Source organism: Xiphophorus maculatus, chromosome 6 (genome assembly GCF_002775205.1).
Source record: "Xiphophorus maculatus strain JP 163 A chromosome 6, X_maculatus-5.0-male, whole genome shotgun sequence".
In the NCBI taxonomy this organism is placed as follows: domain Eukaryota; kingdom Metazoa; phylum Chordata; class Actinopteri; order Cyprinodontiformes; family Poeciliidae; genus Xiphophorus; species Xiphophorus maculatus.
In genome coordinates this window covers 4,506,842-4,785,690 of record NC_036448.1, presented here as the reverse complement: position 1 = coordinate 4,785,690, position 278,849 = coordinate 4,506,842, and the positions used below count along the sequence as shown (strand labels likewise).

The 278,849-nt window shown below is 39.6% G+C and overlaps 7 protein-coding genes and 1 long non-coding RNA gene across 13 annotated transcripts; 6 read left to right on the top strand and 2 right to left on the bottom strand.

The window, feature by feature from the left end:
* Positions 1–22,978: 22,978 nt before the first annotated feature.
* Positions 22,979–25,944, bottom strand: LOC102216458 (transmembrane protein 125-like). Its single transcript, XM_023335099.1, has one exon. It carries the CDS (start codon positions 24,743–24,745, stop codon positions 24,038–24,040), a length of 708 nt encoding a protein of 235 aa, XP_023190867.1. The 5' UTR covers positions 24,746–25,944; the 3' UTR covers positions 22,979–24,037.
* A 15,926-nt stretch (positions 25,945–41,870) lies between these two features.
* On the top strand, positions 41,871–140,666 carry LOC102229779 (low-density lipoprotein receptor-related protein 8-like). Of its 3 annotated transcripts, none has more exons than XM_023335062.1 (18): positions 41,871–42,020; positions 42,669–42,785; positions 74,349–74,471; positions 86,068–86,196; positions 98,396–98,782; positions 101,754–101,876; positions 103,742–103,864; positions 112,070–112,189; positions 114,361–114,486; positions 121,067–121,238; positions 122,983–123,210; positions 125,095–125,213; positions 126,035–126,174; positions 130,395–130,536; positions 130,750–130,902; positions 132,396–132,668; positions 134,205–134,273; positions 138,242–140,666. In XM_023335062.1, exons 1-18 carry the CDS (start codon positions 41,954–41,956, stop codon positions 138,583–138,585), a joined length of 2,955 nt encoding a protein of 984 aa, XP_023190830.1. In that variant the 5' UTR covers positions 41,871–41,953; the 3' UTR covers positions 138,586–140,666. The 3 variants fall into 3 exon arrangements, with proteins under 3 accessions (XP_023190830.1, XP_023190831.1, XP_005808359.1); XM_023335063.1 differs by having other exon boundaries at positions 132,393–132,668; positions 138,260–140,666; XM_005808302.3 differs by having other exon boundaries at positions 132,393–132,668.
* Positions 140,667–143,654: 2,988 nt separating this feature from the next.
* Positions 143,655–158,787, bottom strand: LOC102230040 (KN motif and ankyrin repeat domain-containing protein 4-like). Its single transcript, XM_023335070.1, has 9 exons — positions 158,484–158,787; positions 149,784–151,223; positions 147,551–147,626; positions 146,648–146,935; positions 146,396–146,480; positions 145,838–146,057; positions 145,615–145,757; positions 145,283–145,483; positions 143,655–144,296 (listed from the first exon to the last, which is right to left on the bottom strand). Exons 1-9 carry the CDS (start codon positions 158,491–158,493, stop codon positions 144,204–144,206), a joined length of 2,556 nt encoding a protein of 851 aa, XP_023190838.1. The 5' UTR covers positions 158,494–158,787; the 3' UTR covers positions 143,655–144,203.
* A 3,483-nt stretch (positions 158,788–162,270) lies between these two features.
* LOC102230303 (angiopoietin-related protein 3-like) lies at positions 162,271–167,040 on the top strand. 2 transcript variants are annotated; one of them, XM_023335088.1, is made up of 7 exons: positions 162,271–162,852; positions 163,663–163,773; positions 163,949–164,078; positions 164,459–164,587; positions 164,924–165,019; positions 166,180–166,452; positions 166,534–167,040. In XM_023335088.1, the coding sequence occupies exons 1-7, from the start codon at positions 162,346–162,348 to the stop codon at positions 166,713–166,715; spliced, it is 1,428 nt and encodes a 475-aa protein (XP_023190856.1). In that variant the 5' UTR covers positions 162,271–162,345; the 3' UTR covers positions 166,716–167,040. The 2 variants fall into 2 exon arrangements, with proteins under 2 accessions (XP_023190856.1, XP_014327702.1); XM_014472216.2 differs by having other exon boundaries at positions 162,272–162,852; positions 163,949–164,066.
* Positions 167,041–167,335: 295 nt separating this feature from the next.
* LOC102226091 (phosphoglucomutase-1-like) lies at positions 167,336–195,400 on the top strand. The gene is made up of 11 exons (XM_023335085.1): positions 167,336–168,191; positions 189,886–190,048; positions 190,197–190,343; positions 191,062–191,187; positions 191,280–191,470; positions 191,616–191,770; positions 191,882–191,997; positions 192,068–192,203; positions 193,750–193,933; positions 194,010–194,138; positions 194,600–195,400. Exons 1-11 carry the CDS (start codon positions 167,934–167,936, stop codon positions 194,687–194,689), a joined length of 1,695 nt encoding a protein of 564 aa, XP_023190853.1. The 5' UTR covers positions 167,336–167,933; the 3' UTR covers positions 194,690–195,400.
* LOC111608831 lies at positions 176,559–177,679 on the top strand. The gene is made up of 3 exons (XR_002752874.1): positions 176,559–176,582; positions 177,326–177,395; positions 177,510–177,679. It is a non-coding gene; the product is annotated as an uncharacterized LOC111608831 (long non-coding RNA).
* Positions 195,401–197,100: 1,700 nt separating the features above from the next.
* leprot lies at positions 197,101–201,911 on the top strand. Its single transcript, XM_005812652.3, has 4 exons — positions 197,101–197,241; positions 197,613–197,688; positions 199,347–199,530; positions 200,577–201,911. Exons 1-4 carry the CDS (start codon positions 197,226–197,228, stop codon positions 200,691–200,693), a joined length of 393 nt encoding a protein of 130 aa, XP_005812709.1. The 5' UTR covers positions 197,101–197,225; the 3' UTR covers positions 200,694–201,911.
* A 4,441-nt stretch (positions 201,912–206,352) lies between these two features.
* On the top strand, positions 206,353–273,397 carry LOC102226342 (cAMP-specific 3',5'-cyclic phosphodiesterase 4B-like). Of its 3 annotated transcripts, none has more exons than XM_023335537.1 (18): positions 206,353–206,371; positions 212,058–212,119; positions 225,176–225,287; positions 230,845–231,092; positions 239,443–239,637; positions 239,733–239,769; positions 240,290–240,360; positions 243,078–243,127; positions 259,129–259,241; positions 267,172–267,265; positions 269,025–269,221; positions 269,313–269,411; positions 270,208–270,372; positions 270,658–270,757; positions 270,901–271,055; positions 271,332–271,454; positions 271,545–271,727; positions 271,956–273,397. In XM_023335537.1, the coding sequence occupies exons 3-18, from the start codon at positions 225,246–225,248 to the stop codon at positions 272,295–272,297; spliced, it is 2,214 nt and encodes a 737-aa protein (XP_023191305.1). In that variant the 5' UTR covers positions 206,353–206,371; positions 212,058–212,119; positions 225,176–225,245; the 3' UTR covers positions 272,298–273,397. The 3 variants fall into 3 exon arrangements, with proteins under 3 accessions (XP_023191305.1, XP_023191304.1, XP_023191306.1); XM_023335536.1 differs by lacking the exon at positions 206,353–206,371 and adding an exon at positions 206,866–207,034; XM_023335538.1 differs by lacking the exon at positions 206,353–206,371 and adding an exon at positions 206,866–207,054.
* Positions 273,398–278,849: the final 5,452 nt, after the last annotated feature.

The window sequence follows — 278,849 nt, the reverse complement described above, 5'->3', positions numbered from 1 at the left end:
AGAGATAAAATCAGTTAAGTAAACGATTACTAAGCTCTACCCAGATGTGGATCTGAACAAGCCGTGTCCTACTTGCCAACCTCAGAAAGAAATCCAAATGAGAAAACAAGAAATGAAGATGTGGTAACAACCGCAGCACAGGAATAATTACATCAGTTCAGCTAAAGGCATTAGGATGGTTTCATCTTAATGACTGATAATCCACACTAATGCATTAATGAATGGTTGACATTTTCTCATGTAAAAATACAACATTTAGTTAGAACAGCCTATCGTTACACAGAAACCTCACTCAGTATTTCAGAAAAGCATTTTGAGTTATCATTGTTTATGTTTCTATGTTTCGTTTATGTTCAAGTAACAAGAATTTAACACATCACCAATTTTCAAAGTAAATATCTTTTGAAGATGAAGCTGACATGACATTCTTTCATTGAGTCCAGGAATAAAAGGAAATTAAACCCTAGTTTTATGGTAAGAGAATAAAAAATATTTTTTCTGTTCAAGAGACCAAAAACTGATCTGGTCTTAATTTAAATTGAACTTAAACTGAAGTGCCACAAATTACTGGCAAACTGTTCAGTTATTATCTGCTGCTACTTTTATTGTGTTTCTTTTTTTATTATTGCAACATGTTTAATAACACAACAGGAGAAAAAAACTCAATTACTCAAAAATGACCAGGAGAGGGCGACAAAACGCAGCTAAACTGGAAGAACCACATTAACTGGTCTTGCAATGCAATCATAGAAGCAAACTCAAGAATAAAATCTCCATTGCAAATGTTTTGGGTAGGGTGTCACTTTATGCTGCAGTGGTAAGAGTAAACAGAAGATCTCTGAAAGGGGCGATTCATAAAAACACAGAAAAGAGGCTGAGATGGGGGTGTTAGAAAATGAGATAATTAAAAAATAAATAAGGTGAGATTAGACATAAAATTCTTTGGCTGATGATCTGCTTGGTGAATCATCCTTTTCACTGAGTTCAAATGTAAAAAAAACAATAATAATGTCATTATTAGACGTCGTTAAATGTTTTCCTTATGAACAGAGCAAGTAATTAAGGCAAGACATGATAAGTTGAAGAGGATCCTCCTCACTCCCAGTTCAAAATAGATCAAGCAGATGGTTTAGAGCCAGTTTCTAAATGTGACTGATGTGTGTCTAACTTCTGGAAAAATACTTACTCTCTATAAAACCAATCAAAAACACTTGTATTAATTTATTTGTTTACGAGTATTCTCATAGGTAAAGTTACACGTACGTATGAGTTGAAAAACAGGACAAATACAAAACTTACATTTATGCACATTTACTGACTTAAATTCACAAATTTAGATGTCTACGCATGCATTTTTAATTGACAGTAGTCTTATCTCATACATAACTCCTTGTGTTTCCATAGCAACTAAAACAAACAAGAACCTGACACAGGTCGTGTGACATCATCATGTCATCGGTGTTCTCATCGATGATTTCATAAAGGTTCAAGCGATTATTATTATCATTTGGAATCCAAGAATTCTCAGTTTGCTTTTCAACGCCGTTGGAGGTACAACACTTTGATAGAGAGACGATTTCGGAAAGTGATTTTAGAAACCATTTCAACTATAGTCAAGATGATTTTAACCATCGGTTGGGGCCTTGGGTATCTTGTTACGAAGGGAGTAGAAAAGTTGCTGGGATATCAGATTAAAGATGAAGACGTTTCAGCAGAGAGATCAACTGACGAAAGTCCAGAACACTTTGATTTTGACGTCGTCGCCGAAGACGATGTAAAACACAAGGATGTTTCAAAGGAGAGCTTATCTGAAGATGAACGTATGAAGTATTTTGGATTTGAAGATTTCTTTGAAGAATGTGTAAAACACAAGGATGTTTATGCAGAGAGCTCATCTGAAGATGGAAGATTGGAATACTCTGGTTTTGACATTGTCTCCGAAGACGATGAAAAACCCACTGATGTTTCTTCAGAGAGCTCATCTGAAGATGAACGATTTGAGTCCTCTGATTTTGACTTTGTCTCCGAAGACGATGTAAAACACAGTGATCTTTCTACAGAGAGCTCATCTGAAGATGGAAGATTGGAATACTCTGGTTTTGACATTGTTGCCAAAGACGATGGAATTTCAGGAGAATTCGTAGAGTTTAAGACAGGGAAGTACATGAGTTTTGACATTTTTCCTGAAAATCAGAAGGACATCGATGCTTCCTCTAAAGTCGAGGAAGTTACCATCAATAAGTGTTTGACAGTAAAGATATCTGGAGAAACTGCAGCTTTGGAAAGCATCTGTCTTCCTGATAGCAAAATGGAGCTGGAATTTGAAACCTTCTCTGGAGACACAGAAATTAAAAGTCACACAGACCATTGTGAGAACCTGGACACTAAAGTTAAGGATGATGTTGTGCCACATTTTGATGAAGTGTCTGAGCTTTCTTCATCAGAAGAATGGTCTTCAGATGAAGAAAGCTCTGAAGATGATATTGAATTTGACCCTGACAATAACGACAGCATTTATACTAAGAACATTGATGCTTCCTCTAAGGATGAGGAAGTTCCTTCTGGAAGCCCAAATGCTGAGGATACGTGGCCAGAATTTGGAGAAGTATATAAGTTTTCTTCATCAGAGGAATCGTCTTCTGAAGAAGAAAACTCAGAAGACGGAAATGAGAATGACACCAACGATTTCGATGCCATGGATGTAAATATTTACCCAGCCATGTATTTCTGCAAATTCTCCAACTCCTTTTTTAACTGTTGGATGAATTCCACAACGCAAAGCATAATTAATTTGACTGTTGTTAGAAGGTTTGTGGCTAAGCATCCTGAGGAGATTTCTGAACTTTTTTCAGCGACACCATTGTTTGCGAGATGTTTCTTCACAGCAATGTGCCATCCAGGAAGAGACTTTCCTCCACATGAAGTGTTTGCTGTTCAGAATGAACTAATTGATATTCTGAAAATTAAGGATGTGAAACATCAGGACAGGCCAGGAGTCCTTTTGTTTTACATGTTGCACTATCTGGCAGAGTGTGGCATCTACACAAACACTAAAATATATATAACTGACTACTGTGAACATTGTCAGAAGTGTTCACGAATCATTCGTGACCTTGGTCCTGTCGTTCCTCTGCCAAAAGAACAAGTAAATGACACCACATCAACTCTTCTGGAGGATTATTGGTGTGGAATTTCAGAAAGTTGCGACACCTGCAAGTCAAACAAAAAGAGGAATTGCTTTTTTAATGACACGGATGTGATGACCCTGATACTGCCATGGTCAGACAGTCCAGATGATAGACATCCTGTGATACCTGACCCAGCCCTGGAAGTTCCTGTAAAAAATGGAACTCAGTTATATCATCTGTCCTCCGTCATTTGCTGGAGACATTCAACTGCTTCTGACACCAGCAACTTTTATACATATCTGATGTGTGGAGAACTGGTGTTTAAGGCGGAGGATGAGCGGGTATCACTGGAAACGATCGACTGTGCAGCTGACGTTTGCAGCAATGGGTACATCTATGTCTATGAAAAAGCCACAGAAGTACAGGACCAATACAGTGTAGGGTTCAAAGTCTGAAAAACAAAACACAACAAGGGTGGGTGGAGGGGCGCAGGACGGGGGGCCAGAGTCCAAATAACAACAAAAAACAACCCATCAGGGTGGGCGGAGGCACAGGAGATGAAACCCGCGGGGAAAGTCCGGCGGGCGTCCGTCGCGTGGGAGGTCCGGCAGGCGTCCGCGGCACTGGAGGCGGAACCCACGGGAGAGGTCCGGAGGACGTCCGTGGCACTGGGGACGGGAACCAGGAGGTGCGGCGTAAAGACAGAAACAGCACGATGACACCAAATGAGACGAGAACCTGACAAGGGTGGGTGGAGGGGCGCAGGACGAGGGGCCAGAGTTCAAATAACAACAAAAAGCAACCCAGCAGGGTGGGCGGAGGCACAGGAAGGAGCCAAATGTGGGTCCGGCGGGCAATGTCGGTGCTGGGGCCGGGCCCCTGGAGGCTGGTCCGGAGGTTGACGTCGGCACAGAGGCCAGGCTGCGGGAGGTGGGTCCGCCAGGCGATGTCGGCGCAGGGACCGCGCCACAGGAGGCGGCGACAAGGAGTCTCTGGGAGAATCTGGAGGAGCACTAGGAGGCTGGTTCTCGGGAGGAGCCCTAGGGGGCGACGAGGAAACGTTGGGAACACTAGGGAGCTCAGAGGAGATGCTAGGGAGCTTGGAGGGAACGCTAGGAAACCCAGAGGAACTAGGAAGCTCTGAAGGGGCCGAGAACCCACTAACTGGGCCCGAAGGCTCACTTATGGGGACAGGCCACGCCATCAGCCGCACCGCCTGTCAGCCCGGTGTCAGGCGGGCTGCCTGGAAACCCATCACCATGGGGACTGGAGCGAAGGCGAGAGTGGGCTCTGTTCGCCGAGGGGCTGGCGCAGGCTTAGGAGCGACGGCTGCTGTGGGCATGGGAGCGGCAGCCACAGTGGTGATGACCGGAGGTGTGGAGGACGCAGGGGCTGGAGGCACGGAGACAGCAACAGCTGAAGGTATGGTGGGGGCAGGAGAAACAGTCTCTGGAGCTGCAGGAGAGGGGGCTGCTGCGGGCTCTGGAGGTGCTGGTTCCAGAGACGCTGGGTCTGGGCTGGCGGAGAAACTGTGCAGCTTGGGAGGCAGAGTGTTGCCTTTCAGAATGGCAACCGCCGTCAGGAGCTCCCACTCTGCCTCCTGCTGCAACTCCGCCAGCCCCAGGTGCGGAAGTAGCAGGATCCAGTAGTCTAGCATAATGACCATGCATGTGGCAATGACCAGGCACTGACGGGCGGAATAAGGCTGGTGGAGTTAAATACACAGAGGGTAATCAAGGAAACTAGACACACCAGGGAACAATCAAGGGGAGGACAGGACAGCACAGGGACTCAGAACACAGAGAACTCAAAATAAACATAAAAATCTCAAATCCCGACAGAAGGTAAGGTAAAGTTGAGGGAAAGCTGGCTACAATGGTGCACACGAGAAAGTTTTTTTCTTCTATGTTCCTTTTTTTGGATTCATTATAGCAGTGGTCCCCAATCTTTTTAGTAACGCGGCCCGGTCAAGACTTCGAAAATTCGCTGCGGACCGGGGGCATGGGGGGTGGGTTGCGCGCCGTGACGGAAGTATTTAATTATTTCTTCTGCGGCACGGTACCAATTGGTCCATGGACCGGTACCAGTCCGCGTCCCGGGGGTTTGGGACCACTGCTATAAGGGACACTAGAGCCCACAAAAGACCCCCTGGGGGGGTAAAATAAAAAAATAAAATAATAATAATAATAATAATCTTTATATATTCACATGACATTTTAAACTGGTTTTTGGGCTTATTAAAGTTGCCCTGTATCATACTTGTGGGTCACAGAGAAGACATGGTTGTAACAATGTTGCCCAGTTCTCCTGGCAGAACCACAATAGTACTAGAGTTAAGGCTAGTTCGAAAATAGGGGGGAATTATTTCAATAAACATTTTATATTTGAAGAGAAGGTTGCCTATGAAGGTTATGGTGAAGACCGTTTTTGAGCAGCAAAGAATGTCAATTTGTTCTCTTAGTTTCCTTTCACTGTAAAACTCTGGCTTTGCACTGGAAGGTTCTTCTTCACACGAATGATTTATACATTTTCTGTGCGTTATTACTTGTAGATTTGTACTGTCATGAAAACTGCAGCGACACCTGTTCTCTGTTCTTGAGTTCGTTTCAGCACATGTGTGTTTGAGCGGAAACTGACTCTTCGCTCCGTTACCCAAACGGACGTTTACATCTGAGAAAATGACAGTGGTGGAGAATCTTAGGTGGTTTGATTTGTTTTCATCTGATGTCCATATCTATGCATATTTGAATGTGTATTTTTGGATGTGCTCCATGACCGCATACAGGGACTTATTAAAGCCTCTCATGAAATTTAAATCAAAGCCAAAGCCTGGCGCTGCTATTTCAGAGGTCGAATACACTCTGTGTTATTTCATGTTGTGAATACAAATGAATAAATACAAAAAAAAATACATGAATATGTTTCAGTGTCAACACATAAAAGTAGGTTTTGTTGCATATCTGCTGGAAAAATAATACATCTTTTCATAAAGACAGTTCCATGCAGTTATATTGTTTTTAAACCATCCATCCATCTTCTTCCGCTTATCCGAGGTCGGGTCGCAGGGGTAGCAGCTTCAGAAGGGAGGCCCAGACTTCCCTCTCCCCAGCCACTTCTTCCAGCTCTTCCGGGGGAATCCCGAGGCGTTCCCAGGCCAGCCGAGAGACATAGTCCCTCCAGCGTGTCCTGGGTCTTCCCCGGGGCCTCCTCCCGGTGGGACATACCCGGAGCACCTCACCAGGGAGGCGTCCAGGAGGCATCCTGACCAGATGCTCCTCAACTGGCTCCTCTCGATGTGAAGGAGCAGCGGCTCTACTCTGAGTCCCTCCCGGATGACTGAGCTTCTCACCCTATCTCTAAGGGAGAGCCCAGCCACCCTACGGAGAAAACCCATTTCAGCCGCTTGTATCCGCGATCTCGTTCTTTCGGTCATGACCCAAAGCTCATGACCATAGATGAGGGTGGGAACGTAGATCGACCGGTAAATCGAGAGCTTTGCTTTTTGGCTCAGCTCTCTCTTCACCACGACGGACCGGTACAGCGCCCGCTTAACGGCAGACGCTGCACCAATCCACCTGTCGATCTCCCGCTCCCTTCTTCCCTCATTTGTTTTAAATGTTTTTAAACCAAAAAGTCATAATTTTGTGGATAAGTTGCTATTTTCTTTTCAAGGACTTCCTTGTTAAGCTAAGAGTAGACGGTGGAACTTTCACTTGTTGGTTCTCCGTCAACAGGCAAAGTTGCCGTGTTGCTGAAAATGGCAAAAGAATACAGGAGCCGGTGAGATTGTGAATGAGAGCAGTGGGTTGGTTTCAGACTCTTGGCCTTTTCTTCACCAAGGTTCACGTAAAGTAAACAGTCAAAACTGCATATGAATTGCAGCCTCTCCTTCACCCAGGGCCGTGCAGAGACCTATGGAGGGGCAGGGGCTCAAATTTTAAAAAGGGGCACATTGAACAAAAACTCCATACAACAACACAGCAACAACCCATATTAATCAAGAATCTAATTGGATCCTACTGTATCATTGCCATCATGTGGGGAAATGCAAAGCAAATATAATCTATATTTTCTATATCTATATTTATAGAGAATAACATTGTTATTACATTTTATTTAATGCATTCAGCTGAGAAAAAAAACTACATTTAGGATTTAATTAGGACGTTTACGTTGTAAAAGTTTAAAGAATCATCTTGATAGTTTGATTGTTGTGTTACCATGGCTACAATATGGTGTAATCTTTGTGTTTGAATTGGGTTTGTTCACAAATACATCACAGCAAATAACCAATAATCAGTGATTGATTTTAAACTCTGCCAATAAACCTGGTCTCCCTCTCACAGATTCACCTGATCGATATTTAAACATGTTAGTGATGCTGAGGTTCTTAGTAGGATGGGTTCCGGAGGGAGGGGGGTTCTGTCTAAGGCCCCATATTACCTTGGGCCGGCCCTGGAGGAACAGCTGCTGCAATGCGCATCTCTGGAATCTACCTGGAATCCACCTGGAATCTACCTGGAATCCCCCGGTGGCCCCTGTCAGTCCCCCGATGCTTTGGAGACATTTTGATTCATTTCATTGTGGCATGTTTGGCTTGGTCAGCAGCGGCTTTAACCCACCTGGTAGAAATGTTAAGGAGAAGCAGAGCGAACAGAGAGCAGGTGGTACCACCCGGTCACCCGGTACCAAATGGTACCGGGTGACCGGGGCTTTGAGCTGCGTTGCGACTCGTGGTGACAGTCGGCACCGTGTCTTATATCAGGATGTCTGATATAAAGACAGACATTCTTTCTATCTGTCAGTGGACCGACTCAAGCTGCCTGTAGTGAACCAGGCCTTTAGCAGAATGATGAAGTTAAAGTCAGAAGTTTCTCTGCAGCCGAAGCATTTCTGAGTTTAGTGGCGAGGCGGGTTTTGTCCCGCTATTGCGAGGACAATTATGAAAATATAAATAGAAACAGTTTTTCTAACATCAACATCAGACCTACGTTTTTATTCACAAACCCGTGTATGAAAAAATATTCTTGCCCATAATTTGATAGTTAGACCAGTGGTCCCCAACCACCGGACCAATTGGTACCGGGCCGCGCAAGAAATAATGAACTACTTCCAGATCTTTTATTTTGAAAATCCTAAACCTGATTTTACCGGTTGCGCGTCAAAATTGAGCCAACTTGCAGCAGAATAAGTAACAAAACCACAAATCACAGCATCGGACTCGATACTTACGACACCCCCCCCCACCCACCCACCCACCCCGGTCCGCGCGACTAAAATGGCTGGGGACCGCTGGGTTAGAGGACACAGAGGACACAGATCCGCCCCTCCTCCTCACCATGGACCCGGTGTCTGAACAATAAATAAATTATTATATTTAGCTAAATGTTGTTGCTGAGGGGCACAACTGGCCGTCTGACATACAGATTAAAAATAAAAAAATTTAAAAAACATTTTTTTGGAAAAAACAAACAAACCAAAAACTCAAAAAGGGCACTGGGGCATCAAGGATAAAAAGAGCAGGGGCTCAAGCCCCCTATGCCCCCCCGCCCCCCTCTGCAAGTGCCTGCCTTCATCGATCGTGGCTTTACTGTTATTGCAGCAAGTTAAATATGTCTACATTGTGTTTTTGCTTTATTGTTATTTACCTCTATTTCTGGATTGCAGTAGCCCCAAACGAAGTTGGAGCAGTAAATGTGTTTATTAATGTGGCAATTTAAACTCGCAATTCTTTAAAGATATGACAGCATTGAGAAAAACAAAGTGTTTTTTTTTTTGGTCCCGCTTTTCTTATAAAAAAAAAAACATGACAGTAGGAAGCGTTTGAGGACAGGTCAACCCTGCAGACATGCCAATGCACAACCTGCCTCCTCTTCAAAGTTCGGCTACTGAAGTGTGTGCAGGCGTGAATACTCACTGATATGTTTGAGTTCTAAAAAGCTTTGGGGCCCAATTTTTGACACAATGCAGCTTAAAAGGACAGTTTAGGATTTTTTGAAGTGCTGTTCTTCTGAAGTCAATGCCTCCAATATAGTTTGCAGCTAATCCAAACAAAAAAAAAAAAACGGGGCCAAGACGAAACGGTTCTTGGTCTACACACACGCTTTAAGCTGCTGTCATATTTAGATAGAGGGGAAATGCAGGTAGGAGGCTCTGCATCAGGGAGCAGCTTCCTGTGTAAAACACAAACTGAGAAGATTCTTAATCTGAGAAACACTTGCTAAAAAAATATGCAGTAAACTTGTTTTTAAAACCGTTTCATTATTATATCAAATACTAGATATAATAGTGTCTAATATAATAACTGATTATTATATCTCTGTGTGTGTGTGTGTGTGTGTGTGTAGTTGTGTGTCCTGTCTGTCTCTGTGTTGCCCTGCGACAAACTGGCGACCTGTCCAGGGTGAACCCCGCCTCTCGCCCGAAAGGTTAGCTGGAGATAAGCACCAGCACCTCCTGACCCCATGAGGGACAAGGGTGTTAGAAAATGGATGGATGGATGGACACTAGCTCAGAAATGCTAAACAATCAATCACTGTCTTCTTTGGAAATGCCAACCAGTTCAAACATGATAAACCTCTACAAAGTTCTTAAGATTGTAAAGGTTTCAAAAATCTGAAACTATCCCTTTAACACAGAAGAAATAAGAAATAACCATACGCTAATTTGTTTGTTTGTTTTTTTCAAGTTATTTTATACAAAAAAAGAAAAACTCGTAAAGCAACATGAAAGGGAGAGTCTTTAGCTCTCCTGCTCAGCACTGCCTTAAGGAAAGTATTTGGTTCAGTTGGGGAGCAAAATTGCAACATTTGCTTCATTTTCAGCTGCTGCGGTTCGCTTTCACACTGTACTGTGTCAAACGAATCAAACTGTCTAAAAAACCTGTTCACCTCCGCGCCTGAGGTGGCGCTGCAACAGGAACCACTGAACTAAATGACACAAACATCTCAGAAGAAGACATGAGCGCAACTTCCTGCTTCACAAAATGCAAACAGAAAAAAGCGGAGCGTCAGACTTTAGCGGTTGTAGGATTTCTCTTTTGCCTTCGGTGAAAGACTACGAGCCATTTCTCCTGCCAGCGCTAAACACATGCGTTTCTTTTGGTCGTACTTACCCAGAATGCATTGCGCTACAGTTTGTTCCGTGCTTTTGGAGCGGTCTCCATTCGAACTGCGTCAGAGTTAATTTTATTAGAACAGAGACGCGGATTTTAGAGTTCGACTGCGTTCACATCTTCTCAAGCAAGGCCGACTTTCCAGGCAAACTGACTGGAGTTGGATTAAAGTGGACTAAACAAGTGGAAGTCTCAATCAGCTGATTTGTGTCTAATTTAGACATAAGACGCATTACAGCATCAGACATTAGACACCTTCTGCCTATACTTGTGCCTTGTGTGAAACAGAGACACAGAATGGGAAGCGAAAGTGTTTGCTGTCGGCCAGGGGAGGAGAACCAAAGTCCATCAGACATGCTGCTTTCATTGTTGATGTGGCCTAGTTTAAGCAACACCCAGCCCCATTCTCATTTATCTCTACACTCGCGTGATTGCTTTGGAAACGTCTAAGGCATTGTGGAGAAAAAAACATTAGGAATGCCATTCTCTTTCTGCTTATAGCTTATTCAGTATTCCACAAAGACAGGAAAAAAAGGTTTCTCTGTTTCAATCCGTTGTCTCAGGGAGATATTCCTCTTTAAAATCAGTTCGCCGAAGTGTAAATTGCCTTTAGTAAGAGCACTAATGCAACCACACACCATCACAGAATCCCACGCAAGTGTTAATAGAGTTTATACATCAGCCACATGAAGACTCCCACCTCGTTCCTTCAGATGTTAATGAACTTAATAAAGGATCTGATTTCATGCCATGTCATCTGGGAGATTAATACAAATCCAGCAGCCTAATATGAATGATGAATCCCGCCGGTTGCTCGGGGTTACCTCACATTCTGGAAGCATCTTCCAACTCCTTTTTTAGAATATTTACGTCACACAATAATTTGTCAAACATCTTATTTTGGTTTTTGCAACTTTAGTGCATAAAAGTCACTTTAAAATGTCCTTGCAACTAAAAGATGGACCTGATTGGACCTTTTCAATCTAGTCACAACTCATGTTCATAATTGTTGTATTAGTAGCAATTAATTGAACAATTGATTGGACAATTATTCGTAAAAACCAATGACTCTTACCTAAAGGTTCCGGTTTTCTCCTACTGTAGACCCACTACATTCTGTCAGCGACCACAGCCGCCAGCGATGATCTAAAATCTGCAAATACGCGAGTTCAACTCCAACAATGCTCATAAAGTGAAACCTCGAGATACACGATTACATTGTTGAGGTTCCACTGCCTTTTTCTTAGTAGTTCGAAGACTAAATATAACTGAATGTGTGTTAATACGCACAGCGGACACCGTCTCAGCACTACAGCTAATGTCCACGGTGATCCTCATCTCCGCTCTGTGGGGTTCAGCCAATCAGCGCCGAGGAAAATGAACCTGCTGGGTCGACTGCTTTCAAGAAGCATTGCTCCTATTTCAACTTCCTAAGCTGAATTATCTTTCAAAGGATTTAGATAGTAGGCAAATCTTCCACGAACAATTTGGATTTTCATTCCACAGAAAAAGAAATGGATCCACGAACGCTGAAACCTCCTCGGAGGTTTAGTGTTTAGAAACGCACAAATCAAAATATATTCAATTTATTTTATTCTCACAAACGTTTTGCTGTTGGGTTAAATTATAGTAAGTCGAGATTAGGCAGCAGACCATTTTCTTCAAACACATGAGAGGCGGATAAACTTTTGATTAAACTTAGTGCTTAATTAGTTCCATAATACCTTAAAAGCTACGTCCGCATTCAGAAGCTTAACGTCTTAGTTTCAGAAGTGGCTGACAAACCAAATTAGCGTGTTTACTCTTTAGGTTTGTGTCTTTCCGTGTTTCTAATCCTTAGTAAATATGACAAAATGAATACAAACTTCAATTATGTTAATTATTAACTCCGAGTTATCTGTTTTATAAATCCTAAATTGAAGTGTATATATTATTGATTCATGCTAAATGAATCTTAATCTGAGAAAAATGCAGAAAAGACTGGGATTATTCAACATGAAGGAACACGAAGGAATGTTGAATAACATACAAATAAACCATGATGAATTTATGCATCAACATGGTTTAATGCAGCTTATCAGCTTCAGTCAAGGACTGACGAAAACCCCCTTTATATCTCACTACAAGCCCTAAATTATTCATGTCAACTGCCAGCTTGTCAGTCCATCAGGGGGACGTCAAACAGGAGAGCTTCCTACGGATAACCTAACTAATATATGCATGACAAATGAGGAGGAAACCTGAGAAAAACTACGCCTGCACAGAAGAACATGTGAACTCCAAGATTTCAATCAGATCTTCATCACTATGCAGCTCTACAGTCAGAAACATCTTATATAGTATATAGTTAAAAAAACAAAACAAACACAAGAAACAAAACATGATTGGAAGAACGTCAACAATTTATGACCTGCATCTCTTATTCGAACATGCAACCTGCTGTATAACTCCAAAAATCTAAGAAAAGAGGAATATCTAAAGTTGGTGGTGGATATTTTTGAGGACCAGTCAAACGTCTGCCCTCGAGAACCACTTGTTCTGTACCAAAGGGGAAAAAAAATAACTGTACAAGCGAAAATACCTGAAAACCAACAGGCACCGACGTCGCGCACAAGCCGGCCGCACGACACTTTGGGAGAAAATCCCCCTGCGGTTAAAACAATGACTTATCAGGCCCGAGCCACTTTTCAGAGCCCACATTGCAAACATCATTTCACTAGAAACCTGCAGAATTGCAAAAGCGTATCAATTGGCGGGCGAACAGAAATGGTGCGAGAAGCTCCGAGGCGACAGATTCAGAGAGGAGAATAATAAATGCAGCTCTGCTTGGTGACAGCGACTGACGATGATCGTGACATGAAGACACAGTCGTCTTGTTTTTATGTCCGCTGAGAAAAACAAAAAATTGACGTCCCATCAGTTTATCTCTGCACTCACGGGCGTCGCTTTCAACGGTCCAGAGGGTAAAACTGTTTTCTCTGTGCAACTTGTCGGGTAAACAGTAGCAGATAAAAGGAATTTCCATGGTGATGAGAAAATGTCTCTAATGTTCAAAGCTTCTGTTATGATCAGGGGCACCGCCAGGAATCTTGGGCCCCATGAAGAAAAATTCAATTGGGCCCCCCCTTCGCAGCTGCTGTTACAATTTCGTGAGTCTATCTGACCCATCAAAAGCGTCACAATTTTAAAGGCTTGCAACTCCCTTGCTTTCTTTGGTTCAATACTGATATTAGCACAATATATACTGCTCATGAATTTTACATGCAACTGTCCACAAACTGCATGCAAATAGGTTGCTTAAATGTTTTTATTATTAGTTTTAGATTACTGAAATGTCTCTCCCCACCAGCAACAGTCATAGGCAACGTGCAAAATATACATGAGGCAATCCAGACTTGCTACGTAGTTGCATTTTGTTCAAGCTGCAGAATATAACTTAAATAAAAAAATTTTTTCCACATTTATTAAAGCTGTCACCATGTCATGACAGTTTGCTATGAAACAGATAATATGTGAAAAGATCAATCTCCTCCCTGAGCTGCTATTACTGGCTAAAGAAATTCACCAAAACAACCAATCAGAACCAGGAGGTTCTAAACGGTTCTGAAAGTTGTTGGAAAGTATTATGTTGTTTGAAAACTTTTCATCAAAGAGGTCTAAGGTCACATGTGGGGTACCCCAAGGTTCAATCCTAGGACCCCTTTTATTCAATATTTATATGCTCCCACTAGCTCAGGTTATAACAGGAAATAATATTAGCTACCACAACTATGCAGATGACACACAGCTCTACATTGCTCTTAAACTGACACTGATAAATCTCATTGAAATGTATGGCAGAGGAAATATGCAAATTATATCAGTAGTTCAAGAAAAAGCTGTTATATTGTTTTTCTTTACACCTCATTACATTTCCATCATATGCCTCTGACCCCGATGAAACATGTCAGAAGCGTCCCCCCCCCCCTCTCGTCTTTTAAGAGATTAATGTCTCATTACCCAACAGCAACAAACAGGACAATTACTGCAAATCTAAAGCTGCAGGGATGTGAAGAACATTAAGTTTAACCTAGAATAGTTGACATTTTGAATTAAAAAAAAACTTATCTCCATAATTTAGTTTCTTAATGTTCATCTTCCCTGCCCATCAGATGGAAGAGGAGCCTTTGAAATCAACGTTCCTTAAAGTCCTTAGTGCCGAGCAATTAAATGTCGTCTCTTGCATGGAAGGAAAATCACCGACAGGCTGGAGGAAAGAAACAGGAGAACAGAACCCAAACAGGTTTAATTATGTATTTCTATCAGTTTTTCCGCACTTTGTCAAGGTACAACCTCAGACATCCACGTGACGCGGCGACACGAAGCAGTTTGTAACTTTGAAAGTGGAAGGAAGCTGACGCAGGAGCTTGAAATTTTCCCAAAGGCGACTCCAAACAAGCAGGTACCTTCAGAAGATGCCTGATCGCAAAACAGAAGAAACGGTCGTTCTCCGTCTGACCTGATGGAAGCTGCGTTATTTCTACAAAAGAAGGATGGACAAAAGTTTTGCTTTCTAGGTGGGAAGGACAACATTTCCTAATCATATGTAATTTTCCTTCCACTTCAGAATCACGCGGGGTTGGTCTCTTTCGCATAAAATCGCAGTAAATCATTCTGAGGGTTGTGGCTAAAAGTTTGACGGGCATGAATACCTGTGCAAAGGTACCCAATCAGAACAACCAGTAGTTGCTTTAAAACTTATTACTGAGTCATTCAAACAGATGTTTCACAAATGTTATACATCTCAGCTAAGAGATGTTTAAATGTTCGATAGCATGTCAGTAACTGAGGCAAATATCTTCAAAGGTTTAATGTTACGAAAACTAGTTACTGTTTTTAATTAACCTTCAAACATACTTTACAATAGAAAAACAAATGAGGATGAATATGAGTGTTTTTGATCCTTCTCTAGGTGAGATTACTGAGATCTATGTAATAACGATAGAATTTTTAACAGAATTTATATTACTTAAAAGAAAGGAAATTAAACTAGTCTTATAAAATGAGCTTAAATTATGTTACAATTACATATATATTTTTAGAAATTCAACACATCATTGAAGAATTTAATCCAATTAAACAAACTTAACTGTAACTCGGGGCCTTGTAATTTTTTAATTTTTTTACTTTGCAAATATTCAGTTTCCAACCTTCCATCTTGCCGTTTTCACAAGAAAGCATTAAAAAAGTCGCACGGATCCAACTGGAATCGAGAAAAACCCACCGAGCCCAAAATGTCGCTGCATGCGAGATAAAAGAGCTGAAAGCGTCTCATTTGGAGAGACGACTGCACTCTTAGAGGCCGTGTTACGGCTGGCTCAAGGTCAGGACACAATCGGGAGACCATTCAGTGGCTGAAGTGCAGAAAAAGGAATATTTATTAACAAAAACTACAATGGATTGTGAAAGTCAACGTCAGTGGTGGAAAGCAAAGGCTTGGATGCGTTGCATGCGTGCGGAAGTGTCTTAGTGCAAAAACAAAGACAAACTCAAATGTGCGAAAGGAGGGGAGGCCTGGCAACAGAACACCACAAGGGCAGAGCGGACGCTGAAGGCGACAGGTGAAGGTGGAGAAATTCAACGGACCAGCAACACCTGCAAAAAGGGGAGGAGCACAAAGACAGACAAAAGAACCTGCAACCCCCAGACCACAAGGCCCAGTAGAAATAAATCCTCGTTGTAAACATGCTAATTAAGTGCATCAATAATTAAACCTTGTAATTTTGTTTGGAGACCTGGAGGCACCATCGCCGAGTCCCAAGTGTTGATTAGTAATCCCAGGATGCCTTGTATCACATTGATTAACACGATGGGGTGTGTGTTAAAGCCCTGAGCTTCAACAACTGGGGTGTGTGGGGCTTTGTGTGTGTGTGTGGGTGTGTGTGTTTGGGGTTAAAGGCCAACTGCCTTGAAATATTTTCAAGTCATGCTTTTTAGATTTTTATTTGCCAAAGATTCTGCTGCAGGTGTCCCGTTCACAACCACACCACATGCTACGTTGCTCTGTAACCTGGAATAAAAAGCAACAACCAATCAGAATGAAGTGTTTCTGACTCGAAGCCGAGACGCTTCAGCTGAAAAGCGGGGAGTTTTCCGTGTCTACCAGCAGTTTGGTACTTTCACAGCCGCTAGACAAGAGGAACCTCCTTCCAACCCGGGAAGGACAAACAGGAATCTGACGTGGCGACACTGCCGCCACGTGGCCTGAGAGCGCAAATGCGGCACACTTCGAGCAAATTTCACTTGTTCCACTTTCCATGTGAACACTTTGCCGACCACTTCGACCAGCTGGTTCATTTCCTCACATCCCGACTGAGAACATTACAGTTGGTCTGACCGCAGTCTGTCAAAGTAAGCTGCGAAGAGGGAGGAAGTCTAAACCATAATGAAGTTACTGATTAACGTCTGCCTTAAGATGGGTGGCATTATGGTAACCTTTGCCCAGCAACTGACTTTATTATTTTGAGAAAAAACAAAAGGTGGGGAAGAGGAAGGAAGACTAAAACATAAAGTAGCATTTGCTTCTTTCTGAAACATCGTCTGTACAGGTAAGCTTTTTTATTTACCTGATTTTTCAGTCTTTGAGCTTCTTTGTCATTGTTATAATTGCTGCTGTACATACAACAAGCGAGAAGTTAAGGACGATAAGCAATGAAAATTGCTGAAGAACTGTCAGGCAACTTCCCAAACATCATGTGACTTTGAGTGGGAGCAAAATGTCTCCAGAAGCTAGATAGATAGATGACGTTTCCTTCAACTTTGTCTTGTTGAGCAGGTAAGTCAAGGTGCACACTGAGACAGAAAGGAACAAGTATATTGTAGTTTATTCAATCAAGAATTCTTGAATAGGCTCCAAACTTCACACTGAGAGGAGGGTAGAGACAGTTGCCAAAAATTGCACTCAAGTATGAGTGAGCGGCATTACTTCAATCTAAGTAGAAGTGGAATGTAGCCAAAAAATACACACGAGTATAATAAAGCTACTTAAGTTATGAGTAACTTTCTGTAAAAAAAAAAAAAAAAAACAGTAAAAAAGAATAAAATTCTGGTATTGTAAGCCATAAAATGAAACTTGGATAAAATATGGTGATCATTAGAAAATAATAGATTCATGCAGAGAAAACGCATATTTTAAAATAAAAAACAAATAATAATAATTGTAATAAATACAAAGCTTTGGAAACTTCCAAAGCTTTGAAATGTGCTTTATATGTTATATGTTAATATGCTAGAACAGCGTGAAGCATTTCAAGTGAAAATATCTGTTCACTGTGTCTTCCACAGACGTAGCCTATAGAAAATAACATCAGAACAATGAAGCTTGTTTACAATCCAGACATCTGACTTCAGTACTTAGTGATACTTCAAAGTATTTCGACTGAAGTAGAAATATAAAGTATAGTGCAGCAAAACTGCTAAGGTTTGAGTTTTGTCAGAATGTTTCTGGAGTAACTGTGCAGTATTGGAAACGTTTGTCACTTCCTGATTCCTTTTTTTTTTGTATGTTTCAGAACATCAAACTAATTCAATATGAGTTAAATAAAGCATGAGGGGTCACAAAATGCAGTTTTTAAATTAAGTTGTTTATTTTAATGGAAGGAAAGAAATCCAAACCAAATGACCTGCAAAAGAACCCACAGGTCATTCCCCAATAGCACGATATATCGGCTCTAACATCGGTATCAACTGATATTGTTCTTTTTTTTTTTATAACACATTTGTATCGGTAAATAAAATCAGGCTGATATGAACAACTGATGTTTGTTTCCATATTGTTGCCGTTTGTGTCTGGAGTGGGAACAGAGGGGGTTGGAGATGAGATGGTGATGCAGCAAAGGATTATGGGTAGTTTTACTGAAGAGGTAAAGTCAGTCGTGTCTGTTTTTTTTCAAGGTGTCAAATGCATAGTGAAAATATTCAATATATCCAATAAAGACAAATATCAGGTATTGATATCGGTCAAAATTTTCATAACCCCTAATTTTTTATATGACTGTTCCAATCAGTACATGCTGCCCACACAGTCACCAAAAGATAGTTTTACACTAATTACAATAGAATAATTATTTGTGTGACCATAAATTGGTGTTTATAAAATCAAATTAAATCCATTTCCAGCCGGACTTTACTTCAGTTTGGATCTTTCCTGTAATAATATCTTATTGCTATTTTTCCTTTAGGTTTGGCAGGACATAAAAATGGCTCCGTGGGGCAGCCGCATCTTTGCGTGGACGCTTCTCGGTGTGGTTTTCTTCTCAAACACTCGTTCTGCAACTATTCCTGATGTCCAGAATCTCAGAGGTTCCCAGAGACATCTTCTGGAAGATGGACCATCCATTAATTCCACTATGACAAGTGCGTAACAAACCACTCGATGTCCTCCTGTTAATGAACAACGTGCTTTTGAGGACGGATGGTGATACAATTTAAATATCAGTTTTGATACAGTTCAGTTTTCTTGTTGTTCCACAGCGGCGGAAGCCTCAGACGGGAGCCACACATCCATACAGTGGTCCTATCTGGCAGCGGGACTCGGTACCATCCTCTCACTCTCGCTCTTTGTTGTTTTGGCCGTGAAGTTTCGGCTCTTCCACCGCTTTCTGGCCAGCTACAGGCACTCCCTGCTCCAGGAGACCGACGGGGCCAGCCAGTATGGCCCGGAGGACACCTCGTACCCAAACGTGTCGGGCCAAATGGGAGTGATGGGAGGCATTGGGAGGGGAGTGGAGGACGACGACGACGGCTTCATCGAGGACAACTACATCCCGACCAGTGAGAAAGACAGGGCCGAGAGAGAACGCAGGGAGGGCAAAGTGGAGGAGTTGGAAGACAGTGATGACGATGATCTGCACTTCAGCATTGGGTGATTATAGACAGAATTACGGAAAAACTGCTGGTTCATAACTCAGATTAATATTTTCTTAGGAACCATCGCGAAGAATTTTTTCATATTTGTGTTTCTGCCCATTTGATGATAGTTTGCAGCCCATGAATTTCTCATTTGGTCCTTGATGTATTTTAACTTTACCCAGTTTGAAACAAGCACCTCATAAAAGCTGCTGTATGTAACTTTTCTAAAAAAAAAATGTTTTTTTCTTGCTTGTCACAGTTTAGTATGAGACAGATAATGTGTGAAAACAATCAAACTCCCTCACCTTCTCCCAGTGCTAACTCCAGAAATACACCATTCAGTCATACAAGCAATCAGAGAAATCTTTATTTCCCAGATCATAAGCAGTATATATCATTTAAAAATAAAATAAAATTATCAGGGGCGACTGTGGTAGAGTAGTCATCTTGCGATCAGAAGGTTGTAGGTTTGATTCCAGCTTCCTCCTGCCACATGTCGATGTGCCTCTGGGCAAGGCACTTAACCCCAAATTACATACCGATCTGCGTATCGGTGTATAAATGTGCGTGTGTTTGTGAGTGCGACTGGGTGAATGTCTAGTGTAAAGCGCTTTGAGTGGTCAAAATGACTGGAAAAGCGCTATATAAGTTCAGTCCATTTACCATTTTACCATTTATCAAGTGAAAACACAGATGCATCCATCACAAAGCAAACAAACAGTTATTCAAATATTTAACCCTCCTGCGGTCTTAGTGCAGGATGAGTGCGGCAGATGTTGTGAGACCGTCAGTTCCCAAAACCACACACAAAAGCAACCTTGTAAAAGCGCATGCAGGGTCAGTGCAAACTTGCTGGATCGTGCACAGAGTAAAAAGCTTGTGGGGTCAAAATGACATCGTCTCTTCAAACTGTTGGAGGGTTGAAAAAGCTGATTAAGTTGATCGACACATTCAAACGACACAAAAATGTTTACTTGTAGTTCTTCGGTGAGACACAGTCAGAGCCATGAAGAGGGTCTTACCGCTGTCAGTAATGCTGGTGTACGCGCTTGCCATCAGCAAAGCCTTTCATGAATACTAAGGCTAGTTAGCACGGCCACTGATGACAGTGGATTAAAAGATTGACTGGAACGCTAAGTTGTTTCTCCGCCATTGGCACAATTAGCAGCTCATACGCAGCCATGATTGATATCACCAACACCCTCCTCTGATTTTCAATTTCTGTTTTGTACCAGGAGTGGTTTACTTCTGCAATAGCACATGGAGGAGTTGAAGGAATTTGATCTTTTCAGAGATTATCTGGCTCATAACATACTGTCACGGCATGGTGACGGTTTGAACAAATATGTGAAAAACATATTTTTACTGCAGCTTTAAAATAATTCAGTGACGTTACAGCACACTACAGAAATCCAGCCTCAAACACTTCACCTCACTGGGAAGGGCAGCGTTGTTTTTTTTTTTATGACAGGCTCAGGTGTTTGAGGTCTAGTAATAAAGTCGATGAGCTTGCAGTTGTTGCATTTCTTGTGCGCACTCTGACCTCTGATTGCACTTTTTAAAAAAAATGCTCAGTGTTTCAGTTAAAATGATTTTATTCACATTATATGTTCTGTTTTATGTAGAGCTTGAAGACCACACAAAAAACATCATATTCAGCATAAACACTTTAAAACATTTTAATGCACATGTGAAAGATATAGATATGTTTTCAGAATGACTGAAATCTTGTCTCGAGGTGATTATGTTTTGAAAATCACATTTGCTACAGCCTTAATGTTCACATATACAGTGACGTGCGGTCAGGGGAGGCAGGTGAGGCTCTGCCTCACCTGTAATCATGGAAAAATAATAATGATAAAATCATTTATATTGCTATTTTCACCCTGTGGTTTGTACTATACCTATTTTTCATTTAATTTAAAAAAGTTCAGATTATTTTTTCTTCAAAATCGCTGAATTTCTGCATTTTCCCATTCAAATGCTCGGAAGCGAAGCTGGTGAGGCAGCAGCGAGCTGAGCCTCACCTGGGATTGCGCAACTTCTCGCTAACTGCACTGGCTGCCATTCTGAGAGCATGTTCCTCCTGTCTGTACATCGCCAATAAAATGGCTAAAAAACATTTAATGTATGAGCTGATTTTCCATAATTTAGCTTATATATATAATGTACAGTGTTTTTTTTTTGTCACCAATTGTGTGCGTAACGTGTTTCATGTGCTGAAGAGCGATCAGAAACGAGGTGAGGCAGGCAGTTCTCTTGCCTCATGGCAGGGGGCGCTCATGATCCCAGACATTGTGACTCCACAACTGCAGAGTAAGATACTGTAAGCGAGCTAGCCATGGAGCTAGCCATGGAGCTAGCCATACAACAAGGTCAAGTGCAGCGATATATTTATAGTTTTCTCCTCTTACCACAGCAATTAATTAATAATTGCAAAATAATACTAAAACAATACTACTGCAACAGATTGAATGTTCTGCTTTTTGCGTGGGAAATATTTGAGTGTTTTTTATTGTGGCGTTGTTGTCAGTTGCTATGGCAACGAGTCTGCGCGTAGCTGCGCTGATACCGAGAGCGACAAAAGACGTGGTTTTGAGTTGTACTTTAATGGTTTTTCCCTTCGCTGTGGAGCACAGCACGAAATGAATAATATCTACATGTCCAAGTTTGATTGAGTGAACGGAAATAGTCTTTTTGCCCTCCAGCGTTGTCCACATGCGCGAAATTTCCTTACGTAAACAATAACATGCAGGGGGTCTATATTTGTACATCTGAATATGATTAAGTCAGTGCCTCACCAGCTATGAACCTCACCGCACGTCACTGCACATATATATATATATTTTTACATTACATATATAAAATTTTCTCTGAACAAATTCATCCATTGTAATGTTTTAAATGACTTAAATTACATCAACTTTATTTACAGTACCTGTGGGGAAAAAAAGAAAAGAAAGTACGACTCTGGGTTTCACATATTAGGACATTGTGAAAAATAATCTGTTTTTACATGTTCTGCTTATTTGGATCTAAACTGAAATGTACAAAAACATAAAGTGAATCCTGCATTGTTATTGTGTTGTGATTAAATCCAGAACATCAAAGCTCTACTGTATTATTTCGCAGCTGGAAAGAAAAGTTTTCTTTCTTTTTTTTCTTCCCAAAATATTTTGTTCTTAGGTTTTGCCAGACAGAAGTGGACACGCTGCGGTCTCTGCTTTGTTCCCATATGTCTGCCTTTTCTCCCATTCATTCAAGTCTAAGTCATTCTGGCAAATTCTTTATAGAAAACCTTTTCAAAGAAGCATTGCCTTTGACCTTTTTTTTTTTTTTTTGGCATTTTCCTTTTAATTATTTCCACATTTAACATATGAACTGAGGTCTTAGTCCACTCCCTCGTTGGCAAATGTCCTAAATGCTTTCCATTTCTGAATAATCTTTCACTCTGCAGAAATAAATTGACTTGAAATTATGTGGAAATTGTCCTCTTAACCCTTCTAAGATTGATGGCAGCAACAATTGTTTCTCTGAGGTTTTTGTGAATGCATTTCCATCTTCCGCACTACGCTAACACACTCCCAGTACTTTCCACACTGCCAAATCTCTTGCCTTTAACATCAGTTGATGCCATTACATTGTAAAGTAATGGCACAATTAAATGGATAATAGAGCAGCACAGTGTTAGGGGAACATGACGTTTTGGTCCCCATCAATTTGCCTGAGGATTCCTCAAACACCTGCATGAGGAGTGAAACTATCCAAATAGGTCAAATATGTCACTGCCTTTTAAAATATTGCACAATCACAAATGTTTCTTTTATGATTGTTTTTAAAACCGAGGTTAGAATGACAATACAAGGAATACTGCAATGTACCTCCTTAGTGTGTACCTTCACACAAAGGTTTCCTTCTTTGGTTGTTATATTATCACTGTGTTGAATCTGTTGTGTGGGTTTTACCTTCAGAGGTCAAATTTATGAGTCTAGATGAAATCTGACCAACACCGGGTCATTATCGACTGGATGAAGACCCCTTCCTCTCGAAGAGGTTGTACAATCAAATACCCGCTTTTCTAAAAACTGGGAATCAAGAAGCCAAAAAGAAAGATGGATTTGTCTTTATTGATTCATTGGCCCATTACTGTCAGCATGTCTCCATTCTGCGTAAAGTCTCTCAGTAGCTGCGTTTTCATTATAAATATGCGCAAATCTGTCTATATTCTGCTGATGTCAGGAGGGGGGAACGCAATTTCAGAACTGCAGTGTTTCCATGAAATAAGCAATGAAATTGTAATTGCATGTGAAACAACCTGGTTCCTGGATACTATAAGTGATTAAAAATTGTGGAAGTGACGGATGTAAACACACAGCCATGGCACTAACGCTAATCATCTATCAGCAATGAGAGGAGATGTCAGCGTCTTATTCAGGCGTTGGAGTTACAAGCCCCTTATGCTTGGGAGCGGCTACATATGTGTTGTTTTGGGGAAAATTGGGAGTCATCAATTTTACAGAAAAGCTACTGACTAAACATGACAGAATTACGCACAACCTTTTATGAACTGTGTAATTGCTGTGAGAGCTCTGGTGGTGGCAGAAAAAAACAAACCATCATTCACCTACCACTTCCTGTCGTATTCTTTGTCATTTCCACCAGTAGAGACATCTGGCTGTTAATCATGTGACTCGCATGATGCGCTAAAAGTTTTGCAAAATACATCTACTGTATTTCTAAATTGCCGCGTTTCCATTAAGCAAACCTGTTTTTGTGATTTCAATTTGCTTTTACTTTACGGCGAATGGAAACGCAGCTACTGAACCTTTATTAGATTAGTTTCTCTTTCAGTGCAGTGTTTTGTCCTTGTGTTCTGGTCAGGTTTTTTTCTCCACCTTTGGTCCGTTCAGATCAGACTTGTCCTGCTGGTAGAGACGTCTCTCCTGGTTTGACTTGCCTGTCGAGGCGGAACGTTGAACATTCGGACTCCTTGACCGCCCAGCCTCCTCGCCCTCCTGACCCTCAGCCTCCTCCTCATCCTCTGATCCCTTCTCCTCTTGAGATGCACCGTCACGCTGTAGCCCGCGACGGCCAGGCCCATGCCGGCGCCGGCGGCCACAAGCACCGCCCCAGACACCGACATTTCCCTCCTGTCGTGGCTCCGGCCGCCCACGGTGGCCACGCAGAGCAGGACCGTCCCGCACAGCGTCACCGCCAGCCCCACGGCCAGAATCAGCGCCGGGTCGGCCCTCCCGCCGCTCCGCAGCCGCTCGATCTGACGGCGACTGTGAACGCAGTTCATGTCCTGGATGGCGGAGCTCAGGAGCTGCTTGAGTAGAACAGCGAGGGCCAGGAGGCAGAGCGTGGTTCCCACTCCAAGACGCCACTCCACAGAGAGGCTGTTAGTGGTGGAGAGAAGCCCCACTCCACCAAGGCCCAGTCCCAGGATGAGCGCCACCGAGGCACAGTAGCAAAACAAGGACCGTCTGGGGTCTCGGAACCACCAGAACTGCACTTCTTCCTCCAGGATGTGCCGCTGCTGCGCGACCAAGGGGTCCAGGTAGAGGCTTGGGGGCCGGCGCATACTGTAGTAAAGGGTCTGCATCTCAGGCATGGCACGCCACGACTGATGCTGTATTAGTGCTCAGAATGCAACACTTTAACCAGATTGAGGTCTATATTCATGAAAAAAGTTTTAAAAAATGGGTAATGTTGTGTATTTTCTAGTTACATAGTACTATTTCATATCACAATCCAGTAACATTCAGTAACATACATATAAAAATGCTACATATATCAAATAAGACTTAAAAGAAATTTGACTTTGTAATGTAACACCTTGAAATTGGGCCTCTATTTCTTTAAGAAACTACTTCACATTCTGAAGCTCCGCCTTCAGGAAGTCATCACAACTTTAACAGCGTTTTTACGAGTGTTTTACTGAGGAGTAGTTCATACAGTGAGCTCGGTACATGTGCAGTTCCATCAGGTGTTGGCTAATTGCTACCAGCTAGTCTGAAGGAGCTGAGTGGGGAAGCTCTGAAGCGTGGAAGCCGTACGTCCAAGGAGCAGCGTCGTCCTTGAAGGCGGCGTTAGGTCCCACCAAGAGTTTTGCACAGCTGAATGGTTGCCATGGGAGACTAAAAGATTTCTCAAACATGCGTGGAAGAATCCAAGCAACACTCCACGTGTCTCTCCGATGAGGGAATGTTATAACATGATGTAAAACTCGAAAAAGTCGATTTTAAACAATAACTGTTGCTTCAAATCAACTCACTCACAGTTTTTTGACAATCATGTGTCGTCCATCCCTCTGCGTCTTTGGTCAAACAATAGTTCGGAACATTCCCCAGTTGCTAGGCTTTGGTTTATTCCTTATACAGGATGATGCTCATTTGAAGTTAAAAACAGCTTTTCCTAAAAGAAGAACGTCCAGTGGTCCAGCAGCCATCTTATATGCAGCAGCGGGTTGAAAACATGAAGCCAGATGTTGAGTGTGAAAGAATCCTGATCCAACCTGAAGGCAAAGGACTGAAGAGGATCCAGCAGCGCAGAGCCAGAGACCGACACAGTGTGAATCTGTCTGGAGATAGAGAATTTACCTAATCCCCGTGGCCGTCCTCTGAGTTTCCTGACTGTACCGTTGTCACCGATCGACGGTCTGTGTCCTCTCTACATTCTCTACCCCAGTGCCAGGCGGACCCTCACCCGCCCCTCTCTTGTCATCACGCAGCAACTTCCATCCCGTTTGGTTCAGTGGGAAAAAGACAGGTCACAGCAGGCCTGTTGGATCATGTTTGGACACAGAGATTGGTGACATTGTCCCATTTCGCCCCAATGCAGACAAGCGAACACAATGACTGCACTACAGGAGGCAGGCGGTGGGCGGTGGGTGGGGGACACGGAGGGATCCCGGGGCAGCGCGCTGGAGAACCGGGTGATGTCAGTGTGAAGTGATAATGGTGAGTCTGTGATCCTAAGCATAGCGTCATTCACACACTGAGCTGGACTCACAGACAGCGCCAGTTGTATCTGCTTTACAACATTAAAGTCTGCACCAATAGGATTTGTTCAAATGAAATAATTTGATAAATATTCTCTACTGTTTGCTTTATTTTTATTCCACAGACTTCGATGAGAACAAAGCTTAAATACTGATAGAAATAAAGGTGGTACCCAAAAATTAAACTGAAGTAAAAGTAGCACTACTACATAATAACATTAGTCAAGTCAAAGTAAAAAGTGCAGCGTAGTAAAGCTACTCCCAAAACTACATATTTTCCAGGTAAATGTAATTAATAAATGTAACTGACTAAAAATAGTTACTAGTTACTTTGCTTATGGTGCAGGATGCACCTTCCTGCTTTCTATAGAGAATCAAATTTGTCTGTCTAATAAGAAAGGGAAAATTTTTTTATTGGGCTTTCAGTTAGCTAGCTAGCAGTTTAAATTGCTTATTTGATTTATTGCAATAAATGAGTTGCAAGTAAAAAAAAAAAAAAAAAAGGAAAAAAAAGTTCTGTCTACCGTTATTGTGGTTCACCAAAAACCCAGCTATAACTAATGGACAAATAATGCGGTTTTAAACTCGAACAGAGCTCAATCAATTACTCCTCTTGAAGAACTGCTGAAAAATGAAATCTGAAGTTTGCTTCTGGCAGAGATCGGCTTTCTTCTTGTTGCGTCTCCGTCTTATTATTCATTTTTTATGAATCTTCTGATTGAAATTAGAAAAAACAAATGCCATGGGCAAATTTTCCCAACAATCACGTAGAAAAATAAGGCATTCTTCTCAAAGATTTTCATTATTTTGTTTCCACTTTGGCAACAAAGTGACACTGTAACAGAAAAACACATGAAAGAATGAAATACACATCGCCTTCCTACTTTACATAGACAGAATTAGACTGCATGAGGTTCAGAAGTACTTCTTGTTAGACAACTTTATAACTTTGCTTGTCCAGCTAGCAGACATAAAAATGTCTGCTAGCCAAAATGTTTGTCATATTTTAGTGATTTATTCATAACATGTATACACACACATATTCAAGTATCTGTTTGTGTTCCTATGACATGTAGAATTATTGTTAATTTTCCCGCAGGCTCCACAATTTGTCTAAAATAATTTATGAAACTGTCACATTGAGAGCTGTCAAAAGAAACAAACAACAACAAAAAACAAAAATAAAATCATTCAGCACTTGTCTCCCGTTTTAGATTTTTGTGGACAGTAAGCAACCACCAGGGGGCAGCAAAAGCTAAGTTTAAACAGCCGCACGGGTTACAATAACACATCTTACTCCGCAGACAGTTTTGTGAAAGCAGGTTTCTGGCTTTAGACTATTGCAGAATCCACATGAAGACACAGAATCTGAAAAATCAAACAGCTTTTAAGCTGAGCTGCACACTTCAAATTTGTTGGTGTTTTGGCTCAGGCTTCTCTTACGTTACGTCAAGAATTCTGCATTAATCCAACAGGAACAGTGAATAAAAATACAAAAAACAACCATTTTAAATATGAAAGGGTAAATAACATTCATTTGGTGATAAAATTCTCCACCTTGAAGCAAAAAGGTTATTGCTGCAAGACAGTCGGGGTTCTTCATCACTAAAGGAGTCTCTGATGCTGGTGCCCCAGCAGATGCCTGAATTTTTCACCGCAGGCAACAAAGGTACATTCTAATAAATGACAATATTATCTAAATGTTATTTTACTCCAGTAAGTTGCTTTAAAAAGTGAATGCCATTGAACATTTAAACCCATAGCACATAGATTGGTATATTTCAGAAAAATGCAACGTTTCTTGCTCATGTTTTGATGAGGTGTTTAAATCCATCCCCAGGTTGATGAGCTGCTGTGGGGTCCAAAATTCTCGCTTACTTTCTGAGGTAAATCAACAATAGTTGCTTGAAGACCTCCATAAATTGAGATCTCCAGGCAACAAGAACAAGGGAGCCTTTTTTTTTGTAGACGTTTACCAGAATCGGCACCAAAAAGTAAGTTTTCAACCCAAACTGCTGACAGTGTTACGGCCAAAGCCTTCACAAGACTTTAGTGTGTTCTATAACCCAGACTGTTGGCTGGATTAACATCACTCACACACAATAAATCAGACAGCTGAGATCAGATCTGTGATCATGAGAATAAAAGATGTTCCGAAATATTTTACCCCTAAGACAAAATGTTTTCGATTACAACAAAGTGCATTTTTGATGAGCAAAACCTCCATCCACCTCTAAAAGAAAAACCATTCAGTTTCTCTAAAGGAAAAGCACCAAATCACTAAGAAGTGAAATAAAAGCCAATCATTAGCTATTTGCAGCAGGTTTCTGTCAGCCTCTCAGCAGTCAGAGCAGCAGTTAAAAAAATAACTTTTTGTTTTCATGATGTAAAGCACTTTGAATTATCTTGTTGTTGAAATGTGCTTCACAAACAAACTTAATTTACAGACTGAAATAAGCCTGTCACCTCTGTGTCTTTCTGTCTGTCTTTTGTTCCATCCAACCATCATTCCAGAACAAGACACCAAGATACTTGAACTCAGCAATTGAGTTAGAAATTGACCCCTGACCTGTGATGTCAACCTCCTTTTTTTTGGTGGGACTCATGGCACCAGACTTGAAGCAAACTACTCTGGAGTCTAAACTAGGTGAAGTCAGTGTAAGTCTAGTCAGTACGTAGCCGGATATCTGGGAAAACAATTCAATGTTTAAGCATTTTGACCTTTCATCCACACAAAAATTGTTTAGACATGCTAAAAACGATTATTTATCAAAACTCCAATCATTTGTTTGAGAAAACTTTGTATTCATGTATGCATGGGAAAACAAAGATTTCGGGGTCCCGCGCGTTATGATCAGAGACAAATAATGGGCCATTACATCCACATCGTCTTGTGTTTTATTAACTTTATGTACAAGTAGCTCAACCTTTTATATCTGTCCACACAAAAGAACCTACTAGCGCCATGTTCAATTCCTAACAGGAAGTGGTGGTTGTTTTGAAGCACTCTCATTGGCTGACAGGTTTTTAGCTTGGTGCTGCACTGCCTCCTTTGGGTTTGACATATTTAAAACACTCTGGCATATTTGTGCAAAGTTAATATGGATAAAAACTCTTCTGAAATCAATCCCAGGTGTATGATATTATTTTTTTTAAAACGATGTGGCAGAGATATGAGTTTTTATAAAGATCCGGCTACATGTTTACAAGGCATGAGAGCAATTCAAGAATCTTAATGGCAAGTGGCTATAAAATAAGGAAAACCATGCTAGGGTTAGACAAAGGGACTCAATAGCTTCTATACCTGAAAAATCAACAGGAATGTTCCTCCATGTTGGTTCAACCCCCCTGAGGAGGCAAATAAAAATGGTGGCTGTGTGAGTTGGGTGGTCTGGCTTTTTTTTTTACATTTTATTATTCAAATCTGTTAAAGGACATAAACCAGAAAGGATAAACTGGACATTTAAGCTCGCTAAATTCAACATTGTGGTTTTAATAAAGGTGGAAATAAATGTAAATATGTAGTTCTCGTATTTCTCAGAGACAACAGTCTCAACGGTCTCTAAATCTAATTATGTTAGTGCTTCGAGTCCCTCTGTGGCTACTGTAACTCAGCCACAATACCTGTCAGGACCTGCGCCGGCAGCTGATTGAATGTTGCAAAGAAGAAAAAAAAAACCCACTAGACCTTTGTGCTTGCTCAGCACATTTCCTTCAAAGACCAAAGGTGGACCCGGTCAGACATTTCCTGCAGGCTGTTCACGTCAGAAACAAGCTGGGCTTCTGTGCATTTCAACATGCTCAGATTCTACGTGAGGAAAATGGTGTCTCTCCAGCTGCATGCTTTTGAAGCTAGATAACATTATTGGGAACCAGGGGGGAAAAAAACAAGATTTATTTTCTGATTCCCCCCTCCTCCTCCCACACTGTGGCATTGAGATGATTCTCACCACAACAGCCCAGATGCAAATTAGGAAAGATGAAGGATTTTGTTGTGCGCTGAAACTTGTGCAGAAGCTAATGGACTTCCCTGACCTTTTTTTATATATGGTGTTCCCAGCTGGCTGGCTGAAATGTTCAGTTCTATGATGATAAATCTGCTTCATTACTGCTAGAAATAGCTGAAGGAAAATCACCGGAGCTTCCCAGGTGATGTTTCCAAGCGCCTTGTTTCCCTGGTGCATGATGGGTTCTGGGGGATATGGTGGCTTCAGGGTCGGCTCTCACCGTAGAACAGATTAAAAATAATTACAGGTATCAAATTTCTGCTCAAAATTTCACCACCAAGAACAGCTATTGTTAAAAAGAGCCTTTTCTTTGCATTTGACTTTTAGTCATTTTGCATAACAGCCTGTAGAGGTTCAGTCTATTACAATAGTTTCTATTGTTATCAAGAAAACAAACTAAATTTGACATTTGTTTTTAATGTAAAATTGTCAAAGGAGTTCCCATTTTAAATTTGGTTTCAAAGATGCTGAGAATCTGTTTGTAAAGTGAAAACAGTTCTAAACAGGTTTGACCAGGTGAGCAGCTGCCTACTTTCTGAAGTGTATTACAATACATCTGTAACTACAGCATCTGTAACTACAGCATCTGTAACTACAGTTGCAAGAAAACAGTGTGCTGTAGTCTCACGAGAACAGTTAAGCTAAGCTAGTTAGCTTACCAGGTTGTAAGTTTACCTGTATGCCTGCTAACTTACTGCTAGCTTAACTTACTGCCAGTTTCCATTACTGCAGCGTCCTGTTACCAGTAAGCAGTAAACTTACTGCTAGCTTTCTCTTAACCTGTTAAGCTAGTGAGCTTACCAGGTTAGGCTAAGTTACTAGTAAGCTAGTTGGTACGTTAACTAGTAAGCTAACCTGAATATTTACAAGCCTCCTATTGATAGACTGAAATAACTTCCCTACTGTCTGTCAACCCATTTGAAAAGCTATTTTCATCCCTCTTTATCGTTGTCCGTCTTCCATTTCTTTTTGTTTTCTACTCGGAGCTTTCTTTCCCGCCTTTCCATTTTGAGCTCTGTTACGGCCAGTGGCCTTTTTCTGTGTTTGTTGTTTTTCAGTGGCTAATCAGATTGACTCCACCTGGAAGTGGGTGCTGCCCTGCTTGTCCTGTGTCACATCCTGAGGCCTACCGTGATTGGGTCATCAATTGCCGGCTCCACCAATCACTGTTGAGGCCTCCCTTTAAGAACCAAGGACATCCTGGGAGAAGGCGCGGCTGTTTCTTTGTTTAGACAGCTTGCCACTTTGTTAGGGGTTTGACTGCTGTAAACTTGTTTTGATAGCTCTGATAACCTTTGTTAGCTCTGACAACCTTTGTTAGCTTGGATAGCTTGTGTCACTCACTTTGTCCCTGTGTGGGATTTTTGATTCTCTGTTAGAGATTTGTAGCTGGTTTTGTGTACCCTGTTCTGAAAGTCTATTTTTGTTTGGTTAAGTTCTTTGATTTACAACTGATTGTTTTGGGGTTTTGTTTAGTACCCTTTTTGTTAGTCTCTACATTTTGACTATTGTTAATTTTACCCCCTTTATTTTTGTTAAACCCAAACAATAAAACCTCTAAACTGTTAAACCTTACCACCTAGGTTTCTTTAATGTTACTTCCCTTTTCCCTGGCCGAGCCGGGTCGTAACATTAAATGGGGGCTCGTCCGGGATATATTTAATACAATCCCGTGGCTACAGTTTAGGGAAATTTGTTTGTCTTTGCTGCCTGGAGGTGCTGCTGTAAAGTTTGCGGTGTTAGTTCAGAAATGGCTCAGTTTAATATTGACCAGTTCTTGGAACAACCTTCTTTTGAAGAACTTGCATCTTGTCGTAAAGCTGATTTAGCTGAGATTGCAAGTTATTTTTCCATTCCCTATTCCAAGCACCTGCTGAAGAAGGAACTAAGGGATCTAATTGTGAATAAACTGGTTGAGTTGAATGTGTTATCTTTGCCTTCACAGATTCCAATCTCATCTGCTCTACCAACTGTTGCTGTGCCTGCTGCAGAGATGGAATCTGCTGGCCCCTCAAACCTTGCAGAGAGGCCTCAGGAGCTAACACCAGAGGGGGACCTGAAGGTGGTTGGTGGGATTCAGACTCCTGTCACACTTCCTAGGTTTGATCCCCTCTCGGCTTCCTCTGGATCTGTTGGGTCCAAAGTTGATGCTCGCCTGAAGGTTCGTCTCGCCAGATTGCAAGTTGAGGCTGAGGCTGAGGAGAAAGCACAACTCAGGCAATATCAGCTTGAAATTAAACGGTTGGAAATTGAGGCTGAAAAAGCTATAAAGCTTCGACAGCTAGAGCTTGAGTATAAGGCCAGATTTCCAGTTCAAACAACCAGTGAGAGCCCTACTGGTAGTTCTAGTGGGCCCTTTTCTATTAGACCCTTTGATGTTACCAAGTATATCTCTTTAGTACCTGAGTTTCGAGAGACAGAGATTGATTCTTACTTCTCTGCTTTTGAGCGAATAGCACAGGCTTTGCAGTGGCCACCTGACGTTTGGTCTTTGCTTCTACAGTGCAAAATCTATGGTAAAGCTCAAGAGGTTGTAGCCGCCCTTCCTCTTTCAGACACCCAAAAGTATGATGTGGTTAAAGCTGCCATTTTGAAAGCTTATGAGCTTGTTCCTGAGGCTTACCGGCAAAAATTTAGGTCTTTTAAGAAAAGCCCCTCTCAGACCTATGTAGAGTTCGCCAGAGAAAAGGGAAGTCTCTTTGACCGTTGGTGTGCTTCAAGTAAGGTGACAAATTTTGATGCTCTGAGAGAACTTGTTCTATTGGAAGAGTTCAAAAATTGTCTACCTGAACGTGTTGTTGTTCACTTGAATGAGCAAAAGGTAAACTCACTGTCTTCTGCTGCTGTGTTAGCTGATGAGTATGTGCTTACACATAAGTCTACCTTTCAGTCCGTGCTCAATAAAAGTGTGGTTATAAAGTCAGCTGTTGAGCAACCCAAATCAACTCCTCAAAAGAATGACAAGGAGTGTTTCTATTGTCACAAAACAGGTCATCTCATTGCTAATTGTTTAGCCTTGAAACGAAAAGAACAGAACACACAAACCAAACCTAAAGGTGTGGGGTTAATAAAGAGCCAGTCTCATACCTTAGGAAAGGCTGAACTTAGCTATAGTCCCGATCCATGTTATGAACCTTTTTTGCTGACTGGATATGTTTCATTACCAGGAAAACTTGCAGATCCACATCCAGTTCGTATTTTGCGAGACACTGGTGCCTCCCAATCTGTTATCTTAACAGATTCCTTACCATTTTCTGAGTTGTCATCTTGTGGCTACAGTGTTGTTCTGCAAGGACTGGAAATGAGTTATGCCCCCCGGCCTGTACACTTGGTGCAGTTACAATCAGAACTGATTTCTGGTATTTTCCCCATTGCTGTTTGTTCTGCGCTTCCAGTTAAAGGTATTTCCCTTTTACTTGGTAATGATATTGCAGGTGGTAAGGTAACACCATCCCTAGAAGTATTAGATGTCCCCTGCTCCCTTCCTAAGGAGGAAGACGCAACACAGACTACTGTCTCTACTTCCTGTGTGCTCACCAGGGCTCAAAAATTGAAGGGAATCTCAGAGGAAAATGTAGACTTGTCTGACAGTGTGCTTATGTCAATCTTTTCAGAGGAGAACAAACTACCGGCTACAACACAGTTGCCTGCAGTCCCGCAGCTGAAATCAGATGTGCGACAAGCTGATTTTGGTTCTTCTCCCATCTCCCGATCACAGCTTTGTGCAGCTCAGAAGGTGGATCCAACCCTTACAAGGTGCTTCTCAAGTGTTGTAAGTGCTGACAAAGCTAGAGTTGAACCAGTAGCATTTTATGTAAATGATGGAGTATTGATGAGAAAATGGTGCCCTGTTGTCCTCCCTGATGCTGACTGGAATGTGGTACACCAAATTGTGATTCCATCAGGTTACCGCAAACACATTTTGGCCTTGGCACATGAAGGAAGCTGGTCAGGACATTTGGGAGTAACAAAAACTTATCAGAATGTTCTGAAACATTTTTACTGGCCCGGAATAAAAACAGATGTACGCCAGTATTGTCGCAGCTGTCATACCTGCCAGGTAACTGGTAAGCCCAACCAAGTTATCCCTCCTGCTCCTCTCCATCCTATACCTGTGGTTGGAGAACCTTTTGAACGAATCATCATGGACTGCGTTGGACCTCTTCCTCGCACGAAATCTGGCAATCAGTTTCTGCTCACCTTAATGTGTGCCTCAACTCGTTACCCCGAAGCAATCCCACTGCGTAAGATTACCTCCAGCTCAGTAGTAAAAGCGATGATAAAGTTTTTTTCCACCTTTGGCCTTCCTAGAATAATTCAAACTGATCAAGGCACAAATTTTCAGTCTAAACTTTTTAAGCAAGTCCTAAAAGAACTGAACATACAGCATACAGTCTCCAGCGCTTATCATCCTGAATCTCAAGGAGCTTTAGAGCGTTGGCACCAGACGTTAAAGTCTATGCTACGAAAATATTGTGCAGAAACAGAGAAAAGACTGGGATGAAGGCATACCTTTTGTTTTGTTTGCCGCTCGGGAGTCTATTCAAGAGTCTCTAAGATTCAGCCCCGCTGAGTTGGTGTTTGGCCATACACTCCGTAGCCCTCTGAAAATTCTCAAAGAGAAACTCTTAGAGATAAATATTTCTCCCCAGGAAAACATTCTGGATTATGTCTGCAAATTCAGAGAAAGACTGCATCAGTCTTGTGCTATTGCGAAAGAAACGCTAGGTGAGTCTCAAAGGTCTATGAAAAAGCATTATGACCAGTCTGCTCTGTCCCGTTCTTTTGCTAAGGGGGAAAAGGTCCTAGCTTTACTACCTGTTCCGGGTTCTACCCTTTCTGCCAAGTTTTCAGGACCTTATGTGGTTCAGGAAAGGTTGAGTGAGACAGATTATGTAATCTGCACTCCGGAAAGAAGGAGGAAATCTCGGGTCTGTCACATAAATATGTTGAAACCATACTGTTCTCGAGACCCAAACGGTAATCCTGACCTTCAAACAGGTCAATCCTTACCTTCAACTTGCTCCTCAGCATTGATTGTAAGGGATTGTTCTGACTCTGCTATAGAGGATGGTTTAACATTGCGTCCCATTTCTTACCAAAGCTCACGATTGTCAAACTCTAAAATGTTGAAGGTTCTGCCTAACCAGCTTTCACATTTAACAGAGGAACAAAAAAATGATATTATTGTCTTGGTCAAAAGTTTCCCAGAACTATTCCATGATGTGCCAAGACAAACTTCAGTTCTTAAACATGATATTGATGTTGCCGGGGCCAAACCAATAAAACAACATCCGTACAGAACAAACCCAGTTAAAAGAGTTTTGATGAACGGTGAAACAGACTACATGTTACAACATGGGTTTGCTAAGCATAGTTCCAGCCCATGGAGCTCCCCATGTCTTTTGGAGATGAAACCGGATGGTTCTCCTCGTTTTATAACAGACTTCCGAAAGGTAAATTCAGTTACTGTTATGGATTCCTATCCACTTCCCCGTATAGAGGATTGTGTTGATACCATTGGCAATGCCAATTTTGTAAGTAAACTGGACCTGTTAAAAGGATACTGGCAGGTACCATTAACGGATCGTGCATCAGAGATCTCTGCCTTTGTGACACCAGACCAGTTTTTGCAATATACCGTCATGGCGTTTGGCATGTGTAATGCCCCGGCCACCTTTCAACGGTTGGTTAACACTGTTCTGTCTGGGTTACCAAACTGTAATGCATATCTTGATGATCTCATTGTGTATACTTCTACTTGGGAAGAACACATAAAAATCTTAAGAGATGTGTTCACACGGCTTGCTGAAGCTTCGCTTACTGTAAACCTAGCAAAGTGTGACTTTGGTAAAGCACCTGTCACTTACCTAGGTAGACAGGTCGGCCAGGGACAAGTATGCCCTGTAGAAGCCAAGATAAAAGCCATCGTTGAGTTTCCTGTCCCTAGCACCAGAAAAGCCCTTCGCCGTTTCCTTGGCATGGCCAGTTATTACCGAAACTTCTGTCGAAATTTTTCGACAGTAGTCCACCCTCTCACTACTCTGCTGAGCCCAAAAGTAGACTTTGTCTGGACTCCTGAATGTCAGCATGCTTTCAAAAGTATAAAATCTCTGTTGTCATATGCACCTGTCCTCTCTTCTCCAGACATGTCAAAGGTTTTCAAACTTGAAGTGGATGCTAGTGCTGTTGGAGCTGGTGCTGTACTATTACAGGAAGGTGGGGACGGAGCTGATCATCCCGTCTGTTATTTTTCCCGTAAATTTACACCCTGCCAACTCAATTACTCCATCATTGAGAAAGAAACTCTGGCCTTGCTACTTGCACTTCAACACTTTGAGGTTTACCTAGGGTCTAGTCCTGTGCCAATCATAGTGTACACCGACCACAACCCCCTTGTTTTCCTTTCTCGCATGTACAACCACAACCAGAGACTTATGCGGTGGGTTTTACTGGTACAGGATTACCATCTTGAAATCAAACATAAGAAAGGTGCAGACAACTTCTTAGCAGATGCTTTATCTAGAGTGTAGCTTATATAGTTACCTTCGGTTAGGAATGTTCCTTCCAAACACTTTGGTTTAGGATTTTAAGGGGGGGAGGTGTTACGGCCAGTGGCCTTTTTCTGTGTTTGTTGTTTTTCAGTGGCTAATCAGATTGACTCCACCTGGAAGTGGGTGCTGCCCTGCTTGTCCTGTGTCACATCCTGAGGCCTACCGTGATTGGGTCATCAATTGCCGGCTCCACCAATCACTGTTGAGGCCTCCCTTTAAGAACCAAGGACATCCTGGGAGAAGGCGCGGCTGTTTCTTTGTTTAGACAGCTTGCCACTTTGTTAGGGGTTTGACTGCTGTAAACTTGTTTTGATAGCTCTGATAACCTTTGTTAGCTCTGACAACCTTTGTTAGCTTGGATAGCTTGTGTCACTCACTTTGTCCCTGTGTGGGATTTTTGATTCTCTGTTAGAGATTTGTAGCTGGTTTTGTGTACCCTGTTCTGAAAGTCTATTTTTGTTTGGTTAAGTTCTTTGATTTACAACTGATTGTTTTGGGGTTTTGTTTAGTACCCTTTTTGTTAGTCTCTACATTTTGACTATTGTTAATTTTACCCCCTTTATTTTTGTTAAACCCAAACAATAAAACCTCTAAACTGTTAAACCTTACCACCTAGGTTTCTTTAATGTTACTTCCCTTTTCCCTGGCCGAGCCGGGTCGTAACAAGCTCCCTGTCGACAAAAACATAATTCAAAAGAAAAAAAAGGTAGGAATGATTTTTCTGCCGTCATTTTGGAGCTCCTTCTATTGCAGTGCTATTTGTTGCATTTAGTGCTTGCTTAGTTTTTCCACGCCAGAGGGTTTGATCAACAGGTCTTCAAGCAGTGCAACATTAAATCTAGTAAATACATGGAACCTGGATAAATTCTTAACATAAAATCAAACAGATTTATAGAGTATGAGTTTGGAAAAGTTCTAGCTTAAGGTCGAGAAACACAGCCAACGAATCTGGTCCCAACTTCACAAAGGTACGCTAAAGCTTATACACAAAACACCTCAGACCTTAAGAGAGCTCCTAATGTGACCAAACGCTAGAAATAGACAGGACTTTTAGTCAGCTTGAGATCGTCTTAATCAGGGAAGATGGTGAAAACACGGACAGAAAGGAGAGATATTCTCCATAATGGATAGAGCTGTGAAAACATCAGGCACTGCATGTTGATGCTGCGTGGCAATTAATTCAGTTTTGCATAATTTCATCCTCATGAAACACTTTTCTTAATCCAGTCTAGATTGTGTAGTTGATTCATTTCTATTAACTGATTACTGGGGGTGTGTTTGTTGTTGTTTTTGTGCCGTACTTTGTTTCATAAATTATCGAATTGCAGTCAAAACTAGAACTTATTGGTTCACTTCAGCGAGACTCAAGAAGTGAAAACTATCAGGCCATGTTCTATTTTTAGCATAATGTAATTTGTATGGGAGGATATGAGGTGTGAATGTTGCAAATCAATGACTTGATGCAATCTGCTGGGTTTTGTTAGATAGAAAACTCTAAACTGCTTTGAATAATGAACTCCCCTCTGGCTTCAATTTTAGCACGAAGTGGTTCTACTGAGGTACTGACTGATGGAGGCTGAATGCAAACACACACACACACACACACACACCACACACACACACACCAGTTTTCACAATTCTGTGCATAAAAAAATTATATCTCTTTCTTTCTCTTCAGTTATTTGCAACTTTGTGTTGCCTGTCACAAAATCCTGATATAATACTTTTGAATTTGATGAAAGTTACAAGGAAAATAAAAAAAACTAAAAAAATGTTCTCACCACATTTTCTGGAATTTAGCAAATAGAAATCATTTTGATCATTCTAACTAAGCTAAAACTAGAAAAGTTTGGTCTGATTTAACTTTAGACGGTAAGAAAATAATGTGTTTGTCTTTTTATTAAGTGTATGTAAATTTCTGGTTTCAACCGTAGAGTCCAGTAAAACAAACACATGGTTAACTGTTTAAGCTACTGACAAGACAGCAGTCAACCAATTGTTTAGAGCCACAAATGTTACCTGAGTTTTTGTTTAGTTTAGTTGTTTTTAAGACAATTTAAAATTTTAAAATTCTTGTTTTCTTTAAAGAAAAAACACGATATTTATATTACTTTGGTTTAAAAAAACTAAAAAAATTTAAAATATTTGCAATAAAAAAAAGATAGGATGGACATACTTTCTTCTGTAAATATTTGTGAAAAGTTGCATAAAAAACTTGGTTTCCAAGCTATTGAAGACAACATTTTTATATTTTAGCAAATGTAAAACCTGCATGTTTTTATTGTACTTATGTAAAAAACAATATTACACAAGACAAAATCAGAGGTAAAAACAGGCTCACGCAGTTTCCCTCATTTAGGTGTTTGATCAAAAATGGTATTCATGTTTTTAGCGACCATCCTAATATGAACAGCCAAGGATCCAGGAGACTTAATATTGTTATGACTGCCTGTGGCGAATATTAGCACATCACGTTACTATGATTTAAGTGAGGATATATCTGCCAGGCAGTGGTGTAAAGCAGTGACTTAAGTAAATTAGACAGACTTCAGGGACAGATTGAGTAAATCTTTCTCTTCCATCATCGGCGTAACACTGATAGGACACACACCTGAAGCATCTCCTGGTGTGTTTACCACACACACAATAGGTTGGATTAAGTTATCCTCCAGCTTATGACGATTTGAAATGATTATATTGTCTGTCAGCGATGGATGTAGACTGATTTTTTTTTAAAAAAAGCAGCTCTGGAGGTGAACTTCTGTTATCGCCACGAGATAAATGTACAGCTGTTGGTTTAGGAAGACAGTTTGTCTTTTGTTTAGTTAATAAAAGAGATACACGGGGTCTTTTTTTCTCAGGAGCAGCTTTCATTGAGAACCCCTAAAGCTAACAATTCACCTTAACTTTCTCATAATTTGCATGTAGATGAGCGTTATCACATTATCCCTTGAGGCCGAGTGCTGATAATTGGGCAGAAGAGTTTCCAGAGAGAGACGGCAGAGTGAGCTGCTGGTTGGGTCTATAAATGAGTCCTTAAACGGTGTCTCTACTGTACCTCTAATACCAGCCTGTCATGCTCTAAATATGTTTACACTCACTCTCTGGGTGCAAGACAGCTGGTAATTCTCTCATTCGTGACGTGAAATAAATTATAAAGCTGACCTCTTTAGATCAGCGAACGACTGGAGAGATGTTTTGTTTTGTTAAAAAAAAAAAGATATTTGCTGACAATTGATGTCAACGGTGGGAGATTGTGAACCAGATTAGATTCATTTTACTCTGGAATCTGTGAAACAAACTGGAAAACAATCATATTCTAGGTTTTTACTCCCTGTATTTGTCTTCCGAATACAAGTCAGCCACAAATAGATCACTTAGGAAAGAAAAAAGTCTAGCCACATATAGTTTTATTGGGGCTTTGCTTTTTGTCAGTGTGGTAGATTAAGTTATATAAAGTTATTACTATTTTTGAAACCTGGAAAAAGCTAAATTGAACAAAAAATAATGCAATAAGTAAACTTTGAGGTTCCCAAAGGCACTTGAATTTCAGCATGCACCACAAGTACATCTAAAAGATGTACCTGTATACTTATAAAACCCTCAAAAAGTGTAAGAATTTTCAGAAAGGAAAACTCATATTTTACAGATTAATTACACAGGATGAAATATTTTAGACTTTTATATACTGTAATTTTGATTAACATGGCCTAGAGAGGCAATGTTATGTAAAATCAACTTTTTTTTAGCTTTACATCATGTTATCATGTTATTCCCTCATCAAAAACACAGCTGGAGTGTTGCCTTGATTCTTTTACGCATGTTTGAGAAATCCTTCAGCCTCCTGTGGCAACAGATACTGGACTTCTCTCCTGGGACGGCTGTATGAACGGCATCCAAAGCATCAATCTTAACTTATATTTTATAAATATATGAATCCATTGCTGCCTTTTGTGACTCAATTCCTCATGAACTCTCTTGGATGTGAAAATGATCAGAGAATGAAAACGTGAGAATGCACATTTTAAATCTGAGTTGCAATTTTGGGAGAATAATTCTATTTGTTGGACAGATTTGTGATCTGTAAACTACGGCAGTGTATTTTTTTTTTTTTTTTAACAATTTAGAGATACAGTAACCCTAAAAACTAAGCTCCTCTCTTCAGTCAAGCTCTTGTCTTGTCAGTAACAAGAATTTCACACCTTGGGGACCAAAGATTTCCAGTCCTGCAGTGTTGGAGACAGGGCTTAAAGTATTAAAAATGCAGACTGAGAAGAAACGATATGAATCAAAGTTACAGAACAATTGAACTGCAAAGTCAGGGAATCCAAGAAACTGACCAATTGCAGTCAAAATGCTGTACAGTCCTACCTCAGACAGACAGAAATGACTATGAAAATAGATAAATGGAGGGAAACAGAGCAGAGATCAGAACTAGTTTGGTTTAAATGACCAAATATGATTTATCTATTCAAACACAATCATAACTAACAGCGATGTTTATCACAGTTGAATTTTGTCTCATGAGCAGGAAGATGTCCCCCGCCCTCACCAATTGTTATTGTTTGAGCAACAAACGAGATTCATGCAAACATATGTCAAAAATGCTATTAGGCTGAAACCACATGTATTCAAAAAAAGGTATAAATAAACTTTTAAAATGCATTCCAACAACGAGCCAGGTAAACTGTTTCTTGACAACACAACCAATGTGAACCTTTTTTTTTTCAGAAAAACTTCTTGGATAAGGAAGTTCAGCTAGCTAACTAGCATTCATGCTGTCACAAACTGGTTAAAATCTTCTCTGACACAGAAACGTCTTTTAGTCATAAATCTTAACATTTACTGAGTTGATTTATTAATTCATTAAACAACCTGGATAAACACATCCTCCAAACTGACATTCTTACACCTGCTTATTTTCCTGGCTTCTAACATATCGATTAAAGACCCCACTATGAAGATAATCAATGCTATTCACTTCACCTGTCAAGAATCGTGAAGCTATGCCTACTCAGTGTATAATTTAAACGTTAATATATATATATTTTTTAAATACTGCAATTCTGAAATCTTGAGGAAAATAATCTGGCGCCCCGCCCCACGCGCTTTCGTCTCCACCAGACCAGCCAATGGGGTGGAGGCAGGAGTGAGTGGGTGTTTCGCAGCGGACGGTCTGGCAGCGGCAGCGCCACAACAAGAGCGGCTTTCAGGCTTTGTTTCGTGGATGTGAATGAGCTCGGACACCTCCTCCAGATATGTGGTCGGATACATGGATATTGTTTCTTTTCCATTTGTTCATCCTCAGGCTGCCTTACCTGAAAGGTAAGTAAAATGCGTTGTATTTAAACATAGTGGTAGTTTTCTTTCCCCCCCCTCGTGCGCGTGAGTGATGTTCAGTGTGAACGGTGGCGCGTGTGGCTTAATTGGGGGCGTCCGTGGTACTCAGGGCGCGCGTGCCTGTCATAGCTTAAGGGGAAAACAGAAAAATATGCTCGTTATTAATACGCGTTTGGTACGGGTTGGCTCTTTTATGACTGGGTTGGCTTGTTTTGCCGCTTTCATGTGTTCAGGACGCGGCAAGCTGCGTCCCAGTCATGTGTTTCCCGGCTGTAGTATCCCCAATAACCCCACCGCATTAGAGGTAGTATCAGCCTCGGTGTAGTAGTCCAGACTGAATGAACCTGCTTAGAACTGTGTGAAGCAGAGGGCCTTCTCTGCTTTCTCCCTCCGCCCTAGAAGTCATAAATATCCCGAGAAAGCAGAGCAGTAATGTAGAAAACGGAGACAATGACGCTTGTAGCGCATCTTCCAGTTGACCCAAGTGAAGTCTGCCTATCAATTAGGTATTCATTTGCAAATGACAGCCGAACTACCGGCTACACTTATCCATAAACATATTGTTGCGGTGATCATCCATCTGGACCCTGATATCCTCTCTCGTTTGTTTGTTTTTTTTTCTTCTTCTTCCAGCCACTGATGAGTGTGAGGATGGACAATTTCAGTGCAACAACAAAAGGTGTATACCGACCATCTGGAGGTGCGACGACGATGACGACTGCTCCGATAACAGCGACGAAGAAAACTGCCGTAAGTGATCCAGTTACAGCGAGGATTAGCACATTGTGCGTGTTAATGTGAGAAATGTTCTCCTTATACAGAATAACGAGTCGGGGCAATTCAGGGCAAGTAATACATCATTTACCCTCCATTTATTTCTAGTTATTAGCTATAATGAATAGTTAAAGTATTCACTCCACTTTTATGTTTTTTTCACATTCGCTTACTTTACAATCTATAAACGTCCATGTATTTTCTGGAGATTTTACATTGTTGACCTACACAAAGTTGCGAGGAAGTGTCAAGTGGAATCAAAAGGATGGTACATATTTTAACAGGGAAATCTGAAAAGTGTGGCGTACCTTTTACTTAAACTTAAAATAAAACATGCTGAGGTTTGAGTTTGTAATGCAAAAAAGGAAAGAAAGTAGAAAAGTTTAAGGGGTGTGAATACCTTTGTGCTTAATGCTTACTTTTGAGTATGGTTGTTTGATAAGCAACATTTTTACAGCAGATATTTGTCAGTCCAACAAATGATGATTAACAATAAAGCAGTGCAGGAGATGTAGTTATTGCGATAAATGATAATATTGTTTTGAGACCGTTTTCAAGAAACCTAATGGTAATGACATAATAATCAAAGAACATATTCTCTAAGACACTTAAAATTCTAACAGACATTTTACGCTAGAACTGGAAGTTATTTTAAATATCCAAAATAAATAAAAAAAACAACAGAAACAAAAAATAAAATGAATTATTTAGTCTCTGAAAACAAAATTGTTCTTCAAAATATGGCAAGTTGACACCATCAGACTGAAGACTTTTGTCATCCAGTTTTTGGTAGAAAGAGAGAAAATAAAAAGATGAATCAGGCAAATCAAAATGATTGAGCTTGTTGCAATTTATTATGCAATTAATAGATTTTTTTGTTTTTGCTTATTGCAACAGGCCTGGTAGAACAATGTAAACGTAAACAGACTGATTTGCCAATTTAGAGGAAAAAAGTGCAGAAAGTGAGGAATTAGTTGCCAGAAAAGTACAAACTCGCTTATTTGGGGATTAATTTGTCTATAAATTGGATGAAAGAGGTAAACGGCGTAACCAAAGTGGTTTGCTGCTTGTGCAGTTCCAGCAAAGGACTCGAACACGACAAACCTGCATGAGCGTTACGTGTTCATTACTCTACAAGCTATAACAAATACTTTTCACAAGGCAGAAGTAGAATAAAATATGAAAAGGACAGGAGGAAGAAAAATGCATAAAAAACGTTTCCCATCGATGTCACAAATGACAGGAAAATATACGAACCAGCCATAAACACACATTAGGAACTTGTCTTCTGTAACTTAACGTATTTTTCTGTTTTCTGCGTCTTTTGGCTTCAATAAAGAGGATTTATTACCGTCATTAAGAGAGTCCCTCATAGGCCAAAAGAAAAAAACAACGCTCTAGAAAAAACTCCCAAACAGGTGGTGAAGGGCTATTTGGTTTGGTTGTGGGTTGATGAGTTTATCAAATCACCCAAACTTATGTTTGGCTAAAATAAATGTACTAAACATAAAAGGTGAGCTTGTATTGTCACCTAAACCTGCTTATTTATTCCAACTGTCTCGGTCTAAAAATGTCTCCATCTGGTTTTTATCTTTCTGTCTTTCTTGGAACATTTACAGATGCAACAATTGCTTTGAGCAGCTAAACAGAACTAACTCCCTTTCACCTGCTGTAAATTTTTGTTTTGGTTGCATCACTCTTGATAAATCAAGGTCTTTCTAGTCGCTTTATTTATTTATTTATTTATCTTTTATCTCTAATACAATTATATTTCAGAGGGGCATAAAGGCTGACATAAATTGCAGAGAGAGATGTCAGTGAAAATAGATTTGGTGTGAGAGCACGTGTTCACCCCAGGCTCAGCGTGCCGGCTGATTTCATTCCTTTTCTCAGAACCAGGGTTGATTGAGTGGAACCGTTCTCCAATCATCTTCAAACAGAAAAAAAGCGGTCCAGGTGAGAGACGGATTGCTTTCCGCTTCATGTCCGATGCACGGAGCTTTCCTTGCATCCCACATGTGTTGTGCTGTGTTGTGCGTGAATGTTTCTCTGTTTCGACTGTGTGCCAGTGGCCTACATTTGGAAAGAATATTTGCGTTGATACCCGTGCCAAAGAGCTGCGTGTTTGCAGCTCAGCTGCCTTCTTTTGTGTCTGGGTTAATTGTGGCTTGGGAGGAATTTTTCTTTATGCCCCCCCTCCCTTCTTCTGTGACCGTATATGCACTATACGCTCTCTTTTTCTTGTTATCTCTGCCTCTCCCTTTAAAAAACAACAAAAAAACCTCCCACTCACTCAGACCTGTCGTAATGTGGTGCATCCAATCACACTACTGCTCCAGGTGTTGCTGTTGGATTCCTGTATCTGTCCTCAGACATGCAAGTGAAATCAGGATGTTACTGAACCTCTTTGCTTGTAAAGCATTCATCTGTCTCTCCTTCTCACCCACTAATACTAAACCAAGGGCTGATCTTTGCGTTTATGCTTTACACCGTTGAAAAATTGTTTCAATCCTTTATATGCTGATGCCGTCAGGAGGAGATTTTGACACATTTGACGTTTTGAGTGAAGATGCTTCTGAAAGCCTTTGAAAGCTGCGACAAGTCACGCCAATGTCCGATAATTGTTACCATCTAGCCTCACTCTGTTGCAGTGGAGTCTGGCCTTCACGCTGCGTCCGTTTCCTCTCCGTGTGTGGGTAGCAGCGTCCGTGTGGGAAGGTGCATTCAGAGGATGGTTTGTCAAAGGAAAGAACAATTTTTCTCTGAATTGGTGTCCTTGAGGAGTTTAATCACCAACAGAAAGAGGATAGGACTTTTTACTCTTTCCTGTTGCAGGTTTTAATTCACACTGCAATTGACGTGATGCTTCAAGTGCAGGAGACTAATCAGTGAGCTGCTTGGGAGAGTAAACCTCACCTTTAACTTAGAGTTTGTATTTGAAAGACAAAGGCAACCAGAGAACAGCTGTCAGATGTTGAGCCGGACTTTCTCTTGATGCCTGACCTCCGAGTCTCCCGTCTGGAGCTTTGGCACCTGTCAATAACAAATCCTTTATATGCTGACAAAAGTTTCAAGGTAGATCTTCCACAGAATGGATTTGTTTGTGCAGCACATGCATAATTGGATTGAGATCCAAAAAGTTTTAAAGCAGAGGAAACAAATCAATCTAATTTAGGGCTTTAATGATTCATTGACTGACTCAAATGACTCGATTCCAAAAAAAAAAAAAAACAGTAAAAAGAAATTAATTCCTCTCGCAAATGCCTTTTTTTTCAATACTTAATTTAAATTAGAAACACAAACTGTTTCAGGGAGAATTATTGTGGCTATACAACATGTTTTTGTTTACATTTTTGGAAAAGGTTTGGGGCTATAATCACAGCTAACAAAAACTAGCATGCCCTTCAGTCCTGGGATGATGTACACAACAAAGTGAGTCCCGCAGCTTTGAGTGCACATCTTTAGGCTTTCATTTGTGATTTTTAAAATGAAATTAGGCCTAAGATTAGGGCTGAAATAATTAATCAGATTAATTGTGGTGAATCAATTAGTGAAGTAATCGTCAACTAACTTTGTAATTGATTAATTGCTAACTGGAGTACACATGAAAAAAGGCCATAGTCAGAAAAAACATACTCAAAGCAGTAATTACGCCAAAGCTGTGGAAACAATTATAGGTTCTTTATTTAAGATATAAAACCTGTAATCTATTTAAAACTCCTCATATGACAGTTTTAGCTTCACCTGGTTCAATTCTGTAAAAAAAGCAACAAAATCTTTTATTAAACACATTTTGCTATCCAATTATAGCAATATTATTATTATTATTATCAGTTAATCAAAAAAATAATCAGCAGATCTTTTTTGATCTGCTCTACTCTGATCCGTTTTGATGCTAAGTCAAGCAGAAAGGGCTGAGCTTTTCATAAGTTGATGTTCTAAGTATTTTTTTAGCTGCAGATGCATCCTTTGCTACAAATGATCAAACATTTGCAATGTTGTTGCATTTTAGACAATAAAATGTTTATTTTCTTAATAAATTGCATTATTTGTCTATTTGAATCTTTTTGCTTTATTTCTAATATTGTCTAAAGAAAGGCTTAAATGAAAAATCTGCAATGTGTCAATTTTCTTATCCGATTAATAGTTATAACAATCGATTAATCAATAACTAAAATAATCGTTAGCTGCAGCCCCACTCAATATGCTGGCACCCATTTATAAAGGAAGTTGTAGCGTTGGCGCAATGTCTCCATGCTTGCGTGGGTTTTCTCTGGGTACTCTGGCTTCTCCGCATTGTCCGGAAATATCCAGTTAGGTTAACTGGCCACTCTGAATTGCCCCCAGGTGTGTATGAACAGCTATTTGTCCTGTTTGTGTCTGTGATGGATTGTGAACTGGTCTAGGCAACCACTGTTGCCCTCAGGCAGGTCAAGCAGTTCCAGGTCTCTGTCTCTCTATGTTGGAGACTCCAGCACATTATTCATGATGCACACAGAGAATAAATGACTGAACTGTCAGTCAGCAGTGGGCTGGGATGTGTGTGAGCCTGTGAGTGCTTGGCTCTGAATGACGACACGTATAGTGGAAAATGACTCTTGATGTAGATTTAATTATGTAGTTGGAAAATCCCAATTTTCAGATCTATCTGTTAGATCAACAGAAGGTGACTATGTAAAGTGTATTTAATTATTGAAACACAGTCCATTTCTTATGTTTTTTTTTTTTTACTATTTAACATTCTTTGTTTGACCTCTTCAAGTCCAACAACTCAACATGTACTTATCATTTCCTAGTCACTAACAGGTGTCATTGTAATGTTGTAATCTGGTTTTTACACGCGGTCAAAAATGTGCATAAAAGTGGTTGAATGTACCGTAGAATGTGAAGGAATTTTCTGTAAAGACTTTTAAAAGTTGTTTTTTACGTATTTTCTACTTAAAGAATACGTAGAAAATTCTGCGTATATTGTACGACATAGAAGCCTTGGTCTTGGGAAGAAGGCGCGGAAGCTGGTGTGTTGAACGGATGACTTTACAGCAGCTATCTGGACATGGTTTGGATTTAAGAGTTGGAGTAGCTTTTTGGCACATAAAATAAATCTGAACTTTTTTTTCTGAAAACAATTCTGTGAGGTAGTAGTAGTTAATTGAGACTTGTGTTGCTTTTAAATAATGAAAATGTTTGCAAAAGTACCAGGGGATACACTGTAAAAAATACGGACATTTTCTGTTTTTAAATGACAGAAATATTTACGAATTTAATAGGAGATGTACTGTAAAAATACTGAACATTTCAGTTTTGGACTAACAGAAATGTGAGTAAACTTACCATGACTAATATTTAAATTATTGTAAAAATCAAGGTCAGAGTTGACAGAAATGTTTTAACATACATTTTTCTTAAAGTGCACCTTATCTGTTTCCATTTGTCATATTATTACTGGTGTAGTAAAACAAACCACTGTTTTTGTTTGTCATATATTAATCATTTCTGTATATTTCTATTACTGTTTGAATTGCAGAGTGGATAGCATCACTGTTTTGTCTACTGTATTCTCAGCCTTTCATTGTACAGCGCTACACCAAAGTACACTATCCAATGACTAAACGTGCTCAACAGACTGTGGCTGTTAAATATGCTGACAGGAAGAAACCTGTGCCATAGCTGGTTATTTTCCGCTCCAGTGTCATTTAATTTCTGACCTGACTGTAGCTGCTGGTAGCTGAACAAATGTTAAGCTTCTGAAACACTGATATTCTTTATTCTGTTATTGTTCAGTAGATAGACAACAATTCTTTATTATCCTTTAGCTTTTCTGTTGACCCCTCACCCCAACAGTATTACCGCGAGTGTGCTATCTTATCTCTTCATCCACCCCACCATCCCCCATCATTTGATCTGTATTCCCTGCTGACCACTCGCTCCTGTATGCTCACATACAGTCACACATGTATAATTGGACGCTATCATTAACCACGTTTGTGATCAACTTTAATATTTTTGAAGTTATTGAATCCAGCCCCTTAACTCTCCCATATTATTTCAGATTGTAGCAACAAACCACAACATATTTTTGTTGGATTTTATCTGACAGAGCAGCTCAATGTAATGCTTAGCTAGGGAGGAAAAAATCTACATGGGATAGAAAATGGGGGTAAAAAAATCCAAAAAGTACAGCATACATCTGTATTCACTACTCTTAATTATGACTCATCATCATCGATAAAAGAAAACATAAAAATAAAATGACAAAGCTAAATTTATTAATAAGCAAGTAATAAATTAAAAACTTAATTCAGAACAGAATAAGACAACGTATTATTTACAATAATATCTTATTATAAATTACATAATCTGCCAGTGAAACTTCTTAAAATCAATGTTAAGGAAGTTTTAACTTAAAACAAACTTCCATATCTTGCTGAAAGGTTACTTCTAAGTTAGTTTTGTCTAATTTCAAGTGTAATAAGAAACTAGAAACTACACCAGAGATACTTGGTAAGAGTTTCTGTTTTCGCAGTGAAGAACATAATGGCGTTGTTTTGTTCTTGCAGCTCTGGAAAGGAGAACAAATTTCTCTGTTCTTGCAGAGTATGCAAAGATCTTTGTGTCTGTCTTCCAAACTTTCTACAGATGCAAAGCTGGCCTCGCTCACCTTCTGAGCCTGACAGCTGAGAAAGCAACAAAAGACTTCTCCCCTTGGACTCCTGAAGTCAGATTAGTACCAACGAGGACATAGAGACACAGTTTAATCCTCCTCATGACGATGATAGAAGAATATCGCCCACTTTTCATTTTTTCCCTGTCTTACCTTTGAGTCTTACCTTCAAAGCATAGCCTGTCTTTCTTTTCATGCTTGGATGTGATAATGATCTTTATCATCCACTTTGATAAATTGAGCATCTCTACCTGAAGGAAGGCATTCCACATCACAAAGTCTTTGCTGTGCTTTCCTCTGGGATGCAGAGTTAACGCAAAACTGTGTGCCTTTCTTCTTGTTTGCTTTTTAAAATAGATTTACACAACTACTTAGTCTGCAGGCTCATTTTTCAAACACCATACATTCATCTAGACATCCAGTGGAGAAGTTTTATTTCTGAATGGCAGAGATTCTTAGTGTATTCGTCCACCTTTGCAGCACTAGTACAAGGTGAATTGATACATTTGAGGCTCCATAAATATAAAAGTATCTTTGGAAATTTTTTTTAGAGTTTGTTTATTCCGGCTGTTCCTGAAAGCAGTTGCTACACACAAAATCTGACCGAGTAATTTCGGTTTAGTTTCTAGTGCAAATATCTTAGTACACCAGAATGCACTAATGTTGTGTCCACTTGCTTTTCTTAAATGTTGCAGCATTAATATAATCTTATCTGCATGAGTGTCTGTGTGACCGTTTGTTTCCCCAGTGGCTGACCGTACTACACCGCTGGTCAGTGTTTGTACATCTCAAAGCCTGCTTGCTCTAAGTGATCATTAAGAAGTCTGCCGCTCCAATTGAGCTATTATCTAAGATTAGTGTGTGTGAGACACACAAACTTACATGGACTGAGAGGGATTAATGTGTCGGGCGAAAAGCATCACTCAGCCTTAGTTTCTCGTCCACATCTGCCATGTATTATCCTCTTCTGCACTTGAGGTTTTACTCCTTAGCACCAACAAAGGGGGGAGAAAAATAGTTGCATTCCCAAGGATAAAAAGCAGAGAGTTTTCCCAAGACGGACTCGGCAGAGCCTCATGTAACATTTAAAGTGCTGTTTCTGTTTAGATGAAAAGCGGACATAATGTTGAAGTTTCAAAAGAGCAGTTTGGAGCTGCTCTTGTTTCTATTCCGCATAATCTCTTCTGAGCTTTCATGTCCAGGTTCGGACTTCAACCATGTTATAAAGAATTGAATTGCTATTTAAAAGAAATTTTTTTTAATATCATATTCAAGCATCACAAAAAATGTCTAGGCTGATCAGTCTTGGTTTCCTTAAAGGTCACAGTTGTGAGATTACAATTTTAACACCTCGACCGGCCTCTGAAAGCATTTAGTGCTGTTAATACCAAGTGTCAGATGACTGATGATTGGGTAAAATGTTTTAAAAGATTTTTAAGCTTGAGTGTTGAACTGTTTAGTTATAATTTTGAGGCTAATTTCTGTAAGGACAAAATCTAATATAAGAAGATAAAATAACAAGATTCATAAAAACTGTTCCCAGCCCTGTTGTTGTAGTCATAATTTTTTTACATTAATAGCAGAGCATCGTGTCACGAGTGGTTGAATTTAAAACGGACAAAATGATATTGGTGTTGACCTTTCAAACTGGCTTCTTTGGCGTTATGGAAAATATTTCTTGTACAGCAGTTGCTATGTGTATTTCCTGAAACAATTAGACATGTTGCTTTATTTTAGGAATTAAAGGCAGCCAGCATTTTAAAACTTTGCTGTTGTCTGTTTAGGTTTTCTGTTATCTCTTTGAAGTCTTGCTTTCTCTTACCATTATGCAGCCTCAAGGAACTGCAGACATGTCTCTATGAGTTGTAGAAAACTTCTTCCTGGTACCATTTTTGTTTTTAATGTGGATTTGTTTTTAATGTCCGCTTTTTCATTTTCCTCTGGCTACCAGTCAACACCAGTCGATTTAATGATGCATATTTATTTGAATATGTTACATGATAAAAATTTTCCAGCACACAGTATAGTTTGTGATTCAGATGCAGAGTTTTCTGCCAGGAAACTTGCTAAGCCCAGTGCTAGGGGCAAGAAGGCAATCATCCAAAGGGCCACTGTGTTTTTGAGTTACAAAATGTTTAAAGTTGACAGGAAATTTGAAAATATGTGTTTATCGGAACACATTGATAACAATACCTAAACACTAACTATAATAAAGACAAACATAAAAAAAACCCACAATTGAAATAATCTTTAAAAGAATATTTTTGCTCTTCAGTTGCTTCATCCTAATTAAAGTGTCCAGAATATTTTAGTTCTTTTATCTGTGACTTTATTCGCTGAAGTTGTTGTGTAGATTGGACAGGAAGTGGTTATGGAGTTCTGGTGATTACAAAAAAAGACTCTTATTCTCAGTTTCTACTACTTTGTTGCCATTTTGCTTCCAGCTGTTTCACCAGCAGAGACTTTGCTATCTCTGTTGCTGTTGTATAAAGAAAAACTACAATAAACAAACAATACTTGTTGTTTGTGTATACAATAAGGTATAAGTAAAGCCTGGTGGCCTGCCAGGCTTATAATACACTGAGGGAAACCCTGCTAATGTGATCCCAGGTTAAGACGCTTGCTGTTTATATAAGATTAACTATTTGGAATGAGAACTCTGTATTTAGATCCACAGGCCAGTTTGTTTCATCAGAAATCTTTAATAAAGAGGGAAAAAAAGTAAAGAACCACATGAAAAGCTGTTGACACCACTTATAAAAGTCGTAGCCCTAAAGAACTTGTGACTCATTTTAAAAGAAAGTGCCAGCTGATGTGACTCAACAGGCCAGCTTGTGAATCATTGCTGACAGTTCCAGGGATGCTGGCTTCAGCCAAGAGTGACTGTGTGTGTCCCACTTTATTTTGATGTCTTGCTTTTTGGTCGAGGGCACACACTCATCCCACAACTACACATGGCATTATTCCTTGTCTCGAGATAAGCTGGAGTTACAGGGAGCAGCACCCATGTTAGTGGACTGGAATGATGAACCAATGGCTCATCATAAAACACAGACCTCAGTCTTTGTTTTATGGATGATTCATTGTAGCTGGATGACTTAACGAGTGTCACCTTAGCTCACTTACCGCCACTTGTCCGGCTACAGCGTGACTCATTACAGTGCCACCATTACGGTATGGAAACTTTGCGTGTGTGCCGCCAGTGCCATCAGATCAGTCCATATGCCCACAGGTCTGCACCATTAGTATAACTAGGAAACTATTGACCCTGACTGGGAATGAACTGGGGACGACCCAGTTATTAACAAGCAGATCTGCTCAGCTTGGCATGTCGAACTTTTCACTGCGCACCCAGACTTTGATCATCTTCTTGTCCTGCAGCTATTCCCCTGCAAAAAAGAGCAGATAATCACTATCATCAATAAGAGTCTCATCCTAAAATGCATTTGGTCTGTTGTTTTTGTCTCTTGATCTATGCTGCCCAGAAAGCTGTTAATCAGTCATCATTCAGCATAATGATGCATCCAGCTCAGGAAACGTCAAGAGGCTCGAGAATTGGTTCACAAGATCATGACAAGATGATGAATGTTTTTGGGAAAACTAAAAATCACATAATGACGACTCAGTAATCAGTGCTAATGCTAAATAGTTCAGTCTATGTAATTTCTGTGCTTGCTGCATTCTGTGACAGTCCTAAAATAATTTTTAAAAAGCATTGAAAAAATCTTTGTGTGTTTTCACAGCTTGACTTTGTCCAGGGTGATTTTCGGGTTTGATTATTTGATTCCAGTTGGATTATTGTTCTGTGTTGCTTAGTTTCTATTTGATTAGATCAGCCTGCTTTGTGTTTTACTTTAGTTCAATCCTTTCTTAGTTACTGCAGTTTAATTATATTCCTTGTGCCTAGTTGTTTGTTACAGGTAGATTAATTTTCTCTCTCTCTCCTGTCACACCTGCAGTCAATCAGTCCCAGTCTATTGTCCCAGCATTCTCTCTCCCAGTATTTAAACACCTCTCCTCGCTTTCCTCATTATGTTCCTCCTTGTCCCCAGATCCCTTTTTCTGTTCCTGTTTTTTCGCTCCTCCTTTCTGTTTAGTAAGTTACTGTTTTAACATCCTTTTTCATTAAAATGTCACTACCTACTGTGCTTAAACGTCAAGAAATCATAGCAGGTTTAGGGGTTCAAAAATTTCTTAAAAAAAAAAAATCTCTGTTCAATGTAAAATTTCTTGTTCAGTGTTTAGTTTTCGAGAGAGAGGAGATCAAAGGCAGACTCATTAAAAAAAACAAAACAAAAAAACAACAAAAAAGCAAAACATGTAGCTCTTTAATTTAACCCAGTAGGAAATGCTGAAGCAGATTCTCTCCTAATTGTTGCTACCAGCTAAGGAACCAGTTCCAGGATTCTCACAGAGCTTTAACTCTGTGTCTTTTTCTCCAGTAGCTTCCTACAATGTTGTGACTCAGTTGATTTAAAAGTGGTGTTCACTTTTCCAACACTTCTTCTAGCGAATGCTGTTGGTCAACCTTACAAGGGGTGTTTTAGTCGACTTTGTCAACACAACAGAACAATTCCAATTGAAAATAAGAAAATCAAACATCTGCAGCAGGATGCCATTCTTAAAACCTTCACTTTTATAGATGGAGCCCATAATAATTCTTTACCAGAGGTAGAGCCACCTGATTGCAGCACCCTGGTAGTTTGACAAAAAATATTGGAACGTTTTAATGTTGCGAGAACTCATTTCAGTGTTGGACTGAAGTGGTTCATCAGACTTCATCTGCTAGGTTTGAATGAAATGAAACCAACAGCACCAGCTCCTTCTTAACCTGTATTGACGGCGAACAAGAATGCGCCTTTAACTTTAATACTGAGCAATCGTTTTTGTAAAAAGCCTTAAAGTTAAGGACTGCAGGTGGGAACTAATAAATATGTTCTTTATGAAAAAAGCATTAAACTGTTTGTTCTCTCTGTAAGGTTTTGCGAAGAAAAATATGACACATTTTGACTGCAATGCAATATAAATGACTAAAAGATTCAATTAGGTCTCTGCTCACTACAGAGAAGCTACCGGGAAGCTCCACAGTTCACAGCAGGCTGTGTTTGACATCAAAGTGTGGATTTTTCATCAACACACTTAAACACATGTGCATTTTGACGCTAAGATAACAACAGCTTAAATTGAATTCTTTAAGATACTCTAGTTTTTATCAACAGCCATCCAAAATGTGTTTTCGGTAGACCTGATGGAACTGTCTATGATTTTTTGCACCTCCTTTAACATCTCTGTAAACATGAGGAAGCAGACAAGTTGAAGAATAGGAAAGGTGAAAAGCAGTTTTTGTCTTAGGTGAAGAAATATAGGTGGTGGAGAATATTCACCTGGACATCAAACTAAACTAGATGCATAACTGTGGGGATGATGAAATTAAAGGACAATGCACAGTATATTTCAACTTTAAAATGGAACAAACAAACACTGGCAGAAAACCAGATGGGAATGATATCTGTTAAGACTGGCAAAGAGTATGTTGTTGAATTTTGTATCATAAGTTCTGTCTTTAGTTTTGAGCATTTAGAATATAGTTTAGAACCAAAATCTGTAATTAATATGTATATTTGAATTGTTTAGATTACTTTGGTAACTTTTAGACCCTCCCATTAAAATTGAAACATCAAATTAAGTCAACTTCCATTGTCATTTAAGTTGTAAGAGACTTAGTTACTGTTTTGTCCATATTTTTGCAAGAAATTAACATTTTTCTTTCAAACAATCAAGTTGGAAGCACGTTCAAGAGCCAAACCACCTGTTGCCTCTCACGGCCTTTCTTGGAAAAGTTTGGTCCTGGAGACAAGAAGGTTGTGACTGAGTAGGTTAGAGCAGCGTTTCCCAATTCCGGTCCTCAGTCCCCCCTGCCCTGCATGGTGTTTCCCTTCTGCTACACACCTGGATTGAATATATGGGTGATCAACAGGTTTCTGCAGCACTTGATGGTCATGCAATCATTTGAATCAGCTGCTCTGGAATAGAGGCACATCTAAAACATGCAGAGCAGGGAGGCCTGAGGACCGGAATTGGGAAACGTTGGGTTAGAGGGTTTGTAGCAGAAGCTGTCAACAATGAACAGAGAAAAAAATGGTAGAAGGCTCTGTCTATGTTAAACATCCATGTGTGTATTAGAAAGTTTTGGCCTGGAAGATGATTCTTCCCTGAGACTGGAGGATGTAAAGCATCTGTTCTCCAGTCGGGATGATCTCATAACTTACAGCTTCAAGAAATGATCCTGGAATTGACTGATTTCTCATTTATTTTGAAAAGGAAAATAAAATAATGATTAATAGCATGAAGCCTTCCTCTAAAAGGCAACCCAGTCATAAACAAAGTCCAGACCAAGCAAAACCTTTCTGGCTGCTTTTGATTTGATGTTTGACCTGCAGATTAAAATGCATACATTTATTCATATGAATCTTGTTCTATGTATCAATTTAATGCTGCAAATATTCACCACATATATTATATATTATATATTTGGCCAACTTGAAGGACTTCCACTGTCCTTCATTCCCACACCTGATGGAAATCTTAGTGATTGAGGATGATGCTGGGAGCATCTTAATGATGTGGGAAAAGTACAATCAACCACACAAGTTGCTGTTTAGATGATTTACCTGCTTCCATTTTAAATCTTTTGTCACATCATACCAGTGTTTATGGTAGTAGGTTGAAAATACTATTAAATGTTCTCAGAGTAAAAACAGAATTGAGTAAAACTAGCTTTTTTATCACTTCCTCCATGTTTGTAAGGGTTTTTCTTAACTGTTGTGAACGAAACTTGTAATTGTAAAACTGTGGATTAATTGTGTTGGATTTTAGTTGCTATCATTTTAGATATTTGTCTTTATTTGTGGTAACTTCTGTAATTGCTTTGTTTTTGTCTATTCCTTTTCTAAATTGTTGAAATTTGACCCAATACTTTGAAGCATATCAGAGGATCCATAATCCGTATTTGTTTTCATCACAAACATTTATTTAGTTAAGAAAAACAATCACCGGTGAGTTATCTGATGCATTCTCAGTAAAATTGTTGGTTGGAAAAAGCCGTCCATCAATTTCAAAGGTGTTATCCACAATGGCAATCAAATACTGGAACAGAGAAACGGCCTCAGTGCCTGGCAGAGGTACGGCTGGATGAGTGACAGGTGTGCTGATTAACTGAGCCAAGCTGGAAACTAGGACTACTGAGGGAATCTAATGAGAGGGATCTGAAAAGGCAAAATAAACAACACGCGTGTTGGGAATGTTAAACATTTATAAATGATGTGCGTTTCAACATAGAAACTGGGGATAATGTTGAATTATTCAGTTTCAGTTGAATTCAGTTTATATATACAGCGCCTGTTCCCAATGTTGACATGTTTTGACCTTACAAAACAAGTCAAATAAATCCAGTCATACAATCCAGTCAACCCTAATTATGAAACAATGCGCTTAAGTTCAGTTTATTACTAAACGTTTTCCATCTAAAGAAACCCAGCAGGTCTCGGTCAGCTGCATCAAATCAGCCTGACCGAGATTTCAGCTCATCTCCATCGGAACCATTCACACCTAATGGATGCCAGGGTTTGACTGATAAACTAACAAAAAGACAATCAACTTTAATATCTCTGCCTTCGTCAAAGGGTAAAAAATTAGGTCATAAGTAATTTGCTCAGCCGGCTTTTATTCTGATACCTGTGCTACATTGAGTTTGAAACATTTGCTATACGAGTCATATTGCTTTTATACAATTTTTAAAAAAATCAAAGTTCCCTTTCCCAGTCTAATGTAATTTTAGCTTAAAAAGTAGGGCTGCACAATAATATATGTATTGTCACCTCACTTCCAGTGTGGTCAACATTTATATCATGAAGGACCGTTTGGAGTGCAATAAGCGCAGAGGAATATATTTCAAGTGTCGCTTGTTGATTTAGTTGTTTTTGAAGCTATTTTAGAGCAGCTCAACTTTGTGCTGCTGTCTTGTAGTTTTGGTCGGGGTTCAGTTGACCAAGTCATTGTACAACACAAATTGACACACGTGGATCATTTAACAGATTTCAGTCAAATTGTGCTGTATTTATTGCTGTCTCTAATAAAATGTCATGTATTTAAAAGGTTTCTCTACTAGCCACTGATCCCTGAACATTGGTTGGATGATTTGTTCTGGTACTCGTACAGTCAACAGTGTTAACTGGTTTTTGTGTATTTGGCAGCCAATTTTGGGCGTTAGGCACCATTGACACCATTCAGCATCTGTTTGCTTGGATTATCTGTTGGAGGGTTTTCTGTTCGTCTTCGATCAAGAACTATGACATGTTTTTGCAGATGCTTGCAAATCTCAACGGGTTTTTATTTCTTGTCAAACAGCGGACAAACGTTTGCTTTGCTTTGGAAGTGAACTTGTCGAGGATCACATCTGCTGTTGGAGCATGTGGAAAAAACAGCATCCATCCTGTATCGCAATACTCATTAAAAGTCACATCACCCACCTTCAGCATTAAAAAAACAACAACATCTAAATAAACAGTTTCATCAGAGCAGCAGGTTTATAAGCATTGCATTTGTGCATTTGCTTAACAGTCTCAGGATAATAAATGACATAACGGATAATTTTGAAACTGTTTAATGTTGTGATGCAGCACTTTTGCACAGGCTGTGTTGGAAATAAAATTGCAAGTAGTTAGAATAATGAGCATCAGTAATGCTACTGCAGAGCTGCAAAATCTGGCAAATTTCAATCAAAACTCAAAATCAAATCATCATTCAATCGATGACAGAAGCAAGAAATGACAGCAACTCTTCACAGCATCTCTATCATTTTACTGTTCGGCAACATGGATGTGAAGAATTCATTCATTCAAAGACGAACCAATCAAGACAAACAAACATAAGATCTTGGTTGGACCAACAGTTTCATAATTATTCTCAGCAATATAAACTCCTAATAAAAAAAGTAGCATAGGATACACTTCTGTTTTTTCAGAAATGAATTTGAACCGTTTTTAATAACCAGAAATTTGTCCTTCAGAGAACAGCTTCTTGGAAGTGCTACAAAAAATAAACAACTAAAAACTAAGCAGTAGTGGGAAACATTTGCAGGAAGTAGAGCTTGTCTGAGACGTGCCCGCGCTTCGCGCGCTTCAGGGAAACACAATACGATCAAAGCTTTGAAGCTCGACTCTGCTGACTTGTAGAAAGGATTTAAAAAAAAAAAAAAATTATGCATGGCTCTCGGCTACTAGTATATGCTGAAGAAATTCACAGAACCGCAAACACGCCGAACATCAAAACACTCAATTTGCACACAATGAAGTGTTTTCTTAGCTTGTGTATACCTGTTGTGCATGGCAAAGGGTGTCATCTGATTCGATATGGATCAACAGAGGGAGATGAAACTGAGCAGCGGCGAAGAGAAGAAAGTGGTGGCAGTGTGGGCTAGCCGAGGAGGAGGGGAGGGGAGGGTCATTGACTTTAAAGTGATTGTTTTGCTGTTTTAGTGGCGAATTAGATCAGATATTCTGTACCCGATAAGACTCACAACGCTTCAGGGTTTACCTGTAAACTCCACAGCGAGGTCAAAGTCAAGGTTGTGTGTTCTGCTGCCTGCTGTTTTAATTTATGTTGTCATTTCCTGTATTTAGTGGAGATTTATGTAGGAATTTGATCTTAAGTACAACATAAATACGTTTTGTTGTAGTTGACAATGTAAGAAACAAAAATGCTTTAGTTAGGGAATAATTAGTTTAAGTGACGTCCAGAATGTCTTTCTGGAGAGTCCAATATTATATTTACAGCTTTGCCTTTCTACTAATGGTGTTGTTTGAAGTTAGCCCATACTTATCAAGCTTTACTCAATTGTTCTTTTACATAAAGAAGAAAAAAATCTAGTCTTTTTAGTCTTTAACTTAATAAATAAAAGTAATGATAAAACCAACAGAGAAGGATATTTTATAGTATGTCTGTATTTTAAAAAGCTTTTGCTTTGCTTACATCATTTTTACAAGTGTTTTTCATGCATAATTGGGCTCTTTCATCTGACAAAATAAAATAAACATTTATACTTATTAGCACCCCTGGTAAAGATGTGTGAAGTCTTTAAATAAAATAAGCTTTCTTGAAGCAAAGTAATTTCTGAATATTTCAGAAAAATGCCTTTTTAATTTGACTCCATTTATTGATTAACCCAGGAATCCCTTTTTTCTACTTCGTCCCACTTCATAATGTTTACTTCAACCCCATGTGGCCAACAGGAAAACTCCATCTTGTGTCACAAGATTGGAGCATCCAGAAAATTGATCTTTGATCATTTCTCTTTGCAGATGTTTGTCTAGATTTTCAAAGTGAGGTTCACATCCACCATGTTCCCAGATGTTTTAAATGTTTTTATTACTGCTCTGACCTTGGGTACGGGCAGACTTAAGGCTCCCATATCCTCGAGCGTACAGTTCGTATTCTCCACTCACAGTCTACAGACAGCTGACATTTCATAGTTGAGTGTACCTATTTTCTATATTGCTTGTGACAAATTCCTTCATTTCCCACAGTTCCTCTTAGCTTGACACAGTGCCTGGTCTTTAGCCACAGTTTGAGCTTTTTACACCCACATATTTTGCATTCTCTAAATGTCTGTATGTCCCCCTCATTGATACAAATTTCCACATTTGTTCCGCCTGACTCTCATCAAAATTTGATTTCATTTCATCCTCAAGATGGCGCCGACACTCAGCCATATCAACTTGGTGTCGCACAAATACAGTTTAATGTGAACATCGTTTCTTGTCGACTAGTTTACCATGCGACTTTTTGTTTTTTACGTTGTCGTTGACCTTTACGCAGACGTCCAACTTGACTCCGTATTTAGTCCACTTCCAGGAAGAGAATTATACTATTTTCTTGTGTGCGATTCCAAACTAATGAAAATCAACACACATCAACTTTATTTGAATAGTATGCCCGTTTTGTCTTTCCCATTTTGTAGAGAGAACGCAGCTCTTTATCTTGGTATATTTACATCCCATTTGGTACATAAGGGATCACTTTTCATGTCGCTTACTCTGATCAACTTAAAGTAACTGAAAGTGCCACTGTACCAAAACAAGAATTTGTTTTAAAGCATCCTGCTAAAATGTGCGATGCACCACCTTGGCCTACTTTCAGTCCTGACACCAAGTTTTATTTTATGATGGAAATGGTAACAAAAAAAAACATGGCCCAGAAAAAGCTTCATTAAAATTTCTGTTACAGTATTAGGTTAGCGTTTCCTGTTTTGGTTGCAGCCTATTTTAGTCAAAACAGCGGAGAGAATGTGATCTTCATATTATTGCCATGTTAAGTTCTTCTAAAAACGACTTGCCAGAAAGACTTCATACAAATGCTTTTTCTACTTTATTTACAGTCATATTTATATAATTCTATCTTGATTGGACTGGGTTGTACTGTGTAAAATTAACTTTCTGTTCAGAAAATCATTGATTCTGCAGCTTTCCTCTGTTTAACGCTGAAGTGGATTTTTAATAAAGCTGCTAACGAATCACCTCTCCTCTCTCTTACTGGTTGAATTAGGTCAATTGAAATGCTAAATGTCTGATGCACCAAGTGTACCGTGCCTTTAATGGAGCTTCACACGTATGGCGGAAACTGCAGTTCAGAACGTCGCTGATTTAATCTTCAGCCTTCCTGAAGAATTACTTGAAGAGGTATCGTGTTTATTTTTAGGAGATTCAGAACCCTTTTGCTGGAAAATATTTGCTGCATTGTCAGATGATGCTATATAGCCTCTTAAATTTTTGGATCCTCAAGGTATTTTAAGCTGCACGGCCTTTTTACCTTAAAGGGAAAAAAATGCTTTGTTGCCCATTTTGAATCTGTTCTGTGGGAGAAAGAAGAACATCAAGTCATTGTTTGTCAGGGTGCCTGCTTATCCTTAAAAAGTCTTAAAATCCAGGCCTTAAAAAGTATTGATTTCAAGTATCTGAAATTAAGACTTCAAAATTCATAAAGTGTAATTTGGCCTTAAATACGTTAATCCCAGGTCTTAAATTCTGTTGTGGCAGGATGTGAGGAGTTGCAGCTCTGTAAGAGATTTCAAATCTAATTGGAAAATATTGTTAAAAGCAGCACATGTATATAAACATTAACTGTCTGACGGGGTGTGTGTGTGGGTGTGTGTGTGTGTGTGTGTGTGTGTGTGTGTGTGTGTGTGTGTGTGTGTGTGCATGCCAGTGACTAAGTCTGTACATGTGTGTTTGTGTGCTGTGATTGTAAAGCGACTTATTGTTATATTTTCTGTCTTACTTGATTATTGTGTTTTATATCCAATTTTGAAACTTGTCAAAAGGCTGCAGATGTGAAATAGCTTTAGCTATAATCTGGTGCAGCGCATCAAATGGTGACATTTATGTGTGAGTTGTACATTGTTGCTTTTAAAATACAATTTATTATCATATTATCACCAAATAATCTTGTATGTGTAGGTTTTGTTTTCTCACGGGACTCTTCTGTTAACTAACTGCTAATACACCATTGCTAGCTTGCTAGTTGGCTTGCTTTGCTGCATCTACTGGGGGTAAATGCAAATTTATCACCACTTGGCTCGTTTTTACCACTGCTTACTTCTGTTGTTAACCTATACGAGCTAGCAACAGCTTGTACGGGCTAGCATACACATGTACTTTTTGCTAGGTACACTCTGTGCACTATGGGGGATTTTCAATGATTGATTCTAATTAGAATCCCACAATCATCCCTTATGCTGTTTATTGGGTCTGCAATTTCCAAAAAGGTCTTAAAAGGTCTTAAATTAGACTGGCTGTAACATCCTGGTTTGTACCGTTCATGTAGCAGTTAGCGCTTTGATCTCTGGACTGTAAAGGAAGTGCTTAGTGGACTAACTTGGTGTCATCACTTGCTGTATTTCCCTCCAATCTAACTGTCCTAATAACCTCAGTGTGAGATAAAGCTGTTTGGAAAAGAAACAGCAGTGCTGACCTGTAAACACAAAGGGTCAAATGACACAGGTGGAGGACGTGTGTGTGTGTGTGTGTGTGTGTGTGTGTGTGTGTGTGCGTGGGTGTGTGTGGGTGTGTGTGCGTGCGTGCGTGCGTGTGTAATGCTTCCATTCAAACATCAGCTGGGACTTTAGCCTGACTGTGTCTTAATTACTCTCCTCTGTTACTAGAAGCTGATTTTTCTAGAACAAGAAATCTGACCTCAGGCAGTGTTACAGTTATGTTAATTTTTTTGCCTGCAGTGGGTAATGTAATGTGGGCTCCCAGTGCCTTGACAGTAATTTATATGCTTTAGTCCTCAGGCCAGTAAAGGGGTCTTTCTGAAAATTTGGTCAGCACCACTCATTATGCAGTACTTTTATGTATTTATTTATTTTTGGGTGAAATTCAATGTCTTAAAGGAAGGGAGGGGAAGAAATGAAGAGATGTCTCATTCTCTACTCAGGGTAAAAGGCTAATCTCCCATTTCCAAGTAACTACCCCTCAATTTAGTAGGGAGACACTATAATCCGATGTGACACACATTTCCATACGCAGAAGCACTCCCGTTCCCTTTCTGGGGGAAGTTTTAACATTCGCTGTCAAAGCCGGATGCAGGCATTTAGAAGGTCTTTCCAGAGAAATGACAGCAGAAATAACCCGTTTTTAAAAGGTAATAAAGCTCTGAGCCAAACCTAGTGGGGGTGAATGGGATGGGACATGCCCTAATGGGGGGAAAAGTGAAACCCTTCCACTGCTACCAAGAGAAAAGTAAGAAAAGTTTAAACCTAAAGTCCATGAAAACTCCTGAACATGAATAAATCAATAAATCATTATTTGTATGGCACATTTCAGCAACAAGGCAGTTCAAAGTTCATAAAAACACAAAAATAAAAAGTCAAAAAAACATCACAGTCACCAATTTGAGAAACCAGCAACAAACATTACAATTTGTCCAGTTTCATGATTTAAATCATCGATGCACATTAAATATATTGGTGAGTGTTTCGTTTATCATCGTCCAAATGCAACTCTAAACAGGTGGATTGTTAGCCTTGATTTAGTCTTGGCTGTTTTGCAGTTTTCTGGAAGTTTGTTCCAGATTTGTGGTGCATAGATGCTGAATGCTGCTTCTCCATGTTTGGTTCTAGTCCAGAAAACCTCGTTCAAGTCTAAGTAAAAAGTAGCAGACTGAGCAAAAGAAATATTTGTAGAAACTTGTATTTGTTTTGCTTATTCTTTGTTTATTTGCATGAGCCCAGTGTTAAATATAAGCAAAATACTGAACTCTTATAACATTTATAGCTTTAGCTAGTTTGCAAACTCTGCCTTCAGGAAGTCATCACAACATCGATCTACTACAACCCTTTAACAACGTTTTTACCAGCTTTTCGCTGAGAAGTAGCTCCTATAATTGTAAGGATTTGAGTTTTTCTGTGTATTATTTTAGGTTTATGTGTCTTTTGAGTCTCCGTGTTGTCCTGTCTTCCCCTTGATTGTTCCCAGGTGTGTCTCGTTCCCTGATTATCTCCCGTGTATTTAATGTCACCTGTGTTTCTGTGTCTTTGTCAGGTCCTTGTCAAAACTGTCTGGTCTTCCATCCAGTCCTGTCTAGTCGGATGGTCTTGTTTGTTTTTGTCCATCGTGTTTTCCAGTTGCTACCAGTTGAGGAGCCTTAGCCTTCCACTCTCTCTGTGCCGCCTGGATTATTGGACTTTATATTTCTGGAATTCATCACCAAAATCTTCATTTCAACCTGGGTCCTAAGTGTCTGGCTCACCACCCCACACTGCATATCGTGACAATAATGAGCTCAGCAGAAACGTAGTTCCACCAGGTGTTTGCTAATTGCTGCTGGCTAGTCTGAAGGAGCTGAGTGGGAGAGTTGCAGGGGAGATGTGCTCTCAAATCAAAGCAACACTCCAGGTCTGTTTTTGACAGACTTGGAGTGTTGTAATCATTGTAATCTGATGTAGAGCTAAAGAATTTGGATTTTACACAATACTTCTTTTTAAATATTTATTCTAGAGTTTTTTTTTTTTTTTAATTCAAAACAAAGAGCTGCTAACATGACTACAGAGTGAGTTGTTTTTGTCTTGACATGCTGTATGAATGCAGTCTCGGGTCTTAACAATGACTGAACGCATTTGGTCAGCAGTTCTAATTATTTCTGATGGATATAGGATGATCTTTAAGTGGTCGGTGTCTCCTGTGTGTTCAGCTGCACTGAAGTACTGAGGGAAGATTTATTTAAGTCAAGGAGGGAGTTGCTTTGGGATTCTGTTGATTCCTCTCACTCAGCCATTTCAGACCCATCACGGCACGTTCGCTTCCATCCTTTCAGGGTTAAGTTGCTGCTAACAGTTCGACTGCGAAGCAAAGCATCTCTGTGGAAGATTGCGAGAGCAAGCCGAGCTTCGTTCCTTTGTTGTTAAAGGTTATAGAGCGGAAATGTGAGATCTCAGGGGAGAAGCTCTGTTTCGACAGCTTTGATTCCGATGAGAAACGTGAAATCTCAGATCTCCACAATTAACCGTGTGGAGGTTTAAAAACTCTGCAGGATATTGAAGTTTTGTTCCCAGGATCTCAATTTGAACTGAATGGTATTTTTCTCTGTAAGAAGGCATCTGGCTTTTGTGTAGATTTTTTTATATGATTTCAATTAAAGCACACAGATTCACTGCAGGGAAGAGAAGTGATAACAGTTTCAGCTGTTCCACAGAGGAACGAAAAAGACTTTGTCAACAGGAGCTCTGAGGCAGATTTCTATTTATTTCTCAAGACGTCATGCAGTTTAGCTGTAAAAGTAACTAAGAATCAGAAAACAAACAGATCTGGGGTACTACATTTTCCTTTCCCTGATATTAAAGTCATGAGTTTTAAAGAAACTAGATCAAGTATATAGTGTGGGTTCTTAACACAGAAGTCCCATCCATCTGTCTGGTAGGATTAGTCTTTGAAGCTCCCTGTTTTTTCCCCCCCTGACTCTTGTCATCAAACAGGATTTGAGTCTGCATTTGTTTCAGCAGAAAAAAGAGCAGATAATTTGACCTGTTGTCATGGATTTACAAACTGTTATAAGGACTGTTTCATCAATGGCGGTTGGTCACATTGCAGCTTTTCACTCCAAATATCCTCTCTTTGCTTTTCAGTTTACTGTGGAAAATCCCAGAGGTAATACTAAAGTTTAAATCGTGAGCCACGTAAACGGTAATAATCTATTTTACTCAGATTAAAAACAAAATAAGTTGAGTTTGTAAGACGAGCTTTTTGTCTGCAGCGTGCCGCTTTGACGCCTACGTTAACCTTCACTGAGCTTCCATTACGTTCTGCTACAAAACGCTTCCCACTGTCTGTTTGTTGTGTAGGTTTCTCCTGATACTGAATCTTTTGCATTTCACAAGCAGGGATTCGATTGCGTTGCACGCAGAATCATTGGCAGGAATCCATTCGGCGATCAGGAGGGATCTAAAGCTCTAAAGATCTGTGCAACCGATTGAACTGCTTCGTAGAGCAGTTGTTTAAAACCATATTGGGATGTAATATCCCTACTTGAATCAAGGTTAAATGTTCAATTAAAAGTGGGAAATGAGAGCCGTGTGACATTACAGCGTGGTTGGGTCTCATGTGCTGCTATAGGATTATTATAGAGACCTTATATAGAGAAGCCAGTACAGTGAAGCAAACGTTTAATAAATGATTCCAGGTAATAAACTCGGTTCACTATCTGACTGCGTCTGTCCAACAGTTAACATGAGGATGTGTCAAGCACTTTTAATACAACCCCATCATCTCATTACAGAGGTCCACCAGGTTTAATTACTTTCTGCGCTTGATGTTATACTTAACCTGATGTGTCTGATCGCTTTCATTCCCATTACTGAGCATCTGCCACTCCGACCAAAGCCGAAAGAGATCCAAATAAAGAGGACACATTAAAATTGTGTTATCCAGACTCTATGTAGACGGGAAATAAGTCCTGTTTGTCTGGATTGTATCACGTTTAACCAGAATTAGCTATCTCTTTCTCACATTTAACCAAACGTCAATGTATCAAAACATCCATTAGGTTTTTATGCTTCTGAATATTTCATATTTTGGAAAACTTGGATTTTATTTTCTTCACCGGAGGGGTGGGGTTTCAATCGTTCAGAGATATGTTAGTTCACCCAAGAACTACCATCTTGTTTGGCAGCTGTGTTTTACAGCTTCTGTTGTTTTCAACTTTGAATTCAAGTCAGTTCACGGAAGGAATGATTGAAATAAAAGCCAGTTTTAATAGATATTTTCTGACATCTGTAATTTCTTTTTAATGGCGGGAGGGGAAAAGATTAAAATCAGATTTACTTTCAATGCTAAAAGTCTCAAAGGAAACACAAATAAGAGCGATGAGTGGAAAAAATAGTCATATTGCAACTGATCTCATTATTGCAATATCTACCATTGCTATCGCCGTCACAAAATTCTCTAATATTATTGTACAGCACTAGTTTTCATTATACTTGCCTCTTGCTTCTATCAGCTAATTTTTGTTAAGGACAGTTTTGTCACTGTTGTGATAAAACTTCTTAAGTAGATTGTAACATATTTCTTTAGCATCCCGTGTAAATTTATGTGAAAAATTGTTCTCCTGTATCAAAAACGTACAGCTCTCCCTTTGAACATTATAAAGTTTAATGACTGTTGTTTCAGCTCCTCTCTAACACAGCACACACTGATTGGAAGTATTATTTGTTTTTTTACAAACCAGGATGAAAACCAGTATGTTGATAAAACACAAAGCAGATCAGCCAAATAATAAACAGTTTTGCAACATAAGATTGTAACTTTTAAAAGAATCAGCTGTGCAAAAGGCAGCCACATGGTTTGCTTGGGTGCAGCTGACATTGGTCAACCACAAGTAAAGGGAGCATTAATCTCAGCAAATATGTCATGCATGCTTAATAGAATAGAATAGAATAGAATAGAATAGAAGTACTTTATTCATTCCAGCAGGGAAATTACTTCGCAGTTACAGCATAGAGACAAGACACAATAACAACTACCACTGAGTAGTAGTTGTAGATAAAATTAAAATAAAATATAAAATGCTATAAATTGTAAAAATATGAATGCTGTTAATATAAAAGCAACTTAAGAGCAGTCCTTGCAAAGATATAAAAAAAAATGCAGATATGTATATGTAAATATATGTACAGCACGTGTGCCACAGTGCAGTTGCGCAAAATCGGACTGATTAGTGCAGAACAATGATTTAGCTTTTATTGTACAGTGAGATGGCATGTGGCAGGAAGGATTTCCTGTATCTGTCCCTACGACGGCGGAGCTGGAGCAGTCTAACGGAGCTGGAGCAGTCTAACGGAGCTGGAGCAGTCTAACGGAGCTGGAGCAGTCTAAAGGACAGATAAAGTATAGGGCATGCTTTAGTTAGCAATAGCCAAAGTCTCCTGATGCCCCCCCCCCCCCCCCCCCCCCACACACACACACACACACATTCGGTTTATACACAGATATAATATGTAGCATGAAAATGTTGATATACGGCCAGAATACACTAGGAAACAGCAGAAAACAAATTTAAAATTGAATCATTTCTGTAGAAACATATTTGGCAAAACCTGTGGATGTGGATGTGTGTTTGTGTTTTTGTTCAAATTCAGCCCTTCAGGAAGCCTTTCTTAGTGCTTGAACAAAACTATACATCAGTATGTTATATAATAAACTATAAATCATTCCTACGGCCTTGAAGCTCTAAAAGTAGGCACCCTTTAATGAGCAAGAGTACACAAATGTTCTGCAACTGCAAACTCCTGAACATATCAGGCAATGGACATCAGTAAGTGTATCGGCGTCTGCGCGTTCACAGCAGCGCTGACACACTTCCACCTGTTTGTGTTCATATTTGATGAGACTTTGTCATCCGTCTGACTTCAAGATTAATGCCCACAGACGTCTACCAACATATCCTGAACATAAATCACTGCGAGGTTTCCTCCAAGGGGATAATGAGGCTTCCCAGAGTCTTGCTTCAAGTGCTTGTGCCAATGTGAGCTGACAGGAAAGGAGAAATAATGTCATTTAGGAGGCTGTGGGGCTATAATTAGCACAGTGTGTGTCTTTGGTCAGTACACAAGGTTAGAGAAATTGCTGTGTTTTGAATCACACCAGGTAGCCGCTGACATCCTGGATGGCCTCCTGATGTGGGTTTGTAGACAGGTTTAGAATAATAATGTCACCACTTCCTCTTTGGTAAAATACCATAAACGTTTTTTTAGCAGTTTGTTTTTATTTTCATAGTATCAATTTATCCATCCATTCATTCAAAATTTATTACATTATCACCTTTCATATATTAAAAAGCACCGTAATTACATTTTTGGAAGGTATTGCATTATTAGCCACTGAGTGACGCAAAAGTTTATATATAAACGAGCAGAAAGCATTCGATGTTGCCTAGCGATAGCTAAAACAACAACATGAATCTTCTGGATACACAATAACCGTGGAAATGTAAATAAAAACTGGAAACAAAATCTGCACCTGGCACTTCAAAGGCAGCTAAACTCACGCATCAGCCCAATTAAACTCAATTATTACTTACAAAAACAATTTTGAGAACGGCTTGTCTCAGGATTTGTTGATGTCGTGCTGCATTTTCTATGCTTCCATCACACCCCATTAATTTTAGGAGGGTGGTGATTTGCATGCTGCTTTTGGCCGACAGGATACATAATGCCTCCTGTTTTGACAACACTCCCATACTTCACTCTGAGCTAATGAGGCAATTCATCTTTGATACACGGGGGAATGTGCTTATCACTGCATTATCTGCATTCAGCCCCTCAGGGTCACCAAAAATGAGTAATGGACTTTTATATAATTTGTTGTAAAATAAAACACTGGGAGGGTTGCACAGTGGCGCAGTTGGTAACACTGTTGCCTTGCAGCAAGAAGGTCCTTGTTTCAATTCCTGGCCCAGGAATCCATGCAGAGTCTTTCTGCATGGAGTTTGCATGTTCTCCCTGTGCATGCGTGGGTTCTCTCTGGGGTCTCTGGCTTCCTCCCACAGTCCAAAAACATGACTGTCAGGTTAATTGGTCTCTCTAAATTCTCCCTAGGTGAGAGTGTGTGTTTGTGCATGGTTGTGTGTCCTGTCTGTCTCTGTGTTGCCCTGCGACAGACGATGTACCCCGCCTCTTGCCCGAAACGTTTGCTGGAGATAGGCACCGGCACACCTCCCAACTCCTCTAGGGACAAGGGTGAACAGAAACTGGATGGATGGATAAAACACTGGGGAAATAGTGGGTTGTGTTTGTATTTATTTATGTATATATCTAAAAACCAAATGCTGTGAACTGTTTTTTAGCAACTGATTTCTTGAATAGCTACAAAAGAAGTTTAACCAGTTCCTACATAAATGCACACCTTTTGCTATCCAATCATTTCTCAGTGGATCCAAGAAAAATAATCAGCAGAATATCCTGAGACTGTATTGGTGTTAAATCAAGCAGAAAAGGTTTAGCTTTTCACAAGCTGACATTGGAGGTATTTTCTTTTTGCTGCACATGCATCCTTTGCTGCAAATGCTCAAGTGTAAAAGGATGGCAGGTTATTGCATTTTAGACTATAAAATTTTCATTTTCTTATTTAAAAAAGGAACAAAATTATTTATTTTAATATTTTAATGTATGTGTAATATTGTATAAAAAGGTTTAGGTAGTTAAATAAAAAATCTGCAGAATGTGACAAATGTTTTTTTGACTAATTGTCACAATAATTGATAAAGCAAATGATTACTAAATTAATAGTAATTTAGTAGTCCTCAAAGCTTGCCTGAGGACAACAACATGGAGCTCAACCAGATACAGTGGAACGCCTCATACATATGACATATTGAATAGGTGAAGGCTTTAAATGGTTAGCCACGCCCCTTTGGTGTTGGCATCGCCACTTCTACGATGTTGAGTGCCCCCTAGTGGTCAAATAATTAACTTAATTGCTCAGATGATGTGTGTGCAGCACGTATGTTGATTTTTATCGCAGTTGTTAGTGTGGGCTATATTTCCGATCTTTAAGTGGTGATCATTATGCCACAGGTTTGCCTAGATACTTGGTCATAGAATATTTTTGTCTTAACGTTGCATATATTCATTTAGAATAGAAACCCAAGACAGTCTGAAATTCCCCTATAGAAGGAAAAAAAAAGAATGCAAATGTTGGCAACTTTGATCCCAGGGGAGAAGCCTTTAGGTTCATATGTCTGTGTTCACATAGGCATCATTCTGACTGAGTCATATCCTATTTGTGATGCTGATAAGCAGTGACTCACCATAACACCAAACTGCATTTGTTTAGATTTTTCTCTGATGTGCTAAAACTGTGTCCCTGTGTTGGAATCGGCGATTAATAATTGAGCAGGCAGGCAGCAGTAGTTTGTCTACGGGTGTGGTGGGATCTGGTTGTGTGCATCTCTTCCGTTAGCCGTGCTGCGGATCGAGCTTCTGCCTGCTGATTCTCATCTCACTTTTGTCTCGATGCCTATCAAGCTCACTCCTTTCCCAATGAGCCTAACATTTGCAAACTCCCTCTCCCTGCCCCCAATTAAAACTAAAAAAGTAATTCCAAGCAGATGGTACGAACCGGCCGGGGTAATTATTGCCAAGTGAACTGTGGCCCTCGTGGACCTCGAGTGAAATGAGCAGAGCGCAGCTGGATTGGGTTGGAAGCTCTGTTTCTCTGAGTAGCTGCACGATGAGGAGGCGTTTGACCTGCAGGAGATACGCACCCCATCAGTGTTTTGTTGTTTTTTTTTTCATTCATCATGCAATCAAAAAATGTCTAAACCGTCCGAGTACTGCAAAGCTTTTCATCTTGAATTGTGTTTTCATCTGTTTGTCTTTTTTTTTTTAAATCACATTATTTTTTCAATGATAATACTAAGAAGTTAACTTTTGCTTTTCTAAAAGAAAAGAGAATAAATGATCTTAAAATATCCTCAGCAGGATGTGTAATGTCTTATGAAGGTTTGAGTTGGCCGCTCTCTCTCTGTGCAGGATGTCTTTACCACCTACTGCCAAGCTGCAGCTACATTTTAGCATAAATTACAGGTTCTTTGAGGAGCCAAGAAGGTATATATTTCAAAAATATGCCATGTGACTGATGATATTATATAACTACAATTGAAATGTTCAAACAATGCCACAGTCCTTATTTTCTACCTTAGCTATCCATCTTAAATGTTCATTTATTTATTTATTTTTAAAATGATCTTCATTCCTGCTTGCCACCGAGGATAGAAGTGAAAAATAAGCCTCATACTGAAAAATGTTTTCTTTCTTATTGAAGAAAAATTACCGTCAAACATATTTATACTCTTTGTCATTTACAATAAGACAGAGACAAATACAAAACAACGCCAAGAAACACCTGAACTTGAAAGAACAAAAAGGAAAACAGAGCAAAATGCTGCTGTTTTTCTTTCCAGCATAACCGGGTCAATTCATGCATTTTGCAGGAAAAGCATAAAAGAGTTTGTGACAAACACATTTACTGCTCCAAATGCAGCTAGAAGACTCTTAGTGTTTTCCCAGCTGCAAGAATTAGTGAGCGATAATCGGCGTCTTGTGCGAGTGCTTTTCAGCGAGGAGCTTCTCGCGGCTCTTACAGCTGGAGAGCAGTCAGGAAAATCACATAACAGCTGATTCTCAGCTGACCTTCACTGCAAATACCCTCTGCCTACCAAGTCCAGCTCTTTTAGTCTTATCAAGAACATCGATTGTTGATTTAAAGGGGAAGGGCTTGACATAAGTAGGTGCTTGGTTGTACGCTAGTGTGCGACCTTAATTAGTCTGGCTATTGTTGTTTTCTGTGGTAATTAGTAGTTTATGGTTTCTCTGACTTAGTTCTTAGACAAAATCTGAGTTTAACTTGTGATTGTCTGCTCACAACCGTGATCAGGGTCGGGTGAAAATAGAAAATGACTGAATGGAGCTCTCACTCATTCACATTTACCCCCGAATTCCTGGAACTAGACAAATACACTTGATTAGCCATTATACAAATGAATCAAGGCAGCAGAAGTGGCAGCATCTGTCATTAAAAAGGCAATGAGCAAAGGGATTTGTTGATTGGTTTAAAACATGGGTCTTAAATGACAACACCGTTACCTGTCTTAGATTCAGTCAAAGTATTATTATTAACCTTTATTTCAGCAGGAACTAAACTGATATAACCCCATTTATGCTTACCAGTCCTTCCTTATCAGTTTGCTGATGTCAGATAATGAGAGAGAATTTTGTATGACTTTGCTGGACAATAAATTGTCCTGGAAATTATTTCAATAAATGATAATTGTGTCATTTTGAGACCATTTTTCTCAACTAATATAATGATTAAGGCATAATAATGAAAATGCATCCTCTTAAAGTTTAATAAAATTAGATTTACAAAGAACATTCAACACTGGAACTGGAGGACATTTTGAATATCTAAAATAGATGAATAAAAAAAGACCAAAACAATAAATATAATGGATTAAGAAATCTCAACAAAACATTTCCCTTCAAAACCAAATTAATCATTAGCCTCAGTCATTAAACACAAGCAAAACTACCAGTTTGGACATTCATAACAGAAAGGAGACAAACTAACTACACTGTACCGTGTGTCAAATGTTTGCTGTATTTTTTTCAAAATGGCAGCTTTTCTTTTTTTTTTTACCCCTCCAGGGGGTCTTTTGTGGGCTCTAGTGTCCCTTATATGATAGTAGGCTGACAGGAAATGGGGAGGGAGAGGGGGGAAGACATGCGGCAAATGTCGTCGGGTCCGGGAGTCGAACCCGTGACGGCCGTGTCGAGGACTCAAGGCCTCCAAATACGGGTCGCGCCACGCCCTACGCCACCACGGCACGCCCAAAATGGCAGCTTTTCAATAATAATAAAGGGCAGCATCACTTTAAAGATTGATCAAGCTATACAAAGAAGCACGCAAAGGGGAAGTTAAAGCCTATTTTAACTTATGCTGTTGTTTGGTGTATTCCTTATTGTGACAGGATCATATCCACGTGTAGTCTAGGAACGTGTACTCGGATTGCTGACTGCTTACTTTGGCTACACATCCATTTTGTGGTGTCCTGCGATGGGAAATTGAAAATGAACCAGCAACAGTTATGTGTGAATAACAAGACCAGACAACTGTGCTTAGGGCTTGTAGCCAGTGATTTATTAGTGTGTACAACAGGTCCTCCTGGAGTACCAGCCTCAGGAAATTGATTGACTTTGACCTCTGCCTTTGTTCGAGTCTTTGGCAAAGTTTTTGTGCAGAGCGTTTGTTTATGTTTTTTAAGGATGAGTGAGAAAGCTACTGTGATAAACTCATGGTCATAATTTTCTTCCAACTTCCTTAACAGACACAATCCTTAAATGTCTCTGATTCTTTACGCCCATGATATGTTTTCCAACTGTCTAAACAGCTTTGGAAGGTAGAGCGTTTAACCTCCTTGAGATTTAGCAATTAGCATCCATTTCACTGCTCTGCGATAGAAAACTTGCAGGAAGAGGATCATTCTGTCGACCAGACAGATGGAGCGAGGGAAAGACGGCACAATGAACAAGAGTCGCTGAAATGGTTGGAAGTGGAGATAATTAGCGCTGGGTGTCAGCGGTGGCGGCGAGGTCTAGGCAGGAATAATGAGAGAAATGATGAAACTCATTTTGTCTGATCAGGGAATGTTTGCTGGGATTTATGTCAAGTGTACAGTTTCTGGCTGGCTTGGTTTGACTGCCTTGTTTTTACACGTTTTACTTCCCTACATTCACACGCTCTGACCTAAGCTGTGCTTCTTTTTCTCAACAGCCAGGAAAACGTGTGCCCCTGCTGAGTTTGCCTGCTTAAACGGACAGTGTGTCCCGGGCCGGTGGCGATGCGACGGGGAACCGGAGTGTCCAGATGGCTCTGATGAGGCAGAGGAGACGTGCAGTAAGTACCACGTTCTATATTATCCTGCACCAAACGATTGTTGTTTTGTCTACATTAGCTAAAGTTGCTGTGAGTAGAGGCCTACAAACTAGCAACAGAAGCTGCATTTCTATTGATCTTAAAATTGAGCAAATTGAAATTACAAAAATAAATTTGCTTACTTGAAAAACCTCAGTTTTGAAAAAGCTCACATTATTTTAAAAAAAGTTTTTGTGCTAGGTATTTTGGAAATGGATGCATTTTGCAAAACGGTAACAGGAACACATTATTCGCATTAGATGAGCCATGTGATCGACAGCTGGATGTTACTACTGGCAAAAATGACCAAGAAGACAATGACAGGAAGGAGAAAGAGGTTCTCACTGGTTTTGTTTCTGGATCATTTTGAGTTATATATCATTGCCATTCAGGTCTTTAGCTGTAAATTGTTTGTGTTGAGTTCCTCTGTTTTTTCTTGGGTTCTGCTCTTTAGTGTTAGTCTTTTCCTTTAATTAAAACATAATTTCCTGTTCAGTTCACTCTGTTACTTCTAGATGCTTAAGCTAGATCTCAGCAGTTAATTTAGTAAAACTTGCCACCATTTTTTGCTTATGAAAATGAATATGGCACCAAACTTTGAATTAAAATTCAGAAACTGGTCTTTTTTTGATCGACTGTGGTATTTGTCTCAGTTGCAGGCACCTACTGTCTCCTTTTGAAATGAACAGAATTTTGTGGCCATTTTCTCGTTGTATCTGGTTTCGGTGTTGTGTCTCCACCTCAGACATTTTAGATTTAACACGCGTCTCCTGGAACCTGCGTTCAAGTTGCTAATTTCCAATGCTGTCTTGGCTCTGGTGGCGGTTCAGCCGTCTCGCCCGCCTCCACTCGCCCACTCACTCTAGAACTCAATGCTGTCTGACGGCGAGTACAAGAAAGCCCTCGATTATCTCTGCCAAGCTGTGAGAACCCGGGAATGCTGCCTGGCTTACGTTTGGTGTTGGCTTCATTGGTCTTATATGCCAGGCCTCAATGGAGGTGAGTTCATTTCAAAATGGAGCAGAATCTCTAGCAGGGGAGGTTAATAATATTTTTTCCCCTTTGATTTAATATTTCTTTGGCTCCTGGTTGCTTCGATTACCCTTCAGTTATCAGAAAACTTAAAGTGCTGTACTAGGAAATGGGATTACGAGATTTTAACTGCATGAAATTTGTAAAACTGTGAATAATATCTAGAGAAGTAGTTTCCGTATGTTTACAATAATTGGTAAATGGTTAGTATTTGTGGTTTTCCACATTGGTTTGTTTTTTAGTTTTGTTCAGATTAGGCAAGAGATTTGCCACTAGAGTGTCTACTACTTCAGTTCCAGTCTCAATAATTATAGCTTTCAGATTTAAACTCCTGGAAGTGTTTCTTAGGAGGGATTGCAAATGTGGAACCATGCTGAAAATGAAAGAAGGTTGTCATTCAAGTTCTGTAACATTTTATTGGCTGTGAATGTTTTGGTCTGGGTTTTTTCTAATTCCAAGTAGAATCCCCCCATTGCTTCTCACATAAAAAGGCTTTTGGAAAGACAACATGTTTATGTTGGAAATGCAATTAAAGATTATGAGGAAGGATTCATATCTTGGCGGCAAAAGAAAGAGATACGAGTCCCGGTTTGGGAGTAATCCATCAAAATGGAAATCTCATGAATTAGCTTGATGCTTTAAATTAGAAAAGTTTCAATTCCAGAAGTTGAATGGAGGTTTTATCTTGCAGTGGGCATCCAGAAGGCCACAATGGAAATATGGTTTCACATAAAAAGAGCAGCTTGAACATAAGAAGCTCTAACCTTACTGCCGCTGGGTATCTAGATAACAACTTCACATGGAAAGAGTCAGATCATCACAACGTCAACTGAACAGGAGATTTCTAATGAGATCTTCACCACAGCTGTCTCTCTGCTGTTTGACTGACTCCAGCTGGGATATAAACACAGCAAAGAGGCAAAAAGAGTGAGGGGAAACTCTAGAGTGGTCATTTTAGAAATGCATCTTGAGCGACAGTCATCTCATCATCTGTCATAAGGCTCAATTTACTACTTATCTGATTGTGGAGTAACAGACTCAATGAGAACTTTATGCAATAAGATATTTCAGCTTGCATGCTAGATACAAAATTAAATTAGTACAACTTTCAAAAGGATAAGCTAATGCTTATTATTGAACAATAAACTGGTAGTTTAAATTAGACACAATATACATACATCTGGAGCGTAATCTGTAGCTAATTAGCTAACATCTGTAGGCAGTGCACATGGAAAGTACAGGGCTTCACTTTTTCCACTTCACTTTTTCCACATTTTGGTGTCACAGCCTTACTCCAAGTTGTATTAAATTGATTCATCTCCTCAAAATACTCCATAATAATGATGTAAAAAATGTTTTTGAGTGTTTTTTCCCAAATACATAAAAAATAGAAAACCTAGAAATCCCATTTACCAAAGTATTCACAGCCTCTGCTTGCCTGGTCGTTGTTCTGCTCAATTCTCATCTCCCTTCAGTGCTCCATTTAGGATTCCTCCAATTGAGTTTGATTTCTCGGGTCAAATTTTATCCTGGCCAATCAACAAATAGAAAGTTGAGTTGTGAATGACAATGTCAGTTTTCTGCTGTGTTTTATATTTGTAGTCTCCTTGTAGGTTTAGCAGCGGAAGAAGTGAAAAAAACCATGTTGGCCGCGCCTTCAAGGATTGACTGAGAGCCAGACCTTCTTGTCCAACATTAGTGTGTGATCTCAGAAATGTTCTTTTGGATAGAAACATTTCTATAAACACCCTAAAACTTGTGGAAAATCTCCCTAGATTCCCACACGCATTTGTCACTCCAGTTCAAATGCTTGTGAAGGCAGATGAGAGAATACTTTTGGCAATCCAGTGTATCTTCCAATTCAAAGATCGTATTAATCAAATGCAGTTCCTTTCATCCAAACAAGCCCAGACATGACTGGTCAGAGCTGCAAAACAAGATTTATGCGTACAGATATAGAATATTCACACATAGATAACACTCCCTGCACATTACCTTTAATTTAACTGAGAGATTACATTTGGTGTTATGGCAGTAATTATTACAGGCCCAGCTCCAGTTAAATGTTTTGTTTTTAATGTTTTCCATGTACCCAAACATGTGATACCAACAACCACACTTCCACACACATTGCTGAGACATTTTTCAACTTTGTGCTGCAGACATCTGTGCCAGCGTCATTCTGCCTCACTGATTGGATTCCCAATTACACGCTAGAGTAGCTCTGCTCTGAATCCGGGCCACACGGAACGAGTCAAACTCCCGAGCAGTGAAAAATGAATGATTCTTTGGAGAAACACGTGAAGTGCCAGAGCTCCTGGCTTTCAAATTAGATTAGCGTGTAATCAAGGAGGAAGTGGGCCACGGCAGCCAGCTGTGCAGGAACTCCTCCTGCTCCCACAATGCAGCAGTGACAGTTTCATGGACTTTAAGAGTGAGGGTGGGCTGGCAGCCGCATGACGCTTCCTGACAAAATTAATAAGTTCAGCTCAAGTCCGTGTGTCGGCTGGTCCTCGGGGATTTTGAAGACATATCTGTGAGCTGACAGTCATGAGTGAACTTTGGTGTTTTCCTGCTCCTTCAGGAGTCTTTCATTATTCAAATGAATTAAATTAAAAGAAAATGGAAGTTTTAAATCCCCCTGTGTTCTGCTTTTAATGTAATTTTTCACGTGTTGCATAATTTAGAGCGGAGTATAGATTTTTCGATGAAAGAAGTTTCCTCATAATCTGCACAAATATTGACTTTCACATCCTGCTGGGATTTTTCTGGAGGAGTTAAAGCCGAAGCCATGGTCTTATATTGACTTTGGGTTTTGTATTTTAAAGCATTATTTAACCAGGAAGTAGAAATCTCCTGAGGATACAACAGTGTTCTGGCCAAGAAATTCAGCTGTTGTCAGTATAGAGAAAGAATATGCTCTCAAATACAACACAATGTAACCTAAAATAAATATTGAGATAATGTAAAACTGGGTATTTGCATTTTCTGTTAATGTTTTAGCATTGTGGCTCTTAAGTTTAATATGTTTGTAAGTACATTTATTTTACTCACACTGATGGACACATTCTGAATTCTCATTCTAAATGCAATGAATACAGAATTTTCACTTCATATTTACTTTAGATTGTAGATTAAGTATCAAATGTTGATAGATGTCAATCAATTCTGATGAACTGATGAAAAGTCTCAGTTTTCTTTAAAGAAAGATGTATAAAAACTTTATTTCAGACTCTAGGTCCAGCTAAAACAAGAAACAAAACAAAAAAGCACGTACACATACCTATCCATATCTACAATTATTTAAAAATTATTATTATTTAAAATGATAAAATAAGACAAAATGTAGTCACAGACAACTATACCAGTGTTTCCACATGTGTGAATGGTATCGTGTTGAGATCAATCTAAGGCAATGATAGTTTTATTCTCAGATTTATTCAAACGATATATAAACTTAGACATCAGACTCCTAAGCACTGTCTGCAGAGTGCTTACTCCAGCACTCTCCATGCCGTTATGCTAATATTTCAGCCATGGTGCTACAGCTAATCATCTATCAGCCAATCAGAGGAGACATCGGCGTCTTATTCAGGCACTGGAGTGACAAGCCCCTTATACTTGAAAGTGGCTATGTATGCAGTATCTTTGGGAAATTGTAGTTTGCGATTTTATAGAAGAGCGATGGATTCAACATGTTCAAATGACAACTTTTTATGAACTACGATGCTGTGAGAGCTCTGGTGGAGCCAGCTGCACATTGTCTAAAAATTAAAAACAAACCATCTAATACTTCCTGTCGTCTTCTTCGTCGTCTCTGCCAGCGGTAGCATCAGGCTGTTGGTAAATTGCGTGATGCAAAGTGGTGTTTCCATTGATTGCAGTTTTCTACTTTGACACTACCTAATCCTAGCGCAAATCCTTTTTGTTGAAAACATGAGTTTCTTCAAAATTGGTGTGTTTACATTGAAAAATGTATTTTTGTGATTTCAGTTTGACCTACCTCCATGTCAGGCGAACAGTTGCTCTGTGGGGGTTGCTTCCTGGGGGCGCTGTGGCTTCCAGGAACCGATGCTGTTCTGGGTACTGAGTGCTGTCAGATATATGCCCTTTCAATTCCACATAAATCATTAGCACAAACATCTACTGCACACACACACTTGCTCTACTAACACACACTACCTCACACACATCCACCCAGAGGCCAATGGTCATAGAGCTTCATATTTCATTATGCTGCTTTGATGCCATAGTAACCCTGATTTATTAAAGTCAATCATGCAATTAGCATCTATCAAAAGGTAACCTTGGCATAATTTTTAGCAGTAAAACATAGACCTACTTGTTTAGAATCCAAGCCAACATATTTGATTTTCTAGGAATGAAGTCAAACTAGTTGGGGGAGAAAACTGTGGGGGAGAAAACTGTTCAAGTATACCCTCCAAACGAAGTCTGAGAGGTGTTGTTAACAAATCAGCGGGGGAAAAATAAAACAGATCACAGTGGTTTTATTTGGATAATGAAGTAACAATCCAGGAGCCGGGGTCGCGTGCAACAAAAGCGTATTCCTTGCTAACACACTTTACTGAGAATAACAATTTTACATCTTGCAGTCTCCAAGCAGCAAGTGGGTTTCTCTTTCACTACAGATCTATAATTCAAAGATGGAGACATGTCCATCCTAACGCGGTTTAATGAAGCAGTGAAACTGAGAATGACTCATGATGCCGAAGCACTTTGCGTCTGTTTGAGCTCCGAGATGGACGTGTTGAATCAGATCCTTCACCACCCGAACAGCGACCTTGACATTTACAGGTGAACATGCCTCAGAGTGCTCTCAAAGTAAATAGAACCCACCAGGTTGGTGAAAAGCAGACAGTTTATTTCTCATGAATAGATGCTAGTTTCTCTAGTACATGTGTTCCCAATGATACTGCCCTTGGTCTGTTTGATTTAAACCAGGGGTGTCAAACTAATTTTCATTTTGGGCCATATCAAGATCACAAAGGGACAGTTGTGGCTGAATTTATTGACAAAAGTAGCCAAACTAAGGAACATTTTAAATTCAAAAAAACATTTTTGCTGCTAAATTATTGAGTAAATAGACATATGAGGTCAACAACAAAGATATGTGTTGTTTTGAATTTGTTATTTAGGTCTCTGCACCATCATATTGGTGCAAAGTTTTTTTTCTATTCAGCTTTCAAGTTTTTCAGGAACTCTTGATCATCCTTTTAAAAAAAATCCCGTGGACATGTGGACGCTAACGTTAGCTTTGGAGACGTCTGTGCTGCTGTTACTTGTTTAGCATTGAGATGTTAGTTTAGACCTGAATAGCTTCGCTGACAGGCTAACTCCTTTAGCACAACTTGAAGACAGCAACAGTCTTTTCCAGCAACCCATTTTGAAGCACACAGTAACCCACTGTGGGCTGAGAGAAGCAGTTTCGTCATCCACCGCTTGTGTGTCAAATTTAAGGGCGTACCAGAAACTAGAAAATACAAAGCTTCCCGTCGGAACAATGTAAAGAAAAAATATTCAATTTTTATTTTAAAAAATGTTAACGAGTTAATAAATCCTGGTCTATTTATAATTAAATAATACTGAACATGTTTTCCTGTTGATTAAATTTGGCACTATACATAAAGAAACTGCTTTGTTTTGATTGATGAAATAATATTTAAGCACGCAACTATTATCTTGCAGGTTCTTGTGGCGGATCGGCTTTGCCCTGAGTTTCACGCGTGATCAAAATCATCCTACTGTAACTCTGGATTTATGAGTGGATGGGTAGTTCTTATTATGGCAGGTGATAATCCTGCCATGTTACAGCAGAACCATGTAACAAATGAATGATTTTCTAGATTTCTAGATTTCAAGCCTTTTATTTCTTCATTTAAAGCTTTATGATGTAAAAAGCTGCCACTAATAGCAAGGTTAGCCGTAGTCATTAAATAAAAAGTGCTGTGTCATTGCTGCTGAGATGAATTCTCTTTTGTCTTGCAGCAGAAGTCATGAGTAGATCTGTGAGCCAAGCCCATAATTCGTCTGTGGCAAATTTGCACTTTATTAAGCTGTTACCATTTGAAACCAGAATCCATTAACTTTTAGCTGTCTTGATGTGGATTGAGATGGCATGGCTCTGGTCTGATATCTTTGGAATCTGAAGGAGCGGAGCTCAGGCTTCATTAAGGAGCCATCAGTTAAAAGGACAGGACAGCTCGGCCTCCGCCCGGTAGATTCACATTCTGCTCGGCTCTGTGCTCAGTCGGCCGTTTCTCCCTCATCTCTTTCCATTTGGTATGGACGGCTTCGGTTTAGCCGTAGAACAAAAACGGGAAAGGTTGTGCAACACTCTGACTATTCATCTGTCCCTTACACATCCCTCTTTTCTTCACCGATTCTCTTTTGCTCTGATTTTTCACGTCATTCTCCGAGGTTCTACAGATTCATCCCAGTGGAACAGCATTTCCTCTTTCTAAGACGCCTTCCTCTTCACCTCTTTCATCTCTTTATGTTTCGTGAATTCCAAGCAGCCCCTGTATTCTTTGGCATTCAGACGTTACTGATTTGTGAGCATTCATTTCGGTTCAGCATTTACATACTCCACTTGTCAGTGCTTGACAGTCATGTTTGGAAAGAAGCAAATTAGGTTTGACTGCAAAAGACAAGTCGCAGAACAAAGACTCGACATCGCTGTTGCTGGGATGAAAGTAGCAGAAAACATTTAGAGTCTCGACTCGATACTTTTTTCTGTTTTGCTAATCGAGAACCGCTTGATCACGCTGCTTATTTGCTATCCATGATATTTTCTTATCTCCTTTATTGCTGCGGGACATTTTCCAGAGTATTATTTTAATACCGTACATCTGTCAACATTGTTGACTGACAGTTTGAAGCACAGCAGACTTCGGTTCTCCACCTCATTCTGAAATCTCTTCAGCGCTACAAATCTTCTGTTTGACATTTACCTGCAGCTGTTTTTCAGCCCGTAGTTTGTGCAAATGTCACTTCCATGTTAACAGAACACGGTAGCACATGGGTTTCTGAGTCTGAAGTATTTGCTGATGTAGAAACGGGGAGTGCTGGCCACGTCAGTGCTCTGAGAGTTTTATTTATTTATTTATTTTATTTGAAGGGGTCATGGCCTGGCTGCATCAGCCATCTTTGCTGCTTGCTTTCCCCAGACACAAGCTGTCTCCAGGACTTCCTCCTCCTACCTTCCTACTGTGAACCTCTCACTGTTGCAAGGACAGCAGCACTCAGGCAGAGGATGAATCCTAGGCTCTAATTCAGGGGTGCCCAAAGTGGGTTCTCGAGGGCCGGCATCCTGCATGTTTTGGTTCTCTCCCTGGTGGGGATGATTCTGTCCCACAGAGAAGCACAGAACTTTGTGAAACTCCAGTGGTTCCATCAACGTGAACATCTGAAGGTGTTTCAATGGTTTTCTGTTGTTGTATATTTAATTATCTATATTTTTGATATCTCTTGTATCGCAACATGCTTGTATGCTTGTCCTTTTTACTGTTAAGATTAGATTTTAATTGTTTTATACTTTATAAAAAGTCCTAATATCACTCAGAGATGAAAAATGTTTGGGTCATTTTATACAGTGAGTGCATTTCAAGTATGCATATAGAATTGAAAGTAAACCCTAAGCCTGTCGCAATGAACAATTAACCAATTAATCACATGTGAATTTAAAATGAGCTCAATAATTTCTATTCTGATGATTAATACTTTTTCAAGGAAATTTTGTTTGCAGAGACGCCATGAAGTATTTTATTTATGGTTTTGGTTACAGGTGCTTTTTATCACCGTTTTATTTATTTATTTATTGTCTTTGGTCGTTGTGTTTTATTTTGGATAGTTAAAATATCTCCCAGTTTCAGTGGTAAGTGTTCTTTACAAAATTAAAGTTTATTTGCTCTTTAGAGGCTGAAGTTGGATATTATATCCATCCATCCATCCATTTTCTGTTCACCCTTGTCCCTAATGGGGTCGGGAGGGTTGCTGGTTCCTATCTCCAGCTACGTTCCGGACAAGAGGCGTGGTACACCCTGGACAGGTCGCCAGTCTGTCGCAGGGCATGGATATTATATACCATTACCAATATATTATTGGAAAATTATAATTTATCGCAATAATTATGGGGACAATTTGTTGTCTAGAAAAGTTTGTACGCGTGACACGCCTAGTAATCATAATGCTTCTTGCTCTACATACAAGAGGGAAAATAAAACCTGATATCAGTGATATTGGCTTCACATTAGTACATAATTATTTGACCATCACGCTTGCTGTACATCCATCGCTCCAACTGTATTCTTGAATGGTAAATGGACTGAACTTTCTAATCATTTTGACCACTCAGAGTGCTTCACACTAGAGTCACATTCCCACATTCACTCAAAAGCACACATTTATACACTTGAGGCAATTTGAGGTTAGGTGCCTTGCCCAGGGGCACATTGACATGTGGCAGGAGGACGCTGGAATCGAACTTACAGCCTTCAGATTACAAACTACTCTATCCACAGAGCCACAGTCGACCCTGAATGTTACTGGAAACTTCAACTCTTTGCGTTACTGAATAAAAACAAGCAGGCAGGTTTCAGCCAGCTTCATGTTCATACCAGCCGTTTGTGCATTAGTTTGGTGTAGAATAGTTAGTTACTCAATCTGTTCTTTTTATATTCTTACTAATGAAAGCAGTATAAAGTTATGTGCTCACTTGCATACTGTATGTACCGCAGCAGATTGGTAAAAATACATCCATTTCTTATTTTGAAGGGGTTAGAGTTGTGTTCTTCAATGAGCGTTCACTTAAATATGGTCTCTACAATTACTGTTGGTCAGACATTAGAAATTGAATTCCAATTATTTTTATGAAAATGATGTACAGACATTAACTATTAACCTTCGATGAAGAAAAACTGTGATAAGAACAAAGTGATTTACACACAGAGTGTAATTGTCCTGTAAGACCTCCACACCAATAGGAGCTGAAACTGGAAAGGCATTAAAAAGCATGTAAAAAAAATCATGTTCTGCATGTACAAATCATAAACTGGCACTGATGTCTGAATAAAAGAACTTCTTTTGTAATCCAAAAGATTTTTCTCTTTTTCCCTAATCGAAATCTTCAGCAAATCGGCTTTGCCTGAGATAAATAGGAATTCAGATTGAACAGAAATACAATGTTGTTACTGTACGAACAGATGTGCTCTGTGTGCAAACATGGCCTCGGAGACTCCCTCCTTGTCTAGTCCAATAACCCGCCATGCAACGTACAGCTAACATTACTAGCGACAGCATCAGGGATTCTATTAGAGCTCACAAATGATGTTCATTATGGAGCGTGTTCTTACTCTGCCCTCAGCAAATAATGGAGTTGCTTCCTGCGTGGGGGGCTGCAAATAGGTTGTCACGAGCAACGTGCATAACTGGGACAGGGATACCTATACTATGAAAATCTAAGCCAAAAGAATGACTTTAGGTCCCCTAATAAGAAATTATAGTTCACAATTTTTTTCTATGCTTTTTAAGTATGTAATATGTGTCAATTTTAGGAAGAAATAACAACAACATGATTATGGAGTGAATATTTTAAACTGTCTTTAGCATTTTATTTCAGATGTTGGCATGATTAACACACTTAGTACAGTTAGCAGTTATCTGCTAACTGTACATGTAAACATGTACCTTGATAGTATAATAGGGCTGGATGATGTGGCTGGAAAACGTATCACAATATAATGTTTTCATATCAGTTTATTGATAATTATTGATTAATTTTTTGTTTTAAATGTCTAACATATTGCCAGACTGATCCTATTTTATCCACAGTTGATGTTGATCATGTGTCTATTGCAATATATATTATTGATTTATTACCCAGTCCTACTTCATAGTTAGCTTGATGCTTCTATAAATAAATTCTATTTACTTAGATAGAAATATCTTCTTCAACTGTTTGTTCTTCCTGAAGTCATTTCACCTCACTGATGGCTAACAGAGTCTTCTTCCTGTGGTAACAACTTCCTCACAGAGTAGTATTCACATGATGGCCCCAGGAGGGTCAAATAAAAAGCAACACCACAACAACCTAATAAATAATCTAAGGATAAAGGAGGCTGGATGATTTGTTTTGTAGTTTGTGCCTTTGATTTCTTGCTGGAAGGCTTCAGGCGGCTCTGTAAGCAAAGGTTTATAATTAACCACATTCGTCATATTAAACATGCTGTAATCAGCATCAAATCGACTGTGCCAACCCGAACAGATTGGCAGGAAAAGAAGAAGAGGAGGGACCGGGGGGCGGATTGTACTTTGGCATTTCTGCCAAATTTGCCTTTGCTGTGTTTCAGGATCCTTCTGCAGGCCGTAGAGGCGGCCCAAACAGTAAAAACCAAGTGCTGTAGCATCCGATGAGTTTTAACCGCATGCCGGCTGTTGTGTTTGTAGTTTGTTTTTTTTTAAACTGCTTTTATGGGCCTATAAATTCACTGTGGAAATCTTCCCCTGTCTGTTTGATCTCCATCCACAGGCAAACAGACGTGCCCTCCAGAGAAATTTGACTGCGGGGGATCCACCAACAAGTGTGTCTCGTTGTCATGGAGATGTGATGGGGAGAAAGACTGCGAGAACGGGGCGGACGAGGAGGACTGTGCATCTGGTGAGCTTTATAAAGTCGCCTTCCTAGAAGCAAACGACTTTTTTTCTGTTACAGCTGATCACATTTCAGGAGACATTCTGATAAATATCTGCAACATTCACAATTTACAAGCGACTAAATAAGAAGTGCAGATGAACTTTTAGATGTGAAAAGGTTTTATCCTCTTCAGTTTTATTATTTAGAGGTTCAACGCATTAAAGCTCAGCAGGAAAGTCACTGTATATTCTGACGGATACGAAGAGATTCCAGAATTAAGCTACCCGTGTTTGACAGCAGAGTCCCTCTTTGATGTAAAATGATCTGTGGTGTGAAACATCCGATATGGGGGGCTTCCCGGTGATACCAGGAGGATTTCTACAGTTCTTAAACTCTCCATGAAGCTCTTAGAGCCATTAAATATGAAGGCACCTTAGACACAGCCAATCACGTGACTCGCACGTATGGAAGCCCCCTCCCCCAAATCGCTTCGGGGACCATCCTTGGCCTACTTCTGAGGAGCCGTGAAGAATCTGCTCGCTTTCCTCCACACGTCAGGAAAAATGTGATTGAGGCAATAAATCTGAACGTGTTCTGAGTTGAAAGCTGAGGAAATGGCACATTTCAAAAAACATCTCCGAAATGTCCCAATCTGCTTAGTGTCATGTGAATTTTCATCAAAGCAAAAAACTGCATATGATGGAATCAGTGTGAAAGTCAGAAAAAGTACATTAAAAACATATCTTCTATTTAAACTCACCCGATTAAAGACGGCTTCATTTATTGTATAACCTTAATTAGGTCTGTCGCAATAGGCAATAAATAAAATAATCATGTGATAAATTAATCCGAGGTCAATAATTTCCATTTGCATTATTTATAATTTTTCTCTTTTTTGTTTTTATCAAAAACTGGATGATCAAGTCGTCAGTTCGGTGTTAAATAGCCTCTTTTTTTTGGGCAATTAAAAAAAAAACTAAATCATTAATTTTATTAATTGTTTCTGTTGTTTTGTTTATTCCTTTTAAATATTTAAAATGTCTTCCAGTTCCAGTATTAAAAGTTCATAAGTCATTTTGTTTTAAACGTTCATTTAGACACCTTCCTCTCTGGTGTAGAGCACATGTCCGGAGGCCCTCGTCCGCGATGCGGCCGTCGCAGGTTCAAGTCCAGGCCTGATGACGTTTGCTGCATGACTTTCTCCTCTCTCATTACCCATTTTCCTTTCTGACCACTCTCAAATAAAGACAACTAGAGCCAACAATAAAAATAGAAACCTCCCTCTCTGTCCATTTCTACTCGTGTGACGAGGCAACATACGAGCGGCCAGCATAATTCATGTGAAACTTTGAGCTAGCACAACCTAACGATGCAAAACAAGAGAGTTGAAAACTTTTTAGCTTTATCACATTAACGTTGACAGCTCTAGTGATTATCCTTGTTTACTCATTCTGGAGCAGCTGTTAGCAACTCTATTGACTTTCAGTCTAGCACCTTCTTAGCTTAGATGTCTTTTCACGGCGCTGCTCATTGAGACCCAGTCTAGCCTGGACTAATCCTGCTCTCATTCTAATGTCGGTATTGATGTGGCAGCCTTAAACCTCTCAGCAGTGACACGGGGGGGCAGGCAGCAGGATGTCGTCCACCCGGCCAAAGACTCAAATCCCCTCGCGGACAAATGGCGCCAAGCTTGACCCGCTGAGAGAGAGAGGCTGGCTGTAGCATTAGCAAGGAACGGGGATGATGGCATCACAAATTAGACCTATTAAATGCTCCTCAGAGCAGTTTGTCTGAAGAGTGACTGGGCTCAGTACCAGCCTGAAAGAGGATGTCTGAAACAAGGATTAGAAGCTTTTAACTGTGTCTGTAGATCAAATCTGGAGCTGCAAAGCATTGATTTGTTTTTCCCTACTGTGTCTGCGCTCCAGCTCAGCGATCTGAAAATATGTCAAATTCCAACGGCCGTACTCTTCAAAAATCAGAAGGTAGTTCTAACTTAGCTGTCATACATCTTTGGTACAGAAATAAACAAACGTTAAACCAAGGCTTCAGACGAAACCAAACTTTTATTTTCTTTTGTAAAACTGACAAGTGTTCTTCACTGCTTTATGTAATACAGAAAACTTTTCCAAAAGTTGCACAGCTGTTGAACTGATATAAATATATAAACCTTTGTTTAAATGGTCTAAGCTCAGACTCAGAAGTAAAAGTTGTTATGGATATGCAGGAAAGTCTGTAAAAAATCATGGAGAAATTCCAGAAAGCGTGAACTGAAACGCAAAGACGGCTTCATTTGATGTCTCTTCAGTTGTGAATTTGTTTTATTGTTTAATTAAGAACTGAAAACCAAATGGTGTTAAATATGACTGCTTACTACATATTGTTACTCTGCTGGCAGATGGAGTTAAACATTAAACCTGTCCAGGCTGTTCAGCTTGAATGTTTAACAAGCAACAGAGACAAAAGACACAACTTACCTGTAATCAATAAATCAATTAATCACATGATAAATTAAAATGAGCCTAATCATTTCCATTTGGACAAAAATTGTTAATGAGGTACTAATATCAATATTACTATGCTTAATATTGTTCAAAACAGGACATCTAAAAAACGCTGGAAACATTTGACACCCACTTTTTTCTTGTTTTTCATAAAAGTCCTGACTGGAATTTTTGCCTGCTTTCCCCAATTTTTTAGTTTTCTTTCTTAATGTAATTTTGCTTGCAGAGAGTTCATAAATCTTTTTGTTGTTGTTGGTTTGTTCATTTTGGATATTCAAAACTTTTTCCAGTTCCAGCATTAACTGTTCCTTAGAAATGAAAGGTTTTTTTTTATTTTTTTATCTTTGTACTTGCATTAATATGCCATTACCATCATATGTTGTTAAAAATGGTTTATCGCAATCATTTTTGGGATGATTTGTCGCCCCAGCAGAATTTGTTATTGTGACAGACCCAGCCTCCTGGAAATGTTGGGGGTGGTGGAAGGGCTGCAAGGCAGCAGCAGCAGCAATGTGACACATTCTGCAGGATGATTCAGAAAGCTTAAACAGACCATTCAAATTGATGAGGTTTGTTCATGCGTTCTGCGGCGTGAATGGGAGATCACGTGTGAAGTCAACTCTCTGCCTGAACTACTGTAGCTCGCAGGCGTCGCCTCATTTCACATCATTTTCATTAAAGTAAAATTGTCATTTGTTCCACAAGAATCTTAATTTCCAACCAGAGTTACGCTCCCACGCAGCCGCAGCACCCGTGCTGCTCGAAACAACGACATAGAGCCTGGACTTAAATGTTCTACTATCATGTTTTGCAGCACGTTGAAAATTATTTACCGGATAGATATAAATTTTTGCCAAGACGATTACGAATCCTTAGGATCTCTTAGTGTTTTCTTTTACAATCGGATACAAAAATATACCTTTATGTTACATTAAATGTTTTTTTGTCTATCAAAATGCTGTTTCAAATCAACTTCATCTGTTCTTCTGGCAAATAGTGAAGGGCTATTTTTAGATATTGTCTACATTAATAAAAAGAAATAAGAGTAGAATATTCATTAAGATAAGGGAGGACAGTAATCTTTATCAGGAGGATTGTATTCTTTTTATTAAATTTCATTTAAGTTTGCTGTTTTGCTTTTTTTACTATGATTTTGAAGAAGAAGGTAAACTATTCATCTATATTTAGTGGCTTGCACCAATATTTTTGTAATATTGTTGTAGAATGTTAGAGAGGGCACCCTAAAAAATGAAAATGTCAAGCGGATTAATTTTCTGAATTTGAGTAATTTATTCGGTTTCTTAGTTTAATCTATGGTTAGTTTTGCAAAGAAACAACTGCTGCTAGGTGTTTCTTTACAATATCAATGCTCTTCCTTTTTATTTCACATTTGTAAGTTTCACTTACTGTTAACTTTGTTAGAAAAAATCATATACGGTATTGTTCAAAATATTTCCTCAGTCATCTAAATCATTAAATATGCCCATTCTCAGAGTTTAGATCCAGTACCTCTTTGTACTTTTCAAATAAAAAGAAAAGAAAAAAACATTCTTGGACGTTAATACAGTGACCAGGCATTAAAAGTGCAAAATCTCACACACTTACAAATTATTCACCAATAATTACCATCAAAAAATGGTTCGCTGACATAATGTAAACACAAAAACCCAATAGCATTTAAAACATGAACAAACACACATTTGTCACTGAGGCACAGATTTCTGGAAGCATTAAATATCACAGTAAATTTCCTCCTATGATAGAGAATACTCTGAGCAAAATATTTTCAGCTCAGTGGAATTTGAACATTAATACGTTTGCATGTAGATTCTCGTCTGAATGTTTACACTCTGAAAACTTTTGCACATTCTCACCCCACTTTATTCTTTATTAATATCAGATTGTGTATAGAAGAGGCTGTATGTCTTGCGTGGGTGTGAATCTGCAGATTTTATGCATTTACCCTGCAGGTGTGCTCTAATCTATAAACGATAAGTGCTTTTTCTGTTTATTTAAGTGAGTGGAGGAAAAATAACTGTAGAAAAAGCAACCAAGGACTTATACCTATTTTTTAATATATTTTTTGCACTTGAGTTTCCTGTTCAAAACTCTTGGTATAATGAAGAGTTTAAAACCGTAATGCTCAAGGCTATTCTTTCTCACGGTTCCACCGTAGAAAGATATTTAACTTCAATCAATAAACCTACCACTACTGTAAGCTCCAAAGCATTGAAATACTTCAGAGAACTCTGACATACATTGAATTTCACTATTTGTTTCATAAGAACCGAGTGAAGGCGAGATTCAAATCTATTATATATATACAAGTAGAAATGAGACATGGGTCCATTACCTCCATTGTAGTTATAACTACAGAAACAAAACACAGTACATGGTTAAATCGCTAGTAAATTACATCAACCTGCAGTTCCTGGGTGATATTATTGAGACGTTTAATGCTTTCCGTCACTTGCTTTGGCTAAAATGGCAGAAGAATTTAAATTTCTTCTAAGTTTCTGCTTAGCTGTTGGGACAACTTTAAAACCAGTTTAAGGCTGGAAGAAAACAAATGGTTATGGAGAAGCAAGATTAGGCATTTCTAAGTCAACATCAGGACTTAAAAATGCGTGCTGTGGTGGCGTAGTGGTTAGCGCGACCCGTATTTGGAGGCCTTGAGTCCTCGACGCGGCCGTCGCGGGTTCGACTCCCAGACCCGACGACATTTGCCTCATGTCTTCCCCCCTCTCCTTTCCCGTTTCCTATCAGCCTACTATCATATAAGGGACACTAGAGCCCACAAAAGACCCCCTGGAGGGGTAAAAAAAAAATAAAAAGAACTCTGTGATGCACAGGAAGCCAAAAGAGCGAGGATGGAATGGGTAAGATGTGCTCATGCATGCCTGTGCCCGCTAAAAGCCAGGCAGTGAGATGGGGAACAAGCTGAAGATGCATAAAGCGTAAAGTTCATCACTGTAGTTGAGAGGTGATATTTTCTCAAGGTTGTGACTCAACAAAACTGGCTTAAGCTTTACTGTTTGCCTTAACTGGAAGAAAAACAGAGCTAATTTAAATTCAGAGTCAATAATTATCCACATACTATTTGATGGGTGAGTTACTATTAGCTAAAAGAAAAAACTCTCTTCCTGAAAATGTGCAGCCATCCAAGCCTCAGTATCATCATGACTGTGTTTTTGTGAGCTGAAAGTCATTCAAGTACAAGTTCCTATTTCATTAATGGGGTCTGTTTACTTTGAATGCAGATGTAGTTATGATTTATTTAAGTTGATCCAACAATTAGGTTGCCATCTTGAGATATGCTTTCTGCAGAACAAACCTGCATAGGAAATAGTCTCTGTATGGTATCCCTGAAATTAAACAAAAAGACATGACAGATGATAGTAATGAAAAAAAAAACAAAAATTAACATTCGTTGCATCTCTATACAGTTTACAACTAATTGCTCAAAACAATTTTAAGTTTGTGACGGTGACTGAGATCAGGTTTGTTCCCCTCACCCTGAATTGTTTGGGAAATTCTGTTTGAATGCTATGCTAAGCTACGCTCAGCTTGCTCTTTAGCTTGTTATTCCTCTGCACCAGTTGGGTGATGACGATGTTTGAAGCAGGAAATTAAATCCTATGTAGAATCAGATTTATTCCTTATTGCTGTTGAACAGTGTGTGAAGCTTTTGTTTAATCCGCCTTTCCTTCTCTATGGCGAGAACGTGTGGAGAAACTGTAATGCTCCTGCACAGCAGACTTTATGACTGTAGGGGGACATTGAGCTCTAGATTTACTGTGACATTGTATATAGTGGCTATAAAATCTACTCACCCCCTTGAATGTTTTACCCTTTTATTGCTTTTATAGATAAATCATGATTAACAAAATGTGACTATATTTCACGAAAAAAACTCCCCCGGCTAAAGAAAACCATTTAATGTTGAAATGAAAACTGATTTCTGCAAAACAGTGACAACTAAATAAAAATATGAAGCGCCAAAATCAGTGATTGCATAAATATTCACTTCTTTCAAAGTTGGTATTTATTAGATGCACCTGTGTAGGTAGGCCTCAATCAGACTCGCAAGCTTGGACACTGCAATTTTACTTGCAGTGTAGGATAAATATTTTCACCTTGCGTCTTTGTCATCAACCGTTTTCTTGTAGCAGGCAGGCAAAACGACAAATACGTCTGTTCTGAAACTTGATTTAACACAATTCAGCCTGATTTGCTTCATCAGAAACTCCAGAAGAAACAGGTGGAGGCCTCAGCAAACAGCTGGATCAATGACTAGCTAACAAACAGTTTGAAACTCAGACCTTCTGCTCTGTACATGTGTTCTTCCTGTGTACAGGTTTGAAAAGGTGCTGAACTAGTCAAGCATGTGGAAAACCCGAAGTAGCTGGCTGTAAATTTTCTGGACAAATACATCTTCATCTACATCCTTAAAAATAACAGTAATAGACTTCAACAAATCACACCAGCCCTGTCTGGTCTCGCTTTAATCCAACTTGCCTAGAAAGTCCGGTTAGTTTGTGGAGATTTGAAATCGTAAAGGAACTCTAATGCGGACTGAGAAGGAAAATGCTGGCCCGCCTAAAACCCGAAGTTTCAATTCGGTTAAAGTAAACTCTGGTGCGGTTCGAATGTACAGTATATGTGAAAACAGCATGCTCCAACAGTAGGAAGTGGCCTGCGACGCAGGGCATTTTGGGTAAATACAATCTTAACAAACGCGACAGTCTACTGGACTGCCAGGTGTGAAAACACCGTTTAAGGTGTTGATTGATGAGAAAATGTCAGTGTCATTAGACAAAGGGAAGTGATACGCAGAGTGTTTGTCTAGAGAAATGTGTAGGTGCTTTACATATTTTTTCTTAACCAAAGAATTACAACTTTCTTTTTTCTGTCAGTTTTTTTCCTGGCTAAAAGGAAGATCTCTCTCTCAAACCTCACACAGCTGGACCCCACAGTGAGCTTCAGCACATTCTGCTAGCGGAAAAAGAGGCATCCTGCTAATTGAAAAATCCACATTTTGAATTATACATTTAATTGATAGTAGCTTTCCCCGATGAAAACTTTTCAGGGTCAGCCTCACATTGAGCAGCGGAAAATCCACGCGAAAGTTGAGACGCGTGCCTTTAACTCTCAGTGATGAAGAGCTTAATGTTTACTCGCTAACCTGAACTTTTATCTTTGAGCATGTCTGTCTCCAGGGAACTCCATGTCAGGATTTGTGTGTTGTCGTGTGTTTGCATTTGCAGTTCATGTCTGGTCGGGTTTAGTTCCTGCTGTGTGGTTACCCTTTAATCTCTTTTTCATTATTGATGCGCCTCATGTCGTGCAATGCATATTTTTACAAGCAGAATGTGTCATAACCATGTCCTGTGATGAGTGAAACTGATCTTTTTAGTTCTGTTCATCCTCTGTGAAGCAGAGGACCTTTTTATTCGACTGAAGGTTTTACACATTTCTTTTTTTAAAATTGGAATCTGGGGAGACTTTCATTTTCTGGTGATGGATGGATACTTGTCTCGTATCCTCTGTCCTCACCATGTAGCAGAAAGCCAAGGTGACTAACAGGCTTAGGTTATGTGTGTGTGGGTGTATACAGAAGAAAAAAAAGTAATTAAATCTTTTTATAATAAAAATTATAATTTACCTTTTACTTTATCTGTCCATCCTCACTCTCATGCACAAACACCCTCAGTTCACTCTCATCACTTGTCATGGTAGTGCAGGCAGAGCAGCCTGTCTTCCTTTTGCTCTTCATCTGAACCACTGGTTGCCGCTGGCAACAATCTTCCATCGTTTATGCAGCCAAGTTTAGGAAAGTGCTAAGCTTCCAACTTCTGACTAGTGTTGGTCACAGAAAATGATTTCCCCTTTTGGGATGAAAAAGAGAGAGAACGGAAAACACTGATCAAGCATTTTAAGTTCTCTGTGATTTATGTTTTTGATTCCTTCAGAATAGTGTGTGCTTTCTGTTTCATCATGTAATGCATTGTAACTGGCAGGAAAACGTCTTTAATGCGAAACGGTGGTATTACATCAGCCAACTTGCCTGAGTTATTTCCGTTTCATGCCAGTGGCGACTTTTGACTGATAAAACAAAAATGAGAATAACAATCTAGTCCAAGTTTGAATGATGCAGGTATTTCAGGGTTTTTTTGCACTTTTTAATTTTATTGTGTGAAATTAAATATTTGGAGCTTTATATCATGTTATGATATTATTCCCTCATCAATAACATTCCTTGAGTTTTCCCTTGATTCTTTGTTCTATGTTCTAACGCCTGGGTGGACCTAGCTCCGCCTTCTAGGCACAGCTCCTCCTCCTTCTGAAGGCGGAGTCTCAGAACGAGCAGTAGTTTTTAAAGAGACTTAGAGAGGCTTAATTTCAAGGCATTAAATTACAAAGTCAAATTTCTTTAAAGTCATTTGCTATATATTTTTCACAACAGCTGAAGTTAATTACTTGATTGTGCTATATAATGCCACTGACGGTGCTTGGAAAATATACAATACTCTCTTTTACTGCTTAATTGGGCTATTTAAGTATGACAGTATTAAAATAAAAAACAAATGGTAGGAACTACAGATCTAGAATATATTATTATCAACATTGGTATCCACTGATGTTAGCAATTATATGACATATATGTCCGATAAGTACAAGTGGGCCAATGTTAACAACCCATGTTTATTTTCATCCGGTTGTCGTTTGTGTTTCAGGAAAAAAAAGGGAAGAGAGTTTTTTGTTTGTAACGGTGAATCAGATGTTGACATCGGCCCAAATTTCATATCGGTGCGTCCCTAGTAGAAACTTGTCAAGAGGCGAATACTTTTCTCAAGTGCTGTAAATATTATGAAATCCTCAACTTCACATCCAACTTGTTTCCTGGATTTGATTTATTCATGTCAGTTAAAACCCGCTGACTTGTATGGCATCGTCAGCAGATGGTCTGTGGGATCGAACCTCCTCAGAAGTCTTTAAGTACATTTACTCATCGCCCCAGAGGAAAACAGAGTGCCTCTCTGGTGTAACCCGGCCACTCGCACACTGCTAATGCTCTCGCCCCTCGTGTAATAATGCACATGTTTATTGAAGCTCTTTAATTATTTAGCTCCAAATTAGGATAGAGAGTGTGTTGAGGCGAAACCGGGCCACTGGTTTGAAATCCACTTCAGAACCAGCTGCGGCGGCTTGTTTATTAATATTAATGAAAAATCACCCTTTTACTGAGCTGAAACCACAACACATGTTTTCATGAACCACCCGTCTTGGCTCCATTATGGTACCAGTCAGGTAATTAAGTCTGGGCATTTATTAACACTAAATAGGTGATGGATATAACAGTGAGTAACCATGATGCTTGATTCTTTCTTTTATTAAGGGATGAACTCAATTTGAGTCTTTTGAAGGACATCAAACGAAACCGGAGCACAATTATGTACTCTGCAGCCTCTGATCAGTTTTATTTTGAGGTGTAGCTGCTTCCTCAATCTGTTCTAGTTAGACATGATGTGTAGGATTTGCAGTTTGGCCTTACGGTAAATACAGCGCCGCATTACAGCTGATAATATGAGGTAAAAACACCAATCCTGTCCTGTAACCAGCTGGAACAACTAAAGCATCGAGGAGTGAAGCTCCTGAACTCCCTGTGGTTTGTATAAATATGAAATTCCTTTTCCTGCTGCTGACCTCTACGCAGCTTGTGGGCTCTCAGTGGGAGAACTTACTTTCCACCCCAAGTGCTTTTTAGCAAGATAAAACGTGACTCTAACAAAACTTGAAACGGCAGCAAGAGCGAGAGGAAAAAGAAATGGAGAAATATAGATTTTTTTTGTAAGTGTAAAATTAGTGGGACACATGGAAAGTCAGTCACCTAGTCGCCATGAAAGTGCATACTTACTCATACTTAAGGGCACATTCTGGACACAAACTGTTTTGACTTTTACCGTCAGGTCAGGGCTACAGAGAGGTATTTGCAAAAACCAGCCACCAGACACACAATAAAAGCCTTACAGCCTGAGTAGTTAGCCACTCTTCCGTGAAACAAAATTAGTTAGTTTGCACTATCACTACCTGTATTTATGAAAACAAAAAAAATAATTCTATTTAAGTCAGGGGTTAGGATTTTTCATAATTGTTTAATTTTATTTAGTTGTGATTTTCTTTTTTTTCGCCTAATTTAGTTAGGCGAAAAAAATGGAGTGGGTTCAATAGTTTGCTAACTAGTTGCTGGTTTGCTAGCTAAATATTAGCTGCATTTCTATTTCAAATGCGCGCAAAACTTTGTCAATATTCTGCTAATGTCAAAAAACACAATTTCACAGTTGCTGTGTTTCCAAAAACGCAATTAAAATCACACGAGTAAGTTTGTTCACATGAGAAGTCATTGAAAAAAAACCTATCCCGCACCATCCTCCTCCTACCACTTCCTGTCATCTTCTTCGTCTTCGCCATGTGACTAGTGTGATGCCAAAAAAGTGTTTCCATTGCAGTTTTGCGACATGTACCAATGTCAGTACAGCTGAAGAAAAAAAAAAACACGTCATGCTAACCCAGAAACAATTTTTTAATAAAAAAACCTTCATTTCTTTTAAAACTAGAGTTTCCATTAGGAACAATTTTATTGTTAATGGAAACGCAGCTACGCTTTAGTTCAGTGTAGTTTTTTTCAGTATTGCATTGTGATTATGTATTCATCGATTGGGTAGTGAATATTCAACAAAAGAACCATTTTCAAAAAATGTGCTTAATTGTTGAAGAGCAACCAACTGACTGGTATATTCTCCCAACTTTTGCTGTCGCCATTTTGTGGACTAGCGTAGCATAGCTGCCATAAGAAGCATGGAGTGCAGCTGACATAAACTGCTTATGTGGAAAAATAAATAAATTTCACATCAGTTTGAAAGCCTAATAAATAAATTCATGAACACAAGAAATAATTTAAGTATGTTTCAGTTTTGCAAACGCACAATATAGTTCATTATTTAGTTTATTTCACTTAACGAAAATGTTTTCTCAGTCTGTTTATGCTGTTTAGGTTGTATTAGTTAACTATAATAACCTCAAACATAAATGTATTTCTTTGAAATTTAATGTGAAAGACCAACACAAAGTGGCACACAATTGTGAAGTAGAAAAACAATTATATATGACTCAAAACATTCAAGGGGTATGAATACTTTTGGAGGCCCCTGCATCCCCTGAAATTAAAACTTTTAATACAAACTGAGTATTTTTCAGAGAAAAAACTCTCCTTAAACTTACTTTAAGGTAGATACAACAAAAAATACTCAGGTACTTTTTATAGTCTTTGAGCAAAAAAAAAAAGAAGGCTGGAAAATGAAAGCCCTCTTTACAGAAGAAGATGTTCACAAAGAGGTACCATGCCACAGATTGATTAGAGAGGAGAAGGATTGGCTTCTGGCAGAGGGAGCTGTATTATCACCGACTCCCCCGGAGAGGAAACCTCTCCACATTTTCTTGTGATTACTGCTCTCATCCTCTCCAGCTTTATTTTAGTCAGATATGCTCTGCTTCTGTAGCCTGCTGCTTAAAGTTAATTCACACTATCATGTCTCTGCTTTTAATTTCTATAATACTCCTTCAGCTTTTGCTTAATGCCAGGAAAAGCTTTTAACATCATTGAACAAAATTCAGTTCTGATTTTAAAAACTTAACATATTTGTTACTTCTGCCTGTAGACGCCAAAGCGTGTCCCAGCGCAGAGTTCATGTGTGCCAGCCGTAAATGCCTCGCCGCCGTCTACGTGTGTGACGGCGACGACGACTGCGGAGACGGCAGCGACGAGCTCAAGTGTGCGACGGCGCAGACCTGCGGGCCCAACCACTTCCGCTGCAACACGTCGGAGTGCGTGCCGCTGATGTGGAGCTGCGACGGAGACCCCGACTGCTCGGACGGATCCGACGAAAGCCCGGAACGTTGCGGCGACGGTGCCCCCTACCTGCCCAACCGCAGAGCCAACTGCACCGCCGACGAGTTCCGCTGCGCTAACGGGGAGTGTATTCGCCTGACGTGGAAGTGCGACGGAGATCCAGATTGCAAGGACAAGTCCGACGAGTCAGACTGCCGTGAGTGTCCCTGGCTTCACTAATCCTGAGTGGTTTCCAGTTTTACATTATGTCAACTTGTAAACATTTTTTTCCCCTCTCCAATTCAAGGTTGTCCTCAGACTCTAAAGCCACCTAATACATAGTGATGGATCTCTCTGTTGGCATGAAAATATATTTTAACACTTTATAATAAACTCAGAAGGTCAGTCTAAAGTTTTTATATGGCATTAATTAGGGGTGGGCATTAACTGCATCAATTACCATTTGTAATGGAAAATATACCTCAGTAAGAATTTTGAATTACTGTAATAGAAATAAACACTTTTTGATTTCAAACTTTTTATTTTTATTTTCTCCATTTCCAGATCATTAAAAACTATCAATGTATTTTCAAATATGATTAAATGCAGTTATAGTGTGCAGATTCGTGATATAATTCCCACTGTTTAAAGTGGCGTCTAAAGTCTATTTAGAGTGGGAATATTTTTCAAAAACAATAATTGTTTGTGGTGCTAAGAGTGCATACAGTATTCCACAATAGCAGCTGTTTTATCATAATCTTTACAGTTATCACAATAGTACCACAAAATATTGCAATAAGATTGTAAGTCCATATTGCCCTCTCGTAATGAGAACTGTCCTGAGAACAACATATGCTATAATATAGACATTTATTAGGGGTTTTGAAAGAAGGTGTGCACACCTTTAAGAGCCTGCACATGTAATTTTTTTCCAAGTTTAGTAATATTTAGAGCCTCTTTTAAACGTCTTGCTTCGGTTAGAATTTCTTTTGTTTATCTTAGCACATTACCATTTGAGTTTCTTAGACAGAATGAGTTTCCACCGTGTGTCTGTGCACAAACAGCTCCTGTAGCGTGAAACAGTGTGAGCATTAGAGTCCACTTCCACAACTACAACTGTCCAACTCTGCAGCAGCTTTTTCTAAACTGTAGGACAGAAACTTGACAGAGCAGAACCCTCTTATCTCAAAGTTTTTTTGTAGCCGCAGTCCTAACACACACAGGGTTTATACACACTGCTTCTGAAGGAGAGAGATACTGCCGTACAGATGATAGCACCAGAGCTCATTGCTCTGAAACTCTTTTGCTCAGCGAGATATATCTACATTTGAAGCAGTTTCACACAAAGAAGGATTTGATTAGCAGCAGATCAATTAACTGGAGAGTGTGATGTCATGTGTCTGTCGCGTACACAAGCACACACCAAAACAAGGACATTATCAGCTGAGCATGCTCATTCATGAATGATAGCTTGCTATTGAATATATATATTTAAACCATTTCATTGCTCACATTCTGCTTTAGGTTAATGTGCGACCAGAGCTAAGTCCTAACTGCTACTCTCTTTATGAAAAAAATAAGTTTTTACAGCATAATAAGCCCTGTGGAAATGGATGAGCTCCTGTGAAACTGAAGCTTAACTTTTAAAGGGTCAGTATTATGTTAAATCAACTTTTTTGAGCTATAATACTATAATGTTACTCCTTCATCAAAAACAGACCTGTAGTGCTGATTTGATTATTTCACGCATGTTTGAGAAATCCTTTAATCTCTTGCGGTAACCATTCATCTATGGAAAACGCCTGGGTGGACCTAGCCCCGCCTTCAAAGAGGAAGCTCCTCCTCTGAGCTTCTACCTCACAGAGCAGCTCCTCCAGACTAGTCAGCAGTAATTAGCAAACACCTGGTTTAACCGCTTAGCTTGTAATATTAGCTATTTCTCAGTGCAATGCTGGTTAAAAACGTTGTTAAATTATTAAGGAGAAGTGATGTGATGACTTCCTGAAGGTAGTATTTCAGAAAGAACAGGAGATTTTAAAAAGATATAGGCCCAATTTCAAGTTGTTAAATCAGGATATGAAATTTCATATTTGATGTACAGTATATGGCACTTTTATAACAACTCAAGTTAACATAGTTACTTGGTTGTGCTATAAAATGGCACTATGTGCCTGGAAAACACATAATCCTGTCCCTTTAAATGTCTTCTTCTGCTAAATAACAGTGAGTAGATGAAGTGATGAAGTAGTTTTTTTGAAGCAGGAATCCCAGCACCCAACGCTCTCACCAAGCCAAAGTGTGAAACTCGGATATGTCCTTCCGCTCGTTACGGAGATGTGCGGTGAGCATGTCTGACAAACCGTCATGGTGTGTGGTGTCATTTTAGCAGCGTTTGCAAGAGACGGAGGTGCTCAGGTTCAAATTAGGAACACGTTTCTGGTACACTCACTCACTTTCAGGATCTACTTAAGGAATTATTTGTCAGACAAATTGTATTTTCTAAGCCCTCACTTTTCTCTCTGATCTGAAATGTTTCAGATTAGAGACACTGATCAATATGTTTCCCCTGTTTATTACTTTTTTTATGTCATGGATCTGTATGAAACATCATTTATTTACAGATCTCCACTCTGATATTGATGTGTCACCAGAGCCCAACACAGAAGAAGATCTGCTGTGTACGTCTAAGTTGAGGAGTCACCATAGATATTCCTTCTGTCCTGGTCTTAGCTTATCTCATGATAACACTAAAGCACATCCCAAGAGTCATATATATTACTTTTTAATGGGGTTCAGAGGGGAGTTCTGCTGTTGATAAGAAACTGCTCTGGTCTTGGGATAATAATGAATTTTGGTTTGGCCTCATCCTGCCTCCCTCTTTTGGTCTTCTACATTAAAATTCATTCATCACACGACCTTGGGTTGACATTTTCTGGGCTGCATCAAACTCTGAATGAAATTAGCATAGCTGAAGTATGTAATTACTCAATTCTGCTGATTTTTATACATGCCTTCTGGCGATTATCTTTTCAAATTAGCTTATTGACAGTCTCAGAAGCAAACAGAAATGACAAACTAGTAATGGGTAAAATGTAAGAAAAAGGATTTGATCCATTAATGTCAGAACATGAATCCCATTTTGTTTTTATATATGTATATATTGTTTTCTCTCTCTCCTTCTCTAACAGCTCTGCTGACATGTCGACCTGATGAGTTTCAATGCGGTGATGGTTCCTGTATCCATGGTACCAAACAGTGCAACAAGGTCCACGACTGTCCTGACCACAGCGATGAGTCCGGCTGCGTCAACGGTGGGTCTGAGGCTGGAAACATCGCTGCTTCATTTACACCAAGTGGATGGTTACATCACAGTTACCTGGGAAACGCACAGCACCAGGAAGCGCTACATAAGAAAGGGAAGTTGGCAGACAATGTTCAGCTTGGGACAACCGAGGTAGCTCCCAGCTAGCTGAGCTGTGAAAAAGAAAATCAGGCTTATGAATATAATAACATATTCATATAAATATGTGAATCCTTTTAATAGATATAGGTTTAGTACCACAAGTACTGGTTTCACTGGCAGATTATTTTACAAGTAACATGGGAAAAATGTTTTGTTATAAGTGAAATACTCTACCAATGGAATAAATACTTTTTCATCAATATTAAGAAGTTATTGACTTAAAACAAGCTGCTGTATCTAACGAAAACTATACTTGTAAGTTAGTTTTGTCTTATTTCGAGTGTACTAAGATATTTGCACTAGAAACTTGTCCAAAAAACTTTGTAAGATATTGGTTTTTTTTGCAATGTAGCTTTTTTAATCACCCCAAAAATGCAAAATGTAAAGTCTTGGGATTTTTCAACTGGTCTTAAAATTTTGATCAGGAGTGTAAGCATACTGTCACAAAGCAAAAATAGTTCAGATAGTATTTGTGAGTTAACTTATGGTAATTGAACATTCATTCATAGCAAGGAAGGAGTTTTTTTCCTACCTTGCTGAAGAGTTCAGCATCTTAAAATGTGCCAAGATTATTGCTGTAAAAATGGGCATAAAAATCTCATCAGTACGTGACCTTATTGCCAATAAACTAGTGATTAAAAATAATGAGTACAGTACTGATCAAAGTGACAATGTCACAATTAGTTGCAATTTCTACCTGCTGGAAATGGAACAAGATTGAGTATATCAGCCTCAACGTTCCTCTGTACTGCCTGAATCAGAGGAAATTTATTATCACAGGTGTAAATATATCCTACCATCACATACCACAAAGGGTTACTGTAGATACAAACAAACAGAGCTGCTGCTGATGGTACACATTATCGTACTACTTGGACAAATGCTGCCAAATCTCACCGGAAACTTAAAAGAGCAACAGGCAAACCTTATTGATTCGCAGCACAGCAGAGCTGCTCCAGAAAGCACAGCTGTGCTGCCGGGTCCATGAGATTGTTTACAGTGAGGTGCTACCTTGTTGAGTAGGTGGATACATTCAATCTGTTGCTTTCAGCTCTCTAATTAAACGCTCAGTGCAGCAGCCCTTTGTTCCATTATCTAAAATAAACGCAGTTCTCCACAAATGCAGAAAACATCCGTTGTTTGGTTTAAATTCATCCCAGCAGGTTCTATTAAATGCGGGAACAAATGATTTATTATGAATCTGTGAGGCTGACATCAGTTGGATAAAACAAGACAGAATTACCTTGGGTGCAGTTTAACAGACCATTTAAAGCTATGTCGTAACGCCAGCTACGCAGAGAGGTGACGAAAGTGTGAAGACTACAAACCAAGATGAAGAAGCTGTTAAAGACATTGTAATAATGACAGTAGGTTGTGTGGTTTTATATGGACGTAGTGTAAGCCAGTCTCTTAAGTTCATCTTCTTATGGATAATTTATCAGCTTCCTGCAAACTAAGAGGGCAGGGAAAGTGAAATTCACAAGAGGAGGTGAGAACGATAAAAAAATAACCTTACATTTTTAATATTGTAACTTTTTTGTGTATTTGCACGCAAACTTGAGTTGGAAAAATTATTTTCATGTTTACTTATTTAATGTTTTTTTTCCAAGTACATGGACCTGTTTTTACTGTCTCAAACAAAACATTAATATTTTAAATGTGTGATGTACAGAAGCTGTTCTCTACTTTTTTTTTTTTTTTTTTTTGCTGCAGCCACAAAATGCGAAGGGCCCCTGAAGTTTCAGTGTAAGAACGGAGAGTGTATCGACAGCTCCAAGGTGTGTGACTCTGTCAAGGACTGCAAGGACCGCTCAGATGAGCCTAAAAAAGAGTGTGGTAAGATGTTGTTGTTGATGTTAAAGATTGCTTGTGTGAACTGTTATTATTTCTGTCTTTGGTCAAATAAAATAAAATAAAATGCTTCTTCCAAATGATACTGATTCACAAGAGAGTACCCACTGGGTCTAGAATGAGTGTTTCTTCATACAAAGGAGTCAAGACATTTCATTTGCACACATTGCACCAATTTAATAACCACATTGTGCTTATTAAATGGCTCCTGTTAACACACTAACCAGTCACTTTATTCATTTATTTTACCTTTTCAGTTGCTTACACAAATAGTGAATCATGGCAGTATCTCATTAAATTTGTGTGTCTAGATCAGGGGTGGGCAACCCCAGGCCTCGAGGGCCGGTCTTCTGCAACTTTTAGCTCTACTTTCACACACCTGAATCAAATAATCAGGTCATTAGCAGGACTCTGGAAAACTCGACTGCACTTAGGAGGTCATTCTGCTGTTGGATGGAAGTGTGTTGGACCAGGGAGACATCTAAGAGTTGTAGGACACCGGCCCTCGAAGACCAGGATTGGCCACCCTTGGTCTAGAAGATGAAGAAGGTTTGAAGTTAAGAGCAGCGATCACAACAAGGAAAAAGAGGGATTTCAGTGTCTTTGTATGTGGCATGGTTGATGGTATTTTACAGTATTGTAGAGACTTCTGATCTGGGATTTTTTTATGCTCAACATTCTTGGGTTTACAGAGAGAAAGATATCCTACGAGAGCAGTGGTGTTAACACAGATTACTTGTTGATGTCAGAAGTCTTAGGAAAATGACTTTTTAGTGTTGGTGGCTTTCTATGATCTCAAAGGACAACTCATTACAACCAGCATTTGCAGAATACCACCTACAGACAGCCACATTCTTGCTCAGGAAGAGTGCAGATGCAGATTAGTGATTCACTTCTTTGCACAGATGACTTGAACCTTGAAGGAGATGAGCTACAGCAGCAGAACACCACACTGAGAGCCGTGCTAGTCATATGATGACGGGAAACTGAGTCAACACTTCACACAAGGCCACCAAAATAAGAATGTAAGAGATGTGGAAAATGTGGTGGCTCGTCTGGGATCAGAACTAAATATAAATAGATGGAAAAATTGATTCATCCTACTTTATATCAGTGCTTCAGTCTGGTGTTGGTGTTCTTTTTACCAATTAAGCACACTTGAAACACTTCAGTCTACTTAATTATGCTGCTGCTCATTTCCAGCCATTTTTGACCACATTACTACCATATCACGAAGCTCAAATGCTTCTTGGGTCCGAATTTGTTTTTTTGAGCATACAGCGAGTTTATTGTACTCCACAGTCACTGGATTTCAATTCAACAGATGGAAAAATGGATGGAAAAAGAGATTTCCCTCTCTGCTGCACCTGCTTGATAATATGGCTTCAATATGGACTAAAATATATGAGCATTATTTTAGACTCCTGGTTGAATCTATACCAAGGTGAATTAAAGCAGTTGGGAAGGCAAAGTTCTCATCATACAGTGACCAATACAATATGATTCATTTGAGAAATTTGTCTAAAAATAATCAAAAATGCTAAAACAGACATGCTCAATTTGGTCAAAGTGATATTCATTAAATAAAACATGTTGGATTTTGGATATCCGTGATTTCCTTTCCAATGTAAGAAAGCAAGAAGCAGACCTCCAGCTTCTTGCGAGGACATTTCCTCTGAGGAATCTAAAAATCTATGTGGGGAAAAGTGACAGGTACCAGAGCAGACTGACCTCTGCCAGGAAATGAAATTATAGAACCGAGACCGGCGCTGCAGAGCGTAATTCCCTTCACCCTCTCCTTCTCCTCTCCCTCCGTCCCCTCACATTCTCAGCTCATTAAAAGCACGTCCACACACACGCAGACACACACACCTTGCTTATCTCTGCGCTCGCTCAGCCATTTGCGTCCGAGATGTTCCACATCTAAATCACACGCGGAAAACAAGACACTTTCGATTCGAACTGCGACGCAACCCTCTTCCTTTCAGACGCTGAAAACAATGCATTTACTAAAGTGCTCAGGCAAATTTTTTACCATCTCACCAAAAATAATGACATATCGCCACTGTTATGTTGCTCATTATTTAACACTATTAATTTCCTTCACTTTGGAGGAATTCATGTTAACAGATTCACTGTGCAGGAGAGACTCAGGCAGAAGGGGGCAAAAAAGAGATGTGATGTTTTCTCAGTGATGGGGGGGAAAAAGGGATCTGGCCTGTAAATCTTGTTTGTGGAAAGAGCAGTTTCTGTTTTCACACATGGATTCTCTCAGGCGTCAGTACAGGGGGGCTTCTTGCCCCTCCTGAACTCACAGGATTGAGTGAGAGCTCACAGGCAGCTACGTCTTGCTCTTTTTTTCTTTTATGTTGGGTCCATTTTCAGCTGACAGTAGGAGGATAGATTGTGTTGCCGCCACTCATTCAGTCGATTTACAGAAGAGAATTTAACGGCGGGTCGGTCTGTTGGCGGCGACACAAAGCGAACGGCGAAGATTACACGACCGAATCTTTTACTTTCAATTGATAGAAAAGTTCAACTTGCAATCGGATCAACCTGAAGCTCGTTCTCCCCGATCTTCATTATCGAGGCGTTACCTGCGGTTCCTGGTTGTCTCTCTATGTGGCTTTTAGCAAATTCAGCAGGTCCGCTGGCTCCACATCAAATCTGCAAAACATCTCACCCACTTTCGGCACGTTGTTTTGATTTTTCCGCCCTGCAGCTTCTCTGTTTTGCCTCGCTCTAAACCAATCTCAAAAAGATCAATAGTCCCCCACTCGCTGTCTGTTCAGAACCAGAGTCTGCAATTACATGGTAGCCCTCATAGCTCAGGAGGCGATGTGACTCTTAACTGGTTATAGAGAATGGAGACTAAGGACCCCAAGCAAAGCCAACACTGACTGCATAATTATCAGAAAATCCACATCTCGTAAATTCCTGGTGTACCTCATTAACTCCTGTGACAATAGGAAATCAGGGCATTATTCCTTATTTTCTGCTGTTCCCCAGGGGCATAAAAAATACCTCTAGCGTGGAAAAAATATCTTCCTTTAATTTTCTACTCTGTCTTTGTCCTGTTCGGGGTAACAGCAAGGTTGGTGCCTGTCCTAGGTGTTACCGTGTGAGAGAGGAGAGGGTAGACCCAGGAGAGGTCGGTCTCTCAGGATCATCAAAGAGAGAAAGTCGAAAAATAAGCCAGGGTGACAAATGACACTCCAGAAATATTCCCTCTTTACTTCCTCTTAAATAATCCACGGTGTCTGGATGGTGACTGAGGCTTTAAGGCCGAGGTGGGCAATCCTGGTCCTAGAGGGCCGGTGTCCCGCATCTCTTGGATGTCTCCCTGATCCAACACACTTGAATCAAATAGCTGAATCACCTTCTAAGTGCAGTCAAGTTCTCCAGAGTCCTGCTAATAACCTCATTATTTCGCTCAAGTGTGTTGAAGTTGCAGGCGCGTCCATGGCAGAAATCCAGTAAGCTGTCTCGTCTCAACACTCATTCTATGTGTTTTAGTTCCTATCTGACCTGAGACCATCTACGTTTCCCACAATGGCACGTCTACCTTTTTAGTTGGTGCTATTGCTAAAATGCAATACCAGTGTGGCCGGTATTGTGTTTTCATAAATGGAAAATAAAAACAGGGTGTCTAAAGTATGATCAGGGAAACATAAGCAGTCGTCTGAATAACCAATCAACCAATCAAGTTTATCTAATGGCACATTTCAGCAACAAATAAGTTCAAAGTGCTTTACATCATAAAAACACAAAAATAAAAAGTCTTAAAAAGACAATACAGTCACAAATTGAGAAACCAGTTACAGACACATTACAGTTCGCCCAGTGACTGTCATGAAGTGCGGGTGGTGTTGGTGGTGAGGCAGAGGACCCAGGTTAGATGAAAATGTTGATTTAATAATAAATAAGTCCAGTGACACGGCAGCTCGCACAGAGACACACCGACGACGAACAGACTAGACATTGACGAAACATTGACGAGGACCCGACGAGGAACAAGGAACACAGGTGGAGTTAAATACACGGGAGGGTAATCACAGAACGAGACACACCTGGGAACAATCAAGGGGAGGACAGGACAACGAAGAGACTCAAGGACACAAAAAACTCTAACTAAACACGGAAAAACACAGATCCTGACAGTGACATCATCAAAATCATTGATGCATATCAAATAAGTTGGCAGTTTTCTGGACGTTTGTTCCAGATTTGTGGTGCATAGAAGCTGAATGCTGCTTCTCTGTGTTTGGAGACCTGAGTTATCAAATTAGAATCATGATTTAAATGACCATGTAGGTTTTTATCAAATAAATTAGTGAGAATGTGGAAACATACCACAGAAAGGCATGCAAGCCCAAAATTTTAATCAAAGACCTTTTCATTTAATAAGCACAGAGCAAAGTATCTTGGTAACCATCAAATTAATTTACCTGCATGAAGATATTAACAGCACAGACTTGAAATCCAACTTTTCCTGTGTTGATGAACATCAAATATTATCTGGAAAATCTTCATAGAATTTCTGAAAAAAGTTTTGCACCCTTAAATAAGCATGTTACCACAGTCTTATGATATATGTGAAGCTGTGAAAAACTAAATATATTTTTAGAAAATAGTAGTTACAGTGTGTGTGAAGTCGTTTTGCAAATGAATCAGAATTAGAATTTATTTTATTGTACATGAAGAAAGCACGACATTTTAAAGATAGCAACTCTCAAAGAGAAGTCAAATAATAATAAATTAATAATACATAAGTATATCTCAATAAATATAAAAATATAGTAGAAACACAGAACAATTGGGACATTAAGGAAAAATAAATAAATGACATGGTTCTAGTGTTTTTTTCTGTAAACCTTATGAATGTGAATTGTAGATAACCAATTTACTGAGTGTTTATTCTGTTTACTGTGTAATTCTTTTCTCTAATGCAGCTTCATATTGACACCATTCACTATTATTCTGGGGAGTAAGCTGATGCTGAGTTTCGGTTTGGCTAAGTCGTCGACTAACTCAGAAACACACGCCCACACAGGCACACACACACACACTCACTAAAGTTTAGCTTTCAAGAGCCGATAAGAAGCTCACTAGTTATTGACAAATGTGTAACTGTAGATTAGGTGGTCACACTTCTGATGGAGTTAAATACTCTATGACTGAGGAGGCAGCTTCTCTTGCTGCTTAGTCCACTTTTCTTTTATCAACCCTCTCCAGCTGTTCGTTGTGCAGTTGCGCTTTTGCTCTGTGAAAAACAATCCAGTGCGTCAACGTTTTTCACTTTGTTAGGGTCACTCATTTAAGGATTAAAAAAAGCCATCACAAGTGTGTTGAAGACGTGGATAAATCACGTGCATGCAAGAATATTTTATAAATTCAAGATGATGTGAAGCAACTTAATGCTTCACTCGCATTTTCATTTAGCATTTTCCTCATGAGCAGTTTTTGTTCCATCAACTGCTTTGCTGAATTCAGTTGCGTTTTTGTCAATAGCCGCAACAAATATTGTCTGAAAGCACTTTACAGAAAAAAAAATCAATTCAATCATGTAGACTCAAAGTCATTACAAACATGTGCAAAACTTTGTCTATATTCCACTAATGTTAAAAAACACCTCAATTTTGCAATTGCTGTGTTTCCATTAAATATGAAACACAATTAAAATCACATGTAAATAAGTTTGTTCACACGATAAATCATTAAAAAAACATGCTGCGCCATGAACTTCCTACCACTTCCTGTTGTTCCACCAGTACTAACATTAGTTTTTTGTCAACACGGTGATGTGAATAAAGTGTTTCCATTGCATTTTTGTTAAATACACAAATTTTGACACAGTCAAAACAACGTTGGTTACATATTGTAACCCCAGATTCTATGAGTATAGGCACAGAGACGAGTCCCTAATCCGTAATCTGATAGGCACACTGGTGGGCCCGGTCAGAGAACCTGGTGATCAGCTGATTGTGTTTAGAAGGGGGCACAGGCCGCTGGACTAATCCTGACGTCCTGGCCCCAAACACGTCAGCGAGGCCTGGATCCAGTGGGGAACAGAGGGAAAGCTCCGCTCCGTGAACCCCTCCACCCTGGTGATAGGCGCATAAGTGGAGACTGGTGCCCTCAGCTTCATGGGCTCAGCCGTGGCCTCAGTTATGTAAGCCATTACGGCGGGAAACTGAGGCCTGATGGGGTCCGGATGGCGACTCGGGGAGAAGCCAAACCGTCCCGCCAGTTCATTCAAATGTGGCAGGGGAGGGTTAGGGTAAGCCCCTTAGCACTAGCCACCTCCTTAATCAAGCTAGGTAGCTCAAGGAGGAGCGAGCCCACAGCTGAGAGGGGGGTTGAGTCGGACATACGGAGCCCGGGGTTGACTGAGCATCCGCTCAACCACCTCTCTTCCACCGTGGTGCTTCCCAGCTGGTAAGCAACATCTGAACCGTTGCTCCTCTTGCTGTCGTCCTCTCTGTTGGCGGAATCATCCGATTCCCGCTCTGCATAGCTAGCATCTCCCCATGAGCAGTGACCGGACTCGGTGGGCCCTTCGCCCCGCCAAGGGCCATCCTTGAAAAAGGCTAGCCTCTGCCTCCTCTCCTTCAGAGCACAGGAGTAGCAAGAGGGCTGAGGCGTCAGGGCGAGGTCGGCATGCTGGGGGCTCAGGCATCCCTCGCAGATCCGGTGCCTGTCAAAGGACATGATGTACCCCGTCTGACAAGATGGGTACAAACGGACGGTACCGCTAGAAAACATCTTCGCTCTTAAGACAGTGCTATCTTACACTGAAGAAAAAGAGGGAGCCGTTTGTCCGGTCTGACTGTTATTTATACAAACCAGGGAGGGGCTACCCAGTAGGTGGGCGTGGACTAAGCTTTTTTTCAGTGCTGCGCGCGAGGGATAAACCCACTAGCGATAGCCTTAATTGTGTGTTTCCATTCAGCAAATAGTTTTATCAAATGTTCATAATTTTAGTAAAGGGAAATGTAGCTAATGATATGCTTTGGTCCTAAATAAGACAAATCAAGCTCAGTTTATTTTCCAAATTGGCTAAATTGTTTCCATCCGGAGTGCATCAAGTTGTTAACTTGTAGTATTCATTCCTGGATGAGCATGTGTCGATGGTGGAGAGGAAAGACTACCGTTTAACTGGAAGAAACCTAGCTCTGCCTCCGAGATGCAGTTTCCAAGCTTCCGCCTCACAGAGCAGCTTTCCTCCATCTTTCAGCTCCTTCAGACTAGCCAGCACCAACCAGCAAACACCTGGTGGGACTGTGCATCTGCTGAGCTCATAGGAGCTACTTCTCAGAATGAAGCTGGTAAAAATGTTGTTAAAGGGTTAATAGAGGAGCCATGTTGTGATGACTTCCTGAATTCTGAGTTTCAGTAAGAGCAAGACTTTCTTAAAGAGACAGAGACCCAATTTCAAGGCATTAAATTACTGAGGGAAATTTCTTTTAACTCATATTTGATATAAATAGCATTGCTAGAACAACTGAAGGTAACATAGTTACTTGATTATACTACAAAATATCAACATATGTGCCTATAACATACATAACACTGCCCCTTTACACTCTGTAGAAGGAAACACTTTGTTCAGCAAAACTCAACTAATTTCTTTGTCTAGGATAGAAACAGAACAATGGGGTCAAGTGTTCTACCTTAAAAATAAAGCGGGACATTGGTGATGTATCCCATATTTCATCTTTTGTAATTTTTAGGATTACTGTGTCGCAAATCAAACGGAGTACCTGTTTAATTTAGCTGCCCCCCTTTACTTCTGTGACAGATCCTCTTGGGGCTTGTTCGATTCTCAGTTCGCAGCATTAAAGCCCCTCCACACACACACACACACACACACACACACACACACACACACACACACACACACACACACATTTCATATCCTAACAGATGGGACTGGTTTTCAATTAACCAGCTCCCCTTGTGTGCGGTAGTGGTCTCTTTGAGGCCGTCTCTACTTTGGAGAGCGTCTGATAAGCATTACAAAAGGACAAGACGGTACAAAAGTCAAGATGAAAGACTTTTTTTTTTTTCTCATATAAGCGGGTTGGAGTTATTTTTCAAAAAGTCGACCTGCAAGTTGATTACATCGTGCCTGCCTCTCCTGTAACTCTTTCCATCAGAACGCTGTCTTCTCCTTGTTTTGCCTCACAGGGTTGAACGAGTGTATGATCAATAACGGCGGCTGTTCCCACGTCTGCATGGACAGACCAATCGGCTTCGAGTGCCAGTGTCCCACCGGCTACCAGCTGCTGGACAAGAAGACCTGTGGAGGTAAAACTGGAAGGATGTTAAACACCTTGAGATCAACAGAGCCTGGCAAAAAAACCATAAAAAAAGGGATGCACGATATTACCAGCATGGTATTGGTATCAGCTGTTATTAGCTGTAAAAATTAACATTCCATCAAAATAATTCACCAATATAAAAGGTGCTGCTTTTATATGACTGCAGCACAACATCAAATTTGCACTGTTTGAGTGCCATGAATAAATTTGACAGTTAACATAATGCAAGTTTAGTGTTGCATCATTTCCGGCCTCCTTCTTCGCTTTTGCATTTGGTAGCAGTCTAAATTGTCAAAGATAATTCAGTATTTTAATTCCAGATTAGAGAAAGCCACGTAGTTTCAGTAAGTACATAGGTATAGGAAAAAAATATCGGTATTGATTTTTGACCAAATGAGTTTTAGTATATTGGCATATGGGATATCGACAAAAAATCTAATTTTGTGCGTCCATTAAAAAAAAAACACACCTAAACTTTATCATATTTTTATGGATTATTGTGATAGCTTGTTATTTTATTTCTTTATTTTGTATTTAGATCGTGTATGAATTGCAAAATCACATTTATGTATATGCTGGTACATACATTTTTGATTGCTTATGTTTATATTTGAATTTTCTAATATTTAACACTTTGGATGGAGTAGGTGGTCAACAAATAATCAATTTCCCCTTGGAGATCAGTAAAATATATTTGATTCTTCTGTTCTAGATGAACAGAAAGAGTGTAAGAATTATGGAAAAGTGGGAACAATTAGGCAAATGTTAAAAACAAAATGAAGTAAAAAGAATATAGACTTTTTTTTCACCTTTACACAAAATTCAAAAGAATTTAATCGTTAACTTCTCCCCAAAAACATCGACACCGTGGTGAAAGGTGGTGGTGGCAGCGGCGTGCAGTGGGGAGGGTTTTCTTCAGCAGGACCAGAGAAACTGCTCAGAGTTGATAGGAAGATGGATGATGATAAATGCAGGGGCAACCCTGGAAGACAACACAAATCTGGAAAACAACACTAAATATGCAGCCAGACGTTGATTATTTTTGCCTTCAACTTTGCATTCATGATTTATATTCTGTTGGGCACTTCACAGGGCGTAGACGTCCTTGAGTAGCCCACTTAAAAAATGGCAGTCAATGTTAATTCTGCACACAAAGTAGAATATTATGTCTTTACTTTGAAAAATCAGCTTTTATTTTGAGGGTAGCTTTTGTTTAATGTTATATGTAAAGCATCCGTCTAGAGCCCTCCATCATTGCAGCATTGTAAGAAGGCTCGCCACCAATAAAGATTGCAATTGATTCTAAGAAGAAAAACTGGATGCAGAAATGCAGTTTTTTTTTTTCTATCAACACAAGGACCTATTTTTTTGTTGTTGCTTAAAATAAACAAAACCAGGGATGTTCTCAGTTTGTGGAAAACCCAGACTGGTTCTCCAGAATTGGAAACAAAATTTATATAATTGTAAAAGTACATGAATGTAAAATAAGAGGGTTGTACATTTATGAAAACCGTTTTTAAATACAGTAAAATAATATGTGAAGTTTCAGCTATTTGCCTTGTTGTTCATTTGCAATGTCTGCTGTTACTGAGAAGATAAAATACTATTTAAAATGTATTGTTTCATACTGAATTGAACAAATTGTGTTCGGCCAATGGTGTGGCTCCTAGGAACAGTCATAGTTGCCGTTGTGGCACTGGGGAAAGAAGAAAATAACTACATTCCTGGTTTATAACATAAAATCCCAATAAGCAACAGTGAAGTTTACAGACTTAGCGTGGGAAGAGGTGAGAAAGTTTTCAGAGGTGCGAATACTTTTCAAAAGGCATCATGAGAGCAGCTGACAAAGCCCGTTTAGATGTTTGCTGCTTTTCTACCCGGACTGCTCTTCATTCCCAAAAAGGAACCAGATGAACTTTCTATGCTCTCACACGTTCACACACACATAACACATTTTCCCACCCTTTCCCAACCCGTCACACCCAGCGCAACCCCAAAAAAAAGGTGTTTAAAAAGAAAGGTCAGACGTGTCGTTCTTTCTTTCCTCATATGATCTGTGCAAACATCAGTTCTTAACAATTATCATACGACAAGAATGGTCATCATTTTCTGTTCAGCTCTGCCACTGATAACATCTGTTTCTTGCCTTCTTCACAGACATCAATGAGTGTGAGAACCCTGACGCTTGCAGCCAGATATGCATCAACTACAAGGGAGATTTTAAGTGCGAGTGCTATGAAGGATATGAGATGGACCTGGTCACTAAGACTTGCAAGGCTGAAGGTGAGTCACAATAATTTACAGAAATGAAAGTTTAAAAAAAATAATAAAAAACACCGGCCCAGTCTAGTCTGCTTCAATCCAAATAGTGTTTGTTCGCCTTGTCACACAACCTATGGTTCGTTTCGGGAGATTGTGAACCCAAAAAAGCAAACTGGTCCGCCTAAAAACCTTGGCCTCTGTTTGGTGAAGTGAACTCTGGTGTGGTTTGAATACAAATGCAGATACAAATGCAGATACAAGTGCTCCAAGCAAACTGCTTTTGGAGCAGTTTGCTTCCTGCTCCAAAAGCAGGAAGCAAACTGCAGTGCAGGGCATTCTGGGTAAATACAACCAAAACAAACAAGCGTCTATTGCTACTTGGAGAAATGGCTCATGTTCTTTTGCCAAAGACAAAACCACACCAGTTAAAAACTGGTGTGGTTTCAACATTTGTTGAAAATGTAACAAATGTTTCAGTCTTGCAATAAAACAGTCTACTGGGCAATCAAGTGAAAACACCCCAGTAACAAGTGTTTGTGATGGGACAAATAAAATTCATATTTGAGTTTTTAATATTACAGGTAATAACTTCTACAGATGCAATTTAGCTAATTTTATGTATGTATTTCCTTTGATAAGCAGGAAAGTCTGCTATTTTACTGATAACGAAACAATTTCTGAGCAGTTGCTCATTATTGGACCCAATCACTCGTTTGTACCGCAGCGTCAAACCCTCTGCTTTATATAATCAAAAGCATCTTTCTGCAATTACAGTCTTATCACCATTTTGCAGCTGTTTGTGTACCTAAAAACATAAAAATGGCAAGCACAACTAGAGCAGCCAGCCTTGTCTTTTTGTTTTTTCACTGGCCAACTCCAACCACTGGCTCTCATCACTTTAGAGTTTCCTGAGTGACACCCTGATGTGTTTAGCCATGCTAAACATTTATAAATAGGCATATCAACTCTTCAGGGGTACCTGGCAGATCTAGGTGGAGGGAAATTACATCAATTTAGTCAATTTAGTTTGAGGATGCTGATAAATGTTAGGTGACAAGTGGGGAACGGAGTGAACTTCCTCAAAGTACCTTGATGCTCATCGGCTAGAGGCTGAGAAAAACGCCGTTGTGTCCTAAGTTCACGCCTCATTTAATGAACAGAAAACAGTGAACTGGATTAATCATGTTCATTTGTAAGTACTTTTATTTTGTTTAATAAAAATGCAGCTATTTTAAAGCCTCCCTTTATATTGTTTAATTTCAACACTCCATATATTAATATTGCTGTGCTCCATGTAAGAAAAAGATGATATCCCATGACCCTTTTCACCCTGCGTCACACATTTTGGTCTATACTGTATTTTATACTGTATATGTCAACTATAGTGTATAATTTTGAAGTGTCAGAAAAACAACAAAAAAAAACTTAAATCTGAGAAGTGTGTTGTGAATTTCATATTTAACCACGATAAACATTCATGTCTGATAAACATGCAGGTACTATAGTCAAACTTCCCAGACTTGATTTCAGTAGAAGCTGTATTTAGGCCAGGGGTGTCCAAAGTGCAGCTCCGGGGCCAATTGTGCCCCCTGGACTGATTTTGTGCGGTCCACAACTCCAATTCAAGATAATGCAAACTGACCCCTCTAACACATGTGGTTGAGAATTTATATTTTTATTTTTCACCAGGGCAAAATTATTATAGTCAAATAAAAAATTTACAATGGAAAATGTATTCAATGCCAAGGCTTTTTGTATTCTCTTGTGAGAATCACATTTATTCAGTAAGCTTTGAGACCCAGATCTGATTTTAATGGATTTATTACATTTGTCTATGTCTTTTTCAATAAAAGTGATCTGAATCTTTTCTTTATTGCTCGGAACTGACAAAAAATGTTATATTGTCTTAAATGGAGATCTTTAGAAATTTGCTGAGTCATCATCTCTTTCTTGGAAAAAAAAAGCAGAACCCTTATTCAACGTTTTGGATCAACAATAATTAACATCTCCATTTCCAACAAAAAATTTAATACTTTAGTCATTAAAGGTTTGCCCTATTTTATTGTTGAGTAGGTAAAAACAGGCTTTGTTTTGTTTCTTTTTTCATGTTCTTTTTTTTCCTCATTTTCCCGTCCGTGAGCCTATTTGAAAGTTTGTACACCCCTGATTTAGACCCAATTTATGAGTCAGTATCATATTTGTTTCTAGTTGTGGGCGCTATTAATCTTTATATATGTTGTCTAGGTTTAAACCAACCAAAACTGGCTGGTAAAAGTGGTCTAAGCTAAGACTTAAACAATTCATAAGATCCACAAAGAAGCCTGTGAAGAAGGCAAAAGCGTCAGAAAGCGCAACGTGGAGCTCAAAGTCTGTCATGTTGCAGCTTTTAAGAGGACCCTGCTGCAGAGAATATTGTAGAACAGAATGTTTATTAATAATAGAACAAAAGGAAAGACTTGCAGGGGAATAGCAGGTCGTACAGGACGTGGAACAGGGCAGACAGCCAACAGGAAAACAGAAGAATCCAGCTATGAATAATGAGACGAGCAGCTTTCAATACTGGAGGAGGGAGAGGAACGGAGAAAAGTGGCCGGCTGAAGGGAGGTGAATGATAACCAAATAGAAGCTGAACTTGGAATCAAAGAAAGTACAGCCAAATGGTGGAAAGTAACAATAATGAAATAGGGAAATTAAATCAAAATAAAGACTTTTTTTTAAACAATTAAACAGAAGTGAACTCGCATTATTTCTTTTCTTCCGTCCTGATACTGTGGTAATAAATTCAATGTGTAGAAATTGCTATTTTCTTTTGTTTGTAGGTAGAAAATTGAGAGAACAGTAGTAAAAATGGTGAGAAATTGCTTCTTTTTTTTTTTTCCAGCTGTCGCGGTGGATAGTAAATACTAGATTAATAATCCAGAGGTCTTGAGATTGAGAGTCACCACTGTCACTATTGATGCAAGTCCAACTTGCCCACAAACTGTGTACATTTAGACTTCTGTCACTTGTAAAATAGAAAATTTCCAACCAAGTCAGTTGGGACATTTATTAACCTTCTGAAATCTTCTTAGATTTATCTTCAATAAACAAAATGCTTGCTGGCTTTTGTGTGACTTGTTCTTAACTTAAACCCAGCTGTTCAGTGAGGGACAGCTGGGTTCAAAGTTAGGCTATAAAACAAGATCCAGAGGTGGAAACATCTAACTGGACACCATTCAGTCCATCATCAGACAATGGAAAGACAGTGGCAAAATTGCAAATCTACCCCTTGGTAGATGGGGTTAGGGATCAAATTAAAATGTTAAATTTAAAATTAAAATGACCCCCATGGACATCCACCTAAACTGGACTCAAAACATTTTATGTGCTTGGGTAAAGTACAGTCCTATAACTGACAATTTGTGACAAAACTTAAAAAAAAAGATGGGTTTAGAAAATATGGACTCAGAAGGACTGAATACAAACATGGTGCAGTTCTCAATTAGCAGTGATTTTGAAAACCTCGCATTATCCCTCGAATTTTAATCATCACACTGCTTTGTTTTAGTCCGTTGCCTAAAATCCCAATAAAAACTAATAACAATAGTAATAATGGTGGTTAGAGCACGACTGGAAAAAAAGCATCTGTTGGGTATGAAAATGTTTGCAGGGCACAAACATGCGGTTATAACGGCCTTCTTTATTTCAGAGTGCGAGATGGAGTGTTAGACGGGGAATGGCAGAGAATACAGCTGCTGTTGTTGTTGAGGCGATAAAAAACCCCGAAAACTCCACCTCAGCCCTGACAGCCCATGACTCCAGCATGGCAGCAATTTCCCCCTTAGAGACTTTCGAGATGACAGTATAATGACTGTTTTTTTTGTCGCTTTATATTTTTTGGAGCACTTGGCCCAACACCATACTGTCAGTGTTCAGATTCGGGCCGGGTAGAGGAAGGAAAGGGCAGAAATAGAGAGAAAGTGTAGGATCACAACACTACACTCAGGTTGTGACACAAACTGTCAAATGATGGAGCAAAGGACTGTAAAGTATTAATGAGAAACTTTCACATCTGCCTCTGGAGATGAGAGGCTGCAGCTGGGATCATATTATTATACAGTGTTAGAAGGACATAGATTCAGAGAACGCACCAAACAGATAAAACCCTGCAAACACTATGTTACAGTCCACTGTCCTCTTGACTAAATGCACTTTGCATTTAATTATGGAAATCGGGCAGCTCTAGCAATAGTTCAAACATGAAAGGAGTGTGCACAATAAACCATCAGTTAACAAAGCAAAGGAATTTTACTCTTCTGATTATTTCGTCCACATTTTTGTTGACATTTTCTGTAGCACAACTTGAAGGTCAGTAATTATAATCGGGTAAAATATATTGATGGATTGCCATAGGAACACAGTGTTTATCTATGATTTGATTTACGGCTGAAGCCTTGTATCAATCAGTCGAATCTGGGCTTAGTGTTTGGAGTTAATTAGCACATGTAGGCATACAAACACCCTCATATTATTGTTGCTTTTTAGCATATTGTAGAATTTTTTAATTTTTTTTTACTAATGGGGTCAACTGGTTGTGGGGACTGAAAATATAAATGACTAAATGGAATTAATTTGTGGCCAACTTCAGATTGTAGACCTGGCAATGGTCATTTTTATTTCAGAACAATAAATTACAACAAATTATTAAGATTTTTTTTTATTTAAATACAGCTAAATACTTTGTTTTCAGATAGACATATCCATAAATTAAACCCAAATAAAAGGAGATGCAGCGTATGTCATTTACTCTAGTACAAGACATATCATGTCTCGCTAACTTTCAAGTACATCACAAGATATTTAGTTCTGCAAGAACAGTGTAAAATGATTCATTGTTGAGTCAAGGGGAAAAAGTTAACTTGATGTGTTGAAATGCTCAAATTTTTATTATGTGTAGTAAATGATCACTCCATTCGTTCCCTATAGTGCAAGTAAACCCTTAGCTTTGCTAAAATGTCCATAATATTGCAAACAATTTCCTATCCATCTTTCTTTTCTGTAACAGATAGAACTGGACTCTTCAAAGGATTAAAGCAGAACCACTTTGGTACATGTAGCTTTCAGTTTTTTGCAGAAGGGGACACTAGGGTAAGATGAGCATTTTGTCTTCAGGATCACTGCATCAAGGCAATCTTAGTTTGGTTGCTAACATATATTTACATTTATTTTAGGATGTTCCGCATCCCTTCAAACATTCAGAACGAGTGTAAACCAAACCGTTTTAGCATTTTGTGTAAGGGGTAAGATGAGCCCCTCCTTTATATGTAACCCACAGCTAAAATGCTACACTTTTCAGTCAGATTTATAACCTCATGTCGTAGCTCATACACAGTACCATTGATATATAAAGCAAATTTTCTAATATTTACTTTGGTCTAAATTCACTTCCAAGAGTGAAAAATGTTTTTAAGAAATAAAACTCTACCCATGAGGTTCTTGCTTTCGCAAACTTAATTTAATAATGCCTTCATTATATGAATAATGTTCCTAGAAACAAAGGCTGGCTCAGCTTACCCTATTCTCCCCTGTTATCTACGCACCTGTTTAAACCTTGCAGTCTAAATGACTGCTGCCTCAACAGGTAAGAGGATTTCTATTATAAAAATTTCTTCCACCTTCCAGGGGAATAATAGTGGATGTGGATAATAGCTAACTGAGCCGTCTTGTTTTTTACTCACTATCAGCTGAGAAAAGGCAAAACACTGGCTGGAGTTGCATCTTCTTTTCTTTTTTTTGCAGTTCCCAAAGGTACTTCTCTTTTGTTGTCTTCTATCTTTGCAAGTTGCCTGCATAAAAGTTGATAACCTTCTGTTTAAGTGATGCGATCAGATTCACATCAATATTTGCCAAAAGAGCATGTGACTTAATAATACACTCAGGCCTGTTCATCGATTTTCCAACAGTTTCGTCATTTCAGTGAAGGATTACTTGCCTCTTAATTGTCCGGGGAGGATTGTCAGCACTAAGTAACTATTCCTGTGTTATTTATCTTGGTATAAAACATGATATTTAGAATATTGACTTGTGCTGCGAAGGTGGAGCTCAATAGTTTCCTGCAGTTTTGATTGTAAGGCGAAACCCGAGTGCTTTAGGTAATAACTAATGTCTAAATCATCCTGACAAGGAACATCACGGTTCACAAGTCTTGCATGTATTGACTCGAGAGCAATTACATTTTGTTTTCAATCTCTTTGTTGGGTTGTGATCGTAAATTGATCCATCTACAGAACGGTTAATTTGCTTTTATGCTCGGCACATACACTGGCTGGTTTGAATTATGTTATTGGCTCTGTGTTTAAAGAGTCTGTGGAGCGCCAAGATGAGATCTGATTCCTAATTAAGGGAACCATCCGGAGCCCTTCCTCAATTTTCTACTAAACTGTCAAAGCTTATTCAGCTCCGCTTTAGTGGGTAAAATCCCTTCTGTAATGTGTTCCCCGTATTAACCCTGTTTTTCCTTAAATGTTTTGGTCTATGATATATTTGTCTGCACCTTTACTCTGAATCCATGTTTACTTTATGTTCCAAAAAATTCCTTTCCTTTTGTTTTTTTTGGTTGCAGGGAAAAGCCCATATTTGCTGTTCACTAACCGCCATGAGATTCGACGCATCGACTTGGTGAAGAGGGACTACAGCCAGGTTGTGTCTACTCAGAAGAACGCCGTGGCTCTAGACTTGGACGTGGCCAACAACCGCGTCTTCTGGTGTGACCGATTCCACAGGAAAATCTACAGGTACGATAGCTTAATTATTTGAGAATATCACCAAATAAAGAAATTCAGGTTTTATGCATAAACAGTTTCTCTCAAATCTTTGCTTTGCATGTCTTAAAACAATTCAAATGTGTAGTTTGCATTTGGTAGCTTCTGCTATTAGCAATTTCGATCTTAATCAGTAGCATTTGTTGGAACATCAAGATTTAAAGGTTTCAATGAATAACAATGAAGGACAATATACAGGAGTATATTCCATGTAATTCACTCTTTAGCATAACTTTACTGTTATGCTAAAGTTGGAGTTGTGCACAGACATCTTCACTGGATTCGGTGTCTCAAGGTTGTTGTGGCTCCTGTTAACTAGCCGCTAATTTTCCTTTGATTTTCCTAAATAATTGCTTCTTTTGTTTCCAGAATAAACATAACATTTGTCTGCCAGTGACATAAGAACAAGTACAAAGGAAACAGTGTTTAAGTAGAGAAAAGAAAATGTCCGGATGGATTTCAATCAGGACATTTTAGGGCAGTTAGCTTTGTACAGAGAAAAAACTTGCTGCTAATATAACTCTTGCAAGCTTGCTAACTTTTTAACGTCCATCATGGGAAAGTGCAAATTTATCACCAGCTGGCTGGACGACATTCGTCTTCACCATTGTCTCACTTCTGTTGCCAAGCCATAATGATTTATTTATTAGCAATTTTTGTAGTAAATTTCTGCATTTTACAGGTCTTAATTTGTTTTAATGGTCTTAAAAATGTTTTAAAGAGTCTTAAATTTAAGTATAAGAAACCAACCACAAATCTCTGATCAGTGTATCCCTAAACTCTTTAATAGTGATAGCCTAGTTCTTTTTAAAATAGTTTTATACAATCTGCTTCTCTAATGTTGTAGCTGATGTCTCTGGCATCGTTTTTACACAAACCTACCTTCTGTACACAATCAAATACAAAAAAAAAATCTGCTTTTTAAAGGCAGTCACACTTGGTGATGATCATCTCAACAATGGATTTGATTAGCAACACTTGGCTGGTACTTACCCTCCTAATTCATCTTGCAAACTATTGAGGCTGGGTTGCTGGAGTGCATCTTTTTCATATTGTTTCTTGTTATCATTTAATCTAAAACATTGCCTGAATTAAGAATTTCCAACAACAAAGTCTCTGGGAGGCAGATACACATCTGAATCGACAGGGTTTTATTTTAGGTAATTATGTCTTTTAATACTCTCTTATGAGATTCAGCTGTATTTGATTGTAATGAGACTCGGCTCACGTCTCCGTTTTTGTTATCCAAACCATATTTTGTCCCCCAGAGCATTCTAATTGGAGCGCCGTGTTCTTTTTATAACATAGACATTAAAAGAACCACCTCTCTGGAGAAACTGAAATTGAAATTCTTGCTAGCTGCTTTGCCCTTTCCTTGCACCTCTGCCGGGTCCAAATGATTAGCGACCTGGGCAAGCCTCAAATGAAGCCTTGTCTATTCTGATAAGCGATTTACCCAACAAGGACAATAACCCCGGAAAGAACCTGCATTGTGCAGGCCCAAGGCTACAACTCCCATAGTAACCTCATTCTCTGCTGTTCATTGACTTCACAGCACAGTGCTGATTTCAGGTACTCTATATATCTAAGTTACTGTGATTGCACCTTGAAAAATGTATCAAACCAATGTGCCAAAGAGACATTCTCCCTCTGTGTCCTTCTCTGCCTCCTATGACATTCCCTTCCCCCTTTTTTCTGCCCCCTTCGCTCCCTGCAGCGCCTTCATCCACGAGGCCAGCGACCCCTCCCAGCAGGTTCCGCTGGTGGATTCGTCCCTGCAGACTCCTGTGGGCCTGGCGCTGGACTGGCTCCAACACAACCTGTACTGGACCGACTCGGGAGACAAATCCATCTCTGTGTCCTCAGTGGACGGCACCAAGAGGCGTGTCCTCATCAGCTCTGACCTGAGCGAGCCCCGGGCCATAGCGCTGGATCCCCACCACGGGTAATTGTGCAGACATGGCCGCCAGCGCCATTTACAGGGCAGTTTTCATCTTTTCCACATTTAAATGAATGTCATGTTAATTTATTGCTTTTGTTGATGCATTTGAATTCCTTTCTTGACATATGTAGTTTTTCTGCATTTCTCAAAAGGAGTTTTAACCAAATAATATGGAGTGTGCATTAGGGCCGAAACAATTAATTAGATTAATCGGATTAATTGTGATTAATTGATTATTGAAATAATCTTCAAGCCGTTTAGTAATTGATTCATCATTAACGTGAATGTCTTATTAATTTTGGACTTTTATTGATACATATAAATTGTTCTTTTGTAGCAGGTAGTTTCTCTGCACTCTTTAAAGGATTTTTAGACAAATAATATAGGGCTTACACAATTATTTGTGATTAATTGATTACTGAAATAACTGTCAACTAATTTAATTGAGAGTATACAACGGAGTACACAGACTCAAAAAAATTAAATTTGCTTTAAAAACAACACACTCAATAATTAATAATTAAGAGCAATAATTAATCCAAAACTTTCCAAAAAATATACATTTTGCATTTGAAATAAAAACAAAACCTTTGTAAATATGTTCTACAAAGAACTGCTCTAAAGGAATCGCTCTACCTTCTCCTAGTGTTGTTATTGCATTTTAGGCAAAAAAAAAAAAAACTAATTTAAGAAAGGAATTTAATTATTTGCATATATTTTATCGTATTTCTAATATTGTGTAAAAAAAAAAAAAGCTAAGTAGAAAATTAAAATGATGTAAAATGTGCTAATTTTTATCGTCAGAATAATCGTTATAATAATCAATTCCAATTGGAATCGTTTGTTGCAGCTCTAGTCTATGTATTTATAAATATTTGAGTCTGTCTTTATTATTGTGAAACTGTGTGAATTAGACAAAATCTGCAATGAATGCAAACCTGTGCAAAGTCATTGAAAAGTCTTTGAAAGTCATTGAAGTTTTTCTTGTTTTTTTTTTTTTACCAGTCATTCAACTATTTAAAAGAACATTTCAAATGCATCATTTATAACCTCGATGAGTGGAGATCAACTTTTCTCTGCCAATGTTCTTTTCCAACCAGGCATTAAATCAGTAATTGACCCTGGTTAGTGAAACAAAACATTAATAATTTTAATAGTACTTTTAATGATCATTAACGATGGCTAATGAAAACTGTTGTGATTATTTCTTCCGCACAAAACCTTTATTTGACCTTCTAATTTTAAAATCTATGCTAATTACTGAGGTTCATGTTGTGAATTTGCATAACAATTTACAATACATCAGCATAATTTGGTGTCAGACTCAGTTTATAGACACAAGACGGCAATTATTCTGGACTTTTTTATTCATCAGGCTAAATTATTGAAGATGACTGTGACGGTGAACTCGGATATGAATTTCCGTTGAGCCGTCTGACATTAAACAAATGAAATATGTTTCCACTCATCTCTATCCTGGAGTTAAAGGTCAAAGGTCTGATTTCTTTTTTTTTTTTTACTGACTTTTATATATGGTGATTTCACTTGAGAAGCTGTCTGAACAGTTTTATACAGAAACATTTTCATATAATTTATCAGATCAAGTTATGATGCACAGAAATTCAGGATTTTACATATCCAGACTTAACTGAACCACAAGAACATAAAGAATACTCTGATGTTTTTAGTTACCTAAGAGTCATTTTTTAGATACTGGACATGCTATTGTGACTTACAGGAATATTCTGTAAATTGGTAAAGGAGCTATGTAGCAGACTAGTCACAATGTTCTATGAGGGGTTCCTTATTTCTGTTTTTAGTGTTGCACATTTTTATTATTATCAAAATATTCCAAATAGAATAATTAATTTATTATCTTTCTTTCAGCTTCATGTACTGGTCAGACTGGGGCACACGAGCCAAGATAGAGAAGGCTGGAATGAACGGAGTGGATCGGCAGGTTCTGGTGTCTGAAAATATTGAATGGCCCAATGGCATTACTCTAGGTAAGTGGGGACAATAAAACTACATTAATGAGGCAATACTGTGCTAAATATTCTTTGTTGAGCTTTACACCAAGTTACAATGTTATTCCCTCATCAAAAACATACCTGGAGTGTTGCCTTGATTATTTCATGCTTGTTTGAGAAATCCTTTAATCACCTGTGGCAACCATTTAGCTATGCAAAACACCAAAAGCTTCCAAGTTTTTGCTTCACAGAGCAATCCCTCCCTTTTTCCTCCTGTGAGTCCCCCAATCAGCTCCTTCAGACTAGCCAGCAGCAAATAGCAAACACCTGTTGGAACTGTGCGGCAGCTGAACTCGTTATATGAGCTACGTCTCAGTGAAAAGTTTGTAAAAATGTTGTTAAAGGGTTCATAGAGGAGAAATATTGTTATGACTTCCTGAAGGTGGAGTTTCGGAAAGAGCAGGATTTTTTTAAAGGGACAGAGATCCAATTTCAATGCATTAAAATTATAAAGTCTACTTTCTTTTAAGTCATATTTAATATATAGAGCATTTTTCTAACAACTGAGTTACTTAATTATGCTATAAAATGGCACTGTGTGCCTGGAACATACATAATACTGCCCCTTTAAGAAAAATACTGTTGCTTTGAAATAATATTTCAAGTGTTTTGGATCCGTAAATCTCTGTGTTGTGTAACACTGACAATCTGACATTTTAAAAAAAGTAATCCATTCCAACCAAAGGGATTTGTCGGTCGGAGTACATGAAGGCTTACCACAGAGACGATCGATTTCTATTGAGTCTGGGGAAAGCCCTCCCTCCTCCTCCTAATGTGCGTCTGTGTGTGCTCCTCAGACGTAGCCAACCGGCGCCTCTACTGGGTCGACTCCAAACTGCATCTCATAGCCAGTGTGGACCTGAACGGGGCTCACCGGAGAACACACATGTCCTCTGCAGAGAGATTGGGACACCCGTACGCTCTGGCTGTCTTCGAGGTTTGTGTGTTGCTTCTCAGATTAATTCGCAATTGATTTTAAAGATGTTCTCCTCCCACATTGCATCACATCTTCAAATTTTCAACCAAAAAATAAAACACCTCATAGGAGGGGTGTATTTGAACCCAAATCAATCCATTTAATTCAGCTTATTTCATGCTTAGTTGGTGGGTGTCCATATTTTTAGCCTTTTGTCTCGTCTCCTTGTTGCTTCCACTGGCTTTGCATACCAAATAAGAAGTAGAGATGATTCCGAAGGAGAATATACACTTCTCTTTCTGGTCACCAGCCAAGTCTTTTGTGTGCATGTGATGAATTGAGGCCTTCAGAGGAAATAAATCCAATCAAGACTCTTCGTGCCTGTGAGTAAAACCCACTGTAGTTTTCAGAAGAGTTGCCTCTGCAGCAAATGTAGAATCATCCCTCAGAGGGGTTCCTCCAATGGACCGAGTCTCAGTAAGACTACAGGTAGAGACAAATCCTCTTCACTTTAAAAAGCTTCTTCAAGAAGAGAGCACATTTGTTGACACCGCTGGTAAAGATATATGAAAAGTGTTCAAATAAATTAATCTTTTATTGCAGTAGCATAATCTCACAGAGGAAAACCCCCCACTCCGTTAAGACATCAACGAGGCGTCGCCTGCAAGATCTTTCACACATTTTGAAGCTTTCCCCTCCAGTTTGGACGGACTATTTAAGCCGCAAAGCATGTCATGTCCTCCGATTGCCGGCTTTTGCTGGGTTATCTTCAGCTCTAGCATCCCTTCTGGGCTGCAAGGATAGAGACCCCCTTCTCACTTCCTGATATGTGAAATCATGTCCAGGAGGTAGAGATGCGCTCATCACTCCATAATATGAGCAGCATGACCATGGAGTGATAAGATCTGGACTTAGAGATTCTGTGTATTAGACTGTATTGGCGTTTAATGGTTTATTTAAATTAGAGATGCACTGACACGAAAATTTGACATTTATATTGCAAATAATATTGCTCTTATGGCCGATAACCAATATTTACTAGTACTGTATTGTTTATTTAACCTCTGCTTCAGTTAAACTACCCATAATCCAGTGCTGCAAAGCTCTCACCGTCTCATGACCAAACAAATATCACACCACCAACTTTCTTCCCTTTCCCTAAAGCGGTAAATGGCAACAAGATGGAAATAAATATCGGTTGTTAATATCGGCCGGATTCCAAAAGGAGGAAGCAAGTTATAGCGCAGGGCATTCTGGGTAAATACAACCAATACAAATGAAAGAGTCTTGCGCTAGTGAGAGAAACAACTTGTGGTCTTTTACCAACGACAAAAGACAAAATCCTGAAAGTGCTAAAAACTGACGCCACTCCATTTTGGTTTACATTTTGTGCAGAAGGCAAGGCAAGGCAAGGCAAGGCAAGTTTATTTATATAGCACTTTAAAACAGTACCACTGACCAAAGTGCTGTACAATCACAAGATTAAACAAATAAAAATCAAAATTAAAACACATAAAAACCAACAATGCAGTGACATAAAACACTCTATATAATACATAAACATACCCAGATAAATACAGAAAAGCAGCATCTCAAACTGAATCAAAGGCCAACCGAAAAAGGTAAGTCTTAAGAGCAGATTTAAAAATTGCTAAAGAGGGGGCCTGTTTTACCAACATAGGTAAAGAATTCCAAAGTTTGGGAGCTGCAACAGCAAACGCCCTGTCTCCTCTCTGCCTCCTGGAAGTCCTCGGCACCTCCAGGTTCATTTGGCTCGCTGATCTAAGAGCTCGAGGAGGACAGTGTATATGTAGCAGCTCAGAGAGATAGGAGGGAGCAAGGCCATTTAAAGATTTAAATACAAATAAAAGAATCTTAAAATGCACTCTGAAATGTACCGGCAGCCAGTGCAGAGAATATAAAATCGGGGTAACATGTTCTCTCTTCCGCGATCCAGTTAAGAGCCGAGCAGCCGCATTCTGGACCAGCTGAAGACGGGACAAAGAAGACTGGCTGACACCCACATATAAGGAGTTACAGTAATCCAGTCGTGTTGTGATAAAAGCATGGATTAATATTTCAAAATGATCCACTGGTACAATATTCCTAATCTTAGCAAGCCGCCTCAAATGGAAAAAGCTCGTTTTCACAACGGCACTGATTTGTTTATCCAACTTAAAATTCGAGTCCATTACAAAGCCCAAATTTGTAACAAATGGCAGAAGGGAGTAGCGCTCAGTGTTTTCATCTTCAGAGGTTTTTGTGTCTTTTCCTTCAGTAGTTATTGGTGCAGCGCCACCACAGGCGAGGTGAGAGGGGGGGGGGGGGGGGGGTGACAGGTTATTCAATTATTTTGTATTGTTTGAATCCAATAGCTGAATCACCTCCTAAGTGCAGTCAAGTTCTCCAGAGTCCTGCTAATGACCTCATTATTTGACTCAGATGTGTTGAAGTAGAGATACATCTAAAAGTTGCAGGACCCTCGAGGCCTGGAGTTGCCCACCCCTGGTGTAGTGTGAAGCCAAACCACACCAGCTGAAAATGTAACAAATGTTGCAATTTTGTCTATAGGTGTAAAAATGCCCTAAGTTCCTATTAATTATTTTGTAATTTTTAGTAATCAATGGCTTCCTGTTTCCCTTGGGTATAAATAAGACGTGACACAGAGGCCCATTTCTAATAGCCATTTGCCAGGTAAGGGAGATCAAACTTTCACAAACTGCACCAAAAAGTGCCATCTTGTTGTCACCAGGTCTCCATAGGGACCGTTAAACACTAATTAAGCCATTTCTGTCCTACCATCACAAATAGAAACATGTGGAGTTACTAAAAGATAGCGCTTTTAAGCAATACCCAGTCCAGGTATTTTTAGAGTGCAACAACAGAGGAATGTGTGGACAAGCACCTGGCGACCGCTGATATAGTCAGCCAGACAGCGGCAGTAATGCGATTCATGCGACAGGCTCCACTCAATATTGCTGGGCTGGTGTGTTTCCAGCATGCTGAACAAGAGAGTCACCTTGTAGTCACAACAGGCCAGAGTGAAGCCAGCCATCGATTATGTCTTGTACTACAGGGAATTTATCATAATTTTACTAAGTACCATCACAGTGCCGGCTGAACCAGGACAATAGAAAATTGGCAGGGTTTTATTTGAAGCAGCCAAAACATTTAAAAAGAGGATGAGGTCATTTCACTTTACAATGTTATTTGAGTATTAAAAAAACAATATATGAGTGGGAAGCAAACTGATGATGTGCTGTGTTTGACAAACACAGAGCACAATCCTGTCAGTATTCATAGTGTACTTTTAAGGAAGCATCGCAAACAAAAGCTTTCTTCAGTGAAACGTGTCGCTTTAAGATATTAAGCTTAAGATTTTTGTGTCTGATTCTGTCATTTTGTTTCACTTAATATCTAACAGTGAAACCACTTGCTTTGTTTTTACAGCAAAATGTTTACTCTGAAACACCATGTTCAATTTTTTCAGGTAAACGGCAATAGACAAACAGAGAAAACGTTGCATAAAATGTAATTAAATCACAGAGACTGTTGAATTGTACTGCTGTGATGAACTGTTTTGTTCTCAGATCAGGACTCTGACAACTTGTAGTCTAAGGTATTATATGTTTTTACTTTTAATTGGGTTAATTAACTAAAGGTAATTTCAGAGGAATAATAAAGCCTCTCATAATTAAACAATATTTGCACAAATTCATAAACCAGTCCATAAAACAAAGCAATGCACTTTCTTCTTTTTATCAAACAAACGTAACCTAAAATAAGTGGCAACGTTAAATATTTAGGTGCAAGCTTGGGGTTTTAGAGCGTCATGATTGTTGTCCCACTTGTTGCTTCAACTAAGAACCAACCGTAACCAAAGTAACCTGGGCGCCATAAATGTCCTTGCAGGAAAGATTCATTTCTCTGAATGTGAAACTGTCAGAATAGCTAAATGAGAACTGAAGATGAGAAATGAAGGTCATAAAATCTGTGCAATCTATCTACAGGCTCTCTGGGAATATACTTTCTGTGCAATGCTTGTAAAAATATCTGAACCTTAGGAGTTACAGTGGTTAGAACTTCACCAGCTCTGTGAGCGCAAGCATGAGATTAAGATGTGTTTGCAAGTAATGAACTGTGTTTTGGAATTTACCCCAATTACAATGTTTTGGCTGCTGTTGTGAGGTCACGGTTACACTGACAAGAACAACTTTTCATTTTTATCGCCCATGCTGCAGGATCGGATCTACTGGACCGACAGAGACAAGGCAGCAGTTTTTATGGCCAATCGATTAACCAGTCAGGACATCCAGGCTCTGGCTGAAAACTTGAACGATCCCCATGACATTGTGGTTTTCCACCAGCTCCGACAGCCACCAGGTGTGTGCTCAGTCTGTGTGAGGCCCGTGGCTGTGTAGAAATAAGCTCATAATCAAACTCAACCACGTTTTCTCTTGGTGCCTAAAAAGTGCTGACCACTTCAGAACAGGCATCCAAAGGACGGAGACAAGGACACATTTGAACCATGTAAATCTTTGCTGTCTTTATGTTAACCTGAAGATCTTTTTGCCTCTCACTCATTTCTATTTTCAGGTCCAGACAGCTGTAATTTAGGCAGTGTAGCCAATGGGGGTTGCGAGTACTTATGCCTTAAAGCACCACAGATCACCGAACATTCGCCCAAATACACTTGTGCGTGTCCAGATGGACAGGACTTGGGGCCTGATATGAGGGGCTGCGTACCAGGTGAGGGTCTGAGGGACTGCATGGTTTTGTTGGGTACAAAAAAGATCCTGCTGTACACATGGCTATCGTAGACACATAGAGCAGCGATTCCCCACTGGAATGGGTTCTGCAGAGCTCGTGTCAAAAACTATGCTTTTAAAATGTCTCAAATTTATGTATCTAAAGTAAAGGCCTTAAAATGTCTTGAATTAATTGGAAAAAATGTAAGTCAGCCTTAAATATGTTAATCACAGGTCTTAAATTTTGTGGTGGCAGAAATACTTAATCTCATATATTGTATGTAGTTTATTTTTCGCTAACATAGTCTTGCTAGCTAGCTTTTTTGCATCAATCGTGGATAAGTCCAAATTTATCACCAGCTTGCTGGACGACATTCGTCTTTGCCACTGGCTCACTTCTGTTGCCAACCAATACCATGCTGCATTGATTCTGTGCAACAAAGCTAGGTACTACTACTATATAAATATGCAATTTTCTTTTGTACATTTCTAACGTGAAACAGGTCTTAAATTTAGTTCGTAATGCTCTAGAAAAGGTCTTTAAAAGTCTTAAATTTGAGGCGGTGAAACACTGCTAATGCCAAATAGATTGTCAACATGCATACTATAAAACAACAGTTAAATGAGTTGTTTTATAGCACCACACTCCTACTACTCCTACTACAATCCACACAGCAATAGTGTGGATTGCAAGCCTGGGATCCACTGGTGAAGAAAGAAGCAGGGTTGTTGATCTCCAGTCCTTAAGATCCAAAATTCTTCAACTTTTAGATGAAAACTCCTTCAGCATATCCAAATCCAATAACTAGGACTTTAGTAGGACTTTTGCAGAACTTCACAGCATGCAGAGGACATTATTTGGTCTTTTTATTCAGGTGTTTTGGACCAAAGACCTGGAGTTCAACACCCAATGATTTTTTTACATCTTAAACTGTGTTTTACATAATCTATGTTCAGTGTAGAATAATCCAGCTCTGGTTGCATCTTTCAAAGTTAAAATTTTGAACAAGAAACTGCCAGATGCTGTCGAGTGAAAAACTGAAATAACCCATTAGTTTACCACCGATGGGAAGATCTTAAGCAGATATTGACTTCATTGTCAGAAGGAGCCAAGGAGCAATTAGCCAGGGATTCTCACAGTGCTAAGAATATTTTTTCATTTCAAGACCTACTTCCTTTATTGTGTCAAAATGAAAGTCTCCAACAGATTAAAACACTCACCTTCATATTAACAACTCCTACTACTAAGTTAAGATGAGATCTGGATTGTGGTTGGCAAGTCAGAGTTTTGTGTGATGAGGAATATTGTGGTGTGTTACTATCTTCACACTCAAAATGTTCTTGCCATTATTTTTATAGACTCTGCTCAAAAGCTGGGAGTACCTCAAGACTTTACAATGTTTTTTTAAACTTAAGTTTAAGTTTTGTTTATTTGAATATGGTAAACATCTCTAGATCAAATCTCCAGCTTTGATTTAACTTTCCTCTTAGCAGCGCCAAGGGACGACGTGACGGCGAGATGGCCACCTGCCTTTGAATTTACACCTGACGCCAGAGGCATCGCTCCATCCTCAGGAGGAGCCTCGCAAGCAGACGACGTCCCATACTTGAGCACCGCTCCGTCTGCTTCTCCCAAGTTTCTCACGCCACTCAGTACGCTACAACCTCTGTCGTCGCAGGAGTCCGAGTCACTGGGCTCCCACTCCACAGCCACGGCCACGGTCATCTCAACCACGTCTGCAGGGGACAGCAGTGTCTCCCAACACTGTGAGTGTGCAGTCTTGAAAAAGTAGAATTGCGATCAGGGCTGAAATGATTAATCAAATCAATCATGATTAATCAATTATCAAAATAATCGTCAGCTATTTTAGCCATCGATTAATAGTCAATTGGGCTATACATACTCTGGCTATAGCCATCTGCTGAAAGAACAGCATTCAGGACAGTAATTAGGCCAAAACTGTACAAAAAATGAACATTTAGGATGATGCACTTTGTCTTTTAATATACACTGCTCAAAAAAATAAAGGGAACACTCAAATAACACATCCTAGATCTGAATGAAAGAAATATTCTCATTGAATACTTTGTTCTGTACAAATTTCCATTTGCACAACAGCAGGTGAAATTGATTGTCAATCAGTGTTGCTTCCTAAGTGGACAGTTTGATTTCACAGAAGTTTGATTTACTTGGAGTTATATTGTGTTGTTTAAGTGTTCCCTTTATTTTTTTGAGCAGTATATTTTGCCCAGAACTCCTCAAGTGGCATTTTTAGCTTCACCTGATTCAAAATCGCTAAAGAAATAAATAAATAAAATCTCCCGCTAACAATCACTCAATCAATAAAACAATTAATCAACAAATTAGTACACAGTATTCTTTTGAGCTGCATATGTATACTTTGCTACAAATGAATAAGCGTTCACAAAAGGAATGCTGCTTTTGCATTTTAGGCAATAAAATGTTTGTTTTATTTAAAACAAATGACTCATTTAATGTCTTTGTGATATTGTGTAGAAATGGCTGAAGTGGTTACATTAAAAAATCTGTTAAATGTTCCAAATTTTTTATCCAATTAATTAATTAATCGTCAAAAATAATTGATTACTAGAATAATTGTTAGTTGCTGCCCTAATTGGGATTTAAAAAAACTGTTTAGTTGCATCTACTTCCTGTTGGGAAGATGGCTAGCGATCTCGAATTGGCTGTAACGAGGACATTAAAGTGGGGAATCTACAAGCCTCAGCCACCGACGACAGAAATAATTGTCACCTTGAAAATTATGCCGTTCTCCTCATAAAACTGTGGTTTATGTGGGCGGGCGGGTGGAGGGAGCGGGGGTCGCATATCTGGAAGGAAATTTGTGTTGCGGCATAAATGCTTGCCTCATAAGTGTGTTAGTAAGTACTGCATGTTGAATGCAAATTTTGCTCTAATGCAGTTATACGGAGCCTGTATGTATGAAGGTGCAGAAGGTCGGGGGTGTCTCAAAGTCACACTTTGGCAAATACCGAGCTCTGCATCCTTTACATTCCTTTTTTAGCTTTTTTTTCTCCCTCCCCCCTCTTTTCTGCCGCTGTCTCTTCGTAAAACACTCACGGCCATTAACGCATGTTCACTCACTTGTCGCCTCCCTGTTTTATCGTCTCTCATTTCCACCGCCTTGACCCTTCTTCGACACGCTGCCTATCTCACACTTTTTGTATCTTACCTGCCCTCTTACTTTTTGTTCTCTTTACGCGACTGCCTTTTCATCCCATCACTCCTACACCATGTAATTCGCATTCCTTCTCTCTCCCCAGCCGGTGGTGAGAACTTCGTTCTGGGTGAGAACCTGACGGTGGCCGTTCTGGGCGTGGTCATTCCTATTGGTAAGCTGCATGCAGTCTCTGTTTTCTTAGTTTGTCTGGTTACAGAAAGGCCGTTTGGCTACATACACAGTGCCTTGCAAAAATATTCAAACCTTTTGGACTTGTTCACATTTTTCTCACATTACAAACTTCAATGTTCTTCTAATGGTATTTTGTTACATAGATCAACATGAAGTAGCACCTAACCAGGAAGCAGCAAGAAAATGATATGTAGGCCTTAATTTTTTTTGCAAATTAAAAGTCTCCCTCTTCCTGATCAACTCATTCAGACTAGCCAGCAGTAATTAGCAAACACCTGATGGAACTGTGTATGTCCTGGACTCGTTATACGAGCTACTTCTCGGTGCAGTACTGGTCGAAATGTTGTCAAATTGTTAATAGAGGAGCCATGTTGTGATGACTTCATGAACGTGCAGACTTTCTTAAAGAGACAGAGGCCAAATTTGAAGGCACTAAATTACTAAGTGACTCAAAATTTATTTTGAAGGTGACAGAGTTTCTTGATTGTTCTATAAAATGATTCTATGTGGCTGGAAAACACATAATTTAAAATGTTAGAATACATTTCTATTCATTCCACTTGAGTCATCTTCCTCAGTAATAATGGCTGCAATTCTTGTAGTTCTTCACTAAACGTCACAAACTAAGTCAAATTGGACGGAAATCATTTGAGCAACGTTTTTTTTCAAATCATGCCCAAGATTATTATTTGGATTTATGTCTGGGCTTTAACTGGTCCAGATTATATTTTACAATTTATAGCATTTTATATATTTTTTTATTTTATTTTATCTACAACTACTACTCAGTGGTAGTTGTTATTGTGTCTTGTCATTACTGTAACTGCGAAGTAATTTCCCTGCTGGGATGAATAAAGTACTTCTATTCTATTCTATTCTATTCTATTCTATTCTATTCTATTCTATTCTATTCTATTCTATTCTATTCTATTCTATTCTATTCTATTCTATTCTATTAACTCATTGATGTGCCTAGATCCGGCTGTGTGTAGTGTTAACCTGCTGGAACAAGAACTTCATCCCTAGTTTCAAGTCTTTTGGTGTTCCTCTGTATTTAGCTCCATCCATGTTCCCATCAACTCAAACCAGCTTCCTGCTCCTGCAAGAAAAACACACCCACAGCACGACTCTGCCTCCACCATGTTTCATCACAGAGGCGCTGTTTCTGATTGCTCTATACTGTCAGTTTTCCTCCACACATACTGTAAATTTTGGTCTTTCGTTTTGGTGTCATCTTAGCAGTTGTGTTGGTCCATCACATAAAATCCCAATAAAATACATTGAGGTTTGTGGTGACGGTATAAAAATGTGAAAATTGTGATGGATATTTATATCTTTGCAAGACTCTGCACATGTACTGTGTTACCCTGATGTATAAGGTACCTGTTTGTTGAGTCCATCACACATTCACAGCTGTGCACTGGAGGAGTGAATGCTACAAGTCTACAAGTCCTCCTCTCTGTTATTTTTTTGTGTGTATTTAATATTCTTGTCATTGTGTATCATTCACCTTCTACTGTACTGTTTTGTGGGGAACGCTTTGGCAAGCATTCTTTGCTAAAGCATTGTAGTTTTCAAACTTTATTGAGGAGTAATAATAATTGAAGATAAGAAAAACAGCAAACACCTTTGAAAATGCCTTCATGATAATTGTGAGAATTTCAAAGTTCTACCTACTTATGTGTATTTCATGAACTAAAACACTTGTGGCTCCATCAAAAAGTCTGTGCTGGAAAATATCACACCTCAGACTAAATGCCAGGATACAGTTTGAAAGATTTTTCATAAGACAGAGAACTTGGCTAATAAAGAACTAAGCTGCTCAGCTGGCTAATATGCTAAAAGAGGAAATTCTATTCAGTCAGCCGTTAAGGATTCAATCATTACTCTACGTCCATCTGATTGTTACATTTGTAGTCGGAACTCGGAAATTTCAACTTACCAGTTGGAAAAGTTGGACTTCCTAGTGGGAGAAACCCAGACTAAGGATTTTTAGTCTGGGTGATTTTGGTGATTTTTAGGATTTTTCAGTGTTCCATATGGCCGCTCCTCGCATCAGCAGTAGTACGCGGTGGTGGAAACCTATTTATTTTACAAATACACATGTAAGAGTGCATCTAAAATCAATGCTACCTTTACTGCCTGCAACTCTTATCTGAAAAAAACAACAGTGGTCTTTCCTTATGGAAAGTGAAGGAGCTTAAACAATGTTCGCAAGCAGTGTTACTTGGCCATCGCCATGTTGAAATCCAGACTTCTCTGACTATGTTAATTGGAACACTTTTACCTCAGGTGTGACGTCAAAACCAGCATCACTGCTCTAACAAAAACACTCGGAGAAAAGCCAAATGATTATCTGCAGGTCTGAGTCATTTAAAGGTGGCTACATCTGCTTGTTATATAGCTACAGTCTCTGGCAAATAACACCAAATGAAGCTTTCTTCATTTTAACCCAGAAAGGATTAAAATGGATCAGGCATCCCAAATATTGCTCACTGTTTGCTTAAGCAAAGCCACACAACTTAATTCATTTGCTACACCACATTGTTTTTGTTTTCTTATTTAATTGTGACTAAAAAGAAAAAAAAGGAACAAAACATTTATTAATCACAGCTTATTTCCTTTAAAATGACAGACCAGATTTAAATCCGCTAGATATAGGGAAAATAAACATAATTCAGCTAAAAATATGACTTTATACCCAGTACCTACTTTAAGCTAAAACCTGATTCTGGACTAAATGAACTGGAATGAACTGAGCCAGCCTCCTTTCTCAGACAGACTTTTTCATTTTGTTTGTAATAAAATCAGGTCACAATACAGGTGGAGAACACAAAAGGTGTTTATCAGCCGTGACAACTTTAACAGTATTTTATTGGTGTGATTTAAAGCTGCAGTGTTAAATTACAATGCCTATTTAACGGCAGATTTAACGTGATCATTTGCCATCACATAGTCAGGCATGTGAAGTTTCAGAATATCTTCATTAGTATGATCAGCTACTTTTCCTCATATCTGTTTGTATAATAAAGACACTACATTAAAAAAATCATATTACAAATGAAGTATTAAAATAACACATTCCATTTTCCCTGACTTTTAAGAAAAGCTGCAGTATGTAACTTTTTTAAAAAATGTTAAAACTGCCACCATTTTGTGACAGTTAGAGACAGATAAACTGAAAAGATCAATCTCCTCCACCTTGTCCCTGAGCTACTTTTGCCATCTGAAGAAATTCAACGCTCCTTACCAAAAACAACCACTCAGAGGCAGGAGGAGGGTCTTAGTGCTGTCAATCAACCTTATGATTGACTCGCTGTGCATTGTGCTATTGTTGAAGAAACAACTTACCATTACAAGACAAATGTTTATTCGCCATCATCAGTGGCCATGCTAACTAAGCTTAGCATTTACAACAGGCTATGCTAGCTGCAGCTTAGCAAAGAGTGAAGAGGATGAGGGATCAGCACTAAGACCCGACTCCGGCCTCTGATTGGTGGTTGTTTCTAGTTAGAACTGTGAGAAGGCAGAGGAGCCCAATTTTACAACAAATATGTAAAAAAAAAATAAATTATAAAAGCTACATACTACAACTTTAAGATAGCAAAATATTTTAATTCCCCAGGTATATCTTCTTTGAAAGTGTCTCAGGCGATCCTTAAAACAAACACTCCAACTCTAAACTTTAATGAAGGTTATTTAGAGTCTGATTAGAGTCTGTGCATACTTGTGTGACTCATCTTTAGCCTGTGCTGCACCACCCACCCACACATACACACACACAGTCTCCATACCGCTCCCTCTTCCCTCTCTGTCCCCCCCATCCCGCATGCCTCTTCTTCTTCTCCTCTCCGTGCCCGTCATCTCACACCATGGACTCGTTCTGCCTTGTTAACGCTCCCCCTCCTGTCCCCGTGTCCCCTGCCGCTGTGTGTTAAACGCATGCAGTTCCTATCGTTGCCACAGTGGTGTTCGGCCTGGTCTGCGCCGGAGTCTACCTGGCGTGGCGGAACTGGCGCCGCAACTCCACCAAGAGCATGAACTTCGACAACCCGGTCTACCGCAAGACCACCGGCGAGGGCGAGGAGGACGAGATCCACATCGGGAGGACCGACGGCATGGGACACCACGTCCACCACCACCACCCGTACCCCCAGGGGGTTGGTATGGGCGTGGTGGGGGCTGGGAGCGGCACCTGCCCGCAGTTCATCGCCCTGCCTTTGGGGGGCAGCATGCCCGACGCGGGGACTCACTGGTACACGGAGCAGCCCATGCTCTCCACTGCAAAGTGAGGCAAAAGGACCTGCTTCTGGTGCAGCTGGACTCTCAGGCACACGGAGAAGTCAGAATGAACTTGGACTAAGTTTACCGAAGGGATGAACGACATATCATTGTTTCATTCATCCACACACACACGCCGATGCCCCCCCCCCCACACACACACACACACAGCCATGTCCTGTCACGTTACATATAAACCAAGATCGAGAAAGAAAAATTACGGAATGAAATCTGTTTTTTCTCCAGTAGATTCTGGTAGTTAAGTAATCAGGTGGTGCAGATGCGCTCTCAACGCTGGAAAATTAAGTCAAACTCTCCGTTTTTAACTTTTCCATTGACAACCGTGTGCATCTGAAGCTGCTATAAGGCATCGGACTTGAGCATCCATTTTGTCCTTGATGTGTTAGTTTGAGTTTTGTGTTACTGCTGGTTGGCGGCAGCGCTCTGGGACAGCTAACTAAAGAAAGAGGAGCTGTTCAACTGGGGCAGCCGGTGGAGACAATCTGTTGGGATCAATCCCAAATGCTGTTTCTGGAGACGCCTGGTGTCGTAAACATTTATTCCTGGATCAGTTTGTCCGGTTCAGTGCTTCATGATGTTGGTTGAACTATGTCAGTTTTGAGTATTTCTCTAATTTAGTGAAGAGAGTTGGAAGAGTCTTCTGTGAGCATAAAGGTGCAAGTCAGAGTTCTTCTTCTTCTTCTTCTTTTAGTAGCTTGTTTTAGATGTTAAATGGTCTGAGAAAAGCAATAGGCTGCAGATAGCAGCCAGTTGAGGTGTTTTGTGGTTGATGGGAATCACTGAGTGGTAATGATTTCATTTGACGACCCACTTTTGACTGTGACACACACAGACACATGTACACTCCACCTGCCGTGCAGCGGTATCAGATTCCCGTTGTTTCCAAAGTGGGTGGAGGGGGACGAGGACGAGGTAAAATTCGCTCTCTGGAAACACAAGCGGCATGCAACCAACCGACATCGCCGCCGTTCATTGTTCCACACGAGACGCTCTCACCCACACTCACACACATTTATTGCACAGTCGATTTCGCCACCGCTGCCACTGTCATTTGAGTAGACAGTTTGGGACAGGAGGGCCCAGCTGGTCTCTGCTTTGGGAGAGAAAAAAAACCTGTCATATTATGTTACCACAAACGCGAAAAGAAAAAGAAAAATCGGACTCCGATGCAGTGTAGTGTGGTGCCTGCAGACCTCGTCGGTGAACAGGTTTCATGCCGGTTTATACAGATCACCTGGAAATTCCCCCGTGTGTGTGCTCATCGAAATGCATGTGTGCCAATTGTTCATCGCACAGCCATATTTGAAACTGTTTTTTGGATGCTATTTGTTGCACAACCCTCTTAGAATGCCTTCTGGTACTGTGTTTCTCATGGACAAAGAAGGTGTGTGTGTGTGTGTGTGTGTGTGTGTGTGTGTGTGTGCGTGTTTGCACGTGTGTTGACCTCTGTGTGTATTGGTGAGCGAGTGCGTGTCGGCAGAAAAGCTTTGAGGGTGCTTTTTTGACTCATTGGGTTGTAAATACGTTTTCATAACGTTTTTTGATAAGGTATTGTATAATTCTGTAAAAGAAGAGCTGTATATAAGATTTTAGATAAAGTGTTGACACCTATATTAATTTATTTGTATGAAGAAAGCACTGTTTTTTTCCTTCCTGATTGTTTAAAATCAGTTATCCACCAAAGTGTTTTGTTTTAGTTGGTGTTTCTTGCTGTGTATCGTTTAGCCTCATTTTTTGTGAATATTTTTTCTTAGCCTTTATATAATATTAAGAGGCCCCCCACACCTTCCACCCAAAAAGAATTAACAAAACAAAATCCACATTGGTGGAACATTTTTAACCCCAATGTCAGTGAGAACGTTGCTTTGTATTTATTTGTGCCTTTTTTGTTTACACTTTCATATTAACCTTGTGTTTTTTTGTTTTTTTCTCATGAAAAAAAAAGTCAGCCAGTTGCTGTACGTCTAATACTGAGCTGTACTGAGGACAAATTGGTTCTGTGTTTTATTTTTCATAACTGAATAGTTTTAAATATCTCTTTTTCTTGTTATATAAAATCTGACAAACACAAGTCTGCAGTTTCTCTCTTATTTTTTCCTACGTAAGTCAATTTCCTTGTAACTTTGTATGTAGAAACATAGGAAGGATTATTATTTTGTGTAACAATGAGTCAAATTAACAGTGGGTTACTCTGAGTTGTGTGGTGATCTAGCAGGGAGAAAAAGCTGGCGCATCAGAAGTTAGCAGAAATCAAATCATCCACCAGAATATTCTCAGAATTGATGTTTTTCAATTTGAATTTTTGTCACAGGTGTTTATTCAAAATGAACCAGTCTTCCCACAGAGCTCTTTGCCTAAAGCAGCAAATGATACACAACTTTAAATTGCGTTCATATATTGAAGATCTTTATGTGTCATGATGAAATTAATTATTTTCCTTAAGTTTGAAACCTCGGTTTGTCGTACTGTATTGTGGTTCCTTTATTAAAATGTGTTAATCAAATGAACAAAAACTTAATCTAGGTGGATCTCACCAAGTGGATTGGGATAAACAAATCCAGTCAGACTCTCGTCTTGATTCTGTTCTATCTCTTTTAGTCTGATCCAGCATCAAAAGTTCGCCAATGAAAAGTGTTTTCATCTGACACTGATTATCAAAACATTTCAGTATAAAACCAAAACTTAAAACAAATGGTTATATTTCAGAGATGGAACAAGATTTACTGCTGTCTGGAGCAACAGTTCAACCCAACCCAAGGTTGCTAAAGTCTTTAAGAAGAGAATGCATTCAGTTTATTACCTTAAAGCTGCAGTAGGTGACTTTTAGCAAATATGCAATAAATACATTTCTATAAATCTGTCACAAAGTCCTGACAGTAGAATGTAAGACAGGTAATCTAAAAAAGAAAGCTTTTCTGGCTCCTTCCAGTGATCCTACTACCATATACAGAAATGCACCACTCCCTGTCAGAAACAACCAATCAGAGCCAGGGGGAAGGTCTTAGCAATGTCAATCATGCTTGTGCATGTGCTGCTCACATCCTTCCCTCGTTTAGTACGTTCCGTCGCTCAAGCTCAATATCGCCAGTGTCCTGCAGCTGTTTAAATATCTGAGAAACAACCCAACAACAACAAAGTGTCAATTTCTTGACGTCAGTGCCGGCTTGGCTGTGGGGGAAGGAGCTGTGGAGTGTGTGCTTGTTCAAATTTTCGAGGTAAATCCAAAGTTTTCTCTGAACTCTATAGTTTAAAACATTAAAACTGATAATCAATTAGGTCATTTCTACAGCTGACTGACTTCCAGACTATTATTTTCCTAAATAAATACTTTGAAATTTATTCAGAAAACTGTTAATCACAACCGCTTCAGAGTGATGAACATTGGATGTTTGGACACTCTTAGGCACAGTCTATGAAATAAATTATTAGATAAGTTCAGTGTAGTGTCACGACAAAGACCTTCTTCACAGCAACCAAATGTAGAAAAGATCCGTAAAGTTCTATATCGCTACAATAGGAAGCCGGTTTGTTAGGTCTCTACGCTACTGCTCTCAGCCAACATTACTCCTGACTTCACCGGCCAAGTTCTGAATCTCCATATGAGCTCAGAGACTTCGGCATCAAACATAATTTGATACAGATTAATCTCAGAGTTTGGTGTTTTGTACAGTCAGTACTGTCATTAGTCTTCTGTAACTTTCGGCCGCATTCTAGCTAGTTTGAGTTTCCTTTTTTTTTATTCAAGCTTCTCCATTTTTTTTCTTATTTCACCATTTGGGACGTATTTATTCCAAAAGACAAGACAGACGAATGCGTTTTAGACCCAGCGAACATGGATACTGAACATACTTCTGACAATGCACTTGATCTATCCGGTAACAAATAAAACACAAGATGCCGCCTCCTGATAAGGTAAGGTATATTTTTATTGTGCTTTATTTCTTTTTCCATTGTAGCAAATCGGTGGCGTCCTTAAAACCCATTAGCGTTCGTAAGAATCTATTCTGCCTGGAATCCCTGTTAACCACTAAAGCCGATTGGTTTTTACAAAACCTGCGCTTTGGCTGTAAACCTCTCATTGTAAACCGCCGCTGGCTGAGAAGTGTTTTACTCCCGTCCATTGAGCAAGTGATTCATCAGCGGACAGAAACCCCTGCAGTAGACAAATCCAGTCCATTATCGTTATTAAAGGAAAGCGGGGTGAATGTCTTCAGACTCAGCTGCCTCCTTTTTGCAGACCCAGTATGAGAGCTATGTGGTATACACATATATGTAATTCTTTGTTTCTTTGGTCGACTGGTGCCTTCAGCGGACGAAAGAGGTGTCACACATGTTCACTGTTGCACAAAGGCTGAGATGAGCCCCTTTATTCATTGTGACATTAAAGCCTGTTTTGGTGGGGGATGGGGGAACATACCCATGCTGAGGTGCACAGGCTAAGAAGCCCAGCTTAATTTAGTGGATGTGGAGAAATACATGTTACCTTTTCAAAATCCTCGTTTTCATTTGATGGAACTACACATTTTGGGTAATGGAAAAGCGTCCCGTTTCCATCTACCTCTCCCTCTTTTTCTGAGGGATATTTGCTCAGGGTCATTGCAGCAGGGCTCTCCAGCGTGGCTGAGAGAAATCCTCCAGGGAAATGAGATGGCTTTCCTCTGTCAGACAGAAATCCTGCGTCTTTTCAGTCTCCCCCCGCACTCAATCCCTTTTGTCTTATCTCACAAACATGAGGCCTTACATCCCTCTGCAGCCCCGCCTCTTCTCACGTTAGGTGTGTGAGCCGACCAAACGTACCTGCTTTTCACCTCTGACCTGCAGGTGAATCTCCTTCTTCCCCCTCCCCCTCCCTTCCATGCTGGAATCAGCACAAATCTTTTCGCACTCGAAAAGGATCCCATGTAATCCCTCGGACCTTGTCGTTTTGAACAAGTCAGTTCTGTGTGTTGTTGGTTTCTGATGTGTGCGATTTTGCTGGGATGGGTTGAAATGGAGGAATTTTGCCACCTGCTGGCCGCATTTCTCATACAACACTCATTTCTAGAAACCACAGCAGAAACAGCATTGTATTTGATTTATTGAAGGATATACAGTGTGCAGATTATTTTAACACCTAGAAGGATATGATTTTTGCTTGCATCAGTTGCTTTTTTCTATTTAATTTGGATGGAAAGTGCAGAAATATATTTAGAGGCTGCTAAAAACGTCCCTTTAAACACACATATACAGTATATAACATGTTGATTGTTACCCATAAGTCATACTCATATGCAATAAAACTTTTAAGAATAAATACTTTTTCCATTGCATAGTTTGCAGAGTTAAGCTGTGCAAAGATCTGAGAAAACTGTAACAATCACATGAAAACATAAAAAATAAATCATATTTACTGTATAGTGCATCAACAGCCACCAGTCATTCCTAGCTGTAAATAACTGATTGTGTACAGTCTTATTGATCTGATGGCTTCCCGTCCAAGGCTAAAAGCTAATGCTCATGCAGCAGTTCAGAAAATACAAAACACTATCAGGAAATAAACTGTTTAGCCTCTTTTTAGGTGCCTCAAGCAAAGAAGATGATGAACTGGCGGATCTTGAGTTTCCAATTTTCAGAGAGCTCGAGCCTTAGCATGGGCCTGCAGGAGGGCCGCTGTGTCAGTGTGGGAACCTTGCTTGGCAATGGAGAGCGCAGTTTGGCCCCGCTAAGAAAGGAAGGGGGGAGGGACACATTAACACTGGCAAAACAAATTGAGGTGGTCCGACATTTTGTCAATGTTTGTTGTAGTTTTGACAAAAAGACCTGTCCTGCAAATGTTAGCAATGTTAGCATTTGTAGACATAACAGTTTACATCAAGACATCATTTGAGACTTTTTTCCTTTGTTTTTTTGCAATTCTGACATTTATACCGATTTTACACCCCTCTAGAAATGCTTAGATTAGAAAACCATTTGTCAAACATCAAACACACACCTAACAAACCAGACTAGAACAGTACTAGTAGAGACAAACTGCAAAGAAAAGCATATAATCTACTTCTACTGATGAGTTTTTAAAGAGATTTGGCTCGACTAATCAATGAACTTTCAGTATCTTATCTGCGTAGTCTTTTTTGTTTGCTTTTCCCAAGACACCTTGTGGGAATAACTATTCCTTCTAGTTTGAGATCCATCCATCTCTCAAAGGAATAGGAGCCAGGAGAAAAAGAGAGGGACAGGTTCATCCCAGTGGATTTCTTTTGTAGACTTGAATTTCCCTGGCATGCAACAAACAATCCCACCCTTGTGGACAAAGATGTCAGGCTCTCCTCTGTCCCACAATCTGGGAGCCCAGGGCTGGGAAATATTAACACAGTGTCGTTCAAGTTGGCCTTAGGGTATCTCTTGTACAGAAAGGCCATGCTTGGTCTGATGCAGCTAGCAGTGAACGTGCAGGATGTCCTGTTACATTCTCCCCTCATCGGAATGAAACCACAGAAGGTATCTCTCTTCAAGATGGCTGGAATAAAAATCAGACAGGAAGGAAACCTGCAAACGGTTTCCTTCCTGTCGGTGGTTTCTTGATCGGAGCAATCGATCAAGAAGTCTCACAGGTGGCATGTTGTCGTTGAAGTCTGGAGCTCTGACTGCTGATAGTGCCGTACTTTGAGATGAACCTGAACTGGATTTAGCTGTTGGCTGTAGTCTTACCTTGTCAGTCAGAGTCAGGTCACACTGACTTCTTTCTAGCAGCAGTCTGGCAATGTGCGTGTGGCCTCGTTCTGATGCGAACATGAGGGATGTCATTCCCTGTTTGTCCTGGATGTTGGCGTCGGCTCCACAGCTCAGCAACAAGCGGACCATGACGACTCGACCGTGTCTCACTGCCAAGTGCAAAGCTGTCTGGCCTGTCTGTGGTAAGAGAAACAAATTTTGACCATTAAAACCCTTCAAACTTTAACGACTCGCAAAACAAAAAGAAAGTCTTGACATAACATGATTGTTTGTTTTTTTTTGACAACAGATTGATTGTGCAGTGTTACCTGACTGGAGCGAATATTAACGTTTCCCAGCTCCATTAGCTTTCGGACGACCTCCATCCCAGCAGGCCCATCTGGAGCGGTGAGCGACGCCAGCATCACAGCTGTGTATCCGGCATTGTTCTGAACATTTACGTCACTCATGCCTTTACAGAAGAGATTCTATTGTCAACTACAGTACAGCAAAAGCATTTCCTAGGGCAAAGGTTACCATCAACCGTGTTACCCGTGTCCAGCAGCACGCTCACGACGCCGTAGTTGCAGTGGGACACGCTGTAATGGAGCACCGTGTTGCCATTGTCGTCAGCAAGATTGACAAGGAACGCCAGCAGAGGTGGCGCCTCACTCTTTACTTCTTTCAGGTACGCAGCTACCCTGCTGGTTTCGGAGGCCTCCTCCGCCGCGGCGCCAAACCAGTGCTGGAACATTGTTACCAGAGCTTGCCTCTGGACAGAAACCAAGAAAGTTCTCAATCAAAGCATCTCAAGCTTGTACATCATTGGGCCAGCTCATAATGTGGAATTATCCACCAATCTCTCTAGTACAATTTTACACAACTTCATCCATTTGAACACACAAGTCACAACCCAGAAAACGACAGATCGATTCCAAATGTCCATGATCAAACTACTGATAGAGGAATCCTAAGTGTTTGCGAATAAAACTGCATGTTAGGTTTTTACATCAGTTATCTGACTGAGAGGATAAACTCCTAGGCTATTGGTAAAGTTGATTTACATTAATGTTTTCTCCTTCCCAGGAGTTTAATGAAAAGGGTATTTACCATATCATCATTTGGATTTTCTGTGATGTCCATGCGATCCTTAACAAAATGACAAGCAGACATAAAATCTGCACTCAATATGTCCCTGGAAGTGGAAGAGAACATAAGTGAAGGAATGGTTCAGATAATCTGCCTCCTGTTTCAAAATCTGCTCCAATAAAGCATTTACAAGTAACAGACATACTGTATCTCGACAGTCAAAATAGGATTTATTTTATACAGACACTGATTCAGAGTCTATGGTGCTCTCACCTTCCCTTCGTATTCGAGCCAGTTCTGTCCTCCAGGGTTTTGGACTTGTTCTCTGGGCCTTCAGCTTCCAGCAACACGGTGCCTCCATCTGTTTGTCCTGATATCGCTCCCACCGGTGTTGCATGACCCTCTGGGCATGTTTGTTTGGACTCGTCGGTTTGGATTCGTCTCTTTGCAGGGTGTACATCCACCTGGGTGGCCTCCATCCCCCGAGGGACAACACTGGCTTCCCCACACAGCTTCCCATTGTCCTGGCCAATCACACTTCCTTTTGTGGACATTTGGACTCTACAGTGAAATGAAATGAACATTTTATCCTCACTAACACCTTTTAGCTGCATCTACTATCCTGGCGATGACCTTAAATTGATAAAAGGTGCTTGACTTGATTTGCTCTCAGAAATCCTTTTTAGACTCTAGATTCTCATCATAATTGACTAAGAATAGGGTCAGTCGGCCATTTCCCTGATTCAATTATTGAGACCAGACAAGGATTTATGTAATATAGCTCAAATGCATTATTCATTTTATAAGGTCAAAAATAATTGCAGTCAAATCATTCTGAAGCTTCAGTAGCTGAAAGTGAAAGCACAAACTGAACATAATGAATATTCTGAGGCAGACTCTGCATTGTTCTTCTTATGAGTCTTTAAACCTAAAAGAATGAAAGAAGCATGTATTTAAAGCTTTGTCTGCCTTCCCTCATTTCGGCTTTAGACATGTGGGTCTTGTCTAACTGACAGCTTCACATGGACTGGTATTCATCTCCCAGACCAAAATCAAGAAGTCTTTTTTTTTTTTTGGTCAGAGAAAAAAAACGCCTAAAGAGCCTCAATTTCAGTAAGAGGAACCAATAATCATAAGTGTTAAGGCTGAAGAAGTCTCTGAGAAGTATCCACTAACCCTTCATTAGCATCCACCGACTGCAGCTTTTTTAGAGTCTGGGTGCTTCCATCACTCTCCAGGGTGGACTTAGAGGCTAAAGAGAAGACAAATACACACAAAGAGATCAAACATAAGCAACACCAAATCCAGCTGATGAGATTATACATCTGATAATTGATAAATTGACTTATTTTAACCCTCACGTGGTCTTAGGAGATGAGGATACCACGAGCTTTAAACTCTGTGCCTGGTGGCGTGGTTGCAGTGACCCCGTGTGCGTTTTTACAAGTTTGTGTGTTTGCATTTGGAACTGACGGTCTGACAGGACAACGCCCCCGCTTCCCTGCTGTCCGACAGCGACATTTGCCGCACTTCTCCTGAGCGTCTCAAGAGACACTTGAATGGTTAAAAAAGTGCCACAAACTCTTTAGGGACATTTAATATCAGTTTTGGATCAAATCCTGTTTGATCCTCCTGTTTGGGTTCACATGGCAGGAAAACCTGATTCATGTCAAAAGTATTTACAACCCTTTTGCTCTCATGATCATAGCACCACTTGAGTGGTGCTATGACCTTTTGTCATGTTGCAACCACAAAGTTCTGAACCTGTGTAGGTTATTCCAAAACATAAATATGACTGAAAGCCACAGTTGTGGTTCTGATTTCATGTTTAGAGTCGTTCTTCTGGAAGGTAAACCTCCACCCTAGTCTAAAGTCTTTTGCGACCTCGAACAAGCTTTCTGCCAACACCATGTTTCATCGTGGGGTTGGTGCAGTTTCAGTATCCCTTCGCACACAGCGCTTTACATCAAAACACTTCTCTTTGTGTCTGATCTGACATTTTTGAACCTACATGGCATGCTAACGTTTGGGAATATCTGGAGAAAAAAAATCAAAAATTGGCATCCTCATGAATGTAGCTCATTAATGTTAATGCATGATAAGTGGCAGGAGATCCCTAATTTACGTTAAGGGCCACTTTTACTGAGTGTAGAAGGTTACCCTATAACAATCTTACTATGTATATAAATTAAGCAGCAGTTGGTTGGTAAAACCAGATGTTTTACATCGGTGCCTCTCATGGCAGAAAAAAGTATTTCTAGAACAAACTTAGGAAAAAGACATCTAAAATGTTTTTTTCTCACTTGCCTTTCAAGGCACAACAACGAAATAACAAACAAATAAAACACTTGCTTCAGAAATGAAAGAAAAATTATTATAACAGTCTTACAGTTCCTACATTTGTATATCACTATATTTAGATTTTTTGTGATCGGGCGAAAGTCTGTATGTAGTGTCAACGTGGCAGGAGACATTTTATCAATAACCTGTGTTTGTTTATCTTCAAGCATTTGGATTACTTGTGTGTGAGGATACATGTAATATTTTGAACTTAATACATTAGCATACCACTTTTTCTTGGTTTCATTGTTTCAAAAAATGTTCTGACTGGGCAGGTTAACGGGGGCTAAATACTTTTACAGTTACTTTGTTTTTCTTGGTTTCTTACTGACCTTGAACTACAGATACATATTGTCATTTTGCAACAGCGAAATGCAGCTATTTCAAAAACATTACATGTTTGGTCTGGAATTGAAAACAATGACACTCTTAACTTTAAATCAGAAGTAGTATTCTGAATATATCCTCCAAGAAAAACTAAAAAGAAAATTATGTAAAGCTTTGACTTAAGTTATGTGTTCACTTTTATTAGGAAAAATTTTAAGACGATTAAGAACAATGATTAGATTTTTCTTCCTTTGGTAAGACTTTGCCTTTGAGGTTAATGATCCAGTTTACATGCACTGAAAACCTACTGTCTGCTTTGCCTTTGTAACCCGTACACTGCAAAAACACAAAATCTTACCAATTATTTTTGGTTGCGTTTCTAGTGGAACTATCTTAGTACACTTGAAAGAAGTCAAAGTAACTTTTCAGCGTTTCATGACAAGCACTTTTTATATAAATGAAAAAGTTCAGACCATTTCATTTATAAAATGGGAAAATATCATGTAATAAGTGAAATAACCTGCTAGAGGAAGCAATAATTTTTCATCAATGTTAAGGACACATTGACTTAAGACAAGCTCATGTTTTTCCAGTTTTGTCTTATTTCAAGTGCACTAAGATATTCCCACTAGAAACTGAGCCAAAAGTACCTGGTAAGATTTTTTGTTTTTGCAGTGTAACAGTGTTCACTATGCCTGAAACATTTGGAAAATCAGAGACTTAAAATGACCAAAAGCATCACCTCTGTCCTGGATCTTCTGCCCATCGCTGTCTTCATGGTGCTTGTGTCCAGACATGAGGACGTCAACTAGTTCCATCATCTCCTGCTGCAGGGAGTTGACTTTTGGATCCGGATGTTTCAGGGGTTTTCCCTTTTCTCCGAACTGTCCACACACACACTCCCACTGCTGGTCCAGGAGACTCTTGATTCTCTTAATATGGCGAATAATGAATGTGTCTGTGCCCCCATCAGACATTATTAAGTCTTGGTGCCTCTGAGCATGTGAGGGTACAGTTCTTGAGATGATGGATGAGGCAGGAATACGCTCTGGTTCGATGGACCTCACAATGGTCTCATCTCCCTCCTGGTCCACCACCACCCTTTCTGCGCGGACCCACACCCCCGGGTTCCTGATGAGGTATTCTATCTTCTCATCTTTCCTCCTGCTCTCCTGCTGCTGCTCCTTTAGGAGTCCTACCGTCCTCTGGAGGTCCTGCTCAGTGTCATGGAGCTTCTGCTCCAGCGCCGCAACCTTAGCCTGCAGGGACGTCACGGTCAGCAGCTCGTCCAGATCTGTGCTGGTTTTCCAATCATTCACGGGGTTTATTTTGCTTGTGACGCTGTGATTTCTGGGAAACATGACATGACTTTCTCGTTGGGATTTCAGGACATCCCCTTTGCCATAGGGTGATGAAGTATGAAGATCTGTGGTGCCATTGACTGATGATGGAGGGATGTGGTGGACCAAGCCCAGACGGAGTCTTTCCCTTTCTTCTTGCAGGATGCAGATCTGAGCTCTGAGCTCAGGAACAACCCTCACCTCCATCTCGAGTTCTCCGACGCGTTCAAGAGCCTTGGTCAGGCGCCTCAGCAGCCCCGAGCAGTCCTGTGGGCGAGGGCTGTCTGAGAGGAACACGTCCTCGCAGGAGGTGTTCCTTCCTCCGAGGTGATCTCTTGAACTCTGGATGCTGCTCCTGTCATCTGTGGACTCAGATTCTTGTCTGAGCAGCACAGTGAGTGGCAAACTGGAGGCCCGCAGGAGATGAGGCCGGATATGCTCTCCGAGAGGTTGTTCGTCGAACTCCTTGATCCTGGCTTCCATTTCCGTCAGGGACGTGAGCCCCGTTGGGTAGAGAAGCGACCTGTGATCGAAAGTCCAAGAGGAACACCCATGGTGATGGTTGGCGAACGGTCGGGATCTGGGGTCAAGAGCTCCGGTCGACCTCCAGGGATTTTGTTTGTAGCCAGAACCAGAGGAGTTGAGGTGCCTGGGGAGAGTGCTGGCCCGGGGTCCTTTGCTTCGGCGCTGAATGGGAACCCTTTTGATGGTGTTGCCTTTCTCAATGTCATCCACGTATTTGAGGAAGTCCAGATCTATTTGGAAGCCGTACGGGGTTTCCACCGAGTATGGGGGCTTCCCTTTAACTCCATTCTCAGCCATTTTGTGACGGACAATGAGACCTGTAAACAGGGAGGTAAACGTGCAACAGGAATAAAAGTCAGGGTTGGTGGACTTCCAATGTTTTTAAAAATCCTGTAAATCAATTTGTTACAAAATGTCTGGCTGAACTTGTCCAATCTGAAAAAGATATGTCAATATTTGCTTAAATTTTGTCAACAAACATTTTGGCATTTTGTTATCTTAATTTCTTTTAGTATAACACTAAGCATGTTGCTAAATTGAGAGTCTGGCATGCAGAACAAGGTAGAAAGCCCAAACATTCAGTAGCTGTGCTTTTCCTTCTCCACCCATTAACTTTCTTGTTTCCCAAAGACTTGATTCATTTCTTCCATGCACCAAGCAGCAGTTTTTTCAGCAGAGGCTGGCCTGATCTTCTTTTGATTACAGCCACGGTTTCCAGGACGAGAGCTGAAAATAGTTTGTGACTGTTTCGCCCAGCAGTTATGGGCAGCATCGCTAAAAAAGAAAAAAAAAAAGCCTTACTCCTACAGACATAAACACAGGCAGCCATTGTTCTGAGTCACTACTCCACAACGGTTCTCCTTCAGTTCAGCATCTTCTCTCCCATTCTGGATCTACTTTTAGTGGTGTATGAATTCCTCTAACATATGGGTCAATTAGTTCATAGCCGCACGATATTTTTCACTCCTCCCTTCTTTAATGAGTTGATCCATGGAGAATTCCCATACTATCTGTCATCTATCTTCCTTAAAACCTGGCCTCCTCTCTCCTCCTACCTTCCCTTCTATTCCTCCCCTGACCACCGGCCTCTGCGGGAACTTGCTGTCATCATGAGGCGCCGCAGCCACCAAGCCACAGCCCCAAACAATGCAAGCTATGCAGTAAACAGACAAACACCCCCAAGTTACCCTGCTAAGAATCTGAGTGTCTGTCATTCACGCACCCTCTGATGGCCAGTGGTGAACAGCAACAAATCTGCAAATCAAAGATGGGTGACAAGCTCCTTTTGTAAGCTAAGAGATAAACATCAGGATTTTGAAATGATAGGCAAAATATAATTAGATGTTTTCGGGAAAATTTGGTCCACGTTCTGCTGCTTTTAGTTGCAGTCATTTCCAACCAATTTTCCAATTCGGGTCCTCTGTGATCACTAGGTCCTGCATATTTTAAATGTGTCTCTGTTCCAGAAAACCACATTCAAATGATTGGATGACCTCCTGTATATTTGCTAAAAAATTGTATTCAGTTGGCTGGATTGAAGACCAGCTTTAGAAGCCACACCCCTCTTGTGGCCTCCAAGCCTCCATTTTCAACAAGACTGACCTACAGATATCACAAGACTTCTCCACTTTCAAACAAAACATGGTAAGTAAAAAGTTTCAATGTGAATATGGCTAGTTTGTATAATTAGAATTTATTTGGATTTTTTTTATGATACTTGGCTTTTAGATTATTTAAAACCGAGTATCAAGCACCAAGTTTGCCCTGACAAACTATTGAAAGATTAATGTATCCAGAGAAAGTACTGTATGTCATTGGGTGTTGCTACAACCTGTTGCAGTTAAAAAAAAGGGGGGACAGGGTGAAGGGGGATAATTTGACCTAAATCATCTTTGTTTGTAACGTAGCATCTCTGAATTTAAAAAAATCAACGTTCCCCTACTTCAACACACCCCATTCAAATGATTGCAATTCAGCAGAACCCTGTTAATCAGCCATCAGTTGAAATCATGTGTGCTGAAGCAAGGGAATGCCTAAAACTTGCAGGGCAGATTGCCTTGAGGACCAGGGTCGAAAAACACTGATCTAGATGAACTGACTTCAACAATGTTGACAGTGTTTATCATAGCAAACTACCGTATGTCAGTCAGCACAAAGGTAACCAGTAGTAAGCATAACATGTTTTTATCATAATAGTGATAGTCAAGTCAAACCCTGTAGCGGTTAATTAGGCAATTAAATAAACACAAGTTAATAAAAAATAAATAAATAAACAAATATGACAATATAACCCTTTACACGTGACGTCACTGTCTCCACCACGATCGATGTTCAAACCTAAGCTCTCCTGTATAAAGCCTGTCAAAATACGCGTTTATTTAGCCTAATATCGCGTTTATTTAGTTGATTTCGCAGTAAAATGGTCACAAGGTGCTGTGCGGTCGGCTGCACAAACAGACGAGGGTGAAAACCAAGCTTGATAGCAGCAGTCAACTGGCAGCTCTCGGTGTGATTTACAGCAAACACTTTATGCAAGATTAAGAAGATTAACGTTCTTGTACTTTATAAGTATGTTTAGAAAGATATCAAATATCGCATTATGGAGAAGATGGCGTCTAACCATAAGTAACCATGGAAACCCCGTCATGTAGCCTAGCATGTATGGCAAAAAAAACAATTAGCGTCTCGTCTTCTGTTCGTTTTTAAGGCTGCTCTGGTTTAAGGGGAAACGTTGTTTATGACATAGTGACATAAATCATGTGGTGTGAATTCAGGCAAAGTCGCTCATTTGAACCGTCCCATACCTCTTCAGGAGGGAGGAGGTATGGGACGGTTTCTAAGCTAGCTGTTTCAGGCTTCTGTAAATACCGCTGTCTATGAGCCCCAACCAGGTGTGTTAGCTTCACAGACAAATGACCTTGATTCTAGCAAGTAGAAACCATGAATAAACTGACAAAAAACAACTTGGAAAAACAACTTTAGCCGCTCAGTTCAATATTCCCGATTCTCACTTCCAATCTACATCATGGCGCTTTGAATGATTAAGTGATGTAGTTGCAAAGGGTCAATATTAGGGTGTGCCCTTTGTCATAAATGCTGTTTTAACCTAAACAATATAATATTATCTGGGAATAATATTACATTATATTACATATATTACATATATATTATAATAATATTAATATTCAGTTACACTGGATTTTAATAATTAGTGTCAGAGCAAAGGTTAAATACAAATACACACAACTCTACATATTATGTTCTTCCCACTTCTTAATGATGCTCTACGTTGGATCAGTCTGTCACATAGAATACCAAAGAAGTTCTTGAGGCTTGAAAACTTTATCATAGTGACATAAACGTTAAACATGATCATTCTTTTTATTTCCCTCATGCTTTAACGCTTTCTGTTCAGGGCCGGCCCAAGGTCACATGGGACCTTATGCAGAACTTGAGTTGGTTCCAGTGTTTTAATCCAGATGTGATGGAATCTGAGAGAGGGGGCGGAGCTTAAACCAGCCTGCGATAACAGGTTATTATTTGCTGAGATGTGTTGACGGACAAACCCACGCTCCAACACAAAGAAAGCTTTAAACACGTGGCATCAGATTGTAACGATCACACTATGAGGATTTTTAAAAATGCTTTTACAAAGTAAACTTTACAGTGCCTTTAAACTTTTTTTCTTTTATTGTTAAAAACTTTTAATTTATCAATGCTGCAACCATCAAATCAAACTTAGAAATATTCTCATTCTTTTTAGACAAATGAAGATTTTAGATCTGTGGTCTGTGCTTAAATTCAAGCATTTATGGAAGGCCGCTGATGTTCAGGGATGCTCCTTAGTTTGCTGACACTTTGGGCCGGCTCTGTTGTCTGTTCCAGAAGGTTCTTTTCCCATCAGGACTTTTGACTTTGACAGGAATCTGTCAGCCGTCAATCTGAAGAGTTTAAGTTTAGCACACACACACGTGTACCAGAAGCTAAAGCACATATCAGGACGACTCCTAGGTAGTTTACAAACTATAGATCATCAAGACCACTGTGCCCAAGTTTTAAAAACAGACTAGCACAAATTGTGAATTTCACTTTCACCAAATTTCATAACTTTATGGGAAGCTTTGAGGCTGTGTGGGGTGTTTTGACAAATCACTTGTTGAAAATGTGCTTAGATGTCTCCGGGATAATCGGAAGATCCGGTTTCAGACAGCTGGTTTTCAACCATCTACCAGACATGTGATCAAAGCTGCCTGTTGTTGCCAATAAGCTCTCTATTTCCTACTTATAAATATAGACCTGTGCATTTCTTCCAGACCAGGTTACCACAGAGGAAACAATATAGCAGAATTAGGGTTAGGTAATTTTCCAGAGTCATTGCCTAACTATGTCCACATGTCCATGGCACATATTTTAATTGTCTGTGCTCGGAGCCGTGGGCCCACCTCACAGGAAACCCAAGAAACAAAACTTTAAAATATTCGCCTAACCCCAAACAGGCCCCAGCAAACCAGCAGCGCTGGGAGCTGCAGCACTGCTGCTGCTGCTGCTGCACACTGAACTTTTCAAAGGAGATTGTTACTTCTTAATTCATCTTTTGAAACAATTTAAATCTATCCTGAAGAGAAATGTCACTTCTTCTTCCAGGGACAGCTTTGCTTTCCCACAGCAGCTGGCTGTCTCCTCTGCGTGAATATGACCCCGCTGAGACGTCCCTCCAAACTTCCCCTGCATCAGCGCAAACCTCATAATCACACCATGTCTGTCCACAGCATTCTTCACCAAAAACCACAGCATATAGGGCCAATCTCTAAGAGTAGTGATGACAAAAGCTTCAAAATTAGATGCCGCTAAGGCCAAAACGTATTAAGTCAATGACTTCTCTCATTGATGACACTTGCAAAGACATACAGTATGACATAACACATATTAGTGGTGTCCAGAATATTGGCATAAACAACAGAGGGAAACCGTGCAGGACTTCTAGTCGTGAGAAAGTAAAGCCATTAAACCTGCATGAGGAGGGTATCTCATATTACCATACATGTCCAAAAGGACAGAAGTCCTTTATGACATCTATAAATATTTAACTAATGATTTTATATTCTCACTTAAAAATCTAACCTCAAGTTAAAAAACAAAGTGTGGTTTTCTGTGATACAGGGTTACTTTGATTGACGAGTTGTTGCTCTGTGAGATCCAACCTTTAATTTTCACACCCAGTAATAGAAAACCAAAATGCCACAGCAACCCAACCCAGCCCATTCTCACTCCCAGCTCTTTTCTTACTGATGATTAATAAGGTGCCTGCTGCCTCTCTAACACACAAATTACCCCTAAAGTGTCATTTTGGGACAGATTAAGTCTGTAAACCATTTACACAAAAATTTATTTTTCCTCGTAACTTTTGAATATCTCAGTTTAAGGTCATTATTTGAAACCTAAATTTACATGAAGTTCTCTCAAAAGCTTAAACAGTCAACAGATTAGCTTTGAGTGTGTTTTATTTTACACACAATCTGGTGATTAATTACACAGAAAATGGAGGAAGGAGGTTGTGCACCACCAACAACCTGGCATGAAAATCAAACTGCTGCATATAAAATGCAGTAAAAGAAGGAAGAAAAAAAATATCATAGTGCTGTGAAGGAATCTGATTTCTTAGTTGTTTTTTTTTTTTTGTTTTTTTAACAATCTGGACACATTACATGTTTTATTCTCAGTATGTTTGTCACACAGGAAGATCATTTATGGAGCACCTCCCCCAATCTTCATTTCCTGTGGAAATAATGATCTGCTTTTGTGAAGATGGCTACCTTGACAGTGGTTTAATGGTTCATAAATTAGCTGACTCATAAGGCATAGTAACGTTTTTCAAACGGGAAAAACTTTATTTTGGTTGAAGTCCCCCTTCATCTAGCCTCAATAGCTTCAGTCTTCAGAACCTGCTAACCTGGATTTAAATAAACTGAAGTTAAAAAGAGAGTTATTTCCTGCAGGTTAAGTAGTAACAAGCAGTCTCAAACTATTCCTCTAATCTTTACTCAGTTGTGGGCACACTTCCGCTAATCCACTAAGGGGCTAATAGCGGGACTACGTTTGGTATAGCCTTTTTGCGTTTTTGCTAACTTTGAAAACATTTAGCATTCCCTAAATAATTTCTCCTGTTAAATTCTAAAGTGCTAATTTTCTTGGCTGTTTTGTAAACTGCCAGTTGAATAACGTTTGGCATCTGTGAAGGTTTTTTTTATCGACTTTTAGCCCTTCAAGTAGTTTGACATTTATATTAATGCTCTTATTTTGAAGTGGGTGAAGACTGTTTACGCAGCAGTTCCATTTCCTCTCCTCACATTCTCTCATCCCCCCCCAATATTGCCGTTAACATGTAACAAAGTATTAGTACAACGGAGACGGATGAATGAATGAAAACTCTTCCAGCCAGTCCTGTGGCCTCAGCAGAAACATAGCAGTGTGTAAAAGCTTGATGGAACAGGTGTGTGATGTGCATCAACACCTGATTGGACGGGTTTGGACCTGAAGTTAGTTAGATGTGGGAATGTGTTGACAAACCTACACAGCCATCGTGGTCGTCCTGTTTGGCCTTCTGACCACGCCGGGATTATTTCTGTGGTTGGATCATTCACAGTGCAGCAGCTTGCTACCAAATTGAAGCTATTTATAAACTTAGTTTCTCAACAGTTAAACTAAAAAAGCAGAGCATTTTCTGCCTTTCATCTTCTTTCTTCGTGTTTCTTTGTTTTTTTCCACAGTATGCATATTTCTGCGTGTTTCACTGTCTTTGTTCTTTTCCTGGAAAAATCCTTGCTTCTCCCCCCCTTTTTTTTGGCCGTACAACCTGTGGCTTTTTCCAGCACATAGCTCTGAACCTCATCTTCTGTTCAGAGTTGATTTAGGAACCGAAGTCAAATGTTTGGACTTGTGCTCCCTCTTACCCCTTCCACTCTGTCTCTCTTTTTTTTTTTTCCTGTCAAACTCGGATTCATCACAAACTGCCCTCAGAGTTCCTAGAAACCCTTCACCCTCTATGATCTCTTATTCAGTAATTCTGGACTTTTCGGACCGCCGGACTCGTCCTGGTCCTCTTCCAACAGCAACAGGGTCGGAGTTGTGGCATCCAAAGCTCCCGTTGCATGGCAGAAACAGCTGCCAGGGGCTTCACGCAAAGAAAGAAAGCGACGGGATGTTAACATAGCGGGGGTTAAAATAGAAAGTGTGCCGCCTATGTGTGTGTTCACATGGGTCGCGCATGTTTGCCAGTTCAGCTGAATTCCTCAACGGGACGCACGTTTAAATGTCAGGAGCAGTGCTGTGTCTTTAAAAGACAAAGTTCTTGTCTCACAGGTGTTGTTAATTTTCACGTTAAGGCTGTAGGTTCACTCCCAGCATTTAGTCGCAGTAAAGATCAAGTACTTTCTGACCCTCAATTCAGATCAGCCAGTTTCCTGTCCCTCAGCGGTCAAGGTCAGCGTTCAGCATCCCGGCTTTGATTAAGTACCCAGCCGTACAGCGGTGAGCAGCCTGGAGAGATGCTACAAGGTGAATAGTGTGTCAGCTCTTACCTCGGGACATGCTCAGCACTTTCCTCCACTCGCTGTTGGACGGTCCTCTGCTGTCTGCTGCTCAGCTCTGCCTGCTGTCTGTCTCCTCAGCAGGCGGGGAGGGCAGCATGCCTCGGCTGTCTGGGAAATGCCACCACGCGGCCCCTGCCATAACAGAAGCTGGGTTTGCTCGCGCGCGTGTGTGTGTGTGTGTGTGTGAAGGAGAGCGTCTGAACGAGGAGGAGCTAGCAACATGCCTTCCTACGTTGTCTCCCGTCCAGCCAGGATGACTGATTGAGAGGGAGGCATAGACTCAGAGAACCACACCCACTCCTCCAGACTGCAGCCGAGACCAGACTAGAAATGTAAGGAGGAGGGTAAGGAGTGTCTGAAGTTTGATGCATGTGAGCAAGACTTGGGGGGGAAAGAAGCTTAGTGCTGACCAGAATTAAAAAGGCAACATGGGTAACAAACAGACCTCCTGGTATGAGAACCCTAATCCGCTGTGGCGTGGCTCCTGTGTGATCGTGTTCAGAGTGGCATGCCGCTCGTTCTTTATGGATCCTCTTTCAGAACGTGACCAGCATCTTCTTCTGGGGCAGCAGCATCTATGCCCAACTCTTTATAATACCACATGGGTCAAGACTGTTTGACCTCTGCAGGCAGATATATTGTGGTAAAACCAATCACTTACTTTGAAGTCATACATGTCAACAGCTGGATTTCGCCAAAATAGGACTTTCAGCGTTGCTGCTTTTGTTAATGTCCAGAACCTTGTATGCATGTTTTTTTTTTTTAATCACAATCGCAATAGGTAAAATAAATAAATACTCGTTGGTCTAAGTATATTTTAATAGTTCAAACACTAAATAGGGTCACTGAGAAACTGCTTAATAGGTTATCTAGACTTTGTCTTTATGCTTCTATGCAAATTTTGACAGATTTGTGTAAATATGTTTAGTTCTGCAATATTTCCCTAAAACCTTCTCACTACTGGCCTCCTTTGGTTGAATGGTGATAAGGCAGCCGGACTTTCCTTTTTTTTTGGCAACAATTTATTGACTATTAACCACGCACACACATCTGTTAGCCCTGTGTCACGGGAGAACAAAAAGGGATAATGGCTGATTTTCAGACTTTCTGAATGTAGATAAGATGGTTTCTCATCCAAGTATGCGCTGCTCATCCAAAATTAAGGAACACTGGGCCAATTAATTATCAGTGCACCCCTACATAATATGCATTATGCATCATAATATGCATCCTGCAGCTTCTGGAGCCAACACTAAGCTGTGGATTCCCTGATTGTTTGATCTCAGTATTGTTGTGTGTGTAATGTTTTTGTATTTTGTATACAGTGGAAACTGTGTTGTTTCCTCTGTATAGTAGGGCGCTATACAGTATACAGCAGACGCTAACATCCGCAGTGTTCCATAGTTCCAGTCTTTGGACTACAGCCAATCAGCGCAAAGGACAATGAATGTCGCCTTTTGATTGACTCCTTTGCCAGAGCCAGCCAATAGCATGTCAAGTAACATTGTGCCAAAGTATTTCAGCTTCCTAAGCTGTATTTTCCTTCTTAGATTTTAGATGTACTTTATGAAAAACTGCTCTAACTTTCATTGAATACTTTGGAGCTTCATTCCACAGAAAAGTCCACAAATGCAAAACTGCGAACACGAAAGAGTCCACTGTACCTACATGGGGTCAAATGCCACTCAGGGAGGAAGAAGCCATCACTCTAAAAATATTTGGAGACATGAGGATACTGGATAAGAAATGTTCAGCCATAGTCGTCTTACAAACTGACAACAGCATCCCAACCGTGAAGTTGGACTCGTCCGACCACGGAGATTGCGTCCGTCTGAGAGGAGTTCATGCCAAGGGAGTTTGTTTGTGTTTCTGTGCAGAGTGGACGCATGGGGCCCTTCTTGCATAACGGTTTCAGGTTTCTGTACTGTGTGGTATGACAACTGTTTTAAAGGTACTCCAAGCACTTGTGGCTATGTTCAGTGGCATGATGGCTCCTGTTGGAGAGTCACTTAAAGACTGCAACGTTACACACATGCAACAACTCTTCTGACCTTCTTCCTACTTCTCTCCCACTCGTAATAAATAATTGCAGGGATCAAAACCTTGGTTTGGTTCAAATTTTAAGGAAAAATTTAGGACACTTACATATAATTTCTGTGTTTAAGTGTCCTAGCACATTTAAATGGATGTTCCCAGACTCCAATGAACCCTGACATGGTCCAGTGAGTCTTCACTTTTTTTTTAATGTCTGTTCCTTGTAAATCTCTCCTTCCCATTTATTTTTACTGTGTCTGTGCTTCTGTTCGGGGCCTGAGAGTCCTACAGGAACTGCATTTCCCATCAATTTCAACCCACAAACGTCTCTGTGGATAATTCAGTCTAAGTCCAAAGCAAAACAAACAAAGCAACACCCATGAAACGCTGAGTAAAGAACTGCAGTTTAGGTCATTTGCCCTGCCATGAATGGAAAAGGAATTAGTAAAAGATCCTCCTTTTTCCATTACCAGCAGACAAGTGACTCTGAGAGGGATTGCGGTTTGATCAGAGGGAGGATAAGAAAAAAAACAAACCTTTATTGGAGAAAAAATAAAACTGCTGACAGACTGACCACATGCTGCCGTTAGTTTGGCCAGACTGCAAGGAAAAAAAATCTTCTCAAATCTAGTCTCAGAGCAAGATTTACAGCTCAATCATATTTAGATGTGAGGCATAAATCCAGCTTGGAATAATATTAAAACACAACTTGAGAAATGTGCTGTCGGTTGTTGACGCATAGATGTAGATTTTCAGGGCAGGAAAGTAAAAAATATAATAAAATGCATAATTTTCCCTTCCAAATGAGCATTTTGGGGGATGGAGAGTGCTACTGTCAGAGAAAGGAGGATTCTTCTTTTAGCAAGAACATAACATTTCTTCAGATTGCAAAGTGAAGGAAATCTAAGCCGTATTCGGTCATTCTGGACATGTGAGGGGAAAAAAACTGGCTGTTATTCTGCTAGTAACTTCTTCAACTGTAAACGTTTACTGGAGAAAAAGGGGCGCGCAGTCTCAGTGGGGGAGGGATGACCTTTGGCAAAAGAACTGCAGAAACGTAGAACAGATGGAGGAATCTGAAGACGTTTTTCAGTTCGCTCAGATGTCTGTCCCAGCTGGCATCGTCCTCGAGTACAAATCAGCTGTAACCATAACTGTTCGGAAAGCTTGTTGGCTCACTGGAACAGCCTTGTCATGTAACAGACTCTGAAACGAATCATTCGTGAACAAGGCCGCAGGTTCTTCGCATTCGAAGGGTTTTGATTTGAGAGAGACGTTTGGAGGAAGAAATCTGAGCTCATCAGAGTCGTTGAAGTAGGTATTCGAAAATATTGGTGGAGATTTCAAAAAGAGCAGTTTCTTAAAGAGACGGAGGCCCAACTATAAAATCAAATTTCTTTTAAGTCATATTTGACTTGATATATACATAGCATTCTTATAGCAACCTGAAGGTAACAGAGTCACTCGATTGTGCTACATAATGACACGACGTAGCTGGAAAACACACAACACTGCTCCATTAACGTTTAAAACATTTACTTCTTCCTGCAGTTGATTCAATTCAAAAACATTTAGTGGGGCAAATGTGTAATTTCTTGTCTGCTTCTTCCATAAATGACACCAAAAAACACATCGATCTTTAACGTTTTTTTTATGTTGTCATCGCTCTACTTAAATGCTGTTATATTGATCAGGATTAATCATTGACTTGATCCCAGAGGGAGGATAAAGCTATAAATTTTCACCCAGTGGCTCTTTGTCCGAGGAGCCAGCTGATAGCTTGACAGTTCAGACAAACACCGGGGGAGGGGGAAACATGAAAACAACACCGGTTCCTGTCGTGTTTCTCCTGGTCCTGGCCTTTGTGCCTGTCCCCTGTGACAGCAGCCAGCCTCCAGTCCTGGACCTGGAGGCTCTGCCTGAAACCCGCTCGCTGTTTGCTCCCCTGGACGACGTGCACCTCCTGTCCAGCGGCCTCCTGCAGCTTGGGCAGAGCATGCGGGAGTTCGTGCAGAAGACAAAGGGGCAGATCAACACCATCTTCCAGAAGCTGAACATTTTCGACCGCTCCTTCGTCCGGCTGACGGCGCTGGCCGGGGAGATCAAGGAGAGCGAGGAGGAGCTGAAGCAAACCGCCGCCGTGCTCAACACGCACAACGAGGAAATCAAGGAGCTGTCTGAGAAGATCAGCGTCAAGGTGGAGAGCATCCTGCAGGAGAAAGGCCAACTTCTGAACAAAGTGGAAATCATGGAGGAGAAGCTGAGCAGCCTGTCTGTGGACCTGGTGACAGTCAGGCAGGCAGCAGAGATCAACAGCCTCAGAGTGAGTGACCTGTGTTCTGGGAAGGTTTCTGATTTTATGCCGCACGCATCTGAAATGTTAGATGGTTTGAACATAAACCCTAAAGTCTCTATACGTTTCATGAAAATAATCAAAGGGAAACTTTTTATCAAGCAAACTCTTGAGTTCTCATTCTGCATTTAGCTTTGTTTTATAGTATGGAACTAAATAGGGGCCAAAAAATTAACCCACCAAAGCCAGAAACACACTCACTCGAGTAGGTTTTGGTCCAATTTCCAGTTTTAATGCCCATGTTAGGGTGTTAGATTAATAACAGAAGAAATACAAACAGTTTTCAAAGTATTTTTTTAAAGCACACTGCAGAAACACAGGTATTTTTTAAAATCTAATTTCTAGTGCAGACATCCAAATACACTTTAAATAACACAAAACTAATTTACAAGCAACTTTTTAGCAAGATGGAGTAGCTTGTTTTAAATCAATAACTCCTTAATATTGATTTTAAAAAGTTCTGGTTTCATTGGCTGATTATTTCACTTGTAAAAAATATTTTTTGTCATGTTGTAAGTTAAATATTCTGCCTGTGGAACCAGAAGTATTTCATCAATATAAAAAAAATTAAAATTGTGGCCTAAAACAAGCGTCTGAAGCGTCAAAAGCTACCTGTCAGTGTTGTTGTGAGCACAACAAGGTGGTGCATTATGAATCCCCAGCAGTTGCAGTATACTGACTTTTAACAAGTTCTGTTCACATTTTCCTCCTCTTGGTTCTCCATATACTTCATATTTACAGGAATCTAATAACCGTAAATGTAATTCACTTGTTGAGCAGGAAGTGATCCAGCGCCAGGAGCAGAGCATTAATAACCTGCTGGCAGCCATGGTGGAACAAGGGAGGCATCTGGACCACCAGACCATGAAGATCAAGCTGCTGGAGGAAAAAGTAAAGGCTCCAAATCTCCCAGCAATTTCAGCATATTAACTTCTGCAAATTAAACTAATATTTTAAAGCACATAATATGTTTTTTTTTGCTGAACAGGAGCTCACAAACCACTACGAGTGGATGTGCCAATTATGACTGCGAACTGAAATGTTTTTCTGTCTTTCACGTCCACAGCTGGCAGCCAGCGCATCGGCTCAGGAAACCTTTGAGAAGATGGCAGAGAACTCCATGTCTGAATTACCAACAGCCGCCCCCTTCCTGACCTCTGACACCAGCAGCAACGCGACGATGAGTGAGATGAATAGTAAACAGAAGAAGATTTAAAGATTTAATGGCTGACTTCAGAGCTTAGAATCAGGCATAGACTCTAAGATGTTTTCTGCAAATGGATTCACAACAAGGGATACATCTCCTAGATCCATAACTAGATCCTGATTATAAGAGAAGATACTATTTTTAATTCAGACCCAATCGGGTCTGATGTATCTACTCTGCTTATTCTGTATTTACTTTCTGTAAAGGTTGCTAATGCTAGCCTAACAACATCAATATTCCATTCTCTTTCCTGTGTCATCTGCAACATCAGGAAAAATACTCTGATTTTTTCCCCTATGTATCATTTTAGTGTTCTCCACCACTCTTTGCTTTTGTTTATATCTTTCCATTCTTTTTTCTTTCCTGTAGTTCTTTTTGCAGCAGATTTCCCGTCAGACTGCAGCGAGTTGTTTGACAGAGGGGAACGGGCAAACGGGACCTACGCCATCAAACCCAACGGGTCAGAGCCCTTCATGGTCTTTTGTGATATGAGCAGAGGTATGCCACATTTCTTCCCACACGGCAACATTTAGACTGTTTTTGGATCCATAAGTTGTTGGATAAACCACTAATCAGTAATTTACGCTGATTCCTTGTTTGCCCAACTCAGGATTTTTTGCAAGCCTTGCTGTAAGAATCAGCAACAGATGTGGTACTTTCAACTGTTTAAGCTTATAAAGCTTTGATAAAACTGTTTGATAGTAAAAAGAAAACAAATATATTTTCAAGGTTTCAAAAAGATTTGAGTTGCTATATGACATATATTTGCTGATTCTAGAAAATGGCTGTTATTATTTGTTTTACTGTGCAGTTCCTGACTTTTCTTGCCTTTAGGTCGTGGAGCGACAGTTATCCAGCAAAGGAGAGATGGATCAATGAATTTTGATCAGCCATGGGAAAAGTATGAAAATGGATTTGGAGAGTTGCAAGGTGAGAGACTGTTTGAATTATCTGATTCCACAAATTAATCTCGGAGATTTGTCTAATACAATAAGTTGACCACTTCAGTGCCACATACGCTGCTGCATTTAAAATAGGCTTTGTCTTTATTTAAATGTGAAGAAAGGCAATACACTTGATCGAACACCAGGTCCCGTGACGTACATAAAATCTGTGTTGCCATAACATACGTCTCTGCTAAATGTACATATTGCATACGTTTTGGGATAAAGGCTGTGAAACTCACAATGTGCTTGTCAGAACGGAGAGTTACTTTTTGTCACATTCACTAATCTTGACCATCTTAGCGTGCCACCAACTGGACAAATAATAATTATTAGCTGAATTAATCAGAAAATAAGGTCAAGTCTGTTGCCATTTTAAACACTTCAAGCATTTTGTATGCCGATGTGAGTGAATCTTCATCAGTGGAGATAAAGTGGTGCATGGTGGTTCAGTTGGTAGCACTGTTTTGTTGCAGCAACAACGTCTTCCTCCCACAGTCCAAAAACATGACTGTTAGGTTCTAAGTTGTCCTTAGGTGTGACTGTGTATGCATGGTTGTTCTTTCTTGTGTGTCTCTATGTTGCCTTGTGGTGTACCCAGCCTCTTGCCAAATGACCGGTGGAGATAGGAACCGTGGAATGATGGAATACTCAGTCATTCCCATGACATTTTGGTTCACCTACTTGAATTTTAATGCTATTTAAAGACCCGCAGCTTTAGATAAATATTGCTTGAGTATTGCCTTTCTGCAGACCTGACACTAAAATAAGCCGCAGATGTTTTGGGCATGTTGGAAATGTGACTCCATGCATATTGTAGGATGCTGACAGACTCTTACCAAAGAAGACAGAATGCTGAAATTAAATCAAAAGACAGTTCAACAAAGGATGAGTTTAGTGTGTGCAATTCTGCAACCTTGTTGTTGTAACTCTTATTTCTTTTGTATTTTCTTTTTAACAAATTTGTTTTCCATCAACTTGTACAGATTAAATGTCAAATTATTTGTGGTAAACTTTTTATAATTATTTGTGGAGGTCCCATTTTCTGTCATCACAAAAACAATTCATTGTAACGTGTTTTGGGTCCTCTGTTTCTGTCCCTCTGCCTGTCCATGGTAAACTTGTTGGCCCCTCTTTCTCTCACAGGTGAGTTTTGGCTGGGCCTCAAGAAAATGTACTCCCTTGCCTCGCAGGGGAACTCTGTCCTTCACATCCAGCTGGAAGACTGGAAGCAGAACAGACACTTTATCGAATACAGATTTTACCTCGAAGGCCCAGTGAGTAACTATACCATACGACTCGTTTATCTGTCTGGAAGTCTGCCCAACCCCTTGAGCAACCACACGGGAGTGGTGTTTTCCACCAAGGACAGAGACAACGGCCGCCACTGGGCATCCAGATGTTCCCACCCCCAATCAGGTAAAGTAGACGTTTCCCACCTGGCAGGATTTCGTAAGTGGTTGTAACGTCTGGACAACACATCATCTCCTTCACTTTTAGGGGGATGGTGGTTCAGCTCCTGTGGCGACACCAACCTTAATGAGAGGTACTCACGCGTGAGAGCCAATGGGCGCTCAGAGCGAAGGAGAGGCATACAGTGGAGGTCAGGACGAAAGACGTCTCATTCCTTCGCTTTCACACAGATCTCCATCCATCCCATGGACTCTGTCAACTCCCTCTGATGCCGCTGTCCATCTCTGGTCCATCACCTGCTATCTCTAGTTGTTACACTCATTATAGACAATCAAATAACAGCCCCTTTGTCACAAGTAATCAAACTAAATTCATCCAAGTAAGTATATTAAGTTTATTGGGTTGTAATGTTAAGCAAACGTAAATAAAGCAAGTTTGGCAAACTTATTTTGATTACATGTGACAAATTAACTAAATTTTTTAAAGTCGGAGCTCCATTCTCTTTTTTGTTTACTTGAGAAACCTTTTTTTTTTACTATGCTGGACCTACGATGTATCACCGCTCTTTCTTGATTAAACTTTCTGGATATTCTACTCACTGTGAGTGACTTCACTGAATGAAGAACAAGCTTGTTTTAACCAAAACTTCATCAGGCATAGACACACACCTGCAGCTTTTGTTAAAGTTTCATAAGTTTTAAGTTGAAAGGAATTGATTTGGATTTTATTTTATGTTATTAATATGTTATATATAATTATATGTTATATTATATATATATATATATATATATATATATATATATATATATATATATATATATATATATATATATATAAATATATATAACATATTAATAATTATAATTATTATTTAATGTATATGTAGCTCTTTGCACTGTCATGGTTGAGCATTTAACAACCACCAGAGGGCAGTGTTGTTCTGCCTCTCATTACCAATTACTGTGATTGTGCTAAATATGTTTTTATTTGTTGTTGTTGTTGTTGTGTGTTTTAGGTTTCTGTAAGTCATGTGCACATGCTGCTGATGGATGAGATGAGAAATGCCATCCCTGTTTTTTCACATCATTACCAGGAGCACAGCTGCATCCTTTCACACGCTGATAAATAACCCCCCACTCTGACACACACACACACGCACGTACGCGCCCGCACACACACACACACACACACACACACACGCCCACATACATAGTTCTCTCTGACTGGACCTGGAGCCCTGACAGTGATCTCCCTGCACATGTGTGAAGGAGCGTCTTCAGTTACCACCCTGCCTCTGCACACACATTAGTTTGCAAAGGTTATTTTGAGCTGCAGACGTCCTTCTGTAACCCAGCGAAATAATAGGAGGAGTCGAGCTCTTCACTGTCCATTCTGTTCCTCGGAGCTCATTACTTGCGGCTGACGGAGGGGGGGAAAAAAGTGTTCTCTCTGCATGGAACTTCAAGTTGGATCCTCATTTTAAAGCGATGGAGAACGGGCCTCTTCAGGTCCTGACCTTCCCCACGGCCCCTTACCCCGACCAGAGACCAGGAGCCAGCGGCCTTAGGAAGAAGGTTTATGTGTTTCAGTCCAAGAGGAACTATCTGCACAACTTCATCCAGAGTATCTTCTCTTCCATAGACCTGCCTGACCGTCAGGGTGCAACCCTGGTGGTGGGAGGAGACGGACGTTTCTTCAACAGCACGGCTATCGGGGTCCTCGTTCAGATGGCAGCCGCCAACGGGGTCAGTCGGTGTGTGTTTGCGTGAAGGGGCGTGTGTGTGAGGGGGTGTGTGTGTGTGTGATCACTCAAAAAGTGGTTGGCTGCACACAAATACTGCTGACTCTGTTTACAAATAACTATGCATGTCAGTGTCACCTGCCCCATCACTTGATTGTATGAAGTGATGAAATATTTTGGCTGTGTTGCAAGATTTTTTTAAAAAATTTTTATCTTTAGCATTTTGTCACTTTACAACCAGATACCTCAATGCATTTTTTTTTTAGATTTTATGTTGTCAAATCCATTTTCATTTGGGGGCCGGATGAAGACCATGAATGTTCTCAAATGTCTGGTTGGTTGTGCCACAACATCTTAATTAAACCGTATTAACAAACTGTTCAACTAGAGAAAACAGCTGTCTCTGCATTAAATAAGTACTTCTTAAAATTAAATACTGTTTTCACTTTGAACAGTCCCTACAGTATTTTGCGATTGTTTTTCTGATTTCTTTCAAAATAACTGATTTTGTGGAATTAATTACAAAATATTTCCAAGCAATTTTGCATGTATCGTATAACGTCAAATGTGACTTTTAGCTACTCGTCATATACATCACGGACTACAATTGACATTAGTAAGGTTGAGGCAGCAGCGTAGTACAAGTAAAAAACACTGCCACCTACTGGTTTGTTTAGCAGTCATTTAAACCCGATGTTTTTGACCATTTTGCCAAAATAATTTACTATAAACTCAGAGTTATGCATTAACGTGAAAAAAAGTGGAGTGATCTGATGATTGTCTGTGAGTTTCCGTGATTGTGGAAATGGAAAATATTGATTTATGTAATTTGGCGTCAGGAGTCTAGAGGGCCACATAGAAAGCTATGATGGGATGGATTTGGTCCCCAAGCCTCGAGTGTGAAAGTATTCTGTAAGTTGGAAATATAAGGCAAATTATTCATGTTTTTGTTCATTTTTGCAAATGAAAATGTTAAGTGTGTTCTCAATTGATAAAACATCTTATTTGCTATAATTTTTAAGAGTGGGCATACGTTTAAAGTCACTTAAAGCAGTGGTCCCCAACCCCCGGGCCGCGGACCGGTACCGGTCCGTGGACCAATTGGTACCGGGCCGCGGAAGAAATAATTAAATACTTCCGTCTCGGCACGCAACCCACCCCCCATCCCCCCGGTCCGCAGCGAATTTTCGAAGTCTTGACCGGGCCGCGTTACTAAAAAGATTGGGGACCACTGCTATAATGAATCCAAAAAAAAGAACATACAAGAAAAAAAACTTTCTTGTGTGCACCATTGTAGCCAGCTTTCTCTCAACTTTACCTTACCTTCTGTCGGGATTTGAGATTTTTGTGTTTATTTTGAGTTCTCTGTGTTCTGAGTCCCTGTGCTGTCCTGTCCTCCCCTTGATTGTTCCCTGGTGTGTCTACTTTCCTTGATTACCCTCTGTGTATTTAACTCCACCAGCCTTATTCCGCACGTCAGCGCCTGGTCATTGCCACATGCATGGTCCTTATGCTAGACTACTGGATCCTGCGACTTCTGCACCTGGGGCTGGCGGAGTTGCAGCAGGAGGCAGAATGGGAGCTCCTGACGGCGGTTGCCGTTCTGAAAGGCAACACTCTGCCTCCCAAGCCGCACAGTCTCTCCGCCAGCCCAGAACCCAGCTTCTCCAGAACCAGCACCTCCAGAGCCCGCAGCAGCCCCCTCTCCTGTTTCTCCTGCCCCCACCATACCTTCAGCCGTTGCTGTCTCCATGCCTCCAGCCCCTGCGTCCTCCACACCTCCGGTCGTCACCACTGTGGCTGCCGCTCCCACGCCCGCAGCAGCCGTTGCTCCTAAGCCTGCTCCAGCCCCTCGGCGAACAGAGCCCACTCTCGCCTTCGCTCCGGTCCCCATGGTGATGGGTTTCCAGGCGGCCACCTGACACCGGGCCGACAGGGGGCGCGGCTGGGGGGCGCGGCTGATGGCGTGGCCTGTTCCCCGTAAGTGAGCCTTCGGGCCCAGTTAGTGGGTTCTTGGCCCCTAAAGAGCTTCGTAGTTCCTCCGAGTTTCCTAGCGTCCCCTCCAAGCTCCCTAGCGTCTCCTCCAAGCTCCCTAGTGTTCCCAATGTTTCCTCGTTGCCCCCTAGTGCTCCTCTCGAGAACCAGCCTCCTAGTCCTCCTCCAGATTATCCCAGAGACTCCTTGTCGCCGCCTCCTGTGGCCCGGTCCCTGCGCCGACGTCGCCTGGCAGACCCGCCTCCCACACCCTGGCCTCTGTGCCGACGTCGACCTCCGGGCCAGCCTCTAGGGGCCCGGCCCCAGCACCGACGTTGCCTGCCGGACCCACATTTGGCTCCTTCCTGTGTCAAAAACCACCCTGCTGGGTTGGTTTTTGTTGTTATTTGGACTCTGGCCCCTCGTCCTGCGCCCCTCCACCCACCCTTGTCAGGTCCTCGTCTCATTTGGTGTCATCGTGCTGTCTCTGTCTTTACGCCGCACCTCCTGGTTCCCGTCCCCAGTGCCGCGGATGTCCTCTGGACCTTCTCCGGCGCCGTAGACGCCCGCCGGACTTTCCCCGCGGGTTCCATCTCGGTGCCTCCGCCCACCCTGATGGGTTGTTTTCTGTTGTTTTTGGACTCTTGGCTCCTTCTTGTGTCTCCGCCCACCCTGTTGGGTTGTTTTTTGTTGTTATTTGGACTCTGGCCCCCCGTCCTGCGCCCCTCCACCCACCCTTGTTGTGTTTTGTTTTTCAGACTTTGAACCCTACACTGTATTGGTCCTGTACTTTTGTGGCTTTTTCATAGACATAGATGTACCCATTGCTGCAAACGTCAGCTGCACAGTCGATCGTTTCCAGTGATACCCGCTCATCCTCCGCCTTAAACACCAGTTCTCCACACATCAGATATGTGTAAATGCTGCTGGTGTCAGAAGCAGTGGAATGTCTCCAGCAAATGACAGAGGACAGATGATATAACTGAGTTCCATTTTTCACAGGAACTTCCAGGGCTGGGTCAGGTATCACAGGATGTCTATCATCTGGACTGTCCGGCCATGGCAGTATCAGGGTCATCACATCAGTGTCATTAAAAAAGCAATCCCTCTTTTTGTTGGACTTGCAGGTGTCGCAACTTTCTAAAATTAGACTCCAATAATCCTCCAGAAGAGCTGATGTAGTGTCATTTTCTTGTTCCTTTGGCAGAGGAACGACAGGACCAAGGTCACGAATAATTCGTGAACACTTCTGACAATGTTCACAGTAGTCAGTTATATATATTTTAGTGTTTGTGTAGATGCCACACTCTGCCAGATAGTGCAACATGTAAAACAACAGGACTCCTGGCCTGTCCTGATGTTTCACATCCTTAATTTTCAGAATATCAATTAGTTCATTCTGAACAGCAAACACTTCATGTGGAGGAAAGTCTCTTCCTGGATGGCACATTGCTGTGAAGAAACATCTCGCAAACAATGGTGTCGCTGAAAAAAGTTCCGAAATCTCCTCAGGATGCTGAGCCACAAACCTTCTAACAACAGTCAAGTTAATGACGCTTTGCGTTGTGGAATTCATCCAACAGTTAAAAAAGGAGTTGGAGAATTTACAAAAATACATGGCTGGGTAAATATTTACGTCCATGGCATCGAAATCGTTGGTGTCATTCTCATTTCCGTCTTCTGAGTTTTCTTCTTCAGAAGACGATTCCTCTGATGAAGAAAGCTCAGGCACTTCATCAAAATGTGGCACAACATCATCCTTATCTTTAGTGTCCAGGTTCTCACAATGGTCTGTGTGACTTTTAATTTCTGTGTCCCCAGAGAAGGTTTCAATTTCCAGCTCCACTTTGCTATCAGGAAGACAGATGCTTTCCAAAGCAGCAGTTTCTCCAGATGTCTTTGCTGTCAAACACTTATTGATGGTAACTTCCTCAACTTTAGAGGAAGCATCGATGTCCTTCTGATTTTCAGGAAAAATGTCAAAACTCATGTACTTCCCTGTCTTAAACTCTACGAATTCTCCTGAAATCATATCGTCTTTTACATCGTCTTTGGAGACAATGTCAAAACCTGAGGACTCAAATCGTTCATCTTCAGATGAACTCTCTGAAGAACCATCACTGTGTTTTTCATCGTCTTCGGAGACAAAGTCAAAATCAGAGGACTCAAATCGTTCATCTTCAGATGAACTCTCTGAAGAACCATCACTGTGTTTTTCATCGTCTTCGGAGACGATGTCAAAACCTGAGGACTCAAATCGTTCATCTTCAGATGAGCTCTCTGAAGAACCATCACTGTGTTTTTCATCGTCTTCGGAGACAAAGTCAAAATCAGAGGACTCAAATCGTTCATCTTCAGATGAGCTCTCTGAAGAACCATCACTGTGTTTTTCATCGTCTTCGGAGACAAAGTCAAAATCAGAGTATTCAAATCTTCCATCTAAAGATGAGCTCTCTGCATAAACATCCTTGTGTTTTACACATTCTTCAAAGAAATCTTCAAATCCAAAATACTTCATACGTTCATCTTCAGATGTGCTCTCCTTTGAAACAACACTGTGTTTTACATCGTCTTCAGCGACGACGTCAAAATCAAAGTGTTTCGAACTTTCATCAGTTGATCTCTCTGCTGGAAGGTCTTCATCATTAATCCGATATCCCAGCAACTTTTCTACTCCCTTCGTGACAAGATACCCAAGGCCCCAACCGATGGTTAAAATCATCTTGACTGTAGTTGAAATGGTTTCTGCAATCACTGTCCGAAATCGTCTCTCTATCAAAGTGTTGTACCTCCAACGGCGTTGAAAAGCAAACTGAGAATTCTTGGATTCCAAATGATAATAATATTCGCTTGAACCTTTATGACATCATCGATAAGAACACCGATGACATGATGATGTCACACGACCTGTGTCAGGTTCTTGTTTGTTTTAGTTGCTATGGAAACACAAGGAGTTATGTATGAGATAAAACTACTGTCAATTAAAAATGCATGCGTAGACATCTAAATTTGTGAATTTAAGTCAGCAAATGTGCATAAATGTAAGTTTTGTATTTGTCCTGTTTTTCAACTCATACGTACGTGTAACTTTACCTATGAGAATACTCGTAAACAAATAAATTAATACAAATGTTTTTGATTGGTTTTATAGAGAGTAAGTATTTTCCCAGAAGTTAGACACACATCAGTCACATTTAGAAACTGGCTCTAAACCATCTGCTTGATCTATTTTGAACTGGGAGTGAGGAGGATCCTCTTCAACTTATCATGTCTTGCCTTAATTACTTGCTGTGTTCATAAGGAAAACATTTAACAACGTCTAATAATGACATTATTATTGTTTTTTTTTTACATTTGAACTCAGTGAAAAGGATGAGTCACCAAGCAGATCATCAGCCAAAGAATTGTATGTCTAATCTCACCTTATTTATTTATTTTTCAATTTTCTCATTTTCTAACACCCCCATCTCAGCCTCTTTTCTGTGTTTTTATGAATCGCCCCTTTCAGAGATCTTCTGTTTACTCTTACCACTGCAGCATAAAGTGACACCCTACCCAAAACATTTGCAATGGAGATTTTATTCTTGAGTTTGCTTCTTTGATTGCATTGCAAGACCAGTTAATGTGGTTCTTCCAGTTTAGCTGCGTTTTGTCGCCCTCTCCTGGTCATTTTTGAGTAAATGAGTTTTTTTCTCCTGTTGTGTTATTAAACATGTTGCAATAATAAAAAAAGAAACATAATAAAAGTAGCAGCAGACAATAACTGAACAGTTTGCCAGTAATTTGTGGCACTTCAGTTTAAGTTCAATTTAAATTAAGACCAGATCAGTTTTTATATTTTTTATTCTCTTACCATAAAACTAGGGTTTAATTTCCTTTTATTCCTGGACTCAATGAAAGAATGTCATGTCAGCTTCATCTTCAAAACATATTTACTTTGAAAATTGGTGACGTGTTAAATTCTTGTTACTTGAACATAAACGAAACATAGAAACATAAACAATGATAACTCAAAATGCTTTTCTGAAATACTGAGTGAGGTTTCTGTGTAACGATAGGCTGTTCTAACTAAATGTTGTATTTTTACATGAGAAAATGTCAACCATTCATTAATGCATTAGTGTGGATTATCAGTCATTAAGATGAAACCATCCTAATGCCTTTAGCTGAACTGATGTAATTATTCCTGTGCTGCGGTTGTTACCACATCTTCATTTCTTGTTTTCTCATTTGGATTTCTTTCTGAGGTTGGCAAGTAGGACACGGCTTGTTCAGATCCACATCTGGGTAGAGCTTAGTAATCGTTTACTTAACTGATTTTATCTCTTTCAAAGAGTCCAAACTCAAAGAAACAAACTTAATTCATTGTTTATCCCAGTTTGTAAACAAGGAGAAAGTTTAGTTTCAGGACAAAAAACGTTAAGCATCAGTTTTTTCCTCAGGACATTCAAGGCTGTTGCTTCAAAAGACCAACATGAGCTCAGTGTGTTTGGAAAGAGGATTTTAAGTGTTTGTAGTTTATGTAAAATTGTGTCTCATCCACACCACCTTTGGTGCTACAATCCAACTATGTATACACTGTTATCCTTTGCTGTATTTTCTACAGTTAAATACCACAAAATGCCCAGTAAAACTACCATAAGACATCTTTACAAGTAGTTACTGTAATTTGCATTGCATTATGGGTATAGTACATAGTATTACAGTAACTTACTGTATGTTTTGAATTTGCAGTAATTTACTGTTTACACATTACAGTAGTGGTACTGTACTTATAATATACAGTAAGAATTATATTTGATTCCCAACGGTCATCATACACTGTTAGCCTTTGCTGTATTTATTACAGTTAAATACCACAAAATGCCCAGTAAAACTACCATAAATAGGGTGACCATATTTTCAGTTGGGAAAACCAGGACACGTTGCAGCGAGGGGGGGGGGGGGTCTGAAAGCGGGGAAACTCTTTTGTAAATAGTAGGTAAACATACATTTGCGCTTTCGTATGTTGTTGGCGTACTGACAGCCACGCTATCTATCTTCTGATTAAGAACATGGCTGCCCGCACTGACGCGGCTCAGGGATTACGTCACACGCAGCGCCGTGCGCAGTGCCCTAGTGCCTGTAAATATAATGGTCCAATGAAGGTAATTTAAAAAACAGGACATTTCCTCACTTTCTAAAAAAAAAACCCGGGACGCCCGGGACAGGACGTGAAATACGGACATGTCCCGGGAAATACGGACGTTTGGTCACCCTACCATAAGACATCTTTACAAGTAGTTACTGTAGTTTGCATTGCATTATGGGTATAGTACATAGTATTACAGTAACTTACTGTATGTTTTGAATTTGCAGTAATTTACTGTTTACACATTACAGTAGTGGTACTGTACTTATAATATACAGTAAGAATTATATTTGATTTCCAACGGTCATCATAGCTGCTTCATCGTGGTTCCCTGTTTCTGTATTTTTACTCCTTTAGTGGTTAACATATTTTTAAGGCAGAAAGAGAGAATCTACTTTTGTTTTTTTCCACATACTAGCTAACATTAACATGCAGTTTATGTAGCTACGTCATCAAGCGTGGCTTCGCTTCCAACTGTTTTCTGATGACGTTTGTTTTAAACTCCGAAGCTTTTTCTCTCCAAGTGCAGCTCTGTCTCCGTGCTGTGGGCTCACACTGCTTCAGCTCTTCAAGACAGGTAAGAAAACACTTCTTAGAAAACTGTTTGAAGCCAAAGCCTAGTCTGGAAATGTACATTTTAGATGGAGTTAACGTAACTTATAGCATCATGCTATAATGCTATAACTTAGCATTTTAGCATGAGCTGGTTTGTGCTGGTTAGCCTGGTAAAATAACGTTACCTTTACGTTACTAACTCTGGTGTTTTATATAACTGGCATATTGCAACGTTATAAGTTACGTGTCTGTAAATGAGGTGAAAGAAAGGGAAATATGATGGTGTTATTTTTTGAGCTGGTTCGGAATTAACGTTAGCTAAGGTGCTAATTTTACCGTTGAAGGTTTTAGCTTGACTTTTACCGCTTAATCTTCCTCGGGCGGCTTTGGGTTGAGATGAGCTCAGTGCTGAGTGTCTGTTAGCATTGTTGCTACATCCTTCATCGAACAATATAACCTTAACTGATAATTGATCCCCCCCCCCTTTTCTTTTCTTTTTTTTTTTTTACATCTAATGACTGTTCATTTGTTTAAACCATGATCTTGCAAATGTTAAAAGTGCAGATTAGCTACAGTAGGTCAGCAAGGATGAATTTCTAACTTTGTTCTTTTTTTTTCCTTTTCTTCAGATGACTTTTTGTTTTAACTCCCAAGCTTTTTCCCTCCAAGTGGCTGTGCAGTTCTGTCCTGCTGGCTGCTAACATAGCTTCATCTCTTCAAAAGACAAGACAACTGGTAAAAAGCTCTTCAAACATATTTGAAGCCACAAAATAGTCTGGAAATGTAAAGGAGCAGCTAACCTAATCTATAACTTTGAGCTTGCTACAGCTGGTTAGCCTGCTAAAGTACCATTACATCTCCAACATAGTGTATAAGAGTCTGTAAATGAGGACAAAGGTGAAAAACATTAAAGTAGTTTCTGTTATTTTTTGAGTTTGTTCAGCCACAGTGGCAGGTGGACAAAAAAGTTAATTTCCAACCCTGGTTACATATAAGGACTGTTCACATGTTTAAACCATGCTCCTGTAAATTTAAAGTTAAGTCAGTACTAACAGGTGCAACTATGTACAGGTGTAAATTCTGCAACATTTGTACTTCAGAATTTACTGAATTTCGTAGTCATGTGAAGAAACATCAACACACAGCTAATTATCGGTTTGCATGTGGAATAGAACACTGTCCTGCTTCCTTCAGAACATTTTCTGCATTCAGGTCCCACATGCACAGGAGTCACCGCCATTGCAGAAGTCAGACTGAACACTTGTGGAATGTAATGCTTTAAAAAATGCATTTAGCCCCACAAACTGTCATTCACATCCGCTGTTTCAGAGTGGTAGCAGGATGTAGGGGTAAAATCTAGTCTAGTCTCTGGGATGAGGTTCTCAAAAACCTGTTGTAATCTGGGTGAGCTGGCCCTTTAAATATAAATTACTACCAGTAATTCATATTTAAGAGAGTTTTCCTTTTATGTTTTAAAGGTATCTTCCACCAAGATGTCTGTTGAAATGGAAATGACCTTACCCACTACACCAAGGGTAATCATGCTTGGTAAGAGGAATATTTTCTATCACTATAATTTTTTCGTAGCAATGTATGTAATTGTTATGGTAGTCTGTACTTTTACTCACTAGCGTTAGCCTGACAAGGGTTTGTCTATTTTAGGAAATAGCTTGATGTCTGCAACCCGGTGGATGGTCAGTATGGAGGAGAAGGTATTTTTCCAGCCTGAGCAACTACATGACTTTGCCAGCGTCCTTGCTGTCTTTTTTGGGTCATATTCTGTCTTCAATCTGGAGTATCAGGAGTCAGCATCCACCGCGCTGGAGATGATACAACGGCAAGTACTCTACACCAAGCCATTTATGAATTAAATTTAATGACAGTTTGACTGATGACGAAGAACCATAGCTGATTGCTGTATTGTACGTCTTCATTAAAAAATACAATTAATGTATTTTATTTCTGTTAAAAGATTCTTTGTGAGGATCAATCCAGATGTTGGTACCAAATGCACAGCCAAAGTCGGTACAAGCCGCAAGACGGGAAGTCTTGTCAAGAGGAAAGTAGTCAGTGTCAACTCCCAGATCACCACCTTCTTCCAACAACTTGCTGAATTTGAATGGAGGACTTCCAACTAGGTAAGTATTTTACCAAATGTAAATGTTTATTATTTTGTTGTCTTTTCCTCCTATCTTGCATGCTCTGACTTTACTTTAGCCTTTTTAATCTGATTTTAATGATTATTTAGAAATGGCATGTGATTCCTACACAATAGCCCTTTAGAGTAGCCTGCATCTTTTCTGTGTCCGTGGTAAAAAGTGGATGTCGCTGCATCTCTTAATAAATCACAGAAATGTATAAGTGTGTAGTCGTTTAAGTGTGGTGTATTTTTATACTATGCAGTTTTCAGTTTATTAGGCACACCTTTGCAGTAATCCGTCAGCACCAACAAAATGACTAAAAAGATTGTTGTACTTCATCGTCCCCTTGGGGACATTTGTAGTACGCAATCTTTTGAATTACTGAAGACTGACTGACTGCTTTTGCCATAAACAATCCAAAAACCTGAAGTGAAGCCAGTCCTGCTCATTCTTTATGCAGCTTCTATTATCACTTCAGTCCAATTGATTTTTTTTAAACAAATTATCAACTTAATGCTGCTTTATGACAAAGATTTTATGCATGTGAACATTGTCACTTCAGCTTAATTTGTCAACTTCCTGTTGATTTGAAAATGTAGATAACTTCCTGACCATCTCATGACCTCCCACATTGTCTGTCTTATTCTTTACAGTTCAGCTTCCACAAGATGGATCCCACTGATTTTGTTTGACGAATGGAATAAAAGTTCTTCTGATGTAGGAAATGTGTTCTATGGTTTTGTTGTTTTACAGCACACTATATTGTATTGTGACATTGTTTTTTATGACATTGCGAATATGTAAATGGATTTTATTTCTACGAATCTGCTGAAAATAAATACCTGTTATTCACAGTACTTGGACTAAAATTTCTTTTATGAAATTTTTCGGTTTATGGTAAAATATTCTTATCTTAAAGAAATGTAAACTTTAATTTACAGTAAACCTGACATTATGTTGTGAAACAAGTTTACAGTAGACCAGCTTTACTATAAAATACAATTACTGTATTATACTATAAAATACAATTACAGTAAAGCAGTTATAACTGTAAAGCACACTCACAGTAAAAATTAACTGTGAAATATAACAGTAAAGGTACTGTAGAATGGTAATTACAGTAACTTACTGGCAACACTGTTGCCAGTAAGTTACTGTAAAATTACAATAAAAGGTCTAACAGTGTATTATACATAAACTGCGACATTTTGCTAATTGTAGAAATGATTGCTTACTTTTGTTTCTGCTCAGCACAATGAGCCATGCACTGCCTTGCAGGAAACGGTTGTAACTTCAGTGTATTTATTTTTGAAATGCCACTCTGGCAATAAAGCTGTGCACAATTGTGAAAATGAAGGAAAACTAACTCGGGGCTTGCAAACATTTTACAAGCAAAAATCTAAAAACTAACTATTCAGCCCCCCTCAGACGATGCTTGAGCTGCTGCCTGTCGCTGCGATCACAGCTGCAGGTTACGTCTGCCTTGCTCTCCTCAGTCTCACTAACTTTTCCTGGCCAGTAGAATCAAAATGATCCCCACATCATCCTGCTGCCACTGCCATGTTTCACTCAACACACTTTGTTTGCAGGGATAAAATATTGATTTAAAAAATGAAAGAAGAAAAAGGAAAAGATTTTCTTCACTTCTGATATTATTTGAATAAACATGCAGAAAACATTCATATGATGAGCCATCAAGACATCAAGCTGCTTATGAAACACAAAAATGTATACACAATGTACAGTGGTAAAAATAACATAAAAACACTGTTAGAATAATTAACAAGAAGAAAAGCTAAACTCTGTTGTGTTCATTTACTGATCTATTGTTGGTAATATTGTAGCATTGATAGAAAACATACATTTTGCAAGTTTTCTGAAACACAATTTTTTACTATATTTAAACCATAATCTTAAATTATAATAACCTGTTGTTACATTCGGCTTAAAGCAGAACTTACAAATACACACAAGGGAGATCTGTCCCCGGAAATCAGGTAAGGTATGCTACACCATTAATTTGGAAAAATAAATAAATAAATACCCAATCACTCAATAAGAAATAAGTTGATCCTTAGCAACAATTATTTATTCAAAAAGAATTACAATACTACAAAATAATAATAGCTTATCTTGATAAATAGATCGATAACTCCATTCCCTCAAAAAAAATAATTATGGTTACTCAGTTTCAATCAGCAAAAGACCTAATTAATTAAATGTCCAAAATTTTCCCATCCTTATTTCAAAGAGATTATTGTCCACAAAGCAGTTCCATATCCTCGGAAAATAAACAAAGTCCTGGAAGTATTTCCCCAAATCCCGATCCAAAACGAAAAATCCTAACGTCCAAACCCCTCCCCAAAAAGATACGGAAAAAGAGTGGTACCACCAAAAATCCCCAAAAAGAAAAGTACAGTCCAGATCTCACCGGGAGCGTTTCTCTTTCCCCTCGGTGGCGTCCTCTCGCACTGGCGGCGTCCACTTGCACCGGGCGCCGTTTCCTGGGTGCAAACTCCGATCCAGTTCCTAAAATACCATCTGTGGCACGGGGCGATCTTTGATAGCTGTTTTTGATGTCTTTCCTTTGATTTTTACTAGTTTTAAACGATCAGACAAGTCAAAACTCCCGCTGCACAGATCCCACGGTCAGCGTCTTCCTCCCCGCTTGCGCCTCTTGCGCCGACGCACACGCCCCTTTTTTAATTACTAATTCGTTCCACACACACCTGAACATATCAGGATTTACCCGAAATCAGTTATAAACAGTGGAAAATTGGAATACTTTTTAACAATGAAATCACAGCAACTGTTCTACACGACAGGTTGATACATTTACTTTTTAATGTATTTATTTAGGAAAAAACAAACATAGTGGTTATGTTACACTGTTTAGATTTCACTGTGTTGTGTAATGAATTTATATTTTCTATTAGTTTCACTTTCTGAAATGATAACAAATATATATGTACATATTTTTTTCATAATACTGCAATGTTTGAATGGTACTTGCATATTATATCCTTTGAAATGTTAAAGCCTGAACATGTAAACTCTAATTTAAGACCAGGTTGGTCAGTCGGCTGATTTACTCATTAGCGGAGCTCGAAGACTGAAATGCGTTCTCATCAGTCGGATCCATCATTGGCTGGCTGCAGCAATCTATAAATAAAAAGAGACAATCTGACCCGTTCTTTCAAAATTTCATAACATAATAAAATGAACTTAAGGTGATTTATTTGGTCTCACCTGTTGTCTGCTGAGTTACATACAGCCTTCCTGTGAAGTGTGGTAAAAGTCTCATTTTTAATTACTTAACTACTTTTAGTTTATAATGACAAAATCCTGACTTCTCTGGTTTTCACTGCTTAGCTGTGTCATTTCTATATTTCCTCTGTCCTGTTGTACAAATGCTTTTTTTAAACATTTTATCTCCAAAAATGTAGAAATGTTATGGATGAAATGAGCAACTCACCAATCGGTAAGATGGGTACCAGTCTCCACATCATCTTAGATGGTTTCTGAATTTGTTCTTCATAAATGAATCTCAGAGAACTGAATAAGATATGAGGAAAAAAGTTATTTGCACAAATTCCTTCTCCACTGTGAAACTAATAACAGCTGAATCATCTAGTCATGTTGAATTCATGATGTGCATCACGCAAATCTCCTTTGCATTAGAAATCTCCTCTGAGGACAATAGTCTTGTTCAATGTGCCCCTTTTTTTAAATTTGAGCCCCTGCCCCTCCATAGGTCTCTGCACGGCCCTGCTCCCTCCCACCCCGGGCCGTGGTAATAAAAGGTTGGAGACCACTGTTGTTAAAGTTTAAGGTAGAACATGTCAAACTTTAGTCTTTCATGACTGGCATCCTCCAACTTTTAGCTGTTCCAAGTCCAACACATCTGAATGAGATAACTGAATGACTTACTCATCCACTCAACTTTCTACTGTGTCCTGCTAATATGCTAATTATGTGCAATAGTTGTGATTTAGGTGTGTTGACACAGAGATGCATCTAAAAGTTGTAGGACAGTGCTCTCTTGAGGACTGGAATTGGAAACAGCTTGGGCCAGTTTTAAAAACCATCTTTCTTTTTTTTTTTTTTTATCATACATTTTCAGTGGCTTAAAATCCCTCCAGCAAAACTCCAGAGAGATTTCTGAAATTAGCACTTTGGATCAAAGCTGGTCCTCCCTTCCCTGTTTCACAGATTTCATTCTCATTTCTGTTGTTTACAAGAACGACAGCCAAGTCCTTGGAAAGATATAACGTAAAGTTGGCTAGCGAACTGAGACCAGCTAGTTAGCCGACAAATATCAGCTTTCAGAGGAGCAGAACAGCATGAAGCCATGATATTCTACACAAGTAGCACATAAATGCTTCTGCTAAAGTCAGCAGGTGTTTGCTCCTTTAACTACTTCAATCTCTATGTTCATCTCTTAAAAAGTAATTGGCTCGTTTTAAACTGACACTGACTTGAACTTTATTTGACCACTTGTGACTGAAGTACCATTTAATTCTTTTTTCCCCCTCTTGAGTAACTCAAGGTCTCAAGTATGTCAGTTAACCTTTGAACCACAGTTCCTAGGTTAACTCAAATACTTAAAACAAAAATGTCCTTCAAGAAATAAACAAAATATTAACTTGGGCAGGAAGCTAATGTTTTGTTTATTTCTTGAAGGACATTTTTGTTGTAAGTATTTGAGTTAACCTTGGAACTGTGGTATGGAATATGTAGTAATAATAATAATAAAATTGGGTTTCAAAATGTAATAAAACAAAATTAAAACTGCATTATGTAATGATCGAAAATTTGATCAAATCCAATTTTCAATCCCTTAAGCCACACATGTAATAACATTGTGTGGCATTTATTACAAAATGTGAAAGTAGTTATTAGGGTCATTGTAGATTCATATAAAGAGAAGAAGTAAACTTCTGGCAAAAAAATCTCAGACACTTTGAGATTAATCTCAGAGATTTTCTAGAAACAAACTTTTACGTTTCTGAGCTTGAAAAGTCAAAAAAAATTCCTAGAAAAATAAATGAAATTTTGAGATTAATTTCCACGATTCCTAGAATATTTCAGAGTTTCAAAGTTCGAAAATGTTCAACTTTTAGAAATTTTCAGAATTTCATAAGTGGAAACCTAGTAAACCTATATTACTATCGGTGCCAACTTGGGCTTTGTACTTTAGAAGAGAATAGTCCTTTATTAACTTTTGCAAAACCAAATGATTAAGACAAAGAAAAAAAGCACATCTTCATTATTTATTCAGCGCAAGTTATTGAGTTGATTATGTAAACTGATCAATATCTGGGTAAAGGAAAACATTTGATTAAATCAATTAAATTATTGTCTTACTAGTTAGTCATGAAACTGAATTAATATATAAACTATATAAATTTTTTATTACTGAAATAGCAATAGTCATTTATTTAAACATGTTAGATGATAGATGATGCTGAATTTTCTTCTGTAAGGACATTTTGTGACCTCACATGAAAAACTGTCAATCACTTTGATTAATGAGCAATTCCAATGAATGCCAATATAGCATAACTCAGCAGTCATACAGCAAAAAGTGGCAGAAGAAGTGAAGTTCTACACATCAAAAGTAAAATCTAAGTCAGCTCTGGTCCCCATGGTGATGGGTTTCCAGGCGGCCGCCTGACACCGGGCCGACAGGGGGCGCGGCTGATGGCGTGGCCTGTTCCCCGTAAGTGAGCCTTCGGGCCCAGTTAGTGGGTTCTTGGCCCCTAAAGAGCTTCCTAGTTCCTCCGAGTTTCCTAGCGTCCTCTCTAAGCTCCCTAGCTTTCCCTCCGAGCTCCCTAGCATCTCCTCCAAGCTCCCTAGTGTTCCCAATGTTTCCTCGTTGCCCCCTAGTGCTCCTCCCGAGAACCAGCCTCCTAGTGCTCCTCCAGATTCTCCCAGAGACTCCTTGTCGCCGCCTCCTGTGGCCCGGTACCTGCGCCGACGTCGCCTGGCAGACCCGCCTCCCACAGCCTGGCCTCTGTGCCGACGTCGACCTCCGGACCAGCCTCTAGGGGCCCGGCCCCAGCACCGACGTTGCCCGCCGGACCCACATTTGGCTCCTTCCTGTGTCTCCACCCACCCTACTGGGTTGGTTTTTGTTGTTATTTGGACTCTGGCCCCTCGTCCTGCGCCCCTCCACCCACCCTTGTCAGGTCCTCGTCTCATTTGGTGTCATCGTGCTGTCTCTGTCTTTACGCCGCACCTCCTGGTTCCCGTCCCCAGTGCCGTGGATGTCCTCTGGACCTTCTCCGGCGCCGTAGACGCCTGCCGGACCTCCTCCCACGTGGCGGACGGCCGCCGGACTTTCCCCACGGGTTCCATCTCGGTGCCTCCGCCCACCCTGATGGGTTGTTTTCTGTTGTTTTTGGACTCTTGGCTCCTTCTTGTGTCTCCGCCCACCCTGTTGGGTTGTTTTTTGTTGTTATTTGGACTCTGGCCCCCCGTCCTGCGCCCCTCCACCCACCCTTGTTGTGTTTTGTTTTTCAGACTTTGAACCCTACACTGTATTGGTCCTGTACTTTTGTGGCTTTTTCATAGACATAGATGTACCCATTGCTGCAAACGTCAGCTGCACAGTCGATCGTTTCCAGTGATACCCGCTCATCCTCCGCCTTAAACACCAGTTCTCCACACATCAGATATGTGTAAATGCTGCTGGTGTCAGAAGCAGTTGAATGTCTCCAGCAAATGACGGAGGACAGATGATATAACTGAGTTCCATTTTTCACAGGAACTTCCAGGGCTGGGTCAGGTATCACAGGATGTCTATCATCTGGACTGTCCGGCCATGGCAGTATCAGGGTCATCACATCAGTGTCATTAAAAAAGCAATCCCTCTTTTTGTTGGACTTGCAGGTGTCGCAACTTTCTAAAATTAGACTCCAATAATCCTCCAGAAGAGCTGATGTAGTGTCATTTTCTTGTTCCTTTGGCAGAGGAACGACAGGACCAAGGTCACGAATAATTCGTGAACACTTCTGACAATGTTCACAGTAGTCAGTTATATATATTTTAGTGTTTGTGTAGATGCCACACTCTGCCAGATAGTGCAACATGTAAAACAACAGGACTCCTGGCCTGTCCTGATGTTTCACATCCTTAATTTTCAGAATATCAATTAGTTCATTCTGAACAGCAAACACTTCATGTGGAGGAAAGTCTCTTCCTGGATGGCACATTGCTGTGAAGAAACATCTCGCAAACAATGGTGTCGCTGAAAAAAGTTCCGAAATCTCCTCAGGATGCTGAGCCACAAACCTTCTAACAACAGTCAAGTTAATGACGCTTTGCGTTGTGGAATTCATCCAACAGTTAAAAAAGGAGTTGGAGAATTTACAAAAATACATGGCTGGGTAAATATTTACGTCCATGGCATCGAAATCGTTGGTGTCATTCTCATTTCCGTCTTCTGAGTTTTCTTCTTCAGAAGACGATTCCTCTGATGAAGAAAGCTCAGACACTTCATCAAAATGTGGCACAACATCATCCTTATCTTTAGTGTCCAGGTTCTCACAATGGTCTGTGTGACTTTTAATTTCTGTGTCTCCAGAGAAGGTTTCAATTTCCAGCTCCACTTTGCTATCAGGAAGACAGATGCTTTCCAAAGCAGCAGTTTCTCCAGATGTCTTTGCTGTCAAACACTTATTGATGGTAACTTCCTCAACTTTAGAGGAAGCATCGATGTCCTTCTGATTTTCAGGAAAAATGTCAAAACTCATGTACTTCCCTGTCTTAAACTCTACGAATTCTCCTGAAATCATATCGTCTTTTACATCGTCTTCGGACACAATGTCAAAACCTGAGGACTCAAATCGTTCATCTTCAGATGAGCTCTCTGAAGAACCATCACTGTGTTTTTCATCGTCTTCGGAGACAAAGTCAAAATCAGAGGACTCAAATCGTTCATCTTCAGATGAACTCTCTGAAGAACCATCACTGTGTTTTTCATCGTCTTCGGAGACGATGTCAAAACCTGAGGACTCAAATCGTTCATCTTCAGATGAGCTCTCTGAAGAACCATCACTGTGTTTTTCATCATCTTCGGAGACAAAGTCAAAATCAGAGGACTCAAATCGTTCATCTTCAGATGAGCTCTCTGAAGAAACATCACTGGGTTTTTCATCGTCTTCAGAGACAATGTCAAAATCAGAGTATTCAAATCTTCCATCTAAAGATGAGCTCTCTGCATAAACATCCTTGTGTTTTACACATTCTTCAAAGAAATCTTCAAATCCAAAATACTTCATACGTTCATCTTCAGATGTGCTCTCCTTTGAAACACCACTGTGTTTTACATCGTCTTCAGAGACAATGTCAAAATCAAAGTGTTCTGAACTTTCATCAGTTGATCTCTCTGCTGGAAGGTCTTCATCATTAATCCGATATCCCAGCAACTTTTCTACTCCCTTCGTAACAAGATACCCAAGGCCCCAACCGATGGTTAAAATCATCTTGACTGTAGTTGAAATGGTTTCTGCAATCACTGTCCGAAATCGTCTCTCTATCAAAGTGTTGTACCTCCAACGGCGTTGAAAAGCAAACTGAGAATTCTTGGATTCCAAATGATAATAATATTCGCTTGAACCTTTATGACATCATCGATGAGAACACCGATGACATGATGATGTCACACGACCTGTGCCAGGTTCTTGTTTGTTTTAGTTGCTATGGAAACACAAGGAGTTATGTATGAGATAAAACTACTGTCAATTAAAAATGCATGCGTAGACATCTAAATTTGTGAATTTAAGTCAGTAAATGTGCATAAATGTAAGTTTTGTATTTGTCCTGTTTTTCAACTCATACGTACGTGTAACTTTACCTATGAGAATACTCGTAAACAAATAAATTAATACAAGTGTTTTTGATTGGTTTTATAGAGAGTAAGTATTTTTCCAGAAGTTAGACACACATCAGTCACATTTAGAAACTGGCTCTAAACCATCTGCTTGATCTATTTTGAACTGGGAGTGAGGAGGATCCTCTTCAACTTATCATGTCTTGCCTTAATTACTTGCTCTGTTCATAAGGAAAACATTTAACGACGTCTAATAATGACATTATTATTGTTTTTTTTTACATTTGAACTCAGTGAAAAGGATGAGTCACCAAGCAGATCATCAGCCAAAGAATTGTATGTCTAATCTCACCTTATTTATTTATTTTTTAATTTTCTCATTTTCTAACACCCCCATCTCAGCCTCTTTTCTGTGTTTTTATGAATCGCCCCTTTCAGAGATCTTCTGTTTACTCTTACCACTGCAGCATAAAGTGACACCCTACCCAAAACATTTGCAATGGAGATTTTATTCTTGAGTTTGCTTCTTTGATTGCATTGCAAGACCAGTTAATGTGGTTCTTCCAGTTTAGCTGCGTTTTGTCGCCCTCTCCTGGTCATTTTTGAGTAAATGAGTTTTTTTCTCCTGTTGTGTTATTAAACATGTTGCAATAATAAAAAAAGAAACATAATAAAAGTAGCAGCAGACAATAACTGAACAGTTTGCCAGTAATTTGTGGCACTTCAGTTTAAGTTCAATTTAAATTAAGACCAGATCAGTTTTTATATTTTTTATTCTCTTACCATAAAACTAGGGTTTAATTTCCTTTTATTCCTGGACTCAATGAAAGAATGTCATGTCAGCTTCATCTTCAAAAGATATTTACTTTGAAAATTGGTGACGTGTTAAATTCTTGTTACTTGAACATAAACGAAACATAGAAACATAAACAATGATAACTCAAAATGCTTTTCTGAAATACTGAGTGAGGTTTCTGTGTAACGATAGGCTGTTCTAACTAAATGTTGTATTTTTACATGAGAAAATGTCAACCATTCATTAATGCATTAGTGTGGATTATCAGTCATTAAGATGAAACCATCCTAATGCCTTTAGTTGAACTGATGTAATTATTCCTGTGCTGCGGTTGTTACCACATCTTCATTTCTTGTTTTCTCATTTGGATTTCTTTCTGAGGTTGGCAAGTAGGACACGGCTTGTTCAGATCCACATCTGGGTAGAGCTTAGTAATCGTTTACTTAACTGATTTTATCTCTTTCAAAGAGTCCAAACTCAAAGAAACAAACTTAATTCATTGTTTATCCCAGTTTGTAAACAAGGAGAAAGTTTAGTTTCAGGACAAAAAACGTTAAGCATCAGTTTTTTCCTCAGGACATTCAAGGCTGTTGCTTCAAAAGACCAACATGAGCTCAGTGTGTTTGGAAAGAGGATTTTAAGTGTTTGTAGTTTATGTAAAATTGTGTCTCATCCACACCACCTTTGGTGCTACAATCCAACTATGTATATTATACATAAACTGCGACATTTTGCTAATTGTAGAAATGATTGCTTACTTTTGTTTCTGCTCAGCACAATGAGCCATGCACTGCCTTGCAGGAAACTGTTGTAACTTCAGTGTATTTATTTTGAAATGCCACTCTGGCAATAAAGCTGTGCACAATTGTGAAAATGAAGGAAAACTAACTCGGGGTTTGCAAACATTTTACAAGCAAAAATCTAAAAACAAACTATTCAGCCCCCCTGAGACGATGCTTGAGCTGCTGCCTGTCGCTGCGATCACAGCTGCAGGTTACGTCTGCCTTGCTCTCCTCAGTCTCACTAACTTTTCCTGGCCAGTAGAATCAAAATGATTCCCACATCATCCTGCTGCCACTGCCATGTTTCACTCAACACACTTTGTTTGCAGGGATAAAATATTGATTTAAAAAATGAAAGAAGAAAAAGGAAAAGATTTTCTTCACTTCTGATATTATTTGAATAAACATGCAGAAAACATTCATATGATGAGCCATCAAGACATCAAGCTGCTTATGAAACACTAAAATGTATACACAATGTACAGTGGTAAAAATAACATAAAAACACTGTTAGAATAATTAACAAGAAGAAAAGCTAAACTCTGTTGTGTTCATTTACTGATCTATTGTTGGTAATATTGTAGCATTGATAGAAAACATACATTTTGCAAGTTTTCTGAAACACAATTTTTTACCATCTTTAAACCATAATCTTAAATTATAATAAGCTCTTTAGATTTCACTGTGTTGTGTAATAAATTTATATTTTCTATTAGTTTCACTTTCTGAAATGATAACAAATATATATATACATATTTTTTTCATAATACTGCAATGTTTGAATGGTACTTGCATATTATATCCTTTGAAATGTTAAAGCCTGAACATGTAAACTCTAATTTAAGACCAGGTTGGTCAGTCGGCTGATTTACTCATTAGCGGAGCTCGAAGACTGAAATGCGTTTTTATCAGTCGGATCCATCATTGGCTGGCTGCAGCAATCTATAAATAAAAAGAGACAATCTGACCCGTTCTTTCAAAATTTCATAACATAATAAAATGAACTTAAGGTGATTTATTTGGTCTCACCTGTTGTCTGCTGAGTTACATACAGCCTTCCTGTGAAGTGTGGTAAAAGTCTCATTTTTAATTACTTAACTACTTTTAGTTTATAATGACAAAATCCTCAGCAGTCATACAGCAAAAAGTGGCAGAAGTGAAGTTCTTCACATCAAAAGTAAAATCTAAGTCAGCAGAATAGTTGCAGCTCCTGCATCGAACCATTCTGGTTTCAGGCGCGCAGCCAGCATCAGTGAAACGCTCTCAATGTTCTCTGGGTTTAAATTACATCGCCTCCGAGTGGCTCGGGCTTTTTTAGCTCAGCAAATTTATAATACGGGGTTAAAATACACTCATCCATGTTGGAACTTGTTCTTAATGTCGGCGTTAATCCTAGTTCCACTTACATGTAGAAGGAAAGGGGACATGCCCGCACCAATCCCCTCTGCCCCGACTCAAACGGTCCCGTGTGACATTTCCACAGATTGGCCGCCTTATCATTGGTCACCATGGGATGATGTCAACGCCAGCGGTGTCCTGTGTGATCAGGAAATACAAAGCCATTGGTGGGATCATCCTCACTGCCAGCCACAACCCTGGCGGACCCAATGGAGACTTTGGCATCAAATTTAACACAGCGAGTGGAGGTATGGCAATGTGAGAGAAATAATGCCAGACACTAAAACTGACAGTTCAAAAGCTTCTTTTGGATAATACAAAGATGCATTTGGCAACTAAACCAGGGCTTATGAATATCGATTTGGCTAGAAAAAAATTCTTCTGCATTCCTTCCAGGTCCAGCCAAGGAGGAGGTCACGAGCAAGATCTACCAGCTCAGCAGAACAATTGAGGAGTTTGCCATTTGCCCCGGATTGAGTGTGGATCTGAAAACGCTCGGCAAACAGGCGTTTGATCTGGAGAACAAGTTCAAACCCTTCACAGGTGACGGGGGTTACTAACATTCTTGACTCAGTCCCACCACAGGTTAAGGAGTTGAACGGGTTTTTCAATTAGTCTGGATCGTTAGACAGTGTGAAAGTGAACCACACCAGCTGAAAATGTATTAAATGTTGCAATTTTGGTCCCCAATCGAACTGAGTCTACCGGACTATATCAGGTGTGAAAATATCCCAAGAAAACTGTTAATCACATAAGTTTTGTGGCATTGTGTGTGTATATATATATATATATATATATATATATATATATATATATATATATATATATATTATTTTTTTTTTAGTTATGTGCTACAGAGCCCTCTAAAAGTACTCACATCTTTTGAACTTTATAACCACATAGCTCAATGATTTCTATTGGAATTTTATGTGATAGACAAACAAGCAGAAAACTGTTGTAGGTAGTTGTCAGCCAGGCAACTTGATCTACATAAAACACCTAAAGAAGAAATCCTCATATAAGGGAGATTTGGAGTTTCACAACATTTGAGAAGAACAATTACCTCCCTTATAATGTTACCAACTCCTGAGGATTTAAACCAAAGGCTTAAAAATTCGAATACTTCTTGCATATTGAGAAAGTAGAAGACATTCAGTAGATTAGTTAGCATACAGACTTGTAGATAAGCTTTTAGACATCGTCCTACTGTTCTCTAACTTGTCTCTAATGTCATTTGGTTTCTACTGTTTCTTGTGTTCAGTGGAGATAGTTGACCCTGTGGAGTCCTACGCCAACCTTCTGAGGAACATCTTTGACTTTGCGGCTTTGAAGGAACTTCTATCTGGCGAGAATCATATCAACATAAGGCTGGACACCATGCATGGAGGTGAGCGATGTTTTTAACTCTGAAGAATCCAAGCTTCTGAAAAATAAAATCGTCTTAAGCCTCCTTTTGCTGTAACTCTGTCTGCTCCCCAGTGCTGGGACCATATGTGAAGAGAATACTGTGTGAGGAGCTGGGCTGCCCGGCAAATTCTGCCATTAACTGTGTCCCGTTGGAAGACTTCGGAGGTCAACCGCCCGATCCGAACCTTATGTACGCCACAGACCTGGTTGACAGCATGAGAGACGGACAGTATGACTTTGGAGCAGCGTTCGACGGGGACGGGGTGTGTTCAGTTTTTTTGAGGATTTATACTAGAAAGTGAAATGAAACTCCCTTTAAGTGCAGGTTGTTTAGACTATTGCTAAAAGCCAATTATGCTCAGATGATCTGAACTTGATTTCAAAGCTCTGCCTGTGATTTCTTTCTAGGACCGCAGCATGATCCTGGGTAAGCATGGCTTCTTCGTCACCCCGTCTGACTCCGTGGCTGTGGTAGCCGACAACATCTTCTGCATCCCGTACTTTCAGCACACGGGCGTCAGAGGCTTTGCCCGCAGCATGCCCACAAGCACGGCATTGGACAGGTAAAACTCTGACCAAGTATCGACTTAACCCCCTGTTTTTAAGACGCTCAATCAGGTAAGCAGCATTCCCTGTTTGCGACCAAGAATACTTTCTCATCGAACTGTCCACAGAGTAGCCAAAGCAACGAAAATAGAGCTGCATGAAACTCCCACCGGCTGGAGGTTCTTTGGGAACCTGATGGACGCCGGCATGCTGTCTTTGTGCGGAGAGGAAAGCTTTGCAACAGGTACAACTTCTCCTGTGAGATTTAAAGAGGTTATAGTGTTTGTGAGTTGGAAACTCTAAAATGCGTACAGGCGGGGACCACATTCGCGAGAAGGATGGGCTTTGGGCTGTGCTGGCATGGCTGTCCATCATCGCGACCAGACGGCAGAGTGTGGAGGATATTTTGAAGGATCACTGGCTAAAATATGGAAGGAATTACTTCACAAGGTGAGTGGCAAACATGCAACAGGCAGTATCCTTCCCGTTTCATGGCGTCCTTGGTGAAGATGGGTAAAAAGTTGTAAAATGGCTCCATATTTTATTGCAGTAGCATAAACAGACATGTTGATTTGTCTTACTGTGGAGATTTGCTTTAACTTCTGTACCGTTTTCCTCCGGTAGCAATTTCCACTTCTGATACTGATGCCGATATCTGAGGTTTAGTCTCTACCGATAACACAAAAACAGTCTTGAATTGACTTAAAATGTTTCCTGTTTTAAATACTGAATTATAAGTGTATTTGATAAACTTCTGAACCAGTACAGCACACTTAAAGACACCAATAGCTTTACAATCATGTAAAAACGATGCAACTTTGATTTGTTCAATCAATGAACTTAGGAGTAGAGCAGCCAGTTTAAAATAAACAATAAAGAAACTGAAACTGACAGAAAACAATAGGTTGACTATGTTGGTCAAACATATGAAATTAAACTGAAAAAACTCCCTTCTGAACATTATATTTGTTTTAAATATAATGTAAAACAAATGATAAAACGTGACGTCGCTCAGAGCACGGCCGAATAGAAATAGGCAGAATAGATCTTCAGTTATGGATCAGGCACATTGTAACCAAAACTTGATCAATAAAATAATTGAAATGACTGAAGATCTGGGGAGGCATAAGTGAGAAGAACATTTTTTTAGTCATTTCCGGCCTTTTGGAAAACAAAACCCCTCTTTTACTTTATTTGGACGCTTTGTTGTTTTTGAAGTTTTGAAGAGTGTCTAAGGGAACGCTCTTTTAAGTGTACGCCTAAAGAAACGTTTTAAATTTATACGGGACATTGTGGCTTTGTAATTAAAAGTTCCTATAACCCTAAGAAGTTCAAATTACAAAATAATATTTCAGATAAACGTTACTCCAAAAGTATTCACAGTGCTTCACTTACTCAACATTTTGTTATATTACCGCCTTATTCCAAATTGTATTAATTACGTTCTTTTCCTCAATGTTCTATTGACACTGGGGTTAATTTTATACTATTTTTTTGGAGTGTTTTTGTAAATTTATTAAAAGGTGAGGCGTTTTCTAAGAAATGTTCAGTGTGTCGTCGATGATTTTGTTAAAAAAACCCATTATTTCTTCTTATTGAATTTGATTCCTAAAAACATATTTAAATGCTTTTCACGCAGCTCTACCAGCACGTGTCAGTAATGGTGCTGTCAAAGCATCAGTGCTTTTCATTTGATCTGTCTATTTTGTCGTGCTCTGGTGAATTAGCAAAAGCATGATGCGTTTAATATAAATATTGTCCAATTAAACCTCCTTACGGGTAGAAAGTTATTCCAAGAAGAAGAGTGGAGAACGTAAGTGACACCTAGTGGAGAATTGAATCCTTTGCAGCTGTATGCTATCATGAGCTGATTTTAAGTCCTTTGATTCTTCTGTGATCCACTGATAACCGACTGCTTTGCGAGTCCACTTAACATATACTATGAAATTTCTTGAATCTCTTTTTTTTCTTGCTCTTCTTCACCTATGTCCTCCAGGTATGACTATGAGAACGTAGACATAGATGCGGCGTGTGACATGATGGAGGACCTGGAGATTCTGATCTCTGACAAGTCCTTTGCGAAGCAGAGATTCGCGGTCGGGGACAAAATCTACCAGGTGGAAAAAGCCGACAACTTCGAATACACCGACCCGTTGGACAGCACCATAACCAGGAACCAGGTGGGCAAGTTTGTAGTCGTTGTGTCTTTTTTCTCTTGATGTAAGCAACAAAACCATCTATCTGTCTCCACTGCAGGGACTGCGGATCATCTTCTCTGATGGCTCCAGGATCGTCTACAGACTGGGTGGGACGGGCGCCGAGGGAGCCACCGTCAGGATCTACATCGACAGCCATGAAAGGAAACTCCTATTTGAAGAGACGCAGGTAAAGAGGCATAAACGGTGGGCGGCTCACTCTGAACACAGTTCGAAGCAGTAAGATTAGCAGCAGCTACATCTTCACATACACAGGGCAATGCAAAAAAAAAAAAGAACTTTTGCACATTTTGCCACATTGCAGCCATAAACTTCAATGTACTTTATTATATATTTAAAATATCTTCCAGTTCCGGTGTTATGTTCCTTACAACTTAAAGTTTATTGATATATGAGAATGTGTTCTTGCATAAATACGTCATTACCATTATATTACTAGAAAACGGTGTCCAAGCAACAATATTACCGTTTATCGCAATAACTTCTGGGACAATTTGTCGTCCGGTGACACTTGTTGTTGTGATGGGCTCAGTTGTGATGCAACCAAATAGTTTGTTGTAAGTTGGTCACTGGGTCTCGTGACGTCCAGTGGGGATCAGTCTCTGACCTCACGGTTCTCGTTTGGGACAGGTGATGCTGGCACCCCTGGCGACCATTGCTCTGAAGATTTCTCAGCTTCACCACAGGACGGGTCGAATCGGCCCGTCGCTCATTACGTAAACCCTCCCCCGGATGCCCTCAACTTACAGGAATTTTTTTTCTTTGTCTGTTTTGTTTTATTGTTCTGCCTTTCATTTTTCTATAAACAGAGCAGGAAGTCAAAGAGTGAAAGCACTGTGTGCAACAGATGAAATTTCTGACTCATATTTGTAGTTTTCCTCATGCATCTGGTATGTAATCGAGTGTGATATTTTTGTTTTGTTTTGTTTTGTTTTTTTGCCATTTATCTGCTTTGTGCTTATGGATTTTTATCTCGTTTGGTTTGTGCCAGATCAGAGTAAGTAATTATTCCACACAGCATGTCTCTGTTTCCTTCCACTGTAATTGTTTTCTTAATATTAGGACTTGGAAAAAAGATTGTTTTCTGAAGACTACTATCAGCTGAATTTCACATAATCAAGCCAGCTACATATTTTATACAATGTTATATTTGAATACAGACACTGCCTCAGTTAAAAACATGGTAATAAAACAAACTTCTTTCTTTAAGCTTCAAACTTCAATCGTTTATGTTCTCTAATTTGGGGAAATTAAAACTCCTCAGCGAATAATAACTTAAAACTGAGCAAAAACCAGCCCACCATTAAAACCAGCACTCCAGAAAATTAGAAAAAACAAAAACAAGGCAGCATTTCATTATATTGTTCACCAGAAAAAATTAACTCTTTTTTTTTCCCTCTGTCATCATGAATAAACCCACGTTTCTTTGTACCGTGTGTCATTTCTGTCTAATATTTGTTACAAACCCAGGATGAGACGGAAAGACTACAGTATGAAAGAAGAATATTTTAGCTACAAGTTTCCATCCAGACAACGGCAGCAGTATCTGCTCTAGCTCTGTGATCACTGACACCCGTTGAATTGTTGCTTTCTCTTCGTTTCTGAACCTGAAATCTGTCAAGACACCAACACAGTCAGGTTTTTCTGTGTTCTGCGTTTCTACAATAGACGGGGGGGGAACAACTGCTAAAAACGTGGAATGATAGTCATAACGTGAAAAAAACACAAAACATTTTGATAAGTGATTCAGGTATATGGTCGAGAAAGATACGCTTCCACAATAAAGAAAGATTCACATGTGAATATATTTATTAATCCAGCTGGTAAAGTGTTTTGTTTTTTGAGAAAACTTGAGTATATTTATTCAGTGGGGCTGCAACTAACAATTATTTTAGTAATCAATTAATCTGTCAGTTATTTGGCTGACTGATTAGTCGGATAAAAAAATGCCACATTCTACAGATTTTTCATTTAACCACTTAAGATTAATTAATTTATTTGCATTACAAGATGTAAATAAACAAATAAGTCAATTCCTTTCTTAAAATATAAAATAATAAAATATTTTTTATTGCTTCTCCCTGTGCCTGCGTGGGTTCTCTCCGGGTGCTCCGGCTTCCTCCCACAGTCCAAAAACCATGACTGTCAGGTTAAATAGTCTCTCTAATTTCTCCCTAGGTGTGAGTGTGTGTGTGTATGGTTGTGTGTCCTGACTGTCTCTGTGTTGCCCTGCGACAGACTGACGACCTGTCCAGGGTGAACCCCGCCTCTCGCCATGAACGTAGCTGGAGATAGACACCAGCAACCCTCCCGACCCCATTAGGGACAAAGGGTGGACAGAAAATGGATGGATGGATTTTTTTATTGCCTAAAATGCAATAACAGCAATCATTTGGTAAATCTGAACCAGGTGAGGCTAAACCTTTACCACTTGAGGAGTTTTGGATAAACCAGACTTACAAAGGTGCTATTGTTTTAAATGCAAAATAAATATAATGATGTGGTGCACCAAGTCAATATAACAAAAATGATCTTTTTTGAGTTTGTTCCCCAGTCAATTATTAAGAATTATCTGGGGTACAATAATTATTAACAATTGATGTATCACAATTAAATGAATCTGATTAATTCCTTCAATCCCTTTGGGAATATATGAAACATATCTAAAAAAACAAACAAAAAAACACCTAAAAACTATAAATCACTTACATATTCCCCAACTGACAATTCTTTGTTCCCAACACTTTTTTGTCAAATTTTGTCTCATTTAAGACATACTTGAATATTTAAACAACAGAAACTTAAACAAAATACAATATTATTTAGATGTGACTGTATTTAAGGTGAGATTTAAAAGAACTGTAAGCCTCTGTGCAAAAGCTCCAGCATTTTATTTATAGATTTTTTTTGTATTATTATTTTTGAATTTTAAAAAATTATTTGTAAAATTATCTTTTCATATTAAAAAAAATATTATTTTAAAAAATAATGTAAAATTATTTTAAAAATCGACATTTGTACAGTCTGGGACAGCTGTAAATCCAGACAGACGGACATTGTGTCATACTATGTTTACCACGGTGGCTGGGTACCAACATGGTACTGTCGCTTTAAGACAGTCATGTGACGTAGCCTCAGGAAACCCAGATGGAGGAAGCAGGAAGTTCGTCCAGCAAGACAAGACGCCTCGGATCATAAACAACATTCAAAGAAGAGAATAAAAATCTTACAGGGAGCATTTAACAGATTTATAACAATGGCTGGGATTAAAGGTACAGTGCTGAAACATTTCCGGACAGGTTCAGGGGTTGACAGTTTGGGTTTTTGATAAGTTTTGACGACCTACTTCAGAAACTTTTGTTAGCTTTTGTTTCCAACCCTTCATGAATCATTTTCACTGACAGTAGACGGTGTGACGTTTTACAGGATATTTATTATCACATAGAAAATATATAGACTTTGTAAACTGCTTACTGGTTTTTGTGCTGCCTTAGCCTGGGAGTGCAAAACAAAACTTAGAACAAATATTGTAGCGAGTCCGTAGCTAAGGAAAGATTTAGCCTTGCGCGTTGCACTTTCGTTTTCATTTATTGCTGCTCATTTATTGCCGCCAAGTGATTAAATTTCTGACATCTCCTTTTAGCTCTGGTTGGTCTCTCATTCAGCGGCGCCATCGGACTGACATTTCTTCTTCTGGGCTGCGCACTGGAGCAGTACGGGTATGTTCGGACAGCTCACCACGCTGCACTGCATTTTTACATTTGCACACTAACAAATCGGCGTGTCCTATAAATTGTTAGGCTAAGTATCTTCAGAAAAAAATTATTTCAATTAAAACATCCTAACAAAAACCTAGAAATGACTTCTAAATGATACCTATGCTAAAATGTAGGCGGAGCACAGCATTTCAAAATTGGACATTCTGGAATATTTAATGTTCAGCTGTGACAAGAAAACCCCAAACGATTATTTGTTGCCAAAAAAAAAAAAAATTACAAGCCAGTTTACAGCATTTGACAAAAAAGTTTTGCTAGCAACAGGGCCGGTGCCAACCTTTTGGACGCCCTGAGCACAAATTATTTATGTACCCGAAGAGGAGGAAGATCAAAGCATTTCTTCCATCGATTATAATGGATGAAGATCTTATCCCCTACTCCAGCGTCTCTCTGCCAAAAGCATATTTATTTTTTAAATGTCTTTGTTGGAAGCAAAGCGGAATCAAAGTCAACTTCCTTGTTTGTGTGAAAAGCTGATTCTGACACTAGGAACTCATTTCATTTGTCAAGTTCCAGTCATGACATCAGTGTGCAGAAAGTTACAAAATAGATGGAAAGATGCATTGAAATCTAAAATGCTGTTCAACAACCAGAATTATGCAGGTTGCGCACTGACAACTGGTTGATCTGTGAATATTGTCAAGGTTGTTGGCATGAAAAAAAAAATGCAGCAAGAATTTTAATTTCCTGAAAGGAATTCAAAAGCCGACTGAGCGTCAGAGGTGGGTAGATTATCTGAAAGTTGTTCTCAGGTCAGCGCAGTGGGACTTCACCATATTTTCACTTAAGTAGAAGTAGAAAGTAGTAAAAGAAATAGCAGCTCAATTAAATCACTTTCAAACCAAATGTCTATCAAATTTAGCTCAGAAACTTATAACTGATTTAGACATTTTTAGGTCTAATTTCAGTTTAAAAAATACTTTTAGTTGTGTTGGAAGAATTAAAAAAAAAAAAGTAGTTCAAAACGCATCACTTACTTTGATTAGAAGGAAAATCTAAAGACTTTTCCAGAAGTGCTAAGCTTAGCTCTGCAGGCTAGCATTATGACAGATGTAGCTTTTTGTTTTTTCGCCCTTAACCGTGTCCCAAAATAACAAATGAATAGATTTATTTTTTCCAAAAATACATTTATAACTGACTAATATACTGCTGCAGAGTATATTTTTACTGTCCAAACACATTCAAATAACAGAAGGGCAATCTGCTGGCCATCTTTTGTAATATCTTCTTAGATGCTTTGAAAAATAAATCCTTCTCAGCTCAAACTGAAACCTACGTTGTTGGGGTTTTTTTTTTTTGCAGCCCTCTCGCAAATCAAAAATAAGAAACTAGATGACGGATGGGCCTGAGCTCTGCACTTTCTGAACTCATCTGTGTTTTGCTTCGGTCTCTCCAACACCTTCTTGAAAAAAATACGTAACGCCGACTTGGTTTTAGACAGTCTGCTCCTCTAGCATTCGGTACGGGACGACTGACCTGACGGATCACATGTAGTTACCAGTCGTTGTCTCTGAGCCCCAAACTGGGATGTTTTCTCATCACAGAGGAAATACTTTGGTGTTTGATCTGTCCCCCACGCCCCCTCCTTCCATTTCTCACAGGGTATACTGGCCGCTTTTTGTGCTGATTTTCTACGTGTTGAGTCCCATCCCAACCTTCATATCCAGACGCCTGAGTGACGATGACTCCTCCAGCAACGCATGCAGGGAGCTGGCCTACTTTTTAACGACGGGGATCGTGGTGTCGTCTTTTGGGCTCCCCGTTGTCTTGGCCCGAAACAGTACGGTGAGTTCTCTTTGCTCCTACGTTTATGTGTCCGGAGCCTTTCCAAAGTATTCACAGCCGTTAGACTGCTTGGGCTGGATATGCGGAAATTTCTTTTTATTTTGTTTATGGCAAACAATTAAATCAGTGTTAAAAATAAAATAAGTAAAATGTGAATACGCACAAAGATGAATTGCTTCAATGAAGTTTTAAGTCAGAAAACCAATGAAATTTGTGATCTGATGCATATTGTGGCGACATTCTCTTGAGGCAAAACATTTTGAGAATTTTATTTATTTATTCATTTTTTTTCTGAAATTTTTTTTCATAGTAAAATGTTCCTATAAAATAGATAAAAGTTTGTGATTGGAACATGGCAAAATGCAAGCAAAAAAGGAGAGAAAAGAATAAATAGGTTTTTTTATGTAATAGTGATGGCAGAGATGGGTCTAGGAGTAACTTTAGTTGAAAGTGCAATAACGGCATGTTATAGTGAGAGACAGGGGTCAGGGGTCAGGGGTTACTGTAACCACTGCCTGTCAACGTGCTAATGAGTCACGAGTGAAGGATCAAGCATCGTTGAACACGTTTTTTTTCTGAAGTATGAGCAGCGGAGAAGACGCTGAGTGAGAATGTAAACTGCTTTTGTGTCAAAAAAAAAAAAAGAATTTCACATCAGTTTGAAAGGCTAATAAATAGATTCATCAACACAAAAATAAATATATCTATAATTTCTATATGTTTTAGATCTTTTTCTAAACACATAATATGGCTCCAGTTGCATTTTTTCCCATTAATTACTTGTTTTGTTTATTTCATCCAACAAAAATGTTTTCTCAAAATTAGTTTTTACTATTTTCTTAATTTTACTTCACTATAATAATTAGTCATATTTTCCAAATTTCAACTTTTAACATTTTCCCTAACGCCAAAGCATTTTCCCAGCGCCCCCTGCGGGCCGACCAAGCAAGTTCTCTGGAGGTTGGAAAAACCCTTCAAGCAAGCAAGTTTTTCCGACCACCGCGGCGCCGTGTCGCCTGCTTACGGCCCAGTCTGCTCTCTTACAGATCCAGTGGGGCGCCTGCGGCCTGGTGATGACGGGAAACGCCGTCATCTTCCTCACCATCCTCGGCTTCTTCGTCATCTTCGGAGGCGGGGACGAGTTCAGCTGGGAGCAGTGGTAGAGCGCGTGGAAAGCGCTCGGGCAGACGGGGCGGGTAGTTGGATAGCGAGATGAAGCGATGGCAGATCGAGGGGCGCGTTTGTTCTGCGCTGAATCGGGAGGGTGTAGAAAGAACAAAACCTTCACCAAGATGATTTTATTTTTTTCATTCGGGGGATCGGGGGGTTTAGATTTAGTAGGCAGTACTTTTTATGCTTATGAATGTGCCTTAAGTGTGTGGGACCGTAGGGACTCTGAGGCCTCCAGCCCCTATAACCACCAACTCTATCCATTATATCCCAGGTGGTTTAGCTTGCCTTAGCTTAAACTCCCAAAGTGGCCTCTTATCGAAGCTACCATCCTCATCACCGTGCCTCAGTTTATTATTATTTTTGGATCCCAGTCATTTTGAATGGGGTCCAAAAAGGAAAAAAGGTTGTAATTCATAATGCGAAGCTTACTGTCTGTTCTGAATCATGGCTTGCGTTACACAAGCGCTGTTCGCTTTTAAAAGTCGGAAGGTGTTAAACGACGGCAGGATGCAGGCCTGAGGCGTTTCCTTACTTCTCTTTGTATTTATTTTTTTTTTCCTCAAGACTTTTTTGTTTTTTGGTTCTTTCTCTTCCTGTCGCAATTGTTTACGTCTTCACCAAAGATCACTTCCGACTGCAACAGAAGAAAAAAATTAAAAAAAATTGATGTATGTTGTCCAATCCAGAGAAAGTTTCCTGATTCATTTCACGAACGAAAAAAACAGACACTAATGATCATGGTTAGTAATTCTTTTTTAATGTTTTTTTTTGCGCAATTTGAGTAGCTCATTCTGCTGACGTACGCTTTGAAGCCAAGTGCACTTCTCCACACTGAACTTATCCATAACCGTCTGCCTTATGTGATGTGTGTTTAATTAGCAAAGAAATCACTGATGTTTGACTTGCTTTCTCTTGAATCAATATTACAGCCTCATATTCTGTTTGTCGTTGTTGATGGGAGTAAGACTGTGTTGCCCCTCTCATTGAAAACTGTAGTTATTGTTCTATATCATATTCTGTTTCTTTAGCATTAGCTTCACATCTGGGGGTAAGATAATATATTTTGGTAAAACTGACACTTTGTCTCCTGGTAGAATTTCTATTCTTTATGTAGTAACTTCCTTACACACTAAGGAGAACATTGAGGTTATTTTACGAGCTCCAATCATGTTCTCTAACATTTAATAAAACTTTGTGTTGTAAGTGTGCAGACTCTTATTTTTTATTTCCTTTTTTTTTCAGGTGCTTATGCTTTAGGAATTGGGAAAACCAGACTACATTTTTGCAGAGTTGCACTGATTAGAGGTTTTGTGACCCACGTACTTAACTTTTCCAGTGTCTCTTTAAGGACTTTCAATCACACAGTTAATCTTTTTTTTTTTACTCTTGATATAAATAAATGGAAAATGCATGTTTTTACAATTATTTATATCAAAATAAAACAATGATTTTTCTCTAAAATGAAAGCCCAAAGTTGACTTTTCTACAGAATAAACCCACTTTAAAAACATTACAGCAGATGTCAATTAGCTTCCTACAAGGCAGATAATCTCATTTTTTTCTTTTGCTCACCTGAGGATGTAAGAGTGCGCCCAAACACGTTCCTTTTTTTCCCTACAAGATAATTTGAAAATAACTTCTTTAAAAAAATGTCTTGAACTTTGAGAAAAACACTCTGGTTTACTACATGTTGGATGATTCAATAAATCATTCATTCATCATAACTATATAGGAGGAGAAGATTTCTGTCGCGAAACGATAATTTATTTTGTTCTACTTGGAGCAGCTGATATTACACAGCTCCGCAGTGACCTTAAAGCAGACAAATTGATTAGAGTTGACATTTTAAATAGATTTTGGCAAATTATTAGGATTTACCGTGATTAATATGGCTAACTTTCATAATGGATTTCTGTTATTAGAGCCTTACTTTGACCATTAGATTCCTAGTAGACGGCTAACATTTTCTAATTCGTTTTGTTCCGTCACAAACAGAATTGGACTCTTAAAACACAACAACTTTTCTGTAATATCCGTTTCGCTCCAAGAAGCAAGCCGAAGGAATAGCAGTCATTCCTCCATAGAAAGTGTAGTTATCTTTCTAGAAGCTTCTTGCTGCGTTTGTGCCTCCTCCGGCTTCAGTGAAATTCAAAAACGACGACGAGATCTTCTTTCCTCAGTGGCGACTTCCACACTGATGAGTGTTGCTTTCACCTGGGCCTGCCAAAACTGAGGTATGGTAAATCAACTGGTTGGTTACATTCCAACCAGTTAGTTAGTGGTCATTTAAATCACCATCTAATTTCTCTTTTCGTCTCTTCATTTTTGCTTTTTCATTCCAGAATGTCTTTTTATGGAGGTTAAGCCTCTCTATGGGCAGCTGACCCGCGGATGCATGGAACGTGGCAGGGTAGGCTTCGACAAAAGAAGCTAACATCTAATCGCTAACATCTGTTTACTTGGATAAGGGGAGGGGATATTTACACTTACAGGTAGGTAAAGGTAAGAGACTGCTTTGTTTTTGTTTTCTACTGACTCCACGGCAACCTGAATTCGACCGAGTGTGCCAGCCGGATGGCGCTAAGCGTATCGGTAGGCCCGCAGCCGTTGAAGCGGAGTGAATGGGAGCTGCCGGAAGAAGAGTTGACAAAAGGATCACAGTTTTTGTCTTATTGCATATTTTCATAACTAAAATAAGTTACTGTTGCTACAGCAAAAAGACTAGCGCTCAGTAAGTGCCTCTCTTGCAAGTGAACTGAGGTGAAGAAAAGGAGTTTGGAGGAAATCCGTCTGACTTGAATTTTGTAATGAGAAGCTGTGCCTGTCAGACAAGTGCTGGTATGAACATATGCTAAATAATTTACACGGCTTTGAAATATTCAGAAAGCAACATGTAAAAAAAACCCCCCAACTCAGCAGCATTCAATTCAAATACAGATCGGCAACCTCTGCGTACAAACCGCCAAACAAAAGAACAATAAAAGCCAACATTATTGTAGACGGGGTTAAAGAGAACTTGATGGAAATCAAGCTGTGAACAACTTGAGTGGTTTAATTACGTCCTCTGGTGATGTGTGTTAGAAAACAACAAACCTTTACCACCATGGAGGACGGAGTTTTTGGTTTTTTATCCACAAACAAAAGGAGACCCACAGTCTGTGGATAAATTAGTGCTTGCATGAATGACATCTGTTCTGCCTGTTGCCTCCTGTAATTACATTTTGCAAAGGATTGGGCACAGCGGGAATGGTGTTATCATCATCCTGGATACTTTAATATATAATATTTCTGGGTGGAAAAATAGCCTTCGGAGGAGATAAATATCTAAAGAAAGCATGTACTATGTGAGACAAAGGAGGGTGTAGGCTCTTAAATTTCCTGTTGTCGTCATAGAGATGGTGGGACATATGTCCAATTAACACAGCCAAGTGGAGCCGGGAGGACAAATGCCAGTGGGCTACCGTAGTTCCTGTAATAATCTCCAAGCATCTCCTCATCAGGTTTTTTTTTTTTTTGTCATTTAGAAGCAGATAAAGTCCTTTATATCACCACAGTTTAAGAAAATCGTTTTGCTTAAGAAACAAAGTTGGTTAAGTTGATATCGGAAGAACAACTTAAATGTTTTCATCAGTGAGATAGAAGCTTGTATAAGTTGTTTTCAGATGTACAACACAAAGATCCCAGAGGGATAAAAGGAACCCGCAAAGAGAGACTTTAAAAAATATATGACAGATTGAATTTCTATTCAGAAAGTGTGAAAAGGACACAGGAGAAAAGAAAAATGAAAAAGAAATACCCAGGGACATCCATTCATCGTTTTTTTTTCAGGACAGCTGTTGCCTAGCAACAACCAAGGCATCAAAATGACTCCAAAACACGCCTGAATGAGGCCTTGAATGTGGCGCAGCAGAAGTTAGGTGAGACTGTAAATTATATCTCACTGCTGCTGGAGTTTTTGAACACCTTAGCCGGTGTAGAAACAGGCTTTGAAAAACAGAAAGTACCCAGTCGTACTTTCTGTAACAAAATGATATTTACCAGATCCTGAAATGATTTAAATCTGATCTCCAAGGTATAAAAACACACAATAGTTCTCTACTGTTATGTGTTGGACAAAGATGAAGCTAAATTTGGAAACTGTGTGTAGAACGTATAGAAGAAAGTACTGCTTCCATAGATTCAGCAATGGCTCATCATAAAGTATGTACTGTCTACCATGATCGAGTCAGGAGTTTTGCCAAGTTAGTTATCTGGTGTATAAAGATCTGTGTTGATACATTGCCAAATGGGAAACTGTCTGTCAGTCTGAGAATGTTTATTAGGTCATTTTCAAGCAGATCCCACAAAGTTTATTCAAAGGTCACTTTGTGGAATGCTCAAAGAAGTTGCAACTCCTTGGTGTAATGGCCGCATATAACATAAACTTTGAAGTTCATGACAGTACAAGCAGAAAAAGACTGAACAAATATTAGTTGTGGAACAATGGCCTTTGGACAGAAGAGATGTTTCATAACCTTTGACAAAAGTCAAACACATCATCGTTAACACCTCTAAAGCTTGGTGGTGGTTTGACGATTTGGGTTTGTGTGGCTGTCACTGTACAGACTAAGCTCCTTGTTCTACAATCAATTACGAGACCACCTGTCTGCCAGGTGAGGGTTTGAAATGTATAAAAAGGTGCGGACCATCATTCCTGCTCAATGATGTGACGGAAATGATCACGTCAACTTAATGCTGAAAAAAAAGAGAGTTCCAAAAGTTATGGAGTTGAATTGTGGTAATAGTTTTTCATATACAGCTTCTCTTTTGATTTTTTTTGTTTTTTGTGTGTGTGTGATTTCTTTGTTTTTATGATCAGGGCTCTCAGGGCCAGGGTCCGGCAAGTTTTAGATGTGCCCCTGCTTTGACACACCTGGTTCAGATAATCAGGTCATTAACAAGACTCTCAAGAACTTGACTGCACTGATAAGATAAGCCAATTGATTGAGGGTAATTGGACCATGTGAAAGTTACAGGACACTGGCCCTTGAGGTCTGGATTTGAGGATTCATGTTGAGGCTTCAACTGACCCCAACACCAACAACTATTGAAACAGCAGAACGGTTTAGACAGTTTGTTGAAATATGTGGTTGGAGCAGATGTTCTTCTATCAAAGGAAAGTTTCAGGATGTCACTGAAGATGATAGGTGAGTGTTATGAAGCAGACAAGACAACGGAGGAGAAGAGGTTCTTATAGGTGGACGGAGTTTCCTGAGAGGAGGTGAGTCTATCCACAGAGGTTAAGGTTGACTGGTGGTGGTAAGTGGTGGGGTTTTTTTTGTCATGTTTTTTTCCCCTTTTGTCTTCCCTTCCAGATGGAGGAGGAATAGATGAAAGATTGTTGGAGGGTGGATAGGCGGGGGAGTATGGCATATTGGAGGTGAAGAGACTGAGCAGAAGGAGCTTGGAGATTAGTTTTCGAATGAGACTGGACAGCGAGGAGACAGGACGCAGAGATCCAGGAACGAATGAGACAATGACCAAAACAAGTTTCCCACTCACTGAGATGGAATTGTCAGGCCAGTCTTCCTCAGGGGAACCCACTCATCTTGAGCTCCTCTTGATTGTGCTTGGTGAGGTTCATCTGTGGGAGTTTATACCTATCTGCCACATTTGGCAAAGATGAGAGGTAAGAATAACACACACACACACACACACACACACACACACACACACACACACACACACACACACACACAGCATTGAATGGCTCTGTGCATTTTTAAAATGATCCCTACAAGTGTCTTTTTCTTCTTTTTTTTTTTTAACTATCGCAGCATAATTTCCTTTAAAATTGTCATGAATAAAAATGAAATATTCTATTAGATTTTGATACAATAAAGTCACTGGCATAGTTATTTATTCTTGAGGTAAGGTAAGAAAAATCTAAAATCGTTAGTACCGTGTATAGACCGTAAACTATGACTATCAGGAAGGTTTCCAGACAAAGGGCCAGAGGGCTGTTGCTTTCAAACAGACAGATTCATTCCCTTCTGGGTGGAAATCTAATAGAATCAGGCTGGAGTGGAAGTGGGAGAGCGGCCGCACGGGGCGCGCGCGCGATGACAAGCCATTGGTAAAAGGGGTTTGGGAGGATTTACGTGGTCGCGGTTAAAGCCAATCGATGTGCTCGTGGAGTCGTGAAGGGGAACGAGCGCGAATGGGACAAATGGAACCTGATAAAAGGGGGCGCGTGCCTCGGCAGGCTCGCGGTGGGACGGACCGCGGAGCAGAGAGACAGCAGCTTCGTCGGAGGGAGGACACAAACCATCGATAAGAGGAAATTCATTCGGTAAAGCAGCTCTTAGAAATGTAAATATTTTTTGCCTTGCAGAGCTTTTCGTCGAACTTATTATTATGAGCCAAATTGTTGTGTGTGTTTTTTTTTTTTTTTTCGGCCGCCAGCCTGGAGCTCTCGCGACGTTTCTTTGAAGTTTTGACATATTTGGCATCTTCCTAAGTCTTATCCAGAGAAGTCCTGTTGTGAAAACGTTAGATTTATGTACTGGGCTTCCGTCATTTGATGTGCAGATAAACTTTTTACAGGAAACATCTTTTGTACCCGTTAATTGCGCAGGTTTATTGCATTTCTAGGCTGCTGCCCTCCTTATCTTTGTTTCCACTTTGCGGTGAAAGCATCTCTCTTCCTTTCGACAGTTCCGTTTCATTGTGTCACGTTTCAAAGACTTTTCTTAACCGGCGGTAACATGATAATGACATGTTTTTTAGATCGTAGTCAAATGGAGTAAAGTTTGAAGAGTGTCTGAGATATGTACTTAGGATTTAAGACAGGTAAAGAAGATGCAAAAAGAAACATTTGGGTCAGTGTTGAGCACAGTAAGGGAGGGGTTGGCTGCTTTGGTCTTTAAACTGCCTTCTGCCATTAGAGAATCAGTCAGTTTATTTACCAATGAAAGAACAGGCAAATGAGTTTAACCTAAAGGGCACGCTGATAGATAGCTTTAAGTAGGCTGTAAAATCAACATAGAATGCCTGAAGGGATTTAATGTATCTGCTTACAGAGTCAGCAGGAAAATCTTTGTTACTTTTTCTTTTAAGTGTTTGCTTGAAACATTTAAAATCTTGACAAACAATACGTCTCGTAACAAATAATTGAACAGCTGCTCTGTTGTTTAAGATTTTGAGGTAAAATGATACTATGTTGCAACACTATGTGAGTGGATGTGTGATTTTTAGGCTATGGTATCATCTGGTTGGAGAGACTCTGTCCTATTTAGTATAACATGCAGAAATATCAATCACAGAGGGCAAATAGGGATTCATAGCTAATACCTGATTATAGTGTCCATCCTATGTTTCTTATCTATTACAATCAATGGAAAAATCAAAAATAGTACAACCTCTTTCACTTGCAAAGTTTCACATCTCAGATGATAAAAAAGAGCATGATAATGTTTTTTACACCTAACCTCAAGAGTACAAAGTCAGTTCCACACTGTTCTCATTAGTAAAAACCATAATGGAAAGTAGATTTGTTCATGTACAGCTCTCTTAAAGTCCCAAAATAGCATTTCACTATGGAATTTGACTGGACTATTTCTTCATTCAGTTTTTTTAGTGTTGTTTTTTGTGCTGTCCCATTATAGATTTTCCTCAATGTTTGGGATCTTTGTTTTGTTGCATGGTCCAACTTCAGCCACAATTTGACTGTGGCAACTGGCTCATATAATGATCACTCATATAGAGTGAGCTACATTTAAATTTTATACCCTCAAATGCTTCGGTACTCAGAAAAGTTTGTGGGCCTCCTAACCTGCAGCAGTAAAGCAAGCCCGTCACCCTTTCACCACAACGCTTAAATGTTTCTAAATGTTGTTTTTTTTGCCAATATGCTAAGTTTTGTATTATGTCTTTTGGCTTAAGCATCTTTACTTTTGTCTCATCTGTCCAAGGAACATTATGCAGAAGATGGATAATGATTCTTTTGGATGGAACTTTGCCATCATGTTCTTTTTAAAAGGAAGAGGCTTTGGCAATCCTTTCTTTCGTTGTCGTTTTGTCATTGTACTGCCATACCAACCACTGATGCTAACTCCTCAGCAAGGAAATCAGCTACTGGCTGTCTTAAAAATCGCTAGATGACATCATCGCATAATTTACATATTTGATCATATGTGATTCAGAAGAAACCATTGTCTAAGGCAGGGGTGCCCAAAGTCGGTCCTTGAGGGTCAGCATCCTGCATGTTTTAGTTCTCTCCCTAGTGGTAGTATTAACCTCCTCTGCAAGTCAATGTTCTTCTTAGCCCTTCTGATGAGCCATCATTTGATGCAGGTGTGCTAAACCAGAGAAAGAACTAAAACATGCAGGACGCCGGCCCTCGAGGACCTCTGACTTTAGGCACCCCTGGTCTAAGGCAAAAGTGATAAAATACTCTAAACATTAAGAAATGAGCTTTATGAAATCATTTAATAATGTCAGTTGAGTAATGTAAATATTCCCTTTGCCCGATATCAAATAATACAAATAATATCAAATTTAAGGGGCTCACCGCAGACAAATATGCCGACAATGTTGCTAAGTTGGCAACACTGTTAGCAACAAGCTAAGTGAGACCGGTGCAAACGGATATTGCATTCTCGTGGTTTTGTCAGTTTCTCTGATTGCTGCATGGTCTGACCTTTGGGCCAATTTGCTGCGATATCTGCACCTTGAGACCTTGAGACATGGTCAAATATCTGAAGTGTTTTTTCTACTTGGGAATATTTTTTTCTCAAAGTAGAATGATGGACTTCAAGTTGTTCAAAAATAGTGCCATAACCCATTTATAACTACGAACTGCTTCTTTTGTTCATGAAATCTGACAATCTGATTATCTCTACTGTACCTACAGTAGAGATTTAGTTAGGGGTACACCAATTCATCAGCCATCCAGCTTATCTTTACCAATTTCTTGGAAGATCGATGATCGGCCAATACTTACACGGGAAGCCGATATTGTCCACCGTTCTTATCTGCCTCAGAAAAGGTCTAAAAATCAACCGCTGTCCTCCTCTGTTCTGCCCTGAGAAAGGTCTGACTGACAGTCCGCCCCACCAGGTCACGTCTGGACATTTGCCGTTAACAATATTTACCTCAGTGTTACCAACTCAGCGACTTTCTTGCTATATTTAGCAACATTTCACGGAAAAAATGTTGTATCCACCAAAATCGGAATCAGCAGGTCAGGCTTTTTAAAGATTGGTGATTGGGCAGAAACCTGCAATCGGTGCACTGCCTAGAGTAGCAGGCTGCTGTGTGAATGGGGCACACCCAGTAACTAAACCAAGAAGTTTAATTTCTTCAGAGTTTAATCAATACTAACAGTGGAACCTTTTTTTTTTAGTTAATATTTAAACATTTCTCTGACTTGGTAAAGACCAGATCACTTATATTGTGTCCTCATGAAAACATTGAAGGTCGCCATACTCTCTTCTACCACAACTGTAAATAATAGAAGTAAAAACAATGGGCGAACAAATTAGAGTTAGTAATATTGTTTAGTTTCAGGACTGGTGAGTCTTAAATGTCCAGTCCCTCATTTGAAGGAGCTTCAGTTGAATTCACATTTCTATTAATCAACACAAGCCATTGATTCATGACTGGAAAATTACATTTCCCTCTCTTATGTAAATCAGAGTTTTGGACATTCTTCCCACAGATCTCGGCAACAGGTTGCAACTGTTGCTCTGTTTCAAATTAGCTTTACACATCAGAAACTCCGCAGTGTTCCACTTTAAGCCTGCCCCAGAGCTTTTGTGTGGTCTGTGTATGTTGGTGGTGTGACCTCAGCAGATCACTGTGCTTTTAGTCTCATTGTGCGTTGAAACAACACCGCACATCCAGCTGCTTCTCAAAGCGCTTGCCAGACTGATGAGTCAGTGATTGGCTGCTTGGTGGCGTCAATGCTGATGTTATGCTGCCTTCTCTGTCAGGGACTGTTGATGCTTTTGACTTCCTGATGATGTGTACATGGCCTGTCTGTGTCAGGCATTTTGTTGTTTCAGACTGACTGACTGTCAGACCTGGGAGCTGTGCTGTTAATTCAGCTAACAATGAATACAGAGAGCATTCTGTCACGTTCTCTTGTTCGTGCGCCTCCTGTAACTGTCAGAGGAAGACTGCTGAAATTGTGCTGCAAATACGTCACATGCAACTCTTGATATTCTCCTCATGGGGACCTTTTCCACCAAACTGTTAGTGGGCTTTTTTTCACCAATGTTTAGAACGAGACGAACCCCGACCCGAACACAGAAAACAAGAGCTATTGTAGTCCCCGTTTGCTGCTGGACCAAAGGAAAAATCTGCTTACGTCAGGAGTTACACAGGGGGGCGGGCTCACAGGGAACAGCAGCCAATGAAAATCTTGTTAAACACCGTTGAGTTTAGCTTCGTATTTTAATCAGTGCTGTTAATTGATTAAAAACTGTAATCAGATTAATCATACTCTAGCGCTGTGATTAATCCCTCTGCTCAACTTTGTAAGCTTGAAACATAAAAAAAAAAAATCACAGTTTCAAAACATCTTTAAGTAAATCTTATATTGGCGCAAATCAAATGTCTTTATTTTCCAGGTTTTCGTATTCATGAAGGTTTAACAGAAGCCGTTTTGTTTCTGATGTTAATTTAGAAATGTGTGCTATGAACTGGTTGTGCTTCGGTGGAAGAATAATTCATCGTAGTAATAAGTTGGCTACATACCGGCTTGTTGTAATGCAAACTACCATCATGGTGTTTTTAAAAGTGAAATTTGGCTAAGCGCTCCACTTTCTCGCTTCACTCATCTTTTCACTTGCGTTTGCGAGTTCGCATTATTGACTGCAGTACAAGACCTCGTGACGTGCTGCTTTAAATAAGGTAACCCTCCGTGGGAGATCAATCTGCATTATATAATAATAATGTGTTAAACATTTTAGATTAATCACATGCCTTAACATTCACAGCCCTAATTTTAGTCAAATTAGGGTTGTGTTATTAGCTTCCATTTTCCATCTATGTAGAGTCATAAAGCATTAGTAATAAATTAAGGTGGAGATATTGAGTCTGATTCTGGGATAAAAAATATTTGTGTTGTTAGAATGTTTCCACACTCTACAATATTTTACAAAAACAAATAAATTACTGAGACATTCATGGTGCCATAATGATGACCAGTTCTTTTTCAGAACCACTTCAAAAGTATCTCTGGCACCAGCCTCTTTTTAGTACTGGAAGCTTTTTGTGAAAAAGCCTGAACAGGATCACCGTTTTACAGTCACTTTTGTTATAGCGTTGTCATTTAATTCCTGGTTATTCTCATATTTTCTGTCATTCAGGTTGGCAGTCTGCTTTCGCAAATTCAGCTTCAGCTTTCATCACTGAGACTACAGCTTCATCTGTAAGTAAATTGACTGCATGGACCAAATGGACTGAACTTATATACAGTACAGACCAAAAGTTTGGACACAACTGTGTGTCCAAACTTTTGGTCTGTACTCAGTTCAGACCAAACGTTTGGACACACCTTCTCATTGGATTCAATGAGAAGGTGTGTCCAAACGTTTGGTCTGTATTAACTAATGTACTGCTAAGATAAAATATAATTGTTAGTTGTGATAATGCTGTCTGCGACATATATTTATTGTTAAAAATGTAGTTGTTGTTTTTTAAGTAAACAAGCTTATTTCTCATAATGTACCTCTTGGCTGAAAGTGGGTACCTTTTTGCTTTTGGTTGATTCTTAATTTGAAATCTATGCGGATTAATTCGGCTAAGAATTACCTGACCTCTAGGGAGAAATTATAAAGAATCAAATTTTCATTATAAGGTGGCTAGTTTATCCTTCAGTTTGAACAAGATAATAAAAACATAGAGACATCTCAGAAAAGTCACATACTCTGTTGTGATTCAGCAGAACTTTGGGAATTCCACATTCATGATCCCAATAAACACACACTATTCAGATAGAGGGTTCATATGAAGTGTACAACATTCACTTCAAAGGCATGAATGTTGTACAAAATCCCAGCAGCTTTAGTGGGTAATAGAAACCTTTCTCCTTTAACTTCCCCATCATGACAGTTTTTCACCCAAACGACTACTACTACTCCATTTATTTTTTTGATTTAACATTTTAGCTAATTCTAAACCCCAACTTAAACTCAACCTACTAGCCAAGTTCTGTCCTTCTAAGTTATTTAGTATTTCTTAGTGTCTCTGGGAACGGTAAGTTTGTTTTGCTTGTATCCATAAAGTGCTGACAGATTTCCGCAGTGACAGTGCCTCATCAAATTTCCACTCGGGCCATTGAGTTTGAATGTGGGCTCATATTTCTTTATTTTAAAAATGGCTCGGATCAAATTATTGGTTTCGTTGAGCAGAAACGCAGTGACTCACTAACTCCTACAGCTGCCATTTATGTGGCCCTCTTTCCTTTGTTGCAAAAAAGGTCTGGGATGAAATAATTATTTATCTGTGTCATTAAAATGTAGGTGAGGCAAAAATATGAGTGCCTCATGAATCATGTGTAGCTTGGAGTGTAGTGGAGGGCAGTACAAAATACAAAATGTTTTTACATAACAGATCAATTCAATTTATTTATACAGCACCAAAACAACCACTTCAATCCAATTAAGCAGGAAGATTTAAAGTCAATTACATCTAATTTGAGCTTACTCAATAAACAATGCCATCCAGTCCAAAGCAGCTTTCTGTCTCAGGACCTTTTGTAAAGCTTGAAATTATTGTTGTTGCTAAGGCCAAGTTTGAATAATGAATAATGATTTTATTTGCAACTCTTAACGTAACAAGCAGCACATGTGACTGCAGAACAGTCCTGGGACATTTGGCCCAGAAGGTTTGGTGTGGCCATGCTCTCTCTCTCTCTCTCTCTCGGGCCGTACAGCAGGGCAGTGGGCTCCCTGCATGTGGCCTCCATAGCGACGTCATCTTTCAGCTGCCACAAATCCGTGTGTTGTTTCTCTCCCTCCTCGGCAAAACTCCTCTCAGTCCTTTCGGATCTGAACGGCTCGTTTTTGCTGCGCAGAATGTAAACACACACGCAAACAGAAAGATAAATATTTCCACTTTGGCCCAGTCTGACTCGGTAAGGACTGACTGACAGCTACAGGATAGAATTTGTATAAATGCCGTGTTCAAGAATTGTCACATCTACGTTAAAGTTACATTTATTTCAGCGATTCTGTTCTCGGAAAAATACAATATTACATCGGGCCGATAAAAAATGGATTTTGTTACAGAAATGTTGTGGTTCACACGATCACGGGGAAAACTGCTGAGTTAGCAGCGTTTCAGCTCATTGACACCATCAAGGAAGGTCACGTCACAAAAAAGGTCATTGTAAATCAGGGCTCACTATGTGCTGTATCTCGGCATGTTATAGGAAAACATGAGTGTAGACCTGTCATGGCAAGCAATAAATCAATTAATTATATAATAAATTAAAACAAACTCAATAATTTCCATTTGCATGATTCATTATTTTTTACCAAAAACTGCATGACAAGTTTTCAATCTGGTAATTTGATCTCAACTAACTCCTAAGAAGAAATTGTCCTTCTTTTTGAAGGACAATTTTGTTTACAGAAACTTCATAATTCATGTTTTTGTCTGTTTTATTTATTTATTTTGGATATTTAAAATGTCTTCCAATTCCAGTGTTAAATGTTCATCAGAACTTAAAGTTTCTTAATCTTTGAGAATGTGCCCTCGCATTAGAATTATATTATTTGAAAATGGTCTCAAAATAGCAATATTGTAGTTTATCACAATAACTTCTGGGACAGTTTATCTTCCTGCAGAGTTTATCTTGATAGGCCTAGGTGAATGTTTGCAGAGGTTTGCCAAAGCTCTTTCCAGAGGTGACATGAATTTAAGTGTAAAAAATAAGCGAGATAGAGGATCCAGTGTCGGCTTTAGTCAAAAGTTAAGAATGCTGCTGTTGTTTTGGAGTGACCTCAGGAATCAGGAATGTTGGTTCGCAAACCACTAATGCAACCACAAGGTCATGCACACACACACACACGCACACACAGCCTCCTACAGAAAGTAATAGCTGGAATGTAAAGGGTTAAAAACAGACGGATATTAAAATTGTTTTAGATCACATTTATGATGCGCAGTGATCTAAAAGTAGCTGTGAAAGTAGTCTGAAAAGTCTCAACAAGCTGGAGTATGTTTGGATATTCCTGTTTTCCCTTATTTAATCTCAGTCCAGCCTAGTCAGAGTAAAGACAGCTGCACGAAGTGCAACCACTGCTCTATGTGTAGGACATGCCTACACAAACAGTGTGGGATGGATGGATAAGATTAGAAAGACCAAGCAGAGAAATCCTCTGCTGCATTCCAGCAATGATTTGAATGCATCATTTTGAACATTTATTCCTGGGCTCATTGTGGGGTGATATTAATTGACGCCGTCTTTACAGCCTTTTTGTATTAGTAGTTATATATTTGCAGTTTTTGTGCTGAATAGGTGTGCCACATTATTGTTTTATTGCTGTTTGCAAATATAAACACTGTCATCAGATTAAATACTAATTTATTGTGCAGAAATTTGAACATATAATTAAGGAAATGAATTTATTCTTATGTAAAAGTAGTTATATATTTCCAGTGGTGGAAAAGTCTGTGGGCCTCTTATAAAGAGCATCTAAGAGACCCAAATTTAAATCTACCTCTTGTAGATTAAAATGTATTTATTTAGGGATGTGAAAATGATTTATACCCTTCTCAGTAATTGATGGTTAAGTCTTCATTGGTTTGACTTAGTCAAACACCTCTTTAAAATTCCCACCATCTTTTTGCTAGTCTTCTCTATCATTTCCTAAGGATGCACCGATCCACTTTTTTCACTTCCAATACCAATATCTGAGGTTTAGTATTGAACACTACTGATCGAATACAGAAACACAGCTAACTTGGCTTAAAATGTTTCATTTTTTTTAAACACAGGTATAAATGTACTGAATTATAAATGTATTTTGTACCTCTGCACCAGAACAGCACATTTAAATACACCAATAGCTTCACAAACTCGGTCAAACATGTAAAATAACATGTAAAAAAATTAGCGCTCTTAGGCTGTATGTTAGAGGTCTCTCCAGCACCAGTCAAATCAAAGGGCAAAATTACCTTAAATGATTAAATTACCTGTGCAACACAATTGCAGTTCAGCATTGTATGTAGTATTTTCATGGTGTTAAAAAATAAGTGATAAAATATTTAAGCACTGTACATCAATTCTGTCAAAGCATCACAAACACAAATACTGCACTTGAGAAAAGCAAAAAAAAAAAATCAACAACAACAAAAAAACATTACAGTTATTGAATAGGCGACTTCAGGACACCAATTAAATGAAGTAGTGCATTTTAATTTATTGATGATCTACTTAAACCCAAACTGGAAAACATAGTAAAAATTGAAATCCCAACAATGCACTAAGCTTTCGGAACAAGTAGTTTATCATAACAATACATAAAAATAGTTGCTGTTCCTAAGGTTTCACTCCCATTCAAGTAGAAGTTGTTGCTGTCTTGTGATCTATTGTACTTACTTCCCAATTCAGCAGTGAAACAGGAAGGGAGTTTATGAAAGTACACACAGAATAAAATCTGCGTTTCACTGAGAGGAGAGGCAATTGGTAAGTTGGATCAGTTCATTATCTTGTCATTTACCTTTGATATAATTTTATCTTCTTTCATTTTTAAATTGGATCTTGTAAATCGTTTTTCTGTTGTGTGTGTGTGTGTCAAGAGGATCTGTCATAATTGTAACACACACAGCTTGTTGAAAGGCCTTACCGCTGGATGTGAGTGAATTTTGATGTTATAACACTGACGCACAGAATGTCTTTTATGACAACAGAGGTGCCTTTGTTTGGGTATTTAGACCTTTAAATGTATGACAATGATTAACTGACCCTGCACAGATCTCCATTGTATAGTTGTGCTATGTGACAGATTCATGAGTTAGTTGGGTACATTTTGTTTCTGCAGTCTACCCTTTTTATACATTTTGACATCCTAACATTGAAACATAGTTTGGGTCAGATAATTAAATATCAATTACATGTAGCTCCTGACTGAATAAGTGTAAACATGTACAGATTAACAGGAGTTAATCTAATGTACTCTGGCTAGCTGGATGAAATTTATCTGATTGTACATTAGATAAACTGATCTGTCTGAGCACTGACTGACAATAAATCGGACTTTTAGTGTTTTATCTCCGTTAGGATTAACACAAAACAATAATTAGAAAAATTTGGTCTGATGAAACTATAATTAAAGGGTTTGACCATATTGACTAGTGTTATATTTGGAGGAAAAAAGGGGAAAAGTACTAGAGCACCATCCCAACTGTACAGGGTAGACTCATGCCATGAGGAAGATTTACAGCAACAAAGGACTGATGCACATCATCAAATATCATAAACATTATGCGGAAATGTTGACGAAACATCTCAAAACATCACTCTGGTAGATGAAGCCAGGGGGAATTAAATGGGATTTCCAAATGCAAAATGATCCTAATTAGTTACAAAGTTGCCAAAGAACAGCAATGTCAATGTTTTAGAGTGTCCATTAAAGCCCTTATGCCAGTGACATGGAAAATTTGTGTGCAGAGCTGTGGGGGTGTGCGGGCGTGTGTGTGTGTGTGGGTGTGCGTGTGTGTGTGTGTGTGTGTGTGTGTGCATGATTGCAAGGCAGCCTACAAACCTGACTTGGTTATAAAGGCCAGGAGGAATTGGCCAGAATTCAATCAAACTGATGTCAGAAGTTTATAGAAGGAAGTTTGAAAGGTAACTAAATATAAAAAAAAATGTCTGTCAACTTCTGAAATTGAAGACAATTGTTAAATTATGTAAAAAACATTTCTGGAATAAATAAATAGTTAGGTCTAGTGTAATGTCAGATAGCTGATTATGCCTTTTCTATTCATTCATTCAAATATCTGGTTTCACCTTTGTCTGCTGAAGTGTCACATGATTTGTCCAGTGAGCCTAATCGATATATTAACATCAAATCACGTTTCATACAGTAAATCTGTACTTTTTGCAAGCTTTTAGTGGTAAATGTTTAGTCTTACAAATTGACATTCAGTGAATTTACATTTTATTGTACGGTACTTTAAAAACTGTAATCATTGAGCCTCCATTGCTGAGTGGAATATGTAGCTAAATGAGTTTCAGTTAATTGTTTTTGCATTGTCCTTGAGATGTAAATTGTGCAGAACATCTCAGTTTCCTCTTCATGAATAGAGGCTCTGGCACAATAAGTCCTAGTGTACAGTAAAACGTTCAATTCCTTTGTAGCAGGAACTAATCACCATATATCTGCAGCTGCAGCCAGTCATCAGGGAGGGGGCTTTTTGAAGAGGAAACAAAGATGAGAAGTCATTTCAACTATATCCCTATAAAACAGCAAACCTTTGTATACCAGTCTGAATGCAGTCATTTTCTCAGGCTATACTGTCCACATTCATTGCAGAGCTAATGGCAGAGTCTTAACAATTTCTCTTCAGGTCACCTTTAGTTGACTTATTAGAAACAAATTAGAGATAATGTTGATCACAGTGGCGTAGCAAGCTTTACAAAAGTATGGATGTGAGTTAACTGCGAAGGAAAACATATCGAATGCACATGCCACGATGTCCAAGTGTATTCCCTTGTATTTTTCTTAAATCCTGCAGTTTTGTTTTGTAATTTCTGCCACTTCATGGTGTATCTTGACGTGTCGGTTTTGTTTTCATCCAAGGAATAGCTTTAAGTTGTGAACACAGTTGTTTGCGTTTCAACAAAGTGGTTCATGTATGAAACACACATGAAATTTCATGCTTTTTTTTGGTCCTGAGGATCAGGAACAGGCTCTCAACACCACAAATTATTGTTCACTTAGATAGACATATGCGCTCACATCAGTTTCACCGCACACTCTGATGGGTCACACAAAGACAATGCCACAGAAGTGATTTATTATTATTTTCTTTTTAGCAAACTGCATGAAAAGTGGAGGTTTTAAAAACACCCACATGGTTTTAGATGTTTTAAGCGCATTAGCATTACTAAAAGCAAGAATTAGTTTAAGAAATATCATTGTTTTCACTGGTTGTTTCCATGAAAGAAAGTGGTTCCTTTGACCAATCAAAGAGATGGAGCTGAGGTAGCATTTGCTTCTTTGAGAGATAAATTAGATTTTATTTCTCATTTCTCACAAAAATGATAAATAAATCCCACAGGAAGAGATGTTTCTATGAAAACAATAACACATTAGCACTGGAGCTAGTTGCATGGAAAAGACCCTCTGTTAATAGTTCTCATTGGTGACAAGAATTTAAACATCACTGTTTGGGATTCTTGCTTTCCTAAGGTTGAATCCGAAACAGTACTACTACAAGGGGGGTGAAGAATATCGTCTTGACTGAAGCTTGAAACGTTTAATTGTATGTTGTGGGTAAGTTCTCGATAAGTGGTCTCTTTGAGGTTCAGAGTACTCCCCTGGTTACCTATTATAAAACTCAGTAAGGCTGTATACACAGCCTTACTTTTTGAGCGTTTTTTTTTTCTTCTTCTTTTTTTGCAGTTTGTAAGCTGATCAGGTGTTCATGGTCTCAGATGGCAAGAACACACAGTGACCTGATGGACCTTTTCCTGAAATATTTATAGTTCTCAAAAATGAAGGTTTACATCTGTCTTTGCAGGGCATTACAGGACCTCACCACTCACCAGGACCTCTGATCATTTACCTCGTTGAAAGATCACTTTACCTTAACTGTGACAGATTTCCATTTAGCATGTTGGACAAATTAATACTGTGCCTTAGTGTATTTTCAAAATATTAATCAATGTTAAAGAAATTCTCTTTCTCTCTCGTGAAAAACATTGAAATACATCCATCTTCTATTGTATTATCATCCCCCGACCTTTAATTTTAACTAAGAAATTTAAAAAAATGCGAGATCATTTTTTTTATCTTACAAAGTCATGTGCCACACCTACTGGCACTCCTATGAATTTGTATGAAAATAAATGAAGTGTTTTAATTTGCACTTTTTAAGAATTTGTCAGTGTTGAGGAATTTTTAAATAATTAGATGTGTTTTCTTGGGTTACAAATACAAAGCGACTTAGATGCCCATTTTTATTAGACAGTTTTTACAACGGTGAAAAACAGGATAACATATTATTCAAGTAAAGAAGATGTGTGTTAGGCTGCATAAATCTAGATAGAAAGTACCTTCTTGTTTAAATTTTCCCATATATACAGTCAGCAATATAAGTGAAGAGGATGGCGTAAAATGTAAATCAAAGCTTGCTGAAGAAAAATTACATAACTTTTTTTCTATTAAAAACCCTTTTAGCTACATTTATTTACTTTTTAAACTTTGAATATACCTTCTACTTTGTGTGCAAGATAGAAAGGGATACTCTTCTCCAAGAAGGCCATTACTATAATGAACACAATGTGGCCACTCTCCAAATTTAGAGGGCAGCAATTTGACTAAGTGGGTGTGGGAGCTGAAGACCTAACCACAAGAACTGTCAGTCTGAGAAAGTAATATCTTAGCTTCTAATATAATGTAAACTACTATAATATCTAAGCAATCTGTCTTGCCTGCTAAACCGTAATGAGGATTGGGCGGAGGGGCTTGGATGTGACATTGTATTAAAGCTGCAGTCAATATTAGTTGAGAGTGAAAGTCCAAACACAGAAAGAGGAAGTGGATATTTGATCATTTTCCAAACAAACCTTGAAAATTAAACTGAACACTTTTGGTTAAACTTTATATGTTGTCACCTTCCTAAAATGATGGCTTGTCATTTTTTTTTTGCCTGTAAATGATGTAGGTTAAAAAAATAACTTTTGGCAAAAAAGGACAAGTCATTATTTTTGGAAGGTAACAATATTGAACCTTCATTTTACATATTTAAAATGTCACAATGTATAATTACAGTCAATTCAGAAATGTATTCTTTTTCCAGGTCATTTTCTTACATAATAAAACTTGGTCACCTTGATCTTTCTAAACATCTAAAATTATTTTGGGTTAGGTTAGGTTAGGGTTTGAGTAAGATTATCCAGGTTGCTGTATATTATGCTATGTTTTGTGGTGATGCCGTTTCAAAGCAATGCTGTCATGCTAAGCAAACTCCGTTTACTGTAGAGTATGTTTATTTCCTTCTTATTTCAAAAATCCTTCTCGATCTCAATGTAAACAGTAATATCGTTCCTTGTCAAACATTTTAACAATATGCTATATGAAATATGTGATGCGTTAAGTCAGTCTTTTTTTTCCCCTCCCATCATTAATACTTTAAAACCGAATTCAGATCCACCACATATATAACCTGCAGATCCACCTACTTATTTTTCAGAGAGAGGGGTCTATGGGTTATTGAATGCAGTAGTCGAACTGAGAATTGGATTGCAATGAAATAAAAACAAACAGCTATTGACTACATGTAGAAAATCCTTTCGACATGTCTTACAGAATAATTGAAGAAGCAAGTTGAATTTAAAGATTGAACAATTCCTCCAAACATCTTCCACCTGCTGTGGCTCCGCTGTTCATGTTATTAACCATCAGCAGTTTTAGATCCTAAATAAAGCTAAATACCTGTATGATTTTTCTTTTGCCATCTTAGCTATTATGCTAGCCAGCTAGAGATAGCTAGCTGTCTATGTCAGGAAGGAGGAAGCAGCTGTAACATTACACACAGCTGCGCGTTTTGGAGGCTGAGAGCAAAGTTCTTTAGCTTCCAGCAGATAAACGATCTTTTGCAATTAAACAGCTTCATTTGCAATCGCAGCAAAGACATGAACCACAAGGCAGGGCCTGCCAGGCAGGGCTGATGTGGGTGGAACTCAGCTGGGGTCAATACGGGCATGGAAAACATTGATACGTTTCTGTCACATTGATTAGTCACTCATGTCTGCCTTGTGGTAATTTTCCGTCGACTCTGGTTGTTTTGTTATTGATGAGGGTACAGTCACTGCCTCCAGAGCTGGCTGACCAATGACAGAAGATTGACCTCAGGCAACACAGACCATGCTGCTTAAGATGCAGCTCTCTTAACACTGAGGTAGTGTGATTGTTATAGTGAGAAAATTGCATGTCTTGTGAAAATGTTTTATTTATACCCTGTCTCCTATTTCTTTCATCCATAGTTTTTTCTGTTAGTTTTCTATTAGAGGGCCATGGCCACCTCAATGCTGGCAATTTAAAATTGGCCGTGTCTGAATCAGCACTGACTGCAGTTAATTCTGTGGGATGCATGAATATCCGTTTCAAACTGTGTGGCTTTGTCATTTGAATACTTCCTGCTATTGTAGAGATTTACATTCATAATCATTTCTTGTCTCTGATTCTAAATATTGTATATTACCGTTAAAAAAAGAAGCTTATAAAAAAACGTTTTCTCCCTCATCTCTTCCACACTTTTTCTCTCTACCTTAGTTTTTTCTTTTACAGAGCTCTCACTTAGACAACTTTCTTCTGAAAGCTGAACCTCCTGCTTGCTTGCTTCATTGCAGATTGCTCTCATTAGCACCACTTTAGAGTTCCCTGCCATTTCAGATGTTCACATCAGATTGAAAGATTCCCTCTTCACCGAGGGGTGATGCCTCATCCTTCTGTGCCCTTTTAATTCTTACAAACTCACTCCAACACTTCCAGATAGTTGATCTTAAATACTCTGTAAACACTCTACTTTAATTACAGTGGGATAGACAAGAGTTAGGGATGATAACCCAACTGAGCCTTACTTTTTAATGAGCGCACACAAATCAGGGCACTGCTGATATGTGTGTCTGTGTGTGTGGTTTTTACCTGGCTGGTCTCAGCTACCTAACATTATGTGTAGGAAAGTATCTATTATAATTTTGTAACGATTTGACCTGGAGATATAGATTCAACTTATTCTGATACTTTGTAAGATACAAGAAGGGCGCTGGGAATAGTAGCTGTGCCACACAATTGGAAGGTTTTGGGTTTTATTCCAACACATGTTCTATTCCTCCCTGCCACATGTTAAGGCACTTAGTCCCAGGTTGCCAACAGATCTGTGTGTCAGTCTATGAATGTGTGTGGGTTTGTTATGACGGGCTGTAGAACAAATCGCTTTTAGTGGTTAGTTCATGAATTCAGTCCATTAAAATAAGATGTATGAGAAAGTGGTCAAACTATTATTTAAAGCTGCAGTATGTAATTTTTATAAGTGTATTTTTTAACAAATTTTTTTAAAAAGTTGTATGTCATGACAACATGGCAAGAGACAGATAATCTGAAAAAATCAAGCTCCTTTTCTCCCAGTGCTACGTAGTAACAACCAATCAGAACCAGAAGGACGGTTCGCTGTCAATCATGCTTATGTTCAGACTGCTAGTCCCTTTTCCCTGTGCCCCCCTTGCTCTCTGCTGCTTCTTCCTGTTAGCCTGCCATGAATGCAAAAGCTAGTTAGCCATTACCACATTGGACAACACATACACACTTTTATTTTTTCCTTACTTTTTTTCACTTCCAAGGCAAAATGCCTCCGGCCGACCCCAGGGACATCACCAGTATTATACAATGACTTCAGTTTATAGAAACGAAGATTCAACGGCTGGAGGTAAACTTTGAGATAAACGCTAATTGTGGAAATGAAACAACTCTTCCTCAAATTAATGGAGAGGTTGTACACCCCGTACCAAGCAGGTCACCCTGAAACGCTTGGGGTGCCAAGCCGAAACAAAAGTCCCACATTGCGACTCCCATGAGACGACTAACAGGGAGAACCCCTCACCTGAACAAATCAGCATGGCCGGCTTTGAGCCGAAACCCACCTTCAACTTCAACACCTGCTCCGCCAAAGAAAAATAAACAAGCAGCTGGAACCAAACGGCTCCACCGACTCCGCTCCCAAGGACAAAGCGACCAGCCCAAGCCTTAAAACATTCTGACTCCGTGGGAATCCCACTGAAAAACAGATTTTCTCCACTTCAGCCTGAGCCTCTGAGCGAAACGTCGCCTTCAAGCATCACCAATGAGGCAAGACCAACACATCCACCCCCCAAAGCTCTAAAGGACAAAGCGACCACCAGGAAAACGACAGGTATGCCAAAAGCGCTTATTGTTGGAGATGAGGCAGTAAATGGAATCAGTCACATTTGCAATGCCAAGAAAATGAGTGATTTCTTTTCCTGGTGACACTGTATCTGATTTAACTCGCAAAGTTCTCTCTCTAACCACTGATCAGCCAAATATTGAGTCCTTAGTTGTGCATGTTGGAGCCAACGATCTGGCAAAACAGAAATCTGAGATTCTGAAACAGGACTTTAATATTCTACTGAACACTATGGGAAAGTTAAAAATGAAGTTATTTCTCAGTGGTCCAATTCCATCAGACGAAAAACACTCCAGGCTGGTCATGATAAACAAATGGCTGATTAAAACCTGCTCTGCCTGCTCAGTGACCTTCATTGATAACCTCTAGATCTATTGGCAGCGCTTTCACCTTTTTTGGAAGAGGCGGACGCAGTCTTAATAAACATAGGACAAAGCTACTCACTGCAAATCTTTTTCATTTTATCAACAAGGACAGCAATGTGATCATCGCTTCAGAAGAACAGGCTCAAGGATGTCTGACTAGGATGGAACCCTCCGTTTATCAGGAGCAAACTTTTCCAAAACAAGCTGATACCTCGACTGAAGACAGAGCGACTGGTTCCCTTCTTACCCCCTACCATGCCCTCTCTGCTCCTCTACTCATTCACAGGATTCACAAGATACCTATGAAGAAATGCCTTCTGGACCAGAGTCTCACTAAAACAAGGAAGATAGAGCATATAACACCAGTTTTAAAGTCGCTACACTGGCTCCCTGTAGTTCAAATAATAGACTTTAAAATACTGTTGTTAGTTTACAAATCACTGTATGGCTTAGCACCACAATACATTAAAGATCTGCTGTTGTTGTATCAACCTTCCAGACCTCTAAGGTCTTCCGGTTCTGCTCTGCTCTGCATCCCCAGAACCAGAACCAAACGAGGAGAAGCAGCTTTCAGAATCTATGCACCACAAATCTGGAACAAACTTCCAGAAAACTGTAAAACAGCTGAAACACTGACTTCCTTTAAATCTCGACTAAAAACCCACCTGTTTAGAATAGTATTTGAAATGTAATCAATTACAAATTTAATGATGGAACTTGACTTAATGCTCTGTTTTGATTGTTGATTCTATGTTGCATCACTTTGTGTTTTTGTTTGTTATGATGTAAAGCAGTTTGACATGCCTTGCTGATGAAATGTGCTATACAAATAAAATTTGATTGATTGATATGAATTGTGCTTTATAAATGCACTTGGCCTTGCCTTATAACTTTAAATATCCAGATATACACAGATTTTGTAACCTTGTGTGTGCCTTCCTTTCTCTGTCTCCTGTTTGCAGTACTGCTGTAGCTTTTCAAAGCTGGACAGAGAAGAGGTGACAAAGGGAGTCTGATTAAGAGTCCCTCAAGATGAAGAAAAGCAGAAGTGCTCATGGAGTTGCACCCGGTGAGGTAAGTGCCGAATTTTCCAACCGTTCATCTGATTTTCTGTCCTTGTATTTGTTGGATTTGTGTTTTTTTTTTTCTCATTTGAATTTCTGCCCTTCACCTTTCACACACTGATGACACACTTTCTGAAAATGCTACACACCCCTACCCATCCGCTTTGCTCCTGAGCAAAAAGACACAATGTGGTGTAGCAGAAAAACACAGCGGCAGTTCGGCACAACGTGTCCAGAAGGTGGTTTGTGACTCATTAACAGATGACTGTACTATTCACAACAGACCGTTATTCAGCAGGACACACTGCAGAGAGGGACAGAAGAGGGCGTGTGTGTTGGGGTGTACATTCATATTTTAGGATGGAGTGTTATTTCTGTGTATAAGCAATTGCATAGTATGCATACTTCTAAATAAGCCAGAGCATGATAAGAGTAAACACAGTGCTCTGCAGAAAACATTCAGATCATAGACTGATTGGAAATATGGATAAAAGGAAAAAAGGACAAAAAATGTGACAGAGTGGGCCATCTGTTTCTCCTCTACACAACTGGTGTTTATTACTGGCAGGAAAGCCAGATCGCTTACTTTGACATCCTCCAAATGGAGCTAGAGGACAGGCCAGACCCTGATGATGAAAGTGTCCCTTCTGCGACTGGCCTCCCTCTGCTCCTCTCCACTCATACCACAGCATATATTAATCAATATTTAACAAACAGAACACTTGAAATTCTTGTTTTGTTTTGGGGTTTTTTACACCTAAAAGAAATGTGAAGAAATTAAAGATATTAAAATGAGGTTGAACTGCAATTATCCTTATTATCAGAAAGTGATTGATGATAGGATCCTGGAACGGATGGAGACATTAATGTAAAGATCCAATGGGCTCTGCTAACCTCACATAGCTAGGTTTGGTTAGACTAAAGGACATACATCTGCACTGCCTTAGGGGCTGTATTATGTGTATTCCAGGCACATAGTGTCATTTTATAGCCCAATAAAGTAACTATATTAACTTCAGTTGATACAAAAAGGCTATATGTATCAAATATGACTTTAAGGAAATTTTGCTTTAAAATTGGGCCTCTGTTTCTTTAAAAACTCCTGCTCTTCCTGAAACTCTGTCTTCAGGAAGTCTTCACAATGTTTTTTCCTCCATCAACCCTTTCACCACATTTTCACCAGAGTTTCACTGAGAAGTAGCTCCTGTAAAGAGCTCAGCAGATGAGCAGTTCCAATGGGTGTTTGCTAATTGCTGCTGGCTAGTCTGAAGGAGCTGAGTGAGGGAGTCGCGGGAGGAGGGCTGATCTGTGAGGCAGAAACGCTGAAGTGTGGAAACGGCAGCTCAGAGGAGGAGCTGAGCCTCGAAGGAGCCAGGTCCGTTTTGCATAGCTGAATGTTATGGAGATTAAAGGATTTCTCAGATATCAAGTCAACACTCCAGGTATGCTTTTGATGAGGGAATAACATTCTGTAAAGCTCGTAAAAAGTTTAATTTTATAATACTGCCTCTTTAAAAATAGGCAATTAATAATCTTTTAAAGTCATAGAACAATAGCGACAGATCGGTTAATGAAGCGTGCACTTTGAAAAATCTTTGGCAAACCTTCACACCAGAAACAATTTGTTATAAATTAGTCTCCTTTCAACAGATCATCCCTTCATAACATGATCCACTCATCAATAAACAAATAAATAATGAATTAGCAACTGTAGTTCTGATGCATAGAATAACCACAGGAGTCCTTAATTCATGTATAATTAGGGGTGGAAACCAGGTCTCATATGATGATGAAAATATTTCTCATCACTGTAACATTTTCCTCAAGAAGCTCTATTTATTTATTCATTTACAGTTAACTTGATGAGCAAGCACTAACATGGCTGTACACTATGTTGGCTAACAGCGTTATAGCTTGCACCTCCTTGAGTTGAGTGCATCGCTAAACCTTGGTGTACAATTTCATTCAGATGCAAATCAGCAGGCTTTATTACTTGAGTTATTTGCACGAACTGAGACTACCTACCCGCATTTTCTCTCTCTTCTACATCAAACAAAATTCTTGAGATTTCATCTTCCACCTTTCAATGAGATTCTACTTCTTGAATCTTTAAACCGTGAGTTCAATAATCACCCGAGAGTTCAGTCACCGCGCAGAGCTGTTAGATGCTGTCGCACACCTACCTCATTTATGAAGGCTGCCTTCAAAAAGCTTTCCTGGAAGCGCCTCGGAGAGAGCAGACTTTTTTTTCTGTGCCAAGAAACCCTTTTTATTATCACAGAGTATAGCTGTTCCAACATTCTGCAAGGTTCATTGTTTTCCCCCCATTTAAACGGCCTTTTATAAGACATACTGCAGATTTAAGCTTTTTACTGCAACATAACTGATGCATGATCTCATATGTCAGACAGAACTTTACACTGGGAGTAAAGCAGTTGAATATTAAAATGCAAATTGGACAGAGTAGATATCATAGAGCATTAGAATCTCGTATCTTGAAGTCTGATATTAGTATTAAATAGCTAAAATTATTTAGTAGTGAAACATCAAAAGCCCTGAATTATTGACAAGGGATGGCTGCCTTTAATATTGATTTGACAAGAGCCTGGGATCAGTGGTTAGAGTAGTCGTGTTCTGTCAGACTGCATCTTCAGTGATGCTCTGCTGCAGGCACAATATATCTGGAATAGACGGGGGCAATAAATCAGACAAATTACTTTCCCTGGAAAGAGCAAGAGAGTCAACAGAGCTGTCCTTACTGCCTATCAGCCTGGAAAAACCATCAGAGTTTATGTTTATTTTATCAGAGTCCTTTGCTCTTATTGTCAGGTCTCTGTTTTGCATTTAACAGTCTTATTGATTTTTGACTTTGTGCATCCCCGCATTCACTGGTAGTGACTTTTGTTTAAAAGGAGCTTTCAATCTTCCATTGAACTTTTTTAAAACAAAGGAACATTTGGGTGCCACGGTAATTCAGGCTAACAAAACGTAAAAAACGACATGTTAAAACCATTCTAGCTTAAAAAAATGCAGTGACTGAGCCACCTATGTGAATACCAAGGACGATGTTAAGGTTACAAGAATGAGGTGGGGCGTACTTTTAGTCGTATTTTGGGAAAATCTAAGCATATCCAGATAAACCAGACAAATTGTTTAAAAGTGAGTAGATGTCATTTTATAAAGAAAATACTGTCAACCAGCCAAATCAGAAGTCTGTGTTGGAGGCCTCTGCCAAACAGGACAACAGGTAGGGCCCTCTGATCGATGAGGAAAACGTGGATTGAATTGTGGAACAGAACACAACAAAATAGAATTCACAACAAAATGTGGAATTTCACAGAATTTGTTTTTATAGGCAATCAGCATAAAGTGTACAGTAGTTACTGTCGTTACCTGGTGAGGCGGGGCTTGACTCAGCTCAGCTTTCTTATCCACACAAACAGAAAAAAACGGTCAGCAATGGCAAGGAAAAACTCACTGTCCTCCCAATAAAATAAAATTGGCACAAGATTCAAGGCTACGGATTGGGAGAAAACGTGCTTTGTTGGCTCATGGTTTGACTGGAGGTGCAGGAATACGGGATGGAGCATGAGTGCTAAATACAAAAACACTCATAGTGCAAGTTAGGAAATAAGAATGAACAAAGTCTACTATCCTGCTACTTTTAGGTTCACTCCTTCACCAACACCCGCAGGCTTGGACTTGTTAACCCTGTGCGAAGTCGATGTTTCTTACTTCATCATTGGAAAAAAAACCCAGATATACAATATTGTGGTTGGGATATGAACCCATTTTCCCTGAACTGGAGCAGTACATTAAAGCAGACCTGCAGAAACACCTTTTAATTTTTTTCTAAATATCTGTCTCTGTCAGGTAGAACAGATACTTTGGCATTAGTCATTGGACAGTGACTGTAAAGTAGGAAACAGTAACAATGTTCACCATAATAATGATGAGATTTGTTCTGTTAATTTACCTCACTTTAAGCTACTCGGTGTTCAGGCATACACCTGATTTATAAACTTTAATATAACATCTGACTGGAACTGATTTGGAAAATCCCTAATCCTAAGTGACTGAAGGTGATAAGAGGAAGAAAAGACTTGCAACATCCATGAAGTGAAATAGTTGAGTTCTGAGATCTGGCCAGACTGTAGCTCTCATCTTTTTACTCTCACTTTCTGTCAGATTCAGTCTCTTGCCCACTCATCCTCTTCATCCACTCGCTTTCACCCTACACACACTGACAACAGACAATTTGTTGCCTGCCTCGTCCACGAGGAATTCCTCCCCCGCCCCCTTCCCGCTTTGTCGTCATGAAGCCTCCACGCCTCCCTCCCTCATTTGAAACCTTTTGGCGTGTTTCTTTTCCTCTTGCATGTGGTGAACATAAAGTGGAAGGAAATGAGCTGTGCCAGCCCACTCCTGTTTCCCCCAGTGCTTTGGCTTGTTTACAGCCCCGTCGTTCCAGCTCGGCCCTTTGGACTTCTTGCTTAAACGCTCACATTAAGCTCACGATTTATATCTGGGACAGCTTCATAAACATGCCAATTGCCAGTTCAGGTGTCAAGTGGATGAAACGAGCCGTTATTCTTCTCCGAGCTGAAAAGTGATAAAAGATAAGCGTTGCTGCTGCTGTGAACAGGACAGGCAGATCGTTTTGTGACTAAATCATTTCTCTTCTTTGAGACTCTGAAAAGATTTGATTTGTTCTGTTAAACATTTGTCCATTCTTCCCCAAAACTTTCTGTGATCCTTACCGTTTGTGTTTACTCTTCTTATTTCAGTCTGTCCAATAAGTTGCGATGTAGTAATCGCAAATCCCAAATTCACTCAATGTTCGCAAATTGTTCACGGACTTGCAATTTTCACCAGTTATTGCAACGTTTCTGCTAATCTGACTTGAATATTTTCTTTTTTTCTGACCAATCACTGCAAAACCCAGCTGAATTTTGACCAATTTCCTTAAACCCCATTCTAATTTAACTTCCTGTTCTACGTCGCCTCTTAAAAGCCATGTCTGACTCTACAATATCTACAATAACTCTTTTAAGAATTTTTAATTATTACGATCTATGATGTTTAATTTCTCTGTGGGCCCTAGAAAGTATTTTTGAATACTTGTAAGTACTTGGAAATATTATTTCCACTTTAAACATTAACTGTCTCTTTTTCGAGAAGGTTATGGGCAACAATTAAATTTTTTTTTGCAAGGTCCTGTTATGGGAAAAATAAAGCTTAAAAAATATTCAGAACTTTTACCACAACTTTTTTGAAAAAAGTACCACAGAATTAGTAATTTTAGGCTGCAACAATCGCAAAAGTACATCGCAACATCATGGAATGCCTGTTTTTATTATCCTAACATTCACTATTACTATTGTTATATCAGATTTTATCAGTGTTTTAATTCTTTTGTCCTACTGTACATGTACAACAGTGATACCTGTATTTCAAGGACATATTCCATTTTAACTTCCTTTTAATAATGTTAATCCCAATATTACTGAGTTTTCCTCAATATTGAACAAAAGGTAAAAGCTATAAAAAATCTTCTGCTTCTTTAGGAGAATACAGATCCTCCTGTGGGACAATACGCCACCGGCAGCACTCTCAGCGTGGAGGTGTGCAAAGTGCACAGGCGCTTTTCTGGTAACCTACAGCTGCCTCCGTTGTCCTGGCGGCAGGCAGAAAAGGAGAGGGACCGAGGCAGGCCGCTGACGCCAGAGGAAGATCCCACGACCCGAACAAGACCCACAAGTTTGCCCATCGCCTCCCTGCCGCGCATCGACATCACACAGGCCGACCCCGACAGGTGAGGCTCCGTGCTACACTGCTTCTGACGCGGCAGCCATAGGAAAGTATGCATTTCCATTGATCATATTTGACATTTCAAAAATACATTTGCTGAGTGGAAATGAGACAATTTTGAAGAAAAAAAAAAACGTCCGGTTTTTGATTAAAAAAAAAGTTTTGGATGAGGTGGGTTTTTTTGGTCGTATTGAAATTGGTTCATTTCGTAAAACTGTGCATCACACAAGTCAGATGATCAACAACCGGATGTTGCTATTGGACGACAGGAAGTAGTTGGTGAATGATAGGACAGCATGTTTTTTTAATGACTAATTGTGTGAACAAACATATCACATATGATTTTAATTGTTTCTTATTTAACGGAGTCAATGCAATTGCAAAATTGTGTTTTTTCGACATGTATATTGACAGTTTTGTGAACATTGGTAATGGAAATGCAGCTAGAGATTCCTCCTATTTTATTATCCCTTTTATTTCTATAAAATAATCCTGTTGGCATCTTGAATAAAAAGAGGCCATCGTTTTCACAATGCTTTCTCCCTTTTTCAAAACCGTAGAGAAGTGGCATGTGTCATTTTGTTAAATGTAGAAGTTGATCACACAACTCTGCAGTTCTCCTCTTTTATTACCGTGAAAAGTTACACAAAAGGGATTTGGTACGACTGGTTCAGATCACTCTAACACGTCCACTAGCTGTAGCTTCTGTAGGGAGGCTATGAGGACAAAAACAGCAACTTTCCTCCTATTCTGCTCAAATATTTGTCACAAATTGTTTGTAAATTTAAAATTCATGATTCTATTTCTTTATTCTTGTCTTAGGACTTTAAAAAAAAAGTCAGCAATAAGCATAATCTTGTTTTATAGTGAAAGATCACAGGGTTTTGCAACATTTTTATTAAAAAAAAAGCACCCCAGCAGTGCAAATAAATTATAAATGTCTGTCTTTAATGCACAGTAGTGGAAGATGTTATTCAATGCAGAAAATTGATGTGAAAGATATTTTTTTTATTATTGCCGAAATGCACTTAGCCAGATGGATCCTTTGTTCTTTGAATTGCTACTTTAAACTACACAGTGAAGATTTCTCTGCAGTTATCAAGTGACCCTTTCATTTGCCGCTTTCATCTTTCTCCTGCTCATATTCAATGTCCCACATCAAATGGTCAATTTATCTGCCACTGATCTGCACTGTAGGTGCAACTTGGTGTCTTTCTTTTAAATAGGTTTCTGAACTATTACAACTTTTCCTAAAGAAATCAAACTTTTTGACGTTTTCTTACTCTTAGTATGTTAAATGATTTTGTTGATTTAAATTAGATTCTGATTGCCGAGGTAATGATCTGGTATGAAATTGTCTCTCAAATTGTTCATTCTAACTAGATCGTTTACTTACAAACTTATTTGCAAACTCCAAATTTGCTGAAGACTAATTCCATCAGTAAAATCCCAACTTCTGAGAGATTTCTTTTTTTTAGCTGAGTTGGATTTCAGAGAAAAACTATACTCAGACTTTCTAAAAAAAATATTGTCTTTTGAGTTGGACTTGAACAATCTTTATCTCAGGCTATCAAGGATGAAGTCACTAGGTAAGTAGGTCAGAGATAGCAGCTCTGACAGAGATGTGAATATTCCCAGTGAAAGGGTGTGTTTGATTTATTACCCAGGGACATCTGTGGGCCGTGAGGTGTTAATGATTCATAAAAAAGCTGTTCACATTGGCTGTGACTTCATCGTATTTCTCTCAAGCTGAACTCTGCATTAAACGACAGCAGTTTAGAACAACCTTGTCACATTTTGAATGAAACCTTTACAGCTCTACATAGCGATGAAACGGACTTTGAATGTTGCTAAATAAATAAAAAAAATTCACATAATTTTCTGAAGGCTTGGTCCACAAACCGAAAGCAAACACAGTGGTATTTAGCACCTACTCATGTTTGTTGCTTCAGTTAATAAGGTAAAGTGTGACCCTTTCCTAATTAGTACATAAACCAGGAAAGACAATCTGCACAACAGCTCATGTCAAACTGTTAAAAACCTGTTAAAAAAATGAATTCAAGACCGACTTCACACCTGACACCAACATGAGTGATCTGTTCGTCTCCCTAAAGCGCCAAATACTCAGTCATCGATGAGTTAATGAGATGCACCCATTTAATTTATTAACACGGATAACAAAAACAACCAATCGTATTGCGGCAACTCAAAGCATTTAGGGATCTAGATGTGATAAAGATGATTTGTTGAAGTTCATAGAAAAGTAATTTAAGGGGTTTTAGCGTGGTTGTTTGGTGCCCTATATACAGAGGAGAAATGATGTTACTAATGCAAATTACAGTACATTAACAGGTACTGCTGTACATCAGCATTGTAGGTTTGATATGTCCTCTAGCCATGTTGTATAATAACTTAATCATTTTCAAATTCTTGAATATTGTTTATTTTATTCCATTCAAAAATATACACAACTCAGATGACTTAGGTCTTTGAGTTTTACATAAAGTACAATTTTTGCAAAGAAAAATAAATCTTTTGGGCCACACCCCAAAAGTTGGGGATTTGAGCGACTGCCCTATGTTAGTCTAGGTTTCAGCAGCACAATACACACAAACATACAGTTGAGGTTAAAATGATCCATATCCCTGGCAGTTTAAAGGCTTAAAGTGATTTTTTTTTAAATTTTCCAATGTGTTGCTTTTCATTGGAAATAATATTAATATTTTGGAGAGGTTCAGCCATAGTCTTATCTTGAATTCAATGCCAGAAAATGTAGAGGGAGCGAAAGATTAGTGATATTAAGTGTGCCTTAAAACCTCAAACACCACATATTTTTTGGCCAGTTTCTAGTACAAACATCTCAGTACACTTGAATTAAGACAAGTTACTTACAAGTAACTTTTCAGCAAGTTATAGGAGCTTGTTTTAAGTAAATAATTCCTTAGTATTGATGAAAATGTTCTAATTCCACTGGCAGATAATTTCATTTACAACGTGGGAAAAATGACTTGTTATTAGTGACATAATCTAATCTAACATAATCTGGAACTATTACTTTTTCATCAATACTAAGGAATTATTGACATAAAGCAAACTGCTATATCTTTCTGAAGAGCCACTTGTAAGTTAGTTGTGCCTCAACTCAAGAGGCAAACTAATTAGCAACATTTCAGCCAAGAAAATTGGTAATGGCCAAAATCCGAATCGGCAGGTCAAGCTTTTTAGAGATTGCAGTCGGCCAAAACACTGCAATCGCTGCACCCGTAGTTAAAACCCCTTATGCAATGTTATCTTTTCTGTATAGTAGGTAGACATTTGAAGTTTGACTGCTGTTAATCTAGGTCAGAAACCAACAGTTCCTCAGAGCTCTCGCTTGAGAAGCAGGCGATGAACAAACTTCTTTGATGTCACTTTGAAATACGTTTGCAAAAGTTGACGCCTGATGATGACGATGATTTATTCTAGTACGTTCTGACCTAGAATGATCCCTGACAGAAACCTCAGCCCTGCGCTGTCCCTGGTTAGAGCACACGCTGTGGGACCTGAAGTAGCTGCATTAGTGGGTCAGGGTGACGCAGGTCACTAGTAGACATTTCAGTCACATCACCCAGAAACAGCTGCCTGCATATCATAACTCAGATCTATGTATGAGCTTTAGATCTATTAGGAGATTTAAACCACTGTCATTTTGACAACAGTAGAGTGGAAACCTTCTTTTACAGCTGCTCTCTTAATATATTGAAACATTCTCGTGATGAGCTCTGCTGTTTGAACATGGTTTTATCATAAAGATGTTGCATTTAAATTTTTGGCATGCAGATGAAGACCCGGGAGCTTTTTCATCCTCCCTAAACTTTTCCAGCAAAATTGAATTCCTCAAAAATGTACTTATAGTTCTGTCGAATGGCTTATCTTTCTTGTCTTTGCTTTGTGGCAGCCACAGCTGAGCCTCGGGGCTCCAAAAACATTGTTTCTGTCCAGTTAGATGTGGAAAATGTCCCACAGAGCTTCTGTTTGGCTTCTCTGAGTTAACTCTGCGCCCGCACAAACGCTCTGGGAGGCAAAAGTGATTTTTCTTTCACCGCAACATAATTCTAAATAAACATCAGCAAATAAATTAATTTTATATGCAAACACTTGCATATGAAAAATTCAAGTGTTTGGACAAAGACAAGTGTTACATTTTTTTATTTTTTTATTTTTTTTATGTTCACACACACCACATGGAGAAAATTGTTTTGCCTTCATGTGCCAGGGCAGCTTTGCTCTACAAAAGGAAATCTGGAGATGGTATCCTGATTGCTTGGCTGACTTTATTAAATTAGGGTTGCATCTTCCATCACTGTAGACAGAGTGCATTAATAAAATATGAGCCTGTGTTTGTATGACCTTCAAAGTTTTGCATTTTTTTGTGCGTGTACAGTAGGAGTGTGTGCTAGTTTCACTTAGTTTTTCATTGTTTTAGTTAATTTTCTTGTTTTTGTAGGGAATAAGCTTGGGTGTGTTTGTGTGTGTGTGGTCTGTGGGGACATTAAAGAACAAATTGCTCAGTTTATGTTGCATCTCCTAATAGCAAAGCAGCAACACTTCGCTTCCCGTGTCAATGGCAGTTTTGGTGAAGTCAGATTTATTTGTGTAGCACATTTCAGCAACAAGGCAATTCAACGTGTTGCACAGCATAAAAATGTAACAGTAACTAATTGAGAAACGAGCAATTACATCACATTTAGTCAAAATCATCAAGCACACACATCAAATATATCATTATTGTCCCAGAAATTATGAATGAAAGGCAACTCTATGCAGGTGGGGTTTTAGCCCTGATTTAAGGGAACTCAGTGTTTCGGCATCTTTGCACTTTTCTTGAAGTTTGTTCCAGATTAGTGGTGCATAGAAACTGAATGCTGCTTCTCCTTTTAGCTCAGAGATGAGGCACAAATTCATGTTAAGCAAACATGGAAGGATACTTGGAACAGTAAACATGAACTTCTTCAACATATGTGAGTCAGGTAGTGAGGTAATTAGTCTAGGAATTGGATTCAAGTGTGATGACCTGGAGACACATCTAAAAGTTGCCCTGAAGAGTTGGAGGTTGACACTTCTGCTTCCATTCTCTGTAACTTGTCTCATTCTTTCGCAGCCTGAGTGAACCGCAGACACGTTTCGATGTAATTTGGAAAACGCTTTCCTTTTAAATAGCTTCTCTTACCTCAGTGCTTCCTCTGACACGAAGCAGAACAAGCTGCAAGTTTTATTGATCCAGTAGCAGTGTTCACACCAAAGAATGTTAAATTAAGTACTTAGTTGCTCTTACTCTCTAAAGCCTCGCAACATTTGTAGTCGTCGTATTCAGCTCCTGCTCAAATTGTTTGACTACATTGCAAGGTTCAACAACATGTTCTCACTTTGTACGACCCGATGCTCAGATGTGACCTGACCGCTCACGCGTTCACGGAACGAGGTAGCCTTGAATCCGGAACCATGAAGAAGCCGACCTTCTTCATCATCTGGATAGGAGAACATTGACAATATGTAAAGAAATTGAGCTCCTCTGCCTTCTCCCAGTGCTCCCAATTCTATCAAGAAATAACCAATCAGAGTTTGATTGGCCTCCATGTGGCGCTGCTCATCCTTCTTTCTCCTTCGCCTGTTTTTTTTTTGTCATGAGCTTCGTACTGATAGCAGAGCCTGTTGTGAATGCTAAGGCTAGTCAGCATGACCCACTGATGACAGCAGAAAAAGGGTTTTCCTTTAACAGTAAGATGTTTCTCAACCATTAGCACATTTAACAGCATGCACCCGAGGATGATTGATAGCAATAAGACCCTCCTCCTGACTCTGATGGGTTGTTTTTGGTCTTGAGCTGTGCATTTCTAGTATTTCGGCAATAGTAGCTCGGCGGGAGGTGGAGGAAATTGATCTTTTCACAGATTATCTGTCTCATATTATACAACATAGTGACAGTTTTAACAAATATGTCAAAAAAACAGATTTCGTACAAAAGTAACACACCGGAGCTTTAAAGTGCCGTTTAGCACATACAGGGTATTTATCTTCACTGCCTGTATTTCTGGTGGCTGGCTTTACCTACAAGGTAAATGTCTTTTCTGTTTTCTTCTCAGCATGTTTACAATAGATCGGTCTGGTTCTGCTCAGTTTTCCACGTCAGCGAGATGAACCAGCTTTCAGGCTTTTCAAGACACTTTTTGGGATGAGGGCTGTGGACATTCAATGTATAAATAATGGCAACTTGTCAAATCAAAACTGTGCTGTGGCTCATGTCATAACCAGAAACCTGAGGTGTTTGGTAGGACAATAGGAAAGTGAAAACTAAACTTTTGGTGACCAGGCTGGATTATAATGTAACAAACACAGCGGTTAGCAATTTCTCATACAAAACCATTTCTTCTTACTCTAATTAAGCTAAATTGAGTTCATACCTGCTTATCCTTGCAGGGTAACTTTCTCCACAGGCCATTGGGTGAGATGCACATTAGTGATTATTTCTAAAATAAATCATATTCCATATATTGCGCCTACTTTAAACCATTATTCCCCTGCAAACATCCATGGTTTTAAAACCTCAAGTGGAAGTCAGTGGAGACGGTGAACAGGCTGACTAATCTGCAGCTGGGTTTTAATATAGAGTAGTAAGGGACAGTCGGTCAGATAAATAGAGCGACTCCCTTTCCACTCCCAGCGTTCCAGCTCAGCTCAGCCTGTGAGCGTCTGCCAAGCCGACGTTATCCTGGCGCTTCGCTCGTTACGGGACAGAAAAGGGAAAAAGGAATCTGAGTCCGTCAGCAGACACAGAATCGTTGCGATCTGTCGTTCGATGAGAAAGGAAGAAGTGGAGGTGAAGGAAAATGTGGCGGAGATCCCCCAGGTGCAGAGCTCGGTACTTTGACTTCAGTGAGGAGGTGGTCAACAGACCACACCTTGTTGCTCCCAGGTGACCTTTAAACTACCTTCCCTGTACTAAGCCTATTGTTCTTCTGTATTTTTTTTTTCAGCTGACCAAACGGTGTGGACGATATTGAATTTATTGTTTCCTGTAAATGTTTAGGTAGTACATGGCTAGATTACAAAAATTTGATCTATGCTATTATGTGTTGCTAAGGGAAGATAGTAAATGTTTCATCTCTTGAAATCTCAGACTTTTGTAATATTCGCAGTTAATCCCAGATTTACCAAAATTTGAAAATATGGCGTTTTCCTGCTTGTCTCAGATTAAGAGATTAGATTTGTGTGGGATAAGCATGGTGGCAATGTTGCTGAAAGCGAGGGGATTTAATGATGCACAGGACAACATGGATACGCTGTTGGTCTTGAATGCGTTTAATCAAATTTTGCACATTTCTCATTAATCCGTGCTTCGCTGGCAGAGGTGTGGAACTTTTCATCCCAATGGCGGAGCTAACCCCAGATGTAGCGCTTATTACAGCGGTGCCGGTAAATTCAAGGTAAATGTTGACATATTGCTGCACATGGACGGTTTTTGTCAAATTGTTTTGACAGAAAATATACACTAAACTTCCAGAGTTTCTTCTGTTACATTTTTTTTCATGGTTTGTTGCATCTGTTGGCTCCTCTTAGTGCTGAGGCTCTGACCTTTCAGTTTAAACTTCTGACCTCATCATCTGGTTATATAATATCTGGTACTCTCCTCCTGCCTCAACTCTCTGGTGATGAATAGATTATCTGTCTGTGCTTCTGCAGTGGCTCACTGGGTCATTCAGCTGTTATGAAAAGGCAACTGCAGTTATTTTACTGCAGTTTACACCTACAAGCATTTTGAGTGCAACTTTTTAGGCTCTGGTCATGAAGAAGTGAATATTCTTGCCCGTTCTTTTTTTCCTGGAACAGCTCAGAGTCTTTCAGATTGAATAGAGCGTTTGTGAACAGAAATTTTTGATCCTTCAGACAGATTCACAAAAGGATTGAGATGTGAACTTGGCTAACACATACATTTGCTTTGTTTAAAACGTCTCTTGTAACTCTGGCTGTGTGTTTATGGTTGCAGGTGAACCTAAACCCAATATCAAAACTTTAGCATGCAGTATATAACAGGTTTTCTTCCAGGAAACCTGGACCAGCTAGCCTTTGGCTAGGCTAACTGGTCAATGGCTAGCAGGTGAAAGGTTAGCTGGTGAAAGACCAGCTGGTCAAAGGTTAGCTGGTCTCTCACCAGCTAACCTTTGACCAGCTAACCTTTGCCAAAGGCTGGTCAAAAGTTAGCTGTGAAAAAGCCAGTTCAAGTTTTTTTTTTTTTGTTTTTTTTGTTTTTTTAAAGAAGGATTTGTATTCAAAATCATTGTTCAAAATCAGTTCATTTTGTTTGTTTCTTCTTTCAGCTTCGAGGTTGAAAATGGCCCGTCGTTGTGCTGCAGTCCATCAGACCCGCAGGCCTCTCCAGGCTCAGGATTGGTCCTGCACCCCAACCTAGCAGGTCATGGCCAGCGCAGAGAGTCCTTCCTGTACCGCTCTGACAGCGACTACGAGCTGTCACCAAAGTCCTTGTCGCGGAATTCATCCATAGTGGGAGAACTGTGCGTTGTGGACATATATGGCATCAATCAACCTGCTGCCTAATCAACCCTTACTTGTTTCACATATAACCACAAGTTGTCACATTTCTTTTCAGGCACAACGAAGACCTGATTGTAACTCCATTTGCCCAGGTAACAGCTGATCCGTCAGAAGATCTGGGGGGTTAGGGGGAACAAACATTAATAACAACTCAGTGACATATTTAAAACAAACTTGTCTGAAGCTTTTTAGATGCAAGGGCTTATTGTTGCAGATGGCTTCAGAACTTCCTTAAGATGAACTTTTCTGCCACCTGGTGGATCTGAATTAGCATAACAAGGCAGATGGACAAACAAAATCTTTTCTTTCTTCACCCTGTGCAACTCACATCAAATATTCAGTCAAAATTTTTTAAAGTTTAAATTTTTTTATGTGCATGTACTGCATATAAGATTGTATTGAAAGACAATATTAATACATTTAAATTTTTTAAAATAAGACCAGACAAACTTTCTTGACTATTCTAAACACTGCTTGCATTCCTTACATTCTTATCATGCAATTTGTCTTTCCGGAATAAATTAAGTTTGTTTATTTACTTGTTTTCATAGATTTGTGATTCTGCCCATAAATTCTACCTCTATGTATTAATTTTTGTTTTCCTGTTTTTAGGTTCTGGCAAGCCTACGGACTGTTAGGAACAATTTCACCACCTTGACAAATATACAATGTGCGTCTAATAAGTAAGTATATTTATTTTGTTGTTGTTCTACACATTGGTTTTATGTTCTAAATTAAATGGCTGACTGCAAATAGACAAAATATCTTACAAATTATTTTCGATCTAGTTTCTATCGCAAGTATCCTAGTGCACTTGAAAAAGACAAAACTAATTTGCAAGTAACCTTTCAGCAAAATACAGGAGCTTGTTTCAAGTCACTAATGCCTTAATATTGATGGAAAAATACTACTTATAATTTGCCAATGAAACAAGATATTTTTCTTATGTGATAAGAAGTAATGTTTTGTTCCACTGACAGATTATTTCACTTATAACTCGTACTTTTTCATCAATACTAATGAAAAGTTACCTGTAAGTTATTTTGACTTATTTCAAGTACACTAAAAATTAGACCAAAAATCCTTGGTAAATACTTGGTCTGTTTGGATGTTTCTGTCCAAACTAAAGCTATTTAAAATACTTATTTTTCTATTTTGTGTAGAAAAGGAGCTGAAAAATGTAGCTGTTAAAAATGCCTCACGTTTTCCTGAAAGAACTCTGCATGCCAATTTGTTTCCCCAGGGGGCGCCAAAACACCATAAACATTAATGCTAAAGTTAGGTTACAAATTGATTTGTTAAATTCTGCATATTTTCAGTGATGTGCAGAAATGAAATCCCTACAAACCACAGGGAGCTTTTATTTCTTTTTCTTTTGTGACAGAGGTGTTTGCCCCATTTTACTTCTTGATAGCTCAATATGAGCAGTTGCATCAGCTTGACCAGAGGTGATGCAACCTCAGGGAGAAGGGTCACTGTAGGTCTGTGACGGGTTCAGAGAATCCAGAGAGCAGCTGTTTAGCCTTTTCTGCTTTGATGACAAACATGGTTGCTGAAAGCAAGACAGCACGAAGAGGGAGAGAGAGCAGCACTTTGTTTTACATGATTTCTTACACAGCGAGTTTTAGACATGTTCTACATGTTTGTTGAACATCAAGTAGGCAAATGTTTTTTTGTTTTTTTTTATATGATCGGACAAAACTGCAGAGTCATGAAGAGGAAAAGCAGGAACAGGCACACAACTGTCCTTCACAAATATGAAAATGTCTAAATGTGTATGAAAATATGGGGGCATTAAGCAGATTGCAGATCAAGATCACAAATTTTTGTTTTAAAAAAAGTTATTTTCGGATATCTTCCAGTGTAACCTGGACCGAGGAAGCAGCACCGTGTTCTCTCTTCTGTGTTAACATAATGCAGCCTGTTTTCCCTGCTACAACGTTTAGAAAATTCGGGTGGATGACTACAATCGCCTGGGTGATTGATGACTATAGATGCAATTTATTCAGTTCACACTAGAAAACAATACACATTATTAGAGTTTATGAGAACAAGATGAGATTTCAACAAGTTAAATGTTTTAATGTCTTAGCATTCAGGAATTACTGTGAAGGTTTCACAAATCAAAAAAAAAATTCTGAGTCATTGTAGAATGACTTAGTCCACTTTAATCAGTCTTGATGTTGAATATCCTAATTCTAAAGTGGTCTTGATTGTAGAAAACATTGTGCATAATCCTTTTTTGTGTTTTCACAAGTAGAATAAATCTCAAATTGAATTTTTAAAGATCCTCTTTTCAGCACAATCCAGGTCAGGTTTGAGCAGCCCAAATATTTTTATCTAGAGACGATCAACCCAGTTGAGATTCACCAGAAAATAGTGAATGGCTTACAGGCTGTTGTCAACTGAGCCACCCGGACCAGCAGTCTGACTCCGTAACAGGCAACCAGAGAGCCGAAACAAGAGCTTCAAACATCGACGGTGTCACTCTTAAACCATTCGCCCTCATTTTCCAGGGTTTTAATTAGACACAGTCATGCTGACAGCAACAGGTTCACACTTCATCGCAGCAACTTGTGACATGAAATCTTGCTAGGCCTCAACTGTCTACCCAACATTGAGCACCGCTGGAGCAAGGCAGGCACGCCAACTGCTGTTGGTTGTTTCACCTTTGTTGAAATGGCAGCCGTGACATGTAGATACACTCCAATAACTCTGCAGTCATGGGGAGTGTCAGTGGTGGACTTATAGAACTTATTTGTGCAAAAGAGGTGGAAGATATGAAACAAATGAGCCGTTCATAATGTAACGCCACAAATCTGCAAGCACTGTCCATCACCTAGAGGAGCTCCACTGCATTTGGCTTCTGGAAAAGACTTACCATCTAGAAACCACTTGCTGCATTTTTGCTAGTTGTGCAGGAGGCTCCACTTCTGCTTTTCAAATATGTATGGTTGTATAATTGTGCATCTGTTTGCAGCCATTTTCACGTGCGAGTGCAAACGTTGAGTTGGGGGGCCTGGCCAGCAGCAGCTTATTTGGATTGAAAGTGACAACAGCTCATTGTGAAAAGCGATCAAAGTAGGCTGAACTGAGTAGGCCAAAGGTTCATTCTCTGAGAATGGTTTTGTGCAAAAAATATAATGAACATGTTTTGTATAGGTCATAGACCTATTCTAACCTGCTCAAGGAAGCATAATAGATCGCCTGTAAACCTAAATCTGGGCCAGTTTTCTTCATGTTTTGTTGCATGAGGAGTTTTTGGTGTAACTAAAGTACAACATGCTTTTGCATCAGCCATTTGTATTGAGCCATTCTTGATTACCTGTGAGTTTTAAATTTAAAAAAAAAGTCTCTTAGTATATATTTCATAGGATTCTTGTCTATTTTCTTGTTACAGAAGGTCTCCTGCTGCAAATCAGCCTTCGGTCACCAAAGTCTGTCTTTCAGGTAAATGCACTTTCTGTCACAAACAAAATGCTGTCTCAGTGAATTTGCATACTTGATTCTACCTGCAGCAAACTCTTTAATCACTTCTTTTAATCACACTTTTAAGTCACTTCTTGCTTAAAAAAAATTTAACAGGCACAAGAAGTAAGAAAAGTAACCTCATTGTGCTCAAAAATATGCTGTCAATGTTATAAACTAACTGGTTAAAAAGCTTGACGTTCCACATTTATGTAAGTAAAATCTTTTTTATTTGAGCCTTTTGTTGGCCGTCCTTTTACACCTCAGGGAGAGAGCCGCTTTCCCAGCTTGTGATTTGCCTGGGAAATATCTCTGTCATAAAATGAGGTGTTGTCTACACACGCTTGAATCTAGTCCTGCTAGTTCCAACGGCTTCCAAGTTGGGTTCAGGTACACATGATGAACTTCACACTGTTAATTTCTGGCTCATCATCCAGTTCAAACAAACCGCAACAGACAACCTCAAAGGATTTTGAAAAACAGAAATTGGTGCACGAGTTTGAATTGGTGCAATTTCACTTACCCACCGAGGTTCAGTTCACACAACCACAGTAATATCTGGGTATATTTGCGGAGAAAAAACCCACTCTTTTGTAGATAAAATTCTGGCCAAATATATTTTTTTCTGCTCTTGAGATCATGTGTAGCTTTCTTGAATTGCAGTCAAGCAAAGTTAGTGCATGCACTGCATGCATCGTACATGCAAATTAATCTCCTGAGTTATTAATGCAGTAGATTATTATTCAATGAAAGCAATAACAAAAATCCCATTCACAGCCATTTCACCTGTCAAAAATGGCAGTAATGCGGATGAGACTGCAGAATAATAATCGGTTTCAAAGTCAAATTATGTTTATGTGAAATACGGGAAAGAGAAGCGACAAAGGCAGGGGAGGGAGGCTGGAATAGATTATTGGTTCCTGCTGTACTGGTTCTTCAAGCCCAATTGACGTCAGCGATTGCCTGCACATGGGCGCTCTCAACTCCCTATCAGCACAGATGGGCCGCGCGCGCGGCGTCCCGCAGCAGGAAAAAAAACAAAAAAAACACAAAGCGGCTGCAGAAATCTTACTGTCCTTCCTCCACGCTCCTCACAAACCTTGACCTTCCCCAAGTAATCGCTGACGGTCTCTGCAAACCGTCTCATTAGGCTCGCTTGTGACGCACTGTGGAGATAGAAGGAGGGTAAAATAAAATAACCGTCCAAGACGAAAGTTTTCTAGACTTCCATATCGCATGGAAAGAAACTGTTCAATCCTCTACTACTGGCCTGCTTCCTCTGTGGGTTTATCCCCAAAACTCTTTGGCTTGAAAAGATACCGTTTTGTCTTTCTGAGTTTCCAGACCTTTTTTTTTTTAAATATGTAAGCCTGAAAGGAAGACTAAAACAAAATCCAAATATGAGATAAAGTCACCCCAACTCCAGACTGTTAAAGTTCTGAACATACAAGCCAGACACAGCACAAGAGGCTGATAAATGAAATGATCAAAAGTAGTAGAAACATGACCTTGGCCAGTGGGTGAAAGTGCTTTCATAGACTTCAAACGAGAATCAGGGGTTACAATAAAATCAGCTCAGCACCAAATGCGTCACTGGAGGCTTTTCACCTTGTTAAACATCTTATTCTTGTGACGTGAGGCGGGGAGGATTGGAGGGTGGCGGGGTTTAGCGGATCGCGTCGCAGTTCACCAAATGCCTAACAGGCCCCATCACACGCAGTCTCGTGAGTTGGCAGCCAACAAAGGACTGACTGATTCCGATTAGAGGCTTTGCTCCAAATGATCCCCGATAAATTCTACTTCACTGGGGAAAACAGAACTTGACGTTGACGTCTCCAAGCATCAGAATTGAATTGTTGAGGAAAATCTTATCACTCGTATGAACTGAAGTGTTGTCACGACCGACCGGCCTTCTGCTCACGGAGCAAAATGATTGCAGCGAATAAACGTTTTAATCAGTTAATGAGAGCCTGAGGAGTTAAACGTTTCAGTCAATACCAGCTGAAGAGCGGTCAGAGAACTAGAGAACAGTTTGATCGTTTTTTTCTGATACTTTGGGTACTAGCATGTCATGTTGACCCTTTTTATTGTTTTGGTAATTGAAGTACGCTGTAAAAACAAAGTCTCACCAAGTACTATGGGTATAGTTTCTAGTGTAAATATCTTAGTTTTGTCTTATTTCAAGTGTAGTGACTTACAAGAAACTTCTCAGCCAAATTTACGACATTGTTTTAGGTCAGTAACTCTTAAACATTGATGTAAAAGAACAAGCTCCACTGGCAAGTTTTTTTTTTGTACTTATAAAAACATTTTCCAATCATTATAAATGAAAAACTTGCCAGTGGAATTAGTTGATTTTCATTAATACTCCAATAACCTGATTAAAGTTACTTGTAAGTTAGTTTTGTCTCTAGAAACTAAACCAGAAATACTTGATAAGATTTTGTTTTTTCATTGTAATAAAAGTTGTGAATGTGAAAATGATATTCTCCATTATATGAAAACACATAGACTTAAATTGTCACAAGAACGTGAACAAATTAATACATCCGAGTGCTCAATGCATCTTACAGGTGCTGCTCTGTCTTTCTATAAACTGTTCATTTAATCAATCTTCAAAGTTGCATAAAATGTTTCTATCTTTTTAAAAATTGTGTGGCACTGGGAGCTTTTATTCATTAATATCTTGACAGATAGAAAGGTGCTGATTGGTGCAATTTTCTTTTCAACTTTGTTCATATCCCAGCCAGGTTTTTCTTATGTATTTCCAGCTCTCACACCATATTTTAATGCTTGATGGCTACTGATGCTGCTTAATTAGAATGTGAGCTAGCTTTAAAACATACAGCGTGACTCGGGTGCTTCATTATGTTACACAATGTGACAAACTAGAAAGAATTCATCCTCCAGTGAAAACCTTTTTAAAGCCTGTGTAACACAGACTTCCATGACGCCTGCATGGTTTTGCATGCTGATGCTTTACCTGAATAGCATGACAACGCTCAGTTTTCTACAGTATTCAATCTGATTCATGCTAAGTGAGAGCGATAAAGTGCATTTTTATCATTAAAACCTTCAGAATTAATTCACATTTATATAAATATTAGAGGACACTTTGAGATAAAGCACGTTTTATTTCATTGTTCTGATTAGATTTGTATTAGTTCAACACCTTACGGAGCAAAAACGCAAGCGTACTTCACCACTTTTTACAACTTTGGAGCAGTTCCTTCACCCGCTTTATTAGCGGACCTCTGCATGTGGATGCAATTTTATTCCATCACTGAATATATTGGACATAAATTAAAACTAACATTTAAAAGTGTTACATTTTGAAAGCTCATCAGCCACAACGTCATTAGCATCTACAACAACTCTTTGAAGAGAATTGTATGACTTAAAACAAAATTTATGTTCCCTCTGGGATTAAGAATGTCTTTGAATTGACTTGTACTTTAAAATGTTTTCAATGGGTGTGCAGATTTGTATCTACACAGAAGACTGCTAGTAGATTTTATGAGGTCTGTAGCAGAGACCTTCCCATTTAAAACACCTAGTACCAAATGGAGCATGTTGAAAGTATCTGGGCAGCGTAAACGTCTGCTACCAAAAGCACAAAAACTTCATACTAAGTGATCAGATTTTAGTTGATTTTTACTCTCTGGTTCAACAGCTACTCTGCTCTCTAGTGTGTTTTACTACAGACAATAATCTACCAGGATATTCCTTCTAAATAACTGGATGCATAAACTGTTTTTCATTGTTTGAGACTGGAGTCATTTCAGTAGGGCAGCTTTTCTGTTGATGCACTTTGGCTAGCGAGTAGCTGGAAAATTACGCTGTTTATTGAAAGTGGGGATAAATATTGCTTGTAAGTTTTTACTGGGGAAAAACCTCAGAACAAAACCCCACAACAAAAACAAAACCATTTTTCTAATTTTATGCCGGTTCTGATGTTTGGTTTGGTTTCTTATGTTCTACCACTGAAATGAGGTTCTAGTGTTGTTATGCTGTTTCTATTGTAAAACGTTTGCCAGCTATTCCCTTTTATGTCCACATACCGTATAACCAATATCGCCTGAATCCAAGCTTCTAGCTCTATTATATCAAATGGAAAAATTAATGTAGACCCTTTTTAGTTCCAAGGTTGTTTTGAATTAAAAACGTTCCACAATTTTCCCTTATCCTAAAATCAGAAAAGTGCAGCCTCTGTAAATGACATTCCATAATGGCACTTCTTATCCAAAGCTAATTTGAAAGAGTCAGTTCTTGCTTCCTGTCAATCTGTAACTGGTTATCGGGTATTTTGCAACAATTTGGAGTCTTATTATTGTCAGAGATGCATTTAAGATACTTATCAGACCGTTTTATGTTCAGAGACATTACAAATAGTCTTAAGGGCTTCATCTTGGATAAAAGCTTTAGTTGGCACATTAACAGTTGGCTTAAAATAACTCAGTGTCTGAGTATGACTGGTTTTGAAGAAAATGACTTGACAGCTTGTCAGAAGACTTCCGAGACAATGCCAGCGGGACAGAGGTGTAAATGTTTGTCTATAACTTACAGCATGATGGCTAAGAAATCAGCAATAGAGTGATGAAGCGACCTTCTCAAGATTAGTGGGCTGAAAGACTTTAGAAGTGAATTGAGAAACAAGGGATTACAAATTAGATTGTTAGTTTTCCTGCTCAAAGTTGAAGAAATGCTGTTTCTTTTCCACTAACGCCTTTCTTGTGCAGAATGTGGGTCACCGCGCCGTAGCCCCACTTCCTTCTGTTTTTACCACGGTTGATCCAACGTCAGCAGCAGATAAAACGATGCCTCCTCACTGTGTTAAATTAGATTTTTATGTTCACGCCATAATCACTTTTTTCAGTTGACTTAATGAATCATCAGTGGACTGAAGGTTTATAGCACTTTTCTAGTCACATTCACCCAGTCACACTTTCAGATGCACACACATCTATACACCGACATGCACATCGGGCCAACTTTGACTTAATCGCCTTGCCCAGGGGATCAGCGACATGTGATGAGAAAAAGCTGGAATTGAACCTACAACATGCTGATTGCAAGACAACTCTACCAACTAAACCATACGTCAGGGTTCCCCCAAGGAAACTTGCTAAGCCTGGTGGTAGGGATGCTAGGGCAGTCCACCAGCGTGTTTTAAAGTTAAAAAATGTTTAAAGTTGACAGCAACTTAGAAAATATTACTGGGGTGTCATTGGAAGACATTATTGACAATACCTGATCACCAACTTTAAAGTCTTAAAAAGTGGCAAACATAAAAAAAACCCAAAATATATACCATTTTTTTTTATGAAACAACTGATCTATTATCCTTGACTTGTTATTTTGTTAGCTGAAGTTGTTAGCGTGTAGAACAGTAGAGACAGGAAGTGATGCGGAGATCCGGTGAATGAAAACAAAAAGACATCTGACCTCAGTTTCAGTTCAAAAACATGAATAATAAATTTTTTTGTGTTGGAGTTCTCATAAAATTAGTCCTTTATTCTTCAAAAATAACGGCTTCATTCAAGTAATAATACGATTTTATTCTCGTATGACTTCAGCTCTATTCATGTGTCATGATTTGATTTTTTTTTTTAGCCTGACCTTTTATATTTCATTGTAGAGTCGACTTAAATTCAAAGTTCAAATAATCAGAAGCTGTTAAACACGCTTGTCAAACAATATTGCTGCGTTGGCTGTACTGATATCACTCCAAACTATAGAACCCTATGGAAAGCACTGGATTTTTTCCAAAAGTTCAAATCTCCAGAAACCAAAAATTCAATCAATTGATAAATTCGATTTATCGCACAGCCCTACCGCAAGCCGGTGCTTCTCAAACAGGGTTTAAATCTAAACGTGTCACTGCTGTTTGCAGATTTCCTTAGAAATGTCACATGGATCAATGTCGAGAAATCCATGAGTATAAGCCGACACCTAAAAGCAGTCATTTGTGTTGAAATGCATTCTTCGTTTATTTTGATCCTCTTCACTGAAACACAATACAACAGAGGGAGGAGCATTTACCAGAAAACACGTACGTATGTAGTGACGCAATAACTTGGCATCCACACAGATTTCTGCTTAAGGAAAGAAATACCCAACCTGTTCCTAATTGTTTTTTTGTTTCTTTTTCATAACACCAACTCTCTCATTAACCTTATTTTAGCAATGAAACCAGTTTGGTGGGAAATCCCTCATGCTGCCCTCATGCATTAAATAATAAAATAAATTTTATTTTCCTTACCTACTTTTGATAAGCAAGTCAAACTGATTAGGGTGTTTTTTTTTACTTTTTTCGCTTAAGGATAAAACTGATAGATCTAAAGGAAATTACAGTGACTGAAATGAAGAGGTAAACATTCTTAATAAAGGGCGATACTTGACTTTGTGCGTAAATTGTCCGGGGCGTGGGGCCGCACACAATGGTGATTACTCATTAATCTTTTGTGTCTTTTTGTAAACATGCTCTAAAGCAAGTCATGAATGGCTTATCCGAAACTGCAAAGGTAAAAACACAATAGCTTGAGCTGTAGTGTTTTGTTTTTTCTTTAAGCTGTGGAATATTTAGAGTGAAGTATACTTTAAGGAGTTGGTTTTAGAGGCATGACAAATTATAAGCGTTCTTTTAAGTAGGAATTATCTTATCCTCTTACAAAGTAGGTTTGTTTGGCAATTCCTTTAACAATTATCGAGAACTCTTGAGAATTGTGCATCAGAATTTCCCATAATAAAAGAGGGAAACAGAGTTCTGAGTAGTTGAATCATTTCTTGAGAACCTCAAAGGTTTTAAAGTTGGGGAGCAAACATCCCCCACTTTTGGACTTCAGGAAACTTTTTAAACAAGCTAGCCAAAAATAAAAATAATATTCTTTAGGGTTAGTGCGATTCAGTTCACCCCATATTCCACTGTCCAATATGGAAATAAAAGTTGATTTAAAGCTCTGGACAGGCAGAGATGAAATGAATGCAATCCGAATCATTGTTTTAGGTGCTATAATAATGCTGCGTCTTTTTCATTTACCATAAATCTGATAAGATCCTGTAGAAAACTGCCAGGGATTGAATGTTTTTTGATTCATTGTGAAAACATTTGTAGGTATTATCTGTCACTGTGATTCAGTGAGATATCTGCGACTTTGTTTCTTGAATGTCACTTGAGCAGCTGATCCGTCAGCCTACTTCATATTGTCACATAGGTGCTGTTCAAGTCGTTTTCGAATTTCCATTTGAGGCTTTAGTCAGGTCTTAGTGTTTGAAATTGAAAGCAGCTTTTTCAAAATTACAATTGCTCTTTAACTCGGGGAATGGTTGCTTAGGATGGCACCCGACCGACACGAAGTAGGCCGCATCACAATTCAACCGATGCATCTCTGCATCAATGCTTAAATAAATATGAACAATTTCTTAATTCTGAGGAGGAAAATAGCTTCATTCTGCTATTTGATCCTCTTTTTTTTTTAAATAAAAGTTCAAATATAGAAACACGATACACAATTTATTGTTTTTAATGAGTTCCTGTAAACGGGTTTTCATAAACAAGAGATGAATGGGTTGTTTGACATACAGACAGCTGACCAGACGCTTTACTGCACGCCTGATGGTCAGAACCGAGCTGATCCGTCATATTCAGTCTGGCCATCGGTCTCCACTAATGCCTGCAGCAGCCACTCTGCTCCGCAGCGAGAATCCATTTCACATTTTCCGGCGCCTCGGCCAAAGGAAGGGATCTGGCGGGCCGAGAGCAAGTAGCCTGCTTAAGTATTTGAATTATGCCATTGACGTCAGCACAGTCATAAACTTCAGCTCGACCCATCCCTCAAACTTCCCCGTGCCAAAACGGCTCCATGGAGCATTGTGAAGGAGCCGTCAGACTGGTCTTCCTGGGGTGCGTGTTTGTGTGTGGGGGTGCGCGTGTGTGTGTGTTGAAAGCTTTTTGTTTTGATAGGTGAAGAGATAACATCAGAGTTGTAAGCTATGCAGAAACTTAATCAGTGACAGTTGTTTGTGAAGATGTGATTGACGGACGGTTTCAGGGTTGAATCGACTTTTTTTTTTTATGTCCATGAGGTTCTTAGGAAAATGCAACAATTAAAAGTGACAGCAAACTTATTTCAATCTGTTCCAAACTTATTTTTTTCGCACACTTATTAGTTTCAACATTTAGAGATAAAAGAATACTAAATAACATTGGTGCATTTAGCTCAACTAAACCAAAATGCAACTATTATCTCTCATTGTTCCTCTACACGTTTGTCTGTTCATTTAGAAATATACATTTTAAATTTTATGAAATGGTCCAAACCAATAGAAGATATTTGCGTATAGAGCAAGACACCTACTGGTTTTCTTAAACCAGCACACAAAGAAAATGATTGACACAAGCTTTGTTGAGTGCGAGCAACATTGCTGTAGGCAAGTCGGCAATCACTACCAAGATCTTTAAAATTGCACGTTTCCCCGTCACGTGGACTCCAAGCTGACTTTTCACCCAAAGACCAGGTTAAAGTCTCACTGCGATTATTTAATTTTTGTGTCATTTTAAATATAATTGCAAAACCTATTTTTCCCCTCTGACATTTGAGGATGTACTGACGTAGATGTGGGGTGATGCAACTGTAAATCATTGTAAACCAGTGAATCATTAAACCACCCCAACACCTCCCTTTAACACAGACACACACTCCTCCATCTCCAGCTCTGCAAAGCCACAACAGTGTGAAAGCGTTGCATGTATTGTCGTCAAAGGGCTCGCGTTATCCATGGAGTTGTGATGGAGAATGGGACTGTTTGCATACGTGCTGATAGCTTAGCAGTATTTAGATTTAATCAGAGGACGGTGACTCAAGGCTGCAGGTCCTTCAAGTTCACAATAAGTGATTACTAGTAGCCCGATCCTCCTGTGCGGGTTTCTGGAAATGCATTTTTTTTAAAAATCAGAAAAAGTATTTTTCAGTCCTGGTAGTTTCAGCCTTTTGTTGAAAACTGACCATGTTTTGCCTTAGCCTACTTTTGAATAAAAACAACTCAATCCGTATTAGTCAGGCGCAAGTCACCGAGTCATTACTAATTAGCAACCTCAGGTTTACGTCAAACATTTTTTTAAAACTGCTTATGGCAACTTCTTGACTGATGTGACTCGGTTCACTAACAAAAGTAAAGGGCAAATTTTAAGCCCTTTAAAATTTTACTAAATATCACTCATGCTTGGAAAAACTGGTTCTCGTAATAATCATCCGTATATTTCTGTAGGTGACTCTAGTTCCAGTTCCAATTAAATCATGCGTCACATTTCATTTTTTATTTCATTCACTCATTCATTTTTCAATGTGAATAGTTCATGTACTGATTAAAAGAAATCATGAATGAAAAGTGCAAACTTATATCTGCAGACATAATTCTAATACACAAACAATAAAAAATAGACAACAAAACGTCAGCTTATTTAACGCCATTTCACTTCAACATAATTTTCAAATTTCTTTTAAATGCAGAAAGAGACTTAGATTGTTTTTTCTCGCTGTCAAGATACATTAGTAACAAAACATGGAAGTAATTAAGTGCCTTTTAATTATGGAGCAGAAAAGTTTTAAAAAACACAATAGGGAAATAATTGATCAAATAAAGTGACATTTTAAACAGATTTTCAAAATCAATAAGATAATTGTTGAAAATAGTCTCCAGTAGGCAGGAAATGCCAAATTTTTGCTTCAACTAAAATGGATGTAAGGGCCGAAATCATGGGGAGAGAATCATTGGTCGGCCCCTTCAGAGTCCCTGAAGGTGTGAAAATGACCTCAGCAAAGTAGATGGACTTTCTGACTGATCACTTTCTTTCATGGTTCAAAAAGAAGAGCCAAACCTTCAGCAGCAAAATCATCTTCATGCATCACAATGCACCATCTCATGCTGCAAGGAATACCACTGTGTCATTGGCTGCTATGGGCATAAAAGGGGAGAAACTCATGGTGTGGTCACCATCCTCCTCTGACCTCTGACCTCAACCCTATTGAGAACCTTTGGAGTTTCCTCAAGCAGAAGATCTGAGGGTGGAACGCAGTTCATATCAAACCAGCAGCTCTGGGAAGATTTTCTGACATCCTGCAAAGAAATTCAAGCAGAAACTTTCCACAAACTCACAAGTTCAATAGATGCAAGAATTGTGCTGTGATATCAAAGAAGGTCCAATGTTAACATGCAACTCAATCTGTTAAGATCGTTTTGATTGAAATAGCGTTTGATTTTAGTACATGTGAACACTCAATGCTGCACATTCTAAGAATGACCTTTTGCAGTTCTTTATAATCCATAAAATGTTTAGAAAATCTGCTGTGCAGAATAATTTGGAACATTTTGCATTTTGAGTTTTTTATTTTTGAAAAAAAATACTGTTCTCCTGGGGAGCTTTGATCAGTAAATTTTGATTTATAGTGTAATAGTTCATGACTTGAAAATTATACTGACCATCATTTTCATTGACCATTTAAGAAAATCTGAGAAGACATCACTTGAATAATAATTTGGAACATGGTGTAGATTCCTAAATACAATCACCATTATCTTAACATAAATTCAGAATTGGAGAGTGAGACAGAGTACATAAACTAGGTCAGGAGTGTCGTGTTCATGTTTTTGGTACCAATAAGCTTTGTTAAATAAGACATCTTGAGAATGGCTGTACATCTTTATTGCTCTTTTCGTATGAATGTACATTTTGGGTAACTCCAAGAAGTGTTTTAAATTAATGATTAATGTTTTAAATTAATCATTGCCATGATTGTATTGTTGCATAAAATCATGGCAACAAAATAATCTGTTCTCTATTAAAGGACTTCACCATAATCTCATATTAGTAAAAATGTTTTCCAGATGTTAGAATGATCTAAATTGACTGTCTTCACTTATCAAAGCCAAAATGAAGACGCTGCATGTGGAAAACTAATCATGCTCATCGTTTGATTGATCATCAGCAAAGAAAACCACCTGAAAGCAGGACTTTTGGCAGGTTTTGCTGGGGCCGTCCGTTATCGCACGTAGGGAAAAACAGGAGACATGACATAAGTTGTAATTGTTGCGCTCCATAAATCTTGAACAGGTTATAGAGCCAAACCTTTTGAAGTTCATGGAAGTTCAGGGGAAAACAATATTCACAAGTGGAAAGATTTAAGACAGTTGCCAAGGTTTCTTGTTGTTGCTTAAGAGAATTACATAAGACAGTTCTAACTTCATAAGCCACACCTTAAATGTTGAAATTCTTGAGAGCAGGAATAGAACAACTGTGGCTTTTTATGGAAGAGGTACTTTATTCCGAACAGTATATGGCAAAGTTGTATCTGGAACAATAAACGTTTGACTAAAGTAGAGATGTTTAGCAATGTTGGCATGTTGGAAAAATAAAAACAAAATACATCCTCCTTGTGTTTTCGCCAATAGCAACGTCCGATTGTTGATCTTGTGACTCGTGCAACACAAAAAAAAGGTTTGTATTTAAAAGGGTTTCTATTGCATTTTTACAAAGTCATCCTAGCACAAAAACGTTTCCATCACATTTCGGGAGTTTTTTTGTTTTTTGTTGTTTTTTTTCTAAATTGACGTATTTCCGTTAAGCTTCTTCATTTAATATGGTAAATGTAAATGCAGGTAATGACTAATTTCTCTGTATACCAAAGCATTGTAGAATCAAATGTGTGTCCGTCTGTCTTACAGCTGAAGCTTGGTCCAGACTACCTCGTGAGCAATTAAGCAAATTTAGAGTGTGCCACTGTGCAGCCTAAATATTGTGAAATCTTCTTTTGTACAATTGTAGTTAATTTATTATATCCCGACATATAAAAAGGGTGTACTTTCATTTAGACATAAGGAAATATACTTTTTGTGATGTTTTAATACTTGTACTGCAGGAAAAACTCCGCTCTAGATGTTAGAATAGCATTATTGATGAAAAGAAGCTGTAGATAGTTTGAGGTTTGAGACTTGGCTAGGGTGAGAAGGATGTAAGGGGAAGGTGTCTTGGTGGGACCGAAGGCCTGGACTCGGCCCTGGTCGTTAGTGCAGTTGATGACTCTTACAGAAGCTGTTTTGTGGTCCTCGAAGGGAGTGAAGGAGAGCGCGGATGCAGACAGAGTCTGTCTGCACACTGAGGTCTGTTGTCCTCTTTGCAGGTTTCAGCATGTGGCTAAAACATTACTGCCTCCCAAAAAAATCGACTTCCACTGAAAAAGGAAAGGGAAAAAAAAACACGCTGGAAAAGTACCTGTCTGGAAGCAGATTTGTCAAACGGATCGTGCGTCACTCCTTCGTTGACTGGTGATTCTGTGAAATGTCAGCCCACTTAGCTTTGCATTTATGATCAGCTGAAGGTGATGATTGGTTCAGCACTCCATCAACTCGGTGTGTGTGTGCATGTGTGTGTGTTACTTGGTTTTTCTTTTGAAGTTCAGCTCAAACATATAATTATTACACAACTCCAGTTAGAGAACGATAGCCTCAGGTTTTCTTTAGACAGAAAGAAACATATCCCCCGCTTTTTCTTTGAGTCATCTCCTCCAACGCTGGTCAAATTTTCAGTTGATTCTGAATCATAAAACAGTTTTTTTTTTGTTTGTTTGTTTTTTTTTTTACTTTTTGAGTGCCCGAATTTAAATAAATAGATGGCATCCTCCAACAGGGTTTTGTTTCATGACACATCTCAAGCACCTGTATATTGTTACATCCTACCTCTGAGTTAAAAATCATTTTATTTCCTTTTTCATTTTTGAGGAAACCAGAGCACATGGAGTATACCCATGTATAAACTCACAGAACATCCAAATGCCACAGAGAATCCAGAGCCTTTTTCTACAGAGAGACAGTGTTAACAACTGGGCCACCCTGCAGCCAAGACTGAATGACTGCAACCTTTGCAACAAATATGATCAAATTATTAAAATGCAAAGACAATCAACTAGACTTTTGCTTAAATGGAATATGCACAATAAAACACTGTCAAATAACTAAACATACTGGCCATTGTACAAAAAAATATATACATTGAATAAATTCTAGTCCAGTCCACCAGCGGCTGATCGTGTTTTTGTGTTAAAAATGTTACGTTGCATAGAGTTGGTGGTGCACAACCAGGCATCATTATCTGGAAATAATAGAGCATGAGGTCAACAGGCAGGTGCAGGGACGGCACCATTGGTGTACAACCCTTCGCGCCCAGTTCATTGCGCCAACTATAAATTTAGCTTAAGCCGTCTTTACTGGCAATGTTCCTGGTGTATAAAATCCCCTATCTGAAATAAACAATGTGTAGCCTGGTGGGGGGTTTATAAATGGGAATACAATCAATATATTTGACATGTAACAAACAGTAACTATGTCAGTATTTAACCAGCATAAAATTCTAAAAATATTTGGTTACTGGTTGTGTATTTTTACTCCACTGCCAGATGTCGACGTCAGTGGCTGTTTGATGCTACTGTGATGAGATGGTAGAATAAATTTGTAGCTGGTCTGACTCTTGTTTGACTTAAAATATCTGAGTTACTGCCTATCTGATGACATGACCATTTTCTCCTTCTCCACGACATTCTTCTTATTTTTAAGCAGTTATGAGGAACAGTGGCAAAACCTGAAGCTTCTACCGCGCATGTTACTTAAAAGGTTGCTGCTAGGTAACAAAGAAGTGAGAGAGTGAGTTGATACCACCAACCTTTGTTAGCTGGGCCATGATGGGTCAAGAGGTCAAAGCCTTTCCAGAATGTCGTGCAGTTCGGGATCGGAGTTCAGTGAAATTGTAGAATATTCTATTGGACGTATTTTCTATTCACATTGATCACGTATCTATTGCAGTAAATCTTATTATTGCTTTATCAGCCAGCATTAAGTTTGGTTTTAGCTAAGTTGGGTGTCTCCATTGGCAGTGTGTTCCTCACTGTGGTGGTGTGAATATTGACAGGGACGTGGATGGCCCATGAGACTGAGAACAAAATAACATAATTTTTGTCATGCAACTGCGACAATGAAAACCGATTTCGTCACATCAACCCAACCACACAGGGTTCTTTGGCCTTCCAAAAAGTGGGTTGAAAAGAATAAGCAGTTACCTAGATTACTGAAAAATTGGTTCTCTTTGTTTCCTTCTATGCCTGTGATGGGATGGCTGGTACCCCTCCTCAGCATAGACACACAGAGAACAAATAACCATGCACATACTCAATGACACACAAGGACAATTTGAAAGTCAAATCCTTAAATCTACTTTGATTCTGTTCAAACAGAAAAAACACAAGATTTGGCTTGAAAAAGGAGCTTTGAGCAGAAAGTGTCAAGTTTTACTCCGTTTTTGAGAGTTTTGACTCAGAATATGTGGTTCCTCTGAATAATTTGGACTGCGAAGCTTGCCATCCACTTGTACTCTATTTTATAAGCAAATGTTCTTTTGTTATAACTGTGGCATAATTTGTAAAAAAGAAAAGAAAACTGCAGAAATTTCACTTTCTTTATTGTTTCGAAGTATTATTCTCATCATCTTGTTCTGATCACAGTTCAAAGTGGGCGGCTTCCTCAGCTGTGCAATATGTCTGAAGTTTTTTTTTTCTTTTTTTGCTGTTCTTTGTTAAAAAGTGGTGGTAAAAAATCTGTACGCCATCACTGTTCTTTGAAAGGCTTTGATCTGCTATATTGACGTAAATTGGAGAGTAGCACGCTGGCTGTCTTGTTGTGTTAAGCATATGGACTAAATTCCTTCCATGTGTGAAGCCCTATGAAGTAGAGATCAGTCTTTTCCATCAGAAAAGGGAAGGTAGGGAGATCCAGATGCATTCAACGGTCCCTCCCTGCAGAAATTTTTCCTTTGTATTTTCGTCTTTTCTTTGTTTCTTCATACTTGCACACGTCTTATTTCTTTTAAACCCGTCTTTTTCCTTGTAAGTACCCACGCTCCTGGCAGATGTGAGTCATCGCTGGAAACGGCAGAGCTATTAAACTGAACAACATTGATCCAGGGTTTTTTTTGTGTGTTTTTTTTTTCCTGATCCACTCCATGTTTTGCAGACGTTCGCGACCAAAGAGGAAGTGCTTTGGTTTCTTTGGCAGAAGCAAGGCTCTAGCCTGGCTTCCCCCAGTCAGTGGGGGGAGTGAAAATTTGCCTCTCATGTTGCTTGTGCAAACAAGTGTTGCTGTTTGATATAAATTTTTTCCTTCCTTCCAGAGGGTTTGAGAGGAAAGAGGGCGTTTGTGAGGCTCACGGTGGCGTGAGCTGCAGCCGAGGCAGTTCAGCAGAGGCACGACCTCATGTTTCAGAAAGGAAGTCATCGGGAGAGGAAGAAACGGGGTCTTTCTCTTTGAAGCAGTGACAAAGTGCTTTTACGCTTCTTACCCACAGAACTTTCACAAACACAATACAAAGGACAACATCATGCAAGTGAAAATAAAGTGAAAGTTTTTCTTTTATCCACACATCTCCTTAGGAGGGGAAAGATATAGAGTCACTGTCCTTCGTGGTTCAATGGTGGGGTCTCAAGCACGTTGGCTGTAGGAGGCAGTAGGTCTTCCTTACTTTCACGCCACTTGTTCAGACGAGTAGCAATGAAAAGGGGAGAAGTTATTGAGAGTGGCTGAGGAGAAGGGGTGGGGGAACCAGACAGAGTGGGAGGGGGGGTTTGTAGAGTTCACCAGTGCGAGGGGAAGAAGGGGTACATGGAGAATGAGGCTGCACATGAATAACTCTCCCCTCAGTTTGTCTGGAAAATCCAACTTCCCTGAACTCTCTGAGGCGGCATAGAGCTCTACGGAGATGAAGGAGCTCTGTGTGCACCCATCCCCCTCTTCCTCGGCATCTTCCGGACATTCCACGGGCCAGTCCCCCGTGCAAACTGCAGGCCATCCCGCTACCCTCGGACCGCCACGCGCCCCGTCGGCAGGCTCGAGCGCGGCCATGGATCCGCTTGGACCTGACTACGTGTCCGTGTGTCTCTTGGCAGACGAGTCCTACCAGAAGCTGGCCATGGAGACGATGGAGGAGCTGGACTGGTGTCTGGACCAGCTGGAGACGATACAGACGTACCGGTCTGTCAGCGACATGGCCTCCAACAAGGTAGGATGCTTTCTGTCTACATCAGAACTGTACAACTTTTGGTTTCGGGAGTTGTGTTGGAAATGCGGGTTTCATTTCAAAGATGAACGAAGAGAGGGAGCTTTGGTCTCTCTTTGTGTTCAAGCTTACAAATAATACGATTGCGGTCTCAGTTTGTCCTTCTACAGTTTAAATCCTTGGTGCCTTAACACTAAAATATTAGAGAACAACCAAACTCTGAGACTGACACCATCATGACAGGACCGTTTTAATTCCGCTCCTCCACACTTCTGTAAAACTGCTTTATCTGCTGTGTGGTTGTTCATATGCTCAGCATATGCAAAATGTTTGTTGCCACATTGACGCACTTGCAAATCACTTTAGGGATCTCGGATACAAAAAATAGGAGAAGCATGAATAGAGTGTTTTACATATTATACAACAAGGTTCCTGTTATCTCTGAAGATGTGTAAGTCCTGCTCCATGGAAATGGTCGCATTTCATTTGCAGACATGCATTTCAGCTGACTGCAAAAGGTACATGATCGTAGCTGAATAGAGGCAGCGTTCAGTCCAGTGCGACGTGCATATGGGCTCTTTTGTCTTTATCTGACTGAGATGTTTAAGCAAATTAGCTAAAGAGAAAATTTTATAAGAAAGACCAAATTTAAGTTAAAGCATTTGAGGTCACCTGCAGTCACACGCACAGGCATTAACTGCAGCAAACATTTCGCCCTCATTTTGTGAACATTTGCTAGAAACGTTGCTAAGCTAATGTTTCAATAACATATCAATATAAAGATCACACACTCTTTGTCGTACTCAGTTGAGGTGAACTCTGAAGTCTGTAAGCCAGCGTAAACATATTGCTAAATTTAAACAACTCACACAGTAGCAAGGTTTTGTATGTAAAGCTGCACAATATGCAGAATTACAATCATCAGTTTCAAGATGTGCAATTGCAAACGATTGCATCTTGGAAAGACTTTAACAGCCTCATGTCTACACCCAGTCACAACATAAAGCTAAATGACTGAGATGCTAAAGTTCAAGAGTAGAAACTATTGGAAAAGAAGTGAAAAATTGAGAAAAATCTGTCGTTTGCCATCAATAACATTGTTATTATGTTAAACAATACTGTTGTGGGGTTTTTTGTGCAGTCTGAGCCAGATAAGCCCTGATTTAATTTTTTGTTTTCATTGTAGTTGAGCATCTTCAGACCCAGCCCATGAAAATCCCAGCTTTAAATAATCGTTGTCATGCTTCTGTCTTTTGTTTATTTTTGCTTGGCCTAAACTCTGTCTCCTTACTCACCATAGGTTTAGGTACTAAAAATCTATCCATTTAGTCTCTGACTTAGGTTTGGTGAAGTTATCTCAATGCTTGCAGTTACTTTTTGCTATTACCGTTTTATTTTTTAACATGCTTTTCCTGATGTTGCGCACCTCGCTGGGCGGCACGCCACACACGTTGAAGAGCCCTACTGTAGCACTTATAGGGCATGGCCAATTTGCAATGCACATCCTGCTTGCTTGCCAATAGTACACTATGATGGGACATTTTCAAAATTTTGGAACTTTTTCTGACTCTGTTGCTGATAATCCACCCATTAACAGTCTAACAGCATTCCCCCTTATGGCAGCTCAGTTGAGGTTAACCTTGAAGCTAATGTAGGCTTCATGGTAAGTCCTTGCTTACTGATGACACTAAGAAACTCTTAATGAATAGGTTTAACCCTACTTTTTTTTTTTTTAATTGCTGACTACAGAAGTTTCGTAATATGAAGTAATGGGCTTTCAACTATTTTGTGGCTCAATAGGCGTGGGAAGTAGAAATGTACCAAAATGTGTGAAAAACACAATTGCATCCCATGCAAAATGCTTTAACTCTTCAGTTAGAGTTCATGTCACTGTCCTCGGGCAAAACACTGATTCCTACTTTGACTTATGGGTTCTTTTTGTCACCAGAGACACATCTTAGAAGACATTGCTGGCAATATTCAAGAATTAGCTTCCTGGAGCAACAAAACATGAAACATTCTTGTACCTTTTGTTTACTAGCATGTTACGTTACCAAATTAAGATTTTCAGTCAATGTTTGAGTTGCCCATTGTGTCTCATCAAGGCTAACAGTATCACCAATATTACTGAGAGAACATACAGTGCGCATTCCAGGAAAGTTGTTTGAAAGCCATAATTGTAAACCATTTAGTTAAACAATGCTATTAGAGAACATCTTGTGAGGTTGATATCTTTTTCTTAGAAACATCAGTGTCTACAACATAAAATCACTCCCTCGTTGAATGACTAAAATACTCAGAATTCATTCCCATAATTTGTGACACATGAGTAAATCCAGTCTAATAAAAGTTTTTGCAATAATAAAAATGTATATGTCAGACATATGATTTTATTAAGTTGAAACTAAACAAACATGCTGATGTTCAAGTTGAACTCATTGCTTCAAGTTTTGCTTTGATGCACGAGGGTGCATTACTTGTACAAAGTTAAGCTAAATGACTAAATTTATTACTTAACCTCCCCACTGGAAGTACAGACAGTATGGCGGCGTGAAATTATGAACACTCAGCCGGGGTATTGTCCATTTCATCGTCCATTTGGTCAAAGGGGAGCTTAGAATTGGGAGGGATGTTGTCAGACCGTATGATGGGTGACTGTGACCGTGACACCTCCTTCCTGTCTTTTTTTATTTCCTCTGCCCTCCCCCTGGACCCTCTACCGCCTCCTCTGCTTTACTCCCGGTTTTCCAGACTACAATAACTGCGCTTGCACACAGGTCTGGTCTTTAAAGCCTACTACGTCATTAGAGCTGGCAAAACAATGACCAGAAGGTCGTTGAAGCCTGCTGCAACGCCGCTTCCTGGTCAGGCACAGTGGCATTGTTGACCAATGCTGATTTTTGAAAGTGCATAGGTCAACAGTTTATCGTGTTACTCTTCAGTTTCATCACTGTCCCAGATTTGTTGAGCGACTATGAAAGGATGTAAGAGTTTATTAGGTTGCCATCCAGTTTTATTTCTATAACCCATGATGCTTTGCATTCATTATTTTTGCTTACATATAGAAACAGTCAAAAAAAAATGGGGGAATGTCAATTATTACACCTTAAATTAAACAGGATAAAACAATCATAAAAATTCATTACTCTTTTAAAGATTTTAAAGGAGCAGTTCTGGAAAACGAAAATGTTGGTTTTTTTTGTTTTGTTTTGTTTTCTTATTCATCAAACATCACACATGAATTGCGCTGTTACATGACAATTTCTCTTTGTCTTTGAAGATAGACAGCCTCATTGCCACTACCTGGGTCAAACTTTAGAAAGGGTTTACAGGGGCACTAGCCCAAGACCCAATTTTTGGGGCGGCTCCACCAGATTAAAAAAATAATAATTTTATAAATTTATGTTTGCAGACATGGTGCTTTATATACTAAACATAGACCTATATCAGATGAGTTGTGTTAATATTTTGGCATTTTTATAAGTATAAGCAATATTCCAAGTATTTGAAAATTATGAAGTTATAGTAATTTCTTTTGGGAACAACATGGTGTTTCTGGCCAATTCATACCATATTAATATATTCATACCAATTTAAGTATTCAGCCACTTGTACTGTAATTTGCATTAGTAAAGTAATATTTCTTTAGTAGATTGGGATTGGGCACCAACTAACCCAGGGGCCCACATCCATGTAAGTCCGGCCTTGGCTGTCACCCTAATCTGTAGAAAAATGTCATGAAAAATTAAGATTATTTTAAAACTAAATTCCCCAAAGATGTGGATAATTTTGGGGTTAACTGCAGTTTTATATTAATTAGAAGTGCATACTAGACGTAACACTTCACTGTGACTTTTGTTGTTTAACTAGAGGATCTACCCTAACCCAGTCAGTCCTACAGAAACACCAGGAATTAGATGGATTCATTTCACTCAAAGCATACCTCCCAGTTCCTCTGTTGCAACTATTATAGCAGCACGGTGGGCATCCGTCAGGAGTGCTGACAAAGAGCCCGTTTCTTTCCTGACCCGCAGGATGCATTTGAACCCATAATCAAAGCCGGGGGTGTCTCCGTTTCCAGCGTCCAAGGGCGCAGGTGTGTCTGGGGGGGTTTACGGAGACCACACACCCTGCTAACCACCTGCCTGGTCAGGGTGACCTAAGAAGGGGGAGAGGGCGAGTCGTTTCCCTGACCCTCACTATCATTAGCCTCGCCGCACTCCTGTGGCCGATGCCTGGCGACGGCCTTGGACAAACACCACCATCTGAGTTCAGTTAGAGGAGTTTCTGCGCCCTGCGGGTTAGCGTGCGAGTGAGACCCCGGGCAAAAGACGAGCGAGTCAGAAACTTTAACTCACGTGTGGCCACTCCAGCTTTGAAGCACCGCCGTCCTCCGAAGGGGGAAAAAATGACACAGTTATTGAAACAGATGCAGCAGTGGGTCTGCAGACGTAATGGACATTAAATTACAGTTCTGGTTCGCTGTTAGAGTGGTGAGGGGATTGGATGAGCTAACTCTAGTCATTATATTAAAAAGAAAAGTTCTTGCCTTTAAATCTTTATGGAAACTAAATGGCTGTAAACAAAACCGTGTTTCTGACTGTAACTTTTCTCAAGTAATTCTCGTTAAGACCTTCTAGGAAATGTCTTTTTTTTTTTTTACTGTTGCTAAACTGTGAAAGCATGTTGGACATGGTTCACTGGGTGTTGACACCGTAAACATCTGCACACGCGAGGGACAGAGGCGACGTTGGCTCACTTTGGTCTTTGTCAGATTGCGCAGCTGCATTTTTGCAACATGTTCCCATGCTATTTCTACGAGTTCCAGTACTTCCTGCTCGTAACAGTTCAAACTCTTCCCAAAGGAATACATTTTCCTCATTTGAAAATTTCCACCACTTCTCTGCCTTTTTTTTTTTTGTGGCTGAACTCGTTCTTAGGGACTTTTGTGTTGCGTGCTCAGGTATGTCAGTAGGCCGTCCGCCCGCCCGCTCGCCTGAGGCCACGCGAGGAAGCAGGATGTAAATGACTTGAGTGAATTACCTCTGGTAAGTAAAAAGGAAGTAGGTGGGGGCACATGCTCGGGCCTGCATGAGGAGGGGAGGAGCGACAGGGGCCTCCTCGTAGGCTGCGTTACCCAGTCAGTCAGGGCATTTTATCACTATGTTTCCTGCCTGACGCCACATCAGGAAAGAGAGAATAAGAGGCAGAAGCAGGCAGGCACCGGACTGAACACTTGTCACTTTTTTTAGGGCCTTTTGTGAACTTTTCCTTCGTGTCGGTTTTGGGGTTTTTTAAGTGACAATGGGACTATGTTGTTCTGAAAAGCAGAAGAGAAACTTTGAGATGTTCACAAGTTGGAAAAAGGTGAGTTTATTTTTTTGTGGTTGGAGTTTTAAAAAACGTCTGCTGTGTTTTAAAGACTAAGTAGAGCATGAATGAGTTGTTTTGAACTTGGATAGAAACTTTTCTTTAAAACTTTGTTTCAGTCTTGACCGTGAGAATTTGGGTCAGACAGTCAGAGCTGATTCCGTGGAGCAGCTGACTGACATGCACATATTCAGAGGAAACGTTTCAAATCTTTTTACTAGTCTAACTATTCCATCTGTTCTAATAATGCTTTTGTTTCAGCAAAATTGATCTTACTTTTTTCTTTTTTTGATGCATTTTTTTCATTTGTATGAGAACTCCCTGCAGATGTAAAACCTTGCACACATTAATGCAACTCGTCAGGCAATCTGACATGTCATCAGTGTGCCCTGCGTGTTCCAGCTGAACTACATGACCCTGAATTATCGACATTTGCCTCAAAGTTGCACAATTCCTTTACTTAGAAGAGTTGGTGACAGTTTCCCCATTTTCGCGAAGTAAAAGCCACCACATTCAGAGTACAGTTTTTTTTTTTCATTTGATCGTCAGGGACTTACTGATTTTCACAAACAACCTGTGTGCGTGTGTGTGTGTGTGTGTGTGTGTGTGTGTGTGTGTGTGTGTGTGTGTGTGTGTGTGTGTGTGTGTGTGCGCGCGTGTGTGTGTGAGTGTTTTTCGGCTTCTTGGTGGAGTTGCTCAAGTTTCTCCGTGTCGAAGATGTTCGCCTCGGAGACCAGATCTACTGGTTTGAGTATAAAGAGACCCTAAAGTGAGATTATTTCCCTCCTTTAAACTTCGTCAAGGCAGCTTTCACTTTTCGGGAAGTTAACAGTAGAGATGCACCGATGGGATTTTCCTGCCAGATACCAATTTTCCTACTTTCCTTTGTGGTCCGATCGGCCAATCACAATCATGACTGATTAGATTGGGTTTTTTTTTTTTTTTACAAAGAGCTATAATTAATAACAAAGGAGAAAATTCACAGCAAATATTTGACTGAAGACCTATTTGATAGTAGTTAAAAAATTACACACTTCCTAACCTTAAACAGATTCTTTTAAAATCAATAATCATGAGGCACATTAGTTTTGATACATTTAATGAACAAGGAAAAAACTAAAATTTTCCCGTCATTCTGGGAACACTTGCCAACTCCAGGATATAGCTGCTTGATTGGTGCGTCTCCAGTGGCCATTATTATTATTCTCTGGGACTTTTGATGTGATCATGTTTCCTGTTAGGCAGCAGGAACTGAAAGCAACCATTTAGTAGCTTTTACATTTCTCATTTGTATTCATGTCAGGCTCAGCTTGCTGCAGAGCGTTCACATGCGCCTCGCCGTCTACGGCTCTGATATGATGCGGTTTATATTCAGAGAGGGGACCACAGTGGGAATGATAAAGCGGGAACATGTGACGCTGCTGTTGCTATGGCACTCGGGCATCTGTGTGGCTGGCGAGCTGAACACTCCTGAATCTCATCTCGATTCGATCCTCTTTATAGGAACGAAACGTAAAAAGAAAATGTGGTTAAATAATCAGATTTATTAGAAAAAATTAATCAAATGAACAAAAAAAAAAGCAGTCTGCTGCTTGGAAAGCCTTGCATTGCGCAGTGTGCACTGCGTCTGTTTTGCGTTACTGAGCAGGGGGGAGTGGGACGAAAAAGACAGAGAGAGAGAGAGAGAGAAGATGTAGGGGGATTTTCTCCCAGCTCTTGTTTTCTGCAGCGCTTCACACTGCTGTGCGTTAAGTCGAGGGTGGGAGGCAAAGACGGAGAGAGACACCACACTCCTCACTCCGTCTGCCGCGAGGGACTCTGCAGATTGAGCATCCCACCCTCCCCCCATCGCCTCGGCTGCCTTTTTGCCATCCTCCCATCGCGAAGCCTCACTCCATCCGCCGCTCGTCACTGGATAACGCTCAGAAGACGCCTGGAATAGGAACATCGATCAGGTCTCCTGGGGGATTCTGTCACTGTCTCCCTTGAAGACAATGGATGCGTCTGGGAGGAGGCATATCCGGAGGGCTGGGATGTAGAGGCTCTGCTGCCGCAGCACCCCTCCTCCGGAGACGGCGCATTGTTTTTTTTTTTTTTGTTTGGATCTTTTTTCTTTCTCCCTGTGGTTTGGGTGGCTTCTGGAGCGCCAGGCTTGCAGGGCTGAGCTCTGCCTTGGGGGTCCACTCAGAGAGGAGCATTCGCTGCTTCTGCTGGGGAGCGCCAGGGGCTCTGGACAGCTCAGCACCATGCCTGAGGCCAACTACCTGTTCTCCGTGTCCTGGGGATACATTAAGGTGTGTTCCGCCAGAGAGTTGGATTCGAAAAGCAAACCGGATTCGGTTTGAATGCGTCCGCCAGATCCCTTCCCACTGATTCAGACGACTGCGGCACGAACAAATGCGCATAAATACCAGTTGACTGCATGGCTACATGTCTATATTTTTGCACTTTGCGGATTTGACATCAAATACTAACAAAGACTCGCATAACGGCGCATAAAAGCAGGAGAAATTGACATTAAGAGCCGTTTCTTATCTTCTTCTTCTTGTCTTTTCACTTCTAGTTCAAGAGGATGCTGAACCGGGAACTGAACCACCTGTCTGAGATGAGCCGTTCGGGCAACCAAGTGTCGGAGTACATCTCCAACACCTTCTTAGGTAAGCACTGCAGCATCACAGAACGACTGCAGCGATCATCAGAGCGTTGTGAGGCAGCGGCAGTCAGGAATAACAGAGTCAGCGACAGCTAGAGGTCATAAGGTGACTTAAAGTGATCCCTAAGATTCGTTAAACCAGTCGAATCCAGTCTGAAGAAGACCTCTGGCTGAGACCAGGGAGAGTTAGAAGAGACGATGCATTATTCAACAGAACAGCACTGGCTATAGTCTTTAAAAGCAGAACAGTGTTTCATGACTCACAACTAGCCTCCTATAGAACTCCCTCTAGCCTCTATTAGCTTGCAGCCTGCAGACACTCTATAACTCTTTGAAAACGTGTTTAAAGTCGGCAATAATAGGAAGGGAAAAACAAAGAAGCATAAGCTTTCCTAACAGCTTGAGAAAACTATTAGGAAAAAATTGTAGATGTTTTCCAGTCTATACATCGTCACCTTCCTAAAATAACAACCTAAGTCTTTTTTGCCAAAAGATGATTTACAAAAAATATATATATTTATGTATTACTTTTGGCAAAAAATTATTTGGGTCATTATTTCAGGAATAAATCAGAACCAGATGCAACGTCACTCCGTGTGAAAGAGTAGGCCTGTCACAATATCAAATTCTGTTGGGTGATAAATTGTCCTAGAAGTTATCGTGATAAGCGATAATATTGTTGTTTTGAGACCATTTTCAAATCAACAATATAGTTGCCATAGTCATGCAAGAACACTCTCTCAAAGTCCAAGAAACTTTCATTTCTAACATTTAACACTAGAATTGGAAGACATTTTAAATATCCAAAATAAATAAACAACAAATAAAGTGGATAGTGAAGTCCTTATGAACAAAATTGCCCCTCAAAATGTTTATCTGTTTTAATTGATTTATTGTTTATTGCAACAGACTTCTACTCTTACATGGGTAAGAGTAGAAGTCTTGCTCTCTCTCGCTCTCCTGCAGCCTCTTATGGGAATATAGCAACATCTTTGCACATCTCAACACTGATATAATGAAAGTAGCTAACTTTGAGTTTTCTTCCTGCAGCAACAGCTTCCACACCAGAGCGCTGCTGTTATTGCATTTACTGTCAGGAAACAAAAAGTCAGTTTCAGAGCAGATTCTAGTCACCAGCAACACTTTCGCTGCATTTCAACCAACAAATAACAAAAAGGAAACGGCGTAGCTCTGCTTGTCTTTGAAGGGTTTTTCTTTCTGCAGTGCATCTGACACGCGTCGGGTTCAAACACATCATTCTCCTGGGTTTTGTGGAGGATGTAGCTGAGACTCTTTTTTTTTTCTTCTTCTCCGCTGCGGTGCATATGATCATCAAAATCATTTCACTGTGTGCGGCATGTGAGCGCTGCCAGCCAGCAAGACAGACAGACAGACTGAATCACGCACCCTGACTTTGCCCGCATATTAACATGTCTCTCTGTCTGAGCATCTCAGCTGAGGATGAGCCGTTTTTGTTTCCACTTTTCCCTGAACTGTTGTCGCCTCCAGGTTTCATTTCACAGAACGCGCCGCCAGAATATTACGTGGCAAAACATCTCATTAGCAAACCTCGACTGCTTTCGTTTAATCGCAGCGCTGTCGTCGCATTCGGAGTTTTTGATTTTAATTTAGTTTTTCCTGCAGTCAGTGGGAGTTTTAGTGGAGACAAAACAACTGTTTATGCAGCAACCTCTCTGCCCTTTTTAAATCATTTATTTAACCATCTCTTCTTCTTCTCCTCCTCTTTCCTGTGTCTCCCACAGATAAGCAGAACGAGTTGGAGCTTCCGTGTCCGCTCCAAAAGGTGAGGGAGAGGAAGAGGAAGCAGAGCCAGCAGCAGCAGGTTGGGATGATGACACAGATCAGCGGGGTCAAGAAGGTCAACCACACGTCGAGCATATTGGGAAATGTCAGCAACCGCTTCGGCGTCAAGACAGACCAGGAAGAGCTGCTCTCAAAAGTAAGCGCTATACAGGTGTTTTTAGCTCAAATTAGGTGAAGGTAAATCAAAACAAAAGGCTAACAATGTGAACTTGTGTTTTATTTAACAGGACCTGGAGGACGTTAACAAATGGGGGCTGAATATCTTCAAAGTGGCGGAGCATTCTCACAACCGACCCCTCACCTGCGTCATGTATAAAATCTTTCAGGTTAGTTCCTGTCTTCTTCTTCCTCAACATTCCTCATTACGTTTTTTTTTCTTTTTTCTCTGTATATAAAATCAACAAAGTTCTAGCCAGGCTTGTCACGATTATGAATTTTGCTGGGCAACAAATGGTCCCAGTAATTATTGCAATAAAGAATAATATTGTTGTTTTGAGACCCTTTTCAAGCAATATGTCAATAAATTTGCCCTCTCAAAAACCAATGGAATTTAATTTTGTAAGGAACACCCAACACTAGAACTGGGAGATATTTTAAATATTCAGACCAAAAACAATAGAGGAAAACCCCCCAAAAAATAAAAACAGAAAAACAGAAGTAAAAAAAAAACACACAGCCGAAACCATAAATGAGATGGATTGTGAAGTCTCTGTAAACAAAATTATCCTTCAAAACATAATATGCAAATATAAACTATTGAACTCCTTTTAATTTATCACGTCAGTAATTGATTAAACATTTATTTTTATTCTAAATATTTACTGTAAGTTGCAGTACTCCTAGCGATGCGTTGACATTTGTCATAAATCATTGGTCATGTATGTTGTCGTTCTTGTTAATTATAAATATTTCAATCCCTTCCATCAACAGATGAAAATTAGCCTCTGCTACTTACTTAACATATTCAAGTTGATTAATATGCATCCTATCCTTTTATAAAATAAAATAAACCCGCAACAAATGATTTGCTTACTTGAACATGCTTTATCCAAGCTTTATTTGACACCAAAACATCTCCGCCTCATCATTTTCCTTTTTGTCCTCATCTTCGCCCACACTCAGGAGCGAGACCTGATGCGCACCTTCAAAATTCCCACGGACACCTTCGTGACCTTCATGCTGACCCTGGAGGACCACTACCACTCGGACGTGACGTACCACAACAGCCTGCACGCCGCCGACGTGGCCCAGTCCACGCACATCCTGCTGTCCACGCCTGCCCTGGACGTAAGTGGCCCAGAACTGACAGAATCCCAACTCTTTCCGTAGAGCTACGCGGTTAGCTAATGACTCCGTCACCAACGCCCCTTTCTAGAGCCATTTTGTCTCAAATGAGGCGACTTGCATTGCGTCATTGCTCAGCGCATGCCAGAGACGATGACACATGAAAGGATTGGTCTCCAATTGTTGTCTGTTACCTCGACTTGTTTGGCCAGTTCATTACCAGCTGAAGCTTATTTCTTTTTCTTTTTTGTTGTTTATTTATTTTATTTGTTTCTTTTCCTCTTTCAGGCGGTCTTCACAGATCTGGAGATCTTGGCAGCCATCTTTGGCGCAGCCATTCACGACGTGGACCACCCAGGAGTGTCTAACCAGTTCCTCATCAACACTAGTGAGTCTCTGTGATTGATTTTTTTTATTATTATTATTATTATTTCTTTTGGCTCACTCATAAGATTTGCCAGAACGGTCTGAGGAGTCCAAAGGCAACATTGTGAACCTGGAGCGGTATTTAATTTCTTCCTCCATTCGCAGACTCTGAGCTGGCTCTGATGTACAACGATGAGTCAGTGCTGGAGAATCACCACCTGGCTGTGGGCTTCAAGCTGCTGCAGGAAGACAACTGCGACATCTTCCAGAACCTGAGCAAGAAGCAGAGGCAGACGCTCCGGAGGATGGTCATAGACATGGTGAGGAACAAATCAGCTCATCGCATGATAAATGAAAACAAGAGCGGGTATTTTTATTTCGACATCCATCGTCGAAGAGATGCTCCCCCTTTAATATCGTGGAAAAGCCGCCATTTTGAGAAACGCCGCAAATATTTGATGCTAAATACAAAGTAGTTAGCTTGCACTACCTGCTGCTATTGCCCATTTTCCATGGCTAAGCTGAATGATTATTTTATTGATTATTTTGTGACAATAAAGCTGAAATACCTCATATTCTCCCTTTTTGTCCTCCAGGTTCTGGCCACTGACATGTCCAAACACATGAACCTCTTAGCGAATTTAAAAACCATGGTGGAAACCAAGAAGGTGACCAGCTCCGGCGTCCTGCTGCTGGACAATTACACCGACAGGATGCAGGTGAGGGACGGCTCTTTGCCAGCATCCGTCTGTTAGAAACACCACAAGGGGGAAAGCCGGACGCTCAGATCTGCCTTTCTGTGTCTGCAGGTGCTGTGTAACATGGTCCACTGCGCCGACCTGAGCAACCCCACCAAGCCTCTGGATCTGTACCGGCAGTGGACCGACAGGATCATGGACGAGTTCTTCCACCAGGGCGATCGGGAGAGGGAGAAGGGGATGGAGATCAGCCCCATGTGTGACAAGCACACAGCTTCAGTAGAGAGGACTCAGGTAGAGACCACACACTGAACTGTAGCCAAAGATTCATGGACCTCCATTTTTAAAATTTATCGAGGCAAATTATCTGCCTCGAGGCTTTGTCAAATTCTTCTAATTTATTCTATTACTTGATAAATCAGCAGAATAATCAACAATTCGCTTACATCAGCCCTACTCCATACCATACTAACATTCCTGGCCTGTTTCCTCTTTTGCTAACGTCTGCCTGATCTGTTCCAGGTTAGTTTCATAGACTTCATCGTCCACCCTCTGTGGGAGACGTGGGCTGACCTGGTCCACCCGGACGCCCAGGACATCCTGGACACGCTGGAGGACAACAGAAACTGGTACCAGAGCATGATCCCCCAGAGCCCCTCGCCTCCCTTCTACACCAGCGACGGAGAGGGAGGCCAACACGGCGAAGACTGTTCCCCAGCGAGTAAATTCCCCTTCGACCTGACCACGGACGACGGCACGCCGGCGGACGCGGCCGTCAGAAGCGACTGTGCTAGTAGAGGCGGTTCCTCTGACCTGGACGGGACAGAAATGACGACGTGCGACGTCTCGTCCGCAGAAACCTAGCTGGAACCCGTGGCGGTCCCAGAACGGGACGGTTTTTTTATGCTGAATTTTTGTTTTTAATTGCAGTGGAGGCATCCTGCAATGAGGCTTTTTGGAGCTATTTGGCAACCAAGGCCTGTCTGAATGCTGGGTAAACCCCCTGCAAACAAGGCTCAGAAACCCTGTTGCGGTATGTTTTTGCTTGCCTGGCAAGGGAGAACTGCCGAGGCGCTTCTGGAATCGGAGTCCTAACAGACCGAAAGTGGGATTAGACGGTATGAATCTACGAACTGTGGAAAAAAGGACTTCCAAACTTGCACTTCAGGACATTTTTATCTTCGTGTAGAATATTTGTAATATCTCAAGACTAAATAACACAACCAAAAACTACTGGTCAGCAGGTTACTTGTAACCACGTAGTTTGTTTTTTTTAAACACTTGTCTAAAAAAAAAAAAGAAGGAGGAAAAAAAGTGCCTTTTTTTGTTTTCTTGTACAACCATGTCATTTTGTAAGAGTTTTTATAATTTATTTAACATGTTCATGTAGCTGTAAAATGTGTCCAGTTTTCTACAAGAGGACGTTGTTGTCTCGTAGTCTTCCGAACATTCTGGCAATATTCTCAAGAAGAAGAAATCTGTTGACTTCCCAGCACAATTTGCACTTTGTGGCACACTGTAGAGCAAAGAGAGCGTGGAATGCTGTTTTAGAAAGACAGCGGACATGTGAAGCCAAATAATTTCATGAAAACAACCCAAATATATTTTGTTTATTATTGGGGGTTTTTTGGGGTTTTTTTTTTTTTTACATCAAATTCATCAAAAAGACTATTACACAAGTTCTGGGTGGAAAAACGTGAACGTATCCAAAGATCATCTGGAAAATAACAAAAGCACTTTGATGATTTCAGTGTTGCTGAATCACAACCTTAAAAACTTCCTCTGCTATTCTGGAGCAACGTAATCAAATCCACAATTTACAATCCCTTATTTAAAATGTTCGAAACTTATTTCTAATAGCATTTCCCCATGAATCCATTTGAAATTGTGAGTCATTTTAGAGCTTTGAATGATCGTGCACAGATTTTTATTTTTTTTTTAACACGTCTTATTTTTTTTTTTTTGTACAACTCGTGTCGGGTTGTTTTTTTTTTTTTTGATTGTTTTTTATTTTTCACCTCAGCACCTTGAAAATTGCCAACAGCCCTGCAGCTGGTTGCAGATCTGTTCCAACACTTCCTGAAAGGTACCACGATGTCTGGTGAGGGGAGATGAGTTCGTAGTCATAACATGACATTCTTCTTCTGTGAATGTGTGCACACTTGAGCGTGCAAGTACATGGTCACAGAACCACATAATACCGTCGCATGCAGCTGTACAGTGCCGACAGTAACGGCGTATTTATTACCTTTTTTTTTCTCCCCTTGTACAATAATATTGGTTGCTAATATTTACTGTATATTTGCTATTATTTATATGCTCTACCACACGTCAAATTACAGTTTGTGGTTTGTCTGTATTCAGTGAGATATTTTGCTATGAGACCGCCTCTTCATGTCATGGAAGTACGTTTTCCTTGAGGGTCCAGCCAGAAACGTTTGTGTGTTCCGGCAAAGGCTGGATGTTTACTGCAGCCGATTGTGTACGGTGACGGGTCATTGTACAGCTGTGGGAATATTTGCTGAAATATTTAGCATTGTTTCAAATGTATTTTTTCAGTGTTTTCCTCACAGTATATTGGTTAAAAAAAAAAAAAAAAAAAAGGAAAAAAAAACAACAACAACGGTATATGTTGTGCTCAACAAATGTTTTCTATGTGATTATTAAAATGAGCATGTGAAACAGAATCATCTTGTCCGGATGTCATTGAGTCATAATCTTTTTCTTTTTCTATCTTAGAACCCTTTACTAAAGTTTCAAACAATCTTGTTAACATAATTGTCACTGACTCGCACTTCTGTTCATAAATATCCATAGAAGTGTCCAAAGAATTGTGTGTCTTTGATTAGATACTTAATTGGCATTTAAAACTTTTCTTTTAACTAAAAAGTTGTTTTGGAGGTAGGGGTGGATTTTTCTTGTATTGTTTATCATTCATCATGAAATGTGTCTTATCACATTAAAAAAAATGTATTTATAATCTATAAATGCCAATAAATGGTGTTTAAAAAAAAGTATATTTAATTTTTACCATTTTCTCCACTGTTTCACAAAAAGCATCAATACGTATCAGTAAATTCAGAAATATGTTTACATACATTAACTGTGTGATAAATCCCACTTTGAGTAACTGCCGTCCTGTCAAAGCTTATAAATGGGAATGTTTTTCAAGAATATTTGTGTTTCTGGGTTTATGAATGCAGTCCCATTCTTAACACCGCCGATGCAGTCACCTAAAAAAAAGACATAATAAATCGTTTATTATTTTCATCGTTATCACAATACTTCCACAAAATACTGTGATAAAATTCTGAGTCCATATTCCCCGCTCCTATTCGGAGATACGATTTTTCTCTGACATAAATGATTTGTTTATTAAAATTGTACAGAAATCTGAACTAGATGTTTTGTGGGAGAATTTGCTTCTTTGGCACTTGAATAATTGGGAATAATCCAGAATGTTGACAAATATTTATTTACCATTTTATCCCCTTTTTTCCTAAATCCATAAATGGGGGTTCTTTTTTTTCCTCCTTCTTCTGAGAACTTGAAGCGCCAAAAAAGACCAGAAATTTTTCTCATGACTTGTTGTAATGCACCTCTGTGGATGAATCAGATGTTTTTTGTGCCTTGAAAACACGCAAACTACCTTCTTGTTTCCCAAACTTTTCCAAGCAACCCTCGTAAACATGTTCATGCTCTATGAGCTACCGCAGATATCAACAAGACACAGGTCGTTGTCTGCAGCTATGCTGATTATATCTGAATCTTTGTTAAAGAATTTCATAAATGTATCAAACTCTTACTGATCCTGTCTACCTATATTGTGTATAATGGCTGCTTCTAGCCCATTTAATGGTTATGATTTATTAGCTTTTTTTCATAGTGTATTTTCAAGATGTGATTTTTAAAAAGTGCTTTCATTCATGTTATATTTCCTGGGAATATAGCTGATATTCCAATGAACCACTGAGGCTGAGTGTTACGTGCGCTCCATGCTTCATAAACAATGACACATCTTCTGAAATATTGTTTCCCACACTGTTCCAAGCGCAAACACGGCCGTCCATCTGCGGCACGCCATTGGCTGCTATTCGTTGTTGCGTTTTTGCGTCACGGTTCCAGTTTTGCAACTATGCTAGGTGAAGAAGAGCGATGGGTGAACAGGCAGAAGGAAAAACAACTTTATCCATTTAAACCTTATGTTTATACTTTATATACCTCATGGATAAATGAGGTGTTCCTTGCTGCAACACCTCATTTATTTTCTTTTGGTCTGGGCTTGAGTTTAGTGCTCCTGGCCACTGGTCCTGTGATGAAAACAGGAAGAGTGGAGATAGTGATGCTATGTGCTGCGTCCTCTGGCCATTCTCCCTCCCTTTTGCCGTAAGCACCTTGACCCAAACAGATAAGCATCAGAAATACGTGATGAACAGAACAGAGTGCTGAGTAAGATTAACAGGAAGGAATGTCTTTCACAGATTCCACGTGATGGTTTCCACAAAGCAAAAGGGAAGGACGTTTCAACAACAACAACAAAAATACATGTTTAGCTGCCACACTGTCAGAATGACTGGCACATAAAAAATAAAAAAAATGACTGGCAAAGGGCCAGTCAGAATGACTCGACACTGGCCCAGCAGCAGTCAGTGGATGTGAAATAGCGAGTTCACATCCCCCAGTCAGAATGACTGGCCCTCTGCATGGCAAGGGGCCATGCAAGAGCCCCTTGAACTTTTTCCGTTTTTGTTAAACCCAGCAAAATCTGATGTGATTGATCTTACCATGAAGGTAACTCTGGCTGGATGTTTGCAGTCATTATTCTGCGGAGACATGAAAGTTTAAAGTCTTTTCCATACTCTACCAGGGTTTCTTCCATGTACCATGTTCATGGTGTCTTTGTTCTCTCGCTGAAGTTCAATTTTAGTCTCGTCTCACTAGAGGACCTTCTTCCACAAATCTGCTGTGGCAAACTGCAAATGTGACAATCTTGTATATGGACTTGCTTGATTTTCTTGAATCTTTCTTGACATAAAAGCTAGATTTACTGATGGCACAACTAACAGCTGTCTTGTTAACAGATTCCTCCACTTGTGCTGTGGTTCTATGCAGTTACTTCAGCACTAGCAGTTTCAAGGGTCATCAGTGTTTTGGTAAGTTAGCAGTTCTGCCATACTCCTTCCATTTCTTTGCAACGTCACCTCTGACCTGTGTACTGTGTTTCTTGGTCTTCATGATTCTGTTAGTTAACTAATGTCCTCTAGCAAACCTCTGAGGATGTCCTACAACAGATAACATTCCTACTGAGATTAAATTACATTCACATGGATGCTGTTTACCAGGTAGGGGACTACTGGTGGCAATTTGTTGCGCTGAATTTTACTTATTTGAGGTATCGCAGTAAAAGAGGCTGAATACAAATACCACATCGTTCAGATTTTAATTTGTAAAAAAGGTTTGTAAACCATTTTTCCTTTTATTTCCACTTTTTATGTACTACTCGGTGTTGGTTTATGTTGAGATCTCTGAGCGTACACAAAATAAAATAAATTAGGAGAGCTACTAGATTCCTTTAGAGATGTTCATAGACTTATTTGGGAAGGTTGCAGATTTTGAGGGCATTTTGGTGGTTAATGTTCAAACCCAAAGGTTTATGTTCATTCTTATTCGTCTGCTTCTCTTCTGAAATGCTCAGGAATCCTTTTGCACTTCTACTTTCCAATATAAACAAGGAACTCGCTATTTCACATCCACTGACTGCTGGTGGGCTAGTGTCGAGAAGGACTGGCTTGGAAACATTCTGAGCCCAGGTGGGTGTGGGTGTGGGCTTTGGTTTGTTGTTTTCAGATGTCTGCATGACAACAGAAAACCTGAACCATCCTCATTCTCTCTCAAAGACGGAGGCAGCTGTTTATCCTAAAAACAGCATAGACATACTTTAGCGTTTTCCATGGGGGTGGTCCGCACTAATGAGCAGCAAGTCTGTTTGAAACGCTAACACAAGCCTTGTGGTGGTGCTACAGACTGACGTCAGTGGGGTGAAGGTGGCATGCGCCGACCCCAAAAGTATCCGCAGCGTCTGGGTCCAGGCCGGGCCAGACGCTCTCACTGCCAGTTGTTTCCAGCTCACTGTACCAGCCAGGCCCTGAGAGGACCCAGAGCCAGGGACCGGAGCAGAGAGGAAAAGAACCACTTCCTCCAAAACAAACCTGCGCTCTCCATATGCACTTTATAAAAACAAACGTCTTCCTGGAGTTTCTCCTGAGCAGCTGCTGTTTGTTTTTAGTCAGGTTGACAGTAAGAAGTGAAGTCAGCTCAGCCGCCAGGGAGAGAGGAATACAGGGCATTCCAGGATAATTGAATAGCGGCGCAGTCGTGTGTGTGGATGGCACAGATCAGCCCAGAGTGGCTGAGACAGATGGGTTAGGAAGTGATCTCAATGAGACAGCTCTGCTCTGATGAATTGGGAAGAGATCCGATGAGGCAGCTTCATCTGGTGTGTGTGTGTTCCTGTGTGTGTGTGATGCAGTGAAAGGTGAGTCCCCATAAATCACCCAAAATCTTTTGGGTGTCACAAAGCATAAATGTGTGTACGCATGTGTGTGCATGTGTGTTTACCTTCTGTACTACACACTCTGAAATTCTGAAATCCAGGACCAGGACAATAACAGGATGTGTCCTTCCCAAGAAATGCCACAAATCATCAAGTTATCAAACATGGAGACAGTCACCATAGATATGCCATTGTTCCTCCAAGAGTGCCTTTGCCTTTGCATGCAAGAAAACTCAAATAGTTCAGCAGCGAGTATGTGACAGCAGTTACATAATCCACAATGGAGCAAGAAACCCGTCCAAATACATCCACCATCATGTTACACTCCAAGTAATATAACAAAGATTTGGATGTGTCCGTTTTTGAGCCTATGTGATCTTTAAGTTTATTTCAAGACTTTTGCATATCAGAACAACTAAAAATAAAAATAAAATTAAAAAAGAATTTCTGGATCCTTTCTTTGAAATCAGTAAATATTTGAGCAAAAAAAAACACATAGAACTTTATTTGACAAGGACTAATCCAGAACTCAGACGCAGCGTTGAGAAAATTCACTGCATGACAAAATGTCCAGGAAACCCACCAGCAGCAAAATCCTGAGACGAGCTTTTTCTGAATAACCTTATCAGCCTCTGAGATCTTTGAAGTGGAAACTTGGCCCTCTTCTCTGTATAGCGCTTCACTGCATCGAGGCTTGTGGGCTTTTGCTCCTGCGGAGCTCTGCTGAGGTCCAACCACAACATTTTAATCAAGTTGGAGTCCAGACTTTAACTGGGCCCTTACAACAGTTAGAGTCTTCTGCCTTCTAGCAGTTCAACTTGGTGCCTGTAATAAACAGTGTTATGAGTGTTAGCCCCCTTATA

Bases quoted from the DNA above. Each gene is read 5' to 3' on its own strand.
- LOC102230303 (XM_023335088.1), top strand. From the start codon at position 162,346: ATGAAAACAACACCGGTTCCTGTCGTGTTTCTCCTGGTCCTGGCCTTT. The intron at 163,774-163,948 runs GTAAAGGCTCCA...TCACGTCCACAG, and splicing joins TCAAGCTGCTGGAGGAAAAA to CTGGCAGCCAGCGCATCGGC. The intron at 166,453-166,533 runs GTAAAGTAGACG...CTTCACTTTTAG, and splicing joins ATGTTCCCACCCCCAATCAG to GGGGATGGTGGTTCAGCTCC.
- LOC102226342 (XM_023335537.1), top strand. From the start codon at position 225,246: ATGAAGAAAAGCAGAAGTGCTCATGGAGTTGCACCCGGTGAG. The intron at 271,455-271,544 runs GTGAGGGACGGC...CTGTGTCTGCAG, and splicing joins ATTACACCGACAGGATGCAG to GTGCTGTGTAACATGGTCCA. The intron at 271,728-271,955 runs GTAGAGACCACA...GATCTGTTCCAG, and splicing joins CTTCAGTAGAGAGGACTCAG to GTTAGTTTCATAGACTTCAT.
- LOC102229779 (XM_005808302.3), top strand. From the start codon at position 41,954: ATGTGGTCGGATACATGGATATTGTTTCTTTTCCATTTGTTCATCCTC. The intron at 130,537-130,749 runs GTGTGTGCTCAG...TTCTATTTTCAG, and splicing joins CCAGCTCCGACAGCCACCAG to GTCCAGACAGCTGTAATTTA. The intron at 130,903-132,392 runs GTGAGGGTCTGA...CTTTCCTCTTAG, and splicing joins TATGAGGGGCTGCGTACCAG to CAGCGCCAAGGGACGACGTG.
- LOC102226091 (XM_023335085.1), top strand. From the start codon at position 167,934: ATGGAGAACGGGCCTCTTCAGGTCCTGACCTTCCCCACGGCCCCTTAC. The intron at 190,344-191,061 runs GTGACGGGGGTT...TCTTGTGTTCAG, and splicing joins CAAGTTCAAACCCTTCACAG to TGGAGATAGTTGACCCTGTG. The intron at 191,771-191,881 runs GTAAAACTCTGA...AACTGTCCACAG, and splicing joins ACAAGCACGGCATTGGACAG to AGTAGCCAAAGCAACGAAAA.
- leprot (XM_005812652.3), top strand. The intron at 197,689-199,346 runs GTATGTTCGGAC...CATTTCTCACAG, and splicing joins TGCGCACTGGAGCAGTACGG to GGTATACTGGCCGCTTTTTG. The intron at 199,531-200,576 runs GTGAGTTCTCTT...GCTCTCTTACAG, and splicing joins TCTTGGCCCGAAACAGTACG to ATCCAGTGGGGCGCCTGCGG.
- LOC102216458 (XM_023335099.1), bottom strand. From the start codon at position 24,745: ATGCCTGAGATGCAGACCCTTTACTACAGTATGCGCCGGCCCCCAAGC.
- LOC102230040 (XM_023335070.1), bottom strand. The intron at 146,481-146,647 runs GTGAGAGCACCA...TTCCACTTCCAG, and splicing joins GGCTCGAATACGAAGGGAAG to GGACATATTGAGTGCAGATT. The intron at 145,758-145,837 runs GTAACACGGTTG...TCTTCTGTAAAG, and splicing joins GAGCGTGCTGCTGGACACGG to GCATGAGTGACGTAAATGTT.